Raw genomic sequence first — 272,728 nt, 5'->3', positions numbered from 1 at the left:
TTTTGGTAACACTTTACAATAAGGTTCCTTTATTAAACATTAGTTAATGCATTAACTAACATGAACTAACAATGAGCAATACATTTATTACTGTTTTTGTTAATCTTTGTTAATGTTAGTTAATAAAAATAAAGCTGTTCATTGTTTGTTCATGTTAGTTCACAGTGCATTAACTAATGTTAACAAGATTTTAATAAAGTATTAGTAAATGTTGAAATTAACATTAACAAAGATGAACAAATGCTGTATAAGTGCAGTTCATTATTAGTTAATGTTAACTAATGTAGTTAACTAATGAACCTTATTGTAAAGTGTTACCAATGTTTTATAGCGCAAACTATCAAACATCTAAAGCTTAGCATGCTGTTAGCATGCTAATTAAAGCACTGCTGTTAAAATATCAAAACTAGCCGTCTAGATTCGTCAGTTTTTCCATGACTAGCCAACCTTTTGTGATCTATGTCTAGTTAGGGGTTGGCTAAGTAAGGAAATGTAAGGTTAGGGGTTGGAGCAAGGGTTTACAAGCATAAAACATAAGATTTTAACAACTAGAACAAAGTGTGACCCAACACATGCGCATCTTTAGCACTGTTACTAAAGAACAATTGGCCTGATTTGTCTAATTACAGTACGGTGCTCATCACAAGACCCGATGAAGCCCACCATACACCACGGTCATATTTCATATCAAAGCAGACGACCCTCATTGTGCCGTTAAGGTGCATCCGGAACAAGATAATAACTGTTTGAGACAGACGTCTGGAACACACCGGAACCGAGGGAGGATTCTAATAACACACCACTGAATGTCTGTCAGGTTAGTTTGGACTGCATGTTTGCATTCACATCCCTAGTTCTGAAAAGATGCTGCCACCTAGTGGACCCTGTAAGTACTGCAAACAATAAAACAGAAACAATGTTTCTTTACAGTGAGTCTAAATAGCAGTTTAACTGGGGAACTGACATCTAAATGGAAAAACATACATGTATATACACACATAAAAATATTCTTCCACAGTATAATGGAAAGAGTCGAGCGCAGACCTTGTTCTTGCTGTTGGCGAGGTTGATTCGAAGGACGCCCATTCCATGGAGGACAAACTTCATAGAGGTCAGGAGGTTATCCAACACCGCAGGCTGGAACAGTAGATATATGAAAAGAGATGATGATTTATAAGTAAGAACAAAACATGATATTCATACTCTTAGCATATTCATTTTTGAGTTCTTTCTCTTGAGATTGGCAGGCGTCTTTGTCCCTTCGAACGCAAATAACTTGTAAAATGAAAGCATTACCCAAGAACCCTTTCACTGATCTGTGACAGAAACCAGTCACGTTGTGTGTGCATCTAACCAAATACATCCACTTCCTGTCACTGGGACATTTCCTGAATGAATTTCCGCTCAATTAATTTCTGTCCTTATTGTCTCACGTCCACCTGAGTGACAGGAAATGGCCGTTATTGCCGCCAGAAACCGCTGCGTGACGATCTAACGCTCCGCTGCAACTCAATGCGATTGTGCAGTTATGAATCATGGAATGTTGATCATTCCTTTTTGGTCAGAACAATTCACAGAGATGGGTATGATTTGTACAGTTTTTGGATCACCATCATTTCTTTCTTATATTAACAAAATGGCGTGGCAGTCATTACGTTTTTTTACATACATATTGCAACATATTTACTGTATAAGTGAAATAGGATGTTCAAATGAGTATAAAAAACTAAACCATGAAGGACTATAAATAATATACACAATAATAAATAAATGCATATATAAAATACATACAAATATGTAACTAAATAAGATAATCATAATTATTTATTAATTATTTATACTGATTTTAATTAAATATTTTAATATAATAATATAATTTGTTTAATATTAATATTTTAATAGTGATGCACACAACAAATATTAAAATAAAGTAATTAAAACATTTAATTAGTAATTAAAACATACATTTTGTATCACTTATTTATTTATAACATTAGAATTATATAAAATTTGTTTTATTATTTTAATATTTATACACAAATACATATATATATACAAAAATTATTAAAATGAGTTAATACGATTACGATAATTATGATACTTGTTTATTTATATATATAAAAATAATAAATAAATAAAAATTATATATATATATATATATATATATATATATATATATATATATCTATATATATATATATATATAATACTGTTCTTTATTAACATGAAGGATTGTGCACAGTATGACTTCTTTTAAGGGAAATAAGATAAACTATGATTTCATTTTAATTTGACACTACACAAAATCAGTCCACGTGTGTGCCACTCAAAGCCTTTCTCTTTTCACACTTTCAGCGGTCCATTCCACTCGTGTTGTGCTCAAATGCTTCCCCTTTTACCGCCCCTAACTCTCTGGCCAAAGCAAACGCATTCCTGCCCTTTATTGAACAGTTTTTGTTTGCTGGACCATAGATCAGAGGCGCAGAGCATTCCTGGGAAGAGTGAACGCCGAAAAGCCTTTCTGTGTTCATGAAGGGGGTGTGGAAGTTATGTGGTTTGAATATATGATGCACTTATATTGATTTCCTGTTGTTGCAAACACACTAAAAAAAGTGCACTAGAGCGAAGCAGGAGGTAAAGTTCAGGAGTGAATCACACACTTCCATACTATAAAACTATTCTTGTGGAAAAGGATAAGTGCAAAACATCTTACCAGGAGTGTATGTGTGTGTGGTTCAGGTATTCCCTTCGTTATGGGGACATTTTTTTGGTCCCCATGAGGAAAGCAGCTTATAAATCATATTAAATGATGTTTTTTGAAAATGTAAAAACGCAGAAACTTTTCTGAGATGGGTAGGTTTAGGGTTAGGGGATAAAATGTACAGTTTTACAGTACACAAATCATTAAGTCTGTGGAAAGTCCCCATAAAACATGGAAACCATCAATTTTAGGAAGTTTGGATTTGGTAAGTAAATGATTATAGAATGTTAAACTATTCTCGAAATTCTACAATCCACTATTTCTTTTCAAGAATCTACACGACTTTTGAGTTCTAGAACTTTCAGACAAGACAGAACAACAAATTCAAGATCCTGAAGAGGTTATGACTTCCTAAAATTCCAGGCAAGTCATGAGCAAGTCAAAGAACAACACATTCTACAATAACTACATTTGGGTCAAGCCCAAATTCAAGACCACCGACAACGGCACTCCGAAGTCTCATATTACTTCTTGATGTCACGTTTGGAACAGGAGAGTTTACCACTTCATCAAAGAAACAGAGTCAGAGGGAGGTGAAGGAAATGAAAGCATGAAACCCAGCTGCGAGTTGTGTGAAGTCTTGCCATAAAAAGGGTCACCAGATACGCAACACTAATAGCTCTATTGTGTGTATATGTGTGAACATCTGATGTACATGTAATCTTTATTAACGTTTGACAATATACACTACCGTTCAAAAGTTTGGGGTCAGTAATATTTAAATATTTAGTTACTTCAAATGGTAATAACATTTCACAATATAACTGTTTTTAACTGTATTTTTTTTTTTAACAAATAAATGCAGCCTTGGTGGGCAGAAGATAAATATTTTACCAACCCCAAGCTTTTGAATGGTTGTGTTGATTTACTTAAAATGAACATGAAATTGCATTCACAACATATTTTAAGGCAGGTCTAGGGTGAGAAACACAAAAAGAAGAAACAGGAAAGACAACTTGAGGGGAGACCTCAGTGTGGTTCAAGACCGCAGTCACAGTTTAGTATAAGAGCTGAAGAAAGAACAGATTAAGAAAAAGACACTCCTGTGACATTCAGGTCAGGACAAGTCCCAGTTCTTACCTGTGAAACGTCACATTTTCCCTTTCATTTATGATTCACACACACACCACAGGCCACCACACCCTTCCCTGGCCTCTCACTGACAGTCAACAGTCCGCCCTTGCGCGACACTACGTCCAAGTCAACCAAGGCCAGTCTGATTACAGACTGTGCCCGTGTCTGCAAGCTTGTGTACAATGTGAAACTAGCCATAATTATGGGTCTGTACAAATGCATGTGTGCGCAAAAGCATGACCCTTTATGCAACCGTCCAATAAAAACTGGTGAAGCACAAAATGGACTTTTGAACATTATACAGAAGCCTGTGACTGGCCACATACATTTTAAGAGAAAAACACAGGGATGGGAGAGTTCAGCATAACAAAAAAATTACAGATTGGCTTTTAAAAATGAAGCCGTTCATTTGGTCTACATCAAACTTTGCTGGGCCGAATACAGAGCCTTGAGGTATCCCGAACTCAAGACGTGACTCAAACTAGGCTTGTCTATTGTTTACTGCAAAATATGGCTATTGTACGACATCCTTTAGCTTAAGGGTGATGTTTATTTTATATCTAGAACAATGGGAGAAGTTTAATGCTATGTGTACTTACTGTTTTATTCTTCCCTTTCTGCAAACAGATCTAAACCGCTGTTGGGTTCATTCATTAATTACAGTGATGCAAAATACAAAACATTGTTCTTCCAGTCAGAGTTTTATACCACAGTGACTGACCACAAACTATGCAGTGACATGGCTAGTCTAACATTAATCCTATCTAGAGATCTCCATTGGGTCACATACTTCACACTTTGTGTCTTTCAGTTCAATGCCTACCGTACTTTACAGAACTAATGAATGTTATAAGAAATAACTATCAATTTTGCCACACTTAAGGGATTTAGATTTTAAAAAACGGTATGTCTAGATGTTAGTAAAAACCTGCCTTATCACATACAGACAAAGTAAGATAAAATGTTTGAAAAATTACCCGCTACATTACCGCTTCACAATAAGTAGGACAATGACAGTCATCGATCTCCAATTTTTCAACAAAAAAACCCTAAGGAGTGATTTCAGTTTAGAATTCACATGAAACCCTATCCACATAAATGGTAACAGCTAAAGTGTCATTATATGAAATGAGTTCCTTTTACATTTTGAAAATGGAAAGATAATTTTTCCAAGTACATTTTTTAAAGACGGTATAATCGAATGTTTAAAAAGAATGTCTTTAAGTGTCAATAAACTGGTGGAAATTAAAATTCACATGCAGATACAGAATAAATGATCCTGTTAAAAATATATATAATTACTGTATATAGATATATATAATTTAAATATCAAATTGAATATACTTAAAGTATGTTTTACTTAAAAATAATCATACATACAGTATGTATATCATTTTATATCATATGTGCTATTTTTACATAGCATAATTTTAACACAGTTTTTTATAAAGGCCCAAGCTTTTGACTGTGCATTTAATTTTTGTTGTATGACACTGTACAATATATTGCATCATTTACCCACATACCAACACTTTTTGTTTTGTTTAAAGATAATGGAAGTCATGCTGGGAAAGATAGCACGGACGATGAGTCCATCCCAAAAAGGGCGTGTGTGTTGGGGTGAGTGTTTATTTAAAGGGTTTGCTCATGGTTTCCCATTGTTTGATGGTCAATGTTGTCATATCAGCTGACGAAGGCCAATAAAACCGCATCACACAACAAAAATCTGCCACTTACAAAACTTACGTTTTACTAGCAAGCAACTACCATAGTCCTCACTGCAGTTTGTTATTATGCTAATATGTTCTGAGACTCATCCCACTAAAAATCAACATACAAAAAAAGACTAGGTGGTTGCTTGTTGACAAGTCAAATAGTTAACCATCCTGTGCATTTACCTGGAAATAATGGGTGGTTATTGGGGTTTTAAAGTATTCCCTGAGGCTCTTTAAAACCCCATTGGCACATTCTCAGCACATCAATCTAATTCAAGCTCACCGAAAAGTGTCGCTAACACAAACAGACCCTGAGGGAAGGTTTAATGAAGAGAACATGGCACACAAAGTCTCTGTTTAAGTCAAGCTAGCACACATGCGGATCTGCACCTGGCACTTCACAGGAGATACAACGGACAGTTCGTTGATCAGCTGAATTATAAAGCAACTGGAGAAAGATCTGACTAGAAACATGTGCACTAATGCTCAGTTAGCTTGATAAACATCACCGCACAAATATTGGATGGACAAATTCCAGAATTCCAAAGGATCAAAGCTGCTTTTATTAAAAGTAATGAAATACTGAGGGAAGTTTCAGTAAGGTAGCATTCTCTCAAAGACAAGCTAAGAAAAAAAAGTTAGCCGTTTTCTGTGCATTCGACAGTCAGTGTGAACGGTCTCTAAAGTCAACAAACTCACAGCACACCTCTTTAACCTGTCACTCACAAGCTAAGATGTCATACAACAGCCTAAATTTGCAGTAAATTCAGACAAGTCGTGTTTAAGTAACGTTTTGAGTTCAGGATGCCTCAAGGCTCTGTATTCGGCCCAGCAAAGTTTGATATATATAAAGTAATTCTTTATTTTTGCAAGCTGAACTGTAATGTCAATATATAGCCATAAAATAGCCTTTTGTAGCCTAGCACTAATGTTTTTTTTTCTTAATTTCCATTGAATTTTAAACAAAGAATAACAATAGCGTCATATATACAGTACATGATACATCGTGATATAAAATTACTGCCATTCATACTGCCAACCCCTAGCCTAGGGTCTTTTTGGTAAACTGAAGAACTGGATTGAATAACACAACTATTGTTGTTCACAAAGATGACGTTTAGCCCCAAAATTACAGTCAAAGACTGCGGTTTTAGCGATACCAGGGCTGATGAGCATGTTGAGACCACAGCTGGCTGCGATTTACGATGAATGAGCCAATCAGTGTCCGTTCTGTTTCCAAGGCGATACGGCATACGAAGACCGCAGGTTAGTCTAAAGGAGCCAGTGTGGGGCTTTACATTGTTACCATGGTAACACTTGTGAGTGACAGGTCAAAAAATATAGGCTATGCGAAGAGATGGTTGAGTTTAGAGGAAGTGCCCACTGGCTGCCAAACAGATGAAACGGATAGGAAACGGATATATTATAGGGGCAAATTTTAAAGAAAATGTGCACGGAAGTTGACAATTTAACGATTTTTAACTTCACAAACTTTTTTGCGTCATGTTTCCATGTATTTCCTTCCCCCTTTCCTTTTTCTCTATTCCTAACAGAACAAAAAAAAAAAAATGCTGAGGCAAGATCCAGTCTTCCGTTCAACTGAGGTCTTGTTTCACAGTTGAACCAGTGACCCCTTAAACTTTTAATAATCCCTAAACACACACAGAGGCTTGATTTCCCAGATGGCAGCGGAAGTACAGAGAAAACTGACAAAATATAGTACAAATGAGAACAAATGTTAAACTATTGAATACAATAACCCTTTTACAATGGTGGGCATCCAGTGTGTGGAAACAACAAAACATAAAACAAAAATTCCTTACCTTAAAACTGGTTAGTTCTTGTTTGGTGAATCCATGACTGTGGATAATCTTCATCTGTTTGACCAATGTACTTTTCCCACTTTCTGCAGCACCTACATCAAAAAAAGTACCATAAAATGACTAAATAGACATTTAGTTATTACCTGAAACCAAAGAAACATTACATGAACAGTCCTCCAGGATTACATAGATTAGTTGTCTTGTTTGACAGTTCATGAATAAACCCTCTCTGAAGTTCGAACTAACAACCTTTTTCGGTTACTAGCCCAGATGTTTAGTTTGAGCCAACAGCATTTTAGATATGAGCCCAGATCTGAGGTTTGAACACACATCTATTCAGTTACAGTACGGTGTACCTAACCAGATATAGAGTTAGAACCTACAATCTGTCAATTTAAACTCTGATATGGGGTTTTAACATATAATCTTGAAGATTCCAGCCCAGAACTCTGGTACAAAACTCACAAATGTTTAATTTACAGCGCAGAATCAGATCCAAGCTTCAATCAACATCCATTCAGCAACATTTTAGATATCAGCTAAAATTGGAGGTTCAAACACACAACTGTTTAGTTGCCTAGCCATATCTGAAGTTTCAATCTACAACCTGCCAAGATCTAGGGTTTTTGAACAGAGAACATGTCAGTTTTAACTGAGATTTGCTATGTAAACCAATAAACGTCCAACTGCTATCTCATATTTGTTGCTTGAACTCATAAATTCGCAGTTGCCAACCCAGACCTGAAGTTCAAACCCACAACTGTTTAGTAAACTAGTACATTACCCAAAATTACATGTCTAACGTTCAAGTAGCCCCACGTAAACATAAAAATCCATGTTATTTTAACTAAAAGCAACGGGCAGATGAGCAGGACGAGAGCTGTGTTACCCAGCATGAGGATCTTCACCACGTTCATCTCTCTCTTGGCGTACTCGTACAGATCTCGGTCTATCTGCGAGCTGTGGATCTTCGCCTTCTTTCCCTCCTCTGTCACCTCTGAGCCCAGACACAGACCCATATCCAGAGCTCATGTCTTTCCCAAAGAGCTAAAGATCCATCAGAAATCCCAAGACCACGGATGGACTTTACGGATTAAAGTCGCGTAAAAACATCCCGGCGAGATCCCGCGCGCTCTTATCCAAAGTCCCGGTTAACGCGTAAAATGACACCAAAGTCAATTGCGCGTGTTTTTGGAGAGATCGAACTGTATAAAGATCTATTGTATAAGATCTATTGTATAAAGAGAGACAGACTATGACACTGTCGGACAGGAAGAAAGAGGGAAAAAAGTTTCAAATCCGTCTGTTCCCGGTTAGTTTCGTCAGACTGAGCGCTCGTGCGGGATCATTGTGAGAGCTCAACACTGACGCCGCGCAAACACTCCTAATCCACAACACAACCTGCTCATTACGGGTCAGCTAAATGGTGTGTGTCGTCTACACAGCGTCTTTTTGCTTTTTTTGGGGTTGTCCGCGTTCTTTAGGAAGGAAGTGACGTGATGTTTGTGGAACTTTGTCACCTGAGATGGGTTTCGTCCAACGCACGAGCTGACTTGGCAGTCACTGAAATCCATATATAACATTAAATGTAATTCAATTAGATAAAGTAATACATTAATCATTAATAGAACGTTATCAAATAAAAAGGAAATTATTTAAAAACATCAAAAGTAACAAACAAATACAACAAAATATATAGCCTTAAATAAAATATAAGGGTTAATTACACTAAATATAGTTTATTGATTAATATACAACAAAACTAAAACGTATTATAAAAAAACTGAATACATTTTGTATTATGTATCAACCTAAATATTTATAATAAAACTTTGATTAAATGTACAACTATAGCAAGTATTAGTAATTGATGGCAGTTGGGATCTCAAAATTTAGAGAAATTATGTTTTTACTTCACATTGTGTTTATGTACAAAAATCACATACAGTTATCAATAAATATTCATTAGAAAAACAAAACATTCAAAACTATTCTCTAAAAATTGAACAGATGCCACTGTTGATACACTGAAACATGTTTTGATACTTTTTTTATTGTGAAAATAATTGTTTTGATGATTTACAGGTTATGATGGGATTAGTTCCAATAAATTAAAGCTTGTCTGAAGACAATAACACGCCATGAACATTCAGCATCTAACGGTACACTCAGAATTGGTCACTTAACATTTCTGCTCACATCTGTAACGAAGAGACTTTAAATTAGTGTTTTTTTCACAGCAATTCACTGTAAATGTACAGAAAATTTTAAAAACAATGTGCTTTGAAATTCATTAAAAACAGAAAAGGGTGACAAAACCGCACAAAGAGAAAGATTATTTATGTCGCACATTAAAATGAATTAAAGTGTGACAATAAACCATCAATGAATTTTGTATATCACAGCGTCCTGACATCTAAGAATCACCTGAGGTCGGAGAGTCTTTGGTTGTGATTTTGATCACTTCACAACAATTAAAGGTATGAGAAAGAAATTAAAAACAGTAAAAATGCCAGATACAGTATGTGACTGTGAACAGTATATGAAACGATATTAGACAAAACTTCAGGTCTGAATTTTTTTTCACAACACATGCATCAAACTTCTAGTTATGATGAGTCGGGTAAAACAGTACCACTAGATTAAAAGATACCGGGGTAAAGCCTGTCAAAACATACTCAGGTCACATTTTACCGATACCCACACACACATTAGGACCATTAAGAAGATTGCCGAAGATTATTTTGATAAGATCTTTGCAAATTTTTTCATTAGCCAAAATCTCATTACCCCAAATATAGAAATATATATATATATTAGTATAGTATATAGTAAAGTATTTATATATGGTAGTAAATCCTTAATTTATACAAACATTATCATTGTATTACAGCATTTTTATATACATATATATATATATATATATATATATATATATATATATATATATATATATATATATATATATATATATATATATAAAATGAGAATCAATACTGAAAATAATGTGCAAAAAAATAAAACAATAAAATAAAATATTCAGATGTATTATGGTAATGAGATTATGGATGGAAATTATTTGAAATTATAAAAAATAATGTCACAATACAAAAACAATGAATAATCTTTAAACAGGCATTATTTGTTTTTATGCAAAAATATAATTTGATTTTGGGGTAAATGTGACTTGGATATGTTTCCATGAGATTCACCCAAATAAAAATCAAAATTTAAAAGAAAAATCCCCAAATAAACCCAATTAGTCTTACACATACCAACGTAGTCAACACAAAGTGTTCTTTCACAAAGCATTTCTCTGCTCATCTACGGATACGTGCGGATGGATCACTAATTTAATGACACAATCTTCCCATAACCCTCGTAAAACGACGCAAAAGTATTTGCTAAACGTTTCTCAGCGTTCCTACCATTGAGAACGTTTTTCAACCCATTTAATAGGTACTATTAAAACTCATCGCACGCAGTCGTACAACATATAAAAACAGGTCCGTGTTCCACCACGTTCATTTAAATGCGGGCACTGTTTGTAAATAGGCGTTTTATAACAGTCCGGGAGCAATTTTCGTTCTACGTCGAAGCCCTTGATTTGTTCGGTTTGGATAGTTCGGTTAATTCTTCGCGAGAGCCGCCTCGGTCTTCAGCGAATCATCTTTATGCTTCAAAGCCTCGATCATGGCCATCTCTTTCGCTTCCTTCTTCTGGTTCCTGGCCTCAAACTGCAATCTACCGGACAAAAAGAGAGATTGGGCCATTTGCATATGTTCGTACACACTTCAAGCAAGCGATGTTTTCATATTTTGCTTGATTATTTCTCACACCTGTTCTCAATGATTCTCTGCACGATGTCGTCGGTGGTCAGATTGCTGCCGCTGTCTAGGATGCGGAAAATCCCTCTCTTCTTCGGCTCCTGAGAAGAGAGAAACAGGTTAAAAACTGTATTTATGGAGGAGAAGATAATTCAGAGATGATGAATGTTTGAAGACTTTACTCACATCGTAAGGGTCTGTACCGTCGCTGTCGGGAAACACTTCTGTCTTCCCATGACACACCAGATCCACCTACAGCCAGACACATATATAAAAAAAAACAATGTTCAAATTAAAGTGTCTAAAACTAATTAAAGTCGAGTATTAAAAATAAAAACAAAAATGTTTAGTAAAATAGATTAAAAGTTTAGTGCTTTGGAAATCTGGTACTGATAATATATAATGGAAAAAAGGAAACGTATGAACTGAAAAACAACGTATCTGCTTAATATTTTTTTTTAAATGATCATTAGAGCATTACGATTATATCTAAAATTTTGAATTTGGGTACTAAAATGTTTTGATGTAAAAACGAAAAGATGGATATTAGTGCTTTAGAAATTTGGCACTGAATAAATAATGCAAAAAAGGAATCTCAGAAACTGAAAAAAAGAAACTTTTCTGCTTAAAAAAAAAAGAAGATGAGTAGAGCATTACGATTTTATCAAAACTTTAAAAACTCAGGTTTCAAAATATTTTAATGTAGAAAAGACAGATACAAGTTTAGTGCTGAAAAATAATGGGGGAAAAAACAGAAACTGAAAAATAAATGTTATTTTCTGCTTAATTAAAAAAACTTTTTATAATTTTTATAATAAAAAATTATATATATATAAATGCATGTCAATTAACCTACATTTACTAAATAATTAATATGCAGAAAACATCTTATAAATCGATATGGTCACCAATATATTTGGCACCGTTTGTATTATTTGGAAAAATGTCCCAAGCTCTCTGTTGAGTCCTCTAAAGTTAAACTATACTGAGGGGTTCTGGTTAAAGAGGCGAGCAGTAAATCTCTAGATTGTTCCCGGAGAACAACAACACAGAATTGCTGAAATAGTGTTCTGTCACTAAAGCCTCTGAGTTTGGCTGCTGTCCCAGAACAGTACACAACACACACAGCTTTACTCCTCAATATCGTACTGTGTGAATCACACAAACCACGTTCTCTTCACATTCAAAGCCTTTTATTGTGTTATTGTCTGGAAGGGGCTTAAATTGAAACTAGTTTCTTATTCGCCACAATGAATGAACAATGTAAAGTTGCACTGCTTTAGTACTGTACCTTAAAGTGATCCAGAAGATCTTTTCCTACTGCGTACGGAGCCCCGATCACAACCTCTGACACATACTGAACACAAGAGGATCACAAGACAGTTATTCATAGCCTAAACGAACAACTATAAACTCACCTCCAAGTTCTACAGTCAATTCTTCTAGAGCAGAAAGTTCTAAACTGTCTAGGTTCCACATTCTTGAAGTTTTAATTGCTTTAGGTTCTACTTTCTAGAAATTCTCCAATTCAATAGTTCTCCAAGTTCTTATTTCTTGAAGTTGTACATTTACAGAGTTCTCCAAGTTCTAAAGTTCTACACTGCCCAGGTTCCACATTCTTTAAGTTCTACTTTCTAGAAATTCTCCAGGTTTATAAGTTGTAATGTCTTTAGGATTTAAGTTCTCAGAGTTCTCCAAGTTCTAAAGTTCTACACTTCTACCTTAAATTTCTACCTTCTCTAACTTTTCGGGGTTTTTTTTACGTTTCAATTTTTCAGAGTTCTCCAAGCTCACTAATTTCTTTAGTTCTAAGTTCTACATTGTCTAGCTTCTACATTCTCTAACTTTTCATTTCTTTAGGTTTTAAGTTCTCAAGGTTCTCCAAATTCACAAAGTACTCCAGTTCTAGTTTGCCAAGTTCTAAAGTAAGTTCTCTAGATTGTTTAAGGTTCTTTAAGTTATAAACGTTCTACATTCTCAGAGTTCTCCAGTTCTAAGTTCATCAAGTTTCATTGTTCCTTAAAGGCCCCCTGTAGTCAATAATTTTATCCCTTAAAAATCAACTTTGATCACCAAGATTACATATTTCAACGTTTTTTCATGTGAAAATAATTTCTTCATGCCTTAAAATAACTAAAATGTAACTCTACAGCCTTGCTTTGTTTAGTATATGTGGATCCATGAATATGCAAATGAGTCTCCTCCTCCACTCACTCACACCAGCTTAGACTACCTGATCCACTTGACTTTACTCTAGTAAACGCTACACGATGGCTAGGAAATGGAAATATTGATATATGGCTCAATTAAAAGTTTGAACCAGAGACTGATTCTGATCAGAATGGTAATGCGTTTTATGTATCGATCTCTACAACGTCGGACACATAACTGTAATTACTGCGATTAGCCTTTGGCTTGACTACATTATCAAACAGCTAATAATGTGTTGCTAATGTTACACAAACCACGTTCCCGTTCGCCATCTCAGTCTGCCTTCAAAAAAATCAGCATCCTTAGAAAAGCTCGGAACGTCAGTGGAAAAAGTCATATAGTTCTTCATAACATCGTAATATACATAATTCACCTTCTATATTGCTAAATGTTTTATATCAACAGAAAAATATAATGGGATAACCTGACTTCTCAGCAGTTAATGATATGCTAAAGCTCGCATACACATTGATGTGATTGGTTACAACATTTCGATTGGCGATTCCAAACTGCATTTTTGAGACTGTCTTTGGTTCACTGGCGTTTTGAGAAGAAAATACTTAGCAATGGCGTTGACTTATGAATTTGCACATGGTTTGTAGTGTTGTTTTTGGCGGCCTGTTTTAATTTTAGTTTTAGTCTAGTCTTTGTGTCAGGCTGTCATTTTAGTTTTTATTAGTTTTAGTCACATTCATACTCTTTTTAGTCTAGTCAAGTTTTAGTCGACGAAAACTGATGACATTTTAGTCTAGTTTTAGTCAACGAAAACTGATGACATTTTAGTCTAGTTTTAGTCAACGAAAACTGATGACATTTTAGTCTAGTTTTAGTCAATGAAAATTGTATTTTAGTCTCTTTTTAGTAATGCGATTCTATTTAACCCAGTCAATATAGAATTTCAAACAAGGCTATCTTATTATAGGCTATTTAGTAGGCCTATATTTAGGGCTGTGACGGTGGCAGGTTTTTTTACCACCGCGGTAATGGACCAACTACCGGCGGTGGTTGGGGGGTTATTAAAAAAAAAAAACTCGTTTTATATTTCCACACAAAGACGCGTGATACACTCTGCGCTTTGAGAGGGATGTGGGACAAGAGCAGGAAAACACGAAGATATCGATCTCTTTATGATATCTTCGTGTTTTCTACTTGATGTAAATTGGTTTGAAGAGCGAATTTTATCCTCCACAAGGGCGAGATATTTAGGCTGTGTTTGAGATTGCGCTGCCAGAGAAAGTGAAACTAAAAATCACCCACACCGTGTCAAACGCGCTTTACAACTAAACTCGCGCCCAATGTCTAATATAACAAGCACAAACTGTGTTAAAAAGAATTTGACATGCAAGTACAAATGTAGGCTATCTGTCCTACAGCGTTTTTCTACTTTACCACAGTAAAGAATACGAATATAATAGGCCTAATTAAAAGCGAACCAAGAAACGTTTATAATACCTTTAGAAAATGGGTGAGACGTGACGTGAGTGAAGATTTGGGAAAAGAAACAAGAGATTCCATGCAGGGATGAGTCACGATTTTTGGATATTCGATTAGTTTATTTAATTATAAAATATCGAATAGGTTGTGCGATTATATCTACTCTAAAATAAAATCTCCATGTTCTGGCGCTGATGCGGTGACGTGTTCATGTAACAAGAGACGCTGCCAATAACGCACATAACAGCTGTCACAAAGAACCAGCAAAAGTAATGATTATGAATGTGTCAAATATATCAATGAGACATTTTAATAGAATAACTAATGGAGTAATATATGGTTAAATTCGCTGATAATCGGGTGACCAGATCGCAATCCAGAATTTAAAGCCGACAAAGCTATGGGTTCACGCACAACTCTCTCATTCGTCGTGACGTTACATTTCGTCTCGTCTCGTTTTGGTCAACGAAAATGAAGAGACATTTTAGCATAGTTTTTATTTTTTAAACCACATTTAGTCTCGTTTTTATTCGTCAACGATATTGCATTATACATGCATTTTAGTCATCGTCACATGACCATGCATTTACGTCTAGTCTCGTCTCGTTTTCGTCAGGTGATAACGGTTCGTTGACGACAATATTTCGTCATAATTTTCGTTGACGAAAGCAACACTAATGGTTTGTCGCAAAGCATATTAAAAACAACATTAAAAACTTGATTTTCACTGCAGGGGATTCACTGCAAGTACATCCCCTGGGACAGTCTTCAGAAAGGCATGCACGTGTGGTTTGCATTGCTATCGCAGTGTGAGGGAGGTCTGTCTGAAAGCGACGTCATGCTTTAGGTATGCTGTTATGTGCCTGATCCGTGAGAGAATGCGTGCTGTGGATAAATAAGAGGGTTTGTAAACTAGGTTATGTTTGGATTAGCACACGGTGCGAGATTTTTAATGGCCATCTCATAAACATGCAGAACAAATGAACTTTTTTCATTGCTTGTGATATTTGTTCTTTTGACCTTGAGATGTTTCTGCCCAGTTTCTTCCCCCTACACTCTCTTTTTTTGTAATATCACTCCCTCCCTCTAAACACAGCGGCCCATTGTTCTTAAACAAGAGTGTCACTAATACAAAAACAATGTAATAAAATGGAATTGGAGATGGTAAATTCAAGGAATTGACTGGAGGAGTCAGTAATTTATGCAAACCAATAATTTATTAATGGAGGTGGTAAGTTATGCACTCCTTTATGCGAAATGCAAAGAAATGATTGGAGGAGACGTTAAATTATGCACTCACTCTGCAAGCCAGCACACTCAAAGTTCTCTCATGAATATTCATGATGGGGTAGTTCTTCCCTTTGTAGCGGTTCACTTCCTACAAATCAATTATATGAACACACTTAATAAACATGACAATAACAATTACTAAACTTTACATTTATTGCACATCAAAACTGCTATATTTCTCACATAAGTTACAGACAAAATGACAGATCCAATACTGTTAATACTGAACTGGTACTAACCAATAGCAATAAACAATTATAATTTTGTGTCATTTCTGTTTTATAGTAGTAATTACCACAGTTTTATTGTAGTAACCATAACTGTAATGTTTATGGCATTCTGCATTTAGGGAACTTAAACACATTCCACCCGAGGCTATGAAGTTCAAAAACTGTATAAAACAGGTTTGTGAGCGATCCTGTTTCACGTTCGTTTTCTGGTCCAATCAAAATTAGAATTAGAAACAGCTTTCTATATCAAATTTTGTCCTTTTTGTCAAGCACAATGACAGTAGAGAGATCTGTAAACTCTTGTAAAGTGGGTGTGCGTGTTTGTTTTTATGAAACGCACCTGGTCAAAGTGCAGTCCGACAATGACGTAAGGTTTCTCTGCTTGTTTGTACACAGTTTCGAGGAAATCCACATGACCGATGTCTATATGGGTCAGATAATCAAGGCCAATACACAGATTTACAACCAGAGTACCCTTAATCGCTTTCCCCAAATTCTGCTTAAAAACTTTCTGGATGTCTTCAAAAGGTAAGTGTAGAGTGGCATGTGGATTTTAAAAGGATACGGAAAAGGTCGAAAGCTCCGGCCACATATATGATGGTGTCTCCTGGCTGAGGTTCTTTTCCTGAGGCGAACTGGATGATCTTCTGAGAAGTCTGCAGGAACTGAGAGACGCCAGTCCAAGGACTGTGCCCTTTAGGACCCTGAGGAGAACAGAAAAACCAGAAAGTTTCGCATTTACAAATGCCAAGAGATTCAAATTGTATGCCGTTGTATAACAATGTATAGCCGCATATCCACCGCAGGAACTTTCCCGAGGAACTAGTGACTTTGGGGTGGCACTCCAGTGGAACCAGGGTCTAAATGAAGTTCCGGGTAAAAATTTCACCCTCAGAAAGTCCCTGCTTGCGAGGTAGTACTTTTTCAAAGTTCAGGAACTTTCGGGGGTGGGACTTGGGCGCTTAACGTGCTGATTGGTTGAGTTCATGCCGCATTTTGATTTAATGACGCAGCATTTCATTTCAACCACCATTTTTAAAAATCTGTTGCAGTGCATGCAGTCCTACGTCACAAGTCTAATTTGCCTAATTTTCACGATACTTTAGACCGCGGTGGAAACGCAGAAAGCTTTTCCTGGGACAAACTGTTCGAGGTAATTTCAGTGAAAACGCGGCTTATAATGTTATTTTTAATTTATAAACCATATATAAAATTAAGAGCTACATAAAAGAGCAACCCATTAAAGTTTTCCAAGCAAAAATGGAAATAATAATGTAGAAGACTTGATTTTTATCCATCAGGATTTGACTGGATTATGATATGTGCGCTACGATAATATAAATGTACATTATTTAAACGTTTCAGAGGTGGAAAAATTATGAAAATGTTATACAATTATATATTATATCTGAGTATATGCAGATCTACCCACCTTCCCAAAGTTATCCGTGTGGAGCTGGTAGGCCGTGTTATCCTGAAAGAGAGAGAGGGGCGAATATGAATTAGGGACTGACAGAAAGACTTTACATAACGCTTAACAACACACATAAGTAAATGATAAATTTTACGCACAATGTTACTGTGGTGCGCCTTTGTTAACAGGAGCATACGGCCCACTAGGTCTGTCGTAGACACTCCCTGTGTGCGTTTACATTCCCTGTTGACGAAAACGACATTTTTGACAACCGTTACACCCATCCCTGGGTCAAAATTAAGTGGTGTGCCACAGGTGTATGTCCGAGGACCATTAGACTTTACCTATATCGGCCCATTCTCTTCACCTCGTCATAGGTATCCTTCCCGTCCACGGTCAGTGTGATGTCATCTAGCAAAATACATGAAATTATTTCAGATTCAATTCCATTTTGCTTACATTTCAACTATGTTGTGCTTTAAAGGGAGACATTTCAATGTAAAAATCACTATGCCGAGACACTTAAGGCCTGTTTCTCACCAAGGATGATAACTATAAAGTTTTAATTCTTTAAGTACAGGGACGTCCACTTCATGACTATAAAGATAATGACAATGAATAATGTTTTTTTTTCAGCTAATGAACGATAAACATTGACAGCCAATTAGAATTTATCCTGCTTTAAAGAGCGCAAGCATTTAAAGTGGCAAACGACAAAACTAATAGTTTTCTTTTAGTTCAGAACAGGTCTTTAATCACTTGTTAAAAACATGTTGGTTTAGAAATAGTCATGATTAAGACATCACATCCATTAGCATATAAACATATGGCCATATATGTTAATATTATGCCTATTCAGTAATTAGGGCATCATTTACAGTACATACAGAACTCTTAAAGGAACGCAACAAAAATAGGCTGTTCAATTCTAAGAATCAAAGAGTATGTACTGTAAACAAATGATTATCAAAAACTAAATTACTTCCGTTTTTGATGCAAAACAAGTGCTTTTCAAGGAATAAAATTCCACAAAAACTAAATAAATACAATACGGCACCTTAAAAGATTTAAAAATGATTATGGATCACTAGTATGCGTGTCTAAATATCTAAAGTATCCCCTCACCTCCGTGCACACAGAAATCACAGTTGTACTTGTCCAGCGTCTCCAGCGTGGTGACGTACGGCGCCCCTTCCACAATCTCATCCACCCACTTTATGGCCCGTATCATTTTATAACGCTCGGCCTGCGTGAAGACCGGAGGACCCTTGTGCTTGGCTATTTCCTCTGAACGTGAGAAAGAAAATATTTGAACATTTTCTCATATATTCGGGTATTACAGTGTTTATGTAACGTACAAAGCATTGATCTGAAATATGAAGTGTGAAGCATACCGTCTGTATGTACTCCTACTACAAGATAATCTCCCATCGCTTTGGCCTGTCGTAACTGGTTAGAGTGACCGTAGTGCACCATGTCATAGCTGTGGAGACAGATGTGGACTTTAAATACAGAGTTAATGAGGGTCAATAAAACATGACCCGCGTTCAAAGACAGAGAAACCGCAGGTATGTAATAAATAACAGCTCTGCACGCCAAATTAAAGGAGTAACTAGAGACGGTGGGTTATCTAACCAGGACGAGCCCTATCCCCCCATTAATATCATTAACTGGGCCGATGGGATTACATGGGAACATAATCTCCAATTTCATTTCCCATGATCCCTTGCTGGGCACCACTCCTCACACTGGGTTATTTATAACATCAGCTTTATTTCATCACTCATAAACTCATATTTTGGATGAATATATCGTCTTTAAACGTGAAGTGTGTCATTTCTGAGCCTCTGGTGTCACCAAATGAAATTGCAATATTAATGCATTTTATGAACCATTAGCTTTTAGGCATGAGAAACATGTAATATCAATTCTATCTGTAATATTTCTTAGAAATCACTTGACAAGAACACTTTTGAACCTGCACCTGTTAATGTAGTATTATGTATATACTATTAAAGTTTTTTTTCTTAATTAGCTTTTTTTATATGGTCTATTTTACATTTTAGAAATTTTGTAATGTGCTTTTGTCATTTATTACTTTTTAAGGGTTTTTTTTATATAACTTTAATTGTAATTTTAGTACTTCAACTTGCTTATTTTAGTTATTTGCCAAGGCAACATTTCTAATTATTTTAATTTAAGTTTTCCATCTAATATTTATTATTATTTTCAATAACCTAAACATTATTTTCAATAGTTTTAGTTATCAATAACAACACTGTTGAACATATACATAAATATATGGTAATCATTCAGTGCAATATGAAATATCATAGTACATTGCCACCTGACACCACTATACTACGTACTATGTTTGTTTTCACGTGTTCTCTGGTAATACTATGGTATTTTAAAATACAATGTAAAAACAATGAAATAAGTATCATGGAAGAAAAGTACCATGGTAATGGAATGTTTTGGGCATGGCATGTACTTTAGTACCACTGCATTTTTCAAATTACCACAGTAATACAATGTGATACTATAACTGACAGCACCATGGTGCCGATAAGGTACTTTTGTTGGTAATTTAACAACATCATGGTAAATTCATCTCTGTGCTACTATAGATATTCTTATGTTGAATTCTAACATTATAAGACACTGTAAAGATGCTGTAGAGACACATACGCACTTTGTGTTCATTACCGTATGAGTGTGTGATGTCACTCACCAGCCGTCACACCAGACCCGGATCACCCGCTTCCTCTTCTCCGGGCTGTGGCTGGAGGAGCTCGACTCTTCTCGGACCTCCTCCTCATCCGCATGGATTCCGTTCATGATCATGCTTTTAATGCGTATAAACTCCCCGAACAGTCGTTAAAAACGGCTGTTACACTCTGCTTTGAAATGAATGACACCGGCAAAGTCGCTACGCCCTTCCAGACGCCGAGAGAATGTGCGCAACGAAGTGACGCAACGCGCAAACCGCGCCTCCTCACGATGCCCCGCCCCTCCGATTAGGAAGTGACGCCAGGCACAGTGTGCAAAGATATGATAAAAACCATAAACGTAAACATATAAATATATTTTATTTATTTTTCTTCTATTATTTATATGTATTTATATGTCTATGTGATACACTTCCATGATAAAAAAATATGATAATTAAAAATATTAAATTAGTGTTTGAATTTCGTTACACGCTATAAATTACACAAGCAAACAAGTGTTTGCTTATTATATTATCCTGTTTTCACATACAATTTTTAGTTTTTGGGCATAATTTAATTCACTAATAAAATAAATACATGTTTTTCTTAAATATTGGTCTAGCTTTCTTTCTATTTTTGTTTACAGAAATAATCAGATCAACAGCAAATAAATAAATAAATAAATAAATAAACAAATACATACATATTTTTGAAACATTTGAATATAATCTGTGATGTTTCACATTGGGATATTAGCCTATTAATAATAATAATAATAATTATAATACTTTCTAAAAATAATATTTTTTGTTATAACTGTATTTTTGTATAAATATTTGTAATAAACAAAATATTGAAATAAATAAATATTTTGCTAATTTCAGATATGTGACTATTATTTTATTAATGCAAGTGCAAAATATTAAAAATATAAAAATTAATGAATATATAAATGTTTGAATAAACTGCGCAAGATATTATTTGCTTATATTATCCTGTTTTTGAATTGAAGTAATTTACTATTTTTCAAAATCTTTTTTACATCTCAGATCAATTGAAAAAGAGTAGCATTCAAAAATAATGTTGTATATTTCACATTAGGATTCAATTTCTTAAACCAATATTGATACTATTATGGCACAATAATAATAAAAACAGATAAACATTAAAGTTGGCAACAAAATAAATGAGTAAATAAATAAAAGCGTTAACAAATGTATTTTTTAATTTAGGAATCTTGCTCATTTCAGAAATTTAACTATTGTTTAATTATAACTTTAAAAAATAAACATGCTGTAAATGGCTTTGCACTTTTAATAAACCGAATCCGCAAACAAGTGTATTGCTACAGATATCCATTAGGTGGCGCTAAATGCACATGTGTTCAAGCAGGAAAACAACAGGCTTGGGTGGAATATGAAAATGTTTATTTTGCAGAGCAAAACACCATTTACCATGGTACTTTGATACAGTGGTGGCACACGTAAATTGTCACTTTTTACCTGAGTGTTTAGTGCATTCACCTGAGTTTGTTTTTATCGCACACATAGAAAATAGTTCAAAACTATAGAAAAATATTTCATTTTTTTGTTTTTGTTATAACTAACATGATGTTCTTCAACACTAGGGAAAATAAATAATAACCACAGTGCTCAAAGTTAAAAAATAAAATATTAATATGGCTTTTGATTTCAAGAGTTGTATCCGTTTTGCCTTTAAAAGATATGGCTTTCATTCATTTTGATGATCGAACCCCCTTCAGGATCCAAATTTAAGCTCTCGCAAGGGAAGCCCAACAGTTCTTCATTGAGTCCCGCCACGTTTCCCACTAGAAAAGAAAATAATCACATCATAATAGACCCATATTTTGTTCTTGCACTGATTATCATTAAAAAATGTCATATGTCTTTATCTTATCAGTGTTTTAGCCACTTCAGAGAGGACTTTACCTTGTCCCTGATGTCTTAGAGTTCATCACCCATTGTAAATACTCCTTAGCAGCGATGCTGTCCAAGACCTTGTTGACGTCACTGGTGAAACTGCCGTCTACATGCCGCCTGCGGCCCAAATTTGTGCCTCTGTTGATCCCAACACTGCGCATATGCGATACAACAACTTGTGAGCATGTGCAAATGACACTTATTCAAAGTTTAAACCAGTGAATTATGAGTTCACAGTTAGCAGTTAGCTTGCGGCCTGCATTGAGTTAAGCACAGTTCAGCAGGTTAGCTTGTGGTCTGCATTGAGTTAAGCAGAGTCTAGTAGGTCAGCTTGTGGCCTGCAGTGAGTTAAGCACAGTTCAGCAGGTTAGCTTGTGGTCTGCATTGAGTTAAGCAGTTTAGCTTGTGGCCTGCAGTGAGTTAAGCAGAGTCTAGTAGGTCAGCTTGACGCCTGCATTGAGTTTAGCAGGTTAGCTTGTGGTCTGCATTGAGTTAAGCAGTTTAGCAGGTTAGCTTGCGGCCTGCATTAAGTTAAGCACAGTTTAGCAGGTTAGCTTGCGGCCTGCATTAAGTTAAGCACAGTTTAGCAGGTTAGCTTGCGGCCTGCAGTGAGTTAAGCACAGTTTAGCAGGTTAGCTTGCGGCCTGCAGTGAGTTTAGCTTTTTGCTTTAGCATGTTCCTTGAAAATCAGTTTATTTGTAGTATTAGTTATGCGAAGTTTGGTTATAATTAGCATCTTTGCAGTCAGTATTTATTTGATTAGCACAGCAGAACCAGAAACAGAAGAAGACATTAGCAGAGAAAGATAACCAGAAGCAAACAGCTTGGTTTCAGCGCTATTTATTAGCATTAGCATTTGACAGTGAGGATGGACAGAGTCGCAGTAGAAAAGAGACAGATGTTGGGGAGAAGAAGGCATGATGAAGCGGGCGTTTCAGCTATTTTGCTCTCTCGCACACACTCTCTTTTTCTTTATTTCCATCACTTTCACACTGTAAGGCACTGAAGGAGGGACTAGAAGCGTGGAAGCCTACTCTTGCTTGGGCTGTCCAGACTTGAGCCAGGCCACGAAGTTCTGGGCCGCTTGGTCCTGCAGGTAAGAGCTGATGTCACTGGTGTAGGTTCCCTCAGCGTGACGTTTGGACGGACCACTGGGGGGGGGAGTTTAAGTGAGTAATCATTGATTAAATGTTTGATTTTGAGTTAGCTTAGAAGAAGTCGGTTAGTGTTATGCCTTAAAATATAATATAATATTATCACATTTTGTATTATATATTTCATGTATTTTTTTCATATAATAATATAATTGGTTATATAAATGTTAATGACATTATATAGTTTTATTTGATATATTATCAAATATATATATATATATATATATATATATGTATATATATTGTATTTTTGTAATCAATTATATATGTGAAAAAGACAACATATCTTAAGTTTTCATATGCAATGTATTTCAACATATAATGGACATTTTTATTTTATAGTTTGTTCACAAGCTTCTAGTTTTATTATATTATTTTATGGTGTTCTATATTATATTCGTTTTTTTCGTATTATTTTATATACATATATTATTTTAATATTAAAATAGTGGATCAAAAAAGTTCATCGAAGTTGTCCTAAGACAAGAACGGGTATTGTTCAAAATGCATGAATACCTTGATGAAAGGTTTGATCCACTTCAAATGTTGACTACTGTATATTATTCATATAATTGCTTATCATATTATAGTGTTTTAGTTTTATGATATTATATATAAAACACAAAACATAAAAATATAATATACATAAGCTTAAAATATACAATCTTTATATCTTTATATATATATATATATATATATATATATATATATATTTTGTTTATTATAACTTTATAACATGTGTATATATATATAATATATAATTTTTAAGAATAATACTATAAATACATTGTATACATTTGAGAACATTTTTTAAGTTTCCATATACAGTATATTCCAATATACATAGTATATTTTTCTTATATAGTATATATAAAATTATATATATAATGTTTATGTTTTGTTCTTATTTGTTCTTACAATTTTCATGTTTTCAAAATTTTCTCAATTTGATTTGTAATTTTCGTCATACTTCAGTACTTCTTTTACACCAAATGTTGAATAAAGTTGTTGTTGATTTATTACAGAAATCTATGAACAGTATTACACTGTAATCGTGCCTACCCGTTTCTCTTTGAGTCCATGAGCCACTGCACAAAGTCTTGTGCCCTCCTGGTCTCCAGGTACTTGCTGTAGTCGTTGGAGAACGTCCCCTCAGAATGCCTCTTTACGCTCGTGAAGCCCTGAGCCCTCGGCACAAGACTCTCTGCTGTCTCTGTGCTGCGCCACCAGAAGAAAAACCAGTGTTAAACCGTGAACATCGCAAAACCATGGACACATTTCCAACTGAAAACTCCCCAAACAGTTATAAAGTGAAAATGCAGAGCTGTTTTCAAACTACCAAACTGATCAAGCACTAAGTATACAAGTAAATTACCTTAAAACAATTTTTTTTCGTTATTTACTGCTCGGAAATGACATAAAAGATTCCTCTGACCTTGTGCTGTCATCTTGTAGTGGGACGCACATGCTGTTTTGAACAAAGAGGAGCAGAAGAAGACCAGCGAGATATTGGACGCCTTTCATTTTCACAGCTTCTTTAGAGTTGAACACACGCCCTGTCAAAATGAGAAAGATAACTCCATTTGAAACCAACCAAACATCTACAAGAGGTCAATGGAGTCCTTGAAGAGATGCTCAACTTACCGATGGATGGATGGATGAGATGAGATGAGATGAGTTTGCTCCTCAAGCACAGATCTTCTCCTGGCTCTTCTGCTGTTGGTTTTGTGGCCTCTTCCCAAACTTCTGGGTCTTATATAGTCGGTCCAGGAGGGCCGGCCCGTCTCGGCAGCCCACACACACGCGTGTGTGCGCGTTGAAATCCATTAGTGTCAGTCCATTACCCGCTCTGGATGAATCCGCTTGTGTTTGTTTAAAGAGAGAGATGTGCCAAAGTACCTCCAGATAAGAGCTGTCCTCGAGGTGTCAGACAGCTTTCGCAAATAAACCAAGAAAAAAATAACGCGCCGAGTGCTACTGTCGGAGAAAATCAAGAGGGCAGACGGATACTCTGGCACAAAGGGTTCACGGAGAACGTGACAAACCCATTTTTCGTCTGTTATACCTTAGTTGTACATGATTTTTATGTCCTACCCAGGATGCTTTGCACACAAAATCAGTGTGATTTGAGTGACACCGATCATTTTGATGCCATTTTAAGATGTCATTGAAAATGTTTTGGTTTGCTGAATATACAAAAATTCCCAGAATGCATTTTGAGGTGCTTGTGTGCATTTGATTAATGGAATCAGTGTCATATTTGTTGTTTTTAATCAACAACTTATTGATTTGGTTGAAACTACATCAGGGTTATATTTAACTAAAACTAAAACTAAAAGCAAAACCATGAAAATCATTTTCATTAAAATGAACGTTAACTGAAATAAAATACAATATGCAAAAATGGAAACTTATTTTATTTGAGCTAATTGCCAAGGCAGTATTTCTCATTTTTATTTAGTTTAACTTGATCTAAAATAACTAAAACTGTTTTTCTTTTACATATGAAAAAAAACTAAATGTCAAAAACATGCACTAAAACCTTAAATAAAATTAAACTTAAAAACAGTAAAATAAAAAAACTAATTCAAAATATGAATCTCAATGATATACTATTATACATAATTTCATTTTATTAATAACTTAAATATCCATTTTATTTATTAATAATACATTAATTAAATAAATTAAATAAAATCAGGATAACAAAAGTACTAGTTTAACAAGTTTAAGTTATGAAAAATTATGGCTTTTTGTACGATTGAAAAAAATATTGAATATGCTTAAAACTCTTGAATATGAATATATAATGTGTAAACTTGTAAATGAGTCACAAACAATTGAGTGCATTTATAAAATTTATTAAAGATCGAAACTATCTCTGATATAGTAAATTCATACAAATTATGGCTTATAATTTAAAGGCACATGAAATAAATATTTACCTAAAAACTCACGAGATTACTTGATACTCGACAAAGCTTTATGACAAATGACTTGAAGTGTGAAAATACTTTTTAAAAATGTATTTCTCTTTTTGAATTGAATGATCGAAATATTAAATTCATATCTTGTATTACTTTCTTTGTGTTCTTTACATTAAACTAACAGGTGGCGATGAACTTGACATGGAAAATACACAACATTGCTCTCCCCAGCATACAAAAGTGATTAAAATAATATTAATTATAATAATCAAAAAATATTTTCATATTTTTTCCTTCTTTAGCTAGATCATCAAGCTTCATGTTTATCCAGTATGTATGTATTTGCTTTATCTGATGTACAACTAAAGATTAAATCATGACTCATTTGAAAGTGATAAACATGAATAAACGGAGTCTGTTATTGCAGCACAGTACAGAAGGATTCAGCGGCTGCTCATCGGGGGTCACACGCGCGTTTAAGAGTTTGAAGTGGTCTGGAAGTAACGCAGATTCAGTGCCGTGGCTTCTGGGTGGAAAGTTGCACAACTTCAAGCAAAGCAGTTTTTCAGAAAGTGACTCATGTGAATGTACAAGTGTTGACTGGCCGATCCGAGACCGTGGTCGTCATCAGTGTACCACTGACAGAGACACACAACAGAACACCATATATTATATATAAGCATCTAGAACCATTTTAAACAATATTTACTAATTCTTTTAAAATGTTTTGCAGTGTTAGTGAGCATATTTATACCTTAATAATAAATAAATAATACATTATACAACTAAATATTCGGATTAATTGTATTGTAAATTCAATTATATATATATATATATATATATATATATATATATATATATATATATATATATATATATATATATATATATATATATATATACTCGTTATATGCTATAACTTATTAGAACAAATTTGCATGAATTACCATTGCATCAAAGTCCACGTCTTCATCCACGAGCGCTTTAGATATCTGAGCAGCTTGTTGGAAGTGAACATTATCTAAAAACAGAAATAGAAAAGCACGGGGAAAAATCAAATCGATTAATCACGATTAATCACATCTAACATGAAAGTTTTTGTGTGTGTGTGTATATGTATATATATATATATATATATATATATATATATATATACAGTGCAATGCATAAGTTTATACACCCATGCTAAAGTTGACTAAAAAGAGGAATAAAAAATCATATTTTGGAAATTGAACTTAATGCCTTAATTTAAAAAATTAGGAAAAATCCAACCTTTTAGGACACCAATTTTCTTTGTGAATGAATAATGTATCGTAAATAAATAAATGTTCTTCCTTAAAATACATGGTGCATAAGTGTGTACACCCCTATGTTAAATTCCCATAGAGGCAGGCAGATTTTTATTTTTAAGTATTTTTATTATTATTAATTTTTAGGATACTATGCATCCTGATAAAGTTCCCTTGGCCTTTGGAATTAAAATTTCAGTTAGCCTAAAAGCTAGTTTGATTTGCATTGCTCTCAATGCAAATCAAACTAGCTTTTAGGCTAACTGAAATAAAACCATGCCAATCTCTAGGTATGGTGAATGCTATGTGATGATGTGGGGCTATTTTAATTCCAAAGGCCAAGGGAACTTTATCAGGATGCATAGTATCCTAAAAATTAATTTAAAAAAAATACTTAAAAATAAAAATCTGCCTGCCTCTATGGGAATTTAACATAGGGGTGTACACACTTATGCACCATGTATTTTAAGGAAGAACATTTATTTATTTACGATACATTATTCATTCACAAAGAAAATTGGTGTCCTAAAAGGTTGGATTTTTCCTAATTTTTTAAATTAAGGCATTAAGTTCAATTTCCAAAATATGATTTTTTATTCCTCTTTTTAGTCAACTTTAGCATGGGTGTATAAACTTATGCATTGCACTGTATGTGTGTATATGTAATATATGTACTATATATATATATATATATATATATATAAAAATTATGTTAGATACGATTAATCGTTATTAATCTATTTGACAACACTAGTTTTCACTTCATTTTCATTAAATTAAGTTTTGAAATTGCTCAGTTGCAGAAACCAGATGTGTGAGAGAGAGAGAGAGAGAGAGAGAGAGAGAGAGAGAGAGAGAGAGAGAGATGGGTCGTATCTCACCGTCAGCGGTGCCGTGCACCAGGAGGTACTGGACTGATTTAAAGTTCTTGGCTCTTCCCGTCACTGTGGAATTCTGCAAGAATAATAACATAAATCCTCTGTGACGCAGCTCTTGTGCTTTCCTCTCGTGAGTTATTTTAGGACTGACTCACGGATCTCTGCGACGTCATCATGGGAAAACCACAGATTTAATCAGACAGTTGTAGAATTTAAGAGTGTAACTTACGTCATAAAAGGCCTGATTCTCCGCCGGCGTGAGCATGTACCTCTCAGTGTAAATCGAGTCTGGTAGAAGTTACAGTACAACCGTCTTATCACATGATATCAATGAATTTGGGGTGAAAAAGTTGAAAGCACATTGTGATTAGGTTATTTACTGCTACATACCATAATATTCCCATTTAGACACCGGAGCGACAGCCATACCGCATTTAAACACTCCACTCCCGGCTCCCAGGACCATCGAAGTGACGTAACCACCGTAAGACTGTATCGCAAACACAGGATTACACATATAGTGGTCCAAAAGCATTTGCATTATGTAACAAAATATCAAAACAAGTGCCATTAATTTTAACGAAACATAAAACAAGAACTATTTTCAATCAAAACATCTCTCAAAAAAAACGTTGTTAGGTTCATGATATTAAATTTCTGGTAATTAAACTTACCCATCCCCAGATGGCAACCTTGTTTTTATCTATGAAGCCCATGTCGATAAACTGTCTGAAGATGAATGAACAAAATCAGCATGTCATTTTTAATCATTTAACTGCAAATGTAAATTATATTAAATGTAATATATGATTAAAATAAGAGTGAAATTTTGCTAATATATCTCATCTTACTAAAAAAATGTTTATTGTAGAGATATTAGAGCATTGCTAGGTGGTTGCTAGGGTCTTCTAAGAGGTTCTTAGGACACTGCATTGCTAGATGGTTTCCAGGGTGTTATAGGTGGTTGCTAGGGCATTGTAAAGTTGTAAGGTGGTTGCTAGGGTGTCACTAGGCGGTTCTGGGTAGTTAGTAGGATGTTTCTAAGTAGTTTCTGAGGTGTTCTGAGCAGTTGCTACGTCAATTTGCATGATTGTTGGGGTGTTGCTAGGTGGATTCCAGGGTGTTCTGAATGGTTTCTAGAATGTTGCTAATTGGTTGCTGAGGTGTTCTGGGTAGTTGCTAGGGCACTATTCATTCTTTTCCAGGGTTTGGTTTTTTAGGTGGTTGCTAAGACACTGTTGCTAGGATGATTCTAGGTGTTCAAGGTGGGCATTGCTATAGGGTTTCTAGGGCATTATTAATTGGTTTTCAGGGTTTTTAGGTGGTTGTTAAGACACTGCTAAGTTGCTAGGATGATGCTAGATGTTTCGTGTGGATGCTAGGGCATTGCTATATGGTTTCCAGGGTGTTCTGGGTAGGCAGTTGCTGATTAAGTTGCAAGGTGCTCCAGATGGTTGGTAGTATGTTGCTAAGTATGTTGCTATGCATGTAGTTGCAAGGACATTGCCAGGTTTGTAGGATGATTTGAGTGGCTGTTAGGGTGTTGCTACATGGTTTTCAGGGTGTTCTGGGTTGTTGCTTGAGCGTTGATTAGTGCATTTACATTTACATTTACATTTATTCATTTAGCTGACGCTTTTATCCAAAGCGACTTACAATTGCTATACATGTCAGAGGTCGCACGCCTCTGGAGCAACTAGGGATTAAGTGTCTTGCTCAGGGACACATTGGTGTCTCACAGTGGATTCGAACCCGGGTCTCTCACACCAAAGGCATGTGTCTTATCCATTGCGCCCACCACCCACCAGTGGTTTTCAATGTGTTCATGGTGGTTGCTAGGACTTTGCTAGGGTAATCACAAGTATGATGTTATATTTCCAGGGTGTTCTGGGTGGTTACTAGTATGTTGGCAAGTGGTTTCTGAGGTGTTCTAGGTGGTTGCTAGGGTGTTGATAAATGATGTCTGCTAGGACATTTCTAAGGTGACTTAAGTGGTTGCTAGAGTGTTGCTAGGGTGATTTGGGTGGTCACTTGGGCATTGTTAGTGGTTTGCAGGCTGTTTTGGGTGGTTAGTAGTATAAGTAATTTCTGAGGTGTTCTAGGTGGTTGTTAGGGCATTACTGGGTTGCGAGTGTTTTATAGGGTGTTCTAGGTGGTTGCTAAGTAGTTTCCAGGGTGATCTGGATGGTTGCTAGGGTGTTGCTAAGAAGTTTCCAAGGTGATCTGGGTGGTTGCCTACTGGATCAAGTTAAAAGAGTCTAGATATGGATCCTTCAAAGTCTATGAGATTTTTTCTTCATTTTAACATCCGCCAGTTGAACATTGTATGTCAGATTGCCTAGTAAAGTAACAGCTGACCTCTACGCAACAAGACACATCGTTGGATGAATCATTCATGTCTGGAGCACAAATAACATCAAAACTTATTCAATTGAGAGCAATGTGGACACATATTTGTACCTTGCAGCCGTTATCTGATCCTCGACTTCATAAGTGCCAAGTCGTTTGTAGAGGGCATGCATGATTTTGTCTCCTTGGTAACCACTTCCTCTACCATCAAAACTGGCCACGATCACTTTCTCCGTGCTGGCCAAGTATGTGGACCATCCCACCCTGAACCGGAAATCTGACTTCTGACTGCAGGGGCCCGCATATCTACAGGATATGAAAGAATCAAGACTGCAGTGTCCATCCAAACCAGATCAGAGTTCACAATCAGATCACAAAAAAATGCAGCTAGCTTACACGTCAATAAGCAGAGGATATTTTTTGGATTTGTCGAATTTGGGAGGCAGAATCATCTGGTACCAAAGGTCTGAGGGGGGGGGGAAACATAAGATTAGGATTTAGAACAAACATATTTTAAGTTATCCTGCAGATTTAGCCTTACCAAACTCTCCGATCTTCAGCGTGCCGTGCATAACCGACGGCATTGCGATGCTCTGCAGGGTATTTTCCAAATCTCTGTTGTCTTCAAAAACTCTCACGTCTAAAAATTTTTTAAGAAATGAATTAAGGCCCGTTCACTCCAAGAATGCTAACTATACAGATAACTATATTAGCACCCACACCAGCGGACGATATCGTTCTGTTTATTTTAAGCGCGCACTGCAGATTTGACATCTGGCTGTTTAAATGATATATATATATAATTATCGTTCTTCTCCTGGAATTTTTTTTTTTTTTTAAAGTGATTCCAATGAATCATTCCTTTGCGCCATTATCATTATATTTGTGGTGTGGTCTCTACTATTCTTTTATATTTAGAACGATTTTTACAACTATATCTTTATCATAATTAATTGTTATAGTTAACGTCCTTGGTGTGAACGGCTCTTTTATCAGTACCAGGAATTAAAACAATTAGTAATGCAGAGATATTGAAATTCTACCTGAAGCTGATCATTTATTGGCCGATAACCAATAAATCATATTATAAATTGATCCTATTTTGTAAAAAAAAAAAAAAAAGTTTTTAAAATGATGTAATAAATTCATAAATACAGAGAATCCATCTAAATGTCATCTGATAACGATCAATTTAAAAGTCCGATAACCGATATGGTCACAACATATTGTGCATCCCGAATAAAGATCATTTAGAAAAGCAATTTTCCAGAATTTCTAGACATGCGTAAAAAATAATATATGAAAATATAAATAAATGAAGAAATAAATACATTTTTATTTTATTTTTGAAGAGGACATGACACGGTACGTAGAATTGGCGGGGATGGGATTGAAAAATGTTGTAGAGTAAATGGAATATGAACCCATTTACGCTAACCGCTAACCGCTAATCTGTGCGCTAAGTAACTGCTAATGGCACCAATGAAACAGTTGTTTTGAATGCTTAGCCCTACCTGTTCCATCTCGGCTGTTTCTCAGTGTATACAGAGGCAGTCCAGGCCCTTCGGAAACAAACAAATAACAGGACTTGGGAACGTTTCATTGATTTTATATGTGCTTTATGTACTTTGCATATAGAGAAGTGGAATGACCTAAACAATGAATATACGTGACGTACCAGAACAGCTCATGTAGTAATAGGTTCCTTCAGCGCTAAAGAGAGCAGAGTTATATTTGCACCGGTCCACATTGAGAGTACAGGTCAGACACTCCCTCCCTGAATGAGCACCACCATTTATGGTGATTCTGCAGAAAGAAAAAAAACAACATTTTATTTAATTTTTCAACAATAAAAATGCCTGATTGATTTCAGACCATAGCACTCACTTGTAAACGTTCCTTTGGCCTGGACTCGCATTGTGTTCGTTACTTACATAGTATCTGTCGAGAACAGAGAAAAGAGTTGAGAAAAGAAACCGGACACTCAATGAAAGACGTTTCTAGTAAAGTAACTTACACGGCATTGCTTGTGACTTTAAGAATGCTAATGACCTCCCATTTTCCGTTAGTCAGAAAAGTTTTTTGCATCTAGAAAACAATATTGGATTATATATATTTTTTAAGTAAAAAAGACTAAAATCGAAAAAAATGCAATAACATTTTTAAATATTCTAAATGTAAATATTCGAAACATAGTAACGCAATAACGAAATAAATAAAATGTAAATATATATGTCAAATTAAATGTAAAGTGTATTAATGTATTAATTAATACATTACATAAATGTATGTAATCTATAGCTTGTAAACTCACTCCATTTAAATAAACAAGATGCTTAAATTGCTCCTCGTTACTTAAAATGTGATAGTAGCTGTTGCCGTCCGGCCGAAAGACAGGTTCATCTGGAGAGAACTACGAAAAACAACACAAACAAAGAGACATAAACATTGCATTCAAAATCACATGACATTTTGTAATCAAATAGTTCATACCCGGCCAACCCAACCAGTACTGCTTGTGATAATCTGGTTCTGTTGAAAAAACACACAAGAAAAAATTCAGTTGATTTATTAAAGGATAATCTAAACTTTTGTTGCTACACTTTTATTATTATTGTAATATTTATTATTCAACCTCAAAAAACACTGACTGAAGTTGGTCATACCAGTGAACTTTCAATCCAAGTGCCACCATTGAAGTCGTACGTCTTCAAACTGACATAGTTCTGTGTTCTTTTCTGCCACTGGACTGCAATTCGCTCATCTGAGGCCCACGTAACAGTGCTCAGGTAGTGCTCTCTGTGATAAAACATCTAGTTTTATGTCAAATTATTATTATATCTGCCTGAAGATGAAGGACCAATCCAAAACTCCTTACCCTGCACCAACATCACTAGGGACCTGGATTTCCTCGACCGTGGATGAGTTTGAATCGAACACAAAAAGTTTTACAGTTGGGTTTGGGGTTCCAGCCTTGGAAATTAATTAATGGAAATGTCAAAAATGTGTACAGTATTGTGTAACATCACATTTTGCACCGTGAAACTTAAATTATTTTACCTTGGGGTAAGGTATGAAGACCGTATCTGGATACTGTCCCTCTCCATACCATGTGTACTCGATATTGTGGACTTGAGAGTCGTTAAATTTGGCGTACGCCACAAACCTCCCATTTGGTGACCACCACAAAGCAAAGTTGGTGGAGAACATCTCCTCTACAGAGAAAACAGATATGCAAGACCACTTAATGGTGTTTTTATTGGGGATAAATTCTGGGTGAACTGTTCCTTTAAGTCTTCAATATGTTAATGACCTCCGTTATGATTGGTTAACATCCATCCGCTTCATTAAATATGCATCTCTTACCCTCATACACCCAGTCAGGAATGCCATTGAGGATCAGGTTGTGGGCTCCGTCATTGGTGACCCGGATAAATGTGGAGTTGGGAGATTCCTTCACATATACGTCGTTCTTCCACACAAATGCCTGCATGGATTAGAGAAAAAAAAATATTTTATGTCTGCAAAGGGTGGAGAACAAGGGCTAGATAATTTTTGTATTAATAAATTGCAGTATTTCAACTAAATGTTTCACAACAACAACACACACACACACAAAAAAAGCTTTGTGTGTAAACATATTTGTCATGCAACAGAGCTAATTGGGAAAAATTTAGCTTAGATTAGCAGCATTGCTACTAGTTAGTTACACCGGTATTGAAACATCAGTACACCAGTATTTGTTGGAAGAATTAGCTTGTTACTGAAAAAGCTACACTGTTTTAACGATTGTAAAAAATTTAGTTTGTGCTGCTATTTTTAGCTAGCTAGCACCAAAGCATGTATTAGCATATGCTAGTGAACCTAGTTCTTCATAGACAGAAAGAACAAACTTTTATCAACCGATGACATGGCATAAACTAGTGAAATGAAGACGATATTGATAAGGTTTTACGACATGTACATGACAGCAACTTGTACATGACTGATAAGATACTCACTAGTTTGTGGCCGGTCGGAGACCACGCTAGGTACTGGATTTCATGTGGGATATCTGTATTTATAAAATCCCTGAAATAAAGAGAAAGTTAGACATCTTCAAAAAATACAAAGTGATCATTGTTCAAAGTTATGACAGGTATAGAGATCCATAGCATGCAGTTTGTTAGCATAAACAGTTAGCTAGCTCAACAGACCAGATGTTTAAAAACACAAGTAAACAAACCCTTTTTCCAGGTCGTAGATGGAATACGATGCGGTGTACGAGTGTCTCCATAGCTGGTGAAGAAAGCCAATATTCAACATTGGGATATGATTAATAATTGATTACTCATCAAAGCGTTTCATTGATTACCTTAGTGTAGTTGCTCAGGAAACAGACATATTTTCGATCGGCTGACACCATGTAATCGAAAGCTTCCACACGGGCCTGATAACACCAGAGACAGACAACTGTTGTACATTCAAAGAATAGATACAAATGTGCATTTACATTTACAGTTCTGAGAACAGCGGCCCCAAAAAATAAATAAATACTGTGTAAAAATTAAAACCAATTTTTTGCTGCTTCCCTGTAAAAGTCTCCGGCATGATGCTAGGGTGGTCTTCAGTGCTTTGCTAGGGTATTCTGGATAGATGATATGTGGTTGCTTAAAAATGTCTTTCAAAGTGTACAAATAGTGATTTTAGAGTAAAATTGTAAATCGACATAACGGAAATCACAAGTCTGATTGCTTTTAGTGCGTCATGGTTCACATTTGTCCATTCAAACTAAAACACCACTGTGTTTTTATATTTAGAAAAGGGAATGTGTGGTAAAAGCTCTAATAGCCTATGCAAAATGTCTTACAAATATCTGTTGGTTCACGAATTCACTTCCATTTCCTGTGGTTGCGTTGATCAGAAGCACTGAGCCCTCTCCTGTCTTGTGAAGATATTCATCATCTGAATGATAAATTGTGCAGAAAGGTAACAAATTATTGTTAAAAAAAAAAAAAAAAAAAATGTCAATATCCACTTACAGACGTTGACTTACATAAAGCACCATGGTATTACTATGTTTTTTTGGACATGTTACTATGTAAATACCATAGTATACATGCACTTACAAAAAAGTACTAAGGTACATGGTATATTTAAAAGTACTGTAGTATTCTCATTTGATACCGTCGCTGTACCATGGTACAGACACAGTATAAATTTTATTTTATAAATATGTCTAAATTTGCAATATAAATAAATATTGAGCAAATTTTCCAAAACTCATAGTACCTGAGACCCAGCGCAAGTTGTATGACTTGGTTCTCGCTGTGCCGTTGAAGTAATCTTCTAGAGTAAATGTCCTCTGGTTTTCAGTTTTATCATCTGAGAGAGAGAAAGAGAGAAAGTAAGAGAGAAAGAGAGACAGACAGACAGACAGAGATAGATAGACAGATAGACAGATAGATAGATAGATAGATAGATAGATAGATAGATAGATAAATAGATAGATGGATGATAAAGTAGACACACAGACAGACAGATAGATAGTTAGATAGACATGTAGACAGACAGACAGACAGACAGATAGATAGATAGATAGATAGATAGATAGATAGATAGATAGATAGATAGATTGTCTATCTTGATAGATGTTATTTATTGAGACTTTTCTCAGAGAATTTGTTGTATAATACACACGTGTGTTTGTGCATTATAAAAAAGTAAAATCATTATCTGTACAAAGTTCAAATTCAGGGAAGATAATGTCCCAGATAAACGCTGGAAAGCGTTCAGCTTCTGAAAACACTGGATGTAAACACTCCCGGAGCCAGTCATCCAACTAACTATAACATTACTTCATGAAAGAGTGACACTTATAATCAATGAATGACTAACAGTTGGACATATACAAGTTTAACATGAAGCAACAGAGCTATCAATCAGAAATCATGATTTCATAAGGCATATTTATAAACGTATATAAACACAGATGGATTTATCCATTTAAAATCACCTACCGTTGAGGAAAATTGCAGTTGGAACAGCTATTAAGACAACGATCACTACGATCCCAAATGCTGCCAGAAGCCATTTTTTAAGATCCTAAAACATGACAAAAATAACCAAATAAAAAACGCTTTAGAATCATACAGGACAACATACACAACACCTTATGATAGGTAGGCTACTCCCCAAATGCGCTTTTACGCACAACTCTCTAGAAGTTAAAAGCGCAATCTACAAACTGTGCACACAATATTTGCACTATTTAACACTTACTGACCATCTTAGAGTGAAATGCGCGAGTCTTGGTTCAGAATTCCGTTATTATCCAACGCAATTCTGTCTCTGTTGCGCGCGCGGACGCTCTCAAGAGTCGAACAGAGCAGGAGTGTTAAATATTACCTCAACTTTGCTTGTTAAGGAAACAATAAAGTGGTGACAGATTAAAGTTCGGATTCCTCTAAAACGCGGTTACTTAATCAGTGAGACAGTAATTTCTCCGTAATGCATGTCAGAGTAATTAAACTGGTGTGACGTTTTGTGCACTAAAGAAAAAAAGTTTCCTCAAGTTTAATTCACTTTCCCTCACAACATGCCATCATTCCAGTGTCCTGCATGCAATACAGATCGTTTTACATGTGTTTTTTTTTTAAATGTTCTATATTTGCATGATTAGATGAACCATGTGAGGATGAAGCGTATGCTATATTCATCAGTGATTCACAATTCATGAATCATTCTTTTGAAACGATTCACATTAATGACCATTAATCACTCGGTCGAAAAGATCATACAAAATACTGGATAAAATTAATGTGTTTAATAATTAACAGTCGTATTATGTTCGAAATACTATTCCCTGCTATTCAATTTTCAAGTGTAGTTGTGTTTTGGTAGGCTACATAACCTCGAGCTAGGTTATATCATTGACCAGTTAGCCTACCAAGGACCAAAAAAGCTGCTTTACCAACTGGTAACTGTGTGTTACTTGTTTGTTATAAAAATGTTCTACTAACAACTATTAACTATTATTTTACAAACGTAAAATTAGAGACTAGGCTACTCATAATTTAAGTAATGACTGGCTCATGAATCGATCTTCTGATTCGATTAGGCTAATTGAAAACCGCTCAAACGAAACGATTCGCTAAATGAATCGGACTTCCCTGCTTCGTAAATTAATATATAATTAGTTTATCCATCGAAGCACTGACATTTACATTATGTTATGTTAAGCATAGTAATTAGCAATGTTTGATAATGCAATGAATAAAAATGAGGCCATAGGCAATGACATTTCACACAATATTTCATAAACTATCAGCACAGATGGGAATACATTAGCATAACTTTTTTTTAAACCTAAAAATAGCATAATTTTCTCCATAAACCATATGTAACCTTATAGAAAGCCGGCATTCCCTCGCACATAGGCTACTGTAAAGGCCTGTTTTCTGACAGATTTACAGCAGGGCCCATATTTGCACACTTAGACCATTACATTTATGATGGTCATTGATAAAGCAAATAATAAATAATATGAGAGGTGACATAGGCACACTTCCCCCTCGAGTTGTTTGAAAGGAAATGAAGCGTGTGTTAGACCTGCCGTCCACATGCCCCATGATGAAATCTAACTCCCCGATTCAATTTAAGGATTTGATAACACAAATACTACACCAAAAACATCTGAACATAATTTAACTCATTAAATCTTTAAAAGCAATTCTTAAAATCATGTAGGCCACACTGGAAATTAGATCTCACATATGTTTCTACTTTTTATAAACAGTTTAAGTCAAAATGGACTTCCTCCCACATTAGACATTTATTTCCAAATATTATGATTCAGAAATATGACTAACACTTATTTTTGGCATTAAGCATGATGTACTGCACTGATTTTCCATTCCGCGGTCGTTTCTGTGTTCTTTGAAAGAGTGTCAGAGAGTGTATTTATTTATTTTGGTGTCTAAGCATATGCTTCCTTTGGGTGTGGTGCTCAATGCTGGATTGCAGTCGTGCACTGTGTAGTTGTGGTTTGTCGAGAGTCAATGGCTGTTTACATTGTTGCCACTTCATTTAAAGCCACAGAACAACTGTTGGACAACTAGCCGGAGGGAGGTGCAGGGAAATTCAGAGACAGGAATTTCCTGGCAATTTTTTGTATCTAAAGAGCTTATATACAGAAACATTTGCATTATGCTTTTGACAGATTCTTTAATTCAAAGAGGCTTCCCAGCAAACAAAAATATGTTCTAAGAATGTTTCGCTAATGTTCCCATTTGGTTATGAAAACATTATGTTCTCTGAACGTTTTTTCTTGCAGTCTCACTTGTCTATCTTGCCATCTTTTTTGATTTGGTGACTAATTTGTATGAATTTGTACGATCCCATTCAATACATTTTCATATGATCTGCTTATGCCCCGCTGATAGTTAGCTTTAGGGGTGGAGCTTCATGCTTACTTTTTTCTAAAACAAGTACGTTTTCGTCCAAATAACTGTGCAAATTTATACGAAATCGCCACATTGTAAAATAGCCTAGTTTGCATGAAACAGAAGTTGCGAAAGTCTTTTCTTCCCTATTGTGACGTATATCTGAGTGAAGCCACTTCGCGAACAAGAAAAAATGTAGGGCGGGGCTTGATTTTGTCCATGGGGAATTGATTGTGGTTTGCTATTGGTCGATTTCATGTGAGTGACAGGTTGCCCCGCCCTTGCGCCAGTAAACGTGTCAACAGAGATGTCACTTCAAGAAGGAGAGGAAGTTATTTTGATTAAAGATTAAGAGGGCACATGAATTTTATTAATGATTTATTAATAAACCGGAATATTCCATAAAAATTAAGAAGTGTCAAGAAGTGGGTTTTCTCATGAGATTGTTTTCGATGGAATAAATCATTACGACTGCAACTAAAATTAGTGACTTAAACATTTATCAAGGGTTGAAATCAAACCGATGAAACCATTTCCAGTTTCAAATTCAAGATAATATAACATTGAAGATAACATAGGATTACTAAGGGCAATGTGCTCTTTTCCACTGTCAAGGGCTATAAAACACGACAGATTTCACAAAAGGTTTTTATCGTATAGGAGTGAAAGGTCACGTCCATGTGTTCGAGACAGACACTTACTGTAATTACGATGCTAATTTTGCATTAGCAATTCTCAGAACCAGCATGACTTCAGTTGACCAATCAGGGCTAAACCTTCTGATGCCACTGACTCCTGCTATAAAGGAGCCGACAAGATACGTCACAGAAAACAGATGGAAACAGTAAAAGGCTGTGGGACATTTTTAGCCTGTTTACAACCATTCTCGGAAGTAGATCTTTAAATTTGTGGCAGTGATTTGGAAAAAAAGCTAATTATGACATTTTACAAAATATTTCACATTTGCGACTTAGAAAACTGGAGGAAACTTCAAAGTATTTCTCTCCTATCAGCAGATCTTCAGAAATCATTTAACAGCAGACAACAAGGGTTTAAAAGCCTGTTAAAAGCTCAACAAATATCAGTGTCTTCTTTATTGACTGCGCTCAGGTGGAACGGTATCATCTGCCACAAAGCGGACTTCCTCTGCAAACAAATACACACACACTCACTTAAATTCGATCCGGCCTAATGCAGCATGGGCCTCGGCGCATTAAAACATCTCTTACATGTGTGGCACGTACAAAATTGTGTCGCTTTTAACAGGTGATGTGCGTTAACGACCTTGTAGCGGCATCAGGGATGATGTCACAGCGCTTTGCGTCCAGTGATAACTCGTTTATAAGAAAACATCATTATTCCATGACGCAATAATAATGCATTTACGAGTCTCCATCGGAAATATAAAAGAAACCTGCAATTGCAGAGAAATCTTTTTCAAATTCTCAGATTATTGAAACATTTGAAATATCTCAGAGCCTGAAGACTGGGAAAGTCTTTGCTGGAGTTTTGGATTCGCTTGACAGGATGTGGGTTATCTGTTATAAAACTGGACACATGTTCATCCAAGATAAGGGTCAGTTTGATGATAAGTATCTGAGGTTTAATGCATCAAAAACATAGCTAACATAAAACCGGGTTTGGCTTTCTACGTCCTAAAACATCATAACAAATTATATATATATATATATATATATATATACACATACATACATATATATATATATGGATTGTATTTAGTAAAAAAAAAAAAACAAGTTAATAATGATGATAATAATATTAGTAATAATAATTATAATGGATATGTTTTGGATATTGTATATGGAAAACATTACAATAGTTATCATCCTTTCCTGTCACCCTACTTCCTGTCCGCTTGATCCTATTCCACTCATCTCCTTTAAGCCTTTGCTTCATCAGTTGTTCCAGCACTAACTCATATCCTCAACACTTTCCCACAGTATTCAAACAGGCTCGGATAATCCCACTGCTTAAGAAACCCACTCTAAAACCAGCACTTCTAGAACATTACAGAATCCACTTCTGCTTCAATGTATACCGTATGTAATGAGTGATTATAATCAAGGTATTAATCAATATTCTTCCTTCTAAATATCACATGAGTTGAATGACTTCTCTAAGCTTGTGAGATTTTCCTTTGTTATATAAGTTACCAGTGTGATCACTGAAATGTTCTTTTCATGTATTCTCTAATGTCTGTATTTGATATCTGAATGCAGTAACAGTGCTTGCTCATTTAGCCGGCTTCAAGAAATGAAATATGGAAAGATGTTTTGTTTGAGAAAGGTCTTCAACATGTGTCAATACATACATCTGCTTTTCTAGGGCACTCTGACAACTATGGTCAATGAAGTCTATAGTTTAAGGGACCATCTCTTTGTTAAAACCTTACTTTAGTTAGACTAAAGTGTAGCTCTCCTTGAGAGAAAGAATGCATTATCTTGATGTTTTGAGAAAACTCTCCTGTATATACTTAGAGCCTGGCCAAATCCAACCTTGGAAAAGCTGTGTGTAGGTGTGTGTGTGTGTTAAGTCTTCACGGTTACAGGTTAAGGAACCACTGGCATTATTGGAGATTGACTGAGTTGTTGTTCTGGACATGTTGGTGCCAAGCAACCCAAATCTGCGACTTGAAAGGTCACGACGTGCCTAACTTTAGGGTCCGAGTGTCAGCTGCATAATCGATGGAGATATGCTTCAGTCTATCTGCATATGTGTGGAAAATTACTATGTTTATCTATTTCTTAGCCAATCAGAAACCTGAAGCAAGGACGTAGCTTAGACCTTGGTGAAGGGTATAATTGTTATAATCTTTGTAACTGTAAACGGGGCGGCCTACGAACTCCTGTGTGAGTCTTGAAGCTGACTTCTGCTGATGAAACTGCAAATATCTTCAGTAAAACTTTTCTTCAATTTATTATAATTCTGACTCCGGGTCTTCTTTCAAACATCTGGTAATTGGGTCCTAAACTGCTACCCCCTAACACTGGTGTCCCTTCTTCTATTAATTGCTAAACTTGAACAAGTCGTGTTCAACCAAGTCTCTACCTTTCTTACACAGAACAGAACAACCTCCTGGACAACAACCAGTCTGGTTTCAAAAGCATCCACTCAACTGAGACGGCCATGCTCTCGGTTATTGAAGCTCTGAGACTGGCAAGAGAAGCTTCCAAAACCTCAGTACTCATCTTGCTGGATCTGTCTGCTGCTTTTGACACAGATAACCACTAGATCCTCCTGTCAACCCTCATGGCGAAGGGCATCTCAGGAACCACAATCCCGTTTTTGAAGTCTTACCTCTCAAGTAGGTCCTTCAGGGTGTTGCGGAGGGGTGAGGTGTCTACGTCGCAACGTCTAACTACTGGGGTGCCTCAGGGCTCAGTGCTTGGACCACTTCTCTTCTCCATCTACATGTCTTCACTAGGATCTGTCATTCAGAAACACAGCTTTTCCTGTCATTATTATGCTGATGACACACAACTCTCATTCCAGCCTGATGATCCAATGGAAGCTGCTCGCATGTCATCCTGCCTGACAAACATTTCTTGCTGGATGAAGGACCATCACCTTCAACTCAACCTTGCGAAGACAGAACTGCTTGAGGTCTCAGCCAACCGAACATTTCATCACAACTACTCCATTCAGCTAGGTTCATCAACCATAACTCCATCCAGGTCAGCCAGGAACCTTGGAGTTGTGATTGATGACCAGTTAGACTTCACAGACCACATTGCTAGAACGGCCCGTTCCTGCTGATTTGTCTTATACAACATTAGGAGGATCAGGCCCTTCCTATCAGAGCATGCTACACAACTCCTTGTCCAAGCGCTTGTTCTATCCAGACTGGACTAATTTAATGCTCTCTTGGCAGGCCTTCCAGCATGCACTTTCAAACCTCTGCAACTGATCCAGAATGCTGCAGCAAGAGTGGTCTTTAACGAGCCGAAGAGAGCACACATCACACCTCACCTCATAAAATTGCACTGGTTGCCAATTGCCGCTCGCATCAAATTCAAGGCACTGGTATCGCTTCGGTTAAAAGCAACTTTAAATGTAAATAAATATAAATGTAGTTAATAATAATAATTATTATACTTAATAATGAATAATAAAAAATATATTATTCAATTAATATTAAATAATAAAAGTTAATTATAATAAATATATTTAGGATTGTGCATAGAAATCAATAAAAGTTGTATTAATTATTATTATTTATTTGATTATTAATTCTATTTAAATAATAATTTTAGATCATATTAAATCTATACAGTTAATAACAGATTTAAAAAAAATATTAACTTTAATAATAATGGATATATTTTGGATTGTAAATAGAAAACATAAAAATTGTTAATAATAATAATAATAATTAATATTATTATTATTTTAAAATAATAATAAACAAAACATATTGATTATAATAATAAATATATTTGGATTGCATATAGAAAGCAATAATAGTTATAATAATAATACTATAATAATAAGTATTAATTCTATTTAAATAATTTTTAAACAATCATATTAATTATATTTAATTAATAATAGTTTTAAATAATATTAACTTTAAAATAATGGATATATTTTGTAATAATAATAATAATAATAACTTATTAATAAAAATAAATAACTTTAATTTAAGTGATAATAATTGTATTATATTAGTTATAATAATAGGTATATTTTGGATTGTATATAGAAAATAACAATAGTTAATTATTATTATTATCCATTTCATTCGCAATCAAAGTACTCACTTTTAAAAATCAAGTGAAAATAAATAGAAAGAGATGCTGAAGACAAAACAGGTGTCTATTTTAGCACAAGGCCAGATTATTATTCCAGGCCTGTATAGCAGCGCCACCTGCTGCCTAAGAAGTGACCAGCATAAAGCCAAACATATAAAGCAAAAATCACCATGGTCCAGTTAAATATTGTTATTTAATCCCCTTCATTATGTTTCATAAAGCTTAAAATGCTTTGAATTACAAACAGGAAGCTCTACCCAAAGTTTCCTCAATACCAGCTCTTACAGTTCGGTCCTGTTCTTCACGGCTCTGTAAATGTGAATGTCCCTTTGAGAGTCATAATGAACCTCCTGCACAGAGAACCTCTGCCGTAGCTCCTTCAGGAACCGCTCATCTCGCTCATATCGGATCCGACAGGACAACAACACCACCGTGTTCTCCGAGCTCAGGTGTTCAAGAGTCTGCAGGAGAGCGGGAAACGTCTCCTCCAGGTAAACAATGTCGGCTCCCAGTATCAGATCAAAGCTGCCTGAGGGATACAGATCTAGATTCTCACCCCAGGTAAGTTCAGATACCTGTACCGCCTCCTGCTGGCTGGGAGGAATGTTTTCACGCACATTGGCAGTCAGAAATTCCAAGGCAGGTTCTCGGTCTGTAATCGTCACATGGGCTCCTGCAAGAATGGAATAGTACTGACCAAAATATTCCAGAAAATGTTAATTTAGTCATGAAAAGAATCAATCGTTCATTCTTACCCAGCAGAGCAGCTACAATGCCCACCAAACCTGTGCCGGCTCCAAGCTCAATAGCCTTCTTTCCTTTCAGATCCACGTTTCCCATCTCCAGGAACATGCAGAGCACTACAGCCTGGAAAATAAACAGGGATGGACTACTGAATCACGAAAATAAACACTTGAGACAGTTCATGGATCAAATCTTGGGATTCGAAACTGCAACCTATTTTTGAACTTACTGCGTCCCAGACCACAGCAGCGACCCCCAATCGCTTCCAGTCCTGGCTGAGTCGGATCCTGTGATTGGCCAGATTAAATTCAGCAGAAGTCTGGTGAAGCTTTGACAGAGCAGGCAGTACATTCTCATCATAGGGGACCAAAGCCATCCTGAGCTGCTAAAATGCCTGAAAATACCCAAAAAAAAAACATACATGAAAGCATGATAAAATACAAGTTTTTAGAACTTTATAGAATAAAAGATATCTGATATTTTTAAATGTTATGTTGTTATTGTAGTGGGCATAATGTATACAGTACCTGTTTGTAAATCCAGCGAGTTGACAGTTCGTTATTCGGTAACGTTTTAAAATGGTTTAATACAGAATGTTTGTAAACAAGAGAGATTCCGCATGATCTAGTATTCAGCGATCTGTTGTTCGACCGCTGTTACTTCTGACAGTCTTGACTCATCTGCGCCATCTGATGTTTAGGCGTGTAACTGCTAGTGGGGTTTTGTTCATCAATGAAATATTATTATAGATAATCAAACATTTCTAAGCATGACGCAGCAAAGCCTTTTTTGGCAGTTTGATACGCGCTCCGGTCCGAATCACTGGCTCGAAAACAAATGATTCGCAAAGGTTTCGAAGCTGTTTTTGAAAGCTCTCAGATTGCGGACTGTTTTTGTAAAGCTAAAATAAATAACTGAAAGCGTCTGACATCGGAAGCTTTGCAAAATGAAGTTGCAACGTTCTTCTAATAAAATAATGGAGATAAACCTGACAAAAAAGTGGTGCCGCTAGAGTGTTCTCAGGGAATGTGACAAGTGACTGGTTTTAGAGTTTAAGGAACAGCGGTGGCGTGGGAAAGCTTAGAATGAGAAGTTTCTTCAAGACTGAACACTTAATTATTATGCAATTTTGTGACACTAAACCACCAGCTGATGAAATTTGATATCACTTGACTAGTCAGTTTGAGGAACAGACATAAAACCATTTATAGGGACGTGAAGACCTGAAACTCTGTTTTTGTATATTTGTTGAGTGTTTAAATCTTATTGGCTACTTTTGAAGAAATGTTTTGCATATTCATTTTCTTCTGTTTCTGGCTTCTGGTTGGTGAGTTAAACATGATTTATGACTTCAGGTTTAGTACAGTGAGAGGATTTACATGAACTGTTATTTAATCTGATTATCTATGTGTGTTTGGTTCTGATACAGATGGAGTGAAGATAGTGACAGTGATGGAGGGAGATTCTGTCACTCTTCACACTGATGATAGTGATATACCAATACATTATAAACGTTATATAGATTGGAGTTTTGAAGCTGAAGATACTCGTATAGTTAGAGTCATGAGTCTTGATGTGATGGCAGGTGAAATTATATATGATGATGACATATTCAGAGACAGACTACAGATCAACAATCAAACTGGATCTCTGACCATCAGCAACATCAGAACCACAGACTCTGGACTTTATCAAGTGCACTCTCGAGTCTCAAGAGAATCATTCAATGTTACTGTCTACAGTGAGTTGAATTTAATGTGTTCTTTCCTCACCATATTTAAACAATCAATCATTTGAAAACTTTTATATATGTCAAAATATTAAAAAACAATATTAATTGACAGCAGGCCAAGGATCATGTTGATAGAGCTTAAATTAATTAATTTATCCCAGAATATTTCTATAGTAATTTGTTTTACATTATTCTCTCATGTTTTCCAGCTCATCTTCCTATTCCAGTCATCACCAGAGATTCTTCATGTTCTTCGTCATCATCAGGATCATCATCATCAGTGTCCAGATGTTCACTGGTGTGTTCAGTGTTGAATGTGAGTCATGTGACTCTCTCCTGGTACAAAGGAATCAGTTTATTGTCCAGCATCAGTGTGTCTGATGTCATCAGCAGCGTCTCTCTACATCTGGAGGTGGAATATCAGGATAACAACACTTACAGCTGTGTGATCAACAATTCATTCATTGACCAGACTCAACATCTGGACACTGAACTCTGTCGGACACATCCAGGTAAATCATAGTTCTGTTGCAATGCTGATTGTGTGTTTTATCTTAAAGTGCAGGTTCTCAATAAAACCTCTTCTTCTGTCTCCAGACATCGTCCACTGTTACAGTTTCACTGAAGCTGTGATTCGATTGGTCGTCTCTGCTGTGGTGGGCGTGGCCACTGTTGCCATAGTGGTTTATGACATCACATCCAGAAGAGCTGAAAAGAAGCGGAGAACATCCCAGCCAGTCCCTGAAATATTAGGGATTTTTACCATTTTCAATGAATCACAAAATGGTCTAAATGATTCAGAATCAAAATGATCCTTATCCAGTGAATAACAAGAAAAGTCCTGGAAATCCATTGGTCAAAAAGAGCGGGAACCCTGTTAGATGCCGAAGTCTTAATAAGCTTTTGCACAGAATATTGTGATTTCTTTTTTAAATAAAGAATATTGCTTTGCACTTCTCTCTTCTTCAAAGACAGTTAAAATCTAAAGCATGACGTTGAACAATATTAAAATTTATTGTGTATAAGTTGTCAGAGTTGAATGGATCCAGTTTGAACTGAGCTTCAGGAACTGAAGGTTGTTTGTTTGAATCCCAGTAGATTTGAAGGGTTTCCTGGAGGTCATTTTACAATCTCAAATGCTATAAATAAACTATATAAAAATAATCTGTATCAGTGTGATAATGAAAAATAAAAGTATATGAATCAATCCAAGTGCAGTAGACGTTTTATCAGCTCTACAGGAAGTTGGGGCCAAAGTGACAAAAATGAAGTTGAGTTCTGGCTCTTGCACAGCATCTGATTACAGTGCCATCTACTGTTTTCTTTATGAATAACACGTACAATCAATTATTAAAAAAAGATTATTAAAGTGACATTTGATCCGCTATGGATGTAATTATTATCTTGTTTTTTTTTCCTTCAGAATGATGGACAGCATCTGGAATAATTAACGCAACTAGTTATGACTAATCTTTTAAAAACAATCGGTTCCCTTATATTCCTTACGTTTCTGTCTGTATAACAACCGAAAATCCATCTTAAACAGATTAAAAAAAAAAAAAAAAAATAGGCCTAATTATAAGCAGCATTCCGACATTTCGCGCCAACACAGATTTGAATGACCCGGAATGATTTTCTTAAAGGTTTAATATAGGCGAATCATTGACAATCGTGCAGCTCTACTGGGTATACCTCTATATTGTGCTAAAAAAGATATGCAGAAATGGCCCTTTAGAACAAATTTAGAAAGTGAGAAGTCTAAAAATGATGGCGACAGCGATCACCTGCAGTATAAATGTCATGTGACTAATCATTTTGGAGCCAAACACAACTTAAATGTAATATTTAGATGTGCAAATGAATAAATAAATAGTTGTTTAAATAAATCAATAATAGGCCAAAAATTAAGTTGTGCTGTATGGGCTGTAACACATGACTCAGAGATTGAGGAACAGGCGGTACATCCATTTATAGAGTGTGAAGAGTGAAGGAGACATTCTTACTGACAGAAAAGTTCCTCATTAGACTCACTACAGTTTAATATACTAAAACTATCAGCAGGCCTTATTTGAGATTAACAACACATTTCTGTTGCTCTCTTCAGATTTGTGGAGTGTTTTAATCTTACTTTTGAAGAAATGTTTTGCACATTCATTTTCTTCTGTTTCTGGCTTCTGGTTGGTGAGTTAAACATGATTTATGACTTAAGGTTTTGTACAGTGAGAGGATTTACATGAATTGGTATTTAATCTTGTTATCTTGGTGTGATTCTGATACAGATGGAATGATGAGAGTATCTGTGACGGAGGGAGATTCTATCATGCTACACACTAATGTTACTGATATACACAGAAATATACACCATATAGAGTGGAGGTTTGGACCTGACAGTATTCTTATAGCTGATTGGTTTACTGAAATTATCTATCATTATGAACAGATGTTTAAAGACAGAATACAGATGGACAATCAAACTGGATCTCTGACCATCAGGAACATCAGAACCACAGACTCTGGACTTTATCAACTAGACATTATACACCCCTTTCAGGCACAGTACAGCGTTTTTCAATGTCACTGCTTATGGTGAGTACTTTAATTTAATGTGCCCTGTCCTCACCAAGTCAGATGACAAACTCTTATTGAATACAATGAAAATTATTTCAAACTTCATATAGATTTTTTTTTCTTCTTTCCACAAAATAAAGGCTGGAATTTGATCAGTTTTGTGGAGTGTTTTTATCTTTATATATTAAAAAATAATTGTTTTGTTTTGTCTGCGACATCTGGTTGGTAAGTTAAACGTATTTTTACAGCATCAGATTTAGTGGTGTTTTTTAAACTTCTTATCTGTGTTTTGTAGATGAAATGACGTCAGTGTCAGCGACTGAGGGAGATTCTGTCACTCTACACACTGATGTTAGCATTGCACACACACATGATATACGTTATATACAGTGGTGTTTTGATCCTAAAGACACTCTTGTGGACATTCGTTTTGATAAGGGGACACCTGAGATAAGATATTATCATGATGAGATATTCAGAGACAGATTATGGATTGACAATCAAACTGGATCTCTGGCTATCAGGAACATCTCAACCACGGACTCTGGATTGTATGACCTACGGATCATCAGACTTAAAAAGTCACTGGCAGTATTATTTAACTTTACTGTCTATGGTAAGTGTGTGGATTTAATTTTAAGTCACAATAATACTATCAAATTAATTCACATTATTCTCTCATGTTTCCAGGTGTCCTTCCCATTCCTGTCATCGCAAATCCTACATGTTCATCATCATCATCATCAAGTCAGAATTGTTCACTGGTGTGTTCAGTGTTGAATGTGAGTCATGTGACTCTCTCCTGGTACAAAGGAATCAGTTTATTGTCCAGCATCAGTGTGCCTGATCTCAACAACATCACTCTACCTCTGGAGGTGGAATATCAGGATAACAACACTTACAGTTGTGTGATCAACAATCCCATCAGCAACCGGACCAAACATCTGGACATCACACAACTCTGTCAGCCATGTCCAGGTACGTCAGCAGCGGTGACTTTTTAAAACATTAATTTAGCAGACGCTTTTATCCAAAGCTACTTAGACTTGAGGAATACAACAAGTGATTCATCATAAGGCGGCCAAAGCATAAGAAGTGTCAGTAATACAAAGTTTCAGTCATCGTTCAAAATAGTACAAGCTAGAACAGGAAGCGATTAAGTAATAATGAGAGCATAGACAAAGGAATGGTGAAAGAATGGAGTTTCTGCAGTTAAGTGCTCATGGAAGAGATGAGTTTTGTCACTTTGGCCCCAACTTCCTGTAGAGCTGATAAAACGTCTACTGCTCTTGGATTGATTCATATTCTTTTATTTTGCATTATCACACTGATACAGATTCTTTATAAATAGTTTATTTATAGCATTTGAGATTGTAAAATGACCTCCAGGAAACCCTTCAAATCTACTGGGATTCAAACAAACAACCTTCAGTTCCTGATGCTCAGTTTAAACTGGATCCATTCAGCTCTGACAAGTTATACACAATAATTTTTTATATTGTTCAACGTCATGCTTTAGATTTTAACTGTCTTTGAAGAAGAGAGAAGTGCAAAGTAATATTCTTTATTTGAAAAAAGAAATCACAATATTCTGTGCAAAAGCTTATTAAGACTTCGGCATCTAACAGGGTTCCCGCTCTTTTTGACCAATGGATTTCCAGGACTTTTCTTGTTATTCACTGGATAAGGATCATTTTGATTCTGGATCATTTAGACCATTTTGTGATTCACTGAAAATTGTAAAAAATAAAATAAAATAAAAACTCTTATTATATCAAGGTTTTCTGTGACTGGGAATCCTGACATATTGCACAGATGTGAAAACATATGGATCAATAATCAAGGACTGACTGGGATGTTCTCCGCTTCTTTTCAGCTCTTCTGGATGTGATGTCATAAACAACTATGGCAACAGTGGCCACGCCCACCACAGCAGAGACGACCAATCGAATCACAGCTTCAGTGAAACCGCAACAGTAGACACGGTCTGAAGACAGAAGAAGAGGTTTTATCAAGAGCCTGCACCTACTTTATGACAAACTCACCAATAACATTTCAACTGAAAGCAAAATTTGTCTGTGCGATTTCTGTAAATATTTACTATTATCAGGAGAAAAGGATTACCGTAGTCAGTGGATACGGCAAGAGCATGTAAGCATTTTGCTTAATGACAATTTCTGTTTCTGTTGTTAAGATAAAATATTTGCTAGTAGGAAGGATTAATTAGTTTGCTGTTTGTTTATTTTTATGCTGATTGTGCATGTTTTTTGCGTTTAGTTGTAATTACAATATACGAAAAAGCATTTTGCTATCTGTTAATTTGCGCTTAAGTGGCGAACTGTCCTGCAGTATTTTCAAATTTAACCATTTGCGTGATATAGGCTTTGCTTTGCTATAATTATAAAGCTTGTAGGTCCTTCTAGGTTCCTTGGGGAGGGGAGGTATCCAAATCACTGGGGTACCTCAGGGATTACTTCTTGGACCCCTCCTCTTCTGCATATACACTAGGCTACATCACTGGCACCCATTATACGGCTCATGGTTTCTCCTACCATTATGCTTAGCTACATAGCTCTACTTCTCATTTCATCCAGATGATCCAATGGTAGCTGCACAGATCTCAGACTGATATCTTGGCATGGATGAAAGAACATCACCTACAACCTAACCTCGCTAAGACAGAGCTTCTCATCTTCCCGGCCACGTCTTCAGTACAGTACCATTTTACCGTCCAACATGTGGACTTCCAAAATGTGCAATCAAACCTTTCCACATGATTCAAAATGCAGCAGCACGTCTTGTCTTAAATGAGCCCAAGTCACGCCTCTGTTTATCTCTCTGCACTGGCTTCCGGTTGCGGCTCGCACGAAGTTCAAGACATTGGTGCTTGCCTAAAGAAAAGCCATTGGCTCTGTACCCTCCTAACTCTGCTATCTTTTACGTGTCTACATCCCCTCCAGAAGCCTGCGGTCGGTAAGTGAGCGCGCCTCATAGTTCCATCAGAGAGAGGCACAAAATCACTCTCGAGAACGTTTTCGTTAACTGTTCCTCGCTGGTTAAATGATCTACCCATCCGGACAGCCGAATCCCTCACAATTTTCGAAAAACAGCTGAAAAATGAAGTTTAGTTCTGTCTCTTGCACAGCATCTGTAATATGATTACAGTGCCATCTACTGTTTTCTTCATGAATAACACGTACAATCAATTATTAAAGAAAGTTTATAAAATTGAAATTTGATCCGCTATGGATGTAATTATTATCTTTCTTGTTTTTTTCTTTTCTTCAGAATGATGGACAGCATAATTAACGCAACTAGTTATGACTAATCTTTTAAAAACAATCGGTTCCCTTATATTCCTTGTGTTTCTGTCTGCATAACAACTGAAAATCCATCTTAAACAGATTTTTTTTTAAAGTAATTGTAAGCAGCATTCCGACATTTTGCGCCAACACAGATTTGAATGACCCGGAATGATTTTGTCAAAGGTTTAATACAGGCGAATCATTGTCAGTCGTGCAGCTCTACTGGGTATAGGCCTACCTTTACATTGTGCTGAAAAAAGATATGCAGAAATGGCCATTTAGAAAAATTTTAGAAAGTGAGAAGTCTAAAAATGCTGGCGGCAGCGACACAGATGATGAGCAGCAGACATAAATGCGTGAAAGTCACTTCCTTAAATGCACAAGCTATAGGCTACGTGTGAGTGTGTTTATGAGTGTTGAACTGCTTTTCAGCTCATTTGAACCTCACATTTGACTTACAAAACAGCCTTTCTGTGAAACAGAGACTATATCATCCAAAGAGGTCTATATTGAGAAAGCTAGCTGTTCATTCAGCTCAATAGAAGAAGTTCACGGCATGCATGCTTTCTTCTTTCAGTCTTTACTCTCAGTTTTGCTGTCAGGTTTTATAGCCAATCACCTGCAGTATAAATGTCATGTGACTAATCATTTTGGAGCCAAACACAACTTAAATGTAATATTTAGATGTGCAAATGAATAAATAAATAGTTGTTTAAATAAATCCTGTAAATAATAGGTCAAAAATGAATTTGTGCTGGACTGTAACACATGACTGAGAGATTGAGGAACAGGCGGTACATCTAACCATTTATAGAGGCGTGAAGACTGAAGGAGACATTCTTACTGACAGAAAAGTTCCTCATTAGACTCAATATAAGATACCAAAACGATCAGCAGACTTTATTTGAGATCAATAACACATTTATTTTGCGTTTCTTCATTTGTGGAATGTTTTTATCTCATTCTTTTGAAGAAATGTTTTGCATATTCATTTTCTTCTGTTTCTGGCTTCTGGTTGGTGAGTTAAACATGATTTATGACTACAGGTTTAGTACAGTGAGAGGATTTACATGAACTGGTATTTAATCTGATTATCTATGTGTGTTTGGTTCTGATACAGATGGAGTGAAGATAGTGACAGTGATGGAGGGAGATTCTGTCACTCTTCACACTGATGTTAGTGATATACCAGTACGTTATAAACGTTATATAGATTGGAGTTTTGAAGCTGAAGATACTCGTATAGTTAGAGTCATGATGCTTGATGTGATGGCAGGTGAAATTATATATTATAATGATCAAATATTCAGAGACAGATTACAGATCAACAATCAAACTGGATCTCTGACCATCAGCAACATCAGAACCACAGACTCTGGAGTTTATCAAGTGCGCTCTCCGTTCTTAAGAGAATCATTCAATGTTACTGTCTACAGTGAGTAGAATTGAATGTGTTCTTTCCTCACCATATTTAAACAATCAATCATTTGAAAACTTTTATATATGTCAAAATATCCAAAAACAATATTAATTGACAGCAGGCCAAGGATCATGTTGATAGAGCTTAAATGAATGAATTTATCCCAGAATATTTCTATAGTAAATAGTAATTTGTTTTACATTATTCTCTCATGTTTTCCAGCTCGTCTTCCTATTCCAGTCATCACCAGAGATTCTTCATGTTCTTCATCATCATCAGGATCATCATCATCAGTGTCCAGATGTTCACTGCTGTGTTCAGTGTTGAATGTGAGTCATGTGACTCTCTCCTGGTACAAAGAAATCAGTTTATTGTCCAGCATCAGTGTGTCTGATGTCATCAGCAGCGTCTCTCTACATCTGGAGGTGGAATATCAGGATAACAACACTTACAGCTGTGTGATCAACAATTCATTCATTGACCAGACTCAACATCTGGACACTGAACACTGTCGGACACATCCAGGTAAATCATAGTTCTGTTGCAATGCTGATTGTGTGTTTTATCTTAAAGTGCAGGTTCTCAATAAAACCTCTTCTTCTGTCTCCAGACATTGTCCACTGTTACAGTTTCACTGAAGCTGTGATTCGATTGGTCGTCTCTGCTGTGGTGGGCGTGGCCACTGTTGCCATAGTGGTTTATGACATCACATCTAGAGCTGAAAAGAGGCGGAGAACATCCCAGTCAGTCCCTGAATAATGATCCATATGTTTTCACATCTGTGCAATATGTCAGGATTCCCAGTCACACAAAACCTTAAATATTAGGAATTTTTTCAGTGAATCACAAAATGGTCTAAATGATTCAGAATCAAAAGGATCCTTATCCAGTGAATAACAAGAAAAGTCCTGGAAATCCATTGGTCAAAAAGAGCGGGAACCCTGTTAGATGCCGAAGTCTTAATAAGCTTTTGCACAGAAGATTTATTTTTTCAAATAAAGAATATTGCTTTGCACTTCTCTCTTCTTCAAAGACAGTTAAAATCTAAAGCATGACGTTGAACAATATTAAAAATTCTTGTGTATAATTTGCTTGTTCAGTCAGAGTTGAATGAAACTGAGCATCAGGAACTGAAGGTTGTTTGTTTGAATCCCAGTAGATTGTTGAAGGGTTTCCTGGAGGTCATTTTACAATCTCAAATGCTATAAATAAACTATTTATAAAGAATCTGTATCAGTGTGATAATGAAAAATAAAAGAATATGAATCAATCCAAGTGCAGTAGATGTTTTATCAGCTCTACAGGAAGTTGGGGCCAAAGTGACAAAAATGAAGTTGAGTTCTGTCTCTTGCACAGCATCTGTAACATATGATTACAGTGCCATCTACTGTTTTCTTCATGAATAACACGTACAATCAATTATTAAAGAAAGTTTATAAAATTGAAATTTGATCCGCTATGGATGTAATTATTATCTTTCTTGTTTTTTTCTTTTCTTCAGAATGATGGACAGCATAATTAACGCAACTAGTTATGACTAATCTTTTAAAAACAATCGGTTCCCTTATATTCCTTGTGTTTCTGTCTGCATAACAACCGAAAATCCATCTTAAACAGATTTTTTTTTAATTGTAAGCAGCATTCCGACATTTCGCGCTAACACAGATTTACAGGTTTTGTACAGTGAGAGGATTTACATGAACTGTTATTTAATCTTGTTTTCTTGGTATGATTCTGATACAGGAATGATGAGATTATCTGTGTTGGAGGGAGATTCTATCATGCTACACACTAATGTTACTGATATACACAGAAATATACAACATATAGAGTGGAGGTTTGGACCTGACAGTATTCTTATAGCCGATTGGTTTACTGGAATTATCTATCATTATGAACAGTTTAAAGACAGAATACAGATGGACAATCAAACTGGATCTCTGACCATCAGGAACATCAGAACCACAGACTCTGGACTTTATCAACTATACATCATATACATCCCTTTCAGGCACAGTACAGCGTTTTTCAATGTCACTGCTTATGGTGAGTACTTTAATTGAATGTGCCCTGTCCTCACCAAGTCAGATGACAAACTCTTATTGAATACAATGAAAAAATTTTCAAACTTAGATTTTTTTTCTTCTTTCCACAAAATAAAGGCTGTGGAATTGAATCAGTTTTGTGGAGTGTTTTTATCTTTATATATTAAAAAATAATTGTTTTGTTTTGTCTGCGACATCTGGTTGGTAAGTTAAACGTATTTTTACAGCATCAGATTTAGCGGTGTTTTTTAAAGGGTAACTAAACCCTAAACCAACTTTTTTTAGTTAATGATCTGTAAGAAAGGGGCTTTATTAGTGCTGTTCATTGATTCGAGTAACTTTTTTAACATTTGGGTATAAAGTGTTTTAATTCTACAATATATGGTGTAAAAACGTCTGAGTGCTGCCCTCTTAAGGTTGAACGGTGGCTACTGCAGTTGAATTTTCCTATTGGATGTTGCGGTACTGCGTGACGTAAGCGGTACTGCGTGACGTAGGCAGGTTCCAGCTCACCACGCCCTCCCTTGGTACGAGCTCACCACGCCCTTGGATGAGCTAGCGTAGATTTATCTGTATTTAGTACAGTGGTAGTAGGTGTAGTGTTGCTAGTGGCAACAGCACTGCTGGACTGCATAGCTTAGGCGCCAGTGGTTGCATGCACTTGGCCTGGAAGACCGTGAGTGTGAAACCTGCATTTTACGCGGAATTGCTTTTCCAACGCAATAGAGGTGGAAATGGGCTTCTCCACACAGCTCGCGCTGAAAAGCGACGCAGTGCCAAACGCTGCTCCTCCTGCGAGGACTCCACCACTGCAGCGGCATCTTGATGTGAGTGATCATATATATAATCACAATTTATGGTTAGGCTAAAGTTAATCCTCTGGGGTCAACAAACGCGCCTGCGCATTTTACTGGATTTTTTCAAATAGCGGCAAAATATTAAAATGCCTATAGAGAGCGCGCGCTATTGACATCAACTCGATAAAACTCATCAGATGCATGTACTTTACGTCGTCTTGCGACCCTGTGAGTCACTCCATTTTAGAGAGTCTGACAGCAGGGCTGCGTTCAGCCCCGACAAAACGTTGCACAACGTTTTTTAAACAGAAACGGTGATGCGTTGAACACACTGTTCTGATGACGCAAGAGTTGCAACTATGGCAGCTGAGAAGGCCATTCTTTGTGTTCTTTGTGAAGAATTTTCGGAGCCTGATGAAGTCGGTATAAATATGTGTTTAATACTACAAAATATGCCCGATGTTACAGTAACTGCACTTGCCGCCCAGAACAAAAGAGAACATCCCAATCGAGTGAAGGGATTGCTGAAACTGAAATGGAAGCACACATCTTACCTAATTCAGACTAAAACACATCTATTTAGCCTTACATACTGACTTTATTTGTAGTTCATACTGTTTTAATACCCTGTATTTTCTTTCTCATTTTTAGGAAAAACACTTAACTACCATTGTTTATTTCTATACTTGCAATGAAGCTAAAAATATAAACAACTACATCATTATGTTGATATCCTATATTTTTTACAATAAAACTTTAGACAAACATGTCTTCTAATATCCTCAGTTGTTGTGTATACCGAGCTGCACATAGACAGTGGAGCTGCATCAAACAAATTTGTAAATTACTTTCCTTGAACCCATTGTGCGAGTTCACTTTAATACCGCGTGCTTTATATACATGTTGCTGCTGATTGGACTGCAGTTCTGACACACCCACCAAACAAGAGAAAACGTATCTCAAACCCCGTTGCACACCGGTGCACGCCGTTTCCAGGAAACATGACGTTCAACTCGGAAACCGTAGCAAAACGTTGCGCACCGTTTTGAACTTGAACATGCCCCAGGTCTCAGGTGCACACCCCCCCGCTCACGGTTCGTCCCCTCTATCTCCGCTGGGGTCTGCCCACTTTTCTAGCATTTTTCAAATATTGCCAGTGGGTGGAGTCAGGCTCTGACCAGGGGTTTAGTTACCCTTTAAACTTCTTATCTGTGTTTTGTAGATGAAATTAAGTCAGTGTCAGCGACTGAGGGAGATTCTGTCACTCTACACACCGATGTTAGCATTACACACTAGGGCTGTCAACGAATATTCTAAATTCGAATATATATTCGAATAGTTTTAAAAAACAGAATTTCGAATGTGAAAATTAATATTCGAATGTGGAAAAACGCCCGCGGTAGCAGAGGCGCGGCTGTCTGTTTTGCGAGTGGGCGCGCTGCCTGAGGGGTCAGGGACAGGTCACAGGAAGAAGCGTTAACGTTAAACAGAAACATTATTAAAGTGTAGGCTACTGTACTGACTGAATAGATATTGCATAAATTAGGTAGGTTCATGTCAAGGAAAAGTTCCATATGTTTACCACCACAGCACAGCTCGCTCGGAGCGTTCAATGTCGGATTCGCGTCTACAGCGTAGTTGCACGCTTGAACATTTTTAATCCATTCGCGCGTCAAAAGCAAAAGTTTGAAGCGAAATTGACGCGCGGAGAGCGTGATTCCTCATTCGCGCCGCAAGACCTCCAGACGCGCGTAAACGCGTCTTTATATTGACAATATACACTCACCTAAAGGATTATTAGGAACACCATACTAACACTGTGTTTGACCCCCTTTCGCCTTCAAAACTGCCTTAATTCTACGTGGCATTGATTCAACAAGGTGCTGAAAGCATTCTTTAGAAATGTTGGCCCATATTGATAGGATAGCATCTTGCAGTTGATGGAGATTTGTGGGATGCACATCCAGGGCACGAAGCTCCCGTTCCACCACATCCCGAATGTAGCAGCACGAGGATGGAATGGAATGATTTTAAGCATAAATGATCTCTGCTAGCGACTACGCCACCCTGGAATCTTGCCAGGGAAAATAAAATATAGTTTACTTAAGGAAACACAGGTTCGTCCACAGTAAGGCGGCAGGAGACGTGGGTACAAAAAAATATAAATTTGTTTTATTAAAGATATAATCAATATAAAAATGCACAAACATCAACAGCACTCAATGTAGACAATTTTGTGGTTCAACAAACACACATGGAGCGACCTGAGTCAGCGGGACAGGAGCCGAGGCAGAGCAGTGGATAAGGGCACATAAGGCCTCCACGACAAGTCACCTTTTCCGTACACCTGTGCATATACACTCACACCAGTACACACACTCACACCACTCAGCACACAACACTCGTGAGGGAGACCACCACCAGCAATCCGCCCCTGCTTTGTGCACTCAGCTCCTGGAACAGAAATGTCACTGTTGAGACACTCAGAATTGTCACTCCAAGAGACAGAAATTGGAGTAGAAATATTCACAGTTTCACGTTAAACAGATTACAAAATTCTGAGTCAAAATACAAAATAAAAGCCAATAGCCTACAAATGAAAAGGAAATTTTCCCCCCGAAATAAAGGGCTCACATGGAGGCACACACACACTAAAATAACCACAAAGGACAGTGTTTTCAGTCCTTTGTCCACAGCGGAGCAAAGCAACCGCAAAAGGAGTAACGCAGCAAAGCCATAAAGCAGCAAAGCCATAAAGCAGCAAAGCAACAGCGCCTCCAGAAGTAGTCCCACGCAGTCAACCGCACGGAAACTAATCGGTGGTGCAGATGCGACCCATTGGTCCGTACTACATCTATAAATTTACAAATAAACAATCAGACAAACTCTGTGATTTAACTGCTAACCATTAATAAAAACTGTTTCTCTCAACAGATTGCCATTTAACCTAGGCGCAAATTTAAAACTACATACCTTTTAGGTGCGATCTCTGGGGACCAACTCAGTCAGGCAGACAACATGCATGTGGGCTCATCCCATCTATCAGGTGGACAGCGTGCGCGTCGGCAATAACTAAGCATTCCGGGCATGAAGTATAAACAACCATACTTTGACCATCAAGGGTACAACCTCAGCCGAATGCCAGCCGCGAAAGCTTGCATGTCGCCCTGGAAATAAGCTAATGTTAGCTACAGTATGCCATTGATCGGCCAGCTCACAACACCCAACATACCTGAATGACGACAGAAAATGACGACACGGGAAGGGGCGGTGCCTCATGGCACCATACACTCTAACCAGCTTGTTTATATGCGCTACTACAGCTCACTGATAGGACGAGCTCAAATGAATTAATCAGCCACCTGCAGGCAGGATATATTTCATTAGACCTGCCACACAAAGATGCTCTATTGGGTTGAGATCTGGTGACTGTGGGGGCCATTTTAGTACAGTGAACTCATTGTCATGTTCAAGAAACCAATTTGAAATGATTCGAGCTTTGTGACATGGTGCATTATTATGCTGGAAGTAGCCATCAGAGGATGGGTTCATGGTGGTCATAAAGGGATGGACATGGTCAGAAACAATGCTCAGGTAGGCCATGGCATTTAAACGATGCCCAATTGGCACTAAGCGGCCTAAAGTGTGCCAAGAAAACATCCCCCACACCATTACACCACCACCACCAGCCTGCACAGTGGTAACAAGGCATGATGGATCCATGTTCTCATTCTGTTTACGCCAAATTCTGACTCTGCCATCTGAATGTCTCAAAATCGAGACTCATCAGACCAGGCAACAATGTATCCAGTCTTCAACTGTCCAATTTTGGTGAGCTTGTGTAAATTGTAGCCTCTTTTTCCTATTTGTAGTGGAGATGAGTGGTACCAGGTGGGGTCTTCTGCTGTTGTAGCCCATCCGCCTCAAGGTTGTGCGTGTTGTGGCTTCACAAATGCTTTGCTGCATACCTCAGTTGTAACGAGTGGTTATTTCAGTCAAAGTTGCTCTTCTATCAGCTTGAATCAGTCGGCCCATTCTCCTCTGACCTCTAGCATCAACAAGGCATTTTCGCCCACAGGACTGCCGCATACTGGATGTTTTTCCCTTTTCACACCATTCTTTGTAAACCCTAGAAATGGTTGTGCGTGAAAATCCCAGTAACTGAGCAGATTGTGAAATAATCAGACCGGCCCGTCTGGCACCAACAACCATGCCACGCTCAAAATTGCTTAAATCACCTTTCTTTCCCATTCTGACATTCAGTTTGGAGTTCAGGAGATTGTCTTGACCAGGACCACACCCCTAAATGCATTGAAGCAACTGCCATGTGATTGGTTGATTAGATAATTGCATTAATGAGAAATTGAACAGGTGTTCCTAATAATCCTTTAGGTGAGTGTACCTGCAGTATAAATGTCATGTGACTAATCATTTTGGAGCCAAACACAACTTAAATTTAATATTTAGATTTGCAAATCAATACATAAATAGCCTAGTTGTTTAAATAAATCTTGTTAATAATAGGCCAGAAATTAAGTTTGCTGTATGGGCTGTAACACATGACTCAGAGATTGAGGAACAGACATCTAACCATTTATAGAGGTGTGAAGACTGAAGGAGACATTCTCTAACTGACAGAAAAGTTCCTCAATTAGACTCATTATCTAAAGTTTAATATATTAAAACGATCAGCAGACTTTATTTGAGATTAACGACACATTTCTGTTGCTTTCCTCAGATTGGTAGAGTGTTTTAATCTTATACTTTTGAAGAAATGTTTTGCATATTCATTTTCTTCTGTTTCTGGCAACTGATTGGTGAGTTAAACATGATTTATGACTTCAGGTTTAGTACAGTGAGAGGATTTACATGAACTGTTATTTATTCTGATTATCTATGTGTGTTTGGTTCTGATACAGATGGAGTGAAAATAGTGACAGTGATGGAGGGAGATTCTGTCACTCTTCACATTAATGTTAGTGATAAACTCAGACATGAAATAGATAGACAGTTGTGGTTTGGACCTGACAATACTTGTATAGTTAAAGTTGTTTGGTTTGATGAGTCATATGATATTAAATATTTTGATGGTGACATATTCAGAGACAGACTACAGATCGACAATCAGACTGATCTCTGACCATCAGCAACATCAGAACCACAGACTCTGGACTTTATCAACTCTTCATTCTTTCTGAGAGAATCATTCAATGTTACAGTCTACAGTGAGTAGTTGAATTTAATGTGTTTGTAGAAGTCATTTATTTGCCTTATTTGAAGGATAATTGTGTAAATCTGTTTTTCTTGAGAGGTGCACCCTCTGCAGGACAGGAGAAGCTTTAAAGGAGAACTCCGGTCAATTTTAACATTGAGCTAATTTTTTTGTACATTTGGAGTGCTGTCAATACAGAGAACAACGACAAAAATCGGTGTTGCCTACACCGTGTTATCCTCTTTTTAAAATTTGCACCCTGTTGACTTCAATAGGGCAAGTTTTAAACCTGCTTTTAGCCTCTTAACATCCTTGATGTGTCATTACAAGTGCACAGGTCATGTGAGTGATTCCTTCAGAGTGAACACGGGTCAATCTGACTGCAGTAGATGTGAAAGATATGAATAAAAATGATAATAATTCAGCCAGCGCTCATACCTGTATTTACATCCTGTTTTCGGTCGAAGTCCATAGTAATCGATTGTCGAGTTCACGCGCATAGGTTTAGTACCTATGGTCACGCACGTGAACTCGACAATCGATTACTTTAGACTTCGACCGAAAACAGGAAGTAAATACAGGTATGAGCGCTGGCTGAATAAACATAATTTTTATTCATATCTTTCACATCTACTGCAGTCAGATTCACCCGCGTTCACTCCGAAGGAATCACTCACATGACCTGTGCACTTGTTATGACACATCAAGGATGTTAAGAGGCTAAAAGCAGGTTTAAAACTTGCCCTATTGAAGTCAACAGGGTGCAAATTTTAAACACCGATTTTTGTCGTTGTTCTCTGTATTGACAGCACTCCAAATGTACAAAAAAATGAGCTCAATGTTAAAATTGACCGGAGTTCTCCTTTAAGCCCTGGGTGTGTCTGAGCACATGGTCTTTAGACCGCCTTCTGTTTGTTTGCCAGCAAAAGTTGTTTTGATTTCATTAAGTTTGCATTACTTTTTCTCAGTTGAAATCAGTTTATTTTCTGTTCAACTTGGTGGACAATGGATTTTTTAGACAAATGAAGCCTCTAACCCCTCAGCAGACCCAAGAAGTGACTAACAGGACAATTTGATTAAGGATAGTCACTACAGTGTTCTTTCCTCAACATATTTAAACAATCAATCATTTGAAATATTCATATGTCAATACTGTATTTAAACCAATATTAATTGGCAGCACAGGATACTGTTGATAGAGCTTAAATTAATTTATCCCAGAATATTTCTATAGTGAATAGTAATGTTTCACATCATTCTCTCATGTTTTCCAGCCCGTCTTCCTATTCCTGTCATCACCAGAGACTCTACATGTTCATCATCATCAGGATCATCATCATCAGTGTCCAGATGTTCACTGGTGTGTTCAGTGTTGAATGTGAGTCATGTGACTCTCTCCTGGTACAAAGGAATCAGTTTATTGTCCAGCATCAGTGTGCCTGATGTCATCAGCAGCGTCTCTCTACATCTGGAGGTGGAATATCAGGATAACAACACTTACAGTTGTGTGGTGAACAATCCCATCAGCATCCAGACTAAACATCTGGACACTGAACTCTGTCAGACACATCCAGGTAAATCATAGTTCTGTTGCAATGCTGATTGTGTGTTTTATCTTAAAGTGCAGGTTCTCAATAAAACCTCTTCTTCTGTCTCCAGACATTGTCCACTGTTACAGTTTCACTGAAGCTGTGATTCGATTGGTCGTCTCTGCTGTGGTGGGCGTGGCCACTGTTGCCATAGTGGTTTATGACATCACATCTAGAGCTGAAAAGAGGCGGAGAACATCCCAGTCAGTCCCTGAATAATGATCCATATGTTTTCACATCTGTGCAATATGTCAGGATTCCCACAGTCCCACAAAACCTTGAAATATTAGGAATTGTTTCAATGAATCACAAAATGGTCTAAATGATTCAGAATCAAAAGGATCCTTATCCAGTGAATATCAAGAAAAGTCCTGGAAATCCATTGATCAAAAAGAGCGGGAACCCTGTTAGATGCTGAAGTCTTAATAAGCTTTTGCACAGAATATTGTGATTTCTTTTTTCAAATAAAGAATATGTATTTGCACTTCTTCTCTTCTTCAAAGACAGTTAAAATCTAAAACATTTCGTTGAACAATATTAAAAATTCTTGTGTATAATTTGCCTGTTAAGTCAGGGCTGAATGGATCCAGTTTAAACTGAGCATCAGGAACTGAAGGTTGTTTGTTTGAATCCCAGTAGATTGTTGAAGGGTTTCCTGGAGATTATTTTACAAGCTCAAATGCTATAAATAAACTATATATAAAGAATCTGTATCAGTGTGATAATGAAAAATAAAAGAATATGAATCAATCCAAGAGCAGTAGACGTTTTATCAGCTCTACATGAAGTTGGAGCCAAAGTGGCAAAAATGAAGTTGAGTTCTGTCTCTTGCACATGTCTCTAGTTATGACTAATCTTCTAATGACTAATGACTAAACAATCGGTTCCCTTATATTCCTTAAGTTTCTGTTGGTATAACAACCAAAAATCCATCTAAAACAGATTTATTTAAAAAAAAAAAAAATAGGCCTAATTATAAGCAGCATTCCAACATTTCGCACCAACACAGATTTGAATGAACCGGAATGATTTTCTTAAAGGTTTAATACAGGCGAATCATTGTCAGTCGTGCAGCTCTTCTGGGTATACAGTACCTCTAAATTTTGCTAAAAAAAGATATACAGAAATGGCCCTTTAGAACTAATTTAGAAAGTGAGAAGTGCTGAACTGCTTTTCAGCTCATTTGAACCTCACATTTGACTTACAAAACAGCCTTTCTGTGAAACAGAGACTATATCTTCCAAGAGGTCTACAATATCTGGAGAAAGCTAGCCATTTATTCATCTCACTGGCAGCTGAAGAAGAACACGGCCTCCATGCTTTCTTCTTTCAGTCTTTACTCTCTGTTTTGCTGTAGCCAATCACCTGCAGTATAAATGTCATGTGACTAATAATTTTGGAGCTAAACACAACTTAAATTGAATATTTAGATTTGCAAATCATTACATAAATAGTTGTTTAAATAAATCTTGTTAATAATAGGCCAGAAATTAAGTTTGCTGTATGGGCTGTAACACATGACTCAGAGATTGAGGAACAGACATCTAACCATTTATAGAGGTGTGAAGACTGAAGGAGACATTCTCTAACTGACAGAAAAGTTCCTCAATTAGACTCATTATCTACAGTTTAATATACTAAAAATATCAGCAGACTTTATTTGAGATTAACGACACATTTCTGTTGCTTTCCTCAGATTGGTAGAGTGTTTTAATCTTATACTTTTGAAGAAATGTTTTGCATATTCATTTTCTTCTGTTTCTGGCAACTGATTGGTGAGTTAAACATGATTTATGACTTCAGGTTTAGTACAGTGAAAGGATTTACATTAACTTATTTAATCTGATTATCTATGTGTGTTTGGTTCTGATACAGATGGAGTGAAAATAGTGACAGTGATGGAGGGAGATTCTGTCACTCTTCACATTAATGTTAGTGATAAACTCAGACATGAAATAGATAGACAGTTGTGGTTTGGACCAGAAAATACTCTGATAGGTAGAGTTTTTTGGCTTGATGAGGAGACATATGATATTAAATATTATGATGATGACATATTCAGAGATAGACTACAGATCGACAATCAGACTGGATCTCTGACCATCAGCAACATCAGAACAACAGACTCTGGATTTTATGAACTACTCTCTTCATCCTTACTGAGAGAATCATTCAATGTTACAGTCTACAGTGAGTAGTTGAATTTAACGTGTTTGTAGGAGTCATTTATTTGCCTTATTTGAAGGATAATTGTGACAATCTTTCTTTTTCTTGAGAGGTGCACCCTCTGCAGGACAGGAGAAGCTTTAAAGGGATAGTTCACCCAAAAATGAAAATGCTGTCATCATTTACTCACCCTCATGTTGTTCCAAACCTGTATGACTTTCTTTCTTCTGCTGAACACAAAAGAAGATATTTTGAAGAAAGTCAGTAACCAAACGACTGATGGACCCCATTGACTTCCATAGTAGGAAACAAATACTATGGAAGTCAATGGGGACCAGCAACTGTTTAATTACCAACCTTCTTTAAAATGTCTTCTTTTGTGTTCAGGAGAAGAAAGAAAGTCATACAGGTTTGGAACAACATGAGGGTGAGTAAATGATGACAGCATTTTCATTTTTGGGTGAACTATCCCTTTAAGCCCTGGGTGTGTCTGAGCACATGGTCTTTAGACCGCCTTCTGTTTGTTTGCCAGCAAAAGCTGTTTTGATTTCATTAAGTTTGCATTACTTTTTCTCAGTTGAAATCAGTTCATTTTCTGTGCAACTTGGTGGACAATGGATTTTTTAGACAAATGAAGCCTCTAACCCCTCAGCAGACCCAAGAAGTGACTAACAGGACAATTTGATTAAGGATAGTCACTACAGTGTTCTTTCCTCAACATATTTAAACAATCAATCATTTGAAATATTTATATGTCAATACTGTATTTAAACCAATATTAATTGGCAGCACAGGATACTGTTGATAGAGCTTAAATTAATTTATCCCAGAATATTTCTATAGTGAATAGTAATGTTTCACATTATTCTCTCATGTTTTCCAGCCCGTCTTCCTATTCCAGTCATCACCAGAGACTCTACATGTTCTTCATCATCATCAGGATCATCATCATCAGTGTCCAGATGTTCACTGGTGTGTTCAGTGTTGAATGTGAGTCATGTGACTCTCTCCTGGTACAAAGAAATCAGTTTATTGTCCAGCATCAGTGTGTCTGATGTCATCAGCAGTGTCTCTCTACATCTGGAGGTGGAATATCAGGATAACAACACTTACAGTTGTGTGCTGAACAATCCCATCAGCAACCAGACCAAACATCTGGACATCACACAACTCTGTCAGCCATGTCCAGGTACATCAGCGGTGATATTACTACATTTATATATAAATACCTCAGACAAATGTAGACTGGAACCCATCCTGAAAATAGGGGGTGCTCTTGAGGAGTGAGATATGTCAGAGATCTGTTACAGCAATTGCTTCCAGTTGAAATGCTGTTGGTGAGTTCTCAATAAAACCTCTTTTTCTGTCTTCAGACCTTGTCCACTGTTGTGGTTTCACTGAAGCTGTGATTCGATTGGTCATCTCTGCTGTGGTGGGCGTGGCTACTGTTACCATAGTGGTTTATGACATCAGATCAAGAAGAGCTGAAAAGAAGCAGAGAACATCACAGTCAGTCCATGAATAACACCATGATAGAAAACCTGGAAATATCAGAGAATTTTACAATTCTAGGACATCAATAATGTCTTAATGAAAACATAATGGAAATTTGAGTATACTTTTTTTTTTCTGCTGTACAATTTTTCATAAACTATTGATATTGTTTCGAGTAAAACTTGCTTGAAAGCCATGTTCAAATTGTCAGTGTATTGTTCTTTTGAGTAAATTCTTTTCAAACTGAGATTATTTTATATGCTCAAATGCTAACAACCCCACAAGTCTGTGGAGCTGGAGTTGATAAAAATTCACCCAGATTAACAGCAAAGCTTCTGTTATTAGACATAACACTGAAATGACTTAACTCTTCGAAAACCAACATAGTGCTCCAGATGAGAAACCAAGCCTCTATGATACGGTATCAAAAGCTGCACTAAGATAATAACACCAAGATTCCAGAAGCTCCGGAATCAACGCTTCATAAAATATTATTATAAACTTTTAAAAGTGTTGATTCAGTACTATGTTGTGCTCTAAAACCTGACTGAAGAACTTAAAACATGGAATTTATCTTCAAGAAGGTCTGTAATTGGATAAAAAATACTTTCTCCAGAACTTTGGAAAGGAAGGGTATATTTGAAATCGGTCTAAAATTAGAAAATTCTGTAAGGTCCAAATAAGGTTTTTTAATAATAGGCTGCACTATTGTTTAAAATAAGCTGGTACAACGCCTGTAGACAGGCAGCAATTTATTATATATCAAGCCAAAATCCTAGGGCCAATAACATTAAAAACCTGTTAAAAAATGTGTCAACAATCTCTGCTAATGATGTGAGAGAAACAGGCTCAAACTGATGAAAAAGAGCAGAGCATGAAACAGATGGGATTGATGGACCATAATCAGGTAACTGGATAGAAGATCTAGTATTGGCAATCTTCTCAAGATAGTCAGAAAAAGGAGGATTAGTAGCAGATTAATTTTTTGTTGCAATCGACATTGTCACAAAATGCTTAACCTGTACTGAACGTGGAATAATGTTTTAAAGGGGTGGTATAATGCCCTTATCACAAGATGTAAAATAAGTATTTGATGTCCCCAGAGGGTGTATGTGAAGTTTTAGCTCAAAATTCCCCACAGATATTTTTATATAGCATGTTAAAGTTGTCACTTTTTGAGGGTGAGCAAAAACACACCGTTTTTGTGTCTGTCCCTTTAAATGCAAATGAGCTGCTGCTCCCGACACAGTGGGCGGAGCTTCAAGAGATTGTGTTCTTTTACCTCACACAGACATGCACTGAAAATTTCTAAAACTTTTAGGCTTTTATGTTCAAACTGGAGTCAGACTCCAGGAAGAGAGAGACTCAAGAAGAAGTGACAACATGTAGAAGCAACAGGACATTTCTGAATGGTTAGTTGATGAATTTATGTAGCTTATGTGTAGTTATCTTCTAGTCATTGATTAGCATATTCTGTCATGATAATCTATAAATTGCGTTCCCGGGGCCGGGTTTATGTAAATTTCAGGGTTAGTGATCACTAACCCTGGAGGAATGTTGTGTAGTCCCTTCCAGCCGTTTGTTGTAGTCCTTAAAAAACGATTTCTTTAAAAGCAAATATCTTCCTTTGCTCTAAACTTTGAGCGTTGTAACTTTGCAGATGTTGTTTATGCTCAAACAGCAACATTACACACTAACTAAAAAAAGAAAAAGAAAAGTGAAATCATAATCAACCATCCCTTTAACATTTATGCCTTATAAACAGAATTACATTTTTAAACATTGTAAATATTGAGTCATCTCTTCTGAAAAGAAAGAAGTGTGGTGCAGCAGAAAGGTTGTAGTAGTTATCACACACTAAATGTTTTTTTTTTTACATGACACAAAGACATAGACAGTAAAATAAATGGACACAGCGACCCCATTGGATTCAACAGAGAAAAGTGAATTCAATTAGAAGCTCTCACTTCCTGATGGCTGAGCGTACTGCGCAAACTCAAACTGAGCTTGACGACGTAGATGTGACGTGAGCAACCCGTCTGTCTTCTAGTAGCTGTGAAGCAGGAGAAACTTTTGCTAAGTATTCTGATTAATTATTTTGTTATTTTGCCTCCACGTCTCCCCGATTGCCCGCAAGCTTCTCCTCCTGTCCATACGGTAATTCTCTACTGTGCGACAGAGAGTCGCGTGGTTATGACGCAATCTTTAGCAAATTTTTACAAAAACTGCTTCTACGGGGCCATAACGTAAGATACAAGGTAATAGAGCCTTTTATACATTTTCGTGTTTCTTTAGAAATAAATAATGGACAAATGGAGTCTTTAAACACCTCAGATGTAAAGTTATTCGCTGTCAAAGTGACGCCAAAATGAATGGGAGTCAATGGAATGCTAACAGCAGGTGATGGTCTGCTAATCAATGGCGCCCCCCGGAGAAGCTTCAGTTTTTTCTGAAAGATTACCCCCTTGCACAAAGACCTAGCCTAGAAATCTAGACGCACCCTAGCGGCAGCAAAATTTATTTTGCAGCCAGTGTGGTCTAGCAACTCTCCGTTGACTTTCGAGCTGGAAAAACCAAACTCAGGTCGGGCCAATCACATTGTGTATAGAGTAGGCGGGGCGGGCTTAACATAATGACGACAGAGTTGTGACGGTTACGCCCCCACAAACATGAACGCGCATCCACAGTCGGAGTCAGCTGCAGGTCACAGGAAAGCCGAGTATTTCAGCACATTATGGGCATCAACCAAACTACTTCATGTCTCATTCACCTGTAAGTAAACTATATTATTATTACAATGAATGCAAAAAAGGCTAACGTTACACGTTTGGTGTTGTATGAACTCTGAAATGTAGCTACGTCTCTTTGGATAAAAGCGTCTGCTAAATTAAATATAACAATGTAACGTTTTGTTTTGTTACTATCACTGGCAAACGTGAATTTTCTGTTTTTATATATCTTCGTTATTTTGGTTGTTAGAGCTTCCACGACGAGAGCATTGGATCTGATCCTACGTACGTTTATAAGCAATATATTAACGTCATTTTATCACAATTATAATGCAGACACTTGCGACTATGGCTGTGCAATATGTTCAAAATGTCATGTCCTAAAAGTCAGATAAGCAGTATTGCGTTACAGGTCGTAGTAGGTACATATGTACCTACTACGACCTGTAACGCAACTGGCTTACACCGACAGAGAAGCTAATGTTAGCATTGGGCTAATACTAGCTACAAAAGTAGCTACGTTGTCTAACGTAACATATATCATGGAAATAACAAATCCCCCCGAAGCAAAACAAATAATTACCTGTCCAGCAGAAAGACCGCAACCTCGGCATCGCTTTTCAGGCCCTTCAGCTCCCTCAGTTGTCTCCACCGTTCAAATGCTGCACCAATGTTGACGCGAGTTTGTCCTCTGGCTTTATCCAGTGCCTGTTTCGTTGCAGCCTTTTCTGCCTCCGATTTTCTTTTTTTAGGCTTTTTATCAGGGCGAGCAGTTACCAGCAAAGCTGGCATTGGTAGTTTTTGCTGCATTTTCTCTTCCATTGTGCCGCAAACTCCTGCTTACTCGGTGTAGTGAGCTGAACATATTATGGCGGCAAATCAATGCCAATAATCACCGACCACACAACTGATGCTAGCGCGCGCGGTGAATGACTTCCGCAAGAGGATAACAGATCTACACGCAAAGAAACGGGAACTCGCGAGCTCATTCAAACCCTGCGCGCGCGCATGACATCATTGTGTTGTTAAGAGATATTTATGCTACAGACTAATGACGAGTTTCACCTGTATGACTTTACATTCCCATTTTTCTCCAATTTCTTTTAGGTATTTTAATGCCAATAACACAAATCAGTGTTATAAATATAAAATGTAAAAATGTATACAAATTTGGGTCAATTTGCAATGCTAATAACCATGGAAATGCGTCATTAGTCTGTAGCCTAAATATCTCTTAACAACACAATGCAATAAGACTTTCTGTTAATAAAGTATCTGGTAAGAATCTATTCTATATTAACAATGCATTAAATCACATTACACATTAATAAACCACAATAAATAAAACAAATGAAGTGATGTCTCATGTCTCAAGTCAAGTGAATTAGGCTACGAGTCATTGGACAGGCGTCCAATCGCAACTGACTTCTGGAAAAGGGGAAAAGTAACCAATGACATTTGAGGTTATTAAAACAGTAAGTCCCGCCTCTCGACTGCCAAAAATAAAAGTGTTCGAGCGAGCAAAAGCAGCAGGCGAGAGCAGATAAAGCGCGAGCGCGTGGGGAATGATCATGCGCGCGCGAGGGCTTGTATTGCGTGCTGAGATGATGTCATGCGCGCGCGCAGGGTTTGAATGAGCTCGCGAGTTCCCGTTTCTTTGCGTGTAGATCTGTTATCCTCTCGCAGAAGTCATTCACCGCGCGCGCTAGCATCAGTTGTGTGGTCGGTGATTATTGGCATTGATTTTCCGCCATAATATTTCCGGGAACGGTGACATGTGATGAGTGCACGCAGGGCAGCGCACGCAGTGGGGCTCGGGCACGAGACATGAAGGCATCTGATTGGTTCTTTACATTCGGACCGAGTGGCAGTGATTGGTCAGAGTTTTTACTGTCCTGCAGCTGCTACAGAGGTCTGATTGTTTTCATTCCTTTTTCTGAACACATAATGTATTGACTACTCTCAGGATGGAAGGACAATTTCACCCAGTATAAAAAAAAGTGTTTCTGAACAGGATTACCTACCATAGCTTTCCTTTCATTTTTAAAAAAGGAAGATGTGTTCGGAGTTTTGCCGACTGGATCCGGCAAAAGTTTAATATACCAACTAGCCTTCTTCGTTGCTCTGATTGGTTGTAGCGCTATTGCGTGCAGAGGGATTCTGAGAGACAACCATTTATCCCGCCCCTCGGATTGAGCCGTGCCAATGGTGAGTTGCCAGACTGGCTTGCCAGGCTAACAAAGACCATATTATAACTGCAAATGTCCAAATTTGTCTAGTGTATAGAGATATTTCACAATTTTCCCTTTAAATGACATATAGCCTTACATCATTTGAGTCGCTGCTTCCGTTTTTAAATGAGGAATTTCACAAGAAACAGACTGCGCTGGAATAAGGTGCAAAAGTTACGCACTAAACCACGAACAAATCAGCAGCAGCTTAGGGGGGAGACACATATTAACAAATACTGTGTAACGCTCTGTACAAAAAGTGACCCAACCACTAATTCATACTCATAAATTGATATATGAGTCAATCAAAACATTGAAAAATAATTTGTTAAAACAAAATAATCAATTCCTAAGGATTCCTAAACTATAGAGTCAACTCCATACAATAGTTTGTTTTTCTAGAGTTGAATCCAATAGGGCTAAAGTTGAGGAATCGACTATTGTGTCCATTTTATGACAAACACTCATTGAATACAGAATCAAAATTGTAAACTGACTGTAAATATGGATTTTTCCCCCGTCTGAAATAGACAATCGGACATGGTAAAAATGGCTCAATGTAACTCAAATACAGATTGTGAAAATGTGAAAAAAATACAAAAATCTGTTAACAGTGACCACAACCTTATAAATGTGTTTGCTCAAATGTGCAAATTACACATTTCCTTTTCCACATAAAAGACCGCAAGTCTTTGGGGTGCCAAACGTTCAATTAAAATAGGAGAATAGCCAACTGTCTTCACTCACCATCTCATCAATCACATTCACACATGCACACATTCACATTCAAACTGTCAAAAATAGTGTTGTTTTGCAGCCTATTAACATGAAATGTCAGTAACACATGACTAGAGATTAAGGAACAGACTTTTAGCCAAATAAAGTACGGTTGGAGGAGTTGCTGACAGAAGAGTTCCTTTATTAGACTTCCTCCATTAACTCATGCGGATGAACAATGTTTTGTGCATTTATTTTCTTGTATTTATTACATTTGGTTGGTGAGTTAAACATGTTTTTTGGCTTTGTCATAGGTTTTTCATTAACTGTTACTTTATGCTTCAGTAGGCCTACATGACGACAGAACATTCATTTTTGGGTGAACTGTCCTTTTGATCTTGTTATCCATGTGTGTTTTGTTCTGATAGATGGAGTAAATATAGTGTCGGTGATGGAGGGAGATTCTGTCACTCTACACCCTGATGATACTGTCAGATATAAACATTATGTACAGTGGAGATTAGGACCTGAAGGTACTATTATAATCATTCAATTTAATGAAGGAGGACCTGATATTACATATTTAAATGAGAAGAGAATCAGAGACAGACTACAAATCGACAATCAAACTGGATCTCTGACCATCAGGAACACCCGAACCACAGACTCTGGACTTTATGAACTCCAGAATCAGATGATGAAATCCAGGCTGTTATTCAATGTTACTGTCTATGGTGAGTATTGAGCTTGATATGCCCCGTCCTCAACAAGTGCTGCTAAATTATTATATGCCAGAATAATTGACAAGACAGTATTTATGCATTTGTTCCTTTGAAAGCTTGCTGTGATAAACTCAAACCGAAGGTCTAAAAAGAGCTAAAAATAAGTGACAATAATCTGATAAGAAAAGGTCTAACAGACTTATCCATTATTGGTGTAACAGCTAGTTCAGCATGACCAGTCAAATGTTGCAAAGATAGATGGAAATAGATAGGCTATATATGTGTGGTTTTCACACCTTCAGAACAAGAAAGCGAAGCAAGCACTTTCAAATACCATATCTAACATCTTGCAAGCACCGTTTCTGGAAAAGCACACCTAGTACCGTGAATTACTAATTCTGAGAAACATTACTCAGACAGTATTTGGAATACATCCAATAGCAAACAAAACACAAGTAACTAAGATATATCTCTTAATATATATGAACATGTGAGTACATCATACATATTCTTGGAGAATAAGGTACTACATATGAATAATCAATGAATGAACAAATGATAAATAAGGAACAAATCATGAATTAATAATTAATATGGATTAAGAAAATCCTCACAAACATTGACCGTCTGTATACACCCTCTATGAATTATTTATTTTATTTTTTTAAATATATTTTTCAGCTCGTCTGCCCATTCCCGTTATCACCAGAGGCTCTTCAAACTGTTCATCATCATCATCATCATCAAGCCAGAAATGTTCACTGCTGTGTTCAGTGTTGAATGTGAGTCATGTGACTCTCTCCTGGTACAAAGGAATCAGTTTATTGTCCAGCATCAGTGTGTCTGATCTCAACAACAACATCACTCTACCTCTGGAGGTGGAATATCAGGATAAAAACACTTACAGTTGTGTGCTGAACAATCCCATCAGCAACCAGACCACACATCTGGACATCAGTCAATTCTGTCAGACATGTGCAGGTACTGAACATCAGCGGTGATAATAATAAATATTTACAGAAGTACCACAGACAAATGGTTTTGCTTCCAGTTGAGATGTTGTTGGTGAGTTTGTCATAAAGTAGGTGCAGGTTCTCAATAAAGCCTCTTCTTTTGTCTTCAGACCATGTCTACTGTTGTGGTTTCACTGAAGCTGTGATTCGATTGGTCATCTCTGCTGTGGTGGGCGTGGCCACTGTTACCATAGTGGTTTATGACATCAGATCAAGAAGAGCTGAAAAGAAGCGGAGAACATCCCAGTCAGTCCTTGAATGACGGTCATGGAAAACCTAGAAATATCATATAATTTTACAAACTCAGGATAGGAAATGAATATTTTAATGTAAACATGGTAATTTGAATATACATTTTCTTTCTGTTGTAAATATTTCATAAACTAGCTAAATATTGATCTTGTTTGGAGTAAAACTTTCTTTTAGACCAGTGTTGTGACTGAATTGTTCTTTTGACTCAATGAATCAGTCAAACAGTTCACAAAATGCTCTAAATGATTCCATAGCAAATCAAAATGATTCACAAACTACTGGAAAAAGTCGTTGAAAGCCATTGGTTAAAAAGAGCAGGAACCCTAGATGGTGATGACAAAGTCTCAGTCAGCTCTTGGAATTGGTGCGGTTTTTTCATATAAAGAATATTGCTTTGCATATTTTGCTTCTTCAAACCGTGTTTGAAATCTGAAGCATGACAGTTAATTTTAAAGATTCTCTGTAATTTGCTGGGCTGAATGGATCCAGTTTGAACTCAGCGTCAGGAACGGAACGTTGTTTGTTTGAATCCTTATCCTCATTGATCATTTTATATGCTTAAATGCAATATGTCAATGCAAGTTTTACTGAAAAATACAACAATTGGAATCTTTTTTTTTTTTAAAGAACAATGTAGGGTAGGCTACGCAGTGTGAAATGAGATGATGTGGGAAAATATGTAATTTTGAATTAATTTTAACGACTAATTGTGAATGTTTATCAGAGAATGGTGCAGTAACGGCATCTACCAGCAGAGGCGAACTGGATAATGCTAACCAAAACACCCATCTTCACTTCACTAAAAACAGGAAAACACTGTCTTTATTTACTCACCCTCTCTCAAACCGCATTCAAATGTAACTAACTAACCAAAAATTTTGATTTGCTGGTATTAACTAGAAAGAGAAGACACGTAGGCTACTAGAGAGATATCGAGGAAGAGACTGGAGTTCTGACAGAAGAATTCCTTCATTAGACTTATATTATCTCATCAGATTTTGCGCGTTTATGGCAACTGGTAAGTGAAGTGTTTTTTATAACTTTGTGAGTTGAGTAAAGTTGGCAATAAATTCACAGATTCGAACTTCCCGGGTCAATAACTCGTGAGCTAAACGTTGTTACACAAATAACACTCTTTCCTCAAAACGAGCTTTCCCTCGCAGTGGACAAAATACATTGATCTCTATGCGCAGGCGGCAGAGAGACAGATCCGAAGGGACCGTCTGCAAAGTGCCAGTGTTTACTACGAAAACAGTCAATAACTTCACTGTCACACACTATAGTGTCATCAAATCCAGTTCACACATCACTACTGTCCTGGTGGTTATACTACAACACTTATTATGTATAAATATCTTTTTGCATAATTTTTATGATTATTAGCCTATTTATGAAAAATATTCAATAACTGCACTGTAATTCACTGTATTGTTGCCAAATTCAGTTCGCACATTACTGCTGTCCTGATGGTTATACTAGCCTACAACGCTTATTTTGGGAAAAATATATTTTTAATTTTATATACAATTGTAAATGTATCATGTTGATGATTTTTATTATGAGAAATATTCAATAACTTCACTGTAATTCACTGTATTGTTGCCAAATTCAGTTTACACATCACTGTTGTCCTGATGGTTATACTACAACACTTATTTTGGGGAAAAATTATTTTAAATTGTATATACAATTGTAAACTTATAATTTTTATGATTTTATATTATCATATTAGCAGTTCACAATCACAAGTTTAAATATCTTCTTAACATCTTTATATCAGAATGTACTTCATAAATGTAAACAATAACAGAAGTTGTTTCATTAGAAATATTATAGAATCCGGTTCTTCTTTTAATATATATTTATAACTTTTATATTTTACTATCATCCATTAATGCTGATCATTAAACTTACAAACATTGAAGGTACACTTATAAATCTTTTGTTCCTCTAGCAGTTATAAAATGTATGCTTTTTTTTTTTGTGGAAGAACATTGTTTTGGTTGTGCTTCGGCTCTGTGTGACCGTGCGGATGAATATGGTTATCCTACTGCTCATAAAACATTCACTAATAGGCTTAAGAGATATAATCAGTTTAGATGGAAAGGATCTCAAGCTGAGCTGAAGATTTTACTGAAGCTATATCCATTAATAGACACTTAATCGACTTTACTGAAAATAAATTCCAGCTCAGCACAACAACCATAATGAAATGACTTTTCACAATGAATAATTAACTAGAGAGCGACATTGTAATTTACCTGTTCAATAAAATACCTTACCTGTTTAGTAATAAAAATGTCATCATCTCAACATCGCTTTTACATTTAAAATCCCTCAGTTCTCTCCATCTCCGAAAGTCAAGCCGATGTTGATTCTTGTTTTATTACAAGCTCCGTCGCGTTCTCTTTTTTTGCATTTTTTTAAAAACAGGTGATTCTCCAGAGATTCAAGATTTAGCGTGTCCATGTCAACCTTTCTCGCTCATTGTGACAGCTAACCTATGCCACTTCAACACCATACATGCGTCAAAGTACCCAGAGCAACTTTTACCTATACAGATATGAGACACGCACAGGTGAGTGATGTACAGTACTACGTTCACAATTTCCTGTGAAAACCATTCCTACAAGTCTAAAATATGAACACTTATAAAAGGCTTACCATAAGTCAATAACACACTTTGGAGGAAGGATTGATGTAGTTTTGACTCATTATTTAAATTTTGAACAAAAAAGTTAGATAGAGTACCTTTAATGTAATATTTGGCAAATATCAAAGTAAATATTCTATTTTCATATTTTACATTATAATGTTGTGATGCCCATTTCACTTTGTAGCATTTAAAACAATAGCATTTAAAACAATGTTTTATTTATTTTTTATTTAGACAAGATAGTATAAATCATGAAAATAATTATCTTGTCGATGTTGAATTTTAATATCTGTGCATTCTTTTGCTATATGTGGCTTTATAATCTTTGAGTTAAGGCTTGATGTGACTTACATGGGGGATTTTTTTTTTTTTAAATGACAAAAAATAGCAGAAAAAAATGGCATAGTGCAAAAGGGCATTTGCTTTCTGTGAGCTTCTAATTATCACCTACAATTCACAAATATTTTTTTAAACATCAACTCAGACAATTAAGACAATAAAGTCGGAATGACTTTTCAATAAGCACCATGACTTGGGAACTGATAGCAACTTTCCCAGTCCAAATGTTGCATACAAAACAGCTGGACCCATAGTCTGTATGATTACAATAACATCAGTCCATATATAATGGAAACACCATCCATTAACAGTCTTGAAAAAGTACTGCACTCAAGCAGTCAAATGGCTTGAGTTTATATCCAGGAATCTCTTCCAATAGTGCCCGTGCCTGTTCCCAGGATATCTGGCTGTCCATTTCTCCAGATTTCCCTGATGATCCTCTCCCTTTCCTCCAATTGCTGTGCCCGCTCCAGCTCCTCGGCTGAGGTGAACACGTCCCTGCTCAGAGTCCCATCCGGCGTGATGAGGTGGTTGCTCATGAGGATATCTGTGGTGCTGTGCTGGACCGAGGACTCCAGGCCTCCTGTATCTTCCTCCTCCTCATCATCATCATCACTCTCCTCGTCTTCCTCTTCCTCCTCACTGTCTTTCAGCTGTTTTTGCTCTGGTGTGGAGGGTGCCGTAGTGGTATGAGGCTTGCAGGAAATCCGGATGACCAGGAGGCAGAGAGTGAGCACCAGGCCAAAACAGATGCCGATGACGAAGTAAAGGCCGAAACTCTCTGGATTTGCTGGATAGAGAGGGAAACAAGTCAGGTTTAGTAATTGGAACATCTCCATATCAGTTTGCTGTTCTTTAGACCTGAGTTGCATGTTAAAAATATTAAAAATTGGAAAAGCACTGACCTTTAATGTGAGCATAAGCAGCAATAGTGTTGCTCAAGAAATTCATCTCCTTCCTTTTCACATTAATCCTGGCTTTGTCCTGTGTTTCCAAACCTACAGGATAAAAAAGGGGAAAATAATATTGTTAAACATGAGCAGTGCTTGCTTGTTTTAGCACATGCTAAAATGTGCTTGCTTGGGCACTGCTAATGTATTCTGGGTGTTTTCTGACTGTCTGTTTTCTGAAATGAGAAATGATGGAGAAAAAAAAAAGTGCTGTATTTTATATTTTTTTTTCAAATAGGTTTGTTTTTTGTTCTGTTTTTTTTTTTTTTTTTTTTTTTGGCCTAAATCAATAACTAATATTTACAATTAAAATGTTTAATTCAATTTAAATAGTCAAAATTAAGTTAGCCCAAATCCATTTAAATTGTTCAAAATTAAGTTGACCCAACTCAATAATTAATATTTAGAATCGAAATTTTCCAAAATTAAGTTGGCCCAACTCAACAATTAATATTTAGAATTTAAATTGTTCGAAATTAAGTTGGCCCAACTCAATAATTAATATTTAGAATTAAAATTTTCCTAAATTAAGTTGGCCCAACTCAATAATTAATATTTGGAATTAAAAATTTCCAAAATTAAGTTGTCCCAACTCAGTTTACATTGTTCAAAATTAAGTTGGCCCAACTCAATAATTAATACTTGGAATTTAATTTGTTTAAAATTAAGTTGGCCCAACTCAATTTAAATTGTTAAAAATTAAGTTGGCCCAACTCAATAATTAATATTTAGAATTTAAATTTTCCAAAATTAAGTTGGCCCAACTCAATTTACATTATTCGAAATTAAGTTGGCCCATCTCAATAATTAATATTTGGAATTAAAATTTTTCAAAATTAAGTTGTCCCAACTCAATTTACATTGTTCGAAATTAAGTTGGCCCAACTCAATAATTAATATTTGGAATTTCAATTTTCCAAAATTAAGTTGGCCCAACTCAATTTAAATTGTTCTAAACTAAGTTGGCCCAACTCAATAATTAATATTTGGAATTTAAATTTTCCGAAATTAAGTTTTCCCAACTCAATTTAAATTGTTCTAAATTAAGTTGGCCCAACTCAATAATTAATATTTGGAATTAAAAATTTCCAAAATTAAGTTGTCCCAACTCAATTTACATTGTTCGAAATTAAGTTGGCCCAACTCAATAATTAGTACTTGGAATTTAATTTGTTTAAAATTAAGTTGTCCCAACTCAATTTACATTGTTCAAAATTAAGCTGGCCCAACTCAATAATTAATACTTGGAATTTAATTTGTTTAAAATTAAGCTGGCCCAACTCAATTTACATTGTTCAAAATTAAGTTGGCCCAACTCAATAATTAATATTTGGAATTTAAATTTTCCAAAATTAAGTTGGCCCAACTCAATAATTAATTTTTGGAATTCAAATTTTCCAAAATTAAGTTGGCCCAACTCAATTTACATTGTTTGAAATTAAGTTGGCCCAACTCAATAATTAATATTTGGAATTTAAATTGTTCAAAATTAAGTTGGCCCAACTCAATTTACATTGCTCGAAATTAAGTTGGCCCAACTCAATAATTAATATTTGGAATTTAAATTGTTCAGAATTAAGTTGGCCCAACTCAATTTACATTATTGGAAATTAAGTTGGCCCAACTGAGTTTTCTTTTTTGGTGTGTTTTGTTCAGAGAGAGTGAAGATAGGCTAGTGGGAGTGAGTGATGGAGTGATATTCTGTCAAGGCCAGAACGCAACATGGTTTTTCTAACCACAGCTAACAATGTTTGGCACTTTGCACATGCGCTTTGAATTGTTATTGCACTAATTTAGTTTGTTCACAAGGTGTCAGCACTGAAACGGGCCATTTTTTCACAGTCTGAAAAGACTGTTTTTTTTTTCTAAAAACAAACAAAATAGTGTTGATGAGCGCTTGTGTGAGGGAAATTAAAAGATACCAGCAACTCTGTTTTAAACGAGTACAAAGACATTTTTATCGTAACTTTTGGAGCGAAAAAGCACAGAGACTGGACAAGGACGAATATTTCTAGTGCGCATGTGTCGAGCACCTGTTCTCTCCAAAATGTGCGAGACTGTGCGCGTACGTTAAACACGAAGCATGAAAAACAAAACGTTTATTCTTAATGTCAATGTGTTATAAATATAAAGCAAGCTATAGAGCGCTCCCATTACAGAGCTGTCGTCCCTAATATGGTAATATCCTACCCTAACCCTATATTAAGTGCATGTAGTTACTTAATATTACTCAGTAGCCTACTTAAATTTTAAATTACACCGTAACAATGACACCTTAAAATAAAGTGTAACCGAAAGTTGTAATTTGTGGCTCTTTGTGGCATTTTATGTGGTTTAAATGTGGCCCACTTGGCCTCCGAACTTGAGTAGCCCTGCTCTACACACTTATGTTAGTGACATACACAGACATTATGTATAGGCTAAGTTATAGAGTGGAGACTTGCAGCTGAAGATACTTGTATAGAGACATTCGGCTTGATAAGAAGACTAGTGAAATGATATATTATGAGATGATCAAATATTCAGAGACAGACTACAGATCGACAATCAAACTGGATCTCTGACCATCAGGAACATCAGAACCACAGACTCTGGACTTTATCAAATGTATTAAATTAAAATGTATAATAATGTCTATGCGAATGGCAATAAACTGACCCTTCATCAAACAATCATGGCAATTTGAGGGTAAATAAATGGGTGACATGTTCCTTTAAGAAAAGTTACACTTTACTCTTTTGAGATTAAAATGACTGATTAAATTCAATTATTTTTCATTCTGAACTTAAAGATCATGACAGCACAAACACTGAACACATTGTGCGTGGTTCTGGAATGCCGAAAGAGGAAATGATGGTCAAAGAACGACAGTAATAGTTCAGTTAGTGTGAAATGAGAAGTCGTCTTGAAAGTAGTGTTGTATCCCAGGTTTCTTTGGTTAACAACTACACGTCCCCCATATACACTAAACTATCAGGGGCCCAGAAACCCTATAGCAACGCCCAAGTCTTCCTGTAGTCAGAATTAAAAGCAGTGGTTCTCAGTTCTGCATTTGCACAACTACACCCCTCACCTGCATTATTATATCAAGAATCAATCATTTTCACATAAAACTGCCTAAGCATTGGTCATCCAACTGCTGAAAAATATGGCTTACACATGTGCTCTTGGCTTAAACATTTGGCTGTTAGTGGGTAAGTTATGTCTTTTAATTCTTGCTGTTATGCTGAGTTTTTTTTAATATTTTTTATTTATTTACAGTATCTGGCTTTTGGAAGAGTTCATAAAGGAACAGTTAACCAATGAAATCAAAATTATCAAATGTATCAATAAGTAATATAGAGCAGCATTTGTTGAGCACCAACATGTGATGTTGAGCATCACATGCCAGCAGCCATATCACCCTGTAGCCCAAGACTGGTTGCCCACTGAAGCTAAGCAGGGCTGAGCCTGGTCAGTACCTGGATGGGAGACCTCCTGAGAAAAACCAGGTTGCTGCTGGAAGAGGTGTTAGTGAGGCCAGTAGGGGGCGCTCACCCTGTGGTCTGTGTGGGTCCTAATGCCCCAGTATAGTGACGGGGACACTATACTGCCAAAAGAGCACCGTCCTTCGGATGCGACGTTAAACCGAGGTCCTGACTCTCTGTGGTCATTAAAAATCCCAGGATGTCCTTCGAAAAGAGTAGGGGTGTAACCCTGGCATCCTGGCCAAATTTGCCCCTTGGCCCCTGTCCATCATGGCCTCCTAATCATCCCCATATACTGATTGGCTTCATCACTGTCTCCTCTCCACCAGTAAGCTGGTGTGTGGTGGGCGTTCTGGCGCAATATGGCTGCCGTCGCATCATCCAAGTGGATGCTGCACATTGGTGGTGGTTGAGGAGATTCCCCCATCTATGTAAAGCGCTTTGAGGTCTCAGAAAAAGCGCTATATAAATGTAACTAATTATTATTATTATTATTATTATTTAATAACTGGAAAGGTTTCTTGTCTGTTCTCCAGGTGTGTTTGGTCCTCACACAGGTGGAACGGAGACGGTATCAGCGATGGAGGGAGATTCGGTCACTCTACACACTGGACGTACTGAAATACTGACAGATGAACGCGTACAGTGGATTTGGCTTATAAGTTCAGACATTTGTATAGCCCAAATGACTAAGCAGGTCATCTCTTTTCCTGATGGCAATGAGATTTTCAGAGACAGACTCCAGTTAGACAACAAAACCGGGTCGCTCACCATCACAAGTATCACAACAACACAGAATGGACTGTATGAACTACTCATCGCCCGTGCCAACAAAGTTTCAAACAAGATTTTTAATGTGAACGTCTATGGTGAGCAGTTCAGATATTGTTGGGGTTTTTTTTTGCCCTGTCCTCATATATCACAATCAGTCTTGAAATGTCTAGTTTGTCAAAATTACAATTTATAACATTTAGATGACATTTTCTTTTGAGCCATTCTTTCTGCCCATCTGTTTTTAAACTTCTTTAGGCCTAGAAGGGAAAAAAGGTAACATAGGCCTACACTGATTATGCAAATGTACTCTGGTCGAAAATTGGGATTAACCTCAATCTGTTATATTATTGACAGCTATACTGTAAAAGCAAATCTGCATTTGATTTTGTCTAAGCAAATTGTATTAATTGCCTGTATAATTAAGTAAAAGTGTTTCAGTTTTTTATTGAAAAAAAAAAAACAAGTTACAAAAAGGTCCGTTTTAATGTGCAAAACAATATTACAGCAAAAGTCTTTCATTTAGCAAAGTGAGGTAATTTTTTTTTGCTTTTAGTATGAATATGTTAGTCTTACTTTATCTATTAGCTAGTGTGCTCTAAAACAATGACGAAATTCGCATTTAGAAGATATAAGCATTCAAAACTTACAGTCTCTCACTTCTGCCAATATGGATCAATGATTTTGATGACATTCCACTTCAGCTTCTCATCAGATTTTCTGTCCAATCAAATGCTCTTTAGAATCTGAATTATATTATAAATAGACGCTGAAGCTGCAGCTGAAATCGGTCACCGTTCACACATTTACTATTTTCTACAATGGTGAATGGCACATAGAGCACTAGAGGATAGGGAACGATTCAGACAGTTTAAATAGGCTATGCTTTCCATTGAGGCGAATGAAGTCTAGTTTCGCGTTAGTGATATGGAGGAGATTAGTAGGAGAAATGGTTGTATAGATTAAGAGGAAACTATGGCGGTTTTACCGATTTCAAATGGCTCTGGTTGAGCTGTGATACAAACGATAAACGTTTTTTTTTTTTTTTAAGTGTAAGGCATTACTAATCAATTTTCAGTAATATTTTACTCGGTACATGTTCAGTAACGCATGCGTTACAACACACTTTTAGCCCAAAATTTAATTGTTAAAAAAAAAAAAAAAAAAAATACAGCCAGACCGCGAGACATTAACGAATGAAAAATGCAAGTTATTACCTGTTCGTGGTCAGTCAATAGCCGTGCGTGTGGTGTCCAAGTTTGTAAATAATGACTAAATGACAGCTTCTGATATATTTGTAAGGCGATTTATTTCATTCATCTCCCTCTTGCTGGTGTACCTTTGTATTGTGTGACATACTCCAGTAAAAGCGTGTTTAGGGCAGGTTTTACAGGAGTGCCGCGATCATGATTTCGGTCTCTGTGCTCGCGCTGGCCAGTGGAAAAGCGGTTAATGGGAGAATATGGTAGAAGAAGACTGTACTGTACATTCTCGGGATGGACGTATGCGCATTGCTCTGTTTGCTCTTCTGTGTTTTCTTTCTAACCAGAGAGCAGTCCGTTTTCTTTCGTTTTGAATTGTTTTGAATCTGAGTGTCGCGGTTTCATATCACATATCTTTACAGCCCTAGTCATTTTAGAATGTTAAGTTCTACTTCTGTAGTTATTTTGGTTAAAGTAACTCAAAAGTAATACAGGAGTAATGTAACGCATTACAATTCTGAAACAGTAATATTGTAAGGTAAATAATTACTTTTTAATAACAGTAACAAGTAATGTATAATGTATTACAGTTTGGAAGTAACTTGCACAACACTGAATATATATTCTAATTAAACAATAGCACACAAGCAAAACTGCTGTGGTTTATTTGGTCTGAGGTTCTGCCCTGTTTTTGCCATAGAGACTGACCGACATTATTTTTATGACCAATATTTATCTATTTATAAACATCTGAAAATAAAAGTGAACTATTAGGCCTACTTACAAATTAATAACCGATTAAGTAAAAAACACTGAATATTGTTTGAAACAGTCAAGCTAAATAGTGGTCTATTTAGCCAATGTTTGTGTTTACATTTAATAAAAAAGAGTCATAAGAGCACAGAAACGTTGAATACTGCACATTGGAAACTTTCTGAGAAACAAGAAAAAAAAAGCAGTTCGAGAAACGAGAAGATAAAGCAACACAAACAAAAATGTATCAAACCTTTGAGCTTCTTCAGTTCAGTTCTGCTCCTGCCTTCCTGTGGAGTTTAGTAAAAACAGGAAGATTCTTTAAAAAAATTATAATTATCAAATATGTCCAAAATCGAAGGTGTGAGTGAAAATCCAGTAAAAGTGCCCCAGTATACCGCCCACCACACACCAGTTTATTGGTGGAGAGGAGACAGAGTGATGCAGCCAATCAACAGTATAAATGTGGATGATTAGGAGGCCATGATGGATAGAGGCCAATGGGCAAATTTGGCCAGGATGCCGGGGTTACACCCCTACTCTTTTTCAAAGGATTTTTAATGACCACAGAAAGTCAGGACCTCGGTTTAATGTGTCATCCGTAGTATGGTGCTTGTTACAGTAAAGTGTCCCTGTCACTAAACTGGGGCGTTAGGACCCACACAGACCACAGGGTGAGCGCCCCCTACTGGCAGAAACCAGAAAGTCTCCCTTCCAGGTACTAACCAGGCTCAAGCTTAGCTTTAATGGGCAACCAGTCGTGGGCTACAGGGTGATATGGCTGCTGCCCAAACAGTGATGATTCAACTGTTAGGTTCACATGGTTGTTTTTCTTGAGGATGTTGGAAGTTACAGTAAGAACAGTAAGTTAACTAAGTATCTTTAAGGCAATTAGTTTTTGCGTTTTTATTGAATTAAAAGAACAGAGATATAAGTAAAAAGCTAAAATCATAACTTTTAGACGTTTCATTTAGCAGTCACATCCATGTAAAAGTAGGCTACTGTGTTTACAAATTCCTTGTTCATGATCGTGCAACACTGTAGTAAACGGAGCAATAAGGAGATTCATTTGCACAGTTGACTATACGTTTAAAACAATTTGCAGGCAATTATATGTCTAATTTGACTAATTTGAAGTTGATTTTAGAATTTTAAATTGTGTCCTTCAAATTTATGATTTATAACTTTAGATGTTATTTGGAAAGACTTTATAAACTCCACCTGACCACTAGGGGGCACAAATCACGAAAAAAGCAATTGATACGCCATTCAGCCAAAGTAGACACATACATAGTTGCAGACATTTTGATTAAGTTTGTTTCCTTGAAAAGTTTGCACCAAGATGACGAGGAGTGATAAATTTAGGACAGGGTTTGGCAACCTGCATTAACCATTGAGTGAGAGAGATTAATATTATTACACTTGGTATGCACCTGGTATGCCAAATACCTCTTGCAGTAATCATTAGTCTGTTTTATTTCGGTATTATGTAACATGTAGTTTCCAAAGTAAGTTATTCACACATCCACAAAAAGAGACAGAACCCCTTAACGGTTTCATTTGCAACCACACATTTATTAATTTAGCACAGGTGTGTCAATGCTGTTGTGGTTAGGCAGGTAAAGAAGGGCTGCAAGATGGATGGATTTAAAGGTCAGACGTCACTCCGTCAGGCGTTTGAAGGACTGAACCGTGGGGCAGACGGCGCCCCAGTCCACGGGCTTACGATATTCCCCCTTTTCAAGTAGGTACTGGCGCCCCCTGTAGTTTGGGTGCTCGTAGAAGATCCAGATCCCGTCCAGCACCTTACAGGAGTGAACCTCGAGTGTACGGAAGCGCTCCACCACAGATGGACAGTCCTCTGTAGTCTCGTGTACCTGGCCGGCGAAATCTCCCTTGTCATAGAGTTGGATCTTATACTCAGATCCGCTTACCTGGAGAAGAAAGGGACACCTATTGAACATCAAACAAGCACTACACAATGTTTTGCATTCATGTGTGCAACTTACAATGTGGATCATCTTGCAGGAGCAGAGTCGGTCGTTCAGACCCATCCAGCGTTGGTAATCTGGATACTCGCCCCGGGTCAGAACATACTGGTAGCCTGAGAAATTGGGCCTCTCATAGACCACCCAAGCCCCGCTCTCCACACGGATGGAGTTGCACCGGTTCAGGTAGACATGGAAGTCCGAACAGTCGCTGTCGCACTCGTACCGGCGGCCCTGGAAGTTCTTGTCCTCGTAGAAAATTATCTGTACGAAGCAGACGGTGGAAGTTTATTTCATCCTTGTATGTTATTATAATAAACTACCTCTGGTTACATCATAGGTCTATATGTAATTTAAAAAATATGATATAAAAATCTGTAAAATATATTTAAAATGGAATAAATATTTGTAATATAATTATCAATAATCAGAGCAGATTGTCCTGATCACCTTCGTACTCACCCGGCCCATTCTGCAGAGGTTCAGCTGGCAGCGGCGCCTGTGGAGGGGGTAGAGGTGTGGAGCTGTGCTGGTTCAGGCCCGTCCCACTCCAGGTCTTTTATACCCAGACATCTCTCTGTAAAGAGGACATTTGCTTTGTCATGAAAATCAGATCCAAAAATTGAGTCAGTGCTTTCTAGAAAAAGACAGGTGGATTATAGGGCATAGAGACGCAATGTGCGCAGGGGTCTGTTTGGATGTGTGTTTATTCAGCTGTGTTAGTACACACACACACACACACACACACACACACACACAGCAACATGCACTCATTTTGAAATTTTTGGTTAGAGAAGTGGATGACCAACTTCCTGAGGCCTACACAACATTCTTGGCTACACAACAGCCAGTAGTAAAAACAAACAAACGTGTGTAATACACTTAAAAATGTGAAAACGTGCAAGTTCAGATACACACAAAATGCCATTCCTGGCTGCAAGCTAAAATCTCTGCCAAATTTCAGGGGATTAGATAAGCTTATATGGCTTCAGTGTGACCTAGTTCCATCCAAATATGCACAGACAGTTAATTTTTTGCCTAATTATTTGCTTAATATATTCATATATAACAATACATATTCTTTACGACTAGCAAAAACAGCTACGGCTACCAAATGTAGTAAAGGACAGTAGAGGACATTAGTATATAAAAATATACATTGCATAATAGATGGCTAGAAGTGTCCACAAGAAACAAAATCAGAGCTTGGATGAACAAGAAACTGGTTAAAGACACAAACAGAGGAAGATATTGGAGCTAAATATGCTAGTTAGCTAGCTAGTTCAAACAGAGACAAAAAATTAAGATTCCAGATTTATAATACATTAATAATTCATGAATATTCATGAAATAGACAATACTGTGCATCTGTTGAGATTCTAAAGTGTGCAAACAGTCTACACTTTGCTATCCCATAATGCCACATGAGTTGAGGATGAACACAAAATGGCGGAGAGCTAAGCTTAAGACTCTCTTTTGTGTGCTATAGGTACGAAGTCATCCTTGTGGTAAAATTGTACTTTAAAGCAGCAGAGTAAATTATTTTCGCAGTTGTTGTTAGTACATTAGGCTATATGTCAAAGTTGCCTACAGTGGTGGATAGACATATATATCTGCATACCTAAACACGTTCCTCATCAAATTCAGTGCACTCAAAAGTATGCAACACTTCATAAAAGAGGAGGGAAACTTGTTGTGTGCCCTGCATGTTCATGACCACTAGAGAGCAGCATTCATTCTTTCTTCATAACACTTTATCACTGACCAGTTGGCCACAACAATGTATCATATAGCATTTAGGCCGACTCATATTTTCCTCCGAAAATGCAAAAATATTACAAACACTATTTGTGTACTAATGGAGATCCTTTTGACTGGTATAAAATATATATTTTAAGTTGAGTAAAACATTCTTAGATGACTTTTTGACACTGGTTGTCGCTTTTCAGGTTCAGAATGGGTTTTGCGGTTCATATTCACTTGTGAAGTTAATCTTCATAAAGAGCTTTAATATTCCACATATTAGGCCCACATCCCAAAATATCAAAGCATACCATTAGGTTATAGTTTTGGACACCAATTACTTTCTTTGCACGTCGCTGTCAATATGAATAGCACACATTGTTTGCATTAGCCTTTGGCTAAATGTTTTGGTTTTGTACATTTAAACACTGCTTGTCAAGCTTTGCCATTACATCTCTCAACAACTAAACAAGAGGACATGACATACTCTCTTTTCTTCTGCACAAATGGTTTTGGGCATTATTAACATATAAAAAACAATGCTAACCTGCTATGTTTAACAATTGTGCAACATATTTTGTTTCGTTTACCATTATCTGTATGAAACCTATGTTAAATCACTTTTATTTGTCATTTTTGTTCTGTTACAATCTGTTCCAGACTTAACTGGGACGTCCATGTTCTAGTTCTAGTTTTCCAGGCACTGTGGTCTATATATTGAAGTATCTTTGGACAGCTTTGCTCATAACATAAATAGATCTGGAAATAATAATAGCTTTATTAGCACCTGTCATACAGTGTTTAAGCCAAATCACTCAGCAGGGCACAGCTTATGGATATTATACAGATAAAAAAAAAAAAAAAGGTTATGTTTCACAAAAAGCAACATAGTCATCTGGAAAAAGAATGTAGAATACAGATAAAAATCTGAAAGTTAGCCTCTAAAGTGCATATCAAATAGGCATTTTTACCAATGCATACAGTGTCATTTCTCTTCGCATTTCTTAAAGTGAGTCACAATCCCTTGAGATGAAACGTGAAGGTTCTCCTACTGTATGTGACACCAGAGTGTGCATTACATAATAAACTAAAGCGCTAAATAAGCCCATAAGGTGATATCATTCATATTTCAGGAATATAGATTCATTCAGATTTAATATAACTTTAAATTAAATATATGTAGCCTATGTGTATTCATTTCTTTGTTGCATCAGGAAGAACCCCATGAATTTTCAATACAACAACCAGAGGTAGGGTATGTAAATTAATCAATTTAAATAATTAATATATGCATGTCAGTAATGCAAAATCTTTTTTTTTAATGGTTTTTGTAAAGCATGATCATGTCAAGTTTTCAATCCTGCATAATTTTAGATTGGAAGACACAGTATTTGCACTTTAATTGAAGTGTAAACTATATGCATTCGTAATACGAAGCAATGTAACTTTGAGGCGAGTGTAATTAGTAGAGAAGATCGTAGTCGAAATTTTACTTTTAGCATCTCGATCTCTCCGCAGTGACAGACTGATGACTTTTACTGCTACTCATTTTGTAAACGTCTGTGCGGGACAGTACATCGGTGTTGCAATAAATCTTTTGTTTTGGCTGCTGAGTTTTGCTATTCTTGCAAATTTCACAATATTTTGATATTCACACTACAGTTTCCTGCAGAAACAGAACTTGATACGCCCTTAGCGTTCACTGGAGTGTCAAATTAATTCTAGTAGCATTTGTCAAATGTAATAAGGCATCATTTGTTACTCTGCACTGAATGTGAAATCTTGTCTGTATCCACATTGACCATTTTGCACTGTGAGACTTAAGACTAAGCTCTATAAATATATAAACTAAACGCATTTTCACAAACCAATTGTTAGTCTATATTTTGAGTTACGTAATATATACTAATAATCAAAAATAATGTGGCAGTAGAGTGTCCACAGAGAACGTCATACTCTAAAGTCACAACTGCACGAAATTTGAAACACCCCAAAACATACATACTCTCCATTTATTTTCGAAGACCTAAGTTTGAAGAAAAATAAATCAATTACAAATTAATTTTGCTTGCAATTTCTTAAAGTAGCCTTATGTGCAGTGAATTCATTACAATCATAAGAGCAATTTGGCTTTCTGTTTTCGAACACTTTACTGGTGATTTGACTTTTTTTTTTTTTTCTCAAATGGCAAAAGTTCTATGGCGTCACTAAAGTGGCTCACTTTTCATTAGCTGCTGAGAAATAGAGACGTGGTCACCACTACTTAATTGTGACGCAGTAGCATTGTGAGGTCACAGTTGTGATGTGGTAGCATGGCGATGTCACAGTTGTGGTGTAGTAGCATTGTGACATCACTGCGCAAAGGTGGGTATGCTGCGAGACCGCCTCATGACCAGACGGACCTCCACGTTAGGGAGACTGTCCTGTTTTATTTGGCTGCAGCCCTCGTCCGCTACTGCCATGTGAAGGTCGAAACGCAGAGACACAGACTTCTTCCTCAGCTTGGGATTTCCTTTAAAGAATGAGCCTTCCCACTGCCTGATGACCTTGTCAATCTTCTCTGTCCTATCGCACACAAAAAAAGCAAAGTAGTAAGCAACAAAAAGGATGCTTGGAGCATAAGATGATGATGAAGTTCCACCATCATTTTTATTGCCTGCGAAGTCGCATGCAAACACGTCAAGATCTTTGTTCTGAAGGTGTGAAATTCTTATGGTTCTTCAGTGCTGCTAAGCAAGGCTTGAAAATGAGTCTAATGTAAACTCACTCCACATTTCCGTGGCCCTCAGCACTCTCCCTCACAACATTTCCTTCCAGAATCTCCTGAGTCTTCACAGTACAGATCTCCCCGTCTTTGTTTCTGACTGGTTCTGGATGAAAACAACAAACAAAAGTTGCATAACATCTCTCAGACTCACAGTTGTATGATGAAACTGTTGTTGAGAATGACACCTCAAGTCTGAAACAAGGTGCATTTCAGTGCTAGCGTTAGGTTGGACAACAAGTTTGAGGATCATCCTCACCTGTCAGGGTGACAAGACTCTGCTGTCGTTGAAGGGCTGGGCTTATTGGTGTTCTCTCAGTGAAGAACGGATCAGTAATATCCTCGTCACATCCGTTGGGTAGACCGTTCTGCTCAAGAGCAGAAATTGACCCTTTCCATGGCTTCAGCTTTAGAGACTGACCATCTGAGGTCAGAAACCTGCAATTCAGGAGTGAAAGACAAAGCACACTCAAGACTACACTCAACTTCTGAGGAATAATAATAAATAATAGCAAGGGCGCACAGCCAACCCAGTGAAAATTCCAGTGTATTACCTTGGTAGTTACATAATCCACATCATGCAAGTTTGAGCGTGTGCTAAGGGTTTTATTGCACTAACGAATACACCTCAGTAAATCTATCCCTCCCTTACCTGCCCTCCTCGTGTTCTAGGAGTTTCCTATAGGTTGCGATCTCTCTCTCCAGCCTCATCTTGGTGTTGAGGAGCTGGCTGTGGTTCTGTCTCTGGACTTCCAGACCATCCCGCACTGTTTCCAGCTCAGACTCCAGACTCCTTACAGACCGGGACAGATCCTTGAGTTGCACGGAGTACTGGAGCTGAGTGTGGTGTAGGGTGCTTTGGAGACTCCTCTCCTGGTGGGATAAAACAGATTTGTCATTTATTACCAACATCACCAGGGTCAGCCTACAGCACGAGATAATGGGAAAGGCTACAGCATGGATGATGGATGGATGGATCTCCATGGTTGGTGGAATGGAATAGGGGGATGGAAATAGTGGACAGTGACTAAAGTTTGTAGGGTCAAGCAACACAAGCAAGGCAACTTGTATTAAGGGCAAGTCATTTTAGTGGTCAGTTATTTTCCCCCACAAAGTCTTTTGATGACGGTCCATGTGATGACATCATGTTTTACTGGGACAATTCCACCAGAGCAACCTGGGATTAGGTGCCTTGCACAAGAGCACAATGGTAATGGCTCATGGACTGCACCTTATGGTGACTGAACCATGGAGGTTTTTTTTTTTATTGACGGTCCCCCTGAAGGAACAAGCTATTGAGTACCTTGGCACAATGGTGATGACTCAAGAATCTCATTTTGCAGGGATCAGACTAGCAATATTCCAGAAACTGACAATAACCCCCCGGATAAATCTAACGTTAAAAGGCTGACTCAAGGGAACAATGGTGATAGCATGTGGATCATGCCTTGCAGGACATCAATTCTGTTTATCATCCTTGAGTTTAACCACAAAGCCACCACCATTAAGTATCTTGATCAAGGACAATTTATGAACTGGTCAAGTGGTAGAACAAGGCTCTACCAATACTTGGGTTAGATTTCCAGAGCTCAACCCGTATAACGTGGTGCCTACAATAGGGTTTGGGCTTTGGGATTTGAGCCCACAACCTTCACATAACTAGCCAAAATCATTAAAGAAAAAAAACTATTGTCACTTGAAATAGCCATATGTGGTTATTCTCAGTACTTGATTTGTAAATTATGAAGTCATGAAAGGAATGGTGACAAATCCTACAGGGATTCGTCACCCGTTCCCTCAAGGTTAAGTGTTGATGTGCATTTAACACTCAATTGGCACTGCAAACTAATTGTTTGATCTACTAAAATAGTGGTTGAATCCAATTCCGGAGGTTCCGGATTCAGACCTGCGTTCATACAATGTAGCAGTAAGTGATATTTTAATTTCTGTGTCATGTGTTCAGATGAAAGTGAGAGTGTGTGTTTAGGTGTGTCTACATGTTCCTGAATTGGAGTATGTGTGTCCGGGTGTGTCTGTGGGAGTTTAACGCACCAAGGCGCTTAGCGATTCAATCTCGACCTGTAGACGGTGCCATTGCTTTCGGGCCTCAGTGAGCTCGGCTCGTGCCTCCTTCAGGACCTCGTCACCTGCTCTCACCTACCCACAAACCCCAGCACACACAGTGTATACATAAGAATACTGCAGACAACAAAAACAATTATGCATTTTTTAGCCTTTTTTATATTGCTTACCATGGTTTATGAGGTTTCATCACACTGTGCCTTGGAAAACTCTTACTCATGGTAAAATTACTTTAATTAATAGCCTCTCTGGCTTATTGTTTTAATCATCAATGATTTACCTACAAAATAAAGTTATGTGCTAAAGTGGGACTTCATTCAGGACTGGTAACACAAAAGACCACATTAAAGAAAACTGAACAGATGCTCTTGTGGTCTGAGCTGACGTATATCACAGTCTAGGAATCAGCTCAGTCTCCATCTGATAAGAACGATAGCAGTTCCACAGAAATGGAAATTACATGCATGTGTTCCAAAAACAACATAGTCTTATCTAATATAAATTATAAATGAATACTTTAAATGGAAGGTTCACACTAACCAAAAAGTACCACAGTACTACCATGATTTTGGACATGGTGCCATTATCCTGCCATGTTTATGAACATGGTATCATAGTGCTACCATGTTTTTTTTTTAGAATATGTTCAATTGGAATATCATGTTTTTTTAAACATTTCTCATGGTAATACCTTGTATTTTAGACATGGTACCATGTAAATCCTTGTTTTTGGACACATACCAAGTACCTTGGAGTACTATGGCATAAAATACCCTCAATTTATCACAGGAGTTTTCATAAAGACATGCTGCAATGTGTTGCTGTTTTTCAAGGAGAGTTATGAGGCCAGCGGCCCGTGTTTTTGTGTGAGGGCATAAATTCTCAGGAAGACAAATTAGCAAAAAGCAATGGTTATGCTCAATGGGACTGACATCCCTCATTCTATTTTTAATAATAATTTATGTTTAGCAGTCTTTTCACTCCCTCACACATGCGCACATACACTACGATTGCTCTGCAGTGCCTGGCCAGCAGACCGTAGAGAGTGTTTGAAGGAGAGAGAGAGAGAGAGAGAGAGAGAATACTCGTACCTGTGGCAGAAACGCAGCCGTAGGGCTGGTTGCATCCTTTCGGGGCCTTGTCTGTGAAGCGGGGCAAGAGCCTGGGGCTGGATTTGGTGGCATGGCTGAATCAGGGCTGCTCTGGGCTGGGCTGGAGTGGTCGCACTGGGTGCTAGTCCGGCAGAGATCCATTCCTCTGCCATCCTCTCCTGCAGCAACCTGCGCTAGCACTTTATCACACTCCTCTACTGCTCGCCGCTGGTGCTGATCCAGCTCTCTCTGTCAGCCAACGAGAAAGAGAGAAAGAGAGAGAGTGGGGGTGGAAAAAGAAAGGGAGGAAGAGGAGAATTTAAAGGGCTCCTCTCATGAGGAATCAAAAGAGTCTGACGAAAACATACTGTGGCAGAACTTCTTCCCGAGTCTACAACAACATGTCATTCAGACATCTGCAACCCAATTTCATTTGTCTATATTTGTATGTCATTGGCCCGACTAGTTATTGAGAAGATACATAAACAGGATAGATATTGTTACTCTTAAACCTCTGAGATGAAACGATAAAGATTTGTTCACGCCAACACCAAACATTTGCTGCAAACAAGAATTTAAATTTATATTTGGAATTTACATTGGAGGGGATACTTTGTTCACTGACAGATAGAAGTTTGATTTTTTGCTTCCATACAAATTTAAAAGGTATAACTACAATAGAGTGAGACAACTAATAATAAATCAGCATTGCATATTTAACAACTGTGCATGACATGTCCTGCATTTTTCACATTTACTCCAACTGGAACTGGGTGAACACTCCACCATTCTCTACACACACACACACACACACACCCTATCCCAAGGCTAACCGCAACTTGGCACTAAAGCATCAGGGAACATTTTTAACAAGTATTAATACAAAAGAAAGACGTCAAGGTCTCTCATTAAATTATGACTGACACGTCATGCACAGTAACAAACAATTAGACACAAACTAACTGTCACTAACTGACATTCAAGCACATACCTCATGTTCCTCCATGATTTGTTGCAACTCATTTTGGGATTCATAAAGCTGCTTTTCCAGGAGTGTGTTGGCCATCTCCACCTCTTTCTTCTTCATCTTCAGCCGTGAGACCTCCTGCTCCTTTAGGAGACGGAGTTTCTCCTCGGTTTCACACCTACACACACACGCACATACTTAGGTATCTAAATGTAACACACACAACTATTGTTTTTATAAAAAGCTAAACTGCATTTTTAACCACAAAGTGCATTTAAAACTAAAACATGTTCTATGCAGATCGACTTGACAAGTGAGAACGTCCCTAAAAAAAACTAAATAAATAATTATAATTATATTAATAATAATAATTTTCACAAATTGAAAACTGTATTTTAGTCATCAAAATGTCATCAAAAGTACTAATAATTTAAGTAAAGTTAATCTTTTCAAAATAGAATTAATTTTACAACATCCTTCACTTATTTTCATTATATTTCTTTATTATACATTTGTATTTAATTAAATTCAAGTATTAAATTGGCATTTCTCACAAATCCCAAAGGAAACCCCCTGTTGGGGAAACCCGCCTTAAAGGAATATTCCACATTAAATATAAGTTTGGTTCTACTGTAAATGATTCCCACAGAAAATCATTTGGATTCTTAATTCAGTTTGTAAAAACATCCCCAAAAGTGCTGACAGAAATACACTTTCAATGAAAGCACATGGAGCACAGAAATATTTATGTAAATATTTATGTTTTTTTACAAACTGAAGAATGACTCGTAATTATTTTCTGTGGTAATCAACAGCATGCATTTAACCCCATTTTAAATAATAAATATCACATGTAAACATACAGTCTCGGGGCAAGCCCTGTTATTGAATGCAATAATCATATTTAACAAACAAGGCGCTGACTTTCAATGAAAGTTAGACTGATGTCATCCGAAAACATCTTATGTAATTGAAGATTATGTGTCATATGTTATTTTTTTTCCAGCTTAATTCATTATCAAGCATTCAGTGGTATTTCCAGGCACTTGCTGTTTCTCAACACAAGAGGGCAATCACATGTTCAACTCAAAATATATTTTTTTATATTTTGTTCTTTTGATGTGAAATATTTAATGTACATGGTCAGAATGCGGGGCGTATACTGAATAAGGTGCACAGTATGCAAATTTTCTGACCTACTTCATTTGGAAAATGTACAAAACATGCTAGATTGGGTAGTGCATATCCCACAATGCAAAATCTTTAAAATAATTAATTATAATGTCTACTTTGTGCCAATTTAAAAACCTGGTAATTTCGGGTGATTTACATATTTCTTGCTTACTGAGGAGTTTCTAACCTGGTCTTTAAATGAGCCGCCCTGCGTTTCACTCCATCGGATTGTAACAAAACCTCTGCATTTTCCGTTAGGATCATGCTAACCTGCCAAAAACAAACACAGAAGGAGAATTAGGAGAATTTTAATCAAGATAGAGAACATTATAATTGCCCATGGGTAGAAATTACCCTTATGATTTTTTATGATTTTTTTTTTTTTTTTAAATTACAAGGCTCATTGAAGATAAATGGCTGTCAACACCCATCTAATCATGGGAACTTCTTAAATATTAGGGTGTGCATCAACATGTGGTTTTTCTAGCTGTCTACTGCCTGACTGACAGTATATGCAAAACTAAAGGAAGTTATGAAATCTTAAATGCTGCCAAGATTTCTCACCTAATGCTTGTTGTGCACATTGTTCATTACATTGATCTCTTGACGGAGTGATTGATTTCCCCTCCAGAGCACATAAAACAGTTAGCTATCCAACACTTAAACAACACAAGTCTGTTTTAAACTATGTTATCTGCATTTTTGCAAATCTTTTGCAGGTTGTTATTATGTTAGGGTCAAAGATCAAGCCAGGTGTGAAAGGATTAACTATCTTTCGCAAGGTCAGTGTGGCCTCTGGCACCGGAACGGATTTAGGAAACACAGGTGTTAGACATCTGTCCAACATCCCTCTGGTAAAAGTTAAAGTACCTCTTAGTCCCACTCAATTCCAACCAACAGCCTACAAATTTGTTTTAAAGTCTTAGTCTGTTAAAAAAAACTAAGCAACACAATATGTAAAACAGTTGTATGCCATAATGAACATATCCTTAATCTTAATGTGCAGCGTGCCACAGTTACGTGACGTTTTATATTATACATACTGTATACTGCAAAAATAGTATGAGTAGTACAGTAGTATGGCATCCTTAACAAATATCTCAGATATGTAATATGCCTTCTAATTAATGCATGTATATTGTACCCAGTACGCTGTAAAATAGTATGCAAAAAAGAGTAATGAACAAATCATTAATCTTGAATATAGAATGTCATGTGATTATTATTAGTGGTATACTGCACATACTGTATACTGAAAAACATAGTATGAGTAGTGTGGTAGTACGGCATTCTGTACATTATTAGTCTCAAATATATAGTACTCTATGTTATCTAATTAATGCATGCATACAGAATAATGGCATATTCTACACAGATAACATACTGCATACTGCATAAGTAGTATGTGTACTACGGTAGTATGGCATTCTCGACATATCCTTAGTCTCAAATATGTAGCATGCCATCTATTTACTGCATGCAAATTGTGTACATAGTACTATTTTTGCATACTATTTTTGCATACTTCTCAGTATGCAGTATGTCAAAAATAACAAATCATCAATCTGGAATATAGATAGTCATGTAATTGTTAAAAGTGGCACAGTATACTGTACATACTGTATACTGCAAAAATAATATTAGTATGATAGTATGACATATCCTTAGTTTCAAATATGTAGTATGCTAACTAATTACTGCATGTGTATTGTACCCAGTATACTGTACACAGAACATACTGAAAAACAGTGCTAGAGTATGCAAAAGGAGCATGTCATAATGAACAAGTCATCAATCTTGAACACAGAATGTCTTGTAATTATTATGAGTGGCACAGTAAATTATACATACTTTATACTGCATAAATAGTAGTACAGTAGTATGGCATTCTGAACATATCCTTGGATTCATATATAGGCATGATAGAATGGCATTCTGAACATTATTTGTCTAAAATATATAGTACTGTATGTCATTAATTAATGCATACATCCAGAATATTGGCATACTCCACACAGTTAACATACTGCATAAATATTATGCGTACTATGGTAGTATGGCATTCTAAATATATCCTTCATCTCAAATATGTAGTATGCCATCTAATTACTGCATGCATATTGGATCCAGTATTCTGTACATAGTGCATGCTGCAAAATAGTATTAGAGTAGGCAAAATAGTAGGCAAAATATGAACAAATCATTAATCTTGAATATAGAATGTCATGTAATTATTATAAGCGGCACAATATACTGTTCATACTACTGCATACTGCATAAATAGTACTTTAGTAGTATGGCATTTTGAACTCAAATATATAGTGTCATCTATTACCAACCAACAGCCTAAAACCTGGTTTAAACCTGGTCTTCGGCAATTAGCATACTACACTTACTATTTCAGCAAATTATATAGTATGCATACTCTGCACAGTTTTTACATGACCATACTTGAATGACCTAAATATGTCAAAATGTTCTATATAAAACTAGAACTCCACTTTTTTTGTTTGTGGATCCCACAATGCAGTACGACATTCAATATTTCCCATAATTGCTTGATCAGACATTTTACACAAAATTTTCTTCATATTTTCGCATATTATTTAAAAAATAATAAGCAGTAAACTGGTATTCCATTCCAAATGAAGTGTTTAACACCAGGTTTATCAACATAACGGCTTTCTATAGTTTGGTAGAATAGTGTTTCTCTCATGAAGCACAATATTAGCTTAGCACATTATGATTGGCTGTCTGCCATTTTGATGATTCATGAGCCATCGTGACAGCAATGTTTGGTTAATCATTGTCAATGTCAAAAGTGAACTTCATATTTAATGTATTTTGAGGTTATATAATGAGTTAGTACAGCTAATAGTGAATGTTTATGCAGTGTTTATACAGCTAATGCAAACTGCTAGTCACAAAGGCTCACACAGGGCATATTGTGCTTTGGTTTTAGTTTTTGTTCCGAATGTGTAATGCGGTAATATGCCATTCCAAACATGTCCGCGTGTATCAATTATAGCATGCATACTCTGCACAGAATCCTGCATAAATAGCATGAGTAGCATTGTAGTATGGGATTCTGAACATATTGGTACAATCAAATATATAATATGTCATCCAGTTAATGCATGCATATTTACCCAGTAAACTGTCCATACTGCATGTTGCAAAATAGTTTTTAAAAAGAGCCATAAATTGCCATAACCAACATATCCAATGTTGAATATAGAATGTCATGCAATTTTTACATGCAGCAATATACATACTATATACGCCAAAAATCGTATGATATGAGTACTATGGCATTATGCTATTCTGAACTTATCATGAGACTCAAATATATAGTATGTCATCTAACTTTTGCATGCATATTGTACCCAGTATACTATACTTACTGCAAAATAATGCTATGCAAAAATAGTATGCCATAAAAAGCATAACATTCTATATTCAAGATGAAGAATATGTAATTATGCACAGTATACAGTATGAGTACTGCAGCATAGATAAGTATGTGGTTAAGCGTTATGTGGTAGTATGTCACTCAAAACATAGTATATTGTACTTGGTGTACTGTACATACTGCATACTACAAAATTATATGCAAAAAGAGTCGTATACCATAACGAACACATCCTTAATCTTGAATATAAAATGTCATGTAGTTATTACAAAACAATCTTAGTATCAAACATAGTTTTCCATCTAATTATTGCATGCATACAACATTTTATCATATTCTTCACAATTAACATACTGCATAATTAGTATGAGTAGTACAGTAGTAGGCATTCTGTAATATGATTACTGCACGCATATGCCATACTGGCATTTTGAACTCAGTGTATTGTACATACTGCATACTGCAAAAAATATCATGCTTAGTATGCCATTAATCTTGAATATAGAATAACATACTGCATACTGCATAAATAGTATTAAAATGAGTATGCAAAAAAATATAATATGCCATAACGAATAAATCCTTAATCTTGAATATAGAATGTAATGCAATTATTACATGCTGAACAGTACACATACTGTAAACTATAAAATAGTATGAGTAGTTTGATAGTATGCTATTCCGAACATACAGCATGCTTACTTTCAAATATAGTAGTGGCACTAATTTAACAAAGATTTGGGGCCAAACATAAACCAACCAACTTCAATAGGGCTCCTGGGGGCCACCAGAATTGCACATTTGTTATGTTTTTTAACCAGACAAGCCTCTGCAAAATCATTAGCAGAGGCTCCATGACCTGATTTGGGTGTGTCAAAGTACTGCGACACCTAAAACACGCATGCAGTGGAGCCTCCAGGGGCCGAATTGAGGAAACACTACAGTAGACAATGCATCTGAGAAAAAGATTTAACGTCTTAGTTAGACTCGTTACCTCGAGCCAGTCTGAGGGGTTTTTCAGGACCACATTGTGTAGTTAGTGCCTTGGGATATCAAAAGTAATGAGAAAGATAAGATGCGGATAAGATGCAGGGTAATTAGTGGAAACGTCACCAACCCACCTGAGCCCGAAGTTGCTGCGCCAGCGCCTCCTTGTCGCTCCAGTTCCGTCGAGGAGCGATGTTCCTCATTCCCCACTCGCCGATCTGCTCCTCCAATTCGCAGTTGGTCTTTTCCAACTGATTCATGTGCTCCAGAAACCCCTTCAGCCTGTCGTTCAGGCCCCTGAGGGCCGATTTGGGCTCTTCCAGTCCCTCCATTAGGCCCCTTGCACTGAGCAAAACTAAATGTCTCAGAGCCCGTGCTGTCCTGCCACGCCTCAGATGATAGGATGTTTACCGAGTAAATATTTTATATAACACCGACCGTCAACGTGGCTCCTATGGACAGGGACCAGGCCTGGCCCTTGGGGTCGGACTGGTCCTGGGACAGTGGAAGGGGCCAACCAGGGTCCCACCAGCCTCGTACCGAAGTGAAAAGCAAGAGGCCACAGTTTGTGTCACGGGTTTTACTGGTGCTTTTGTTCCTGCTGATCCTGGATTACAGACACAATTCACACATAAACAACACACACACTGCACAGGTCAAAGTCCATTTGTGTTTTATCTGCATGTGTTTTTTGTTTGTGCCAGCTTTGTAGCTCGCATTTCGTGCGGTTTGGCTGTGTCGCCGTAGGCTGTGTTCATATGCGTGTTTGTTTTCACTATTAGATTCTAGTAATGGATAAAGCCTTCAGTTCTTTTACTTAATAGTTTTTCTGTCTAGGTGAACTCGTCTTCAGGTTCAGAGGTGAGACGTTGAGGCATGTTTAAGAGCTTCAGGGCATACTTACAAAATACAAACTGCATTACAGCTCCAGCATTTCACTTAAGATGTGCGGATTAACGAAAACATTCTGGGCATTATGAACATTTATGTTAGAACAGAAGTTACTACTACTATGCACAAATATAGGTTAATATTGTAAATAGATTACAAACAAGAAATAAAGTATGGAAGAATAATAAAGTTCGAGGGCAGTTTGATCAAAATGATTTGAAGCAAGGCAAACAATTTCAATGTTCTAAGCTTTCAATGAAAAAATAAAAGTTGTGTCATTGATTACTGCATGCATAACGTGCTGGCATTTTGAACCCAGTATACACTACATACTGCAAAAAAATATTGTGCTTAGTATGCCATAACAAACATCCTTAACCTTTAATATAGAATGTCATGTTATTATTAAAGGCCCGTGAACTTTACTATTTACCGACTTTACTTGACATATTTCCAAGTGAAACAGAGTATTGAATAGAGGGCAGGGTTTTATTTTAGCGCACCACCGCTCCATCCCTCGCTCATAGCATACTGACGGTTGGAGGGGAATGGTTAAGGATATTCAACCCAAGCCCTCAAACTGACGTCAGCAGAGAAGGAACGCACGCCATTCCAGAGCGGAAGCAAATTTTCAGTTTTTGAAAAAAAGAAAGAAAAATTCCTGCGTATTAACGGATTAATTGTTCACCCAAAGACTAGTAATGTGCACTAACAACGTAAATAGGGTCGATTTTGACTTCATGAGGACTTTAAATGCTGTAAACATGGTGTATACTGCGTAAATAGTGAGAGTAGTCAGCATGCCATTCCAAACATATCCTTCATAGCAAATGAAGTATGCCATCTAATTATTGCCTGCACATTATTGGCATATTCTACACTGTTAACATACTGCATAAGTAGTATTCAAAAAAAAAAAAAAAAAAAAAAAGTGCCAAAAGAATAGTATGTTCTCAAACTTATGTTCTAAACTTTCAATAAATACTAAAGACTACTTTTTTTTCTTAAGTTAAGCTCAGTTTGCATTAATCTCATTATTTATAAATTTATAAAAAAATTATAAATGATATAATACATATTTTATACGAAAAATGATTAAAAATTATATATGAGTATATATTAGTGTCCTATACACACAAAATCTACTATGTTTTATATATATTTTATCATATATGATTTTGAATGTAACTTAAAATTATTTTATTAAATAAAAGTGTTTAATTTTAAAATATTTATAAATATAAAGTGTCATATTCGGTTTGTATTCATTTAATGAAATGTTATATATATATACAAAAATATATATAATTATGTAAGTGTGTGTGTACAATTTAAAATAATGTATAAAATTACATTAATAATATGAAATTAATTTATAATAAAATAAATAATAATAATAATAATAATAAATAAATAAATATAATGATTACAATTCATTTTATATAATAATTATAATAACTGATAATTATAAGAATATATATGCATATAAATGTAACGAATTATATATATTTACATTAATTATAATGGTGTATAATGGTATATATATATATATAATAACACCATTCCTTGCTTCCTCAGAGAACACACTGTTAGCTCAATGAGAGAAAAATAACAGAGAAAAATCTTGCGGCATTGTGACTTTGAGACAAACAGATGAAGGAAAGAAGTAAGTTGCATATAATGGTGCTACTAGAATGACTTGTTTATTACGCAGTTGAGCAAACAGCACGATGACGGTAAATGATGTGCCAGTTTCTGTCTGTTTGATCTGCCGAACCAAAGTGAAATGAAAGCTTCAGAGAGCACAATAATGCAGGGAAAGTTCATCAGAAGACAAAAAAAAAGAAAAGCCAATCGACTTACCAACACGCCCTCGCCCGTCACACCCCTTTTCTTCTCCACTGTCCCTTCTCAGGTGATTTCCACCAGATGCGAGTCACTGAAGTGTGCCAGTCACAGTACAGTGAGAGTCCGTCTGTCTGAGGTGGTCCCACCCCGCATATCTGGTTCTGGGGTGTCGACGTGTCTGGTTACCTGAACATCTCAGAAGTCACGGGACAGGGAATGCAGCCCGACCTGTTAGGCCCTGGCGCTGCTCCATGAGAAAACAACGTGGTCTGAAAAAGGAGTGCAGGTAATTACAAACAGGTAATGACTGAGCAAGCGGCTACCTGTCCGACAGCTAAATTACAAGATGGCTTACGGGAAAAACAGAAGCTGTCAACTCGGACCATCTAACTTTGAGATCCGGAAGGTGACACACTACCCAAAGTGTTTTACAAGGACTGCATACTCCCGGTCGTCCCCGCCTGTCTACAGTCCTGAGCCGAATGAGATCATACTTTAGCATTTTAGAAATGGCAATAGTTATCGAGGCCACATTTATAACATCACAACATTTATTTCCATACAAAAGGTGCATCAATTTTTTGGTCAAGATCTTGTATTGACAATGCAAGAGTCCAGCACTCTGTAAAGTCTCCTCCAGCACATCCCAAAGACTTTCACTGAATTTAAGGTCTGGACTCAGAGGTGCCGATTCATGTGTGAAAATGATTTTTCATGCTCCCTCCGGAACATTCTTTCACAATTTAAGCCTGATGAATCTTGACATCTTGAAATGTTGCCATCATGTGTCTTCCTACATGGTTGTTTAAACAGCGTCCATCAATTAGGGTTAGAAGAACTGTTGTCAAACATATGACATACCAGAAACATCATAATCACTGCAATAATGATCCAATCATAGAATCTTAAGCATTTGCCTATTGAAATCCAAACAGCTAATTTTTGGCTGGACAGTATGCATATTTATTTATTTATTCATTTATTCATATTAGTAATAATCGAATATTAGTACTACATACATACATACATATATACACACACACACATATATATAAACATACATATATATATATATATATACTTATTCATCTAATTCATAAATCTTGACCAAAAAAAAAATGTTAACCACCCTTTTCAAATCAGCTCCATGTATTATTCGTAATACAATAATTATGGGTTATAATTCAGCTTAAACTCTTAAGCAGACATGTTATGACTGACATCAGGTTTATTGACACAAGGATGTCTCGGTTAGAAGCTTTTAAAGAATCCAAAGCTTTGCACCAAGATTTGTTTAGTCTTCCTCACAATTGCATCTTTTTGAAGTACTAACAACATTATCGTGGGTGTAAACTAATGGGAATCACTTATTGCTAATAGCATTAATCCATCACCATAATTTCTATGTAAATAACAAAGAATCTCTTAAAATAATCCGACTTCTGCATCGATTTAAACAACATGTTGAGAAGAACTTCAATTAGCTGAGCTGATCTTAGTCATATGAGAAAGTAAATATAATCATATACAAAGGTGGATGGAAAGGGTTATAAAGATATATAAGTGCAGGGTGTTATTATATAACGGTCTTTTCACAAAGAATGACTGAATTATGATTAATTTCCTTTTCCATGACTGATCTGTCCACATGCGCTAACATGTAACTTACAGTATAACTTTGCGTGTATAGTTAATGTCTCAGTTTCCACAGGAGATGATCATATGTCTAATCACTAAGTGTGTGGAGAAAGACAGAAGGTGCCCCACCTGGACACACCTGTGTATTTAAAGGGTAACAACGCAAGGCATGCAACGCTACAACGCACAGGCATGTCCTCTGGATACCATAAACACTACACATAGCTGTGTTGCCACCACTCAAACAAACAATGTAGAAGAAACAACAGTTTATTTAGATAAACGTATCAGATCGTGAGAAAAGTATTAATGATAATTACTGTAGGTAATTAGGTCTTACATTGCAAGACTAGGAGGCTAGCTAATACCTGTAGTTTTCAACCGACAGGTCTGTTCTGCACACCCAGAGAAAGTTAGCCGTTAGCATTAGTATTAAACTGGTGAGGTTGTTTTAATCAAGAAGGACTAATAGGCTACATGGAGAAAGTTAGCCGTTAGCATTGGTATTAAATTGGTGAGATTGTTTTAATCAAGAATGACTAATACATGGAGAAAGTTAGCCGTTAGCATTGGTATTAAACTGGTGAGATTGTTTTAATCAAGAAGGACTAATAAATGAAGAAAGAAAGTCGTTAGCATTAGTATTAAACTGGTGAGTTTGTTTTAATCAGGAATGACTAATACATGGAGAAAGTTAGTTCGCATTAGTATTAAATTGGTGAATTTGTTTTAATCAAGAAGGACTAATACATGAAGAAAATGAGCTGTTAGCATTAGCATTAAACTGGTGAGTTTGTTTTAATCAAAAAAGACTGTAATACATGGAGAAAGTTAGCATTATAGTATTAAACTGTTGAGTTTGTTTTAATTGAAGAGACCTGTAATACCTGAAAGCTATCCATTAACATTAGCATTAAACCAGTGAGTCTTAGTCAAAGAGGTCTAACCAGAAGAGTTTATTTATTGATCAAGTCTATAACACCTGGAGAAAGTAGGCATTAACATTCAACTGGACTTTTTCTGATCAAGTACGTCTATAGCCTAATACCTGGAAAAAGTTATTTGTTAGCATTAGCATTAAACCAGTTTGTCTTTTCTGATTAATGAGGTCTATAACGCCTGGAAGAGTTACCTGTTGTTGGCATTGGCATTAAACCGGTTAGTATTTTCTGATTAATGAGGTCTATAACACCTGGAAAAATTATCCATTTGCAATTTTCATTCAACCAGTGTGTATTTTCTGATCAAGGATGTCTAACACCTGGAGAAAGTTAGCCATTAGGATTAGCATTCAACTGGTTGGTCTGATAAATGACTTTGTTACTGTCGCTATTTGAATTTTCAATGTGAAATTTGGAGCAAAAACCAGTTGAGAGCTGTTAAAGACCTTATGTTACACTTCAGTTGTTTTTTAGGAGTTCATAAAGAGGTGATTCAAAGAAATGCTTCAATTAAGCCAGAATTGTTAGGTGAGATAAACAAACACTCAAACAGGATTAACTGTAAAAAGGCAAAAATGTAATCGAAACACAAACTGTCAACGGTCTTTTGCCGTTAAATGACTCCAGCAAAGTCACCCAATTATCATGATATATCAGTCAAAACAAATATTCATGTCTCACACTTAAAAACGCACATTGTTCCGCAAACATGAAACATCATCCCGTTCACCTGATTCGTTATCGGACAATATGAATGCGTGTCTGCACTAACCACACGAAACATGATCAAAAGCCATGAAAAGAACAGCAATATCACAACAGCCACATCAAAAGACATATATTTAACAAAAACGACATGTCGTCAGTGGAAAGAGACTGACTTTTTCAAAGTAAATTATTGAAATGGTGTTATTCTATATATATACACACACACACACACACACACACACACACACACAATTATATTTTATATATAAGAAATGTTTAATATATTTATTATCTAATTGATTTAATTTAATAAATGATATACATATAATATAAAATATATAATTTATTAAATTAAATCATTTATGAATTGGTTACATTTTCTAATATAAGAATATATATAATTATAACATTTTATATAGGCTATAGGCCTAGTTAATTAATCTGAAAAGAAGGCATCATCACTTAAAAATTAAGATAATTAAGAGTCACCACATGATGAAGAGAGGAAATCAAGATTGATTTGTCATACTGAATGATGATCTCATCATAATTATCTTGGTATTTAAAGATTTATATAAATCAGACATATAACCCTTCATGAGAATTTACACTATTAGGCTATATCAACATTTCAAGTGAAAAAAAAAAAAATGTCAAAGAAAACTGATTCTTTTGCACAAAAACTACAGTGATTCTACAACAACAAGATTAAACCACAATGAGGTATCAACTGACAGCCCGAACACTGCCGCAATAAAACACTTGCATGTAAAGGGTTTAAGTCGTTTTGAAGTGAAACCCTTCACAAAAGAATTTTTTTAATTTGTTTTGACACTGAATTGACAGTCGCTCAGGGTGAGAAAGGAGACTGCAAGTCTCAGAAAGCAATTAGAGGAGTGTCTGATGATGATTAAAACCAAAACAAGGATGGGCACATTAAGTCAAACGACAAGACTTGTCAGACAGGTCCGGGTGACGAAATGAACCGTTGGTTTTTGGCTTACCGAGGCGTTAAGTTGACCTTCAAGCCACATGACCTTTGCTGTGTAAACAGAAGTGATGCATCTAACAGCTTGTACAGTATTTAATAGTTTGGCTATTGTCCGACAGGTAGCAGCGTGTGAGAGAAAATCACTTGTAGGCCTAAATCCATTTGCAAAACTTGTAGCCTAAATGTCGATGAGCGTTTTATGGACGCACTTTAAACTCTTATTTATAGTAAACTGATCATATGTTAATGCTTGCACTTAAAAAGCAATCCAGTTCGCTTTCTGATGCAAGATTTACTTGTTTTGATTTCCATTTACCCCTACTGGTATCATCTTACCTACACGAAACCAGGGCCCAGTATCGCCTACATTTGAATTCTGCAAGTTCTTCATCCAAAGGTCATTCCTTAGTCAGAGGACCAACACTAAACACAAAAACAAACATCTTTATACATAAATTATGGCATATTATATTATATTGGGGTACTGATATGCGATAAGATATGCTCATATGTTTTATTTATTTAATTATTCTTGTATTCATTCCTTTTTTATTGCCAATGTATGAACAGCTTGTAAAGAAAGTTAAAAAACGAGACTTTCCCTGACTTCCTAGGTTGTCTATAGACTGATTTTTAAATGAAGGACTCGGGACGGTTTTCCCGGGAAATTCAAAAGGATGTGTTACGCGCGCTCCCGAGAGTCGAGCTCTTCCGTCCAATGACACATGAAACGAATGCTTATACAAGTCCGCGATATCTGTACTGTAATATCAATGTGTCATGCAAAGCAAAGTGATTAATTATAGACTATCATTATTTTTGTCTAATTGCTCCTATTTAGTTAACTTTTTTAATTATTATTATTATTTTATTTGCTGTAATCAGTTACATATTTCAAAATAATTCAGTTCACCCATTGACATGACACAGCCCTCCCCCCCAAGTAGTTTTTTCCCCCTCCAAGTCATATGGCCATGCTGACTTGGCACAGCTTACCCCACTCTCTCCTAACAAACCCGGCTGATCAACCTGAATCAAAATAAAAGATTCAAATGAGTGAAACCACCACCAACAAATGGGTTTAAAGAAATTCATGACCCCAAAGTCCATCCTCAAATGGAGTGGTGATGCACGACAACGATGATGTAGCAAACGAATGTGTGTAACAGGGGAACGATTGATGGTGCGGGCCGAAGGGAACGACGTTGAGTCTAGCCTACTTGAAGGAGACGTGGATTTGGTCTGGAAGAAGTGAGCTATGCAGGTGGGAGTGGAAAGATAACACGGAGAACGAGACACTCCCTCGTTAGTCTATGAGAAATGAGCTCCGAATGATGGAATTAGGCTACGACAGGTATGAAAGGGAAAGAAATAACAAAGGGAAAGGTGAAAGACAAAATAATTATGCACACAGACATGAACATAGACCAGTAGGGAACACGATCATGTAATTGTACCTCACCTTACGGCGTGTCTAGGACATAGATGTACAACTCGAAAACATAAACATGCCTTAGGGCTGGTTAAAGTGTACTTTACTAGAATAGGTTGATAATGAATGACTGGGGAAAGTAAAAGTTCACAATGACAAGCACTTCTTGCGCGACCCTTTTCGTTATTACTGAACGAATTACCTTCACATTTTCCATTGAAACTGGAGCTTGTTAGTAAGAACCACTTTATGGCGCAGTGTTGCGTGACAACAGTTCTGGTACTTCACTGACTAAAGTATCGCCTGGTTTGTGGCAGTCAGTTAAATCAAGCATAGCCTAGTATTTCTCATACACTTTCACATCTAATCAGGGCGTGGAGAGACAGTGATAATGAACTAGTGCTTAAAGTCCTCATTCTGCACATACCGAAGAGGGCAATCACCCTATCATTATCACGGTCACTGTACGGGTGGTATGGAGACACTTTAATTTATAAAGTGAAAAAAATCGTAATACACCGTAAAAAATTATATGACCATATGAGTTATGGTGTCTTGCTTAAACTCATCAAAATAAGAAATGCTTAGTCATACAAGAATCAATTCATTTTTAAAGACATTTTAATGTCATTTAAGTTGACATTACTTGGAACAACCAAATTAATTAAAAAATTTAAGGCAGCAACTTTTTTTTTTTACAGAGTAAGAAAGTAAATACATATTTAATATAAACATTCACATCTTTAAAATATTCAATTTAGTCGCACTGATGCGTGGATATAAAACATAATGCATGAAAATGATAGAAGAATTTTTTTTTTTTTTACGTTTTAGATTAATTAGCCTACAGCATGTCACACCGCAACAATTCTGAATGCATAAACTGACATTTTTAGCCCTATATCATGTTTAATCACTTTTACTGCTAACGAAAGTTACAAAGTGGTAGGCTACTATTTTGTTATATCTATATCCTGACCCATCAAATCTTAAACTCCATGCAGGGAATTAATGTTTATTAACAAAATCATGTCGATCAGGTTAAGCGTGCCTCAGGGTCCTATGAGCACACCCTGTACACACCTGTTTAATTGTTTTCCGATAATCATTATCATAAATAAGCTGAAATAACCCCACCCCTTGGTCAAACTGTATAAAAGATCCTCAGCTCTCCTAAACCATTAAGCAGCTGTCAGAGGTATCCAACAAAGCGCTGAGGCAACAGGAACGGAAACCATGACTCAGGTTGTTCAGTCTTTTTCCCGCAAGAGCATGTCCAGCTCCAGCTCTCGTCCCTTCACCTCCCACTCTCTCAGCGGTGGATACTCCAAGCGCATCGCCGTCGGTCGTGCGCCAAGTGTCTACGGAGGTGCGGGGGGCTCCAGCGTGCGCGTCTCTTACGCACAGAGCAACAACAGCTGTTTCGACCTGGGCAGCGCGTTTGGCGGGGTTGACAATGGCTTCGGTACGACTTTCAACGAGAAGTCAACCATGCAGAACCTCAACGACCGTCTGGCCACTTACCTGGAGAAAGTGCGCTCCCTGGAGACAGCCAACGCGCAGCTGGAGCGCCAGATCCGGGAATGGTACGAGAAGAGAACCCCTATCTCCAGAGATTACAGCCACTATTACGCCACCATTGAAGATCTGCGCAAAAAAGTGAGCCATTTTACATTATAGAGTTATATATTTTATATTATCTAGTGTGGAATAAGCTATCAGAGTTTTTATCAAAAGGAAGATATCCGAATTAAAAATTTTACTTTACGATTTACATATTTTAGAATTTATATGATTATATATATATAGATAGATAGATAGATATAGATATAGATACATATATATATATATATATATATATATATATATATATAGATAGATAGATAGATAGATAGATATAGATTTATAGGCCTATCTAATAATCAATTCTTAAATGATCAGAGAACAAAAAGACATCTATTGATAAAAAGTAGTATATTAATATAGTAACTGACATTACAGAATATGTAAATGGACTGTATGTATATATATATATATATATATATATATATATATATATATAGAGAGAGAGAGAGAGAGAGAGAGAGAGAGAGAGAGAGAGAGAGATGTCTAAGGCGTTGTGCCAATGCAAAATGTTTGGTTTACTTTCATTAGCTGTATTTGAGTCTCAATTCTTCATCTGTTTGTCTTCAGATCTTACTCGCCAGCCAGGACAATGCCAGAATCATGCTTCAGATCGACAATGCCAAACTGGCAGCCGAGGACTTCAGAGTCAAGTAAGTACAAGCAAAAACCTTTACCCTCAAATTCTCTCCTTTAAAGGGGTAATTAACTTTTTTTTTTTTTTTAAATATATACATGTATATTTTTGTCTGAGGTCAACTTGACGTTCGCTTTACCCTTTGACGTCATAGATCCCCACTTTGAAAAACCTGTCATTCGCTGTGTTTGGTGTCAATAAAAGCTTTAATTGGACTAACAAGGAAGTTTTCAGTTCTGAAATGTACAGGATATTCTTATAGTATGATGACCGCTTATATGTCAAAATCTCAAGGAAAATTCGATTTCTCAGTTCATCACCCCTTTAAAAATTGTAATATATCCCATTCTGATTATTAAAACTTACTAGAATTTCCATGCTGAAAAAACATTTTATTAAACCAGCAAACCAATCTAAGATGCTTTTTTTCCTCAGCAGGATTTCCCCTTTTTTATGAGTTTGTTAATGTCACACCCAAAGTTGTAACACTTCAGTTCATCTGAATTCCCATCCTAACCATTGCTATTCTTGGCTTCTTCAGGTACGAGAATGAGTTGGCCATGCGCCAGTCCGTGGAGGCCGACATCGCCGGCCTGAGGAGGGTTCTGGATGACCTCACCATGGCCCGCTCAGATCTCGAGATGCAGATCGAGGGTCTGAAGGAGGAGCTTGTTTACCTGAAGAAGAACCATGCAGAGGTGAGATCAAAAAACAATTTTGGCCCTCCAGGTAGGACAAACCTGGTGGAGCAAGGCAAGATTTTTACCCAATAATCTTCTCTAAGTGTAATTTTATACATTAGGCTCTATTAGCAACGCTAGTCCTGTAATTACTATAATCTGAAGCCATGGATTTCTTTGTACTATGTTCAAAGCCTAAAGGTGTGGCGGTCATGTTTCTACCATTGTTTGGCGAAATCCAGAAATTCAAGTAGAAATCTGCACGACTGAGAGTTTTGTATTCAGTTCAGCAAACAGATTTAGCTCATTTCTAAGTTGGCCACGTGAGTTCATCGCACTGACCCAACAGAAAGCTGCTTGTTTTTAAAGTGACTTCCCTGTGAGCAGCGATTCATTAAAATCTCTATGCTTTAGACAACAGACCTTTTAATATGAATTGTATGAAAAACGACATGTATATGATTGATCTGTAGGAGCTCGCAGCTCTTCGTGCTCAAATGTCCTCCAGCAGCGTAAACGTGGAGGTTGACGCCGCACCTCAGCAAGACCTGGCCCGCATCATGGAGGAGATCCGTCAGCAGTATGAAGGCATCACCGAGAAGAACCGCAGAGAAATGGAGACCTGGTACAAGGTCAAAGTAAGTGCTCATTGTTATTAATCCAGTCTGCGATAGCCAACCCGTACACAGTCAGCTAGATGTTTACCTCAAACCTCTTTCCCCGCAGTTCGACGAACTGAACAAGACGGTCACCACCAGACAAGAAGAATTCTCAATGTCCCGCACTGAAGTCAACGAGCTCAGGAGAACACTGCAGAACCTGGAGATCGAACTACAGTCGCAACTTAGCATGGTAAAAGTCTCTCTTTATCTTTCAAATGTGTACTATCTTTAATTAAACATTCAACCACTAGGGGGAGCTTTATTTGATCTAATATACATAGCAACACCCCTAATTATCATCCTATGCTCAAATGTCTACTAGCTTTGATTAATAATATAAAAAAGAAAACATTTCCTACTAGCTGCCTCTAGAGGGAGCAATTTGCACAATTTAATATGCATAGTCCCGCCCCCTAACCGTTCTTCTACGCTTTATGCCATTACAGAAAGCGGCTCTTGACGGCACACTGGGAGAGACAGAGTCACGCTACAGCCTCCAGCTCAACCAGTTGCAGGTCGTCATTAACGGTCTGGAGACAGAGCTTTCTCGGATGCGAATTGACATCGAAAGACAGGGCAGTGACTACAAACTGCTTCTGGACATCAAGACCAGACTAGAGATGGAGATCGCCGAGTACAGGAGACTTCTGGATGGAGAGGACATTCAGTAAGACCGATATAGATATATAAATAAAACAAATTAACCATATTGTCTTTCTAAAGATCACAAGAGTTGTATGAAATTTAATAAACTTTTTTTTGTTACAGGAGACAGACAATCAAAGTTGTAGAGATTGTAGCTCCTCCTCCCCCCAAACGTAAGTGTTTTTTATTTTAAATTGAGAAAAAAGATTTTTTTTTTATTTAAAGTGATATATGTTAAAATATTATTATATATTAAAGTAATCGTTTTTTTCTTAATGTCTTCTCCAGATGAACCTGTGGTGACCAAGCGCGTTCGCACCGTAATCGAAGAGGTGGTTGATGGGAAGGTTGTTTCTCGCACAGAGGACGTTGACGTCGAAGTCGTGAAGAAGTAAAAACAACAATCAACGAGATCCATAAAGTCAGCATGAATTAAATTCAATTCAATAAATTATCCCTGTTCTACACCTCATGTGAAATCCTAAGAAAAATAAAATAAAAAAAGACAAGCTGCGAAATGAAATGTGTTTGTTCTTTCATTCTTGCATGATTGGAAGGTCGATATTTATCACAAACAACACTGAAAAAAGGAGTTTGAGCTGTATTATATTTGATTTGACGTGTGTCACAAGCGCCAAAAGACGACTCAGCTTATTTAAGCACAATTTCAAAGTTTACGCCAGTAAGAAACAAAACATTCTGTACAAAAGACGTACTTGCTCTCTCACAGACATACAAACACAACTGTGTGTATATACAAACATGACATACAATTTCCTCTGTACTTTTAAAACAAAAATAACCACAGTTATCTTTTCAGAACACTTTTAATATATAACATTGTATTTACAAATATTTCACATATGACACTATGTAGTTAAGAGCCCCCCCACAGGTGTCCGTATTTGACAAAATGTTCAACATAAATAATTAAACAACATATTTTTCCCCATCACACAATAACAGTATAAATTCTACAGTAGCACAGCTGACTACCACAGTCAGTTGCAAAGTGCTGTCCTTTTTTCGTTCGTTTTTTCCTTAAATACAAAAATACCACCACTTCCGGCGCAACGCCGGTAGTAAATTTCTAGCTGCTGCGCTATAACGACGTACACTGAAGCAAAATCAGCTCACATTCAAAACGGTGGGCGGGATTGGTCCTTGACGCCAAATCGTTTGCGCAATGGCACCGCAAAACATCGTACGGGGGGAAATGTTCGCAAAAACGTTTGCAAACAATTAAGATGGTGTCGCATTAAAAACGTTTTGATCTTCAGAATGAGAACTTCATGTTTTGCAAACTAAAATCTCATGTTAAATTCATTGATCATTAAGCATTTGTAAAATGTTGCACTTATGGTGAATAAAACGCTAAAGTGGCCAATGTGTTCTGTAAATGCCATCATCTCTACAGCCATAGCAAGTACTAAATGAACTATGACCACCTTACGAGTATATTGCATGTAATAGCTAACGGGTAACTAGTTAGAGAAGAGGAGAAATGGATAAGCATAAATAATGATTAGCAGAATTTTAACCTGTATCTTCAGAGAGGGGAGCAGATATTACTACTCAACAAAGAACACAATTATTCATACAGGGCGAACAATTTAAATCTGAAGGTACTCGGCTTCTTACAGTTGAAGTTGAAATTTTGATTGTAAACATGGAAGAAAATTGGTATTTGAGACTATGTGACGATCTTTATGCTGACCAGAGAGAATGCTAGACTAAATCGTACGTTAAACGATTAATCTGCATACATACTTATCAACTGAGTATCCAGTTTCCGCCACGAAGCTAATGTGAAATTCACAGCTTTAATTTCTAAATAAAACGCTTCAAAGATCCGGCAAACGTGGATCTGAGAGCAGAACAGCTGCCTGATGCATATTTAACGATACAAACGTCAGGCGTTTTACGCACTATACGTAGCCTTGCAATAAATAGCGATTAGCCAAAGCGACGCACCAATTGGTTTCAGAGGCAAACAGCTGTGAAATTTGGCAGCAAGACACATCTTCACCATGGCTCATTTTCAACGCAGCTGGTGGCTGATAATTTCACTAAATTTAGAGAGAACCGTAATGATACCATGGAAACTGTATCAAGAATCGAAAGTACTTTACGCAAGTCTAAAGTACCTTGCGAATAACCTCAAAATCTTCAGGGTAAAAACGAATGAAAGTGTATCAATAAAAGCTTCATCGATGGACTGCTTTTGTTTGACGATTAAAAATCGGAAAAAAATTACGTTAACGATTTAAACTCGTTTTAAACGTTAAAACAAAACAGTCACGGTCAAGAAAAAAAAAGATAATGGGGCGAGCACCTGTTGCTTTTAAGTCAACTGTTAAAAAAAACAAATAAATAACCAGTAAAATGTTAAATGCTGTCGTTAGTTGCAAGAGTTAATTCTGACATGGACTGTGGTTCATTTCAGCTTTTGGCACGAAAGCAAAAGCTCATTTCTTTCTCCGACCCAAATAATTAACGTTATTAACAGTACCTATAAATCAATAACCTGATACTGCGTGTTTTTTTTTTCTTTCGTAAAAATGAAAAATCCCCTCAAGTCATTGTTTGTCGCTGTAAAGTGCAATAGTGCTTTTTCGTCTGTATTCTAGCTTGCAGGCAGTCATGTCCACTGCCTTCCAGCAGGGGGCGACAGCGAGCTGAGCGCAGATCTCACAGGCAGTAGTTGTAAATCACAGAAGAAGCTCAGAAACGCTGAAGAGTGGTGTTCATTCTTCCTTTTCGACCGGAGGCTCAGTCTCGCACGGTTTTACAATCTCCTCTTCGTAAACTTTCAAAATCGCTTCGCAGACGAAACGGTACTGGCTCTGCAAGCAAACAAACAAAAAGGAAATGTAGTGAATCAGCTGCATGGTAAAAACAACTATGTATACCAGATCATTCAACGTAATTTTTGAGAGACTGTATCAAGATTTGTAGCATCGAATCTTCGATAATTATAAACTCAGACTGAGATATTTCACAGCAAGTCAACTATGTAGCTCACGTTAGAACCTTTTATTTTGGATAAAAACATCTGACAAATGCATAACTGCAAATCTGTCCTAAACGTTAATTGTCAATTAAACAGTCTCTTCCTGTCTAAAGGGGCTTTCGCACCGAGTAGTTATAGGAACTTAGTTATAGGAATTAGCCACCAGGGTGATTACCCGAGAACTAGATGTTCCTCTAGGGCCATTTTCCCGATTGCATTCGCACCGCTAGTAGGAACTCTGAAGTGATGCAAGTCTTATTTTGACCGCGCTGAGAAAGCCAGAGCCTGACTCAGTCTTCATTAGTTTACGGTCTGTTATTAGATAGATACGTTATTAGATAGAACTGTTATACAAAGAAAAAAGTATTAGCATTTGCCGTGTGGTTGATGCCCAATGTCGCTATCTGAGCAGAAATACATAATCGCATTGGATTTTCTCCTTAGCGTTAAGGTTGAGAGGTCCATCTATCACTGTTTTCCATGTTTGTGGAGTAAATGAATAGGCTATAATCTGTGCGTGTACACAGCTTTTTTCTTTTTAAATAGCGGGTGCTAGTCTTTCGCGTGTGTTCGGCCAATCAGCGTACACTTACGTCATTGGTAGTTCCCATTGTGCTGGGTTAGACCCTTCTCTGAAGTAGGAGCTAATTTAGTTCCCCATAAAGACGTTCCTTTAACTAAAAGCCTTCCCAGTTCCTGTGGTGCGAACACGCCAAAAAGTGGGTTCTTCCGCCATTAGTTCTAGCAACCATGAAAAGGTTCCTCCGGCGCGAAAGCCCCTTAAGTGCGCTGTTCTTCTGCGTACTCACAGGAGTCTGGATCATCATGGCACGCTGGTCTCTCATGGTTCTCACGAGGTCTAAGGGATACACCGACTGACCATTCTCTATCAAACACATCGCTGTCTCCATGGTGATAAGCACCCCGGTGCGACCAATCCCGGCGCTGAAAGAGAAAGGGGTGGAGTCAATAAACAAATCATGGTGTCTTTTTGTTTTGTTTTTACTTGTAAGAGATTCTGTCGGGACATTTTCCAGGCCTGACCTGCAATGAACCACAACAGGATCTGGAGTGTCGGCTCTTTTGCTGCGTACTTGACTGACAAAGTTCAGGAAGTCCGACGAATCATCTGGCACGCCGTGATCGGGCCACGCCAAGTACTGCATCTGACAAATCTGCCTTTCTTCTTTACTCTGTTCAAACATCCAAACAGACATTAGCACATACGTTTATTTACATTAATACATAAGAACATTTGAGTAGATGCGTCACCTCCAGGTGTGTAAGAGTCAGATCTCTGAGCATGTACGCAGAGTTCCCTTCCTCCGACACGCATGTAACCTGGAAGCCTCCATAGGCGCCACTTGCGGAAACATTTGGCCAGTATTGATGACATTTCACCTAAAAGGGAAAAGTCCAATATACCATATAAGACAAGATCATCAATTGAAATCAGAACATTTTTCTGACACACATTTTGATAAGATTAAGACAAAAAAAAAATTCAGAGTACCAGAACCAATTGATTTTTTCATGACTTCTTTTAACTGTATATATTGAAAGTAAGTTTGATAAGGTAACTTGTATTTTGACTGAATAAGAGCAAAGGTCATGAACAGGCCCCCATTGTATAAGTGGCTCAGGCTGGTTACTCCTCTTTGACTCCATGTGGAAAGATTAAATTTTTTATTATTAATTAAAAACATTGGGTTATACCATATTGGTGTGTTGGCTGATTGTTCCAAATTGCAATGTCGTAGATCATGTACCTTCCACCAAGCATTCATTGTGGCATAATAGTTTTATAACCAGGGAGAGTTTTTGTGTGAATGTGTAAATACCATTTAAAACATACATTTAAAAAAATATATATTCATACCCTGCCACGTTCAACTTGTGTCGTCAGCATAACCACAAGGGCGGCGCTCTGTTCCCACACCATCTGCCAAAAGTCAGAGCATGTACCGGGAAGTGGCCCTTGGCAGGCAATATACCGCTTTACTTCACCTTTACTCGGGACTTCCATCTGAAAACACACAAATATATACAGATTATCACTCTCTAAGAACAAAACATTACCAAAATAACTTCAAAATAAATTATCTGAGAAGAATGCTCACATTGATGAAATTTGCATTGATATAATCATCCGTCCCCTTTAATACAACTCGAGTGGTGTCGTCTGTGTCACAAAATAAACTGTTATGAACATCTAGCTAATCATGAAAACATTTCTGAGTCCAACACAAACACAAGCTGTGCACTCACATGGAGAAATGTCCCGATAGCGGTTTTTGGAGACGTTTTGTGGCAATCTGGCGCATGACATGGACATCCCAGGACGTTTCCTGTACAGTTGCTATAGGAGTAAAACACATTTGCAATCAACCAAATGTTTTTGGATTTAAAAAAAAAGACAATTTCCACCTATATTAAGACACTTATGATGAGGAAAATAAAAATTTAGCTTGGTCCTGTTTACTGTATGTTATTGTGCAACATTAGCATGTTTCACTCATTAATAAACAAGCTAAATTACGCTTTTGGTTTGTAAAAGTTCATGACATAAAAACAGTACGCTCAGCAAACAGGAAATAATCGAGACAGTCAGAAAAGAACAACAGGAAATTATGTGACTAGAATGATTCAGCCGACAGCCCAGTGCAGCAGTGTATGCGCGCGTGTGTGTGTGTGTGTGTGTGTGTGTGTGTGTGTGTGTATGTGTGTGTGTATGTATATATATATATATATATATATATATATATATATATATATATATATATATATATATATATATATATATATATATATATATATATATATATATATATATATATATATATATATATATATATATATATATGTATACACATACAGTGAGGAAAATAAGTATTTGAACACCCTGCTATTTTGCAAGTTCTCCCACTTGGAAATCATGGAGGGGTCTGAAATTGTCATCGTAGGTGCTGTGAGAGACATAATCTAAAAAAACAAATCCAGAAATCACAATATATGATTTTTTAACTATTTATTTGTATGATACAGCTGCAAATAAGTATTTGAACACCTGTCTATCAGCTAGAATTCTGATCCTCAAAGACCTGTTAGTCTGCCTTTAAAATGTCCACCTCCACTCCATTTATTATCCTAAATTAGATACACCTGTTTGAGGTCGTTAGCTGCATAAAGACACCTGTCCACCCCATACAATCAGTAAGAATCCAACTACTAACATGGCCAAGACCAAAGAGCTGTCCAAAGACACTAGAGATAAAATTGTACACCTCCACAAGGCTGGAAAGGGCTACGGGGAAATTGCCAAGCAGCTTGGTGAAAAAAGGTCCACTGTTGGAGCAATCATTAGAAAATGGAAGAAGCTAAACATGACTGTCAATCTCCCTCGGACTGGGGCTCCATGCAAGATCTCACCTCGTGGGGTCTCAATGATCCTAAGAAAGGTGAGAAATCAGCCCAGAACTACATGGGAGGAGCTGGTCAATGACCTGAAAAGAGCTGGGACCACCGTTTCCAAGGTTACTGTTGGTAATACACTAAGACTGAAATCATGCATGGCACGGAAGGTTCCCCTGCTTAAACCAGCACATGTCAAGGCCCGTCTTAAGTTTGCCAAATGACCATTTGGATGATCCAGAGGAGTCATGGGAGAAAGTCATGTGGTCAGATGAGACCAAAATAGAACTTTTTGGTCATAATTCCACTAAACGTGTTTGGAGGAAGAAGAATGATGAGTACCATCCCAAGAACACCATCCCTACTGTGAAGCATGGGGGTGGTAGCATCATGCTTTGGGGGTGTTTTTCTGCACATGGGACAGGGCGACTGCACTGTATTAAGGAGAGGATGACCGGGGCCATGTATTGCGAGATTTTGGGGAACAACCTCCTTCCCTCAGTTAGAGCATTGAAGATGGGTCGAGGCTGGGTCTTCCAACATGACAATGACCCGAAGCACACAGCCAGGATAACCAAGGAGTGGCTCTGTAAGAAGCATATCAAGGTTCTGGCGTGGCCTAGCCAGTCTCCAGACCTAAACCCAATAGAGAATCTTTGGAGGGAGCTCAAACTCCGTGTTTCTCAGCGACAGCCCAGAAACCTGACTGATCTAGAGAAGATCTGTGTGGAGGAGTAGGCCAAAATCCCTCCTGCAGTGTGTGCAAACCTGGTGAAAAACTACAGGAAACGTTTGACCTCTGTAATTGCAAACAAAGGCTACTGTACCAAATATTAACATTGATTTTCTCAGGTGTTCAAATACTTATTTGCAGCTGTATCATACAAATAAATAGTTAAAAAATCATATATTGTGATTTCTGGATTTTTTTTTTTAGATTATGTCTCTCACAGTGGACATGCACCTACGATGACAATTTCAGACCCCTCCATGATTTCTAAGTGGGAGAACTTGCAAAATAGCAGGGTGTTCAAATACTTATTTCCCTCACTGTATATATATATATATACATATATGTATACACACATACATACACACCAGGGATGGAAATTAACTTTTTTGTCCACCTGCCACTGTGGCTGGTGGATTTCAAAATCTACCAGCCACTCAACGTTTTTACCAGCCACTTTCTTGTTTTTAACCGACAATGTGTAACTGCATGTGAAAATGAATACTACAAGATCTACAATACTTAAGTCGTTTATTTCATAGGGTCTCAAGTCTCAAGGAAATACTGACATTTTCTCTTTCTCTCTTGTACACACAAACCATGAACTGATACACGTTTCATTAAATGAGTAGGGCAGATTAAACAAAAAACAAACATTCCTCCACCCATCCTCCCAGTCCAATTTACTCCTGCTCATCAGAATCAGATTCTGAAGTCTCAGAGGTGCTTTCCTGAGCATTCTTCTTCCCCTCCATGAACTCTGGCCTTCTAGGCCGGATGCTAGCCTGATGCCAGAGCTGGATAGCAGGGGTAGGGTCATAATCCTCAATAGAGGGACTAAATAGCTGGACAGTCAGCAGGTCACAGAGGCTTCTTGATGTAAGACGGGACCTCCAGTCATTTTTCACTCACTTCATTTGACTGAAGCCTCTTTCACAGTCTGCAGTAGAGGCTGGTACAGGTCAACCAGGCTGAGGATTTCGGGGCACTGGTGTTGCAAAAACCTGCTTTTCCCTGTGCTATCTTTTTTACCTGGATGTGGCATTTGGATGATTCGTGGCCTTTTATGGCTTCCAGTTTTAGGTTTTTAGTCCCAACAATGAAACTATTAGTTCTCTTATTGGCATCTTCTGAAGCGTGTTGACGACATACCGAACAGAACATTGTCAGACTTTGTCATATTCTAATCAACATTCTCATATTCTAATCATATTCTAGACATATATATATATACACAATGGAGAAAAGCAGACAATGGGGAGTCCCGCGATTGGTTAGTTTACGACGAGACAAGTCTGACAATGTTCTGTTCGGTATGTTCGGAATGCTCAGGAAAGCACCTCTGAGACTTCAGAATCTGATTCTGATGAGCAGGAGTAAATTGGACTGGGAGTGGGGAGGATGGGTGGAGGAATGTTTGTTTTTTGTTTAATCTGCCCTACTCATTTAATGAAACGTGTATCAGTTCATGGTTTGTGTGTACAAGAGAGAAAGAGAAAATGTCAGTATTTCCTTGAGACTTGAGACCCTATGAAATAAACGACTTAAGTATTGTAGATCTTGTAGTATTCATTTTCACATGCAGTTACACATTGTCGGTTAAAAACAAGAAAGTGGCTGGTAAAAACGTTGAGTGGCTGGTAGATTTTGAAATCCACCAGCCACAGTGGCAGGTGGACAAAAAAGTTCATTTCCATCCCTGGTGTGTATGTATGTATGTATGTATGATATATATATATTATTTTAAATTGTAAATTCTTTTTAATAATGTGTCCCAACTTTTAGCCTGTACTGTATGTTGATTTCTTGACTTGTCACTGGTGACTTTTCTCACCCTAACCCTTCATCTGTGACCTTTGACCTCTCTCAGGCTGATATGTGTATGCCGCGCCTCAACAAGGGCGACCAGGTCGTGCTGATTAACGGACGTGATATCTCAGAGCACACTCACGATGACGTATATATATACAGTGAGGAAAATAAGTATTTGAACACCCTGCTATTTTGCAAGTTCTCCCACTTAGAAATCATGGAGGGGTCTGAAATTGTCATCGTAGGTGCATGTCCACTGTGAGAGACATAATCTAAAAAAAAAATCCAGAAATCACAATGTATGATTTTTTAACTATTTATTTGTATGATACAGCTGCAAATAAGTATTTGAACACCTGAGAAAATCAATGTTAATATTTGGTACAGTAGCCTTTGTTTGCAATTACAGAGGTCAAACGTTTCCTGTAGTTTTTCACCAGGTTTGCACACACTGCAGGAGGGATTTTGGCCCACTCCTCCACACAGATCTTCTCTAGATCAGTCAGGTTTCTGGGCTATCGCTGAGAAACACGGAGTTTGAGCTCCCTCCAAAGATTCTCTATTGGGTTTAGGTCTGGAGACTGGCTAGGCCACGCCAGAACCTTGATATGCTTCTTACAGAGCCACTCCTTGGTTATCCTGGCTGTGGGCTTCGGGTCATTGTCATGTTGGAAGACCCAGCCTCGACCCATCTTCAATGCTCTAACTGAGGGAAGGAGGTTGTTCCCCAAAATCTCGCAATACATGGCCCCGGTCATCCTCTCCTTAATACAGTGCAGTCGCCCTGTCCCATGTGCAGAAAAACACCCCCAAAGCATGATGCTACCACCCCCATGCTTCACAGTAGGGATGGTGTTCTTGGGATGGTACTCATCATTCTTCTTCCTCCAAACACGTTTAGTGGAATTATGACCAAAAAGTTCTATTTTGGTCTCATCTGACCACATGACTTTCTCCCATGACTCCTCTGGATCATCCAAATGGTCATTAGTAAATTCTTTATGCAGCTAACGACCTCAAACAGGTGCATCTAATTTAGGATAATAAATGGAGTGGAGGTGGACATTTTAAAGGCAGACTAACAGGTCTTTGAGGGTCAGAATTCTAGCTGATAGACAGGTGTTCAAATACTTATTTGCAGCTGTATAATACAAATAAATAGTTAAAAATCATACATTGTGATTTCTGGATTTTTTTTTTTTAGATTATGTCTCTCACAGTGGACATGCACCTACGATGACAATTTCAGACCCCTCCATGATTTCTAAGTGGGAGAACTTGCAAAATAGCAGGGTGTTTAAATACTTATTTTCCTCACTGTATACATATATATACACACACACACACACTGCTGCACTGGGCTGTCGGCTGAATCATATTCTATATATATATGTATATGTATATATATATATATATATGTATAAATGTATATATGTATATATATATATATATATATATATATATATATATATTAAAAAAATGTAAAAGTGTGTGTCAGCTGACTTACATCAAACTGCGCAAGCACAGTACCGCTGGAAAGACCGTCTTTCAGCAGCTGCATTGAGGACCTCAAACTATCAGCATCAGAGTGGCTCTGCTCTAAACCGGACATCTCGGGAATGTACTGGAAATCTGGCTCCAGATCCAACTTCTCCTGCTCCTCGTCCACATCATAGATGGCTAAAGGAAAAGGAAGGAGAGAAAGTGAGATTATAATTCTAACTATTAAAATTAGAATTTTGGAGCTCCATCCAGGCGGATCGTACCATTGGGTCTGACAAGCAGGATGAGCTCTCCTGATTGGTCCTCACAGCTGGCCTTAATTAGCATAACCACGTCATCGTGAGTGTGCTCTGAGATATCGCGTCCGTTAATCAGCACGACCTGGTCGCCCTCGTTGAGGCGCGGCATACACATATCAGCCTGAGAGAGGTCAAAGGTCACAGATGAAGGGTTAGGGTGAGAAAAGTCACCAGTGACAAGTCAAGAAATCAACATACAGTACAGGCCAAAAGTTTGGACACATTATTAAAAATAATTTACAATTTAAAATAATTTGTTTTCAATTTATTATACTTTAAATGAATAAAAGGTTAAAAAGAACTGCATTTATTCAAAATAAAAAAATATTTTCTAATAATATAAATCTTCTTTACTATCACTTTTTTATCAATTTAACACATCATCCTTGCTGAATAAAAGTATTGATTTATTTCAAAAAAAGAAAGAAAAAAAATTACTGACCCCAAATTACTGACCAGTCGTGTATATTGTTGTTACAAAAGATTTCTATTTTTAAAACATTTGCTTCTTTTTTTTTATTTTTATTTTTTTACTTTTTATTCATCAAAGTATCCTAAAAAAGTATCACAGGTTATGAAAAAATATTAAGCAGCAGAACTGTTTCCAACTTTGATAATGAATCATCATACTAGAATGATTTCTAAAGGATCATGTGATAGACTGGATGTCACATGTGACACTGAAGACTGGAGTAATGATCCTGAAAATTCAGCTTTGCATCACAGAAATAAATGATAATTTAAAGTATAATAAATTGAAAACCAATTATTTTAAATTGTAATAATATATCACAATATTACATTTTTTTCTGTATTTTTGATCAAATAAATGCAGGCTTGATGAGCAGAAGAAACAATCTGATCTGAGTGTGACGCATAAACTTACCGGAGTTCCTGGAGCAACACGGGACACTATGATGGGCATCCTCTGGTCAGCGCCACCCTGTGGATGAAGAGGAGAATTATATAAATGAAAATATTCAAAATAAATAAATTAATGAATATATAAAAATACATACATAAATATTATTTTTATACACATAACACAAATTGTAATTAAATATTATACATTCATATGAATTAAGCTCTTATAAAATTGTAATATATATATAACAAATAAAAAGTCAATTGTTTACAATACATATATATTTTATAAATATAAATTTTTAATATGTATTTTTTAAAATAATATTATTTAAAACAGCATTTACAATTTTTATATATTTTTATAAATACACTTCAAATTTTAATTTTTTTTGTGTTAATTACAATTGTTATTTAAAAATACATACTTGTATAAATATAACATTTCAAAATAAATGTTTAATTATTTACAGTACTGTATCTATCTATCTATCTATCTATCTATCTATCTATCTATCTATCTAATCATCTATCACACATACATCTATATATATAAATAAATAAATAATGCACTATTAAGACTACTTTCAGTTATTTAATTTTATACTCAATTATTTATTGTATAATGGTAATAGTCTTTCTCAAGCCAACATTATTATTATAATTATTGTTATAATTTATTTGTATAAATTATAAATGATCATAAATTGAGGCAAGACCTTTGATAGCACACTGACAGAATGTTATCTCATCTGCTATTCATCTAAACATCTATCTGTCAGATTCATAAACAACATCCAAAATATGCTTTTATAATATACATACATTCAGAATTTGCATTTACAAATTACGACATTAGATTTTAGCTTATAAACAGCTGAATGATCAAAAACGCACCTTAACGTTAAATCCAAATCGTCCGTTTTCATCCGGCCTCATTTTAATCAGAACAAGATTGTCATGAGGCACGGCTCCGTTCTGTGGAAACAAAGAGACAATATGAATCAAACAAACCGATACGAACAAACGCATGTAGTGTGAGTGTGTGTGTTAAGACAGTTTTCCCCACCATGCTCTTTCCCGACGACGCAGGTACATTGTATAATTCGCTGAGGTGGTCGTCCAACTCGTGCTGAGACTGTGATCTGCCGTTGTGGGTCAGAGGGTCTTTTCTGGACTGTTTTGGGGGCAGAGCGGGCGGCTGCTCATCGGTCGTGACATCGGGAGACCTGAAAAAAATAATAATAATAATGCAAAGGTGAATGACTGAATACATCACATACTGCATTTGTGTGGTCAGGGCTGGTAACACCAAAGAAATGCATGAATCAAACATTTGACAATATCAAAGTAACTCAAAAAAATCATGTAAGAGTCCATGATTTGTGTGAAAGAGTGTTTGTGCAAGTGTATAGCGCCATCTATTGCATTTTTAGAGAAATACACAACACATCCCTTTCTTATGCCACATTAGTGCCATTTAAAGTCACCAAAATGGACAATTCTTTTTTCTTTTTTTTTTATGGAATACTGCAGTATTTATTAAAAATAATTTATTGGCGAACATCATTATTGTTTTAAATTCATTTGCTCTCATAATCTTTAATCAAAATTAATTCCCCTCCCTCTTGCAGCATTTTTTTCCTCTTCTCTGATCAGGAGTTCACTGGCATGAGGGCGGGACAAACCTGTCACTCACATGAGATCGACCAATAGCAAACCACAACCATCCAATCAATTCCATTCTGACAATATTAAGCCCCGCCCAACATTTTTCCTTGTTCTAGAAGCGGTTTCACTTGTATATTTCATGCTACTTTAATGTAGAGAGACTGTGGAATCCACAGATGAATAATTAAACAATAATTAAATAAATAATTCTTAAGTGAATATAGGCATCACAACATTATTAATATTAATAACTACTCAATTTGACATTAATAAGTGATGAGAAAGTTGAATAGTTGCAATGAATTTTCAGTCCTTTACTATAAGAAACAACTCTTCAAGAAACAGTGCTCCTAAATCTATCCTTTAAATTTAGCAATAGACAGGAAGAAACAAATGTCCAAAGTTGAATATCCAATATAGGCTGATAAATATCCAATACAGTTGGAAACTTTTTTTATACTTTATTATAGCAAAAGTAGAGATGTGACAACCTTTGATCTTTGACTTCTTACACATATTTCCACTTATGAGCCTTTCGTACATTTTTCAGTAGTGCACGATTACAAATTTCTAGCAGATTGAATATTTAGAGCCAATCGTAAACTAGACAACTTTAATTCACTCCTCTTTCCAAGTCTAAAATTTTACATTTTCCCAATCTCAGTTTTTTCCATGACCGTCTGTGGGAACCTTGCCTGTAAACAGGGATAAACTGAACTGTAAACCATCCAAGGATCATGGGTAAGATGATCTGATTCCTTCATAATCATTTGCAGACTTTTCATAAAATGCCGTAGCCTAGGCAACAACGATGATTTATGTTCTGGAAGTAAGAAGCAGGAGGCATGAGCAGCGCTGTATATCTGCTGGGTGTTTAGTGAAGATTTCCAACAATTCATCAAAGCTCGCAGTATTTGCATACCAGGCGGAGAGTATTAAGACCCGGGACTGTTGCCTCAGAGAGAAGCCATGTCTGTGTGTGAGTGTGTGTGTGTGTGTGTCTCATTATGAATGCTCAGATTTCAAGCATGAAAGCCCCTCTGCTCTGCAGTCTACAGACAGCGCTCAGCGCCCCGGCCTCCAGGACATTTACATAATAAAAACAAACGAGGCGAAAAAAAAAAAAAAAGAAAAAAAAAAAAAATCACCGTTAAAACGAAGACCAGGATTGTTTCAATTGTCAGGCTGAAGGGAGAGACATCCGATTCGCCTTTTGTGTCGTTTAAATGTGGGTTGTGACAGTTAAATGTGTCGAGTCGAAAACGCAACGTGACACTAAATGGACGAAATTAATAAAGGGTTGGCGCTAGATAGCGCACAGTTTTAGGTCAAGTTTCCTGATCCACTTAACATACAAACTTAGACTTTGTATTGAAGAAAATGTCAACTTTTCAAATGTTAGGGCTGTAACAACTAATTGATTAAATTGATAAACTAAAAATAAAAAGCTATTAGTTGGGTCTCATATTGAAACTATTTGATTTTTCGAGCAAACAATGAGCCCTACAGAACAAAAGTAAAACGAATTGCGTAAATGCGATAGTTTGCGCAAAAATGGTTTTACGAATAATTAACTACACTAGAAGGCTGCAATAACTAGGCGATTAACTAAATGAGAAATAATAATGAATATTGCTGAGAAATGTCAATAGCGATTAACTAACATTTTATGCGTAAAACAAACTTGCGCATTAAAATTGAATGCAATAGTTTGCGCAAACATGTTTTTACTTTGAGTAAAAAAAAAAAAGATTAACAAAACATTTGGGCCGCAAATACTAAAATCAGTTTAAAAAAACTGCGATAAATGTAGCGAAAAGCAAGTCATTTCTTTCAGCCAAAAAATAAAAAAATAAAAATGAGGGCAGCAAAAACTAAGCAATAAAAATCCATAAAAACTGTCAAAAAAAGAATGTCAATATCACAATGTTTTTTTTTTTTACTCACTTTGTAAAACCTTGTAACATTTATATTTTAAACCTTTTTTTTGCATAAAATAAACAGTTTTGTTTTACAATTTTGCACATTGTACAAGAACATCATGCTAGAAATAAAATTTGCCAATTTATCCAACTTTTTTTAAACGGTTGTTAGTAGCACTAACTTTTAAAAACTCTTAAACTAAGAGGTTTCAGCTTTTAAAAATATCTAACAGAAACAATCTTATTTGCCTACTGAATTTTGATTAGTCCTTACTTTCTTCCATTTATTTGCATACTGAATTTTGATTGGTCCTTACTTTCTTCCATTTATTTGCATACTGGATTTTGATTGGTCCTTACTTCCATTTATTTGCATACTGAATGTTGATTAAGCTATTCGATTTTGAATTGAACTCTTGATTAGTCTTGATCACATTTCACCTAGCAAGTACAGGCATTTCTTTTCATATTCTTTCAGGTCAAAAAAAAGAGATAACAAGTGCGACTCATCTTTATATAGAACATGAAAACTCACACAATGAGTCAAAGGTGTGCTGGACAGCCTTGATTCGGAAATTCTGACATTGCGAAACGAGATTGGTGGCACGATCTGAGAAAGGAAATGTGTTAAGCGTGGTCACAGCTCATTCCAATGGAAAATATTGTTGGGTTCATCAGTGTGAACTCAATCGGTCCTGCCATGGTAACACTCTGAACTGTGCCCACCACAAAGCTCACAGCAATTTCCACTAGCTCGAAAACAGTGTTCAACCAACAACGTGTCATTTCGTCAGAGATATGTGGTCACACGATATTAAACCTCAGGTTGCCAGTGAGAGTGTGCGTCTACAGTGCAGTGCTAAAATAAGAACAAAATTTCACAGCGGAAACTTTGATGACTCAAAGTGTGTCAGTCCAGCCCTTGTGTGCTGAGAACGCATCATTAAGCAGATCAAAATCTAGAATTGTGTAATCTCTGAATACAAATATCACAATTGTCCGACTGCACACAATATAACTAAGGGGGTAATTAATAAGCGACCTGTTAGAACTTACAGGACACGCACAAGCAAACAAATACAATGTGGTTGTCAAACAAAGTTTTAGCATCATAACATTTTGCATACGAGCTGTACTGGGGGAAACATTCAAGTGGCTTATCTTCACAATAGCCTGAAACGCACTGCCAAATGCCATGCCAAAAAAACCCCTCAATATGTCAAGTTGATAAAAATCATTATGGTTAAAAAATAATTTAAGACAACTGAGTCATTTAAGAGGATGAAAGTTTGTGATAAACAGATGGATGTCTTATCGATTAAAATCGATAAAAAAATTAACGAATCAATCACATTTTTATGTAATTAATCGCACCTAACATTAGAGATTTTAACTCTTTCCCTGCCATTGACAAGTTAACTCGTCATTTATGAGAAAACGCTTCCCTTCCAATTACGAGTTATTTCCGTGTTATCACTGTTATAAGGTAGGGGGAACTATTACACATCTCCTGAACGAGTACAGAATCTCCAGACCAAAACCCAGGCAAAGAAGAAGCAGAAACCAGCAATTTCATACGTAAGCAGATGCACATGTAAAATCATCAACAATAAACAGCATATAAATTAAAATGGCCTAATGTTAGTATAATTAAACAGATTTTTTTGGTTTAAAAGCAAAGGCTCTGTTATTTCTTTTGATATATATATATATATATATATATATATATATATATATAGCATGTTCAGATATTCATACAACAAAAAATTCTGTGGGGCCATGAAAATGACCAAAAACGCTGCTGTAGGCTGGCAACTTTTTAAATATATTTTTAGATTGTAATCATTTCACACTTAATCTCCAAATTAGGGCTGCACGATTAATCGAAATGAAACCGCACAAAATATGGCAAAGGCTGCGATTATTTTATGCGCAGCTTGTCAGTGAAGCACAGCTCTGTGATCAGTAGTAAATGCTACTCCATCTGAACACCAGAGGGCGCTATCGCGCAGAAATTCGCGCAGAAGTACGATAACGCAAGTCGTTCCAGGAAATCCCAATGGGCATCATATTATCACTGTAGCTGAATAAACAGAAGATTTAAACATGTTTTTCTGAATGATTTACAAAATGTTAGGCCCAAAAAAATAGCGAAAACCATCAAAAATGAACGAAAATAGACTGTTTTTACGCTAAAACTTTTTTTTGCACAAACTGTATAGTGTACATTACATTTTCTACTACCTTTCGCACATTGTACAAGAAGAACATGCTGTTAAAAAATTCTGTGGATAAAATTTGCCATTTATATTAAATCAATAATTTAAACAAATAAACAAATGAATTCACTCTAAAGTTGTTAGTAGAACAAACTTTTAAAAGTTACAAATTTTACTGTAAGATGCAGATTTAATTTATATTGTTTTATGACTTGGATGCTCTGGCGTGCTTAAGACAAAAAGTTCGAAACTCACGGTGTCGAGTCCAGGCTGATGCTGTTGGCCTGCGTGGAGGATGCAGACTTGTGATTGGTGAACGTCTGGCATGGCGAGTCATCGATCACGTGATCGACTAGGTGACCGATGGAGGACGGCCTGACCCGCGCGCCCTCTGTGGTAAACACGGAGTTACTGCTGAGGAAAGAAACAAATTAAAAACTTAAACTGTGTAAGTGAATGAACCTGCATATGTAGGGAAGTTTGTTCTTGTGGGAACTCACTGATCGGGCGAGTCCGGCGGAGAACGGTTCGGCAGACTCTGAGTCTCGAGTCGGTCGTCCGAGAGGGAATTCCTGCTGACGGTCTCCCAGTCCAAACCGCTCATCAGTCTCCTGACCAGAGGCTTGCTTGGTGACCTGGAAATGCATTATAAATGATCTTTTGTGAATCGAAAAGACAACATGCTCTATTAACCAGAACCACAAGAAATATTGTAGAATTCAATTTCCAATGTAAAACAAAATCAGAATTGTTTGCTTTTGAAAATACCACAATTACTTAGCATTTATGTGAACCAACATGGCACATTTGACACACACACACACACTATATATATATATATATATATATATATATATATATATATATATATATATATAAACAAACAAACATATACACATCTACATACATATGATCTTTTATGTTACTATTTTTTGCAAGTGAAACAGTAGTTTACAAACAAACGTTATTTCCGGTTACCTTTGGTTTGTATACATTCAACTCTTTAAAAAAAACAACAACTTTGTTTTTGTAAATTTTAGTAACGTTGCAAAAAAAATGTCAACGTTATTTGCAGTACGTAAAGCAACAAGTTCGATACATTCTAAAGTGGTTTTTTTTTTTAACAAAAGCTTTAAAGTACAAAAACAAACTATTTGAATGTGTTTCCTGTTACGATGTTCATTACCCCTGAAAACCATGAACGTTTTCTAACAAAGTGCCTTGTAACATACCTCAAAAGTAGATTTTTCACAATTTTGTGATATTTCATAGAATTATGTAAACCAACACTGCACATTTTACACATTACAACACATCAGAAAAAGGTTACAAGCAACACCAACACTAGTTTACAAACAAACACTCTTTCCTGTTTCTCCTAAAAACTACAAACAAACTTTTTTTTTTTTTTTTACTTTTTCCGATGAAACATCGGAAAAAGTGATCACACAGAAACTAGTTCACAAAGAAAATTTTATTTTCTGTAAACTTACGTTACTCATTAGGTTTACAACAAACCCTGTTTCCTTTTGCCTAGTTCACACGTTACTATTAAATGCCTTGAGCATTTTCAAAGTGCCCTGAAACTTTTTTTCTCAAAAGTTACTTCGATTTTGTACACTTAAGAAATACTACGTAATATTACTACATAAACCAACATGGAACATTTGACACATTTTACACATTTTTTATCCCCCAACAAAAATACCAGAAAAAAATGTGACAAACAATACACCAAACTAACCAGTAGTTAGCAAACAACTGCTTTTATGTTACGATGTTCGTACACACGCTTCTTCTAGAAACCACAAATATCTGGTAATCTTAAGATTGAGCCGTTCTTCAAAAGCACGATTATCGTATAGTTCACTGAGAACAGGTCGGTGTTGACAAAAAGAAATACCTCCTTGAAGTATGATGGAACATAAACCGTAGTTTGATTTTCAGCCTCAGCATCTTCGAAGAAACGCTGCTCTCGAAACAAATGTCTGAGTGTGTTTTCACAAACATGTGCATGACATGTGCACGCCCTTCACAGTAGTGTGCTTCACAGCCCTGCTTACACTTCCTGTGTTTGGGTGTCATTCTGAGAACATCTGACCACACTTCGACAAACACACACTGACACTTTAACACCACAGGGATCAAAATGGGTGGGATGCAACACACCCAAACACAGACAAATCGGCACATACTATCAAACAGACGTAATGGTATCAAATTTTCATGTTGCGATAATTGCTGAAGCTTTTATCACGGTATATGGTTTGATCACGATATTGAAATAAGTTGCAAAAAAAGTGTTGTCATAATATAACAGGTTAAATAACTTTTTTCTTATAACAAAAAGAACTCTGAACATGTAAATACAATAAAACAAAACACAAAAAAAATGTATAAAGAAAACATGTTTCAAACAGATTAAAGTGCAAAAGAAGTATAAGTAACACTTACAATAAGGTCACATTAGTTAATGCATTAACTAACATTAACAATGAGCAAACGCTACATTTGTTACAGAAGTTATTATTTTTTGTTAATGTTAGTTATAGAAATAAAACATATTTTTAGTTCGTGTTAGCTTAGATCCATTACATAATAGTTACAACTTTTGATTTGAATAATGTGTTATTAAATGCTGAAATTAACATTAACTAAGATTAATAAATGCTTAGAAGTATTGTGTATTGTCAGTTTATGTTATCTAATGAATTAACTAATAGAGCCTTATTGTAAATCGTTACCTATATATTAATGTTACATATATTAATTCATAATAAATAATTGTTCACGGTATTCTGAAGTGGCCACGATAACAATATCATGCACGATATAAGGTATTACCGTATATCCGCACGCCTACTAACAAATATAGCCGATATAAACAAAATCTGCAGTGTCGGCAACCAGGGTTATTAGAATTAACTTAACCTTTGTTACTTGAAATAAACTTATTTTATTTCAGTGAGTTGTCAAGGCAACTTTTCTTGATACTTGATACTAAAAAACTAAAACTTAAATAAAAAATTATAAAATAATAGACAATTAAACTAATTCAAAATTAATAAAAACTAATAGGATATCAATTTTACTAAAATAACACTGCCGTTAACAAACAAAGATAATGGTTGGGTATTACTACCGCATAACATTTCATTTTCAAAAACTCTACTTACATAACGCATATTACTTGCATAGTGTCCTCCCACCCCCTCATTGGTTATTAAAAAAAAATGTGTTACCGTGCAAAGACTCTGTTCTTGATGCCTCGTTCCTTTCCGTACTGTACAGACTGCGCCTCTGTCCTACCACTGCAAAAAAGCCAGAACATAGTGTCACTGCAGACTCTCAAAACTCCATTTGTGCAAGAATCAGGAGAGATAGCCGTACAACAGATGACAAAATGACCACAACTCACAACCAAAATATACCTTTTTTAGCTTTTCGATTAAATTCAGTATGACATTTTGATATTCATGCATTATATATGTATTTATACGTACCTAGTTAAGAAAACAAACAGATAAACCACAATATTAAGCACACTTTAATTTTTAAAATGTGTAAAACTGGACATTTATGAGGGAAAAAAGTGATAGATAACTATTAGCCGAATCAGAGTTTTGAACCAACTCAGAATTAATTCAGATCAAAGGAGCCGATTTGCACGTTCCCATACTTGCAAGTCACAAGACAAGGAGAAAAGAACAGCGAAATAATCTGTAATTCGTTTTCCAGCATGAAATCTTCAGGTGGAACATCTACACGGCAAAAAATTATATTCTTCCTCAGCATTTTTGTCTTGTTTTCCAGTATAAACAATATTAAATCAAGATACACTAACTTAGGAAGCTATGTGACGTAAGATATTAAGACTTGTTTTCTGAAAGAACAAGCAGTTTATGCTTGAATCAAGAAAGAAAATGGGGTCAGAAAACTAATCTTGTTTTACCATTGAATTAAATTTATTTTAGACTGATTTTTTTCTTCACTTCGAAAAACACTTCGACTTTTTGGGACTTTGGCTTATTCACCATATCCCCCATAGTTAGATAAGTCCATACATACCTTTTTCATCTCCGTGCGTGCCGTAACTCTGTCTGACGCACCCACCGCTAGCCTAGCTTAGCACAAAGACTGGAGGTAAACGGCTACAGCTAGCATACTGCCTAGAGCCCTGCACGGGGCAAAACATCCAGCCCTAACCGAGACCTTGCCCGTGGTGTTCAAGCCCTAATCCGGCCCCAGCCCGAAAACGTCTGCAATTTTTCAGCCCGAACCCGACCCGAGACCAACATCAATATCACTTTGAGCTCTCTCTGACGCGCGCTCTCTGATGTGTGCTGTCTCTGCTAGACACACACACAAGACGCACACACATACACACACACGCTACTAGGTAAAATTTTATTATAGGCCTCAAACATAACTACCACCACCGACAATTATGCCCACAAATATTAATACAGACTGTCCATTACAGAGAAGCATAAGCATGCAGTAGAGAATATTATATAGCCAAATGTGATCCAGCAGTAAATAAAGATTTATGGCCTACCTTTTTTTGATGTCAAGTAACTTTACTGAAGAACAACGTTTCAAAGAACTCTTCGCCAACTGGCTAACGTTAAATAATAATAAAATATAATAAAGAAAAAAAAAATCCGTTGAACTGAGTAGGTTCATTCACTGTTTATTTGTGATCGTTGTGAAGAAAAAGAATAGCATCCACTGTTGAAGGCTTCAGGCTCGGTAATCAAATCAAAACTCTTTCAAAATGCAGCTTTTCCTTAAGTATTGGGAACTTTTAGTGACTCCTTATGCTCCAACTTCTCCCTGATGCTCTGCATGGTCAACTGTCACATAATCCATTGTGCACGCGCGTGGTGTTACTCGCGTGTTCGCATATTGCGTTGCATATTTATAATATTAGCCTATCAATATAACAATATTCCATACAGTAGCCTGCGCTCTGCACGTATATTATGGGCACGATGAAAGGAGAAAAGCTAAATGAGCCCGAGTCCGACCAAAGCCCAATCTGTAAAAAAAAAAAAAATTGACCCGACTGCTCCCAATAAGTGACAACATAACGCCAACATTTTACTATTTACATGTTGTGATTTGTATATAGTCACAGCGTGTACAAATAACATGGTCATATTCTCAGAAGGCAAAGCACTGCTAACTTGGGCGGAGTGATTTGCTCGCAGCGCCTGAGAAGCCCCGTGGTGAGGAGCAGAGTTCGCTCAGAATTGGAGTAAATCACTCCGCAGAAGTAACAGTGTTTCGTCTTCTGAGAATATAGTTCCCAGTATGTATACGGTTAAAAGATGGTTGTGTCTCATGTGACCTTGTTATTCGTACACGCTGTGACTATACAAATCACAACATGTAAATAGGAAAACGTTGGCGTTATTTTGTCACTTACTGGGAGCAGTATGCTAGCTGGAGCCATTTACCTCCAGTCTTTGTGCTAAGCTAGGCTAGCGGTGGGTGCGTCAGACAGAGTTACAGCACGCACGGAGATGAAAAAGGTATGTATGGACTTATCTAACTCTGGGGGATAAGGTGAATAAGCTAAAGTCCCAAAAAGTCAAAGTGTTCCTTTAAGCATAAACTCACTTATTTTGGATGATGTTTTTCAGAAAACAAGACTTCACATTTTAAGTTATTTTGCTTTTTAAGTAAATCTATCTTGATTTTTATTTTATTTTTGATATTTGTATTGGAAAACAAGACAAAAATACTAAGGATTTTTTTTTTGCAGATTTTTTGCATAAATTTAATTTTCCAAATGCCATTGCATGCTCCTACATCCACTGCACCCTAATAAAGAAACTCTTCAAACATTCTCACCAGTAGCGGAACTTGGATCCGAGGGTGAAGTACTGCAGAAAGAGGTTCCTCTCAGGAGGAACGGGTCGCTCCAGTCTGAAGAACGTGTGATGCTCCACGCAGGCCTTCCATAAGTTCTTACAAGCTCTGTAGTTCATCATGTTGAAACCCAATAAAGACTCTCTGTTCTCAGTCTGTGAAACAGAAAGCGGATGATGAGAAAGAAGGTTTGGTGAGCTCACTGTATTTTGCAAATAATCCATTTTAGTATGTAACAATTTCAGTGGTTAATACCAAAACCAATAAAGCTTTGCAATTCAATTCCAATTTCACCACTACAGCCAGAGCTGGGTAGTAACTGATTATATAATATGCATTACATAATCAGATTCCAAACATTACATGCAAGTACTTGTAATCAGATTATATTACATTTTACTTGTAATCAGATTATACTACATTTTATAATACTCATAATCAGAATACAGTTATTTTTTGTATTGATTACATCATTTCGCTTATATATGTTCAATGCAATTCATGTTGTTGATGCAAAGAATAGAATATAATTTCTATCTATTTGTATTTGATATCATTATTGTACAAGATTATCTTATTCAAATAAATGTGATAAATGAAGTAGGTCAAAAGTAATCTAAAAGTAATCTAAAAGTAGTCTGATTACCTAAAATGTGTAATGTAACTGACTATGTTACTAACTATAATTTTCATCATGTAATTTGTAATCAGTAACAGACTACAATTTGTAAGTAATCTAAGGTAAAGACAGATTTCGATTACATGCAAAACAATACGTCTAAACAAATACATACCAGTTCTTTTCTTAGTTGTATAAAAAACTGTTTAGATTTAAAAGATATTTTTACAATTTTCAACCTGAAACACAAGAGAAAGAGAGGGGAGGGGACATAAAAGATGTTTCAAATGAGAATTTGTATCCACAAGCTTTCAAATGCGTTTATTTCAATGAAATTCCCAATTGTAAAGAAATTTACAGCTAAAACGACCCTTACCATGGAAAGTGGTTGACTCGTACCCTGTCTTTATAGACGGAGATGCCGGCAGACAAAACTCCCATGTATATCTCTGCGTTACAGTGGTCCTGAAATCATGAAGAGTAGGAAACCATAAGGATGCAGTTTCCACGGCAACATCAAAACCATTTTGTTTTAAAGAGTGCTTAGACTTTTGGTTTGCTTAAGAAGGGATGCTCAATATATTGGCGACCATTTCGCTATCAGCCAATAATGACAGATGGATAGAATAGTTAAAACGAACAACAGATCAAATGAATGACAGAACAATAATATTGACAGAACAAATGATGCATAGAACAATATTATTAATGATAAAATATTTTTTTTGTTTTGGCCAAAATCATTGACTGAAACTGTGATGCAAAAAATATGCACTATATTACGTTTTTTTCTTAATTATTTCATGTTTGAATAAATCTGTCATGAAAACAAGTTATTACAGCCACTGTTTGTGTTTATATTTCAACAACCAATTAGAGTAAAAAGAAAAAACAATTATACCATTACATTTTTCAATGTTTATATACAAGTTTTACTTTAGTGTTGATTAAATAAAATTTGATTGGTTAATTGATTAGTAAATAAACTTTATTTTCCGTTTCGATTTCCGGCTTTTTCCGGCGATTTCGCCTTTTGTTACAGAAAAAAAAAAAAAATTTGGTGCAATACTACAATATATAGAATGACCTAATAAACAATAGAACGCCCAATAAAACAAACTGATGACAGAATGAATGACAGACAAACAAAATATTTATTAAAATTAGTGGGCAAAATTGCAAAACACAAAAAACGAAACTATACAAAACGCAAAAAAAAATCCCCTGTTTTAAGTGGCACCAGATATCATTCAAGCCTCTAGTGTTTGTTTGCAGTACCATATGAAACAAGATGAGTAGCCAGTGGGGTAAGATGGGCCGGTCACTCACCCGAGCATAGTGCAATTCTACGCCGTAGAGCTCCAGCGTCCGCGCAGCATTCAAGTAGTTAAACTCGGACTGAGCTGGTGTGAGTCCACTGTGAGAGAGAGAGAAGAGAGACTCAATCTCAGAGATCCACAAACAATGAACCGCCTTGTTCCACAAATCTGCCCGTGTGTGTGTGTGTGTGTGTGTGTGTGTGTGTGTGTTCAGCTGTGACCCTTTGTTCCTCCGTCTCCACTGACACTCAGTTAAATATAAGAATCTTTAACACACTGGAGGATTTCATGCACATGTCTTACTTGTGCTCTTGGTGAAGTTTGGCGACCTCTTTCTCAAAGTCCTGCGGAGGGTTGGGAATGAAGCTGTACTCAGAGAGGTACCCAGACAAATGTTCGGAGTGACTGTAGTCCCCCAACTCAGCTGAAACACAAAACAGGCCAAGAAACCATGTGTGTATGTATGTCAATGTGAGGCACAATGTGTCTTTCACCCTTTCATAGAGCCAGGCTTCCAGTTTCCTCACAGAAGCTACTGGAGACCCCTTAAAGTCAACAAGAATCAAAACCAAAAAACACTAAAACTTTTAAAAATTTGCAAGTACATTTATCTTAACATTATAATTTGAAGCATTTAAAAATTTTGTAAAATCTTGTTGACAAAAAAACCCACTAAAACTAAATTTCCAAGTACATTTATCTCAACATAATTTGAAGCATGGAACAATTTTGTACAATTTTCTCAACAAAATAACACAAACAAATTAAAATTGCAAGTACATTTATAGCAACAAACATTTTTGTATAATTTTATCTTTTTTAAAACAACTAAATTTGCAAGTATATTTCTCAACATTATAATTGGAAGCAATAAACAATTTTATAAAATTCTCGACAAAAACAACACTAAAACTAAAGTTGCAAGTACATTTAACTCAAATTTGAAGCATTAAAGAATGTCTGATGTTCATTTAGCAGCTATTAAATTATTAATACTATTAATTATTAAAGTTAAGTCAGCACAATGAAAAATAGGACAAATCTATATGAAAAATAGCACTAATATCCAATGTTGTAAATACAACAACAACAAAACAAAAAAAATCATATTTACCCTTAAAAAAATGAAAAGAAAGAAATTAAAATGAATATATTAAACTATATAAACTATTAAAAAACAGCAAACTTGTGCGATTTCCATACGATAAAAGAATAAAATGTGAAGCTATAAGTAAAACAGCAGCTGTGCTGAGTGTAACATTAACGGCTACTACAAAATATTGTTAATCATGTAATAAATCGCCACATTTTTCAGCTTTATTACTGGAAATGGGTCAGACAAGGACAGGAAGGAGACAAAAGGCAGATCATGAACTATTTGGCAAACCGTACAGCCTTTGTGCATCCTGTGTGGACGGTTATATCACCAGCCAAACAGAACCACAGGTCAGAGAGTCTGCAATCATTTCCTCAAATTTGCGTCATTAAAATTGATGTTTAAGTAATGATGAATGGCAAGTGATATACTTCGCACAAAACCACTAAACAAAGATACAAAATACAGAAACAAAATACATTCGTTTTTTTTATTTGCCAAAATGTCAGAAGGCATTTCAAAATATCTGTCAAAATTTAATTTAAAATGAAGTAAATGGCTGCTACCATGCTCTATAGATATTGGCACTGAAAAACCCATAGGACCACTAATTGTTAATGCATAAATAATCTGTAATACTTACCCTGAACTGCATAAGAAGCCAAAAGAACTGCAGTGTTTTGTGGGCAAGGAAGCCTAGCAAAGAAACAAACGAAAACTGTTACATGAGATTGGCTTTAAGACGGAAAATTATGCATTTTACATGTAGAACGTGCATCCTTACCTGCCGCTCAGAATATCCTGCTTCAGTTGCAAAAAGTACAAATATCTATGATAAAAAATAAAAAATAAAAAAAAATCACAAACAAAATCACTGATAATCCAGAGAGAGAAAATGTGCTATTTTTTACGATATACGCAGATTTAATTTATACGATTTAAGTTTTATTTTTACTTTTCATATGCGTAGGAGTGTTTTTTTTTTTTAAAACTGTACCTTGTGTACTCTTCCTGTAATTTACCAGGGTCACTCACGAAAAACTTCACCCTGAACCTCAGATTATGTGGGGATGGCCCTGAAAATGAAAAAATAATTACAAAAAGAACATTTTACTCAGATACATCATACAAATAAAAACATTCAAATTTAAAAATGTGAAAAAATACCTACTTTTGAGCTGTTTTCTAACAAATTTGTTTGGGTCCAGCCACCTCTGAAACACACAGTCATAAACAATATAAAACAGCGTGCATGAAATTTAGGCCCCTTTTTATTCATAGCACAACATTTTCATGACAATCACACAAACTCAGCAATGTGAAAGACACCAAAATTGCTTGTCGATAAAAAAATAAAAAATCTACAACATCAAACGCAATGAATTAAACATTCACCTCGTTTTACTAGGAGCAGAAACTGAGAGCAGCGTTTTAATGTGTGACCTGAGATTCAACTTTCCTGTTTATGCAGACACTTTGTCTAGAAACCAAAATAACTACTGAACTGCTTCGTATTTGCTATAAATAACAGACTGAAAATGAACAAGGTACATGGGAAAATATTTTTGCATCTATCATATCATTGATATGCAAAAAATATGAATTTTTCAGGTTTAATGCTCTTTTCGCAACATGATGTGCTGCTTGAATGAACAAGGGTTTATGGGTGATCTACTGCCGATGATGACTGCTGAGTGACAAGTGAGCGCCTACCTGGCTGTCACAAGAGTCGTCTGCTAGTTGAAGGCCGAAGTAGTCTTGCTCAGTTAGCTCCAAGTGTTTATACACTACGTCCAACAAGATCCGCCCCTGATCTTGCTTCTACAAGAGACAAAAAGTGTGCATTCATATTAGTTTTGCACTGTAATATAAAAATAAAAGAACCATACTCAAAAACAAACCAAAACCCCCACAAAAACACAAAGAAACTAAACAAAAACAAAACAAAAACAAATCACAAAAAACAAACAATCCAAACCACAAAACCAAATCAAAACACAAATCAAACCAAACCAAACCACAAAATAAAGCAAAACCAAACAAAACACAAACACCAAACCAGAACACAAAACAAAAACAAAAAACAAACAAAAAACATAAAACAAAAACCAAATCAAAACACAACAAACACCAAACCAAACACTAAATCAAAACGCACACCAAACCAAACCAAACACAAAAAAAAAATCTTGAAAAAAAAAAAGTAAAGTAAAAAGTAATGTCTAAGAAATGAAGTAATGTATTTTTTGATAATACAACGACTTCAAAACTTTTTTTTTGGACCTGGCATGGAAATACCATGTTTCTGGACAAGCAGCGTTTTTTTTTATTTCAACGGAATTCCCACAAAAAATATAGTATTTTCACAATAAAACAGTAAATATAGTGCAATAGATATATATAGTATAGTCAAAATAGCATGTTTTATTTCCAATTTATTTTATTACCAAACGAAAACATGAGACCTGAAATATTATCCCTTGAATCCAAGGCAGTTTTAATAGACGAACGTTTGCAAAGCTAGTTTAACCCTTCAGCCCAGCAGATCTGTGCAGCATGTATGATCATGACAGCCATGGCCTCAGGACACGCTTCTGTCGAACCCAGGAATGTGAAGCATCTGCCCGAAACAGCCCCTCTGAGCTCCACGCGGAAAACCAACCCGAGCCGCCACATCGCATAACTCCAGTCAGCCTCTATTGTACCTCATAGACGGCTGGTCTCCTGTGGTGATTCTCACCGACCTGCCATTTAGCAGACATTTTTCATCCAAACCAATTTATTGCACAATAACGGCAGCGCTCCAGCTCAGGAGTAAAATGCTGATACAGCCAAACTGAAAGACATCAGTAACTTTGCGGCTTGTGGGTCACCTCTACCTGAGATTGAACTCTCAACCTCTAGAAGATCATTATCCACACAACATTCGCGGTTAGTAAAGGAACAGTTCACTCAGAAGTCAAGGTCCTGTCATCATTTACAACCCCCCACATCATTCCAAACATGTATGATTCTTTCCTCTGTGGAAGACAAATGAAGATACTTTGCTAAATGTTCAAGCTGTTCAAACTTTTAATAGGAAAAACAACTGAAATTTCAGTCTGTTCCTCGCACATAGCATTTCCATGCTTTAGAGCACTTGAAATATAGTGCACAAATCATATGGACAACTTTGGTCAATGTTTATTTTGGTTTTATGAAAAAGAGCAGCTTAGACTTTCAGCAAAGTCTTAATTTGTGTTCCACAGACGAAAGAATCATGCATGTTTGTAACATCACATACAATTTGACAAAACTATTACTTTAAGGGAAAAAGTGTGCCTCAGAGATTTTCTGTGGAACAAAGATCTCAAATTATTCTTTGCAAATATAATTTAAGATCTTGAAGAGGTTTATAAAGAACATTAAATCTTTAGATTTATTTCTAGAGGTTTTTAACAGTTTTAAAGGGTTATTTTAGGTCTTTTAGAGTTCTTCTGAACCCTTAGAGATGTTTCTGTAGGTCTCCAGGGGAAGAGTCTTTGGATCTTCTCAACATCCAAACAAATCCTTAAAACGGAAGACGAAAGTTATGTCTTCCATCATTCATTTTTCCATAAGGATAAAAAAGGCTTCTTTAAAGCGTTATAAGCCAAAACTTGAACATTTGACAAAAAGACAAAAGGTACAAGACTGTGTAACGGCTTTAGTGAGGGAAAGAACTATAATCCCATTGCGCATGACAATGAAAATGGAAAAATATAAAAGTTGTTGATTATATCTATAAAAACAACACTTAATTTACTGTACAATATGTACAAATATTTAAGTATTTTGTCAGACTTGATTATGTCATTTGTTGTGCTTCATGTGAGAGGATGTTCCCTGCAAGTAGAGTTTGCCATACAGGAATTAAGATTTAAAAAAGATCATTTTAAAAATTTGAAGAAATGAATGCGAACGGATGACTTCAACAAAAGCATATACCACCGATTACCAACGTCAGAACTCAGGTCTGTCTTTAAAGGTTTAGAAAATATTGTTAAAAACTAATTTCCCTCTGGAGAAAATGGAGTTTTTACATTTATTGTAATCTTAGTAAGTTAGGATTGAAGTACTGTTAAATTAATCTTGATTTATTTATTTATTTTTCATTTTCTGAAGTAAATGTGAGTGGTGTTGGCCTGCTGCCAAGATCCTTGAGTGTTCTGAGTGGTTGCCAGGGCGTTGTTATGCAGTTGCTAAGGTGTTCTGATTGGTTTTTACGGTCTTGCTGGAGGATTCTGATTGGTTGCTACTGCTAGTTGGTTTCTTATTGGCCAAAGTCCAAGAAAAAAATCCACTCTGTAACCTTTAGTGTAAATATATGGGATTTTTCGCATGTTTTGTTATCCACCAAGTGAAAAACTTAACTGATCACTTACAAAAGAAAAAACATGCTTGTTCCAAATGATTTTCAATATGGAGCACAAAGGATACTGAAGTTTAATATTAAATCAAAATTTGGCCTCTTTTAGGAAAACAACTCGTCCTGAGGGTTGATTTAGTAGCTTAGGTTAAACATGCATGTACTCACATTGACACTGAAGGTCTGTACTGTGTTGTCCAGCAGTAAAACGTTACACACCACCTGCGCTTGCTGTCTCTCTCTGGCCTCCTCCAACGCTCCCACATCGTAAGTACTGCCAGCAGGCAACCGGAAGCGTGCGGTCATTACGGTCCCCACTCCGTCTGCAAAACACACAAGGCTAAAGGTCACCAACAAGCTCAGCTGACCCGCATTCACCATGGTAAACGTTATTAAGCAGTGCAAAAAACACACTAGCGCATGTGATCCTACGGCAAAAATGATTCACAAACATTCTGTACTTCTGTACAAAGTGAGCAGTTTTATAGATTTTAGCTTTCAGGTTCTACTAGTAGAAACGAGAAAGCAAAAATCAAAACACAACAGCTAGACAATGGTTCGTCAATTGAAGTAACTCATAAAGGAAGTACAGGTCAGGGTTGCTGTGAAGATAAGTCATCATACAACTCATGAAAGGAAATTGCTTAATATATTTACTTTTTTTATTTTTTATTCATCTTCTGATGCAATTCATAACATTAAACTGTTTCATTCAAGGTTTCAGTGATACTAAACGCTCTCCTTTAAGATAACAAGGTCAATTTTGACCAAGACTATCAGCCAACTGAAGAGTTTCTCTTTGAAATTGCTCCGTCTTTTCTAATATAAATAGGCTTTCAAAAGAGACACAAATAATACAGAAGAATTTCTACAAGAGCAACAAAAAAAAAAAAATTACAAATTCGTCTTCCTTTCAACACCTAGCAAAAAGAGACGTAGCATTTTACAGCCACGGTTTCTCAAACCTAACCAAGTTTCTGACTGGCAATGATATAATCAATTATAACGAGAACACAGTGAAAAATGCACATTAAAACATTGTGTTGACAAAAATATGACAAGAAAAAACAATACAGCAAAATATGAACTATGCTAACAATGTTTTCAACGCTAACAATGAACACTGATGAACTATGCACACTGATAGTGGGTTAATTAACTCAAACATACATATTCATCTATAATTAATAAGATTTATACACATTAACAAAAAATTAGCTCGAGTACAAAATGTTGCAAACGAACATTTGAACATTAAGTTACAAGTCAGAATGTGCAAGTCTTGTTGCGAATGCACTCCTGTAACTATGCACTAAAACACGGACAATAAATAATTAAAGACATAAAGAACAAAGAATTAACAAAATTGCTAATTGCTTGAAATTAAATGTTGATGCATGTTTATATATAATGTTTGAACATTTGGTCAACTAAATGGACCGATGGACCGAATTTTCGGCAACTCAAAATATTTGTCCGAAACAGCAAAAAAAGTGAATTTTAGGTTTCAGACGAAATAGTTTGAGGCACTGACGTGACATTTAACATGAGCATTTTAACTGTGTCAGCGTCTATTTGGGGCACAAAAAACAGATGACCTAAAACAAGTAAATATATCAGCAGTGTGGTCAACATACAAAAAAAAAAACAATTCTAGAGAAGCAATACGTGACAATTTTTTCTGCTGAAATATCAAGAGGTGGCTTGTTGTGAGAACTTCATAAAGAGTTCAATCAATCTAAAATTTACTCAAATTAATGAATATGACATGAAAAAATATCAACTACATGTGAATAATTATTGTTTAGCTCTAGACAGCCCACTCTGGACTCTAGAACCAAATACTCTAGACTTGGTGGGCGACACGTAGAATCAAAGACTTCACACTGAGTTTCCTAGGGCTAAAATCTCTAACTCTAGAGAGTTTGTAACCAACTGTTGGGTTTCTAACTCCACACCATCCAATCTAGTGTCTTTCCCCCAGTTTCATCTGGTTTCGTCTTTGTCGCCTTTTTTCACCTTTGTTGCCATTGGCTTTTGGCTTGCTTAGTTGGGGACATTAAATTTAACATTTCATTTAATATTCAGCAATAATATTGATCTGCCTGCATTGACACCATTATATGAGAACTGAACTGAGCTGGACGAAGACATCACGGTTTTCTCCAGAGCGGCTATATATATATATATATATATATATATATATATATAAAACTGAACTAAATTAATAACTTTTTTACAACAAAAATGAAACATCACTGAACTTACTTAAGCTGGACTGTGACGCTATTTTCTTCTGGGAACAAACTTTGTTGCATTATTTTCCTTTGATCTCTGTAAAGCTGCTTTGAAACAATCTGTAGGAATCACAGGGTACCACATGATACGATACGATACACGATACATGGCTCACGATACCGATAATATCAGGATACAGCAATTCTGCGATAATCGATATATTGCTAGACAATCCTATAATGATACATCACAATATCGGTCTAACTATTAAAACAAAATGGCCATGAAAAGGTTAAGTGCAGGTTTTCTCTCTTTATTATAAACTGTTAGAAAACAGCACAAAAAGTTTTTCAATTAAATGTAACATTTTAAGTAAATTAAACATTTTATGCTTATACTTTTTTACCTGCACATTTACCTGCTTATCGATTTGTTTTATCTATATTTTCTTTTACAGAAATCACTTTTTAAGGACTACAACAAACGGCTGGTAGGGACTACACGACATTCCTCCCGGGTTAGTGACATCACTAACCCTAAAATTTACATAAACCCGCCCCCTGAACACGATTTATAGATTATCAAGACAGAATATGCTAATCAATGACCAGAAGATAGTTAGCTCCACATCAGCTACTTAAATTCATCAACTAACCATTCAGAAATGTCCTGTTGCTTCTACATGTTGTCACTTCTTCTTGAGTCTCTCCATCTTTGTCCGACTCCGGTCTGAACATAAAAGGCTAAACGCGTTTTAAATTTTCAGTGTGTGTCTGTTTGAGGTAATCGAGCTGCTAAAACACACAAGCTCTTGAAACTCCGCCCTCTGTGCCGGTAGCAGCAGCTCATTTGCATTTAAAGGGACACACACAAAAACTGTGCGTTTTTGCTCACTCTCAAAAAGTGACAATTTTAACATGCTATAAAAATATATCTGAGGGGGATTTTGAGCTAAAACTTCACATACATGAAGTAAATTTACATATAGTAAATAGACATCTTAGATGCTCTTTATCTGCTGACAACTCTCCCATGTGTATCTGTGGAAGCGCTCGGTGAAGAGCGTCAAAGATGTCGATTTACAACATGTTTGTCCCATCAATGGTATAAAAGCCGAAGTGCGAAGGCTAATTAACTTATGTTCAGGTTTCCCTCATTCATGTGTTGAGCGCCACCTCGAGGAGCCATGAAGAAGCGACACTGGGAGCAGGGAAATATATTTAGAGCGCCTTAATTTATTAATTCAAATATCGATATTTGGCGCTGACGCATCGATTCTCGTATCGATTTTAATCTCCTTTTAATTTCCAAAGAACACCCCATTGACTTCCATTATAAAAATAATAAAAAAACGTTTGTGTTTCACATAAGAAGAAAGTCATACAGGTTTGGTACAACATGAGGGTGAATTAATGATAATCTGAAAGGTTTCTACAAACAAACAAGAAAAAAATATTTTTTCTTTAAAATACCCCAAGCATTATCTTCTCCTGAAGCCCTTTAAAATGGCATTTATATCATTTACAGTTGCCTAAAGTTTATTTTTACTTTTTTTTTTTAGGAGTTTCTAAAAATAGACGCAACTAAGTTTCTTTACACATGTCCGCGCTGTACGAAACAAGCTCCCATAACACTAAAAGGCAGCTGGGTAAACAACAGGGGGTCAGAGTTCATGACCTGTAGGAGCAAACATGTGACCTTCCAGCACGGTCACAGCCGCCTATTCAAATTCCACACCCAACTTACTCCAGTTATTAATCTATGACACAATCTACATGGAAAGGAACTGGCAGACAAAATCAATAACAAACGCATTTGAGCATTCCTTTGACATACGTTCGACTAAATTTACATAGTACCTTTAAAAGAAAGACTTTTGAAACAAAAGCATCACCGTTTCTTAAAATCTCACACTTACTGTTAAGATGACATTGTTGAAATATGAAAAGATTCGAAGTAGAAGAACCGCAAAGATTTTTAATCGTAAGATCTCAAAAAGACAAAATCAACTGTTAAATCTGATACTTGCATCAGCACAACCTTATTTGTCATGCGTGTCAATGCAGAAAGGATAATCTCTTTGTATAACTTGCTAAACTGTGATGTGTGTGTGAGAGCATGTGTGTGGCGGAACATTTCTCTTCTGTAGAAGTTTCCCCGGATGTCATCGAATACCACAAACACCGAAACACTTAGAATTTTCCGCTGAGTGGGGATCAGACCACCAACACCTCAGTAGATCTCAGACAGTGGGGTTACAAAATGAGTTTATCCCCCACCCTAAAAAAACTCTCTCGGTCAGCCCCCCTAAACCACCTTCCACCCAATATTTCCATCTTTCTCTCTTATGTTATCATAACCTATAACTAAAGCATCATAAGCTACAGAGTGTTCTAATTCATTTCTTTGAACATCAAGGGAAAATACGATGCTGATAAAAGCATAAAATAAAGATAAAATAAAAGGCAACAATTGTGCAGAGCTAAGATTGCTAAACAAATAAGAATTTTAATTTATATTGTATTCATAAAAATAAATAAAAAACGATTTACATTTTGTTGTTGATGTCATTGTCAACTAGGGCTGCCCCCTAATAGTCGATTAAACGTTAATCGAAGCGAAGAGGCTTAGTCGACCAAAATTTTATTTCGTCAGTTAGTCGCAGAAAAAAAAAAAAGTCCACATGAAGTGGCGAAGTCACGAGGGACTGATCGTTAACGCATATCCAAGTGTTTGTGCGGATTGTGGAAGCTGAAGTATTAGCCGGCGCGATCACTTGCATTTTTCCTGATAACAGCGGAAATCAACTTAAAATACTATGTCGTTTTTGCTCATATAGATAATAGAGTAATGCGTCATTCAAAACTGTAAATGGTCTACTTTGTTTTTGTAAACTCACAATAAAACGAAACAAACAGGATGCGCTTTCTGCCGTCTCGGTCTCCGTTAACTGGAGAGCGCGTCACAAAAACGAACCGAAACTCAGAGTATATAATCGGCTACTTGCCTCACAGACATGAGAAATATAGAAAGCTTGAAATGTCTACTTTTAAACGAACCAAAATAAATACTCTAACCAGTTTAAATTCTGTATACTGTATCCATATGAAAATGTGCAATTCTATCTAAATCCGCATCCACTATCCAGTGGAGATGGCGTGTCAGCATAGTCAATTTCATCTTTGCAGCCAACACTGACTCAAATCACTAGTTTATTAAAAAAAACCTAAAATGGCTCCTTGCTTTTTATTTCCGACACATTCATAATCATTATTTTTGCTGGTGCTTTGCGGCAAGCTTGGCTATTGGTTATATATTCTTCCCCACAGTATGCATTTAAATAATTAAATTAATGCAAACGTGCAATTAGTCGTCTAATGGTGTAAATGTACGACTACTAGTTGACTAAAAAAAAAATAATGTATCAGGGGAAGCCATATTGTCAACCGTGATGTCAAATCAAACTTTATGGTATTTTACAGCAAATGTTCTTGGAATATGGCCAATAATAACACAACAGCCCACTATTTGTTCTGTTGTCATTTATGCACTTACAAAATTGGGAATATTCCAATTCAGTCGAATTTTGCGTATATTTTGGACCTATGCAGTTTATGGTATTTTCAACACACTTCAATGCTCAATTTTACGTATATTTTACAAGTAAACTTTACAAGTAATTATACAAGTAAGCTTAGTGGTTCTCAACTGGTTTTGCTTCAGGACCCAGATACTATAAGTCAAGCGGCAGTCGAAATCATCAAAATGCACTGTTGGCCCTTATGAGTAACATTTTACAGGTAAAACTGCATACATTGTTAAAATTTACAAGAGTAATATTTTACAAATCGCATGCACACCTAAAATTTTGCTTGTAAACATCCAATGCAAATCTTTCATTGGATGTCAAGCGGTAGCCAAAAACTGTATCTTACAAGACACTGTTGGACCCATCAAGCAACATTTTACAAGTAAAAAAATTTAAATGCATATATTGTCAAAAAAAAAAAACTAACAAAAAACGCATGCATTTTTAAAATTTCACAAGCAATTTTTTTTCCAAATTACATGCACACTTAAAATTTTGCGTGTAAACAGCCAAGGCAGGCAATGATCTTTAAAGTGGCAGCCCAAAACATTTCCATACAAGACAATGTTGGACCTGACAAGAAAAATTGTACCAGGAAAATTTCACGCAAATTTTACCAGTATTTTTTTTTTTTTTACGACTGCATGTATACCTTAAACTTTGCTTGTGAACATCCCATGCAAAACCAGTTGAGAACCACTGAGCTAGAAGAGAAGACAAAGATGCTAACAGACCAACAGGATGTCATTCATGCTTTCATTCATGTGTCACCTATTACACCTGAACCAGAGCCAGCTTTACAGGACCATCCAACCCTACTGCAATAAAAACCATTCAACAGAATAGACTTGCATGACACATCAATTTTCACATGTAAAAGGGCTTTTCATCCAAACAAGCACATTATCAGAAGAATACCACACAGATCTTGCATTACAGTCTGTTGAAGAATGCGCACACACACACACACCAGGGGGACAGAACAGTAGATGATGTCACCGACTCAACCAGGGGAGATGCGTAGTGCCCAGAAAACAATTAAAACAAACCTTATTGCACCAATATAAGGTCCTCTCTGGATCCAACTGTATGCAAGGAGATTATTTGCATGCAAAGGATGAGAGCTGGGGTTATGTAATGATGTGGCAGAGAAAATAAGGCACAATGGGAGCAGCTGAGATGTACAGATGTGACATAAACCTTAAATAAACACTAAAGCTCAAATATATCTCACATGACAGCTGAAGGATCTCGAAAAGAGGCCATTGAGAGGGTTGCCAGGTATCAAGAACAGAACGAAATACACTATGCATTCAATCCATGTTGCCTGGCTGCACACACACCACAGACACACTGCATGCATTTGGGCATCGTATGGATGGATTATCTTGACATGCAGCAGAAATTAAACCCGGGACGTTACATAAAGGCATTTGCATGGCATCCGAAGCAACCTGTCCCTAAAACCAGCGTGCAAGGTGAATGCACGCTTTATGCCTCTGCCTGTGCACCATTTCAGGGATCTGGAAGCTTGCATTGGTTGGTTTGGTTGCTATGCAATGGGATAAAAAAGGAAGACAGGACATGCATGCATGCATGAATGAATGGTGACACCAATACAGAAATACAACCATAACGCATGCTTACCTTCATATACAGGTTTAGGAGAGTCCAGTGAATTGAAGATGATCTTGACTTATGATGAAAGGAGAATAGGAGGTGGGGGGAGAGGATAAAACGGCAGCTCATCTGCAGGAAAATAACCACATTGCTGTAAATGTTCACATTACATTCAATTCAAGGGGCCTCTGGCACTGTAAGAAATGATCATTCCAAAATGGGGACGCGATCCTGGCTTCTTCTGGGCGCGGTGCATTAAATAAAAGCCTCAAACGCAATTGCAATCTTTTCTGTGGCTGCTGGCCGGGTTTAGCTCTATAATCCTGCATATGTCTCTGTATTGCCGCTACTGGCTGCTGCGGCTGCAACGTGCAGCGTTAACATGGCGCAACCGCACACGCCCCGCCTACATTCTCATAGGTCTGACGTGAGGGCGTGGCCAAGGCGCGGGGCGGGGCCTAGAATGCAAAGGTTCGCTTCTCAACTTATACACATAAGTTGGGAATCATTTGTGTACGTTTAGTTTAAAACAGGCTTAAATGCGCAATTTAGTTGTAACATGAAAATGTGTGATGGAATATCATAGGAAGTAGACTCAAACTAGCCCCTACATAATTAAAGGGATAGTTTAACCAAAAATATTACATTTTGTCATTACTTACCCTCAAGTTGTTCCACATTTTTCTTCTGTTGAACACAAAAGAAGATATTTTGAAGAATGTTGGTAACCAGTCACCAGCCATTGACTTCATTGGCTACCGTCAAATGTCTGCTCTGGATACCAACATTCTTCAAAATATCTTCTTTTGTGTTCAACGGAAGAAAGATTTAGAACAATTTGATGGTGAGTAAATTTTCATTTTTGGGAGAACTATCACTTTAACATCACCATCTTCTCGTCTAAGCTTGTGTGTGTTTGTAGCGCCATCTTCTGGAGAGGATGTATTTATGTCTCATTTCCAAGGTGTGACCTGAATCTGCACTTCTAACATAATTACACCCCATTAGCACTTTATTGAAGGCAGCAACTCTAGATCGAACTCTGTCATTCTAAAATGGAAGGTTCAGGCTCCGATGATCTTTTAAAGCAGGTTTAGATGACGATCAGGGTTCAAGAGAAAGCCTGACTGTTACTAGGCAACCATTATGAAGTCACAGAGCGATTTTAGAACACATCACTGCTACAGATCTGTTTCCAGCATATTCTCCTGTAGTAAATTACATAATTTGTTTGCGTACAAATGAGCCGGAAACTAAAATGTCTCTTATCTTTAACTCAAAGAGCGTGGGCTGGGGAAAATGCATCAACAGTTGAATCATAGCATCAGCTCGTCCGTTTGAAATGAATGAATTTTGTTGGATAGATTGAAATTTGGTATTAAACCTTAAAATATAGTATAATGAAAGTTACAATGTCTTTTCTACATGGTGCCATTTTTTGGACATGTAACAAAAGTACCTTGGTGTACCTGACTTCTCTTAACCTGAGGAGAAAGGGCCTTCAGATGTGTAAAATGTCTCACTTCTTTCAGTGACATGAAATCTGATATTATTCTGTATGATATTTAGAAGGAAAAATTGTGGTTTGATTTACTGGGATTGGATTAGATTGTGAAAAGTAGAAGATATTTTAGGATGTGATATTATTGGTTAATATTGCTTTCCCAACCCACAAGGCCTTGATGACATCAGCAGAAATGAAAAGTTGTTTCAGAGGCGGAGAAAGTTGTTACGTTTTGGTAAAAGACTGTAAATGCAGATAAAAGAGTAGCCTAGATAAGATAATATTGTTTTACACTATTAGTTTTATATTATATTTTCATTTTTATATTTTAAAATTTGTATTACTATTATAATTATCGATCAATCTATTGGTTATTATTTGGTTTTGAATTAAAATATTTACTTTTCGTTTATTGATTGTAAAATAGTTGTTGTTATTATTATTAATAATATTTTAATAACAATAATATTTTGTAAACTTTTTTGAATTCAAATTTTAAGTGACATTCGTCAATACAGTAGCCTATTTAAAACTTGTGTAAAACTTGCTCCCTTCCCTCTTTTAAGATAATATACAGTAAATTAATTATTTATTTAGTTTGTCTAATATAACGAGTAAAACAAATCTATAAGGTAAAAATAAAAAGTATTGAATTGACTCGTGCGAGTGCTTCCAAACTGAGCTCTGACAGCGGAACGTACCAAACCCGAGAGGAAGAGGGGTGACCAACTAGCTATTTTCCAGATTTATTCTTAATATATCTATCTAAAATTCAAATGATCCACTTTGAGTGAACAGCCTTTTCTAAAATAAGCAGTAGCACAAATAAGTATCGTCAATTATTTAAAATAAGTTTGATATTTGTCAAAGAGCTGACCGGTTTCCCCCTGCCAGAGCTGTACATCAGTGTAAAGTAACTGAGCGCTCTCGATGTGTGAGGAACTGAAAACGGCTCTTGGCGCGGCCCGATAAAAAGCCACTGCATCCAGTTGTATAACAAATAGACAAACGTTTCCGCGTGAGTATTTACTCGGTAATGTCGGCAGCAACATCTGTGGAAACGGATCGGGCTATTGGCATATGCTGTCATCTTGTGATAAGGTAATCATTTTCAATGCATATAAATGCATGCTGATTGCATCTATCAACAGGACGAAGGAATACAGTCTAGGTCTCTATATATTAAACGGGCGTTTTAAGATGACACCTGATTGTTTCTATATAGATATGCATGTTTTACCAGTTGAATCATGCATTTATGCATTATGCATGAACATGTTAAGTGATCAAATTGGTGAATTGCAACATTAAGCGCTGCACACACATCTTAAAATGCGGGATACTGCATGATTTCCTTTTTGCCAGGAAGATGCTTTCATTGCAGGGTAGTTTCATATCATGGAGATCATAGATATGCACATACCTAAGATGAAGCCTAATGGGTAATGCATTAGGCAACCCAGACAGAATGATCAAGGTGGGAGTATTGATATATGCATAGCTCAGAGTGCTGAAGCCATGCACAGATATGGCATTAATATATCACACATCATGCACAAATATACAATCTAATTTTAGTTGAAAGGAGACAGTACAGTTGTATGATTTAAAGTAGGTACAGTATGTGACATGGTTGTTTTTATTAGCGATAAACGGAAGGCCGATTAATCGACCGATTTTTTTTAGCGACGCCTAGCGTCTATTTCGAAAATATTGCGAATTGTGCACGTTTTCAGTTATTTTTAGTGAAAAATTGTGAAAATTATTCACTCAAATATTTTTCAATGTAATAAAAATAGTGAATAATGTATTATAATTAAAATGTTTATCTTTTAAGTAAATATTTAATTAAATATAAAAAAATATTATTTGCCATTGTAAAATTGCAATATTTATATCGGCTTCGCAACACGAATAGACTGTATCGTGGCGACAAATTAAAAATTCGTTCCTACGACTTGTTCATTTGTTACCTCGATTTAGTAAATCCTGGCCATGTTGGACTAATTCGTTCCCTGGTTTTAACTTAAACAATTATCAAATTGTGCGCATGATTTAGTAAAATGAGGGAACAAATTATTATATCATCCGCATGATTTAGTAAAACGAAGGAACAAATTATTATATAGTGCACATGATTCACTTAAAAACAAGGGAACAAATTAGTAAAACGTGCTGACGTATTAGCAAGTTGTGGAACGAATTCTTAATTTGTAGTCGTGATATACATAATTTGTTCCCGCATATCATGTGTGGGGCTCCGTAATACAGAATGTCTTGGAATGTGATTCACAAATGGCCTGTTTTAGATCCAGGTGGTATCACCATCCTTAAGAAGTGGAGTCATATCCCAGATGATTTCAGAAAGGAAATCCTGAACTTCCCTCTATTGTGATTAACAGGAAGAGTAACTGGAAGAGATGTGTAATACTGACATCTGGCATCAGGGGTAAAGATCCAGCACTTTGGGGTGTTTCATTCTGAAATAAGAGATTGTGTTTGTGTTTTTGAGGTTGCTCACTGTACTTCAGAAGCTTTGACGTTGGTTTGTACAGTTTGAGCTCACTGGTGGTAAATCTGTCTGGGGCTTTCTTGTTGTTGGCAGTTTTGAGCTGAGATCACACTGCAAAATCACAGCGTGGCAATCCAAGTGTCTCGTCTAGACCGTATTTCCTGTGTGTGTGATGATCTGGTTGGTTGTCTGGGAAAAGCCTTCTTCTTTATGCCAATATAGAGTCCATTAGTGGCATTTCAGACATTAAAAGTCTGAATCGCTGTTTCAGCGAAAAGAAACAGCTCACCCAAAAAAATGAAAGTTCGATCAGCATTTATTCACCCTAATGTCGTTCTTAAACTCACTTTATTTCTTTTGTAAAACACTGTGATGTTTTGAAGAATGTTCTGGCTGTTTGAGTCAGATTTTTATTTTTATTTTTTTTGACGAATCAGTGTACAAAACCTTTGTTCATTAATCATACCTTTCAAGTTCTTGACATTATTCTGTATGAACCAGAATATTTAGAAGAAAAAAAAATGTGGTTTGATTTACTGGGATTGGATTAGATTGTGAAAAGTAAAGGATATTTTAGGATGTGATATTATTGGTTAATATTGTTTTCCCAACCCACAAGGCCTTGATGACATCAGCAGAAATGAAAAGTTGTTTCAGAGGCGGAGAAAGTTGTTACGTTTTGATAAAAGATTGTAAATGCAGATAAAGGAGTAGATAAAATAATATTGTTTTACATTATTTTTTATATATTTTCACATTTTTATATTTTTGCATTATTATTATTAGATTTATTATTATCATTATCAATCGATCCATTTGTTATTATTTAACTTTTAAATTTTTTTTAATTTAAATTTAACTAGATTTATACAATTGTTATTGTTGTTAATAATTTATATATATATATTATTATTATTATTATTATTTATTTATTTTTTTTACTTTTTTCTATTAACATTTTGTCAGATAACAAAGAAACTCCATAAAGGCACTAGTGCAAAAACAATTTATCATACTGAATAATTTCAGCTAATTAAATAATACAGATTAACGTCTTATCAACTGTATATACATAATATGCATTTGTATGCTTGCCTGGCAAATCGACAGCAGCATCTCTCATCTGACACCATTTTCTCTCTATTGCAGGTGTAGCTGTCTCCATGGCAACCAGCGTGGTTCCCGGGGACAACCTGCCCACATATAAGCTGGTTGTGGTGGGAGACGGAGGCGTGGGGAAAAGCGCTCTCACCATACAGTTCTTCCAGAAGATCTTCGTCCCTGACTACGACCCCACCATCGAGGACTCGTACCTCAAACACACCGAGATCGATGGACAATGGGCCATTTTGGACGGTGAGCAGTTCAATGCGATGCCAACAGAGGGCAGTGCAGCTCAAGCTAAAACTAATCAGTTTATTTTATACACAAGAAGAAATCATGAAGCAGTCATTTCTGACTTAAATATTTCTATGAGCACAAAATGATGAGTTAAAGTTTAAACAATTGAGTTACACACACATCTTTATTTAAATGTTACACTCCCTTAACCCTAGCCAAATCTAAAGGGACATAACACAGTTAAAGAGAATAAAAGGAATTCTTTAAGATATTTGGAAATTATAAAATATTTTACTTTTAATATATTTAGAGTCAAAAGTTGCACAAAAAAAAAACGAAAGAAGAAAAAATAAAATATTATGTTATATACCACACCTGCATTATATTCAGAGTTATTTTGGTATTATCTATGTACTATTAGAGTATAGACCAGGGGTGGGCAAACTTTTTGGCTCAAGGGCCACACTGGGTTTTAAAAATTTGACAGAGGGCCGGTGTCGTGCCGAATTTTGACTCCTGCCAAATTATTACCCCCCTAGTATTGGTAGGTTTAGGATTAGGGGTGGGGGGATACAGAGATGCAGCTAAAACCACATTGGCCAAGTTGGATGTTGTACAAGCACAAGCATTAAGAATATGTTCTGGGGCGTTTCATACGTCACCGGCAGTGGCAATACAGGTGGAAATGGGTGAGATGCCTCTGCAATTAAGAAGGGAACAGTTGACCGCCAACTATTGGGCAAACCTGCAAGGACAGGATAGGTCTCACCCCACAAGAGAAGTTATACAGGTATGCTGGGAACACGAAAGGGTTAAAAGTCAGAGTTTTGGATGGGTAGGTGATGCTATTGGGAAAGAGATGGGACTGTTATGTCTTGATGTTAATTTTTAATTAGTCAGATGTTAGATAATTATAGCCTATACTTTTTAAATATTGTTTATCCTTATTATTATTTAATGGGCCTAACAGTAAATTAGAAACAAAACACCTGCAAGTGTACACTTAGAAGAGTAAAAATGACAGGTTACGTTAATTCAACTTTATTAAAACTGCATGGCAATTTGCACTTCCAAAAGTCATACATTTGTGGAAATAAACGAATATACAAATTTATTTTAAGAATAATAAAATAAAACATAAAAAGCAAAGGCAGATCAGAACATTTAATGAAAAAAAAAACGGGTTCTGTACATGGCAGACAGGGGAGCGTAGTCGAAAGCCGGGCGATAAAGGTCGGTAAACGGAATCAGTCAGGATACATCCACAAATCCAGAGGAGCAAAGAAACTAAATAGCAGACAAATCAAAGGAAAAGCTAAGGTGTGCAAGCGGTTACCAAACATTTTTTTTCTCTGTGAGTTTCCAAAAAAGGAAAAAACATTAACGTGCAACAAGTCTATGCGCTTAAGTCGCTGTCTGTTTGGTTTCCATGGTGACGCGTCATTGCTTGATACGTGACGCACCGCAGCCACAACAGCGCTGAATGAATGATGATCTGCTTTTATGTAATTTTTCCTTTTTTACATTTGTTAGCTATGGCATGCAATATCTGATATTCCGATTGTAAAATATATGCAACGCAATATATATATATAACGCAAAGTATTGCAAGAAAAAAGGCAAAATTAATGCGATCTTAAGACAATTTTTTTAAATACTCGGCGGGCCGGATTAAACAGCCTAACGGGCCGTATGTGGCCCGCGGGCCGTAGTTTGCCCACCCCTGGTATAGACTATATATTTGTATATACTACAATTTTCATTATAGATTAAGTTTTAGTCATTTGTTATGTGCTTTTGTCAGTTTTATTAATTAAACTTTTTTATTCCAGTTATTTGCTATATTTTCTATTACATTTTCCATTTAATGAAAATGAAATAAAATTTTCAGTTAATACATTTTCATTTCATTTTCTATTATATTTTTCATTTTATTTCAGTGTTAATTCTATTTTAGTCGTTTTAATTTTAGTTAACATTAACCACAATGATTATATTATGAATAAATAATTAAATGTACCATGTGTAATACGAAGAGATGTCATAAATTAAGATAGACATTTAAAAGTTTATTACATTTATGCATTTAGCAGATGTTTTTATCCAAAGCAACTTGCAAAATGGGAAAAATATTCTTACAAAAGAGCAGCTTTTACCTTTCAATATTTTAAGATAAGAAATATATAATTGTAAAATACTTTCTTCTTTCATTATGAATTATCAATATAACAAAGACAGTGAAAAGTTTAATTTTATATATAAAATTTGTAGAGTATTAGCTCTACTGCTAATACTATATATCCCATTTTACATATATATATATTAAAACTTATAATTAAACTTTTCACTGTCATTGTTATATTGATAATTCATATAATATATATATATATATTAAATTATATTTAATTAATATGTTATGATAAGAATTATATAATTGTAAAATACTTTCTTCTATCATTATGAATTATCAATATAACAATATAATATTTGTAATAATACTTTGTAATAAATTTGTAAAAATACTTAAACTAAAATAACTAAACTAAGTATGCTTTTATTACAAAAGAGGACAAAAGCTGTGAAAAAGCTTAATTTAATAAGCATTAAAGTCCCCCTGTGGTGAAAATCCAGTTTTTAATGTTGATATACATATTTTTAATAAAGATATACAGTTCATGCTTGTGACGTAGAGAACAGGGGCGATTTCAAACCGCGTTTTTGAGAGTCTTTTTTTCACTGCGGTTTTAAGGAGTAAATACTCAGCAATGGTGTTGACTTATGAATTTGCACACGGTTTGTCTGGAAAAACAATATTAAAAACACCACATAGACATATAAACAACATTAAAAACTTGATTTTCACCAAAAAAAAATACAAATGAACTGAATGAAGTAAACAACAGTGTGTATTTGTGTGATACTGCAGTTGCGATCTGTGTGTTTGTGTAGTTCTGGACACGGCCGGGCAGGAGGAGTTCAGTGCCATGAGGGAGCAGTACATGAGGACCGGAGACGGATTTCTCATCGTCTTCTCAGTCACTGATAAAGCCAGTTTCGAACACGTGGACCGTTTCCACCAGCTTATTCTGAGAGTGAAGGACAGGTACCAACACACAAGTTTTTTCCTTTGCATTTTTCATGTACAGATATCAACATTATCAGTTCACACTGATCCACGAAAACGACTAAAAACACTGTATTATTCATGCCAGGCCAGTAGATGGCGATGTCACTTTGTAAAGAAACACTACGACCCTATAGACCTTATGCGCCAGAGAAACGAGGCCGCCGCCATCCTTAGAATATTGTCTTTGAACTTCCGTTTCTGCGGTCGCTCTGTGTATTTCTATGGCATTTCTGTCCAGGAGTGATTAGCTTTTGAAGTGGATTTACTTACTGTAAAGTTAACGAAAGTTATCATGAGGACTGTAATGTTTAAAGCAGATGTCTTAACAAATGTCACTCGACCGGGAAGATTTTAAAACGAGCCGTTCATTCATAAATACGCAAGATCGCTGTGAAAATACAGACCGGAAGACAAAAGACGAGCGCAGCGCTGAAAAGGGGCGGGGCTACATAAGGTCTATAGACTGAATACATAATACACATGCGCATGACGTCACCGTTTTCATAAATTCGAATTTTTTGTTGTTTACTCAGCAGGGCTCCAGACAACAAAAAATCACTTAAGGCGTCAAATAATTTTTTTAAGATCCACATAACAATGAACTTTTTAAATCTCATTTTATTAGGTCAACACAACAAATGATGTGATAGGCTACTGGTCGGAACGCGCACATAACATGCAAATTTTACAATCACAACGTGTAAATTTGTATTGTCGCCAGTGTCCATCTCAACACAAATACATTTTTTTATTAATATTTTTGTTATCTCCCTGCACAGAGACGATAACGGTACCGTTTCAGAAACTTGCCGTTTTCAAACGTTTGTGTTTTCAGGCCCCCCGCATAAAACGTTTTCCATTTTTAGTTGAAGCTGTGTTGAGTAAACGGCCCCTGACTGTGTGTCTTGATTGTGCCTGTGTCGCAGGGAGTCGTTTCCCATGGTTCTGGTGGCAAATAAAGTTGACCTGGTACATTTACGCAAGATCACTAGTGAGCAGGGACGAGAGATGGCCTCCAAACACAGCGTGAGTGAACCCGGTGACATAATTCTGAATGAACCAGAATATTCATATGAAAATCATATGGTTTATCATATCTACCAGGATTTGATTGGATTGTGATAAGTAAAACATGTTAGGAGATGATATTATTGGTTAGTTTTGTTTTTACAACTCACAAGGCCTTGATTACATTAGCAGAATAAAAAAGAAAGTATTTTTTGTATTACTTTAATATTCATTATTATTATTGATCCCTTTGTAATTATATAATCTTATTTCATCTTTTGAAAAATATTTAATAATATATTTTACAATAATGCAGACCATTAAATATTTCACAATAAGACAAATTACATTTTTCTACATTATTATTTTTATGTTTACATTATTATTACATTATATTTTTGTTTTAATATTAATTATTATTATTGATCAATAAACTTGTTATTATTTAACCTTTTATTTAAAGTACGTATACGTTTTTAAAATATTGTATTATTGTATATTGTAAAATATTTTACAATATTGTTTCATAATGATTGCAAACTATTAAATAGCTCAGAAATGTTAATAAAGAAATGTTTATTATTAAGAAAGAGTCAATTTTGCTTTCATGTTGAATCTTTTTCATTTTCTTATCAAACATGTTATAATAATAATAATAATATAATTATTATTTATAATCATCATAAATCTTTTAGAATCATGTCACACATCACACCTATTTTTAAAAATATGTTTTACAATATTGCAAACCAATAAATAGTTCACAAGAGGACAATCAATGTTTATTAAGAAATAGTCCATTTTATTTTCATGTTGAATTTTTTATTCATTTTTTCTTATCAAACATGTTCTAATATTTTAATACTAACAACAACAACAATAATATAATTATTATTAATAATACAAAATCTTATTTAATTACAACAAATCTGCTCTTATAGTTGTATTTTTACATCTTCATCACATATTTCATATTATTATTAATCAATTAATTTGTTATTAATTAATCTTTTATGCTGTATTTTCTTACAATAATGCAAACCAATAAATAGTTCACAATAAGACGTTTAAGAATTCTGATTTCATGTTCAATTTTCATTTTCAATTTTTCTTACCAGACATGTTCTAATATTTTGAATAAAAACAATAATATAATTATACTAATAATACTAAATCTTTTTTTAATCATGTCACATCTACTATGAATAATTCTTGCTATTGTAATTGTGTTTTTATGTCTTCATCACAGATCACGTATATTGAGACGAGTGCAAAAGATCCGCCCATGAATGTAGACAAAGCGTTTCACGAGCTCGTCAGAGTGATACGGTGCGTCGAAGTTTACAGGTTACGTCTAGTAATGCTACAAAGCTAGCTACGCGTTAGCATTCCCGTTCGTCTCAATAGCATTGATGTTGATCTCTGTTCACAGTCAGCAGATCCCAGAACGGGGTCTGAAGAAGAAGAGGAAAGCCAAATGGCGGGCGGACAGACCGTCGGGTTCCCAGAGGCTGCACTGCGTCTTACTGTGACCGCACACCCTCTATCTCTGGGCGTCAATGCCGCGATGATGACTCCAAGACTCGGACTGTTAAAACACACACACACACACACAAAGCTATGATAATATCCAGGAACTAGAGAACACAGATTCAATATTCAATATAATGTGGAATTTCAGGCAGTTTTCATGGGATTTTAATAGCAGGTGAAAAATGACAGGATTCTAGCGCTGTTCACTCATGTTATTTCTCAGAGAACAATTCAGAGACACACTTTCTGAGGCCTTGTTTTGTATTGTGTTTCTATATTTATTGTGCTGAATTCTATATTGTTAAGTGATTGTTAATACAGCGTAATGGCTTTGAAAACGGTCTGTTCTTGGAATAGACGTCCGTACTGATCAGAATTACAGTTGCACAACGGGCATATATAGATGCAATCAGAATGGGGGGAGGGGCAAATACTGGTTACCATGGGTACCATATTTTTATGAATAAAATGAAGATACATTTCCAAAACACTGCAAAAACAAAAAAAAAAAAAACAGCAATAGGGTTACGCGCATGACAATAAAATAACACAATTACATTCAAATTTAACATGAAATTATATCATTTTTAACTATTTCAACAACATTTTACCATAAAAGTGCTCACATTGTCTTGTACCATATATGGTAAGGTAACATGATGTCATCCAACAAAAATTTTCTGTTGCATTTTTTCCGTTAAAATATTACTCCCATCTTTACAGTGTAACTGGCTATTTTAGAAAAACATTATTTTATTGTTTATTTTAGTCAATTGGATGGCAGAAAAAATACAAAAATAAAGTGCGTTCATGCCATGTTGTAATTACATCTTGTAAAAAGCGTTCACGTCTTCGCAGAGTTCGTAATTACAGCTTCTAAGATGTGAATCTTTTAAGAGCTCCTACTTGTAGCATGTGACCGCTGTACCACCTGGCCGCTGCAGATTCATTTAGGCGTTGATAGTGTTGCCATAGAAACGCATAACAGCTCCGAACATAATTTCACGTATTACGGTATTACAGATTACGGTAATTACAACATGGCGTGAACGCAGCAATAGTTTTCAGGATTTTCTTTCTAAAAAGCGGCATACCTGATCTTATGGGAAAACGTAACTATGTTACTAGGTAGCGCTTTTGTATGAATTCGTACAATGTAAATCGTACAAAAACGTAACATTTTTAGAAAGAAAGCAAGCATGAAGGCCCACCCTAACCCCACCCCTAAATGTAGCCGCCACCGGGGCGTAAGCAGATCATACAAAAACGTACGAATGAGATTGTACGAATTAATACGAATTAGCCACCAATTTGCCAATAACGTAAAACAGTTACGAATTGCCATGAGATTGTTGCGTATACTTAATTTTCCGCTTAGAAACAATACATAACTATGGTAACCGGAATTCGTTCACCCGGCGCTAAACCACGCCCCCAATGTGTGATGCGTTGCTCAAAGATTGATGTTCTTACATCAGCTCCTCTTTGACGATTTATGATGTTATTATCAAGATCTGTAAGACATCAGCCGATTGTAGATCAAGACTATCACTGAAAGTTTTGTACATTTAATGCCTGATCTCAATTACGTTGCCATAAAACTGAGTCAATCAGTAATTGCACAAAAACGTTACAGTGTTACATTGTGTCTTTGATGCTTTTGTTACATAGTTACAATGTAACATTCTACATTGTGACATCAAGGAACATCACGAAGTCGTTAGATCAAGGGACCCGTTCCGCTTTGATCTTGCGTTTTTCTTTTTTCGCTTGTCTTGAATGCATCGTCACTTTATTTTGAATGCGTTTTCGCTCGTTTCAAAGTTCTCATTGATGTTTTGAATGTATCGTATGTTACTCTATACGCCAGTTTTGCTTTTTGATGTTTCAAAAAGTACAGCTTTAGTGTTTAGCATATTAAAGGAACATCGTCCAAGTAGTTTGTTTTGTGATTCGTCTGCCCTTGTTTTTCCTACATGTTATTTTAATCTTACGAAAGCAGATCTGTTTTGTTTCAAAGACTGGATGTCCTCCTGACATTTTCAATTTTGTTTGAAACTTGGTGCAAATTTTGTGGTTCGGTTATTACTGACTTTTTTTTTTTTTGCTATTTTTTTTTTTTTAAGTAATTTATTATATAAATTCTATGTATTATGTGATCATGTTTGTATGAAGATGAAGTTAATTAAGACCAATTAAGGCCAAAAACATGCTCTGAAAAAAAGAAGGGATTTTTTGCATCAGGAATATTGTAAGAATTTGTAAAGTGGAATATAAACATTATAATAAAAATCTAATAAATCAATCAATTGTCCACACATCTTTTAATTTCATTATTTTATTTGAATAAATGCGGCATGATTTAGTTGTTCAAAAGATGAACTTAATTCAATATTATAGTTTATTTTCGGTTTAGCAAGATTTTTTTTATAACTGAGAATAAATACAGAAAGCAAATACAGATTGTTTTCTTTGAGAAACTAATTACACATATATACATCTTAATTTAACAATTGCTATTTAATAGTAACTGATAATAATAAATAAATGCACAAATAAAATAGCTTTTAATTTATGCTTTAGGACTCTATTATTCTTTACTATTTATCATTCTATTATTCCCTTTGTTTATGTTATGCCTTTTCGGCCACATAGTGGCGCTATTTATTAAGGAACACTGCAGAGTTCACAGAAAGTGTACACCACAAGTTCAAGAAAAACAGATCCTTTAACTACAAACATCTTTATTCTTTACCTTCTTTATATGAGAGGAAATCAGTCACCGGATATGAAACACGTGTGAACACATAGGCTATGCCTATTAATATTCATAATTATTAGAACAACAATACCGCACTATTCACCCAAACACAATAAGTGAACAGAAGGAAGTGCTGATAATCTACAAGAGGAACATTTAATAATTGCAATGCCCCGGTGACATCAAAAACCATTTGCAGCACTTTCTGAATGGATTTAGAGCATGGAATAGTAGTGATTTGCTGTGGTTATTGTGCTGAAGTCCCACAGTCATTGTGACAAGAGGAATAACAGCAATTCAAGGTCAACGTTCCTGTCTAGCCCTGCATCATAAAGAGATATTTGTATTCGGCTCACTGCATGGTCACTTCAATATCCAAATATATATCGTTTTAACGTCTTTTTTCTGCATGTATTGCTTCCTCAGGACTCATTACTGATGGAAGAATTTTAACATTTAATCTTCAAACTGTTCCATCAATTGAACCAGCTTTCAGACATCAAAAATAGTGTTAAATTTGAACCAACCAAAGGGATCTGTCCCCAAATTTCTGGCTCATAAATTTTACATTTGCCTTATAAAACAACGTCTCTTAAGGCTACAAATCTTTTAAGTTTCTCAGCGTCGTACAAACCATCATGAGAAGATAAAAATGTTTCCGCAAAGTTCATTCAAGTTAAATTGTGGAGCAACGTTACAAGTTAAACTTACAGCTGGTTTAAGTCGACAAATCTAAATTGCGTTCTGTGGTAATCGACGACAACAAACACCGCGAGAATGTTCTTAACACGTACGTCTGCAAGATGTCTGTTAAAGATCACTTCATCTGAAAAGCATCTGCTGTTTACTAACATCTGATAGACGTCTTTAAGATGTCAGTTTTACATACATTCTAAATCATAAACATCTTAAAGACATTTTCTAAATGTCTTTTTGACATCTGACAGGAAACGTCCTATAGACTTATTGCAGATGAGCAAACACTCTGAAAAATAAGTCTTCCAGACGTAACCACGCACATCAAATAGACGTCTCCGTGATGTACGTGTGCTTATGTTGTTTCAAACCTGTATAAGTTTCTTTCTTCTGTTGAACACAAAATAAGATATTTTGAAGAATGTTGGTAACCAGACAGTTGTCAGTTGCCATTGACTTCCATATTTTGTTTCTACTATGGAAGTCAATGGCAACTGTCTGGTTACCAAGAAGCTACCAACATTCTTCAAAATATCTTCTTTTGTGTTCAACAGAAGAAAGAAACTCATACAGGTTTGGAACAACATAAGGGTGAGTAAATGATGACATAATTTTCATTTTTGGGTGAACTATCCCTTTAAAGGCACACTATGCAGTTTCCGTTTTTTCTCAAACAGCGCCCCCTAGAGTCGCTGTGGAGTACTTGTATTTAATGTTACTGTCGTAAATACCACTCACGCAGAGCCGTCTCTGCATTCTTCCGACCACGCTTTCTTCGTTTTCTTTGTCAACTCTCACGTCTGAAATGCGTGCTAGCGTCTTCCATAGAGGCTGCTTCATATGTTGTTGATGTATGTGACGTCGTGCCGTAAATCAAGTCGTGATTCTCGCGAGATTTGTCGGGGTGCCAACTCTCAAACCTGCATTGCTGGTTTTGCCAGCGCCCCCGCTTTGCTATCGGGATGGTTTTGCGAGTTCGTTTACCATCAAAATGATTTCGAAGCTGTTACAGGTATATTAAGTTACATCTTGCATAGTGTGCCTTTAAAATGATATGAATGGACATCTATGGGCAAGACATTGCATAGGAGCAAAATACACAATGTTTAGAAGGTATGACCTCATGAATTAAATATTTTACGCGTAACATTTCACAGATCTATATTTTTGTAAATCACTGCTGTATAAATAAGCGTGCTCATCTGTCTGCTGGTATCACTATCACACGTTCGTTTTAACGCAACTAACTACGCAAACAACTGGCCGGCATTGACGACTTCAGTATAACTTTAGCTTTTTTAGCATAAACATTTGGTAGATGGTTAAATGCTAATGAGTTGTAAGTTCAAGCAAAAGAAATGAAAATATCGATCGGAGGAAAAACTGCAAGACACAAATAAGGGCCGGTTCACACAGAACTCGTTTTGCAGTTAAAACGTTCGAGACAAGAGAGCAATGGTCAAAATTGAATATTAGCCAATGTACAACGAGATCATGTGTCTGGCCTAATTGTTACAAACGCTGAGAATGATAACACTGATAATGATGTACTATACAGACCAGAGTTAAAAGAAAAACGGAGGGCTCATGGGTATTCAGACGGTCTTTTCTGACAAATGAGCCTTCAACGAGATCAAAAAATGTGCAGTACCACTGCTTTTCTCTTGAATTTCCACTTACCGTTCAGGGGGAATTGGACTGCAAAGAACATGGGTTTCTTTTGTAAGTTCTTTAGTAATGATGCAGTCCACTGTCAGTCTGTTTCCAGTTAATAGAAAACCTGCGGGCTTATGGGTAGTTTTAGTACACCTCTCCCATCTCTTTTCTGGAACTTTTGTTTTCTTCTCTCTCAACTTCTCATTATTGGTTTGGATCTCTTTAGTCAAGCTTCTCTAACACAATCTCATATCAGTTATTCCTTCAGAAAGACAAGACAGAGAAAATCAATCACCCACAATGCATTGCAACATAACAAATGGAGTATAGTGGGAGAACATCAATATGGTGTGATTGAGTATTGTCTATCTGAATATGTGATAGTTCGCTGACTACACAATCTTTTATCATACCAGAATGATGGGGACAATTTGAGAGAACAGAGAGCCAAATCGTGTTCCCTAAAATTGCATTGTGGGCAACGTGAATGGCATCTAATGACAGTGTTAGAATGAAGAGACAGGGACATTCGGAGCAGGAACAGTGTAATAAGACAGCCAGAAGGCCATTGTGATGGATATACACATACATTCAGTGAGAAATTAAATGAATGGTTTACACAAAAAATTTAATTCTGTCTTTATGCACCTCATGTCGTTCCAAACCTGCATGACTGACTGACTCCTGTGAAAAACAACAGAGGAATTAATAAAATAAACAAATAACCACTCTAACGAATCCATTTGAAAGATCCATCTGACTGATTCTAACTTTCATGAGTTTGTGAGACAGTGATTTGGTTCACCGTCATTCGTTGTTGTGAATCGGTAGTGAGCTGTAGCCTATGTTTTTGATCAAATCAAATCAAAATCAAATCAAGTATATTTGTATAGCGCTTTTCACAATACAGATTGTATCAAAGCAGCTTCACAGTATTAAATTAAAATAAAATAATACAACAAGGTTTGTTTCTAGTGGAATTTATTGATTGATAAAATAAAAATAAATATCCCCAAAATATCCCCACTAATCCACCAAAATATGATCCACTAAAAGGAACCTGTGTAAAGTCTAGATTCACTCGTCACTGGTAGCACTGGATGTTTTTAATTCATTTGTTCGTATGTTAACGCGTAGGCTACAAACCGCAGGGACAACTCACTAGAAGGCTACGCATATTCTTGCCATGCCATCCCTGATAACATACAGTAGCCTACATTGTGGAGATGTCGATTATAAGATAAAAGTCGAAATTATGACAAGCCATATTTATGTGATGAAAAGTGGAAATTATTATATAGCCTAAGTCACAAGCTAAATCATAATTTTGATAAGCCAAGACATTTTTATAAGTTAAAAAGTCAAAATTATGACAAGTGAAAAGTCAAAATTATGGCATACTAAGTCATAATTACGAGATACAAAGTCGAAATTATGACAAGCTAAATCCTATTTATGAGATGAAAAGTCGAAATTATGATATTGGCTACTGTCATATTCATGAGATACAAAGTTGAAATTAAGACAAGCTAAATCCTATTTATGAGACAAAAAGTCAAAATTATGAGAAGCTAAGTCCTAGTTATGAGATGAAAAGTCGAAATTATGATATACTATATAAAGGTCAAAATGATGACATAAGTCATATTAAATGAAAAGTTGACATTTCATGACAAAAAGTACAAATTCTGACATAAAATAATAATTGCACAGAAAGTCATAATTCCGTCACTGTGATTGCATCATAATTGTGTCATTATGACTTAGTATGTAATAACTCACATTTTTTATCTCATAATTATGACCTACAGTATCTATCTCATAATTTCAGCTTTTTCCATAATTATGAAACACTGTGTCAAAATTATGACTTGGTAATTATTTTTGAATTCATAATGCCAACTTTGTCATAATGTTGACTTTTCATCTCATAATTGACTTGTCTTAAAGGAGCATTGCGTAGGTTCTGAAATTTCTAACAGTTACTGACACCAGTGGCCGTTAGAGGAACTGCAGCCAGTCTCACGCTCGTTCTCGGTGTGCACACGCTCGTACGAGCACGACCACATCAACCAGGGTTGCCGCAGCAACCACTGACGGCTCATCGAGATTCACCAGCATAATGTTTGAGGTAAGAAAACACCATTTGAAAACACTACCGACTGCCGCTGCTTACTAATAATGGCTGCCGTGCCGTACGGATGTAAGCCCAAGTAGACGAGAACGCGCATGACGTCACATTTTGTGAATTTTCGCGCCAATTCGGGCCCGACTCCTCCACAGAATTGAGCCTACAGGCTGATAGAGGCAACCGTGGTGGACAGTCAAGGTGTCATTCTTTTTATTACATCATGGTTGGCTCATACATGAACAAATGAAAACTCTATCTTAAAGATTTTTTTAAGTAAAAACCTACACATAGCCCCTTTAATTTCAAAAAGCATGTCTTAATTTCGACTTTATGTCAGGACTTTTTAATGTCATAATTATGACTTAAGTCAATTTTGACAGTGTGCCATAATTTCACATTTTTATGTCATATGTTTTTATGACTTATTTCATAATTTGACTTCATCTCATAATTGTGACTTATGTCATAATTTCATCATATATTTGCCACCAAAGCATGATTTTTTTTAAAAATTCAGAATAGAATTGTGAATTTTTTCCTCCATAAATTCACAATTCAAACAGCAAAGTGGAAACTTGGGTAAAATAATTTATTTTGCTGTGGGGCTGTGCGTTCAGCATGTCGCCGCTTAAAACCAGTGAAGATCGCGATTACTCAGAACACATTTTTTCTCCAGAAAAGATTGAGCAGCCCAAATATTCCTCTATAATCCACGAAATAAAGACATATGATTTACTCTTGATGTAACTGACGACAGAATTTTCATTCTTGTGTGAACCAGCCCTTTACATTCAGTGAATATGCATTTGCAACCTCTGTTTAGCACAGATCCTGAGAACATCATCATCAAAGAACAGGAAACAAGGAAGCAGTCTCTCCCTGAAGACTTACAGTACGTTGATTTCCATGCCACTGGGCCCGTTCAGCTCATTACTGTCAATTATCATCACATTCTTTTTCAAATCCCATATATTCCATCCATCACAACACCCACCCGATGTAGATCAGAATCTCTAATGTTCCAGATCACAACACAACAAAAAGGGAAACAAAGCTGTGGTGCGTGTAAAGCTTAATTTTTTTTTTAATCATTGCTCTCTGCATGGCCTCTTGCTGTATAATTAGCAGGTGTAAATATCAACGAGCACTTGGAAACTCCATGTTCAAGGTTTTGAAATGGAGAACTCGTTATATATGTGTGTATAAGTGCGATCTCATTATTTCAAGTGTTTCTTTCCCTAGTATACTGTTATAGGGTTTGTTTGGTGTTCATTATTTTGCATGCAAGTGTATGTGAGTAACAACCAGAAATAACAACGGTTGAATTTCCTAAATTGGTGCTGGTTTTCATAGTCTGTAAGCAAGCAAAATCACAAATGAGATCTGATTTCTCAGTTGGATCGCAAATTAACTTATGCTTAAGGCTCCCGCTCCAGAATTTTACTTCTGAGAAACATACCCCCCACACATGAGTTTCAGAATCTCAATAAAGTTTCAAACTTTGCTAGTTGCCAAAATCTGCAATCAAAAGTAAGAGATCTCAATATAAACTCAAATATTTCTCATTAAGTTAATTTTTTCTGGGCTATATGATTCATATTTTGTGTCTTTGTTTCTGTGAAAAACATCCGTCAAATTGGTGGCCATCTTGAATTTATACATAAAATATCAATTTTTTAGAAACTTTGTTGGGATCTTTAACACAAAGATACCTTATAGGATAAATTTCCTAAAAATTAACTCACCCCACATCTTCCAAGATGTTCATGTCTTTTTTTCTTCAGTTGAAAAGAAATTAAGGTTTTTGAGGAAAACATTCAGGATTTTTCTCCATATAGTGGACTTAAATGGGGTACAACGGTTTGAAGATCCAAATTGCAATTTCACTGCAGCTTCAAAGATCTCTACACAATCCCAGCCGAGGAATACGGGTCTTATCTAGCGAAACCATCGGTCATTTTCTAAAAAATCATTTTCTATACAAACATTTCTATACTTTTTAACCACAAATGCTCGTCTTGAAAGGTCACGCGTGTTCCGGTTCAAAAAGGTAAGATAGATCCTACCTCATTTTGTCTTCCAACTTCAAAATCGTTTTTTTTTTTTTTAAATGGTGTTTGACTTAATCTTTGCAAGTTCGCTTTGTAAACTCTAGGTCGGTACTTTCGCCCATGTATTATGTGACCGTGGTGCATCGTGGTGCACCTATCCCAGGTGTTCAAGAGAACAAAATTGGCACTTCCTGGGAAACTGGTGCAAAATAAAAATAAAAATGGAAGTTGCTGCAATCAGTGTAGCCTACATTGTACACAATAAGCAACATTTGAGATGCTGTGCGATGCGATTGGTCCATTGGTTAGTCCAGTTACCCAATCACATCCTTTGTCGACACAAAGTCACGTGGGTTTTTTTAGGGATTTATTCGGTTTCCATAGTAGTTTATGTGCTTGTCTTATCGGATAAAAAATTATCCGCCCCATAGAGTGCATACGTTTTTTTAAGAATTGATGCACATCTTGCTATTTTTTTTTATGTGATATCCTAACACAATTTCATGGCAATTCGTAACTATTTTACGTTTTGCCGTTTGGTGGCTAATTAGTATGAATTCGTATAATCTCATTCATACGTTTTCAAACTATCTGCTTACACCCCAGTGACGGGTACATTTAGGGCTGGAGCTACCTTACGTTTTTTTCCAATAATCCTAAATTTGTTTACGAGTCACATTGTACTAATTCGTTTTCTCGTGAGATCAGATTGGATTTCCTAAAATTTGCATGAAAATCGGTGGATGGAACCATTGCCACTGAGGCTTATTTGAATCATAACAGAGAAGAAAGTGCAATCTCTGAGCAATAACATTTCCCAGGGAGAATGATGCATCTACGAATAAAAATCAATCAGCAGATTGATTGAAAAACACACCTGCAGAAATGAAACCATTCAAATAAGATAAAAGTGTTTAGTGTCTGTAATGAAGCCATCATCTGCAAGTTATGCCTCACTGGATACAGTAATGAGATATGAAACTATGGCTTGGCGGCAAGTCTTATAACTGTACGAATTATGCCTCAAGCCGTTAATTACATGCTAGACATGATAATAAAAAAAGACACAAAAAAAACATATTTTTGTGCAACGGTGGTGGGGAAAATGTGATTTCTGCCATCGCCTGAAATATCCTTCCTTTTGTTAAAAAAGAGAGATATTCTTTTCACAGATTGCATGGAAATAACAATGCTTCTGGCACTTCTACACAAGAGTTGCAGAGAAACAAGCATTCAGAAGTTTTTTTTGTGTGCCAACTGCAAAGTAACCCAGGGGTCCTCGCTGAAGCGAAAGAGTGTTGAAGATGAAGCCCATTAACATCGGTTTCACCGGCTGAGCTTGTCGTGGTGGCTAATAAGCACAGAAAATACAGGAAATGGATGATTAAAAGAGGAAAGGAGGTGGGAGATTTTGCATTGATGCGCTTGCTAATGGAGACAGAAATTCGGAAGATTAGCGATGACGGGGCATTTTAAAAGGTATAATAATTTGTGAGAAAGCGACATTTTGTCACCTGCTCTTACTCAATGGCCATCATTAAAGTTAATCATTTCTCCATTTCCTTTCTATGAAAAGACTTTGTGTGCATGTTCAAAAGGGCAACGAATCAGGAGGCAAATCAATATTGGCACAAGTCTGAGGACATCTATTCAGCTTCTTTATAGGGGAAATTGGATGGAGGTGGCTTGTTTTTGCCGTTTAGACAAGAATGTCTGCCATCGAAAAAATGATTTCAGAATATATGATCCACAAAAGGACAATGTTCAGATGTTGCTCTTTCATTCCTATGGTTAGTTAAGTTTTATTCCTAAAGACATAAATGAGACAATTGTTGGCAAAAAGACTAAGAGTTAAACAATGAATATCTTAAAAGCTCATGTATATATATATATATATATATATATATATATATATATATATATAGTTAGATACTATAATATACATTTTTAGAATAATCAAATTAAATAAAAATTAAAATGCACAGCATGGCTCAGATAATTTGCAAGGAATTGTAGAGAATTTTGTAGTTTCTTCTGCACACAGCATCATCTGAAACGACAACATTTCATTCCATTTTTTGGATCTGAAAAAATCTTAGAATCAGGAAACTTATATAAAAGCCTAAATTCGGTTACTATTTAATTTCATTGCCTATTTTGTTGACCCTGCACAACATTTATGTCTGAAAATGTATTCCTAACCCATAACCTAAAATCAGAGGGAAATGATAGCTGAATAACTGATGTAGATACACCTAACCCTGGTTGTAAGCCTTACCTTGACTATTTATTTTCTATAACTAAACTTTCTGATTAAACAGGAGCCCTGTTGGGAAAGGTTATGTAACTGTAATCACAGTACTAACACATAACCCGACTCCCACGGGGCCATAAATGGCTGTACAGTTGATTTAAACTCAGAGCAAGACACATTAAGGGCACCCTGGGGTACCGAACGGTAAACACTTGAGTCTTTCTTTTAATTCAGCTATTCAGGATGAAGCTTATTCAAATTCAAATTACATTTAACTATACTATCTCACTAATGTGTGTGGCCTGTTGTGATCATCAGATACAGCTATTCACTGGAAGAACATGTCATGCTTTATATTTACATAATGATCACCTGTATGATCATATTTTAACGTGAACCTATAGTCTTCATAGATATTCAAATGTACCATATTGTAGCATTTTTTTATGTTTGTATTGACATATCGATTAATTTTGTGCGTTTGGATTGATACAGTACATTCAATATAAACATGAATTGTTACGTATTTTTACACAAGAACTTCAGAGAAGTAAAATTCGGTACGACTCCTCTGTTTAAGTTTATCTTTCTGGAATTCATGTTTATTTTATTGCATTTATAATGATTTGGATTATTTAATTCCATTATACAGTGTAGTTAAAACACATCTACATAATTTGCATATTTGTAAAGATTTGTACATATGTAAAAGGGTTTGCATTTTAGAAGCTGTCCATATGTTGATATTGTACATGACAAATGTTGACTTTATGTAAAAGTATATATATATATATATATATATATATATATATATATATATATTCAAACGTTTTGGGACGTCTGCCTTTACATGCAGATGAACTTTAATGACATCCCATTCCTAATCCATAGGGTTTTATATGGAGTTGGCCCATCCTTTGTAGCATTAACAGCTTCAACTCTTCTGGGAAGGCTTTCCACAAGGTTTAGGAGTGTGTTTATGGGACTTTTTGACCATTCTTCTGAAAGCATTTGTGAGGTCAGGCACTGATGTTGGACGAGAAGGCCTGGCTCGCAGTCTCCACGGTGTTCTATCGGGTGGAGGTCAGGACTCTGTGCAGGACAGTCAAGCTCCTCCACACCAAACTCGCTCATCCATGTCTTTATGGACCTTGCTTTGTGCACTGGTGCGCAGTCATGTTGGAACAGGAACATTCCCAAACTGTTCCCACAAAGCTGGGAGCATGAAATTGTCCAAAATGTCTTGGTGTGCTGAAGTATTAAGAGTTCCTTTCACTGGAACTAGGCCAGGCCCAACCCCTGATAAACAACCCCACACCATAATCCCCCCTCCACCAAACTTTACACTTGACACAATGCAGTCAGGCAAGTCCCGTTCTCCTGGCCACCGCCAAACCCGGACTCGTCCATCGGATTGCCAGACAGAGAAGCGTGATTCGTCTCTCCAGAGAACACGTCTCCACTGATCTAGAGTCCAGTGGCGGCTGCTTTACATCAATGCATCCGGCGCTTTGCTTTGCACTTGGTGATGTAAGGCTTGGATGTTCGGCCATGGAAACCCATTCCATGAAGCTCTACGCACGGTTCTTCAGCTAATCTGAAGGCCACGTGAAGTTTGGAGATCTGTAGCTATTGACTCTGCAGAAAGTTGGCGAGTTCTGCGCACTGTGCACCTCAGCATGCGCTGACCCCCAATGGTGGCCTACCACTCCATGGCTGAGTTGCTGTTGTTCCCAATTGCTTCCGCTTTGTTATAATACCACTAACAGTTGACCGTGGAATATTTATAGTGAGGAAATTTCAGGAATGGACTTCTTGCACAGGTGGCAACCTATCACGGTCCCACACTTGAATTCACTGAGCTCCTGAGAGCGAACCATTCTTTCACAAATGTTTGTAGAAGCGTCTGCATGCCTAGGCGATTTATTTTACACAACTGTGGCCATGGAAGTGATTGGAACACCTGAATTCAATGATTTGGAGGGGTGTCCCAATACTTTTGGCAATATATAAATTTGTGATTTTTAGTTCAGTTATATCAAAACTTTTTGATATTTTTGAAGTATATAACAATGTGTTGTATACTTATTTCTGTGTTCTTGAAATCTTTATTTTTTTACATTTTACAATGTAAATTTAAGTGTTCTTGTTGGCATGCACATGCAATATTGTTAGCTCATATTCTGAAATACAATGTATGATTAATTGCGTTTATTACACCTTTGCGTGAAACCTTAATACATTTAAAACAATTTAAGAAAAACATTTACTGGCAAACCGCAGTAAAAAAATAGCTTGATACAAAATTTGTACAATAAAACATTCATGCCAAGCAGCGACCAACTGATTGTCTTGCTAAAAGCAGAATCAAATCCTTACATCGCAAAGCAGAACTCTGAACATTGGGTCGCATTCATAAAACATGAGCAGAACACATATTTGTCAAAATTTATTGGTAAAACCAACTTATGCACAACTGGTTTTGCGAACAATTTTACAAACATAAAACAAGCGGAAGGAATTTGTGGAAATTATTTGCAAAGGCATTCTTGCATAAACTAAGAACATGTAAGAATGATTTTACAAACTACTTGCGCAGAAATTCATTCAGCTTGAGTTTCATGAATGAATCGCATTGTTTGACTGAACAACATCATTTGATTGCAAAAAAACACAGTGACACTTTGTGAAGGAAATATTTACACACACTTAATTTACCAAACTTAACGACGTAAACAATCTTGTACGGCAGTGCGATGATGCTAATTTCCAGCAAAGAAATTAGTCTTTCTCGCAAACTGGGCTTTGAACGCAAGGCTCCAAACCAAACCAAAACCAGTATTTTCATGCATTATACAACACGTATAGCCTCTGTTTGACCGGCTTGCGATCATTTTTTAAGTAAAGATTATATCAAAATGGACCCCATTTACTTCTGAATACACGTTCTTAGCAAACGCGCATTCAGGTCTGGCTTCATATGACCAGTTTTGACAATCCAATCAATTCCTGAAAGATAAAATCCAGGTTTATTTTTTTAATATCCTGTTTCAATTGTAAATACGTCACATTACGAAAGTGAAATGGGTTGCAAATGGCAATTCATTGTGATTTTTGAAGTAAGCATTAAATCAAAATGGACCCCATTTACTTTCTTAATACACATTCTGGGTCTTACTATGAATCAATCTATGTCATACTTTCCCCCCCAAGCTCTTTTTCTGAGGCGACTTTCCTTTTACGCTGACCACAGTAAATGGGTTTCAAACTGCTTTTTAAGTCTGCTTTTTAAAGTACTTCCTCTTCCTCTTGATCCAAACTGTTGTACCTCACAGATAAAGAATCCTTCAGCCTGATGTCATCAGCGCATTTAGCGATTTCCTTAGGGGTGTCGTCATCGTCCCTCTTTATGATGTCATCAGAATCCACGTGGGTTGTGCTTTGTCCACTCTCTTCGAAGCAGATGCTGAGGGCTTCCTGTCGCACGGTGATGCCGTTAACGCTTTTACCGCTTTCTTTGAGCGTGATGTCATCGATGTGTTTGGCCTCCTCGTCGATTTCCTCCGGAATCGAAGGCGGGAGGCTCTCAATGTCCGAGTTGCTGAAGACGTACCCGGGCAAGGTGGTGTGTATATGCGAGGCGTGTGTGTGTGAGCTGACACTGGTTCGACCGGCGCAGCGGTACACCCTGCTGGTGTGGAGGGCAGAACTGCGGGTCACAGAGGTCAGCTGGAACTGGACGCTGGCGCCGCTGCTGTTCAGGACCGACCCGTAGCGGTAGTTCGCTAAAACTACAGGAACCTTCCAGTCAAACGCAAGCGTCCAACGGAGCCAAGTCTTCCGGATTTCAGTCTGGACCTAGGATAGAACCGAGGATCATGAGCAAAAAACAACGTTGTGGACTGACGTTAAAATCTTTGTCTTCGACTGAAAGGTTGACAGGATCACTTTGAATACGAACTTTGCTAAAGTGTCAGTATTTAAAATATAAATGTTGTTCCACCCACACTTACCTCTCCATTGCAGAAGCAGTAGATAATGGACACAAAAAATCCCTGAAAGAGAGCAATAAACACCAATTTCATAAGTCAAAGTTTCTTGTCAAACTTGTTCATTACTAATTTTGTTCTTTCTTACTTTTAAAAAAAACTTGTACTCTATATCTGGTTTCGCTATTTCATTTATCAATAAATATATGTATTATATATATTATTCATTTATTCAAAGATAAATGCCCAAATCTAAATATTTAGACCTATTCTTCAATAAGAATAAGTATAAATATTCCGTTTTTTGGCTTTTATTTCACAGGAAAGACAGAGAAGCAAGAAAAAAAAAGCTGATGCATATTTTAATTTAGCATTTATTTTATTAAATTAAAATATTTTATTTATTTTAATCTTTATTTCACAGTAAAGACAGAAAAGCTTTTAATTTAATCTATTTTATTTAAATTTATTTACATTTTTATTTTATAGTAAAGACAGACAAAAAAAGAAGGAAATCTTTCGATGCATCTCAGTACAAACTTTTAATTTATTTTATTTTAAGTACATTTATTTTTAGACAGACGAACTAAGAAAAAAAGCTTCTGATGGATCCCAGCACCAAGTTTTAATTTAATTCATCTCAATTCATCTATTTTAATCTTTATTTCACATGCAGGTAAGACAGAAAAGCAAAGAAGAAAAGCTTCTGATGAAATCCAACACCAACTTTTAATTTAATCTACTTTACTTCACAGAAAAGACAGAAAAGTAAAGAAGGAAAGCTTTTATTTTAATTGCATTCATTTAAACTTTTATTTCTCAGGAAAGACAGAAGAGTAAAGAGCTTCTGCAACAACTTTTAATTTTAGTTTAATTTATTTTATCTATTCAATTATTCCGTATATTATCTTTAATTTATTCCATGTGGCGTAATTAGTTTTGCAGTTCACACTGTCCACAGATAAGCAACAAAATGCTTTTGAAAAATATAAGTGCAGTTATTTATCACGCCAACAGAGCCAATTAAACCGAAATGGAAACTGACACATAATTATACTTAACGTTATCTAACACCACATTAGTTAGTATTTATTGGGAGAGGAAATAGATTAGTCAGTAACTCACCTGGAAAGAGTTGAAGAAGAGTTCACAGTACATGCGCAGCTCCCAACCATGACCTGTGAATGTGTGCGGCATTCCCACAAACACGATGTAGTGGACGCCGAAAACCAGAACCAGAATCAATGTGGACTTGGCAAGCTTCCTGGACACAGACAGACAGATATTTTTCCATCACTATTTTCAACCCTTAAAGGGATAGTTCAACCTAAAATGTAAATTAAGTCATAATTTACTCACCCTGGTGTTGTTATAATGCCGTATGCCCTTCTTTCTTTTATGTACCACAAAAGGAGTTTTTAAAAAATGTCCCACTCGCGCTCGTCCATATAATGGCAGTGAATAGAAACCTGCATAAAGCTTTTTAAAAAGACGCAAAAATATCACAGAATGATCCCATTGGTCATGCTGTATATTCCAAGTGTTCTGGGGATATACGATATGAAATTTAATGTATTATTTAACAAAAATCCTGACCTTGGCAATCGGTCTCTGCGCTATGTGCGTGTTCATGAGACTCTATTAGCTAATATATCCATTGTGTTCGTTGTAACAAGAAGTTATCGAGTATCAACTTTCATTCTGACTGTCATCAGACAAACGGAGTTCCGGTCCGGAGATATTTGACTCAGTGAAGAAAGTACACGGTTACTTTGTTGGGATTTCTAGGCATTGCATTTCATGTCGCGTTTTTGTTAATCTTGATTTCTCCCAAGATTTCTGTGCTTTTTATGGGCGAGTCGGAGTGAACTGCGGAGCTAAGAGTCTCTTGAACGTGCAGCCGTGCACAGAAGACCAATGGCCAGGGTCAGGATTTTGGGTAAATAATACATTAAATTTAATTTTGTATATATCCCCAGAAATACAGGACATGTGTCACATGGGATCATTCTTTGATAATTTTGCATCTTTTTTTAAAAAGCTTGATGCTGGTCACTATTCACTGCCATTATATGGATGAGTGCGAGCGGGACTTTTTTTTTAATTCTCCTTTTGTTGTCCATAAAAGAAAGAAGGGCCTACGACATTACAAAAACATTCATTTTCATTTTAGGGTGGGTGAACTATCTATGGAAGCTTGTTTCCGCCACAGAATAAAAAATAAAAAAGGTAATTGTGACTTATTATCTCACAATTCTGACTTTTTTTCACAACTGAGAGTTTACATCTCGCAATTCTGACTTTTTTTCAGAACTGCTTTTTATATGTTTTATGTGTTTATATCATGCAATTCTGCAATTCTTGCAATTGCATGTTATAAATTCAGAGTTGTGAGTTATAAACTGGCAATTCTGAGGAAAAAAGTCTTGTTTTCCTTATAACTGGACTTTATAACTCAGAATTCTGAATTTATATCTAGCAATTCTGAGAAAAGATGTCAGAATTGCGAGATATAATGTCGAATTATCTTTTAAGATGTTTTATTCTGTGGCGGAAACAATTCAGGCTTCCATAACTATCCCTTTAACAACTTTACAATCATGATACATGATAATGGTGTTAGATGGTCACATTATGGTACTTTGAAATAAAGGAATGTGACGGGAAGGCCAAGTATCTATACTCTGAATTTGTCCTCTGCTTTTAACCCATCCAAGTTAGCGCAGTAGTGAACACACACACACACACAAGGGCACCTCTGTCGTGGGTATTGAGGGTGGAAGAAAGCGTATATTATACCAAATATACCATGGTACATCTAAGGTACTTCCTAAAACATCATCGTCTTGGTTTTCACACCAAGTAAAGCGATGGAAAAGAGCCTACGTCTCAGCACTGAGAGCTGAGAGATTGAAGTTAAAATGAGAGCGAGACACAGAGAGCGTGAGAGTCAAAGTTTCTCTTGAGGCTTATTATCGCATTACAGGCCAGAAAATGAGAAAAGTTGAGTCGAGTTTTAAGTCAGCGGCATTTCGGATGCTGAGGAGACTTGCACTGAACTCAAATCCAATGTAAATTGCTTAATTACTTCAAGTTCAGAGCATAAGTCCGACTCTCATTAATAGCAAAGCGTGAATGTGCCAGTTCATCCGTAACGTCATTAATGGCTTTCACTGCCTGTATATTAATTTCACCTGAGGTTATCAAACCCCTGTAGGTTTAAAACACTCTCCAGAAAGGGGCTCTAATTCTGTTCACACATGATTTGGGATTAATTCCAGTATAATTTCCTTTAATGTTTATTTACAAAATTAACTGGTCTTAAATATCCAATGTTCAATCAAATGGACATCAGCACGTCACCATTATTAAGCAATATTACTGGATTTTACTTGAACCACCCAAAATCCACATATATCTACCACCCAGAGCAACCATTCAAAACAACCTAAACACCCAAAAAAAACACCTAAAACATCCTAGTCGCAACCAATTACCATGCCACAGCAAGCACATGGAAATTATTCCTTGAAACACCCTTGAAACCGCCACACTGTAAACAATTATATGATCAATAAGTTATGACAGCATATGTTTTTACATTGCTTTAACTCAATAGTTTTACAATATTCAACTCATTTTTTAAAGTCAGTTTGTTGTGATTTAAGTTGAAATGACTTAAACATCCAAGTTGATTTTGTAAAGTGTAAGAACACACCAGCAACCACCCAGAACACCCTAGCAACCACCAAGAATACCCTAGCAACCATTCAGAACACCCTAGCAACAACCCAGAACACCCTAGCAACAACCCAGAACACCCGTCGTGTTGTAGAGGTTTTTTTTTTTGTGTATGCACCACTTCAGTGTTGAGGATCATTAAAGAGCCACAGACAGTGAAACTGTGCTTCAAAGCCAAGCGAGGACTTTATCATCACAGACTAGATGGATTTGCTTGATAAATGTGAGCTATGATAAGAGACTATCTCTATACAGACTGATCTTACAGTCAATTCCACTCGTAGACTATTAGTCAGGGATACTGTGACTTTTACCCAGTGGGAAACACGCAATTAATGAAAGCAGCACTACCCGAGCTCTCTCTCTCTCTCTCTCTCTCTCTCTCTCAAGAGAAAGCCTTTCAAACACCCTCTGGAAAATTACAGTCCTCTTCTGGATATCTCACCAATGATGTCCAAACACTCCACCTCACAGACAACAACCACAAGAACACAGCAAAACAGAACCGAACCGCAGCATGGGCTGGTATGAACATATTTTATAGATTATAAAATAGCACCTGTACTTTTATACATTTTGAGTTGCTTTTAATTTGTCACAGGTGAACAAAACAATCCCAAATCCAATATCCTCCAGTACAGCTCTACATATGAGGTCATGTACCAGCATAACAATAATTTCATGCACTTACCTGCACTGTTTACGCGTGTCGTAGCGCCCTGCGTTTGTTTCTCGGATCTTAGTGGCCAGAACTCGAACAATATTTACAAACAGAATGAAATTCAGCTGTAAGAAAGAAAAAGGAAACAACGATTGATTCAGAATTGTATCGTTTCATTATTCATTTGACTAAAGGTTCAAACACTTTGCATGTACATATAAAATAATAATAAAAATGATGATGAATATTATGTTCATGTAAATAAACGTACTATATATTATATTTTAAAAATAGTTTAATATATTAAATATTATTGGATATACGCATATATTATTATATTTTTATAAAACATACATACATATATATATATATATATATATATATATATATATATATATACACATACTGTATATATAATGTACATACACAACACACAAACACATATATTTATTTCCTATTATATGTTTTAATTAATTCTCCAGCTGGACAATTTAAAGAAACTGATAGACTGGGATAATGTGATGTTAAGAAAAATCGAGGTAAATATCAGTTGTGAAAAACCTTTTATCACCTGCCATTTCCAATCAAGCTGCAATTTTGTCAAATTATCCTGAAAATATTATTTAAGTGTGTGTGTTTCAGCTATAAAATTACCATCTGCAGGATAATTAAGCCATTTTATTTTAAAGGTGTTGAAATGTTATTTCCACTCCAAATTGCTATTAAACACAATACATTAATTGAGATGTGGCGGAAATTTCATGACGCTTCAGATTTGGATGACAGAATTCTCCTGTCGGACAATTTTAATTAACTAGTTATACACACTAAAAACACTAATTTCATTCTGCTTCTATTTTTCCGCATGGGAATTATTCCGTCAATGTGTGATGAGCTTCTGTGGTATCTGAGCCGTGAAAGTTTCAACAGGTTTCAACAGTTTTACATATTCCGCGCTACTCTGTTTGAACGTCGCAATCAATACACCATAGAAATTGTTAGTAACGAGCGCTTTGTGCGCAAATTCATCCATGCGAGTTAAATCCTAATTTATATGTTTTGCTGACAGGCAGCAAGGACCAAAATACATTTGCATTCTGTCACATAATTACAGCTCTCCTGCTGTGCGATGGTCCAGACGTTCTTGAATTCAGAGCTCCATTACTGCTGGAAGCGCTTATGCTCAGCAAAGCCAATAATTAACAGCATAATGTCTCAGTCTGCCCATCCAGCAGATAAATATATGCATGGAACCTCTAACTGGTCAATCACGTCAACAAACGACAGCATGCCGCAATCCAAATCGACCCTTTGAACCGCTGGATTACAGGATTTGACAATGTCTTTTAGAGCGGATCGTGTTCAGGGCACGGGGTTGAATCCGGGGTTAATGGGAAGACAGCTGTGTCTGATGGTGTCGCACTTAAAAACTGCTTTGATGCCACTTTCACAAATATGATGCAATTTGGTGTCCTGTGAGGACTGTTAGATGTTGCAGGCTGTGTTCGAAAACTGATAAACGCTGTATTTGGAGGACGCATTTCAAGGTCGGAACGCATCAATGCAGTGTTAGTTTCACTTCCTGTCTCCTGATTCCTTCATCTGATCGATTTTTGAAGGCAGCATAGATGTATCCTTCGCTGCCTTTGATATCCCACAATCCTGTGCGTTCCATTCTGTGACAGTTGAGCTAGAAAAATAAAGATGGCGTCTGAAAGGTGCGGCTGGTCGTCAGTTTGTGTGTAAATGTAAATTTTTGATCAAAGTTTTCCACTTATGATGTCATTTCTAGCGAGAAATTACTATTGTAGTCATTATATTCACTTAGGCCGTGTGTCCACCAAAGCGCTCATGGCGCTCTGCTGAAAACGCCTATCTGTGGGCGCTTGAGAGCGTTTAAGCAGCTTTGCGTTTTTTTCAGTTGAGACACTTTGCTTATACGGAATATCCACGAAAGTGTTACTAGTATCTAATTTCACACATATTTTGTTTCTGTGTTGATTCTATATTAAAATGTCGATACAATGTAATGTATTATGCTTGTTGTTGTCATCTGTTGACGTTGTACAAGCAGAATGTGGCGGTTGGTTGGTGTGTTATTAGTCCCGCCCATCCTCCACTGTGATTGGACGGTTGGGTAAAAAGTGACAGTGATGAGCGCTGCGTTTTACCCAAAGTTGAACATTCTTCAACTCTCGGCGACCGGTAAAAAACGCTGAGCACTCAGCGCTTCAGCGTGAAAAAGACGCTCAGTGCCTCGTTACGCTCATGGCGTTTTAAAAACGCGGCGCTCCCATTGAAAACAATTGCAAAAATACGCCAGCCACGTGGAAAAACGCTTTGGTGGACACACGGCCTTACAGTAGTTTTCACCAAAGCTCGCTCTATTTTGCTGTAGATCATTAAACCGTTACGCTGCTTTAGAAGTCTGTCTGAAATTAGGTACCTTCGTGCGCAGACGCTTCCTGCCGTAGACTCTTATCCAACATACACTTAATCCAAAATGAGGAGTTAATCTCAAATGTCTCTATCCCACAACCCCGAAAATGGTTATTTTGGCCTGTCCCATTACAGTAGTCCTGATCTTCTTAACTGAATCCATCAATTAAAATCTTTTGAATTTGTTTACTTCTGCTCATTTCACTGTAGTAATATGATTTTTTAGCTAATAACTAATTTTAATGATAAAAAAATTATATTTAGATGTTTCTGGTAGTCGGTGCTGTCGTCTTCCCTTTTGCCAAATAGGTAGGAAAACTACAACACCCATAATGCACGGGGCATGTTGTCATCCAGGCCACTCCCACCAGTCTGCTATGGATGCGCTTGACAAGAGTTAAATACCACCTTGCTTTAGTAGGAAATACTTCAAAGAATTCAAAGAGTAAATGTTTAGCAGTAAACGTTTAGTTACTTTCGGTTTCCAGTGAAGGATCCACTGCAAAGAATCATAAATACGGAGTGAATGCGCAATGGAAAATCTGAAAAACCTCCATGTTTGTAGTCAACATTTCAAACTGGATGACAATGACATGAAAGAAACGGCCATTCTGTCACGTTCAGGTAAGAAAGCTCTTGCCATAGTGTTCCCTTTTTACCATAATACTGTTAAAGAGCATACTTAGTACGATACAATTTTCAGTGATAAACCTGCCTTTACAATAACTGTTTAGTTAAAAATATAAATACTCAATACGGATATACAATAATGCGGAAGTACAATCAATACTGGTATCAGTGATTCATAGTGCTCAGTAAAATGATGCCATTAAACAAATATTTAAAATATAAAAATAAAAAAAGACAGAGAAAATTGAGCTCTGATATATATTAGGGGTACAGCTAAATGTGACATTTATTACAATGGGTTTATGTGGAGATAACCATTAGCAGTACGGCTAGTCTTAGTGATTCATAGTGCTTAGTAAAATGATGCCAACAAACAAATATTTAAAATATACTGTTTTTATGTTGTTATTATTTTGGACATTCACTGTGAAAGTATTACAATATAAAAATATTTGTAAAAAATTGACAAAATAATGTGTGATTAATTAGTCATTTTGTTATTGATTGATAGCACTAATATAATTTTTTTTATTATCAATAAATTTGTTGTTTTTATTTGAAAACGACAACATTGGGTAACACTTTAGAATACTATTCCGTCATTAATGAATAACTACACAAGAACAAATGAGTACTGCAATATGAACATTCTAGTAACTACTATTAACTAACGAGAAACTCTGATAAACGAATTAGTACCAACTCACCCCTATTGCTGTCAGTATAGGAACTTGGTATATCCATTTAATATTGCCAGCGCTCAACTCCCAACACCTTAGAGAGAAAGAGTAATTTTATTTGAAATGTTATATATAAAACAGCTTGTGTGTGTGTGTGTGTGTGTGACTTATTTATATTACCGAGAAGGCTGCTTAATGTTTTGAAAACTCACCTTACATCCGCCAGCGTTGCCCTGACGACAGCCCAGGTTGATACGAAGATAGCCGGAACACCTGAAGTCGCACAGATTAGAAAATGACAAGATTTATCAACTTTAATGCAGCACACAAGCACAGAAGCATGCCCAACACTTGTCACAGACTCACCGGAACAAAACAATTTTCAATTTGTTTTAATTTGAACCGTTCGGATCCTACAATTCAAAAGCCTCCTGAAAGTCTTCCTTGACCTTCTGGATGATAAATCAAAATGAGAAGTCTGTCATTTCTGTGCTGACACAAACTCAAATACTCCCCTTACCTGCCATTGGTCGAAACAAACACACAGTCCCACCCCAAACTCACACTATTGGCTGAGCCTAAAAGGGCAAGGTTTGACTGGTTAGATGTTTTAACTACACCATCTGCATTCCTCCATCAGCAGCCATTAAAATATTAATATGAAATCTATATATTTATGTAACATGATTTCTATAATGTTTTATATAATAATGTATATTTTATATACATTTTATTCAATGTTTTTTTTTCAGCCATATTCTGACAAAAATGAATATCGTGCTTTTTCATGCTTTAAAGAACATTTAATAATTGTATCTAAAAATATACTTATATAAAATAATAAATGTCAATTGTATTTTTTAACAATATATATAAAATAATAAAATACATATTTTTATATTATATATTTAAAATAAATAGTATATAAATTTTTTTCTTAAAATTATTAAATCTTAAAAATATATAATTAAATGTATGTATGTATGTATGTATGCATGTATATATATATATATATATATATATATATATATATATATATATATATATATATACACTCACCTAAAGGATTACTAGGAACACCTGTTCAATTTCTCATTAATGCAATTATCTAATCAACCAATCACATGGCAGTTGCTTCAATGCATTTAGGGGTGTGGTCCTGGTCAAGACAATCTCCTGAACTCCAAACTGAATGTCAGAATGGGAAAGAAAGGTGATTTAAGCAATTTTGAGCGTGGCATGGTTGTTGGTGCCAGACGGGCCGGTCTGAGTATTTCACAATCTGCTCAGTTACTGGGATTTTCACACACAACCATTTCTAGGGTTTACAAAGAATGGTGTGTAAAGGGAAAAACATCCAGTATGCGGCAGTCCTGTGGGCGAAAATGCCTTGTTGATGCTAGAGGTCAGAGGAGAATGGGCCGACTGATTCAAGCTGATAGAAGAGCAACTTTGACTGAAATAACCACTCGTTACAACCGAGGTATGCAGCAAAGCATTTGTGAAGCCACAACACGCACAACCTTGAGGCGGATGGGCTACAACAGCAGAAGACCCCACCGGGTACCACTCATCTCCACTACAAATAGGAAAAAGAGGCTACAATTTGCACGAGCTCACCAAAATTGGACAGTTGAAGACTGGAAAAATGTTGCCTGGTCTGATGAGTCTCGATTTCTGTTGAGACATTCAGATGGTAGAGTCAGAATTTGGCGTAAACAGTATGAGAACATGGATCCATCATGCCTTACCACTGTGCAGGCTGGTGGTGGTGGTGTAATGGTGTGGGGGATGTTTTCTTGGCACACTTTAGGCCCCTTAGTGCCAATTGGGCATCGTTTAAATGCCACGGCCTACCTGAGCATTGTTTCTGACCATGTCCATCCCTTTATGACCACCATGTACCCATCCTCTGATGGCTACTTCCAGCAAGATAATGCACCATGTCACAAAGCTCGAATAATTTCAGATTGGTTTCTTGAACATGACAATGAGTTCACTGTACTAAAATGGCCCCCACAGTCACCAGATCTCAACCCAATAGAGCATCTTTGGGATGTGGTGGAACGGGAGCTTCGTGCCCTGGATGTGCATCCCACAAATCTCCATCAACTGCAAGATGCTATCCTATCAATATGGGCCAACATTTCTAAAGAATGCACCTTGTTGAATCAATGCCACGTAGAATTAAGGCAGTTCTGAAGGCGAAAGGGGGTCAAACACAGTATTAGTATGGTGTTCCTAATAATCCTTTAGGTGAGTGTATATATATATATAGCCTATATATATATATATATTACCTTAAATCATAGGTTATTAGCTCATTGATTTATGATGATGTGTCTCTAAATACAGATTTATTTATTAATTATGAAAAAGCCTAAATTAAACCTCCGCAAACAAGTTTCAGCAACGTCTTTTTGATCTGATGTTTCGGAGTGCTTGAATCTAAAAAAGTGGTTGCCCTCATTAGGTGCTTACTCCATGGCAAACACATCGATGCCAGGAACATTAATTATTCATTATGGATTATGATGACACATTAATACATTCAGAACATCACTACGTTGCTTAAGTAATGCACATTATTGTTGACTTTAAAGTTGTTGATCCTGCGCTCTGTGTCATTGTTAATCTGTTTTAAAGTGGAACAAACATGTTTGGGCTTCTCTGTCATTCGGCTATCAACAAAGTATCTAAGAACGCCTGAACCTTCCCAGAAGTATTTGCACTTCAAAGATGTCTGCTCGGCTTGCCTGGCGAGTATTATGCATCAAACATAAAGTATAAATAAATAAGGCTTTAAATAAGTGTTTGTGCCTCAAACGATTCGACTGAGATTCTTGGAAGCAGATACAGAAGCTTCAGATGAGAATTATCATAATAAGATGTGAAATTAGTAAGGTTATGTCTGGGCAGGGCAAAGTAAACAATGTTTAAAAACAAAATCAACCTCTGAATGGTCTGAACAAGCACACTTACCCCATCCTATGAGGGTGAAACCCCAGAGATATTTGGAGTCGGAGAAGAACGCCATGAAAATGAGGCTGTGAAGGTACAGGCCCTCCACTAGGATCCAGTAGTAGTTGGTTGCCAGGAAATAAATGAAGAATAGGACTGTGATCTTGCAGCCAAACTGAAAATACAAACAACGTTGGCTTCAGCCAATCAGAAACCTGTAATCAACCGATCACCGCACAAAAGCTCATTGTTATGCTGCCTTTAAGTCAGACTGATCGTATAATGAGATGGGTGCGCATGAATGCCATCACAATGCTGTGGGTGTGTTAAAAAAAAACAACTATTGGTCATGCCGGAAAAATACTGGTAACATAATTAGAAGAGTCGTGACCATGCCGTTTTTCAATTCTTGCCGCAAACGGACATGGTCACTATGAATTATCGTGTCCTAACTACACGCGACGCGACGCCGCGACGTGCGATAAAAGGTATCTTTTCCATGTTAATCACAGATGTTGTTCTAACCAGCCGCGACACGCGACGATTCTATGTTACAAACGGTTTCTATTTTCTGCGACGTCGCGCAGGAACAACAAACACGACCTCAAACATAATCTCAGGTAGGCCTACTGTTTGTGCTTTATTTAATGTTAAAAGCGTGTAATGTGACTTTGAATATTATTTAGTGCTAGAGCTTTGTAGCTGTAAAAGCAAAAATAGATAGCCTATAATTCACCTCAGATCTTACAATTGATTGGTTGAGTCCTTACATGCGCTTCGTGAGGCACACTAGCACACACACGCAAGGTCTCTCGCTCCCTCTCTATACACGTTCTTCCCCCGGTAGAATCCACAGCTAGATCAATGAGAAGTCCTATGATTACAACGACCATCATTTGAAGTGTCACACAGTTCTGAAATTATCGTACATTATAGGATTTTTACCATTATTGATCGTACATCGTAAAGAGGTCAAAATTATCTAATACGATAATTATCGTACATCTGGCAACACTGGCGAGACTCCGCCCACACGCTGTTCTGATTGGCTGTGGGTTTTGATTGATTTTGACGCATCTCAGAGTCACGTCGCGTCTATTGTGGACAGACAAATTGCTGGAATCTTATCGCATTGCGTCTGGTTAGGACACGGTGTGTTCAGATGCGGTCAGATTAGCCACATTTCTGTGAAATTTTACTGACAAAATAATTAACGATGTACAGTATTAAAGGCAGGGTAGGTAGGATTTATTAAAAATTAAAGATCCAAATTTGTTAAAACTTTCTATATATATCAATACATAATTAAAATGTAAGAACTCTGAAAAAAAGAGTATAAAAATCAAGTGACTCTAGACCGTTTAATCTGTATTAAACACAGCTCATTATTTCGATTCGGGACGAATCAAAGGATTGGCTTAGGCGACTGTCACTCTCTCGCAACCATGGCAACCACCCTTTTGCCACACAGCACCTACCCACTTGCGCGCGACCGTTTGATTTGAGGAGTGCGAGAGGCACGGAACCTGATCACACCTCCGTCCAGTAGATGGCGGTAATGCACTATGTTTGCAAGCTGCCAATAAAATCTATCGAAGAAGAAGAAGAAGGCACTGAACCTAGGAATACCAAAACAATGGCAGAGAAAGAGCAATCTAAATTTACAGTACCGGCATATGCAGTTAGTGAAGGCAAACCAGGCAAAAAAAATGCCCCTTCCCCTCCGCTTGTCTCAGGTAAATAATGCGTCCTCTAGCTCAGCGGTCGGAGTCGCGCGTTCATGTGTTTTGGGGACGTGGCTTTGGAAGAAGCACAGAAATGAGGGGGTGGAGTGAATGGAAATAATGAGATGTCTTTAAAACAGTCGTGAGAGGTCTACAGACACTCGATTTTGATACTTTCTTTTTCAGAGTACTTACATTTTAATTATGTATTGATATGTACATAAAGTTTAAACAAATTTGAAAAATAAAATTTTTAGACCATTTCTACCTACCCTGCCTTTAAGCACGAAACTTTGGGGAAATATTTCGCCCTCACGCAAAATCCCGTTTGTGTGATTTCTATTAAAATGAGTGGATTTCGACTGCGAAAATTTGCATAAAAATGGTAAATGTGGCATTTAGTCTTAATCCTGCCAACTGAACTACTAACGAAAATTTTAGTTGATGAAATGTTTTTTCGATTTCATCAACGATTTTCAAAAAAACTATTTTAATTAAAATATATTTTATTTAAAATGTTGCTAAAAAAAATATTTAAAAAGTTACACAGTAAAACATTAACAATGCACTAAAACTTTATTAGAAAAAAGCATTTACTACTATTTTGAAAAAAAAATAAGTTAAAAGTTTAATTTAATACAAAATAATTTATATATTATAAATTATTTCTACAAATAGTTAGCATTTTGCATGCTGTTGATAAAAATAGCAATAAAATTCGCCAAAAAACTGCTAATTTAGCTGCATTTATGAGGCAACATAAACAGGCTTGTTGGACTACATTTACATTTGCCTATATGAACTACATTTCCCATCTTTACCTGTGGCTGCACATGAATAGTAAAATGCACAGATGCAGCATTAATTCTACACTTAACAAGTGCACATCATTTGTTCTTCATTTTGCTGCATTATTCTTGAAGCCTCCAACATTTATGTTGAATTGAATGGGAGAAAGGAGTGTGCTCATTCAATTGAAATCAGTTTAAATTCACTTCGTAATTACAACTTCTATCCTCATATGGAAAATTCCAGAAACACTTAAAGGCAGGCAGTATTAGTCTCTAATGCAGTTTCAATAGAGTAATTTATTACAGTGCATGCATGAATCAATGGTCAAATAGCACAAGTTAATTTAAGTTGTGTTAACTCAAGTTAATTAAAGTCATTGTTGCCAAAACTAGTTCAACTCATCTCAACAAGAATATAATTAAACTTGGTCTGGTTCATCAACCTTATTGCACTCACATACTGAGTCTTGTCAAGATGGGAAATGGAGACGGTGCTGATGTTGTCCATTAGCATGGTGTCGTACTCCTGTAGTACACCATTAGCGTACACCACTCTATCTTTTACAAAAATGCTGACCGCACGCAGCATGAAAGACACAAATAAATGCATGTGAATGTAGTTTCTGGTGCAGTGCAGACGCCTGGGAGACAAAAAGAGAGAAAATTTATGTTTATCACAGAAAATCTTGTCGTTTTTGTCCTTTTACAGACCCCCTAAAGCAGGGGTGTCCAAACTCAGTCCTGGAGGGCCACTGTCCTGCAGAGTTAAGCTTGATTATCTGGTTCAGGTGTGTTTAATTGGGGTTGGAGCTAAACTCTGCAGGACAGTGGCCCTCCAGGACTGAGTTTGGACACCCCTGCCCTAAAGGGACATGGTTGTGGGGGGAAAAAATGAGATGGGAGGAAAAATATTAAGTCAATGCTTTTGCGTTCTCTCGCAAATGTTTTGCGTTCCCAGAGAAACTTTGAGTTCGCTCGCGAAAGATTTGCGTTTTTCTGAGAAACTTTAGGTTCACTCGCACAACTTTTGTGTTCTTTGAGAGCAAATGCAAAGTTTCTTGGGGGACACAAAATATATGTGAGAGAACGCAAAAGCATTGACAAATAATTTTTCCTCCCATCTCCTATTTTTTTACTTCACCATGTCCCTTTAGAGGCCTCGTATTTGCCCTCCTAAACCGGCATGTGTAATTGTCATTTCCGCTACATCTCATTCATTCTGTGGTGGAAATGATGGTTGCAGAAATAAAATTTAAAAAATGTATGGAATAAAAGGGCCACCTTCTTTGTCTTGTTAATGCTATTTCATAGCTATCATTTTTTGTATCTTAAATAAACTCACCTTTTTACATAATTTAACAAAATTACAGTGTGATTGGAAATTACGACCAATACAAAATCAAAATGATATTTACCTTAATTTTTCTTTGTGTTATTTACACAATGCAAGTCTCACATTTCAGCTCAAGCTCTTCATTGATATGATTATAACTACATTAACTAATAATAATAAAAAACAAAACAAAAAACGTTTCTACATTGTTTGTTGTGGCGGAAATAACACCACAACTAAATTTATTTTAATTTATTTAAATTATTTGCACAATAAATATTTAATAGTGAATATTTTATATTATCAATTGTATCAATAAGTTATATTTTTATAAAGGATTTTAATATTTTAAGATTGAAAAGTAGCTAATAAATGAACGATGAATGGCAAAAATGTCAAAAGATAGTTTTGCGTTGACCTTCATATCAGTGTTAAGTATCACTGATTTTTGATAATATTTGAGTTTTTTTTATTTATTATTAAGTTATTTTTTACATTTTAGTTTCTAGTTTTAGTTATTTCAGTACTTCAACTTAAAACAAAAAATGGGAAATGCTGCCTTGGCAACTTCGAAAAGTTTAAGACTTTTATATTTTATCATATTTCAGTTAATGTTTATTTTAATGTTTTCATGGTTTTAGTTTTACTTTTAGTAAACAATAATAATTCATATAATATAATGTTTTGTTAAAAAAATTTAATTGTGCCTATAGCTGATAAATGTGGGCTCAATAAAACCCTTCACTGGAGCCTTTCAAATTGAAAATGCAGAGCACAAGTTGTTCAGTTATAGCAGAAACTCACTGGGGAACTCTTCAGCTAATTTAATTTCTGAACGTCTTTAAAGAAGAAGACCTGAGATTGTCTGTATCGTCCCGCTTGAATCCCTGTGCAACTTCATAATAAATACATGGAGTTATTAGTGTTTCTTTAACTTGCCAGGTGGGACTAAAGTCTGCTTGGTATGAAAATGTGACTGACGTTCAATTACCGAAAGTATCCAATGATGAAAATGGCGACTAGCAGTGAGCTGAAGGACACAGCGTACCCGACTGTGTACATGATGTGCAGCCGCTCGAAAAAGTCCCTCTGGAAACACAAGAACACTTGAGCCATCAATGAACGAAACTTGATTTTTGCTAGACATCCTTAAACATTTCCTAAGACTTTTGACTTAATAAAGCTAGTGGCATTTGTATGACATCTGTCCAAGCAGCTTTATGGCTTACAATAAGACTTTGCGTTTGAAGACACAAACCTAACTACATCTCATTGGAGCATTATAATCAAAAAGTGACTCTTGAATGATTTTGAAACTTGTCAATAAGACACCACAAACTCTTCCAGCCTGTTTAATTGGACTCACTTTGTCCTTTTCAATGCCTGGAGCCAAGAATCGCAGACAGTCTGAATAATTGACCCAAGTTCTGTTGTCCACCGATACCCATGACCCATTCATGTCGCACTGACGGTATGCAAATCCTAAGAAAAAGAAGATAGAAAATATTGTTAGATCTTGTTGAAGAAACTGATGAAATTTTCCAAAAGACGTTTTACTGCCATGTACCTTTGTGGTTGAAGTCGTACACATAGCCGGGACACGGGACTTTGGTTATGGTTCCTGGGGAACCTTGAGGCCAGCAAACCAATCCGTCCCATCCAGGAGAACAGACCTCATCTGCATACACAATGCGGAAACCATAATCACAATTTATAGAAATGCAATCTCACCAAAAAAACACTCTAAAGTGAGTAAAGATCCATCATTTCCAGTACGACATCAGTTGCAGTTCTTTGTTCTCAACCCCAGATTCTCCATCCCATATCATGCGTATCTCAGAAAATATCCCAACAATGTTTGCTCAGATTTGTCAGAGAGAATAAAATTAAACATTTCTCATCAACTTATCCCATGAGTAGGCTAATATTCGGACATGTTTGGCGCTATACAGTGATTTTAAACAATATCTCCTATGTTTCAATTCTCTGTCATCTGAAGAAATGTTAGAGGCAACATCTGAGGCAAAGTTGATAGTGATAAATAATGGCAAGAAACATTGTTCCATTGAACTGTGCTCACGAGCTGAACGCAAAAACAAACAATGCGACTCACAAACAAATTATTCTTGTGCTGAATTTAGACTGCCTGCTAAATGATCCCCTCCACATCAAATTGGTAATCCATCAATACCCAGCCATAGATGGCATTGTGCATGGTTTTACGAAGGGAAGAAATTCATTCATTCTTCATTCAAAACTAGCCTACTATAAAAACCTAATTAAAACTGTTAAGAGTCCATCGAGGAATGTCTAAAGTAATTATAGTTTCTTTAGTAACAGATGAAAACAAGGTCAAAGTGAGACTTTCCGACACTATCACCACATCAATTTTCACACATTTTCAGATATGACAACTAACATAGCTGTACTGCAAAAGATGCATCATTAATAAAATATATCAAGCTGCTCTGCGTTAGAAAACAGATTGATTGCAGGAAAAGGAAGAAGAATTATTACTTTTAAGAATAGCATAGTATATATTTAAGAATAATCTTGCGAAGTGAAATGATTTTTTATGAAAGGAATAGCCTCACAGAACACACTTTATCTTTCCTCGCGGCTCATTGATTCGACGCTGTTGTCAGTCTTTATTCTGAGCGCAAGTATTCCGTCGATCAATTGATCCAACCTCCGCAGAACAGTTTGGGGAAAAGGGCAAGGTCCTAGTATTGAAGCACCACTCCAACTGGTCAGTTCCCTGAAGGGAGAGGAGAGTGTCCGCGGCACCACAAGAGCCTGATGCTATTTAGAAACTGTATTCAGAGGGAATGAATCAGCACAGTTCAATTCTACCTGGTGGTCTGGTGATAAAGGCTAAAAGAGAGAGCATTAACAGCTTTGTCTGTGTTGTAAGTAACACATCTATTTGTAGACTGGGTTGAGATGTCACAGGCACCATGTCATCTTTCACACTTGGACACACACACACACACACACACACACATATATATATATATATATATATACACCGTATATCAAAGCCCACACATTATATTTAGAGTTTGAGTATTTTGAATATTCTGAGAATGCTGATAGTTGCCATGGAGTTTCAGTGCGGGCGCTCGGCAGGTTAATGCAAATGACAAAGGCTACACTCTAATTACCATTAAAAACCAATATTAGCCAATGTTGTCAAACAAAAGGAAACCTTTTTTTGTTTAGCTTTCATGCTTACCATGCATTTGAAAAGAAGCACAAATTTCCATATAAATAGAAAATAATTGCAAGCATAATCTTTAAACAAAAGCCAAGTTTTATAGTAGGTTAGGAACTAGAGATTAAGCATGTATAATATCTGGAGAGGGCTTTATAATTGGGTTAAGGATTTGGAAAGATATATACAGCTTATGTGGCAGGAATATTCCGGTCCAAGAATTTGATTGGCTGAGTGGCGTTCCAAGACGACAGAGCTGTAATAGTACAGCACCATTGCATATTTTCACTGCTTGATATCTCTTGTCTGACTCTATATTTATGCCAATGGCTGCTCACACTTCGAAGGCTGCGTCCTAGCAAGGCTGCATATCGAGGCTGCCACATCATCATCAAAGTCCATCCTTGGAAGTCAGCCTTCCTTTTGCACCCTTCAACTGTCATTTTTTTAAGGATACATCAGTATCAGTATCGCTAAAACTCTTTTGTACAGCATTTTATGCAGAATTTGCTGGATTTTGTTGAATGGACGGTTTCAACAGCTCATATTGTGTGAGAAAATGGAAGTGTTTTATGGAAAAATAGGGTAACACTTTACAATAAGGTTTCATTAGTTAACATTAGTTAACTAATTTAGGTAACATGAACTAAGACTGTATTTTTAATTAATTAACAATAACAAAGATTAATAAATTCTGTAAAAAAATATCTTGCTCATTGTTAGTTCATGTTAGTTAATGCATACTTACTAACTTACACTGAAAAAAATGATTCGTTGAATTTAATAAAAAAATGTATGGTAAGTGGTTTCACACAATTGATTTTAGCTACATTTAAACAAATGCATTAAGTTGAACTAAAATTGATTAAGTTCAACTTAATGAATTTGTTTAAATGTAGCTAAAATCAATTGTGTGCAACCACTTACCATAATTTTTTTTATTAAATTCAACAAATCTTTTTTTTTTTCAGTGTATAAGTACATACTAATTAGTTATTACTAATGTTAACAAATGAAATCTTAATGTAAAGTGTTACCAAAAATAGTTTTCTTAAAGATCGAAGAGTTTTCTTAAAACAATAGATAGACAATAGACAAAGAAGCTGTAATTTAGTCAACATTAAATTATTGTTTATTGAACTGTTGTATAAAGGCAGTTTAATTTTTTTATTTAAACTACACCGTTTTCAACTAAAGCTTTTTATGCGTTTTAGCCGTTTATTTACACAACAGCGTTATGGGAGTTCAAGTTTTTGAAAACGATAGCGTTATCGTCTCCATGTGAAAACGGTGATGTCATGCGCATTACGTGTTCAGTCTATAGGCGCGTAGAGTTTATTTACAAAGTGATATCGCCAACTACTGGCCTGGCAGCAGAATACAGTGTTTTTAGTCGTTTTCGCGGATCCGCTTGAACGGGGATCATTTTGGCAACGTTGTCGTTAGTACATAGTTGTTGTGTAAACATACCCTTATAGTCCAGGCAAAATAGCGTTTTACGACAGACTAATTGTAAAAGAATTTTTTTCAGCTTAGATAATTTCTATGACGTGTCCAGAACAACATACTAAAAGTCCTAAGAAATCCTAGTTGAGGAAATATGTTAAATTCTCATCAATCCGAGATGTGTGCCAATAAGGCCAGGCAACAATACACCCCAATGGGGCTATTTTTTTCCTTTACTCCTATCAAAATGAAACTTTACACAATGAAAGTACCCATGAAAAGTAAAAAATGTTGTATTACAAGTTTCTTTGAAAATTAATTTGAATATGCAAATGAGCTATACACTAATCGAATATGCCCAAAATACACCCAAATAGGCTTATTTTTTTCCTTTACTCCTACCACAATAAAACTTTACATAGTAAAAGTATACATGAAAACTAACTTTTTTTGTATTACAAGTTTCTTTTGAAATTAATTTGAATATGCACATGAGCGCCACACTTATTGAATATGTCCTAATTTGCATAGGCAGAAACACCATTCATATCTATGACAAATACATTGGCCCAATCTTCATCCAATCATCCTACTGCCAATGGGTGATGGCATTGGCAATGCTGCTTTTAGACTGGCCTCTAACCTGAGAACTGCCTGGCTTGGTAGTACCTGCCAGGGGTATAACCCCCGCCGGTATAGTCTTCAGGGTCACGGAGGCACACAAGCCTCCCCACCACGACAAGGTAGCAACAACAGGGGAGGCTTTCGTTTTGGTGTTTTTTATTTTATTTTAGGTTTTTTTTTTGCTTTTCTTTAACTAACCTAGATATTGCTGTTGCTAGCTTCTCATAACACTGCAGCTACTTTACAAATGGTGGAAGTCTGATGTGTGGCCCGCCTGGTCTGAAATACTTGCTAACTACAAAAAGAGAAGCAGTTTTGGTGTCTGGCAAAATTATTGTAAAGAGCTGGAATGTCTGGAAAGTGTGTCTATCTGTTTTTTCATCTGTCTTCTGTGTGAGAGTGAATTGTTTAGTTGGTAAGAATGACTTCTGCCTGTAATCTCGTAATCTTACCAACAATACCAATCATTTGTAAATCTACCAGCCCAAAATTTAATCTCACCACGTTACTAATGATTGAGATGGCTATTCTGACTTTCTTCTGATGTTATCTGTGGGGGAATGTAATTAGGTAAGGCTTGTTCACAAAAAAACTGGAGGCAAGATTGTGCAATCAATTCTTAAAGGGATAGTTCACCCAAAAAAGAAAATTCTGTCAGTAATTACTCACCCTCGTGTTGTTCCAACCCCGTAAGACTTTCGTTCATCTTCGGAACACAAATTAAGATATTTTTGATTAAATCTGAGAGCTGGCTCACTCCTCCATAGGCTTCTAAGGGGTTGAAACTTGCCGGCCCAGAATAGTTATTAAAGACATTGTTAAAATAGTCCAAGTGACTACAGTGCCTCAACCATATGTTTATCAAGTGACAAGAATACTTTTTGTGCGCAAAAAACAAACAAAACATACGACTTTATTCCTCTATTTATTTTCTTCTCCGTGGGCCTGAGTGACTTCACGTAGTGTTTTAGCGTAGCGCTTCTGTGTTGTAAGTCACACACATCACACACATGACCAGCGTCAGCCAATAGTGAGCCTACATGGTGACGTGCAACACAGAAGCGCTGTACTAAAACGTGAATTCACTCGAGGCCCAGAGAGAAGGAAATGAATAGTGGAATAAAGATAAACATATGGATGAGCCACTGTAGTCACTTGGACTATTTTAACGTCTTTAATAACTATTCTGGGCCAGCAAGTGAGACAGCTCTCAGATTTAATCAAAAATATCTTAATTTGTGTTCTGAAGATAAACGAAAGTCTTACGGGGTTGGAACAACATGATGGTAAGTAATTACTGACAGAATTTTCATTTTTGGGTGAACTAACCCTTTAAGGTCATATAAGTCTTTTTGTGGCAAGTGACCCAGGTAAGTGTGGCAAGTGACTTCAAATTTATCGTGTTTATGCATAGGTTAACTTACTGAATGGACATGAATGTGTTAGTTATTTGGCCCCTTTTTTTCTACTTGTGACTTTATGGTTTCTTGGCCATAAGTCAATTAGGCCTAATGTTGAGCTTATTTGCATATTTAAAATAGATTTTTCAAAGAAACTTGTAAAACAAAAATGTTACTTTTCATGTATACTTTTACTGTGTGAGGTTTGATTGTGATAGGAGTAAAGGAAAAAATAAGTCCATTAGGTTAGCCTGGCTAACGTCAGACCTCTTCTCATTGAGACGTGGTCTGGGAACCACATGTTAATTTTCTCGTATTTGAGGCGTGGTTTACGAATGCCCAGAGCCGTTTATTGGGTGCTATGAATGTCTATCAAATGCGCCTGTACGTAGCTCATAACCAATCGTTTCAATTATACCAGATGACGTATGTAGAGCGACAGAAATTTGACGAGGAAGAAGACAAAATAAACTTGTGTTCTAAACTTCTAAACACTATCTAAGGCTGCATCGAAAGGTAACTTTGCATCTGATGCCATGTTGAATTCCATAAATATAAACAAACTGCTTCGGTGTGTCGCATAGACGTCATCATCGTCTTGCTGCTCCCTCCCCGTTCTGTCATTGGTTCCCTTTTTGAGGGGAAAATCTGCTCAATGGTTTCCAGGCTGCCTAGCAGCGTGAATAAAATCGCGCTGCGCTCAAGGCAGCATGGGGAAACCCAGGCTACCATTAGGGTGTATTTTGGGCATATTCGATTAGTATATTGCTCATTTGCATATTCAAATTCATTTCAAAAGAAACTTGTAATACAAAAAAAGTTACTTTTCATGTATACTTTTAATATGTAAAGTTTTGTTGTGGTAGGAGTAAAGGAAAAAATTAAGCCTATTTGGGTGAATTTTGGGCATGTTCGATTAGTGTATAGCTCATTTGCATATTCAAATTAATTTTCAAAGAAACTTGTAATACAAATTTTTTTACTTTTCATGGGTACTTTCATTTTGTAAAGTTTCATTTTGATAGGAGTAAAGGAAAAAAATAGCCCCATTGGGGTGTATTGTTGCCTGGCCTCATTGGCACACATCTCGGATTGATGAGAATTTAACATATTTCCTCAACTAGGATTTCTTAGGACTTTTAGTATGTTGTTCTGGACACATCATAGAAATTATCTACGCTGAAAAAAATTCTTTTACAATTAGTTCTATTTTTGGCTCCAAAATGAGTTACTTTGCCTGGACTATTAGCCATAGTTTTCATTGTTTGTTTTGCCTGAGTTCTAGTCATTAATCGGTTGTCATCGTTTCTAAAAAGTCCTCACCTGTTCCCTGTCCTGCTGATTACCTTCCTCTGTGTATTTAAGCCTTCTGTTTTCCTCAGTTCTTTGACTTGTGCTAATATAATGTTAGCTGTGGAGTGTTCTCGTTCTCTCTGCATTTATTAAAGTCTTGTTCATTCATCCTGCATCACGCATGTGTCCACAATAATCCACAATATTGTAATAAAGTGGATTACAATAAAGTGGATTTTCAGTGTGTTCTTGCTTTTATTTGTGTGGATGTCCATCCTTGACAGACTGAACTGAAGAAATAAACTGGAGAAGATTTCCACGTCCAAGAAGGCGGAGCCTCTCAGCCACACCCATCTATTACATAATCACCACTGACCAATGGCTAAGGAGTTTACCAAAAGTACCGAAACAAACTTTGTTTTGAAGTATATCGGGGCCTTACCTACATTTTTACACAAACACATTGACATCATTGCATTCACTAATAGCTAAATCTAATAGCACACCATTTTTGCTTGTTGTGTTGGATTTGACAATATTCATCTGTGTGAGACATGGCATGTGTGAGATTATTGGCTGATAAAAGATTTTGATGGATAAACTGCAGGATATAGCAAGATTCAAGCTCAGATCATGTATAATCTTGTGCAGCTGAATATAAGTGTCTACATTCACAACAAGAGAGTCTGGTTCAGTTCGGTGAATATTTTCTTGTTCTGCCATTCTCTGTAATGATTCACATGTGCACAAATAATCTCTTGCATTCTTAAATCACACCTGTCTCAGCATCCTAATTCAGACTTACACTGGTAACCAGGAACCTTTCACAATCTTATCTTGGTATGCCTGGTCCACTAGCACGTGGATGATGGTAGGACCAACACAATTAAATGAAACAAAAACAGGAAAATTGGAAGAAAAAACTAATGTGCGTCAGCTTCCGTAAACAGCAGGGTGACTCATAAGCCGCACTAAACCATTAATCAGTGACGTCACAAACTCCCTTCAGATTTCAGAAGCATTGTAATGGATGTGCACTAGTGCATTGTTTTTCATCTGTTCTGTGGGCTTTTGTGTAGCTGTGGCACATGCGAAAGCAATTGCACTTTGAAAGTTTCAGCACATTTAATGCCTTTAAAAGACTATTAAGCTTAATATGGTATGGTATGGTATGAGGCCGCTGTGCAATACACTGTAAAAAATGCATTACACTGTCTTCTTCCAGGATGAACACGTCACAATAATCCTCATTAAAATTATTCCCGCACACAAAAAATGGTCGAGGCCTGGTTGAGTTGCATTAGTAGTGTGTTGTGGACATGTCCAAGAGATGCTGTTTATTCCATCCCGAATTTAAACCACCCTTTTTCGGCCATCCAAAGGCGTACGAACTAAGGAAACTGTGGTTTTACACCACAACCTTTTGTTTTGTTCTCACCGTTTTTCTAACGACTGCTTTCTGAACAGTTCAGTGCTATCAGGAAATGTGAGAGAGATATAAAATAAAGAATTACCACTGTGAAAAGTACTGCCCAAATCTTGTGAAGGTGGTTGATCAGCTTGTTCTTTTTACTGTTATTATCGGACTAGGGCTCGAACTAGTAAGTTACAGTAGCGCCTCAGGAAATCATTCGATTCTCGCCGCTTATGATAAGGGATTTAACATTTCCAACTAAAACAGAGTGTTCAGACAGACGGTTAAAAAAGGTGCTGCAACAATGTAAATCATAAGAAAGATAATGAGTTTTTTGAACATTAAATGATTGAGTGATTAAAAGTATTCTAGTAGATTCCATAAACAAAATTATAAACTTGTATATGAGCATAATAGGACCCATTTTAAAAGAAGATTTTACAAGAAGACACGTGAAATTATTCGTGAAACTTATTAGCAATTTTTTAAATGAAATTTGTTTTAATTGTTTAATTCTTGCTAAGGCGTGCATCCATTTTGGGATTCAAACCCACAACCTTTTGGTTACCAGTCCAGCTCTTTAACAACATTACGTGTATTTGCATTTAGGCTGAAAAACTGTGACCTTTATGTCATTTACATACTTTGTTTCATTTACATGTTATAATCGAACGAGGCCAACTTGAAAAGCAACTGAAAATCAACCAGCCAAGATCGATATCCTTGAATCTGCATCAGATTGAATCTCATCCATGCTTATATGAGGGACCAGATATACGGTTATTTGATTGTAAGATAATTCAGTGTCTAAATAAAGAATCAAATCAGAGAGACCAAAGGCATTTGGACAGGAGCAAGAGAGATTCAAGTTTAAACGGATCTTGGATCTCTCTGGCTGCAGATTTTGACAGATAAGTCCTCTAAACAGATTCAGATCTCACATTCTGTTCAATAGATTAGGCGTCAGATGTGAATTCACACGTAAAAATCTTTTAAACTAATGAACAAATGGCATAAATGCGCTTTAGAGCCCCTTTTATCTCAATCCTCCCATATTTGCATATGCGTAATTTGCGGGAGAGACGGGTGTTAAATCTCCCTTCCACTTTTTTGCCAGGGTCGATATTGTCCCCACCACTTTTTTTAAACATCTCGCCGCACAGATGTACCTTATGCGAATTAAAGATATCCAGCTGATGTGCATTTGTGTTTAATAAGAGGCGATCTGGCTTTGGAGTGTGTTGTTTTTTAAATCATGCTGAGCGTTCGATGTCGATGTTATCAAAGGCGGAGAGTTCGCTTTTGGCTTCAAAGAGATGAGCGCGGCAATCTTATGCCGTTGCAGAGACTCTCTAATCGTCCCATTGAAATCACAAAATAAAGTGCACACAAACATGTCCCTGCTCTTGATATACAATCATTAATGAATATCTTTGATTTTAATGAGGGGGGAAAAAACTATACAAGGACAGATTAGAACCCGGAACCTCTGACACGCTTAACAAACGTTCTACCACCAGACCATGGGAATCCAAATGCTAATTAAGGATCTATATATGTGTAAGAATAAAACTATTTCATATCAGCATATTTCTATCAGTTATGCAAATGATCTGTCCTCTCAGCTACCACCGAACATCAAAATGATGTGGTTTTAGAGTGAAAAAAGGTTCCAAGCGGAGTCTTACCAGCAGGGTTGTGTTCTGAGATGTTCTGAAGGCACTGCAGTTTGATGTCATACAGCAGGAGAACTTGTTCCTGAGCTGTTAAGCCCACATCAGGATCCAAATGCTGCCCAGAGACAAAAACCAAGAGAAACTGATTGTCTAAGTGTTTGACTTAAGTATCTTGGATTTGATTAGACCTCCAATCATGGAGTTTTAAAGCCACCAACAGACCTTTAAGCTTTATACATAAATGCAAAACGTCATGTAAAGCATCAGAAGGCATTTGCATGCTTGTTTGCTTGCAGTTACAATATAAATCTGTTTTCATCTGTCAAAAAAAAAAAAAAAAAAACTTAAACTAAATCCAACAATTCACTCCTAAAATTTCTGCAATGTTGCATACAATTATGTCATATTTCCAGATAAATCCCATTCACATCATCTGACTTTACATATATGACTTCACAATGTCTGTCAGGCAACAACCTAAAATGATTTATTCTGTAAAATTAAAATTAACTGGTTCATTTAAGTCAAAGATATTAACTGAATTACATAATATGTTAGCTTAGTTAAAAGTCATTTTAAGGGTTAAATTAGATGGAAAGGTAGCAATTAAAGATTAAAGATTCAAACTTTCACAATAAACATGATAAGAAGAAAAACATTTAGATCTAAGATATTATGTTCAACGTTAAAATATATTGTATTATATATATTTTTTAAGGCTTTAAATTCAAATAAATCATGAAGGTGATGTGATGTGAGATAAGGGTGTATAAAAGCAACACACTATTTGTTCATCTTACCTGTGCTTCGACTGAAGTACCAAGCAAAACTTGGACAAATATCCACAGTACTATAATCCACATTATGAAATGCTTCACAGCGTTTCAAATACTTAAATAAATTGACTGTTTCCTCAAATGATGTGTTCAGTGGTTTCTCTGTGCACAAAGCTCAATGTGCGCCGATCCTGCATTTCCAGTGGTTTTACCCAGCTCCATATTTGCGCTGGAGAATGAACTCAGCATCTGCTGAAAGCGAAGTGAAATGAATACCACCACCCACAGCAGAAATACTCCTTCAGAAAAACAAGAGAGGATGCACCTCTGCGCAACCACTGGTGGGGTTGAAATGACAGTGTTAAATGTTCAAATGAATATTTTTTTTTACAGAATCACAACTGCCTGCAGCAGTTTTTTCCTCCTATTTGTTTAGCCTATCTTGAATTCCACCAAAAAACCTAAGCCTACTAAATAACTGAACAGATGAATAGATATTTTTAGAAAAATTAAGTTATTGGAATAGGCTAATATTTATATTACAAATAAATAATGTAAAAAGTAAAACTATAGGCCTGTAAATCAAATAAATTCAGAAATGTTAAGATGATCTATGGGATGCGAATGTACATTGAAGCGTTTCACGCTAAATACGTTAGTGAACGTAGGCTAAGTTGTGTTCGTTGACATTACGTAGTACTACTACGTAAGGCTCGTTTTTACACTGCACACCAACAGACATATAAGTAGATATTTATTCCTTTTTGTTAGTCAGCCTTTTTGTTAGAAACAGTGTGCTAAATAGACGATTGCAAACAGAACGTTCGCTAAGTTACCAATAGCAACAATAGCCGCTGGAGCCCTTTAGAATTATTTAGAATTCGTTTAGAATTATTATTTTACGCAACACAGGATAAAACATAAGCAGCTGTTTATTTGACAAAACACAATTAGCCTACTTCGAATCGTTTTTTTATTTTATTTTATTATTAGGCTATACATTAAAAAAATATATGAAAAAAATCTGTATTGTTTTGTTTAAAACGACTTGGCGGCTAAATAAACAGTAGCTACAAAAGGGCGCCAATAAACGTTTTGAATTTTGCGATGCGAGCCTCAAAAGATTCCGCAAGCGAGAAATTCCTGGCAGGAATCCTGGCAAGTCGCCCCACTTCAATCTTTGATTAATATGCAACCTGATGTAATATCCTTATGAATGGATCGATGTTGACAGAAACACTCTCAATTAGGCTACGCTGCAATTACGCACGAACAGAGGATCGTTCCGCATTAAAAATGACTTTTCCTCTCCTAATCAGTCGAAAACTTGATCTTTCTTGAGAAAATAGGCTACTGCGTAGGCTAAAGTTTTCTATTCCGCATCATTTGTTCCAATCTCTTACTCAGGCACTGGACATTTCAGATAACGGTGCGCAACGGCGCATTGACGCTTTTCAAAAAGATCACCCGCAGAGTTCCCCAGCATGACGCTTTCATTAGATTTAGGAGACGGTTGATTCAGATGAACGTGTAGGCAAGGGATGCATGCATTGGAAGGAGAGTTAAAGCCACAGCTGTAGAAATGCGATTCTGCTGCGGGTGGATTGAAAAAGGCACCATCGAAGTCACTAATGCGTTTTAGAGATTAATTTCAAAGCTTTTTACACAAGTCTTTGCATTTTTGATTTTCATAGCCTTTTTATCTGTTTTAACATTCCTGTCCTCTTCTTTATATTCACATAGCTCTGCCTATTTGGGATGAGCCATCCATGTCTAGTGTGGGTGTTTATGAGCTATTTTCTGATGACTGTTCATTTTGGGGGGAAATACACAAGTAGCCTGTGTAAAATATTTTTAGACGAGACTATGCTGCATTCAGTCAGAACAGCATCTCCTCTGTGTCTGTGTATAGGCCTACATCGGAGAGACAGAGACAAAATATGCAGCAATTTGAGGGCAATTTCACTTATTGGGCCAATCATTTAACCACCCTGTTTATCATGTCTTAAACAGACATCTTGATGAAACACATTCAAATTCTCTAACCAATCAGCAAGAGATGAGGCCTATATATTTATATATATAGTTGTATATAGAAATTGTCCCACTTGGACAATTTTTATAATTTTTGTAACTGTGAACTTGTGAATTCAACCTCACTTAGGCGATCCCAACAGGGAATGTTCTCAGAACGTTAGCTAACGTTTTGGCAAGGTTCTCTCAAAGTTATGAATAAGTGTTCTTCCAGTAACATTTATAGAATGTGTTATATGATCTTTAATAATTTTCCTAAAAAGTTAGCCAAAAACATAATTTATACATGGTTCATGGAATGTTTTTATGGTTAATTTAACATTTTGTTTTTTAAATGTATTTACTTGTTCCAGAATGTTCTGTAAACATTAAAACATTAAACATCAAAAGTAACGTTTCTATCATATTTGCAAAATGATGGAATGGAATTTTCCCTTAACGTTCGTATAGCAAGAAAGAAAAAAAAACAAACATTTTTCAGACATTTAAAAACTGGATGTCACAGAACATTCATAAATAATACTTTCATAACTTAACGGGGAAATTAGCTAAATGTTCTTAGAACATATTTTTGTTAGCTGGCATCCTATTCTATTCTATTCTATTCTATTCTATTCTATTCTATTCTATTCTATTCTATTCTATATAAAAAAACCAAGATATTTAAAACTAACCTCAGCAGAAATATTTCTATCCCTCATTCTATTATGTTCTCCTCTTTGATCTTGTCCTTCCTGTGCTTTCAAATTCAAATCTGTCTTGTAAGGACAACTCTGCCCTGAAGGATGCTCGATTTTTTGCAGAGTGTGAAGCCCACTTTCAAATGACATCTTCAAAAAGTTTCTCTCTCTTTCTGTCTCCCTCTTTTTCTGTCTCTATTTAAATCTTCTTTACTGTACTCTTGTGCTGGGATTTGCACCCTCCTCTGCATTCTGGGCAGCGCACCACATGTTGCCATTGTTTTATTTTAATCGTATTCGCGTTATACTGCTGAAATGCGTCAGATTGCAGAGACACCATTGAATACAGAAATGGAAGACATCATCAATCACTTTCATTCTAAAATTACATAGGCTACTCTAGGTGGCCATATAAATGTGTGTTAAAGGTGCTCTAAGCGATGCTGGGTGACGTCACTTCTTGCTGACGTTCGAAGTATTGTCAAACAAAACAGAGGCTAGCTCGACCCTCCCTCCTCCTCATCCCGTCCCCTCCCTTCTGTGCTTCCTAAAACAGTCATGAACCATTTAGAAAAAACAAACTGGATTTACCCACCTGAGCCACCTGAATGTCGGATTGGAAGCCCTTCTTCCGGCAGAGTTCTCGCCACCTTTTGAACACTTTTCCGATGTAAATTCAGGACTTCGCGGGTTCCTTCTCCTTTTCCCTCTTCTTTGTTATTTGTTCATCGGAATGTCGTCTCTTTGGTCGTGTGTCGGCCATATCAAAATTCTCAAGAATATACATTTTTAACGTTAGCCGTTGCCGTTGTCTAGGACATCTCTCCTCTAGCTAACTTCCCTCTTCATGCTTCTCTCTCCTCCACTCCCCACACCCCCCTTCATGTGCACGCGCACTTACCCCCCAACCCCACCCCCAAATCATTCTTGTCGGTTATTGGCTGGAACACTGTTTGTTATGTTTCGTGGTCCAGGCTGGGCCAGTTTGTTTTTCTTGCCGTTTTTTTACAGTGTGTTCATGGGACAGGCAGCTAGTGATAGTGAGGAGATGTTTGCTGGATGTGACAAAAAAAGTTTCGGCCTAAAAAACGTGTGACATCGCTTAGAGCACCTTTAAGATAAAATATTCTGTTAGGTTTGATTGAGATCCAGGGAATTTGGAGGCCAGGGCAACCCCTTGAACTCTTCATCGTGTTACATGAAGGGGTGTACCTGGTCTGCAACAATGTTTTGGGTTTCTCAGCAGAACATTGCCCATCACACTCCCTCCACTGGCTTGTTGTCGTTCCATTCTGGTGCCATCAATTCCCCAGGTAAATGGTGCACATGTACAGTATGCAATGCTAAATGTTTCCATGCCAAAGGTGGCACTGTTATATAGGCAACATACTGCAAGTATAAAACCCTGTGAGCTGAAAAAGAGAAATAGAGAGCAAGAGAAACCCTTCATACCCTTTAATGAGGCCCCACTGAAAAAGGAAACGTGTGTGTTGATGAAATAATGTGCGGATGTCTGTGTGTGTGGGAACACATCCCTGCATGCAACAAGCTTTTCCTTCCACTAAACCAAGCGTGAGCATGGCGAATGTTGTGTAAGAATCCTTTCCGCCAAGCAGAAATCGAACAGAAATCACTCATGCGAAAATCGCAAAGCATCAACAATGGAATATGTCAAGTGCATGATTTATTTTTAGCAATTGTTCATGAAATGTTAACATGACACGGTTCCTGAGTATATTTTCCTCCTTCCGTGATCTTTAAAAAAGGGTTGTTATGGGAACCAGCAAAACTGTTCCTAAAGATATTAATCAAATTTATCACGTTGCGCCTGACTTTCTTTATCACTTTTTTATGAGTTGCTTAATAAATATTCAAGGATATGTTTGCAACCCCAGAGAAATGAAAAATCACAAATAATATATTAATATCTTTAATATCTCAGTTGTTAATCTTTAAATAAGTGCTAGTCCAATACTTTCACATACACAGGAAATAATTACTGTTTCGCTCCATTATTTCAATGTTTGTAGAAGGTCTATAATACTCTCTTTCTTCCTTTCTTTCACCTTCTCTACATACTTTGCTTCGCCATTTGTTTTTCTGTTCTTCCTCATTTTCTTTGTTTTTTTTTAATATTATTTTTAATATTAAGTCAGAAAGCCGGGGCTCGAACTCGTGTCTCCAAAGGCACAAAATCTTTACATGTCAGCTGGATGCGCACAAGGCTATCTGCACTAGCAAAGCTAGCATCAGTTTTGTAAACATTAGAACCTCATTGTGTAAGAAACATGGGGGGAACGGAATCCGACGGCAAACATCCAGCTGTCGAAATCCGTTCCCCCGCCCCCATGATGAGAGATGTTGATGCAGTGTCTTAAAAGATGCTGATTTTATTCTGTGTGTGGATAGAGCTTAACCAAAATCGTTTTAAAGATTTACTTTTTGCCGTTTTTGCCTTTCATAATTATTGAACAATATGTAGACAGAGCCCACATCATTCAGAGCCCACGTAAGATTGGAAGTATCAAGATCTCCAACCATTTTGAAATATGTAAACTCAACAGTAAGCCGGGCAGATATTAGACCTCTTAAAGTCATATTAACATCAGTAGAAACACCCCCATTCAGCTTAGCTTTACTTGTTAGCCACACAGCTAATAATTAATTAAAAAAATAATTAATACATCTCTTTTTCTATTTTGATACTTATATCTAGGCCCATAAATAAAAACTTTTATTGTAAATTCATAATTCAAATTTTTACTATATAAACATTGGCTTTAATCTTTCACACTGCAAGAATAAATAATGCACATCTTCAGACTCAAAACAAAAAGACATTCATCTTTTACTGTAGGATCAATATGTGTCTAGTTATTATTCCATGTATTATTCGCCATTGAAGGTCACCAGTTCTCTTATCAATAGGACGTTTTTATAAAGTCCTCCAGCTACCTTTAGGGGATAAATCAAATCCCTCTATTTCTTGCCATTTAGAGTCTGAAACAGATTTGAATGATTCAAAATGCATCACTTTTACACAAGTATGACACAGTGCTCGCTTTCCAGTATCACAGAACAAATTAAGTTCTGGAGTTTTAAAACTCAATAACTTTCCTTCATCCTCCGGCCATGTCTCCACAGCAGCCCTTACTCCTAAATTTGGAAATTCAACCATCTTATTAATACACTGTAGTTGTGTTTCCTCCTCCTTCAACAACTCTGTACAACTCCAACGTTGATGGAATTACAGACAAAAAATTTTTAGACAAAAAAGTCTTTATTTTTTCTGCAGTACGGAGTGATTTAAAGCCAAGCTTTGCTGCAATATCCCTTGAAGACAACCAATCACTCTCACTCCAAAAATGAGAGGCTTTCATAAACTGGGCTCTCACCACAGCAGCCTGTATTGAATGAGAGTTCAAGATTTTCACAGATATTGCAGGATTGCAAGGAAGAGGTTCCTCTTTAATCCATGATCCCCTTCCAATTGGCTGTTCTACAATTCTTAAGACGTTCCATGATTTGAATCCCGTCTAATAAAAAGGAGCTAATTCAACTAGTGCCACATCCTTCAAATTCATTAAAAACAAGTCCCAGTCATCCTCCTCTCCTCAAGAGACCTCAAGCCACATCAGCCCAGCTGACATCTTTCCCATACAAAAGTCTCTGGGCAGCTTGTAGCCGAAAAGCAGCAATCCTACATGCTATGTCAATTAGACCTTTCCCTCCTTCACGAAGAGGCAGGTAAGGTCTCAACCAATGCTGACCTGTCCAAAAGAAGTCAACAAGACATCTCTGAATGTCCTTAATGACAGTCCAATACAGTCATTTTATGCCATAACGATGAAGCAACAAGATTATTGACTATTAAGACCCTTCCCCTATAGGACAGCTGGGGAATTAGCCATTTCCAGTTAGATAACCGGTACTTTTTCCAGTAGTCCTTCCCAGTTTTTTTCTTGCATGTCTCAGAACCTAAAAACACTCCTAAAAACTTGATTCCATCTGTTTTTTCCATATTACATTATTAGGCAGCTGTGGGACATTTGACCTCTCTGAACCACACCATAATGCCTCACTTTTTGTCCAATTTATTTTCGCTGAAACCTCCAGCTATTTTGACCACATTCAGCTTCATTGTACAATAAATTAACCCATGAAATTAAACCATCTCAAGCCTTAAGTAAATCAAACAAATAAGCGTGGTCCACGAACGCTTTTTGTTGATCAAGCGATATCAACCCTAAATCATTATCATTATACATTGCATAATCTATTATATCTCTTATTAAAAAGAAATACAATACATTTTGAAAACATTTTATAATCCATTCTTCAAACAATACAAATCACCTTTCTTCGGTAACAAGGCCAACACTGCTCTATTACAGCTCTTAGGTAAAGACCCAGTCTGTATTGAATTTGAAAGCATTTCAAAATAATCTTTTTCCAATCACATGCCAGAAACATTCAGTTGGAAGACCATCTAGACCTTCTCTGATGCAAGATCTTTTACAGCTTTTTTCACTTCTTGAAAAGTAATTGGTAAATCAATAACCTCCTGCTGCTCAGGCATCGCTTCTTAAGACATGAAAATAATTCTTCTTCGCATTCAGGATCTGTGACATTGGCTGTGTGTAAGTCAGAATAAAAATCAACATTTGATAAGAGTCATAGGTAATAACACCTTCATCATTTTTTAAACCCACCATCACATTTCTTTTATTAGTCTTTCGTTTTAAATTGAAAAAGAATTTTGTGGGTCCATCGATGTCTTTATCAAGGGCAGCTTTCACTTTATCAGGCAATAAAGAATTTAACTTAAGTTTTTCTCTGAAAGAGCGGTTTCCAAATGCAGTCCACTCCATTTTCTCCTCAATATCAGAGATCTCATTTTCCAAGTCCTGTATCCTGGTCTTTAACGTCCTTTCTGAATATGAAGAATACTGCTGACAGAAAACTCTAATTTGCACTTTTCCAATGTCCCACCATTGTTTTACATCATCATAATTTCCTTTTGCATTTGCCATGTTTCCCAAAACAATTTAAAATTTGCACAAAAAAACATTGTCTTGCAAAAGCTTATTATTAAAATACCAATACAGACTCCTTTTACTTTCATTTAAAATGACCAAATCCATTATCATTTTGTAATCTGAAATGATATTTGGAATTATATTAACATTACCCACTCTGTTAGAATCACATGTAATATCAAATCTATCCAGTCTAGCAGAATGAACTGTAACTTTTACCCAAGTGTATTGTTTAAGCAATGGATTTTTTATTCTCCAAATATCTTCCAGATTTAAACTTTTAACCACATTGGATAAAACAAGTGCTGATTTATGGTGAAGTTCTTCAGCATTTCTATCTACACTGAAATTCAAAGTGCAATTCTAGTCTCCTGCCATTATAATTATATCTCTTGAATTAAGAGCTTTTAAAACACGAACCAATTTCTCAAATAAAATCCGGGGACCGGATCAGGAAAAAACTGCAAGCCGGGACTCGAACTCGGTTCTCCCAAGTCACAATAGCACTACATGTCAGCTGGACGCCCACAAGGCTATCTGCACTAGCAAAGCTAAAATCAGTTTTGTAAACTAGAACCTCATTGTGTAAGAAACATGGGGGGAACGGAATCCGACGGCAAACAATCCAGCTGTCGGAATCCCTCAGGAAAATATCAGCATTTTTATGAGACCTCTTACCATGCGAAAGTGCAAGTATGCATAATCTGCTTGATTTGAAGACTCACCCAAGTGTTCACTGTCCATTTCCATAGCAACAAAACCACCAAAAAGCAGAACTGGTTCCTTCATTCCTTACTGTAAACCTAGCGTAATGCTTATGTGAAACACACACCCAGTCACACCCTTTGAGGACATGAACACGTATCATTACACATGGAAACCCAGGAGGGATCATTTTACAATGTGGCCATTTCAAACATTTTACATATCTGTAGATAATATGAAATGATATGACGTTATATACCTTGTGCAAACTTGTTCAAGAAATGGATCCATGTTGAGGATCTGTAACACCCTCTAAGTGTATTGCACACAGAATTGTGGAATGTCTGGGAATAGGGCTATCATTTTCAGTGAAATGTGTAATTATCCTTCTTCAGAACCTGTCAAGGCCATCACCTGTTAAGAGTAGGGAGATTAATATATGTAAGAGAGTTTATTCATGCTGAAAGGAAGTGAGAGAGAAATAGAAATGGATTGCTAAAATGAGAGAGAGAACAAGAGGTTTTCCATCCAAGACCGAATTCACGGGCCAGTTTCCATCAATGATTTTTCAGCAAATGTCTTTTTTTCTACATTCTAAATGTCTGTCCTTGTCTCATGACATGTTGGATGTCCTCTTTGTATTTGTGAAGAAAAGAAACACTAAATTGTTTGACCATGAAGTACTTTTCATAGTTTCACCAATGTCCTTTTTGAAAAGACTTTTTTTCCACAAGCTTTTTTCAGTTGAATTTTCCTCAAAGCACTTCAGCTCGAATAATTTTCATTCAAAACACGAATTAACGTTAAAACTGGCCTCAATTTAAGTCCAAAGTTAAGTCTTAAAAGGACTCCAAACTTAATTTTACTCCAATGACTATTCCATCATGGTTTACTCACCCTCATTTCATTCAACATTAACGTGAAGTTCCACGGAAGAAAGTTAGTTGTGTGGTTTTGGCAGTGAGTAGGCCTAATGAATGTGAAAAAACCCTTTAAGAAATCAGCCGTCATGGTGTTAACAGTTTTAAAGAAAAATTTTCTCTCATTATATTGAATAGTTTCGCAAGATTGATTTTAATCATTCAATTTGGAAATCAATGACAATCCAAAACAGCTTTTGAACAAGTCCATTGAACGTCCAATAGATGGCAGAATACACCAACACTTCGTAGCCTATTCTAGCCCATAGCCTATGTCAAAACCAACAGTAAATGTTTATTTAATCTAAATGATCTTTCTTACCCTCAAGGGTTATAAGCCCTTAGGCTATGACTTTTGTTGTAGTAATTTAATTAAATTATATTTTGGTTTTATATATATTTTTATTAAAATGTTAGGCTATGATATTATTTGTTTATGGTTCGTTTTCTGTTAATTAAGAAAGAAAATATCGAAAATGTGATACGTCGTAAAGGGCGTGGAAATGGATTGAATAACGTTACTAGGCTATATGTCGGGAGATATGGAGTGGGTCGAGACGATTTTTGACAACTTAAAAAGTTTGTTTGAAGTTTTTTCGTGTATAGGCTAATTTGAACCTTCGGACACAACTTTCTTTATTTTGTGGAATAGGCCTACAAAGGATAGCCTACATGTAGAATGCCTTTAACGACATTGAATGCACTGAAGATGTCAAGTCTATGCTACTAAAGACCACAAAATCAACATAAAAGTAGGCTATATAGTCCATATGATGTTTCAAGTCTTAATGTAGGCTACATAGCCTACAACGCTTTGTGTGAAAAACCGATATTTAAGTCAATATTCTCTGATAATCTTCCCCTCAAGTAAGTTGAACTTGAGACCGGACTAGTCAGTTGAATTTGAGAACCGGATCAGTTAGGCAAAAAAATAATTCACCTTTAAAGCAGCGATTCATCGCAAAGATCCGACTCAAATGAATTGTTCATTCACTTTTCTCTTGTAAACCCTGACATATGGTTTCGGAAAAATCGATATAAAGTTTGGAAACACGTGCACTTTTATGATAGGCCTACTACTTTAATTATGATATTGTGATTTTTTTAGCCACTTGGTAGTTATTGGATGGAAAAGACAACACTGCGGAGTCTTATTGTGAGATTAATTCGTTTTTAGGTTATTTGAAATCAATAATGAAATATGAAGAACAAAAATGACACATGTAGGCCAATTCTCTACAAAGTTAGGGATCCTTAGAAAGCTCGGTTTTTTACGTTTTCAACCCCGTAGGTAAAATCGCCACGCTCCCTGCGGTCTCCTGTGCGTCGACGCTCTTTGTGTTGAATGTGATCAGACAGCGAAACGAAACACACAGACCGTTGTCAGGTGCCTGGAACCACACCGACTCCGATCACAGAGCTAACACCGGCTTTTCTACAGCCTTTAACATCCATATCATAACGTTAAATCTTTAATCAGGTGAGTGTTTGCTTGGGTTGCCTTATAAACGCGTATGAAATGAAAGCGGGGCGCGTTTGGTGCGCTGCAGTCCACTGCGGAACACGCGCATATGTGTAATACGTCTTTATTTGTGTTATTTATACACTCAAATCTATCGATCACAAATACATTAGGTGTTTTATCAGTGATTTGATTATAAATTTACAAATAACCCTTACAGGAACACAATGTGGCTTTTCTGTCGTAAAGTGATGGTAATACCATCGTACTTAGATGTAGGCTATACCATGGCATTGAAATTCATGTACCTTGCTATTGACATTGTACTCCAAGGTACTTGCGAGAATACTATGGTATGGTACATGTTTAAAAGACATGATAGTTCCATGATACCACGTCCAAACAGTCATGGTACTTTTCAGTATTCTTTTATACGTAGATGTAGTGTTCGTATGGTACATTACATTAGAATACTACTATGGCACATTGATACGCAGTTTGTACTTTTGTTGTTAATGTGCACAGCGATGTGCAGGTTGTACTTTTTTGTAAATGTACACATACAACAAACCACTATAGCATTTTTACACGTTATTGTATAATTTGAAGTACCTTGGAGGACCATGTAAATACTATGGTATTTGAACATGATAATGTAGTTAATGGTTGAAAATTAAATTAAGTTCATGGTACAAGCATAGTAATTCTTTAAAACTGTATTATGGGATAACCTGAGGTTAAGTGCCTTGCTCAAGGGTAAAGTGGTGATCGGATCAACCTTATGGGGTTCAAACCTACAACCTTTTGGATTGCCAGCCTAGGCATTTAGCAATTAAGCTTTATTAAGTTTGGTCTGCTATTAATATAGTTATTAAAAATGGTTTAATTGTAATTCTGGAGTTGTTCGGTGTAGTAGTTAAAAAGCTGAGGTGGCAAACAGAAGGTTTTAGGGTTGAGTCCTAGAAGTACCAATTCATAAAGCATATAGACCACAGTTAGAGCGTAATGTAGGCTAGTACAGAGGTTTTTGATATGTTATTGTCAGTTATGAAGAATAACTGTGAGTTCTGCATCATTTATTACTTTATTATCTTTCTCTGGGTTTCACTGAACACACTGCATAATTTAATAATGTGTGCAGTGTTTGTTTTATAACTGTAATATTGATGTTTAGCCTTCTGTCCCACCACACAGAAAGACAGTAATCTGGTGTATTTCCAACAATGTCAGCCAATGTTTAATCACTTCAAAGTCACAGTTTTGCACTTACCCCATAAATTTACATTGTTGGTGCGTAGGCCTACTTGTCGATAATTTTTATGGCTGTTGAGATACAAAGTGAAATTATGCTCAGATTCAGTTCTTGGCTATTAATTATACTGTATTATTCATGTCCATAGTGGCATGAAATTTAATACTTGACAAAGTTTAATAGTTGAGGTTAAGGATTTGTTCAACTCCATAAGCCTTAATTGTGTGCAAAAGTAATTGCTATTATAGCTTTCCTCAGAACACCAAATGTCTAAATGAGTTGACCTCACGGGTTGGAGAAACACTGAGATAGTGAGGCACAATGCCCATGTTGTATCAGGCCCAGAAATGTTCTTAAAAAGTTATTTATTGCTGTACATCTTTATAACTTCCTCTTCTTGGACTGAGCTTAATCTGGCATGTGATGGCCTGTAAATAGACCATCAGTACAGTATCTTTAATCTGTGGTATCAAAGCCGTTGACCTTGGCCATTAATTTCAAGTCAATATTGCCTCCGCCTCGACTGCACGGGCTACTTTTCCGCCCTCTTTGCTGTATTTCACAATGCATTCTTTATGTTCAAACCTCTTAAACCTGTGTAAGAGAAGCTTTATGCGAGCTAATTCGTGGAAAGGATGTGTGGGTTGCACTAGGTGAAATAGCGACTGATTTCCAGGTATGAGAAGATTGACTGTTTCACCAGTTTAGGAGGTTTGATGTGTTTTAAGTTGGGGAAATGACATGTCATCCAATCAGAATGAGCCACATTATCTAGTTATGTTGTGTTCCTGGTTTTCACCACAGGCATTTACAAGACACTGTCAGTTGGCCATTGTTTTGATATCCAATTTAAGTTGAGTTGATGTTTATTGATGCTATCATAGTAGTGCCCCAAGCACTCCCATTCAAAAGGCAATTTGACCGAAAACGAAAATACGGTCGAACTTAAAAGTGGCGTTTCCATTCTAATTATGCTTTTAAACTAAAGTTTGCCTCGGGTAGATTCACAAAAAGACCCTAGTTTGCATTTTGGTGAGAGTTACCCTTTATCATTGTCTAGAAAACCTGATCAACAGCAACAACAAAAACCTGATCAACAGCAACAAAAACCAAAAACCACCTGTTTTCCCTTGGTAGATTTAAAACGACACGCCACAAAATGCATTCCTTTGCCAGTTACATTGGAAAGCCAATAGCTTTCTCTTAAAAAAAACATGTAATTTTTAATTATGTAATGGCAGACTTCTGAACCTATGTTTCTGAACAAAACGTATTTCAAATTCAGAAAATTTCCTCAAGAGAATTGCTCTGACAGCAGGCCTCATTTCACCGGCATGTGGAAAAGGCCTTTTTTTGCCCGGAGTAAAGGTTTCGCTCACTGGGATCAACCCTTGCTGTGTTTGGCTGTCAGAAATCAGTTGCAATGTTCTGGCTGAAGCTCCTTTAAAAACATCCTGTCTGTGTTCTGTAGTTTAATGTTTTCCTAGGATGTTATCCGACCCGTGCCTTGGGGCCATATTACAGAAACATCTAAATTCTAAAATCCTAAATTATATGTTTAGTAACCAGTGGCGATTTCAGTTAGTAAACTTGTCAGATCTTAACTTGAAAGCCAAGAAATTACAAGCGTAGCTTTCAGTCTTGTGTATTTACTAGAGTTGGGACATTTTTATTATAAAGAGCATGTGATTGGACAAAAAGCTGTGTAGTGCAGGATGATGTCATCAATATTTTTGTTTCATTTTCCCAGAAGAGAAAGGCCCCGATCACACCTAACGCGTTTTTCAGGTTCGAAAACGCGAGGCGCAGAGCGCTGCCCCATCACACAGAACGAGCAGTGCGCTGCGTTTTTTATGCTGCTAGGCAACCACCAAAATAGCTGTCCTGTCAGTCAAGTAAACGTCAAATCAGCCTTTTATTAACTTTATTTACTTTCTGTTAACATTGTGGTAGTTACGGTTCGTGAAGTCGTTAAGCTCCTGGTAACCCACGAGAGCACCACAAGTTTATCCTCTATCATCGCACTCTCCTGGCGTTCAAGCAACTGTAGCTTTCATCACGACAATGGAAAACCCGCCTCCATTCATTCGATTGGACAGTGGAAAAAAACGCGATGACGTCGGGTGCTTTTTCCGCTCGGAGTTGCTTTTTTTTTCAACTGCAAAAACGCGAGGCGCCTGTGGCGCATAAACAGCGTGCAGAACGCTCACTGCCATAGGAAACCAATTGAAAAAAGGCGCCTCTCACTACAAAAAAAACGCGTCAGGTGTGATCGGTGCCAAAGACTGTAAAATTTAAATGCGCAATCTGTATTTTCTAGAGTTGGCCCATTTTTATTCTGAAGAGCATTTGATTGGACAAAAAGCTGTGTAGTTCAGGATGATGTCATCATTTTTTTTTTTGTAAATTTTAAATGTGCAATGTATATTTTTACTTAACTGTTCTAGAATGTTATTAGCATGATTTAGAATGTTCTAAAGGCATTTTCCTGTCATGTTCCAGTGTGGATAGCATGTTCCATGGATTGGTAATGTCTTAGCCTATTATTAACAGCGTGGTTGTATGCAAAAAGTTTTTAATGAGATCAGTATGTGCTTATTAGCAATTCTTTTTGCTTATTACTTTATTTGAAAGTCTTTGAAAGATATAGTTCATTTCTTTGAGAATGTTTCCTGCATCAGTGACTGGATCAACCTGTTCATGTTTTTTTTTTGCCAAAAAATAAATACTTGCATGAAAAACCTGAAGTAAGACTAACAGGAAGAGCAGTGTAGTAAATACTAAAATATGAAAATAAAATAAAAATTGCAAGTACATTTTTTTTTTTTTTTATGTTTTGGCTGCCTCATCATTATGTACTTTAAATGCACTACTTGTGAACTAAGGTTAGGCCTATATTGCAATCCTAAATCAACAAATCCTGAAATGTTAACAGCACTAAATTTTACTATACTCGCCTCCTTGTGATGTGTAAGCACAAACACAGTGTAATTAGTTTTGTGGCCTGACATTGTGTTAACATTCACAGATGGTATCGGGTATATGTATTATAGCAATGTTTATTCAGTAAACATGCAAGATTCCATGCAGTCGGTAATCAAATTAAAATGAGTTAACCAGAATACAAATAAAAATATAGTACATAGTCTCATAAAATTTAATTATAAAGAACAGTAAGTTACATGAAACTCATTGTTGCTTGTGATGTTTAAGTACAACCTGAGTGTATATCTATATTTGTACTGTGCTAACATTGATTACTTTAACTGATGATATCTCGAATATTTACTTTAGTTGCCAATATTTACTTGATTCGGAGTTATAAGGAATCCTTAGAGCTGGAATTTGTAGGATATAGTAATTCCATTGAATATTTTTCAGCAGTCAGTGTGATCAAATTAAGATGACAGAAAAAATCAGTCATTTTATTATAGAATTTCATTAAGACGATGGCAAAGTTTTAGTAGTTTGAGTCGTAATAAACACCTTGCATGTGCAGATTTTATCAGGACTTATTTGCAACCACTAAAGTACTTTAGTATCAGTTCTTGGGAAAAAAATTTACATAATTTTATCACAGAATTTCATTAAAATGTGGGCAAAGGTTTAGTATCTGAGTAGCAATAACACATAGGCCTATCATTTGCAAATTTAATCAGGACTAATTTGCAGCTACTAGAGTACTTTAAAGTTCTTGAGTGTGTTGACCACTCAAGTTGGCTGAACTTAAATTTTTTGAGTGTTCTCAGTACTGTTCAATAACCTCTTTGACCAACTACTGTTCAAAACATTACTGCCTATTGTAAATTATTCATAGGCATTTTCCCATAGCTGTCCTATGGTTACGTAAGTTTCCGAGGCAAAAGGCACTTCTCTGTGAATGCTGTTCCACTCTATTTCAGGCACTTGCGCCCTGCAGGTTTCCTCTAAAGCTATAGAAAGTTGTAATTTTCAGGGCAGCATCTTAACACTGGAGAAAACGTATCAGTCTTGATGCAAGATACCTTGAATTCCAAAGAAAGAGGATGCGAGTTTGTGGAGGTTCTGACAATGTCGTAATTACAAATAGATAATTTACTTGATCGGCAAAATTATTCAATTCAAAGTCTGGCAAAGAATCAACTAAACCGAATTTGAGAGCTAAAGTTCAGCCTTGTGTTTGCCGATGCATTTGTTATGTAGATTAATAATTATGTCTCCATCGTTCGGTTATACATAATTTGAGCACACGCAAGGTTCTCTCTGTAAAAAAAGGTGCTGCTTTTTATTTACATGTGCATTAATGTGCAACAGAATAGTTTTAATATGATCATGAGGAAATTGCGAAATTCTGTTAGAGGCGTTCTGACAAGGCCAGATAGCACTGCATAAGATAACAAAATACGTTTGCTTATCTCCAGGTAGTGTACAAAGGTCAAAAGTTTTTTTCAATACTACCTTCTCCTCTCTGGAAGATATATATTTTTTTTTCAAAAAGAATATTTGCATGCCTGTAATTACAAATTATACATCAGTATATAATACATTATAATTATATTTAATAGATATTTGTAATTATAATTAAATATATCTATTAAAAGCATAAAATTAAGTAGTTTTGCACACATTTAGTAATTTTCTGGTATTTTCAACACCTTTTCACATTTATTTTCTGTACTTTATACAGTTCACTCAAGTTTAAGTAACAATTACAAAACATCCTATGTTATGCTTTGTCCTATTTTAAACTATCAAATTAATTCTGTTTATATTTTATCAACAGTACTTTGTAGCAATACTTGAACAGACATATAAGTCTGTGGATAAGTAACAAAAAATGTTTAAAAAATGTATTTGTTTGCTATTCTGTAAAACCACAATAGTAAAACATAAAAAAGTTGCACCTACTCTTAATACCGACATAACAATAGAAGGGTGGAACCTTCTTAAACATAATTTTAGCAGCAATGAAATGTATCATTTTTCTGAGGCACTAGTCATTGTTCAGTAGTTATTAAATGTGATGTGATATGAGTTAGGGTATTTTTGTATTTATGTGTTTTGCCTTGGGAGTTGTATCTACCCCTACTACACACCAGTATCAGATTTAGTAAGATTTGTTAACCTAATGGAAAAATAGGTCTTGACCTGGTTTCTTTGTGGTAATGTGGCATCTCTTTGTTGCTTTTTTCTAAATGCATTCTGGTTTACCGCTATGCACGTCAGCTGTAGTGTAGATTTTTTTTAGGTTTTCTGTTTTTGTGATTCATATTGAAGCATTTGTATCTAAGATTCATTGATATTTTGTACAACAGTATACATTGGGGAGAGAGTGTGTGGGAGGTTGCATGTGGGTTGATGACATGACATGGCACGCAACATGTCTGTTTGGCAAAGAAAGGCAGTTGTTGTCAGGGAAAGATTTTACCATGCTGATGTGCGTGTGCATACTTGAACTGTAACTATACTTTAGTACAGTCCTTTTTATAGCATTAAAAGATAAACTTTAAAGTCTTTCTCTTTTTGTTGTATTTTATGACCATACATGCGTAGGCACCTCTTGAAATCGTTGGCCTTCTTCTTCTTCTTCTTCTTCTTCCATTTCTTCTTCTTCCTTATGGAAGTCTATGGCAGCCCATAGAACCTCTTGCGGGAAAGTTATGAAATTTGGCACACTGATAGAGGACACTCTGAACAGTCACCATAGCAAATTTGGAGTCTCTAACTCAATCCCTCTAGCGCCACCAACTGTCCAAAGTTGCACTCATGTTTATGCTAATAACTTTTGAACCTTAACGGCTAGAAACAAAATTCAATTTCAAGCCGATTCGATTGCACCCTATGACGTCATTTTCCGTCATGAAAATGTTTCCGCCATGTAGAATTTTTTGAAAAACATACTTTTTCAAACTCGTCCTAGACGGTTGCTCCGATTTTCAAGAAAATTGAACCAGATCATCTTCAGACCATGCCAACAAAAAGTTATGGAATTCAAGTTGATTCGTCAAATCGTTCTTGAATACCGCGCAAACTAATTTTACGTAGCGCTTGCGAAAACAGACTTAAGGCTATATCTCCACAACGCTTTATCACATTCAGACCAAACTTGGTACCATGTCATCACAAGCATGACCTGAGGCGACATGCTGCGTTTCGGCGCAGCGCCAACTACTGGTCCGGAGATATGAAAAATGGCTATTTTTGCTTATAACTTCTGAACGATTTGTCCAAAAATCATAAAAGTGGTCTCGTTAGATTCAGGGCGTCATGCCAAGTCAATTGATATCCAATTTTCCTGTATCGACCATTTTGAATTTTGTACCAAAAAGCTGTATTTTATGAACGCATGAATGTATCGTTACGAAACTCGGTATGGGTCATCAATACGATGCCCTGAAGGAGCCTGAGAAGTTTCGAACCAGTGCCACCTAGTTGCAAAATTTATTTTTCAAATGCTTATAACTCTGGCTGTGGTTGACTTATTTTCACGGGAGTCATCTCCTTAGGTTCCTGAATCCTTTCCGAGTCCAACGATATCAAACATGCTAGGTTTCACCTTACTGATTGTGTAGCGTTGTGATTTAGCGCTTGAAAAACATTTGCCAATATCTTCGAAACCGTTAGACCGATCGAGACAAAACCACCATAGGAAGTTTGAAAACATAGGTCGTTGTCTTCATGCTAATGCCCAAATGTCAAAATATCAATAGTAAGTGGCAAGAAAATGCAAACAGTCAGGTGTGGGTCATTTTTTATGTTTATGAACATATAAATGTCTATAACTCCAAAACGAAATTAGATATTTTCACCAAATTTGACACACACATGTATGGGCTCACTATGAGAACATATAAAAAAAATGATGTGCTTGTGCCTCTAGTTGGCGCTATAATAGAACAAAACATGAAATTGCCATTGACTTCAATACAGTATTGTGATATAAAATGCTATACTTAACAAATGCATTGGTGTAACATTATGAAACTCAGTATGTGCCATCAGCACCATGCCCTGAAGGTACTCTAAAGATTTCGAGACAGCACCACCTTTTGGTCAAAATTTATAACAAAATTTCCAAAAATGATAATAACTTTTGAATAAATCTGCCTATTGTAATGACACTGGTCTTAATAGATTCCTTGGGTCACGCCGAGAACATAGATACCAAGTTTGCTGTATTTGGCCGAACTTCCTGTCCGCCATCTTGATTTTGATGCAATACCTACTTTTTCAAACTCCTCCTAGACTGTTTGTCCAATTTTCACCAAAATCGAATCGTATCATCTCCAGACTGTGCCGCTTCGTGTTAATAGACGAAACCGTTTTCATATACTGCAGCAGCAAAGTTGAGGTATGATGCCAAAAGGACTATTCAGGCTTTATATCTGCAATGCCTTGACATATTGACACCAAACTTTGTGTGTGTCATTGTCACTTCACTCTGACCACATCACATCAATTTCATAACTGCACCACCTATTGATTGAAAGTGATAATCCATTAAATCATATTTTTAGTTACTGTATATTATTAATCAGCTATTTTGCCTAAAATCATCTTAAAATGTTTTTAATTGCTCCTTGCTGCAGTTGGTCTGACACTCCCAGCCATGTTGGCATGTCTTATTGTCTTCTTGCGCCCCGATAATTGTTGCTTGCAGCTATATTGTTAATAACATTCATATATGTACATTTTACTCCTATTGGATTGTAAAAAAAAATGGATACGCAGAATGAATAGTTTGATTGGCTGAGCTTCGACTATGTTTATATTAGTTACAATATCATGCTTTTTTGGCAATATCACACTTTAGCGAAATTTAAGCAAAATATTGTGTAAAAATGGGTTTCTTTTCCCTTGTTAATAGCGTAGTGATGTATGAAGCACAACTCAGAGAGAAGTCACTTTTAAACCAAACAGCTTTCTGTTGGTCAGCGCGGCAAATTCTTGAACAGGGTAAAAATTTTCCTCTTGCAGATTTCACTCATCATATGAAACTCCTGAACCATGGATTCCTGTTGAAATTTTACTCACAAAATTTCAGAGAGCAACAGTAAATGTGACTGCTCTTTTAGGCTAATGACAATATCATCCTAGAGCTGTAAGCTGCAACTATTTAGGTTATAACTTTAATCCTGTTACCCAAGGGTGTGCATTACAGTAATTTTGATAGGTTTGTAATAACTGCGTCATGCCTTGACATTGAGTGGCTTGTTACTTTAACTTAGAAAATATCAAAGGTCACTTATAGTAGGTCTGAAAGAAGAGTGAAGTGATTGGGCAACATTTCTAAAACTGGTTACACAGATGGTGTGTATTCAGCCTTTGTGCCCGCATTATGTCAGTGGCATACCCTTCTGTTGACTATATTTAAATATATGCCCATATATAAACAAGTATATTTGTATTCATCAAATACCTATTTGTCTTTCATTCTCTGGAAGCCTTTCAGGCGAGGTTTACTTTAACATTCTCATCCTTTGCTTTGACTTGATCCCCTCATTGAAATGCCACCGCACGGTCTGTTACGTCTGTTGAAACAGTCTCCGTTTAATCCCACAACAATGTGGTACACTAGAGACTGTATTGTGAGCCTGGTTATGTGGTCATCCATTATGATGTCACCGTTGTAGTCACATTGCCTGGCAGCGCAGGTGAAACAAAATAGTTTCCTTTGCATACTATTGCTACAGTTATCTGGATTGTTTCTAATTTTCATCAGAGTGGTTGTCTTCTTGCTAGGTCTTCTTGCTAGGGTCATCCTGGTCATTTCTTGGGTCATTTAAGTGGTTGCTAGGGTCATCTTGGTCATTTCTTGGATCTTTGGGTGGTTGTTAGGATCATCTGGGTCATCAGAGTGCTTGTTAGAGGTCTTATTAGGGTCTTTTGGGTGTTTCTTAGGGTCACTTCTTGGGTCTTTTGGGTGGTCACTCAGACTTTTTGAGTGGTTGTTAGGGTCTTCTGGGTTGTTTCTTTCTGGCCTAAGTCAAGTCCACCTCCAAGTATCTATGTAGTTTGTAGATGTAGTTTTTAGACACGACTCTAATTTTTTTTTTAACCCATTTTATTGTCCACCAATTCAAAAACTTTACAACAAAAATGCAAATTTTTTATGCTAATTTTGACTTTTCTTGTTTGTTTTTTCTCCCAGTGTCTTCATTGCGATGGAGCTTCTGGTGGGCGTGTCATCTGGTGTGATTGACAGCTTGAGCTAAAAGGAATGGACTGCAGTGAGGAAAAAAAAGACTAGAGACCACGCCCCCCTGAGCACCATGAGACTCAACTCATCCTGATTTGCACACACACTCCACACACTCAAACGAACTTCCTCGCCATGGGCTCTGTGTACTTGTGGAAGTTGTCCTCCCAAAAGCTGGGATTCTTCCTTGTGAGTTTCGGTTTCATTTGGGGGATGATGCTGCTTCATTTCACAATCCAGCAGAGGGCGACGCACGAAAGCAGCGCGCAGCTACGCATGCAGATATTGGATCTCAGCAAGCGATATATCAAAGCCCTCGCTGAGGAGAACCAGAGCGTGATGGACGGACCCTACGTAGGCACCATGACGGCATACGGTGAGTCCTTAGCTGTATTCGAAATCGCATTCGGTCTAGTAAGTTACGTATTTGACATCTCATCATTCTTATTGCTCTTTGTTTGGGAATGTCAAAGATCTTCATTGCTAGTTGCAACCGATGAAGCCACTGGAATGAGTGATGAACATCTTGAACTACAGAAATGCATCCAGTTAACCAGAATACATCTTCTAGAACATTCTACTATAACCTGTATAACTAAGAATTGTAATCGCAAGATTGCGATATTCGCAATTAAAAAATAAAACAAATCATCCATTCTCATCCATTCTTGATGTATTGATGTAAATTTTGACCACAAAGTTTCATAGTTGACATCTCGCATTCATATTTCCTTTTTGTTTATTTGGAAACTTTGAAGCTCTTCATCGTCAGTCACAACCGTTAAAACACCGTTAATGAGCTGTGAACATTTTGAGTTATAGAAGTAAATCTACTTTACCTACATCTATTATAACGTTCTATTATGACCTGAATAACTGAGAATTATACGATCATACGATTAATTTCTTAGTTGACATCTCATCGCTGGTATTTCTCATTTTTTGTTTGGGAATGTTGAAGATCTTTTTGGTCAGTCGCAACCAATGAAGCTACTTTCATCTACCGCTTGCAATAGAAGTTAGGAATAGAGAGCTGTACTATAAAGAAAAGCTGCAGGAATCCAAGATACTGCGGGAGATGGGAACACTGCAGTTATGAAATTTGCATCCAGCAGTCAGTTTGAAGTCCGTTTTTCATATCGGCCGTATAAATCGACACGACTGCTGCACTGCTGCAGCACTACGGGCTTGTTATAACTCCTCTGGCTTAGTCTTTCCCTGCGTTTTTTGTTTTCTTCCACTGCATGTTTTAACCTATATTTAGCTCCCATGATGACCTGAGGCTGCAGCTGAGAAGCGATGCCATGCAGAAGTCGCATTTGTGATGGGCCGCAACCATAACAATCAATGTTTATAGAGACAATGTCATCGTTCTTAAGCAGAAGAAAGCTGTGGCGGTGTCTGTTTTAGCCCTTCTCTCAGAACACAGCCGTCGATAACTTATTCATGCCGCTAATAGAGTCGCTCCGTTGGGCAAGAGGCCTCATTACGGCCCACGGATGACTATCGATCCAGAAGCAAAGACACACACCACACAGCTTCTTGCAAACAATACGCCCACCGTTTCTTGCACTAAACAGCTTCTTTTACAGATGAAGTCGCAATTTGTTGTTGTATTTACCGGGTTCAAGAAACTTGGTGCAAGTAAACGCATGTAACTTTTGGGTTTCTCGTGTAGGAGAGTTGACCCTGATAGCATACCGTGCTCCAGCAGGTGAAATGTCAGACGTGTAAGATGTTGCTGTGGTAACATTATCAGCAACAAATGCCTTAGTCGGTTGGTTATAGCTAATTAAGGCCCTTACTATTAGAGGTAACTCAACCAGTGTGAGGAGGAAGTACTTCATTTTCTCAAGGCAGGGGTCATCAACAGGGGATCCGTGAAGGTGTTGCAGGGGGTCTGATATTTATTGTATGATCTCAACATTTGTTTTTGCAAAAAAACGCTATCTTTGGCAAATCTCAAAAGCAATATACATTTGGCAAATTGTACATTATATTGTTGTGATGTCTAAATTAATTTTTGCTTTAAAATGAGTCTTTTATTGTTTATGTATTTAGACACAGTAAAATAGAGTTTATTTGTATTTTGGTTGTAATTGCGGTTCTCGCTTAGTAGATAAAATGGGTCTGTGGTGGTGTTTCAGAAGATCCAATATTGTTTAATCAGCCTTTTATCTAGGTCACGAGTTTATCTCAACCCTAATTAAACACAACTGATTCAGCTAATTAAGTCCTTCAGGCTTATTTGAAAACTACAGGTATGTGTGTTGAAGCAGGGCGTGGAACTAAATTTTGGAACTGAGTTTGACATCCCTGATCTAGGTTAACATCAGACCAAGCGGCCAAGTTAATTTGCTACTACTTACGTTTCAAATGATAAGCCATATTTGAGGTGGATGGATGTTAGGAGAACGTTATGATTTCGTACCCAACATACTGTAATGTCAAGGAAATTATAGTATATCCCCGTTAACGATCTGGCCCTCACGAACTGCGTGACTTCGCCACTTTCTGTGGAGTTTTTTCTTTCTGCGACTAACCGACTAATACAATTTTGGTTGACTAAGCCTCTTTTCGTTAACTAACGTTTATTTGACTATTAGGGGGGAGCCCTTAATAGCCCTTTGTAGGCTTGCTGCGATAATCGGTGTTGCAAGGTGTTCAGCCGCACACCAATTACATCACTGCGGCACCCCCACCCCCCCCCCCCCCCAACATCCTTTTGATTTTTTTATCACGTGACGAGAGTGAGGCGAGCTGACTGACAAGACGATGGCGGAAATGTAAAAACATCTATTTGGCAATATTTTGGATTTAAGACTAATGCTAATAGGGATCCTGCAAACATAGTCAAAAATAATAATACTGAACCCACGCAGGTAAATTAAAAGTAAAATGTGCAAGGCCGTACTGGCATTCATCAGCGTCAAACCTACCCAGTCCCAGCCTCCCTTATTACGGGTGTTGTCACACATCGATTATACGGTCCGGTGGGAACATTTCTTCGCCGTCACGTCCCTAGTTCATTTAAGAACAGATTCCTGTCTCAACCTGATCTGTTCCTGTTTGACCTGTTCAATTCAAGCACTGTGACAGTCAAACAAGGAAACAAAAATGTCTCCATGTATACTTTTGCATCTTTAGTTAGTTTGCTGTACGTCCAAGTATTGTATTCTGGTCCACTTTCTGCTTTTCCTGTAAACCAGAACTGCGGCTTTTTGTTTAGAATGTGGATCTATATCTTGTTCTCTGTAATCTAATCTTGGTCGGTATATTGTCTCCTGTCTACATCGTGTCTCGCTGAAGCTTCAGGATATGCATTCCATTAATGCATCACATTTGCAGTTAATAAGTGAGACAGACAGACAGACAGACAGACAGGTGAGGAGAGAGTTACAGACACCCAGAAATGATTAAACCAGGCCGAAGCGAAAGATCAATTTGTATTATCCGTTGAGAGTGAAATTGAGAAAGAGAGCTAGAGAAAGAGAGATGTAAGGTCAGATATGACTCACCGTGGTAATATGAAGGGTAAAAACACAAATCCAGCCATGTCTTTTTTTACAGCCTATGTTTTTGTTTTTTTGTACCGCTGTACACAAAGCAGCGCCTCGCTTATTAACACTACTTAATATAGAGATAAAACAAAAAGAATATAAACATTCATATAAACCCCCACACCCAATGGACCACTTGCACTGAGCTTCGTGACGCAGTTCTGTTTGGAAATAGTACGTCTCACTTATTTCCTGTTATGTTTACTTTCAATGTACTGTGGTCAATGAGTTGAACAAACGCCACCTAAAATGAGTGTCCAAAATGTTAATGCCCAAAATGCTATATTATTCAAAGTAGTTGACTGTCATTGACTGACAGGCACCTCGCGAGCATTCAATCATTCAACTATTTTAAAAGACTGGAATAAACACCAGCGTCTGAAACTCACATTTCAAAGTAGAATAACTGGTTGTCGAGTAGTCTTTCGGAGAAACAAGTATTTGAGCTTATAATGTTTCCTAAATCTCTGCAAACATATTATGGTATTTTAATGCTTTAATACGGTCAAAAATGTACATACAGCATGCACATTAAAGGTATAACCCCCCCCCCCCGGAACGGTTTACTGCTCACTGAGGGATTTCGTCCTGGGAAGTGTGATGATGATGTCATGACGTCATCATAATTGTGAGTAGAGGTACTCGGTGACATAGAAATATGGATTATACTCTTGTCTCCATCTGTCAGAGAAAATCCGACTGGATTTGGACAATTTTTTGAGCCAGAGAGAAAGATATGAAATGAAATAAAGACATTCACAAGTTTAACTTTCATAATGTGAGACATTTCTGCATGAAAAATAATAGCAGGAAATATTGGAATTGGATTGGACAGGTTTTCACTAGTCATGCGTTGTGATATGCATTGTTACTCTTCTTTCCTTCTTCCATTTTTTGGTTTTTGAGATGCGTGTGAGAAACAAGAACAAGTAGTTTAAGGCTTGGTGAATTATGTCACTGGAAATCAGTTTAACAACATATTTGTTCTTCATTCAAGTAGTTGCCACGAATTGCCCTGAGGTGGTATTTCATGGTAAAATTCCATGGTAAAATAATGATACTTATTCGTCCTCCTCCTGTATTTTTATAGTTTATTACATGTGGTGTGCTTGTTTATTGGATTCTTTAAACTGAATTACTGAATCAAGAATCAGTCTCTTCTAAATCAATCTCGGGATTCTGATTCGTAATTGCATTTGGATCATTCCACGTCTCACTCATCCTCTCTGACTCTCTCTGCATTTGAACATAATCATCTTTCATAGTGTGTTATCAAGATGAAACTCCAGATTATTGAGTTATTGAGCATATGGATGCATTAATCCCTCTGTTCTGCAGGAAGCTTGGGTTTCAGATGAAATCATATTAAAACCTGTTTGAAATGCTGAAGGTGTTTTGACCTCATTCAGTTAAGTGTGTGTGTGGGGGTATGAAAATATAAATGAGAAATTTGTTCTGTCCTATTATTTTCTATTCTATTTGTACAGAATACAAGATGGTTAAATGCTTAGTCTGAAACTTGTGGCAGAAAAAGTAAAAAAATCAAAGAAAAAACATAATCTTGGTGTTGGGACTTATTTACAGATTTTGCATATAAATTGCGTATTTATGCTCTCATGAACTTTCAGTCGGATATATATATATAAATAAATAAATGTGTGTGTGTGTGTATGTATATATATATATATATATATATATATATATATATATATATATATATATATATATATATATATATATATATGTATATATGTATATATGTATATGTATATATATATGTATATATATATATATATATATATGTGTATATATATATATATATATATATATACTTATATTTTATTATACATATAAAAAATACAATAAATATATATATTTATGTTTTTATTTTATACAGATTATTTAAATTATATATATATATATATATATATATATATATATATATATATATATATATATATATATATATATATATATATATTTTTTTATTTTTATTTTTTTTATTTATTTTTTTTTTTAATTAATTTTAGAAATTAATAATTACTGCTTTTATTCTACTATATTCTTTTAGCTAATCATATGTATATAATATTCTTTTGTGCAGATCTGAAGAAGACTCTAGCTGTTCTTCTGGATAATATAATGCAGAGATTATCAAAGCTGGAGTCTAAAGTGGACAATATCATATACAACGGCACAAGTACTAACCTGACCAATGGAACTGGGACCCCTGGACCAAACCCTGTCAACCCAGAGAAAGTCAACGTGGCAGGTACAGATGGCCTTTCTCATCATACTTTACTCTTTGCACTGATATATTTTCTGTTAGTCTTCCTATTGAGCATTTCAGCGTCCCCCCCCATTTCCAAAATCAGCGTCCCTCCGCAGACCTCTGAGAAAACACAGCACTCTTTACATGGCACGCACTCTTGTATGCATCACACACACAAACACACACACACATTCATGGTTTTCTTTCACAGTTCCTGCCCTCTTTATTGGACTCAATTGATTTTCCTTCAGCTACAAGATGATTTATGACCTTGTTAGAAAACTAACTATTTGTAGTTTCACCATCAAGTGTTTAAAGAAAGGGCTTGGTTATGTTACGGGTGATAGCTTTGTATTGAAAAACAAGAAGATATTAATCAGTAAATAATGTAAGATGGGGCTTTGCTTTGTCCATTTTTATGTGTTCATTAAAAGTAGAAATAATTTTCTTTACGATCATGTGTTCCTCAATGAGGTTCCGCTTAGGTGTTTTTTATGGGTTACAGTTACGCTAGTTGATTTTTACTACGTCTGTGTTTATCAATCCGCTGATGTAGTGTTGTTTCAGGTTGTATTGACAGAGCTGAGAGTTAATGTAGCTTGAATTTGTCACCAAAGCGTAGTTTGTCTTGGTAGACTTAAAATTTGATTATAATCTGGCAGTGTGTGTATTCTGTTGGCACAATGTCATCTGGGAGACTGTTGTTGATTACTGATGTAAATGTAATGCTGTGGTTATTTGGACATCTGCCATGGTAAAACTATGGTATTCTCTATCAGTTGGTTGTATTGAATATACCAAAAAGTATAATGGTATTACCATCTGTTGCAATCACTGTACCATACTATCACAGTCTGTACTGGTAACATCACAGGCATTGCTTAAGGGTATCAATATCATTTTGTACATTTTACACAGTAATACCATGTTTTAGAACATGAAAATGAACCATGGCGTTATTATAGTTAAACTCTAGTGGCCATGTTTCTTGGTTTCACTACAAATACTATAGTTGAACTATGGTTGCAGTTGTTAGTTTTCATAAGTATCATATTTCATATGTTTTTCTGACATGTGCCACAGTAATACTGTGTTTTTTGAATATGTACAATGGTAATACAATGTTTCTGGACATTTACCACAGTAATTCCATGTTTTTTTTGTTCATGTACAACTGAAATACAATGGTTTACCATTGGACATTTACCACTACTGTATATTAGCATGTACAATGGTAATACTGTCTTTAGGCATTTACCACAGTAACATCATGTTTTTCTATGTGTACAGTTCCATTGCCATTGTCTTTGGATATTTACTACACCAATACCATGTTTTCTTGTGCATGTACAGTAATACCATGATTGATGGTTTTTGGAATGTTTTTTGGACAGTTACCACAGTAATGCTATTTTTGTGCATTTACAGTTGTAGTACCACTGTAATACCATGTTTTTGGGAAACCTACAATGGTGTTCTTTGAAGTACCATGAGGTAACATGTAAAACATATGGTAATCATTTAGATCCATGCTTATATCAAAATACCATGGTATTACCATCTGATGCATTCGCTGTAACCTGGTACCGCCTCTGTGCTTTTCCGTAAAGGTTGTATGTGTGTGATTTCTCTGTCGCTCGACTTGGGGTGTGTGTGCGGATGTGATCCATCGCCTCTGACTCACTGTGCTTAATATAGGCCAAACCCCTGTTGAGTCATGTGGCGCTTGACAGTGGCTGGATATCGCTAACTCTCTCTCTTTCTGACTGCTTTTGTGACAGACCGCTGCGATGACACTTCTGGTGACAACCTTTGTTTATGTCTCAGACTGAGTTAAACTGCTTTAAGGCACATTAAGCAGCAAAGGGAGGTTAAAATTACAGTATGTGATGGATATGGTGTGGTGTTATGTAACACACACTGTCCTGTCAATGCTAACTTGATTTGCAAAAATTGCGCAGTGCATAAATAATTTAGCTCTTTTGCCATTATAAACCGTCAAGTCAAGCATCACTATCATATTTGGGGTTAGATATGTGAACAAACAACAGTCTCATTGCAGTTCATAACTGTTTTACATTTTTTCGAATTGGTGTCTAATTAGAATTTGTACGATCTCATTTGTACGTTTTTGTATGATCTGCTTACGCCCCAGTGGCGGTATATCAGGGTAGGCCTTCATACTTCATTTTTTTCATACTTAATTCATATGAAATTTTGATTTTTTATTATTATAGTTGTGGTGTGGACTACCCTATTCTCATAGAATTAGCTTTATAAAACTTTATAGTTATAGTCACTGTTATAGTTATCATCCTTGGTGTAAACGGCCCTTAAAATGACCAAGAACAGAGTAGCAACTACATACACTGTAAAAAAAAATTTGTTCACTCAACTTACATTTTTTAGTTATTTTTTTGCTTTGACTCAGTTAAGTTTTATTGACTTAATCTACTAAGTATGTTCAACTTAAAAAGTTTAGTTGACATAGTTAAAATAGTTGAGCCAACAACTTATTTCAAGTTACCTGGACTTGTAAAGATTAGTTGAAATACAATAACTTACATTTTCAAGTTACCTGGACTTCTAAATATTAGTTGAAATACGATAACTTACATTTTCAAGTTACCTGGACTTGTAAAGATTAGTTGAAATACAATAACTTACATGTTCAAGTTACCTGGACTTCTAAATATTAGTTGAAATACGATAACTTACATTTTCAAGTTACCTGGACTTGTAAAGATTAGTTGAAATACAATAACTTACATGTTCAAGTTACCTGGACTTCTAAATATTAGTTGAAATACGATAACTTACATTTTCAAGTTATCTGTACTAAAGTGTATGTTCATTGAACTTAATTTAGCATATTTTCTCAACTTGCAATATAGCACACTCAACCAAATAAATAACAGATTTTTCCATACAAATGGTTTTATTGTTCCTTACAAATCAATAAATGTTAAGAATAAACTGTTAACATATTCAAAGGAATACAATTATATCACAACTGCATGAAGTTTAAAGATAAAAATGTATTTGAAAAATGTGGGATTTTTTTCATGTTTGTACAAGTTTTCAGCATTGATGGCCTGACATGCATTCTCATTGCTTAATTTTTTTAATTTTTACTTGGCTAAAACATATATTAAGATTTCATGTGTTTTAAAGTTATTTCACAGTTAAGGGGGTATATTTATGTGAAAAATCTTAAAGTCTCAGTTCACACAAAAAAAAGTTGCTCACCTGTTAATACCTGTTAATACTTTCCATTGTTGGTAGAAAAATGAAGATCTTTTTAATAAAATCGGTGAGCTTTCTGGCCCTCCTTTGACAGCCTAAGCAACTAGCACTTTCAAGGTCCAGAAAAGACATCCTTAAAGTAATCCAAGTGACTCCAGTGGTTTAACCTAAGTTTTATGAAGCATTGTCAGTGTTTCATTCCATTTTATTTATCAAATAGTTTTCTCCATCAAATGTTTACAAGAACATAGCAGCACATGATTCTTGTGTCGACGCGAAAGCTGACACTGCTGCATGTAAACAAATACATAAACCACTGACGTCACTTGGATTACTTTAAGGATGTCTTTTCTGGACCTTGAAAGTGCTAGTTGAGTAGGATGTCAAAGGAGGGACAGAAAGATCAAAGATTTCATTTAAAAAAATATTTTAATTTATGTTTCAAAGATAAACAAAGGTCTTTTAGGTTTGGAGCAACATGAGATCTAACATCTAACAAAATAATTTTAATTTAGGTTAAACTAACACTTTAAGATTTTTCACATTAATAATACCTCTTTAACTGTGAAATAACTTTAAACCACATGAAATCTTAATATATGTTTTAGCCAAGTAAAATTAAACAAAGTTAAACAATGAAAATGATGTCAGGCCCTTGATGCAGAGAACTTGTAAAAACATGGGTAAACAAAAAAATACTTATGAAAACACAGGCTCTTTATAGAAATACATACCTTACCTCAACAACATCTTTAATTCAACAATGTATTTTTAAGAGAGTGCACTCTTGCACTGCAGGTATCAGCTCCAATGTTCATGAATCACCTCGAAAGTGTATTCGGTGTTTTCTGGGGTAGTTTATGTTGAGAGCATAAAGCAATGTCATTTGTATGTCACCAAATCCTCGCAGAACAACTGCTTCCTCAATTACAAGGGCCACATCACTAGAGTTGCATGGAATTGGGTCTATCACATCTTCCACCACTGTGATGATTCCAAGAGTCATGCCCCGATCATGTCTTCTTCGGAATCTGTGTGCGGTATTAAAAAATGACAAACTTCAAAATGTGCTTTCACACATACAACACTGAAGCCAGGGCTGGACTGGGACAAAAAATCGGCCCGGGCATTTTTGCCCAGACCGGCCCACTATATGATCATAAACACCACCCATCTTTGCACGACCTTAATTATGCATACCAACTCCTATTAATTAAAACCACTAATGCCAAGTAATGGGTGAGTATAGGAACGAGTGAGAGTTAACAGATGAAATAAGTCCAAATTTGATATTTATTAATACAGTTGAACTATAACTCCACAGTGGTGAATCCTAAAACAAGCTATAAGTGGCTCTGGCATAGCAATACAAGTGTTTCTTACAGCATTTTTTGTTAAAACTATGGTGGTATGACCCCGTTCCTTCTAGGGGGGTTCGAGGGCATGCTCCCCCGTGAGATTTTTTTTTGCATTTTAATGTTAAATTCATCAATCTGGTGCACTTTGAGAGTTCAAAATTAAAAGCTCCAACCCATATTCAGTGTGCAAATTAAACAAAGAAAAATTCAAACCTCTTTTAGTTGGTCTATTAGTGTCTATTTACATTACACCTACTACATAATAATAGTTATAATATTAATCCAATGACAGTAATAGCCATATTTTGTAAAACAAATGCACTAAAAAATAAAGGGAACTTTCATAATTAGTGTTGTACCAATTTCTATATTTGAAAGAGATAAGCACATGATCTTTTATTTTGACGCAAACTGCATCAAGCTTTTATTTTGGCGGAAAACATGGTTTACAAACGCCTCTTATTAAATTTCTAGTGAATTGCGGTAATCGTCAACTATGCAGATGTGGAAATAATCTACACTCATGACATGGCCTAAGTGTTTTGAAAGTAATGCTGCTTAACGCGGACTCTACACTCTCTCATCTCTCTCCTGATCCTCCGTCCTCACTATCATCATCTGCCACACAGGAGCTGATGAAGGGCAGAAAACATATATTTTGACACAGTTTACAGTGTCTGCTTTAATGGCCTAGTTCTATTTTTTCACGCTATTTCTCTGCACATTCCTTGCGTTTCTTCTCCATCTCGCTGACTATTTTGACAGATACACACTGACACTGCTGCACGCTCGCTCACTCGTTTAAAGTTGTGATTGGGCCAGCCCAGTGTCAATCAAGAAAAGAGCCAATGGGCCGCTGATCTACGTGTTTCATGGGCTGGTCTGTCAGAAAAAAAAAACGAACACTGACTTTGACCAATGCATTAAACCGGCACAAACCCAGCGCCGCCAATTAAGCAAAACAAAACAAAACGAATGGGCCGCAGATGTACAAATTTTATGGGCCGTTAAAAAAAAAAAAGTATGAGTATGAGATATATCGGCCCAAAAAGCACGTCGGCCCACCGGGCATTTGCCCGGTATGCCCAATGGCCAGTCCAGCCATGACTGAAGCTCAACCACTTAAACACAACATGAGTACACCAAGTCTTATTTAGTGTTCCGAAGAAGATTAAAGGTCTTACAGGCTTGGAACAATATGAGGGCGAGTAATTGATGAGAGAACTTTCATTTTTTAATGAACTATCCTGTAAAAAACCTTTAAACTGAGAGACTTAGGTCAAATACTATACACTGTGAATAAACGGAGGCATTTTGCATCTGTACACTAAATGAAGCATTATAAAATGTTACAATCAAGCTACAATATTTTAAGGCCTAAAGAAATTGATTTCACAGGGGACTTTTTTCTTCCAAAATGTAATTTTGATTATCAAAGATAAAACTTAATATGTCATTATAAAATGATTGACTAGAAGGTGACTAATTTTAATTTATTTTTAATACGCATATTATCGGCCGCATATGACGCATATGACATATTACTTTTTTCTTCAATATTTTGCAGCACTAATAAAAAAATATGCACGACAACAGAAATGGCAAGAAAGGAAGTGCCCATAATGTTTATGAAAAAAGTACAGTAGAAATATATGTACTTACATTTTTATCTAGGCTGTGGATTATGGTCCTCATTTCAGCAATGTCAGCAAAGCGCTTGAACGGTAGACACAACACTTTTGGTAGATGCCAGTCAAGACCCTCATAAAAGGACTTGCTCAGGTCCAGTGAAATTAGCATGTTGAATTCTGCACTGATCTAAACTAATATTAAATGACACAAACATAACAGCAGCATGTTAAAAAACACTGCAAAATAATATATCTACATATTCATCTAAACACCATTTTCAGCAGTGTAGGACTTTACCTGTCTCTCACAAAAAAAGAACCGGCCACCTCTTTTTCCATATCAGATACTGGAGGATCCTTTTTTAACTCTCCTGTCTGCCTGTAATGCCACAGGTCTCTGAGAAAGCATAAAGATCACAGTTCAACGTAAAAGCTGCAGCACAGAACTGGACAGATTGTGTATGGTCCCTGGACAAATGTTTTTTTTTAGAGCAAACTCAGTTCTAAATGAACAGACACAGTCTTTATAGATACAGGGAAGCAGACAGTTACTTACACGATGGCAGTGCTTCAGCTTGTAGTGCCTTCTGACAATGCGTTCATTGGTTGTCTTGAAAAAACAGAACTTGCTGCTCCACTTTATTGGTCAAGGGTAAAAGAAAAGAACAATTAAGTCAACTAACATTTAATAAACCGAGTGCACATACACAATCAAGATCAAGACTAGATCAATAATGGTTTATCACCAAATTTGTGGATATATATTTATTGACATTACTATTAAGACCTTATTAGGACAGTATTAGCTGCTAAGCATTTCACTAGTTCTGGGGAAAACACTGCGACGGTTAAGCGGTTGCTATAGTTACATAATCTCCCACAATAAACTAAACATAACTGACCACAGTCTTTTAAGTTCGACATTTAATAAGTAAAACTAGACAGCTGTACAACAACTTTTCAGTTATGGAGCGTCCATCTCGAACACCGGAGGATTCTGATAATCCTGCCGCACCACTCACACAGTTTTACATTAAATTAACGTTACATTATTTGTCAGCTCGTTGTTGTCGTAACGTTACTCACGCGTCGACGCTGCTTTGCCTGAATGGTGATTAGACTTGCTGATTTTGGCGCAAATAACTTGAACATGAGAGTGAACAAACATGGTAGAAATACGTTATTTTTCACGACATGCATTTCCCGCTCTCTAGGCTATCAGTCTCTCTCACATAATATATATTCAGCACGGCTATGCCAGTTTTGTCAGTTTAACTATATATATATATATATATATATATATATATATATATATATATATATATATATATGTAACGTTAAACTGGCAAAACTGGATTAGCAACGGTCCAATGTGATCTAAAAACGTTGATATTGAACAATACATGGATGATTACTTCATATGTCATTTTACAAGTTATTACATCATATTAACGAATATTTACTTACCATATTTGATGAAAGTGGAAGAATTAAATCATCTGCGATAAACTCTCCAGCAATGGCCGATGAAGGAGTCAAGGCGAGAGACCTGTTTGTTTCGCGCTTCACGTGATCTCATCTCGCGATAAATAACGAGAACTAACCTTACTGGTTCAGCATATGTTTTTAAGTTGAGGCGGCAAATACTCTAGTTATGTCAACTTGCAGACTAGTTGAGACAGTGAAAACTTAACATGTTAAGTTGAATTAACAAATTCAGAAACCACAAGTTGTATCAACTTACAAAATTACATTGAAACAACTAAAATGCGGAATCATTTTTTACAGTGTAGCAATTCACTAGAACCATCCATTTCACGCTAGCATCCACAAAACAACACACTAGATTAAATAATGAACACTCTTCTGTACAACACTTTAAAACAACCAGGAAATCCTACACGCTAAAACCACCTAGAAGACGCTAGTTTTATAACGGTGAGTTTTCTAATGTGTCAGCAAAGTGTTGAAATGTAATTTTAGGTCCGTTTTCTTAACAGACCAGATCTTTTAAGACTACCGGACACGGTTGACATGCCATAAGCTGGATTTCCAACCAAACGTGAAGCGAATCTTTTCAAAGTTCGCAAGAAACGAATCAGGTGCGTTTCCATCAAATTGTTTGAGCGGATGACGGTGGTATTGGTAACCTAGTAACCAACAGTAAAAAAAAACACCATCAGCGGAAACAGCCGATTTTTTTTTTTTTTGCGTTTCCATCTCCCATTATTCGTACTAGCGTAAAAACTTTTGTCGAGTTAAGGGATTTTTTTTTTTTCAAAATTTGCCGTTTCCATCACTCGTTTCTGATGCGATACTTCAAAATGCGCATTAAAACAGGGTGATAGAAACATAGCTATAGATGTTTTTGAGAACTCAAACCAACATTTTCAGATGTAAGTCATAGTTCAGGATGACAGCAGCTTCAATCTTTACTTGCAGTCCCAAGCTCTCTAAAGCGCTATTATTCCCTGACGAGTGACCGAGTGGGGCCTGGCAGCTAGTGAAGAAATGAAAGAAAAGTCCTGCTTTTCAAAGCTATCAAACGACTCTTTATAGTCCATCAACATGATGACAAATCTAAGCAATACCGTCTGAAAGGCCCACACAAAGACTCATTGTGGTCTTCATGTTGGAACTGTAAAACGGTGAATGTACGTGTGAACTCTTGCACCCACACATGAGAACATTCGCCTTCTGCTCGTTCTTGCCGGGTTCCTCTAAATGGGTGCATTTAATGTTTGAAGAAAAAAAAAGAGTTTTGAAGGGTTTTTTGTCCGTAGGTCACCTGCCGTTAACCTCAAAAGTGCTGTTTCCCAGCAGTGTCTTTGTTGCGGCGTTTGAAGGTTTTTGTTTTTGTTTTGTTTTTACTCTCAGTTGACATCGATATCATGATGTGCGCAGCCGCGATAGTCAATTCTGAACGCAAACATCGAATTCCGTTCTCTTTCGCGTCTATTTGTGCTTGAATGGACATATACAAGCAAAATTACGTCAAGACGCCCATCTCGGCTGGTACCCTTGTGAACACGGTCAAATATGGCTCACGTGAACGTACAAAGTGACAGCAGCATAATATTCCTGCTGCCGTCTGTCATTGATGTTAATCAAACAACAAAAGAATAAGACAAAATCACTTTTGAAGCTGTAACAAAAATTTATTATATTTAATTTATAGTGAATTTGATTATTCAATTTCTGTACATGAATGCTGTTAGTCTTACCTGAAAAACACAAAGCACTGTTTATTTGATTTGTGTCTTTGTTCTATTGTATTTATCTATGCTTGTAATTTGTTGATTATTTTCTATGCGTATTCTATGCAAAATCACCCCAATAATTCTAGAATGATTCATTCTTTCCAAAAAGAGCTATTCAAGTCATCTTGTGAATATTTTTTGTTGTTGTTCATATCGCAATATACTGTATATCTCACAATGTCAGTTTTTTTTCCGTGCAGCCCTACAACGTACGATTGAATCTGTTTTCTGATTGGCTGAACAACTTTATTATGAGATCAGAGAGACCGAATCTATTTGTTGAGTTTGTTTTGGGAGCATTCATAGTTCTAGCTGCATGTTATCTTAGCATTATTATTCATTTTCATATGAATAATAATGTTTGTCACTACAAACTGAAGCTTGTAGTTATCCCAGAAAGAATAGAAAATATTACTTTCAGCGTAGAAAGATAACCTAGTTACATTAAAAGACCCTGTTATTTTTCCAAATATTCAGCCAGCTATTTTCTACGTTTATATTTCCTTCATTATCATTTTTAAAAAATGTGAACGTTGTCCTTTTTTCTTGTGTAGGATTCTCATTGTTGTCTCTTTCACATGTGTCAGAGTTGGATTAGCGTATTATATCTGCAACAATTAATCTGATAAGTCACAACAAACTGATGCTAGAAAAGAACTTATGTTCAAAGCAGCAAGGTCAACACAAGCTAAAACCATTTTTACTCAATTTTAATGAATGTTTGACAGACGACTTTGGAAGTGAATTGGAAAAACTGTTTAGTGCTAGCTCAAAATTGACACACTTGACACCTGTAATTATGTAAATGTTTGTTTTCCACTATCTCCACTTTCAGGATAACATCAGACCTGCTTTGGCATTATCTCACATCTGCGTCTGCGGATCCACCCGATTAAAACCGTTGAACCGACGCCCGCCGATGTTATCTAACCAAACATAGCACGTTTCACCCAGGCTTTCTCTCTTTCTCAGAGGTTATCGGCATCGCGTGCCAGCAGCGAAGAGAGCCCAGGTGTTCGTGCGGCCCGTGTCTTGTGTGTCTATGTGTGTGCGTTTGTTTGCGCCAGCGGTGTCTGTTACCGTCTCTCTGGACGCTGTTGAAATGACGCCGCTGGCACGCTCTGCGGTTCTGGCTCTTGACTCCTCGGAGAGTGAAGGAGAAGGAGAGACACAGACAGAGATACCCACTGTTAGCAAACAGAATGGCTGGCTTCATTGTGCCCGTAGATGCCGCTGGTGGACGCAAGGCCAACGTGTAATTAATAAGCTAAACACTTGCAGGCTAAGAACAATAGCACAAAGACCACGTTCATCCTTGCTAGCAAGAAGAGACAGAGCTAAAGTTAGAGTTAAGGCCTGTTCATACCAAGAATGCTAACTATAAAGATAACTATATTAGCATCCACAGTTATACTGCTACAGTTACGGCATCTGCCGCTTTAAATGCTCGAGCTCTTTAAAGTTGGTGGTTTCTGATTGGCTGATTCCTATCGTCCTTGGTGTGAACGGCCCTTTATTTAATGCTTTAATGCTATTCTCTAACACCAAGTTTAAAAATGAATTCATCCCACACGTTTGCTAAACAGATGTGAATGATACCTCAGATGTTATTTCCTGCTACTTTTCTAAGCGATTTTTACGTGAAAACTCGATCAGCTTAACTTCAAGTTTTATCACTTTCTTCAGATAACATCTGACCCAAATTCTAGTTTGGTTTTCTTTTTGTCTCTTTTCTACCACTTAAGGTTTCCAATATGAAAATTCTAGCCGATCATTATTTTCGTGTTGTAAGTGATAGATGGGTGATATTAAAAGTTAAGATTTTTGACTGAATGAATGAATGAAAACTCAAATATTACAAGTTAAATCAGTTGTTTGAAATACTCTAAAAGTGAAACAGAACTCAATCAAGATAAACCAATTCTGATAATAAAAAAAAAAACTATAGTACTAATATCATTTATCCCTACATAACAGTGATCATTTTAAATATTTAACACTTGTTTTCCCATAACATTGTCATTCGGAAACTGTTATCTAGATTAGTGTCATTTGAACATATTGTTGTGGAAAAGCTTCCGATTGTTTGGTGGCTCGGATTATTTGGACATTGAACATAGAGCGCAGATTCTCACATTTGCTCATAAGTTCCCAGTTCTGTATGTTTTTGCTGTGACGGAGGTCTCCAGAGAGTCCGTGGTTGGCTGTGGAGCGTTTCTGCTGTTGGTTTCATACATCCAGGGCGGATATGGCTTCCCTGTTTGGGGAACTGGCTTAATCAGTAATATTGACCACAACTTTCGCAAAAGCTCTTCTCACCCACCATACAAGCCAACCACGATGGGTACTTCCTGTTTTGTATTTGGAAGTGTGTGTGTGGTCCTGGAGGGTCTGGTTTGTGAGTTTCATCTGTCGGTTTTGATGCTTTTGTGTGTCATGAAGCAGTGTGTTGCTGATGAGAGAGCACATGTCTTTTTTTCTCTGTGTTGTCTCCATTTGTGTGTAACTAATTGTCTTGTCAGTCACATTGTTGGACTCTTTAGCTCTTGTGTAGTCCGAAATTTGATAGTTATCAGTGCTTGGTATTGAAAGGCACATTGTGTTGGACGGTTCTCCTGTGGGAGGATGATCCGATTCAGAGAGATGGTCAGCACACAATGGAACGGTGCAAAGGACCCTAGGTTGATTTTACTCCGAACCATCTCTTTAAATAAGGGCCAAAAAATGTCAAATAAAACGTTTGTCTGGTTACAGTTTTAGTAATCCCTATGTAAAAAGTGAAAAATTAAGGCTTCCTGTGGAATATCTTCATCCAAAGGCTTTCTGTATTTGCAAATCAGACCTACAGCAGCGGCGTGGGGTAATTTTGGCCCATTTCTCTGTCCAGAACTGTTTCACCTCATATATTTTTGGGATGTGTTGCTTGAAACGTCCGTTCCGGGTCATAAAACAGCATTACTGAGCTCACTTCTTGGACTTTGCTGTTCTACCAAATACCTACCTACCTATTTATTTATTTACGTAGGGTTCGCTTTTATAAGTTCATGTAACCTGTCAAGAACATGGCTTGATCATGTTTCACCTCAAAATCATTAGGAAGAATTTAGAAAATATATTTTACTTAAAGAAAATGAAAGGTGATTCTTCACAGAAACATTTTTTTGAATGCTGTTTGAAAGTCCTGATAGCAATCACTATGTTAAAGGAACACTCCACTTTTTTTTGTGGAAATAGGCTCATTTTCCAACTCCCCCAGAGTTAAACAGTTGAGTTTTACCGTTTTCGAATCCATTCAGCCGAACTCCGGGTCTGGCGGTAGCACTTTTAGCATAGCTTAGCATAGATCATTGAATCTGATTAGACTGTTAGCATCTCTCTCAAAAAAATGACCAAAGAGTTTCGATATTTCTCCCATTTAAAACTTGCCTCTTCTGTAGTTACATCGTGAACTAAGACCGACGAAAAATGAAAAGTTGTGATTTTCAATTTTCAATGATCTATGCTAAGCTATGCTAAAAGTGCTACCGCCAGACCCGGAGTTCGGCTGAATGGATTCGAAAACGGTAAAACTCAACTGTTTAACTCTGGGGGAGTTGGAAAATGAGCCTATTTCCAAAAAAAGTGGAATGTTCCTTTAAGCGGTCTAAATATATTTTTATATAAACAAATGCCCAAATAAATCCTCCAGATGTATTTTTGGTTGTTGTTGTAATGACCATGTTTAATTTGGCAAATTTTTAACATTTTGATGAAAATAATGTCTCTCTCTCTATATATATACTTTATACAGTATCTGCAATGTGGCCTGGACTTGTTTTCATGAGATTCACCTTTATTTAAACAGCAATCATCTATGATCTGTCCTCATTTAAAAATTAAACGTGTGTGAGTCACATCCATTTGAAAGCTTCAGCAAAACCATTCCTGCTTGGCAGGGACACTGAATGGCCTCAAATCGCCTAGAACAGAGATTATACACACACAGTGCTGTACATTCGCTCTCTGTAGAAGTGCCCTTGGTGTGTGTTTTCTGGCGTGAGAGAGACAAACACACGCGGCTGCTCTGAGGGAAATTTGTCTCACTGAAGCGGAAAAGAGAGAGAGAGCGCTTTCCTGAGTGCTTTTCCTCTCTCGCTCCTCAATTTCTTGCTGTTTTCATCTCATTGAAAGAGTCACTTATTGTCAGCTTGATGATTGTTATGTTTGTCGTGCAGGGTCTCACACTAGCCTGGAGGAGTGTGTGATGGAAAACGCCCATCTGTGTGTGTGTGTGTGTGTGTGTGTGTGTGTGTGTGTGTGTGTGTTTATGAGAGACTGTTTACAAGGGTGTATGTTAAGTCTGTGTCAAGCACAGCTGTTTATGTAGCAGCACATGCAGAAGAAATTGTTCCATTTCTCTCTCTGTCTCCCTCTCAGCTAATCATTGTTTTTGCACCTGACAGTAATACGGAAGTTCAATAAAGTTCATGATAGGAAAAAAAAACATGTGTGACTACTACTGATATATGTCTAGCATGACGTTCTCAGCCAAACAACAATGAAACGTGTGATGATGTGATTGTAATTTTATAATCTAGTGTCTGAAATATGCACTAATGTGGTGATGAGGAAAGTATATTGAGTAATTTTGAGTATATAGTAAGGCAGTATGTAAATATTGAGGCGTTGCTATGGCATAAAATTGCATTTTTATACCATAGACCCCTTTATCATGTATTTTTGTTCTTTTGCTATATGTTATGTTTATGTATTGTAAAACTTTGGGTCAGATCTTGAATTCCTGATGCTTTTCTTTAACAGAAAAGGTCCCAAAAACCATCAAAAACTAGTCAACTTTGATAGCGCTAAAGGGATTGAGGGTAATATCAGCCTAAAGTACATGAACGCACGCACACTTGGAAATAGTATGCCATATGCCATGCCAATAAGTATGTTTGGCGTACTATTTTCAGCTGTTCAAAATATGATTTGCGACATGCTATTTTAAATATCAAATTCGGTTTACTATGGATAGCATGCAAATTTGGAATTAGGTTTAGCTAATATCAGTACAGATGATGTCACCACATCCCAGAATGCCTTGCCATCAACCTCTCTTGTCTAATCTCATTTCCTCTCATCTCATCTGAACAGAACAAGTCAATAGAAAACCACCACAAACAAATTGTATTAAGTGACGCAAGGGATTGTGGGTAACATTAGCCTGAGAATGCATGCCCGGGTGCACACTTTAAAAACCGTACACCATCCAAGCAATGTTTGTGTACTTTCTGTGTACTTCCAATGTGTTTTGGGACTCCAAATCATATTCCAGTATTGCAAATCATTTATTATGCTTACCATGCTCAGTTCGGAAAGCATATTGTAATAGTAGTACCATAAAAAGATATGGTAGATATAATAAAAATAGTATGCTTATTCAAATTCAGCCTGGATTTTCATTATGTATTGGAAGGGCCTTTATATGAATCGATTCTGTCTTGCAAAACAATCCATCTGCGGTAGATGAGGATGTCCGGTGTGTATGTGAAACAGATCAGGTTTTGTTTGGCATAATTATGGTCTAATTTAGCTTTAAATTGTGTTTGTATGTTAAACACACCCAACCAACTGATCGAGTTAGTGTTGAGAGACATATTTCACAGCTTGTTTTTGTCTTCTCTTCATAGTCATCCCTCTTTTTCCGTCTTTCAGCTATATTTCGGCTAGTGCTCTAATTGAGCCATTTTGTTTGTTTCTCCCATGACCTTTGGGTTATTTGTGTCAAGTGACTCACAAAATGGCCTAAATTCTTTTAGCATGTGACCTTAAACGATGTGGATTTGTGAATGACATGTACGTCCTTTACAGTTTGGTGTTCCCTCGGTGGGGTGTTTGTTTCGTTTACAGGAAAAGCTCTTAATGTGCGCTGCTCTAGCCATTGTTCTACAGCGCCATCATGTCTTACGCTTTATGAAGGAGAGAAAGAGAGCAGAAAGATGATCCAATCCTTGCAAATCAAATAATTGGAGATCACATGGCTAACACCCTTGCATGGCTGCAGTTCGTGTCCTTGTCTCCCATCCCTTTATCTCGTCTTGTCTCCTCTCATCTCGTCTTTCCTCCCCATGAACTTTTCCGCTCGCTCATCTTCACTCGTCTTTTCTTCTCCTCTCGCATCTCTCCTCCTCGTCTCTGTTTCTCCAATACACTCATATTATCTCCTCTCCGCTTCTCTCATCTCATCTCATCTGCTTTCATTTCGCTTTATCTTGTTTCTTCTCCTCCCTCTCTCTCTTCTTCTCTCCTTTCATCTTATCTAGTTTCCTCTCTTCTAGTTTTGTCTCTTCTCGTCTCATCTTAAAATAATAAATAAAGTGAACTTGAACTTATATCATCTCATTTAATTTAATTTGATCTTATCTGGTTTCTTCTCCACTTGTCTCCTCTCTTCAAATCTCTTTTTGTCTCCTCTTTCTTGTTCTCTCTCTTGTTGTACTGTCTATTAGAGCTGCACGATTAATAGTTAAAAGGCCTCGATCTCGATTCAAACACCCACGCGATCTTATTCCTAAATGACAATGATTCTACTATGACTTAGTTACACATCGCAAGTGTGAATGGCACATATTTTGTCGCTGCCCATGTTATGTTAATGAGTGAGAGTCGGCCGTCATGATTTCAATATGCACTCGTTCATTGATATGAGCAGTGTCAAAACACGTGCTGCTCACTCTGCTGACGCTTGCAATGTGAAACTGTTTAACCAAAGACTTTAGGGACTTTGGTTAACCTTTGAAAGTACAGTCGTCACGCTGCAACATTCAAATCAGCGTTCGTGCTGCCGCTGGTCTGTAGAGAGCAGCTGCCATGTAAATGTACAGTATGAAGCAGCTTTATCAGATCCAACCACACATTATTGTTATTTATGTTACAAGCATTTAAATAACGGGATAAAAGTGTACTGGGATAAAAGATTATAGACTTTTTGACATTGACTCGTTGAATTATTTTGTTCAAATTATAATTTTTTAAATGGACTAAAGCAATGAACATTTTGTCAGAACCTCTTGCATGTTATTTTGTCTAGTCGTCTAATGTTTTTTTTTTCTTCTTCAAAATCGTGGGAGAATCGCGATCTTCATTTTACACCAAAAGATCATGATTCTCAATTTATCCAGAATCATGCAGCTCTGCTGTCTATACTTGTCTCATTTCACTCTTTTCGTATCATCTCACCTGATTTTCTCTCCTTTCATTTCCTCTCATCTCACTTTGAGTTATCTCATCTCACTTCACCTGGTTTCCCCTCCTTTCATTTTGTATTATCTCAGGTCATCTCACCTAGATTCCTCTCCACTCTTTTCATATTGTATCATGGCATTTCAGCTCACCTGCTTTCTTTTTATCTCCTCTCATCTCAAGTCATCTCATCTCACCTGGATTCCTCTCACCTTTTATCTTCCATCAACACTTCTCAACTCGTGTCATTTCAACTCTTCTCAACTCTTCTCAACTCGTGTCATTTCATCTCTTCTCAACTCTTCTCAACTCGTGTCATTTCAACTCTTCTCAACTCTTCTCAACTCCTGTCATTTCAACTCTTCTCAACTCCTGTCATTTCAACTCTTCTCAACTCCTGTCATTTCAACTCTTCTCAACTCTTCTCAACTCATGTCATTTCAACTCTTCTCAACTCTTCTCAACTCGTGTCATTTCAACTCCTCAACTCGTGTCATTTCAACTCTTCTCAACTCTTCTCAACTCGTGTCATCTCAACTGTTCTCAACTCTTCTCAACTCAAATCTTCTCAACTCTTCTCAAATCTTATCATTTCAACTCTTCTCAACTCAACTCTTCTCAACTCTTCTCATCTCAACTCTTCTAAACTATCCTCAACTTTTCTCATCTCAACTCGCCTGTATTTCTCTCCTCTCCCTTCATCTTTTATTAACTTGTCTCAACTCATCTCACCTGAATTCCTTTCCTCTATTTTCATCTTGTACCAACTCTTCAACTCATCTCAACACATCTCATCTTAACTCTTCTCATCTGATTTCATCTCAACTCTTCTCATCTCACCTGGATTCCTCTCCTCTCCCTTAATCTTGCATCATCTCATCTCACCTGGATTCCTCTGCTTTAATTTTGTCTCGTCTCGTCTTCTCATCTCATCTCATCTCATCTCGATTCCTGTCCTTTCATCTAGTCTCATCTTGTCTTTTCTCTTCTCCTTTCATGTGATCTCGTTTTGTTTCCTTGTTTCCCCTAATCTCCTTTCTTCTCTAATCTCTTTTACTCTCATCTTGTCTCGTCTCATTTTGTCTCTTTGCCTTTCACATCATCTTCTTTCCTCTCATCTCCTTTCATCTAGTCTCTTCTTCTCTCATTTTGTCTCCCCTCTTATCCTCTCCCCTCCTTCATCTAGTCTCCTCTCCACTCCTCTCTCTTCTTTCCTGTGGTCTGTTTCGTCCCATTTCCTGTAAAAACAATGGTGTTTGATTGAGCTGCAAGCTTCAAGAATCTTCTTCTTTCACCCGCGTCTATGGATCCTGTAAATCTCCTCAGGAGAATACAGACAGGAGAAGATGATCTATGGCAAAAAAAATGTCAGGGTCACATTTAAGCCTAACGCTAGAATCATATGACTTTAACCTAAATTACACAAGTCACTGTGGCTCTTTCTGTTATGATATTATGATTTAACTGTCCATTAATCTCTCAAATAGCTGTAAAATGAACTGATATGAATAGCTGTTTAAGCCTAAAACATTGTAATGTTTAACCCGCTTACAAACGGCAGCTCCGCAGGATGACATCGTATACTTGTGTAAACTACGCCCTTGATATTCTACTTTGTTTGGCAGTTTAAACTCCGTAACTTGAGTCACTGATCTTTATTATCGCCATTATGCCCTTGAGCATTACTCTTTACCCCCGGGACCACCCGAGCGATCGTACTGAAACCGTGAAAGTGTGAAAGTTTGTACTTGGATCAGGGTTTGTCTGCAGAATGTGGGTACGTGTTTGCATTTGAAAAGAGACACATCTGCTTGTACAGTAGATTATGTGTGCCTACTCCGCAGCACCTGGATTGGAATCCGCAAATAGTGCATTCATGATCCAAGGTTCTTTCATAACAATTTTGTTGACTGAATCCATATCAGTTGTTTCACAGAAGGAAGGAGATTTAGGAATTTGATGACTTGACAGGAACTGTGACTGAGAGAAAGGAAAAAGTGAGGTTAGATTTCTAACTTCCCTATAGGGGCAAATAAAAGTACAAAGCTGTGCCACTGTTATTTAAAAGCTGATGACTCCAGTCTTCATCCCAACCCTTTTTTATGATCATTTATTTATATGATGTGTGCAGATTGTAGTTAAACAAAACGCAGCTGTCAGACATGAGTCAAAATCTGCTTAGAGGTAATAATGGAACAACAGTTTTAAAAATAAATTTTCGCTATTCTGCATTTTCATGGGTTTAAATAAGATATGTTTTTATAAGAAATAGGGCTGCACGATTAATCGAAATGAAACCGCACACGATATGGCAAAGGCTGCGATTATTTTATGCGCAGCTTGTCAGTGAAGCACAGCTCTGTTATCAGTAGTAAATGCTACTCCATCTGAACTCCAGAGGGCGCTCTCGCGCAGAAACTCCAAATATGCTCCGCAGAAGTACGATAACGCAAGTCGTTCCAGGAAATTTCTATGGGCATCATACTATAACTGTAGCTGAATAAACAGAAGATTAAAGCATGACTAATAAACACACGACTATGACAATATATGGTTTATCTGAGTTCTTCAGGCCTTCTCGGATATTTTCATGATAATAAAGTATATTTATACTTCAGTGCTAAACGACATAGACTTTATCACTGTATAGAATACTGTGAAATAATATGTTGTGCGTTTTATTCTATGCAAGAAGCCATATCATCTCATAGAATGTTTTCAATCACTCAACTGATGTTATGAAGTGAGTTTAGAGTAAAAGCATGTTATTAAATGATGTATTTTGTTTAACAAGAGGTTCATAAATGCTTCTCATGTTTGGAAAGAATTTTGAAGTGTTGCTTTTTCAAATGCACGTTTTAAGCGACTCAAACCCACAGTGATTTCAGACGGTGCAGCGTTTACTACTGATCACAGAGCCGTGCTTCACCGACTGTCCAATGTTTACCGTAAACACATTGCTTCAAAAACGGTAATAAAAATACTTTGTTTTTTAACACGTCCTTGAACACTATAGATCGTAGGTGCCTCATAAATAACAAAAAACAAAAGCTAATTAACTAAAATCTAACTAAACCAAAAATATTAACAAAAATGTACCGTAATAGCAAAAATTCTAAATTCTATCAGTTTTAATGATCTTATCACCCTTAAAATTAGATGATCGAAAAGACAGCCCAGAAAACCTTTAACCAAAACTTACGACTTAGGAAACTGCTTAAGTTTACACAATTTTTTGCTGTCTGACAAGGTTTAGTTTAATGTATTCTTATGTTTTAAACCTTGCAAATAGCAACTTTATTTTAAGTAATTTTGTAATGAACTACAAACTTCCTTGCTTTATTTCATCACTTTTAGTTGATTTCACTGGTGTAACTTTGTTTTAAAAGATATAAACTGTGTTGTTATATAAAGTGCTTGCTCGATCCAACCAGTAAAGATAGTAGATTTCTCGTTAAAAAAAAAAAAATACAAAGAATAACTATGATGTAACAGCTATTGTTAGTAGCAAGATGGCAGTAAGTCCTGATCTTATCAACCTTATAAACCTTATCAAATGTATGCATTATGTATTATGCAACTTCGGTTAAGTTTGCAACTTGTGTTTGTTTCCCTTTCCTCTTGCAGTGCAAAGCGAAAACAGAACTTATTTGAAGATGGTTTGATTGCACTTGGCAAGATGTGTGTGTTTGGGCCTAGTGTTAATTTCACACTTTAATTTGCCGTGTAAAGTGAATTATTGATCTCTTTCCCCGGCCAAGTGCCCAAAAGCTTGTTTATTTTCAGTTGTCATTGTGTAGTATTCAGTCTGAACGGTATTTAGCAGTAAATTTTGCGCTACAAGTTTATTGTTTACATTAATAAACAAGATGTACTTATCATAAAAACAGCTTTAAACCAATCACACCTTGGGCCCTTTTCATGAAACATAAGCAGAACAAATATGTGTGCAAATCATTCATGAATCTCATTTTTACATACATTTCCCATTTTCTTATCTGCTTAAAAGGGAACATTTACATAGGAATGGCTTACTCACAAATTACAAACAAATGTGTAATGCTTGTTTTTCATGATTAAGGCCCATCCACGCAAAACTTGAAGACTTGGCTAACATTGGTTTGTTAAAGTTTGCTTTCTTCAGTTCATATGAGGCAACACAGCTTAATTGAGACGATTTGAATGCTTTGTAATCACTATGTGGGTTTGAGGCCCTAATATTGTGTTACAGAGTTAATTTGCGAGCGGATTGTATGATAATTGGATGGTATTCATCTTCCAGTCGAATGCCGGTGTGCTGAACAAGCTTGTTGATTTTCAGCTGTGATTTGTGTAGTTTTGGGACTATTGTGTGCTTATGTTCTTTTCTCTCTTTCTCTCTGTGTGCACAGACTTGCTGAACGGAGCACAGGAGAAATGTGAACTACCATCGCTTGATGGGTTTCCTCATTGTGAAGGCAAGTTGAAGGTGAGTGTTTTTCTCGAAACTCGAACTTGCTGAGAAAAGCTTCTCGATCTCAAACTTGTTAAAATCACTTTCACAGCTGCCACTGTCTCATGATGGCTTCTCATCTGTTGGACTTTATTTATAAACCGTTTTCATCCTGAATCCAGAAAGGGAAAATTAAAAGCACTCTGCGGGACGTTCCCCTTACAAACATTAGCAGCAAGATATTGATTTGTTTTGAGACATAGTTGAAAGCTTTAAACTGCTGGTGTTATTAATGAGCTGAGTACTACAAGGATCATGGGCTTTGGGAATAGTTAGGAAAATATAAGGAAGAATAAAAATTTCAGTTGGACTGGTCATTTGCAGACTTCATGGCTATTGTTAATTGTTAATTTTATTCATTAATAAGTTTTCATGAAAGTCTGTAATATGCCTCTTCTTGGTATTAAAGTTCCCCTATTATGCTATATTTTAAAGTCTCCTAATTTTGTTTTGGAGGTCTCCTACAACAGGTGTACATGCATCAAAAGATCAAGATCAAAACTCAAATTTTCTCATAATACACATTGCACCATCACCTCTTTTCTCACAGTGTCTGAAATGGTTTGACAAAGGATTCAGTCTCTCCAAGGGCGTAGATTTGGTTTGAACATTGGGGGGGTTGAAAAATTATTCTGCATATTTTTCATGTGATCATGGTATAAATATTGGGGGGGTTGTAATGCATAGATTTAAATATTGGGGGGGTTATCTCCCCCCTAACCCCCCCACAAACTACGCCCCTGAGTCTCTCTAAACCCCGTCTTTCCAAGAGCATTTTTTGTTCTGATTGGTCAGATGACCCAGTCTGTTGTGATTGGTTTACTCTGTTCTGATTGGTCAGATGGCCCAGTCTGTTGTGATTGGTCTACTCTGCTCTGATTGGTCTGATGGCCCAGTCTGTTGTGATTGGTCTACTCTGCTCTGATTGGTCAGATGGCCCAGTCTGTTGTGATTAGTCTACTCTGTTCTGATTGGTCAGATGTCCCAGTCTGTTGTGATTGGTTTACTCTGTTCTGATTGGTCAGATGGCCCAGTCTGTTGTGATTGGTCTACTCTGCTCTGATTGGTCAGATGGCCCAGTCTGTTGTGATTGGTCTACTCTGCTCTGATTGGTCAGATGGTCCAGTCTGTTGTGATTGGTCTACTCTGCTCTGATTGGTCTGATGGCCCAGTCTGTTGTGATTGGTCTACTCTGCTCTGATTGGTCAGATGGCCCAGTCTGTTGTGATTAGTCTACTCTGTTCTGATTGGTCAGATGGCCCAGTCTGTTGTGATTAGTCTACTCTGTTCTGATTGGTCAGATGGCCCAGTCTGTTGTGATTGGTCTACTCTGCTCTGATTGGTCAGATGGCCCAGTCTGTTGTGATTGGTCTACTCTGCTCTGATTGGTCAGATGGCCCAGTCTGTTGTGATTGGTCTACTCTGCTCTGATTAGTCAGATGGCCCAGTCTGTTGTGATTGGTCTACTCTGTTCTGATTGGTCAGATGGTCCAGTCTGTTGTGATTGGTCTACTCTGTTCTGATTGGTCAGATGTCCCAGTCTGTTGTGATTGGTCTACTCTGTTCTGATTGGTCAGATGTCCCAGTCTTTTGTGATTGGACTACTCTGCTCTGATTGGTCAGATGGCCCAGTCTGTTGTGATTGGTCTTCTCTGTTCTGATTGGTCAGATGGCCCAGTCTGTTGTGATTGGTCTACTCTGCTCTGATTGGTCAGATGGCCCAGTCTGTTGTGATTGGTCTACTCTGCTCTGATTGGTCAGATGCATAGATATCATATATAAAGGCTAGATGTCTCGTGCGCGCTGCTGGCCAATGGAGGTCGATGTCCGCACGTGGCGGCCATCTTGCGGCAGTGCGCTCGCTCACTCGTTTAATGGTGCAAATACTTTTAAATAACCATAACTTGCCCAATTTTCTACCGATTTTCAAACGGTTTGGTTTGTTATAAACGTCAGAGATGTAGTTATGACACTACATACATACACTGCATACATATGAAAAATTATAACATACATGTTCAAGCATTCGGAATTATAGCCACGTTAATAACGTTTGTAAGAAACCAAACCGTTTGTAAATCCGTCAATATTTCAGCGAGATATGAGGATTTGTGTGCATGCTGATCACTCACCTTAATGCACAGAGCACTGACATAAGATGGCCGAACGGTGATGCCGGAAGTGACTGCGCCATAAGACATCTAGCGTTTATATATGATATCTATGGTCAGATGGCCCAGTCTGTTGTGATTGGTCTACTCTGCTCTGATTGGTCAGATGGCCCAGTCTGTTGTGATTGGTCTACTCTGTTCTGATTGGTCAGATGGTCCAGTCTGTTGTGATTGGTCTACTCTGTTCTGATTGGTCAGATGTCCCAGTCTGTTGTGATTGGTCTACTCTGTTCTGATTGGTCAGATGTCCCAGTCTTTTGTGATTGGACTACTCTGCTCTGATTGGTCAGATGGCCCAGTCTGTTGTGATTGGACTACTCTGCTCTGATTGGCCAGATGATCCAGTCTTCTGTGATTGGTCTAATCTGCTCTGATTGGTCAGATGGCCCAGTCTGTTGTGATTGGTCTACTCTGTTGTGATTGGTCTGCTCTGCTCTGATTGGTCAGATGGTCCAGTCTGTTGTGATTGGTCTACTCTCCTCTGATTGGTCAGATGGCCCAGTCTGTTGTGATTGGTCTACTCTGCTCTGATTGGACAGATAGCCCAGTCTGTGCAGACCTTTTACATTCACAAACAGATACATTACACACTGCATGAAAGGTCATATTTGAAAAAGCATAATATGGGCAGTTTAATTCAATTGAAAATGTAATTGTACAAATAAAGATCTTTTTTTTTTAATGTTTTTTGTTCTGTTACATTATTTAACCTCTTTAAAATCCCTTAAAGAATTCAGAGTTGACTGTTTCCATGTGAAAATGCTTTTTCCTTCTTGGAATTGCACTTCTCTCAATGACCTCACCTGATACTCATAACGAATCCCTCTGGGTTTTTTAAAGCACGTTGATGTAGCAGCCAGACGAGGCCAATTACGTGGGATTTAACATCAAGCAGAGCAACCCGAACCTAGTCGGCCAATCACGTTAGCGTTTTCAGTCAGATCAGACCTGAGCTTGGCCTCTTTCGCAATAATCACAGGTCTTAGAACTCACGGAAATTCCTGCGATATGGAAATCCTCTTAAAATCATGCAGAATTAAAACAAAAATGTGACTGCAGTAACAGTGAGAACAGCCTAACCAAGTTGTTTGAGTTTAGTTTGGAAGCTTAGAAGGTCTAAAAACAGTTTTGTTTATCCATTAAACCAAGAAATGTACATGAAAAAAACAAACAGAAGAAGGTGTGATCAAGAGAATGCGCATTTAAAGGTTTAGTTTGAAGGTTGAAATCCACCACTTTTGCAAATAATTTGGTAAAACCATATGTTAAACTCTTGTTCAATCAACTTTCTGTGATTAATTTGATTTATTTGTCTACTTATGCACCAAAACAAATGTAAACATACAAAAGTATGCAAAATAAGTGCAAATATTTTTTTTTTAATAGACAAAGTGAAATGTTTTGTTTAATGAGTTCTGACTCATTAAAAAACAAATGTAAATATACAAGTGTATGCGAATTAAATGCAATACGATTGTATATTTTCTTCTTCTTTTTTTTTTACATAGACCATTACATAGTTTTGTCTTATGAATCTGAGCTTTTTATCCATCAAGTGCTGACTCTTTAAAAACAAACGTAAATATGCAAATTAAATGCAAATACAATTGCATATTTTCTTCTTTTTTTACACAATGTAAAAAAAGCATTGTCTCTGCATGAATCTGAGCTTTTTGTCATCAATTGCTGACTCATTAAAAAACAAATGTAAATAGGCAACTGTATGCAAATATGATTGCGTATTAAAAAAAAAAGCTTTTTTTACATAGACAATGTAAAATGTTTTGTTTAATGACTTCTGACTCATTCAAAAAGAAATGTAAATATGCAAACGTATGCAATCAAATACAATATGATTGCATATTTTCAACTTTTTTTTTGCATAGACAATGTAAAATGTATTGTTTCTTTTTGTCTTTATGCGAATCCAAATGCTTTTTCTCTTCAAATGCTGATTAATTAAATAAACAAATGTAAATATGCAAAACTATGCAAATTAAGCATAATACAATTGTGTATTTTCTCAAATATCTTGTCTACAAACTTTTTCTTGTCAAGTGCCGACTCATTTAAAACGCACAGTGCCATCCTTCTCAAAAACCCAGATCGATAAGTGTGAAGTGAACCACACGGTGCGATCAATAAGTCCCTTTCTGTCCTATAGAGAGTGTCACTGTGAGAAGAAATTAGATACAGGGAGAGGAAACCAATGTTTTTTCTGAAGGTCATGCTGATCTAAAAATTTTATAAATATCCTGCAGTAACTTGACAGGAAATAAAACTGTGTGCTTGACACACGGCTTCCTGCACAACTGCTTATCAGATCAACTGGGGATTTTGTATACTTTATATAAAGTCTCTCGTAACTGTTTTTGTCCTTATCTGATCTGACAAACTGTTTTTCTTTTCTTCTTTTTTTTTGTTCAGTGGATGAAGGACATGTGGCGTTCGGACCCCTGCTACGGCAACTACGGAGTGGATGGATCCACCTGTTCGTTCTTCATTTATCTGAGTGAGGTAAGACGTGACGGGAACGTTGGCTTAATAGTTTCAGATCTATGACAAAACATTGATAAATGCACTACATAAATTATTTTTTATTTTTTATTTAAATAAGTTAAATAAAAAATTTATAAACAATGACACTAAATGGTTGGCATATAGTGCGTCCAAATTTTATTCATACTAATATATTCATACATAACAGTCGCGAATTATATTCATATGTAGTACCCACTCAGACACTGCGTGATTTCGGACGCAGCATGTGTGTGTTAACATCTGAAATGCGTTAGAAAGAGCTACACACACACACGGTGGCATGCATACATTTCCATATCAGCTGTCTCTCTCGCCTTAGCAGCGGATGTTAAATATTGATTAGGTAGTTAAATGAGCTGACTGATATGTAAATACGCAAGGCTACTTAAAGAAATAGGACATAGACTATCATCAAGATGTTTCCACATGTCTGATAATTAGCTAGGACGAATGCTAATTTACTGTTTTTGTGTGTGCTAGGTTGAAAACTGGTGCCCTCGTCTGCTGTGGAGGATCAAGAATATTGCGGATGAAGCCGACAGAAATTCACAGGTCAGTGTGTGTGCGCGTGTGTGTGTGCTTAAATTAATTCCAAAAATGATTTAATAAAAACAAAATAAAACAATACATAAAAATACATTTCTTAAAATTCATAAATATATACATAAAAATAAAATAAACATTTCTTAAAATATTTCATAAAAATAAAATTCTAAACATTTAAAATATGTACTTATAAGGCTAGTGGTGTGATAAGTCTATAGTAAAATTCATATATATATTAAAAAAATAAAAATAAATAAATAAATATATATATATATATATATATATATACACATACACATTTTTTTTCATTTTTTTTCATTTTTTTTTATTAATATATAAAATATTTTAAATGACTCTAGTTTAAGGGATGAATAGTCTCCAGAATATGACAACTTCCACAGGTACATCTATAAAAAAATTATTATAATAATAAAAAAACATTATATTTGTATTAAAAATAAATTAAATACACATTAATTTGTAGTCATCACAATTAAATTATAATTTGGGGGTAAAATGGTCTTTAGAATATGACCAAATGTTGATTAAAAGCATCTATAAAAACAAAAAATTAAAATGAAATTAAATAAAGATATGTTTTAATAAATTATAGGTTAAAGGTTTTATTTTAGGTGTAGTGGCTGGATTAGGCTGTCATCATTAAAAATAAATTACTAGAATTTGGGGATAAAATAGTCTCTAGAATATGATAAAACTTCCATAAATACATCCATAAAATGAACAAAAATATAAAATGAAATTTTAAATAAAAGTAAATTAAATGAAAATTAAATTAAATTTAAAAAAAAGTTTTATTTTAGGTGTAGTTGCATTAAAATTAAATCCAGGATATGACAAAATGTCTATAAATACATTCCTAACAAATAATTAGAACATTTGAAAATGAAAAATGAAATTTTAATTAAAAGTAAATGTAATAAAATATAAATGATTTACTAAAAATAAAATACAAATATTTTTTTTATTATTATTATTATTTATTTATTTATTTTTAAATGAGCTTTCCATAAAACATGTCCTGATATATCAAGCTAACCGAATGAACTGTGATTTGTGCAGCTGTTTCACCTCAGCCTACAGTGATGGGCTGTGATTTAGTTAATAACGAGAGAGAGGGGGAGGGGGAGGAAACGGAAAGAGAAAGCCTCAGTGTTTTGTTTATGTATTTTCTGCGCAGACGGAGTTCCGCACGAGTTTCGAGGAGCTGTATCGCGTGATGTCGCGGCGCGAGGAGTTTCGCTGGATGATGTTGCGGATCAAGCGCATGGAGGAGCCGTGGGTCAGTGCCATTCGCTCCCTCGCCTCCAAACAGAACCTCGCCGACCACAAGCGCAAAAAGGTGGGTGAGAAACGTGAATCTCAGGATTGACTCTACATGGCCTTTAATAAAGCAGCATGTGTTTCCCACTGAATAATTCACACACACTCTCCCAAGAGCGTCTTTGACTTTCTCTGGCACAGCGGGGACCCAAAACCACACGTGCAAGTCTTTCGAGAGATCGCCTGATGTCAAACCTGAAATAACCTCAGTTGTTTAGAGCTTAAAAGCACGTCACTGTTACCCATAATCCTCCGCTGATACTTATCCACCAAATAAATGTGACTGCGTATGGTATGAGTCCCTTGACATATTAATACTGAAACAAATGAGATGAATAAAAAATAGAAGATTGCAGATACTGACATAAGAGAATTTAAGATAGCAACCCACTGTTTGTTTTTTTTTACCCAGAATTCAACCTTCTCTTTCCATTTACTTCTTCACAATAAGCATATCTGATGTATAAACATGTTTTCGTCAGATATTAACCATTAAATTTCATGGATTCAGAAGTTTAATTAATTTAGTGTGAGTAGTATTATTAAGAATTAAAAAAAAAATGCAATCACATATATCAATATTTTTTAGAAAATTATATTTTTTTTATTTGAAAATTATATATATATAATTTGTGAATTAATATTTAATTACTAGTCAGTTTACATTGACTATACTTTGTTTATATATATATATATATATATATATATACAATATTATATATATATATATATGTATATAATATTATATTATATTATAGTACATTATATTTACTGTTACTTATTTCAAGAGACCCTCAATTAAGGGTGATATTTTTATTTATTTTTTATTTATTGATGCAATAATTTAAGGTTTATTTAAAAAAAAAAAAATTTTTTTTGTTTTTTTTTTAAAGTTAACTATTAGAAAAATGTACCTATGACTGCAACACATAAAAAAGTGAATAGCCTGATGATCGAACTAGGGATATTGGATTTGTGGAGAGATTTTTACCCTTCAGGTCGCGACTATACGTTTTATTCTTACTCACATAATACATACTCTCGAATAGATTATTTTTTGGTGTTTTCGAGAGACCGCTACAGATTTACCAGTTGTGATATTGGTTCTATTGATTTATCTGACCATGCCCCTATCTATTGTACAATACAAATAGAGGGTTCTCCACGAAACACACTTTGGAGACTCAACACAAGTGCTCTAAACAACCTCCAGTTTGTGGCTTTGATGAGAAAAGAGATCAAACAATTTCTAGATATTAATGATACTGGTGAGGTCGATTCATCAATTATATGGGACACTCTAAAAGCTGTAATTCGGGGAAAAATGATATCATGGTGTGCATATAATAAGAAAGAAAAACAATTAAGATGGTTAGACCTTAATAAAAAATTGCAGAATTTAGAAATGCAACATAAGAAGAAGCAATGCCCTAATTTACTCAATGAGATTAAGAAAACACGAAATGAAATAAATTTGATGAGTACACAGGAAATTGAGAAGAAATTTGTCTTTGTAAAACAAAAATATTATGAAGCCGGCCCTAAAGCTTCAAAAATTCTCGCTAGAAGACTACAAAAAGAAAGAGCAGATTGCACAATTTACAAAATTAAACATCCTGATTCTGGAATTATACTGTATAAACAAGAAGAATTACAAGAAGCATTTGAGAAGTATTATAAAAGTCTATATACTCAACCATTTTTAGAGAGTGAATCCCAAATGGAGGATTTTCTCAACTCACTTAACTTGCCTACTCTATCAGAAGAACACAATAACATATTGACAGCTGAAATATCAGAGAAGGAAATAAATGCCGCCATCTCTAGACTGAAAGCCAATAAGACACCAGGCCCGGACGGCTTTCCCTCAGTTTGGTACAGAACATTTCGTAATGAGTTATTGCCAAGCCTTCTAAGGGCTTCTAATACAGTTATAAAAAAATCAAAAATGCCACCTTCATGGAGTGAAGCAGTTATCTCAGTTATCCCTAAGGAGGGAAAATATAAAACAGAATGTGGTTCTTACAGGCCAATTTCAGTGTTGAATGTTGATTATAAACTGTTCGCAGCTATACTTGCTAAAAGTTACTTCCGCATATCGTACACACAGATCAAACTGGTTTTGTTCTGGAGAGACAAACTCATGATAACATCAGACGCTCTTTACATATCCTACATCATATTCAACAAAACAAATTGGAGGCTCTTTTGGTGAGCCTTGACGCTGAAAAGGCCTTTGACTCAGTCAGCTGGGCTTTTCTTTACAAAGTACTGGGAAGACTAGGGGTACATACCGAATTTGTTCAAGTTATTCGTACACTATATAGTAAGCCATCTGCAAGAATAAAAATTAATGGACACATGTCAGAATCTATTGTACTACAGCGTGGTTCTAGGCAGGGCTGTCCTATTTCACCACTCCTTTTCGCTTTATATATTGAACCACTTGCGCAATGGTTGAGACAAACTTCAAGTATTAAAGGCATTTCTATAAATGGGGAAGTCCATAAAGTTGCTTTGTACGCAGACGATGTCTTGGTATATATTTCGGAGCCTACTGTCACGTTTCCTGAGTTGATGAACATTTTGCAGAAATTTTAAATTAAACTTACAAAAGACCCAACTCTTAACATTTAATTACTCCTCTCCTAAACAGCTTTGTGAAACTTTTCCTCTTAAATGGGACCAACAATCACTGAAGTACTTGGGTATTTCTCTACCAAAGGACATTTCTTTATTGGGAGAAATGAATTATGGCCCGTTATTAACTAAAATTAAGGCGGATATTACAAGATGGAATACAATCTCATTTCTTACCTTGTGCCAAAGAATCGATAGTGTCAAAATGAATGTGCTTCCACGGTATCTGTTTTTGTTTCAGGCTCTTCCAGTGGAAATTTCCCAGAAAGAATTCTCAGAAATTGATCAAATAATTTCTAGATTTATTTGGCAGGGTAAAAGACCCCCAGGGTCAAATATAAAACATTACAGCTTCCAAAAGAAATGGGAGGCATCGCCTTACCGTATTTCAAAGGATATTTTTATGCAGCTCAGATCAAGCCACTCATTTATATGTGCTCATCAAAATTCCATGCTAGATGGAAAGACATTGAACTCTCAATAATGAAGGATCCGCCAATCTATGCTGTTCTAGCTTATACAAATTTGGATAAACATATCAAAATGATTCAAAACCCTTGGATTAATACACAATTGAAAATATGGCGTAAAGTCAAGGGAGAATATAATTTGGATGACAAAATACAGATATTGCAGTGGTGTGCATTTGACCCTGGGTTCAGCCCCAACCAGATAGACAGCACATGCAAATACTGGATTTCAAAGGGTGTGACGACCTTTTATTCACTCACTCATAATGGGAATATGAAAGATTTTGACAGTCTTAAGAGTGATTTTAAGCTTAACAATTTCGATTTTTTTAGATATCTCCAATTGCGGAACTATTTCCAGCAGAATATTATCTCCAAAACTGAGATAGATGACCCAATTTTGACAATTTTTCTGAAGGCTTTTAAAAACACTATAGTTAAAGGTGCTATCGGCAAGTTTCTGACAAAGAGGTCTCACTCTACGGACTACATCAAAGAAAAATGGGAAAATGAAGGACATTTTTCAATAACTAATGAAGAATGGTATGAAGTATGTGAATCCTCTTGGAAATGTACGAATTCCCATAAATGGCGAGAGTTTAGCTGGAAATGTTTAGTGCGCTTTTTCCTAACACCAAGGCAAAAGGTACACTTTGGCACAGGCACGGCCTGCTGTTGGAGGTTGTGTGGGGCTCGGGATGCAGGGCATTGGCATATATTTTGGGAATGTCCAAAGATTAAACTCTTTTGGCTTGAATTTCAAAAAGCTTTAATTAGTATATTTAAGGTTAACAACATACCATTACAGTTTTCTACAGTTTTTTGGGGAAATTTTGACAATATGCATAGACATGAAGATAAATACCTGTATACTATTTTGACAGTAGCAGCCAAAAAGGCAATTACAAGATGCTGGCTCCTTCCCGAGCCCCCCGCGATGACTGAGTGGATAAACATAGTGAATGAGATTTATGTAATGGAATCCATAACATTCTCAATTCGCCTTAAAAGGAGCACTTTTGTTAAATTATGGAGCAAATGGGTTAGATACATTCAACCCTTACGACCAGATTTTGTAGAGGTTAGAATATAGAAAATAATCCTCTTTTTATTTATACCTTTTTTTTTTTTTCTTTTTTTTTTCTCTTCTTCTTTTTTATCCCCTTTTGTACTTGGTGTTGGATATGTGCACGTTGTTTATCTCTCCCTAATTGTTCAGTTTGTTTTACTTTTTTGTACAAAAAAAAAAAAAAACGAAAAGAAAAGTGGATAATGTTTGGACATGTCTTATTGTAACATTTTGTTATGCTCCACTTTTCGAAAATAAAGAATTAAAAAAATAAAAAAATAAAATAAAGTTAACTATTATATTTCAATACTCTATAAATCAAATCAGACTTTTTGATCAGGTTTAATTAGGACTGTCAATGTTAATTTGTTAATTTAGTGTGATTAATATCAAAGAAAGTAATGCAGTAAAATAGTATAAAAAACAAATAATTTAATATAATGAATTATAAAATTTGTATTAGTAAAATGTTTTATTATTATTATTTCTTTATAATAAAGAATTTATATTTTTATATATATATATATATATATATGTATATATGTATGTATATATGTATATATGTATATATGTATGTATGTATATATGTATACATGTGTATATATAATAATTTATATTTTCAAAAAAATATATATATATCAATGATTACTTAATCACCATATCATTTAATTAATTGTCCACTTTAGAGTGATTTTTAAAATATATATAAATATATATATTAGATCATTATATTTACTGTTGCTTAATAGTATTATTATTTATTATTATTACTTTATTTTTAATTAAATTGTTTACACTTTAATTATTCAAATTAAATGTTAAACTTTTTTGATTAAAATAGTTTTATTTACATTTTAATTAAAAAAAATTTAGACATTTTTGTAAAAATTTCTTTATTTATTTTGTATCTTAGATCCTGGTGCACTTGGGTCTCCTGACGAAGGAGTCTGGATTTAAGATCGCGGAGAACGCGTTCAGCGGGGGTCCTCTTGGGGAGCTGGTTCAGTGGAGTGACCTCATCACCACGCTGTACCTCCTCGGACACGACATCCGCATCTCCGCCTCTCTCGCCGAGCTTAAGGAGTGAGTCTCTCGCTCCGTCTGCGTGCTCCGGTACCAGTTCATTTTAATTCAGCTCTGTCTCTCTCCAGGATCATGAAGAAGGTCATGGGCAACAAGTCCAGCTGCCCCACGAAGGGTGATAAAATCGTGGAGCTCATCTACATAGACATCGTCGGCCTGGCTCAGTTCAAGAAGACTCTGGGCCCGTCCTGGGTCCATTATCAGTAAGTGTTTTAGTATTTCATTATCAGCATCTGTGTGTGGCCACGACCTTCCTCGATCACATTTTCTTCAGCTCGGTTGAGAAACGCGAGACTCTTTTGAGACGGCGGGACGTTATTGGCCACGTAAAGCCGTTTTAAATGAGTCTGAACCTGATCTCCATCTTCAGTGTCCTTCAGACAGTGTGGGGTCGATCTCGTCCTCTCCGCGCCGGTGTGAATCCGAGCCGTCATTCCAGCCTGGATAGAGCGTATCGAGTAAACGATCTGTTAGCTGTTACCCAACACTATCGCTTGCTAACGGATAACTTCCTCTGGGGTTATAGACCGCATTCCTTTATTTTACTTTGTTTAGAACCTCTTTGTGTATGGACGGATTTGGGAAAGTCTTCTGAAATTATTATTTATTTATTTTTTTTACTTTTGAGCGTTTTTTTATACTTAAAAAGAAATGCTGAAAATAAAAAAATTCAAATGCAAAAGATAAATTTATAGAAATGTACACTACCATCAAAAGTTTTGGATCGGTAAGATTTTTTTTATTTAAAAATGTCAATTAAGATTTTTTTCACCATATCTTCATCACCATAATGAAATATAGAATTATTTTTTGCTGATTTGTCTTGTTTTTGAGGTACAGACGTCATCTCTATGTACCTAGCGTGTGTGCCGCAACACTCAAGCTTTGCCGGTGTGTGTGTGTGTGTTCAGGTGCATGCTGAGGGTCCTGGACTCCTTCGGGACCGAGCCGGAGTTTAACCACGCCCACTACGCCCAGTCCAAAGGTCACAAAACTCCGTGGGGCAAGTGGAACCTGAACCCCCAACAGTTCAACACCATGTTTCGTAAGTGTGCATGAGAGAGGCTTTTTGTATGTGTGCGTTTCACTTTTTCCGTTTTACCCTTTGGACGTGGAAACTTTATCCTGGACCGCATCAGGGTTCCGGGGATTTAGGGTGGCGTCTCCGATCGTCTCGGGCTCTGAATGGCTCTTTTGTTTACCAACAGACTTTGACATTCTCATAACACTCGCAGCTTTCCAAGCAGAACTGCTCTTATTTCTGATCAAGGCCATTTAAGAGCAGAGATTGGTTTCACATTCACAGAGGTGTGTGTGTTTGTGTGTGTGTGTGTGTGTGTGTGTGTGTGTGTGTGTGTCTGCGGCCGAACACATGTTTGAAGTGTTTCTGCTGTATTGTGATGTAGTGAACTGTACCTGATGAGAAAAAAAAAGATAAGAAAAATTTATTTTATAATATTTTTTTTAACATTTCAGTTATTGTTTTAATTGCAAAAAAAATCTAAAATTAAACTTGTCGTATTATTAAAATAATATAAGAAAAATATTGTATTATAGTATTTAATAATTTCAGTAATTTTTTTAAACTACAGCATTTTTTAAAACCAAAAATACCAAATATATATATGTATAAAAATGTATTGTTTTGGGTGGAAAAAATGTGCTTAATTGTTATAAAAAGTCAAAATGCTGATTATTATTATTGTTAATTTTATTATTATTATTTCTACTGTTCCATTTTGCACAATATTCTTTCATTTTCTAATTAACATAATTTGTTTTGAAATTTACAATTTTTTTTGTAGTTCTTAAAAAAATACTGAAAATAAAAAATAGAAAAAAATAATGATAAATATGAAAAAGATAAATATTGGTAAATGTATTTTTTTTTTTTTTAAGTATTTCATGACAGTTAAGCTCATTTTTCCCAGTGTGTTCTCATTACCATAACACAACCAGCATTTTACTTTTGAGTTTTTGTAATTCTTAAAAAAAAAACCTTTAATTAATTTATTTTTTATTTGTATGTATATATATATATATTTTTTTTTTAATTAAAATTATTATAAATTGAAGACAGTAGAACTTGATGTATAAATATTTTTCAATTTAAATAATATTTAATTCGGGGGAATTCTGCGCAACTAGCATGAAAATAATTACATATAAATAAATTATATAACGGTAATTTCAATTAAGACTATTTTCCCACCGTATTCTCATTACCATAACACAACCAGCATTTTTCAATTTAAATAATATATAATTGGTTTTAATTATGGTAATGACAGTTTGTGGGGAATTCTGCGCAACTGGCATGCAAATAATTACATATAAATATTATATAATTGAATTATATAATTGATTTGTTTTGCATTTTGACATCTTTCATTTCAGTTAAGCACATTTTTCCACCATATTCTCATTACCATAATTCACCTGTTTTACTTGAGTTTTTGTAATTGTTAAAAAATTACTGAAATTAAATTATAAACAACAATACTTTTTAATATTTGTATTTCAATCAGCATAAATTTAAAGCCAGGACTAACCGATATATTAATATTAATAACAATATAATAATATATGGTTTTGGATTACGGTAATGACATAAATTTTCATGAAAACTGTTACATTGCAAAACATAATTTCAAGTTGAATATTACCTGTAAGCTACATGTTCTCGACATCGGAGTTCAATTACATATTTGACAGTGTTGTGTGTGTGTGTGTGTGTGTGTGTGGTATTGTGTATCTGATCTCCTGGAGGTTGATTTGGAGAAGATGTACCCTTGACAGGTGTGTGTAATCGACCTCGCCGTGAGTCCACAGGTGTCTATAAACTACAGTGAGAACATGACCGTTGACAGCAGAGTGACACGTAAACCGTCTCGTCAGTCAGTTCAGATGCATTAGCAAACTCAAGCGATTCTGAAACCGTACACTTCAAATATTGCGACCCGGTTGCATCAGATGCATGCACGTGTGTGTATATGCCTTAATTCTTAACACTGTCAGTCAAAACTCTTTATACGGTTGCCCTCTATACACATCCCACAATGCACTGCGATATCTGATTGCACGACACATGAGAGATGATAAACATCTGTTGACCTTATAAATTGTCTGTATGACAGACCAGAGTGACATGCCCCTGTTTTCTTTTGTTAAACGTCCTCCGGGCCGCCCGTCCTGCAGGTGCTATTGTTCTTAACACTTCCCACACATATCAGATGAGCGAATTGCCGGCGTGTCATGAGACCCGGGGAGGAAGTGTCTTTCAGGACAGCATTATGGACCTGGAATAATTCAGTTACCATTTGATTCGTTTCGTTTCACTTTAAGGTTTGCTTTAGCATTGTGGCTGCTCTGTGTTTGTCATGGCGGATAGTTCCTGTTTTCTGAGTAAAACTGTGAGGTGATTTTCACACACTTCCGCTTGAATTTGCTTGAGAGACCACACTAACATTCATTCTCTTTTGAAACGAAATGTTTTTTCTCTTTTGCATGTCACTGGCGCCGCCACATGCGAACAGAGAAAGGATGGGGTTTTTTTTCTGTTGGCTTGTTTCCAGATACCTTTCATAAACAAAAGTAGAGCCCCTGGCTACTGCGAGGAATAGCCCAAAATATGAATATAAATATGAATGTGTTTATGCATAAAATATGAACAATTAAATTCAGAGTCAGCAGGAAGGTTAGTCTGTGTTGCGTTTCGCAACGTGCATTAAAAACGCTTCTCGTTTAGCAGTTTCCTAATTAAGAGCTTCTGTCGCAGTCGGTAGTTCACAATCATCTGTTTATGCTGTTGAATTATTAATTGCAGGGAGAGAGTTTGCCTAATGCCATATGGAAAAATTAGAACAGATTTGTGTTTGTATGTGTATACTGTGTATTTATTTTATATGTGTGTGTGTGTGTGTGTATATTTATATATGTATGTATGTGTGTGTGTATATATATATATATTATATGTGTGTGTGTGTGTGTATGTGTGTATATATATATATATATATATATATATATATATATATATATATATATATATATATATATATTATACATTAATTTTATACATTTTATGTATAAGAAGTGTTTAATAAATATATTATGTATTATAAATCTTTTTATATCTTTTAATGAAACGGTTCATCTTGACAATCCTAGACCCAACACACGTATTTTGTCCTGAGATGATTTCATTTTATCCTGTAATTTTTATATAAGAATAAAGCTTTAGCCTTCAGACACTAATCCACACTCAAACTAAGCACATTACTGTATAAAACTCATCAGGAAAAGATGTCTATCGCGATTAAAGCCGCTGCAGCGACAGGAGAATAACTACGTGTGTGTGTGTGTAATATGCTGAGGTTGTGTTTTGTTTTTCCACTACTAGACTTAATAAACTCTCTCTCACACACACACAAACTCCCCACATTCCTGGGAATTACTGATAACATCATAATGCCGCCTGCAAACCGTGTAATGTGTCTCTTCAGCACTTCTGCGTGTTGTTGCTGCGTCACGTTTTGAAACGCTCCTCTGAAGGATGGTGGGGGTGTGTGTGTTTGTAAGCTCGAGACTCGTCTTTCGCAATTAAATCGCAAACCTTCCACTTTTTTGTTTTTTTGTTTCGAAAAAACCTGTGTGACTGCATGGAAGTGCAGAATTCCAAAAATAACGTTCTGCTGTTGTTCACGCGATAACTGCGAAGGCTGTTGACAGGTGACATTAGAGTGTAAGTGTGTGCGTTTGCTCGTACAAGTGTATGTGCGCTATTTACAGTAACTATAGCGAGGAAGAGAGCAAGAGGCCAGGATTCCATTTAAACGGCATTTATGGGTTCTGCAAAATTGTGCAAATTGCATTATGGGCCGCATGGGTTCTGAATTTCCCCCTGTACTCTCATTGGAATTGACGGGTAACCGTGACAACACACTACAGCTGCTCCCACAGGCAATAACCACACACACACACACGCACGCGCGTTTAAATAAGCCTCGCATTTGAGTTGTGTGAGCGTGTGTGTGTGTGTGTGTGTGTGAATAAGAAATCTTAATCTCGGGATTGAATTTTTTGGACAGATGGCATTCAGGTGTTTCTCTGCCAAACGTCGTTACCCTGGCGACCTCTTGGACTACCGTTGTCATGGTAACAACTCCTCGCTTGGCAACGTGGACACCCACATGGATCTTTCTCGTACACAATTAATCTGAACATCTTCCCTCAGGCAACAGTTTCATTAGTTAATGTTAATTAATGAGTTAACTAACAGTGAGCAGTATATTTGTTACAGTATTTAATAATCGTTGCTAATGTTAATTAATAAAAAATACAGCTGTTCATTGTTCATGTTATTTCAGGTCCATTAAATAATATTTCGATTTTAATAATTAATTAAAATGTCAAAATTAACATTAATTAAGATTAATAAATGCTGTACAGGTATTTTTCATTGTCGTTCATATTAACTAATGTAGTTAACTAATGTAAATAAATGGAACAAGTGTAAAGTGTTAATGAAATAATACTTCATTATTTAAAATAAAATAAAACTTAAAATGTATTATTATGTTCAGAGGAATTGTGATGCAGGATTAACTTAAAGGCACACTATGCAGTTTCTGTTTTTCTCAAACAGCGCCCCCTAGAGTCTCTGTGGAGTACTTGTGTTTAACGTTACTGTCGTAAATACCACTCACCCAGAGCCGTCTCTGCACTCATTCCGACCGCGCTTTCTTCGTTTTCTTCGTCGACTCTGCCATGATTCACGTCTGAAATGCGTGCTAGTGTCTTCCATAGAGGCTGCTTCATATGTTGTTGATGTATGTGACGTCGTGCCGTAAATCAAGTCATGATTCTCGTGAGATTTGTCTGGGCGCCACCTCTCAAACCTGCTGGTTTTCTCATTGGCTGCAGGATCAGCAAAGGCCAATCAGCTTGTGCCATGCGGTAATGATGTGATTGCTTGCAGATTGTCAAGGACCTATCAGACTGCGCCCTCTAGAGTTTCATGACTGAACTAGATATTTAACATGCAAGGGATAAAGTACAGTCTGCCAGTCTTGTATTATCCTAAATGGGTTTATGAGTTTCTTTCTTCTGTTGAACAGAAAAGAAGATATTTTGAAGAATGTTGGTAACCGGACAGTTGACAGCTGCCATTGACTTCCATATTTTGTTCCTACTATGGAAGTCAATGGCAACTGTTGGGTTACCAAGTAGCTACGAACATTCTTCAAAATATCTTCTTTTGTGTTCAACAGAAGAAAGAAACTCGTACAGGTTTGGAACAACTTGAGGTCAAGTAAATGATGACTGAATTTTTGGGTGAACGAACCCTTCAGGTTAATATTGATTGGGTTGATCTCTGATTGGTTGTTCTGTTTACCCCGCAGCTCACACTCCAGATAACAGCTTCCTGGGCTTCGTGGTGGAACAGCACCTGAACGCCAGTGACGTCAGGCACATCGACGACATCAAGAGACAAAACCAGTCGCTGGTTTATGGCAAGGTGGACAACTTCTGGAAGGTGGGTTCTGGTTAAACAACAGTCGCGTCCAACGTTTTTTTGGCTGTTTACATGTGAAACCCTGTTGTGTTTATATGCTAGATTGGTTTGCCACATTTTCCGACTTTGCGCGCCAGAAAAAGTGTTTTCAATTCGACTCCGATGACTTCAGCGTTTCCCCACTGCTAGGTCACGGTCGGCTCCGTGTTAAGACCGTTTCGCTGCCCATCTGGCTCCGAAACGGCCCATGTGATGAGAGAGACACATGAAAAACAAATCCCTCCGTACGCGCACACAGTTCTGGACATCTAATCCCACACACTTCCTTCCAGAAAGGACCTTTTTATGAATTCTCAATCCATTTCTACTATGTCCTTCAAGATTTCCAATTTCACAGGAAGTGCCGATTTTTGTTCTCTTGAACACGTGGGATGGAAACTGTGCTTTATTCTTAAATGTTTCGCTTAAGTTACATCTGCAGCTTTG

At 36.4% G+C, this 272,728-nt stretch overlaps 17 protein-coding genes and 2 long non-coding RNA genes across 26 annotated transcripts in view; 7 read left to right on the top strand and 12 right to left on the bottom strand.

Annotated features, from left to right (window-relative positions):
- gnav1 (guanine nucleotide binding protein (G protein) alpha v1) overlaps positions 1–8,702 on the bottom strand; it is a 29,083-nt gene extending 20,381 nt beyond the window's left edge. The window contains exons 1-3 of the mRNA XM_084118500.1: positions 8,263–8,702; positions 7,374–7,465; positions 985–1,137 (exon numbers count right to left, since the gene is read on the bottom strand). Coding sequence (XP_083974626.1) covers positions 985–1,137; positions 7,374–7,465; positions 8,263–8,392 — 375 coding nt within the window. The 5' untranslated portion in view covers positions 8,393–8,702. The remainder of the gene's footprint in view (positions 1–984; positions 1,138–7,373; positions 7,466–8,262) is intronic.
- A 2,165-nt stretch (positions 8,703–10,867) lies between these two features.
- On the bottom strand, positions 10,868–20,779 carry pcyt2 (phosphate cytidylyltransferase 2, ethanolamine). Its single transcript, XM_084116270.1, has 13 exons — positions 20,514–20,779; positions 19,174–19,262; positions 18,905–19,066; positions 18,124–18,190; positions 17,938–18,022; positions 17,798–17,839; positions 16,931–17,069; positions 16,706–16,788; positions 16,146–16,223; positions 12,492–12,557; positions 11,387–11,452; positions 11,213–11,301; positions 10,868–11,117 (listed from the first exon to the last, which is right to left on the bottom strand). Exons 1-13 carry the CDS (start codon positions 20,624–20,626, stop codon positions 11,003–11,005), a joined length of 1,194 nt encoding a protein of 397 aa, XP_083972396.1. The 5' UTR covers positions 20,627–20,779; the 3' UTR covers positions 10,868–11,002.
- A 1,124-nt stretch (positions 20,780–21,903) lies between these two features.
- Positions 21,904–26,061, bottom strand: gcga (glucagon a). The gene is made up of 6 exons (XM_084118009.1): positions 25,232–26,061; positions 25,023–25,143; positions 24,650–24,805; positions 23,468–23,584; positions 22,443–22,586; positions 21,904–22,321 (listed from the first exon to the last, which is right to left on the bottom strand). Exons 2-6 carry the CDS (start codon positions 25,109–25,111, stop codon positions 22,297–22,299), a joined length of 531 nt encoding a protein of 176 aa, XP_083974135.1. The 5' UTR covers positions 25,112–25,143; positions 25,232–26,061; the 3' UTR covers positions 21,904–22,296.
- Positions 26,062–26,432: 371 nt separating this feature from the next.
- On the bottom strand, positions 26,433–37,637 carry dpp4 (dipeptidyl-peptidase 4). The gene is made up of 26 exons (XM_084116753.1): positions 37,296–37,637; positions 37,030–37,114; positions 36,302–36,394; positions 35,880–35,974; positions 35,385–35,459; positions 35,256–35,308; positions 35,032–35,101; positions 34,397–34,517; positions 34,091–34,245; positions 33,909–34,003; positions 33,697–33,829; positions 33,524–33,562; positions 33,345–33,443; positions 33,048–33,118; positions 32,918–32,971; positions 32,709–32,836; positions 32,545–32,592; positions 31,572–31,670; positions 31,427–31,496; positions 31,142–31,336; positions 29,356–29,410; positions 29,072–29,171; positions 28,911–28,969; positions 28,685–28,757; positions 27,462–27,535; positions 26,433–27,152 (listed from the first exon to the last, which is right to left on the bottom strand). The coding sequence occupies exons 1-26, from the start codon at positions 37,296–37,298 to the stop codon at positions 27,063–27,065; spliced, it is 2,232 nt and encodes a 743-aa protein (XP_083972879.1). The 5' UTR covers positions 37,299–37,637; the 3' UTR covers positions 26,433–27,062.
- A 6,762-nt stretch (positions 37,638–44,399) lies between these two features.
- Positions 44,400–45,633, bottom strand: mettl21a (methyltransferase 21A, HSPA lysine). Its single transcript, XM_084116736.1, has 4 exons — positions 45,497–45,633; positions 45,199–45,363; positions 44,981–45,092; positions 44,400–44,898 (listed from the first exon to the last, which is right to left on the bottom strand). The coding sequence occupies exons 2-4, from the start codon at positions 45,343–45,345 to the stop codon at positions 44,507–44,509; spliced, it is 651 nt and encodes a 216-aa protein (XP_083972862.1). The 5' UTR covers positions 45,346–45,363; positions 45,497–45,633; the 3' UTR covers positions 44,400–44,506.
- A 503-nt stretch (positions 45,634–46,136) lies between these two features.
- Positions 46,137–47,908, top strand: LOC311084585 (uncharacterized protein). The gene is made up of 4 exons (XM_084116735.1): positions 46,137–46,296; positions 46,399–46,710; positions 46,911–47,213; positions 47,299–47,908. Exons 1-4 carry the CDS (start codon positions 46,254–46,256, stop codon positions 47,511–47,513), a joined length of 873 nt encoding a protein of 290 aa, XP_083972861.1. The 5' UTR covers positions 46,137–46,253; the 3' UTR covers positions 47,514–47,908.
- Positions 47,909–49,146: 1,238 nt separating this feature from the next.
- On the top strand, positions 49,147–51,277 carry LOC311084587 (CD48 antigen-like). The gene is made up of 4 exons (XM_084116737.1): positions 49,147–49,287; positions 49,565–49,885; positions 49,960–50,247; positions 51,146–51,277. Exons 2-4 carry the CDS (start codon positions 49,570–49,572, stop codon positions 51,166–51,168), a joined length of 627 nt encoding a protein of 208 aa, XP_083972863.1. The 5' UTR covers positions 49,147–49,287; positions 49,565–49,569; the 3' UTR covers positions 51,169–51,277.
- A 2-nt stretch (positions 51,278–51,279) lies between these two features.
- LOC311084584 (uncharacterized protein) lies at positions 51,280–55,264 on the top strand. 3 transcript variants are annotated; one of them, XM_084116732.1, is made up of 5 exons: positions 51,280–51,420; positions 51,864–52,242; positions 53,695–54,009; positions 54,217–54,519; positions 54,605–55,264. In XM_084116732.1, the coding sequence occupies exons 2-5, from the start codon at positions 52,077–52,079 to the stop codon at positions 54,751–54,753; spliced, it is 933 nt and encodes a 310-aa protein (XP_083972858.1). In that variant the 5' UTR covers positions 51,280–51,420; positions 51,864–52,076; the 3' UTR covers positions 54,754–55,264. The 3 variants fall into 3 exon arrangements, with proteins under 3 accessions (XP_083972858.1, XP_083972860.1, XP_083972859.1); XM_084116734.1 differs by lacking the exon at positions 51,280–51,420 and having other exon boundaries at positions 51,892–52,242; positions 53,885–54,009; XM_084116733.1 differs by lacking the exons at positions 51,280–51,420; positions 51,864–52,242 and adding an exon at positions 53,386–53,592.
- A 3,724-nt stretch (positions 55,265–58,988) lies between these two features.
- LOC311084583 lies at positions 58,989–60,469 on the bottom strand. The gene is made up of 3 exons (XR_014606556.1): positions 60,069–60,469; positions 59,810–60,003; positions 58,989–59,690 (listed from the first exon to the last, which is right to left on the bottom strand). It is a non-coding gene; the product is annotated as an uncharacterized lncRNA (long non-coding RNA).
- Positions 60,470–73,151: 12,682 nt separating this feature from the next.
- On the top strand, positions 73,152–75,141 carry LOC311084303 (SLAM family member 9-like). Its single transcript, XM_084116253.1, has 4 exons — positions 73,152–73,255; positions 73,403–73,708; positions 74,378–74,677; positions 74,820–75,141. Exons 1-4 carry the CDS (start codon positions 73,213–73,215, stop codon positions 74,969–74,971), a joined length of 801 nt encoding a protein of 266 aa, XP_083972379.1. The 5' UTR covers positions 73,152–73,212; the 3' UTR covers positions 74,972–75,141.
- Positions 75,142–77,897: 2,756 nt separating this feature from the next.
- Positions 77,898–84,983, bottom strand: LOC311084304 (protein eva-1 homolog B-like). Of its 2 annotated transcripts, none has more exons than XM_084116254.1 (3): positions 83,795–84,983; positions 78,862–78,954; positions 77,898–78,746 (listed from the first exon to the last, which is right to left on the bottom strand). In XM_084116254.1, the coding sequence occupies exons 2-3, from the start codon at positions 78,905–78,907 to the stop codon at positions 78,310–78,312; spliced, it is 483 nt and encodes a 160-aa protein (XP_083972380.1). In that variant the 5' UTR covers positions 78,908–78,954; positions 83,795–84,983; the 3' UTR covers positions 77,898–78,309. The 2 variants fall into 2 exon arrangements, with proteins under 2 accessions (XP_083972380.1, XP_083972381.1); XM_084116255.1 differs by having other exon boundaries at positions 84,362–84,983.
- Positions 84,984–86,659: 1,676 nt separating this feature from the next.
- Positions 86,660–88,770, bottom strand: crygs1 (crystallin, gamma S1). Of its 3 annotated transcripts, XM_084116923.1 has the most exons (4): positions 88,709–88,770; positions 87,550–87,664; positions 87,109–87,351; positions 86,660–87,033 (listed from the first exon to the last, which is right to left on the bottom strand). In XM_084116923.1, exons 2-4 carry the CDS (start codon positions 87,556–87,558, stop codon positions 86,761–86,763), a joined length of 525 nt encoding a protein of 174 aa, XP_083973049.1. In that variant the 5' UTR covers positions 87,559–87,664; positions 88,709–88,770; the 3' UTR covers positions 86,660–86,760. The 3 variants fall into 3 exon arrangements, with proteins under 3 accessions (XP_083973049.1, XP_083973048.1, XP_083973047.1); XM_084116922.1 differs by lacking the exon at positions 88,709–88,770 and having other exon boundaries at positions 87,550–87,691; XM_084116921.1 differs by lacking the exon at positions 88,709–88,770 and having other exon boundaries at positions 87,538–87,685.
- Positions 88,771–89,590: 820 nt separating this feature from the next.
- On the bottom strand, positions 89,591–104,251 carry krt222 (keratin 222). Its single transcript, XM_084116920.1, has 10 exons — positions 104,061–104,251; positions 101,441–101,913; positions 97,095–97,177; positions 95,759–95,912; positions 94,768–95,016; positions 93,647–93,751; positions 92,247–92,467; positions 91,854–92,032; positions 91,598–91,700; positions 89,591–91,395 (listed from the first exon to the last, which is right to left on the bottom strand). Exons 2-10 carry the CDS (start codon positions 101,636–101,638, stop codon positions 91,182–91,184), a joined length of 1,506 nt encoding a protein of 501 aa, XP_083973046.1. The 5' UTR covers positions 101,639–101,913; positions 104,061–104,251; the 3' UTR covers positions 89,591–91,181.
- Positions 104,252–109,214: 4,963 nt separating this feature from the next.
- Positions 109,215–114,525, top strand: krt97 (keratin 97). Its single transcript, XM_084117541.1, has 8 exons — positions 109,215–111,414; positions 111,949–112,031; positions 112,557–112,713; positions 113,169–113,333; positions 113,422–113,547; positions 113,804–114,024; positions 114,126–114,175; positions 114,291–114,525. Exons 1-8 carry the CDS (start codon positions 110,992–110,994, stop codon positions 114,395–114,397), a joined length of 1,332 nt encoding a protein of 443 aa, XP_083973667.1. The 5' UTR covers positions 109,215–110,991; the 3' UTR covers positions 114,398–114,525.
- Positions 114,526–114,595: 70 nt separating this feature from the next.
- ptpn4b (protein tyrosine phosphatase non-receptor type 4b) lies at positions 114,596–152,584 on the bottom strand. 3 transcript variants are annotated; one of them, XM_084117538.1, is made up of 27 exons: positions 152,219–152,584; positions 144,913–145,067; positions 142,071–142,178; positions 141,529–141,571; positions 141,355–141,433; positions 141,142–141,186; positions 141,001–141,053; positions 139,565–139,685; positions 139,272–139,359; positions 138,319–138,407; positions 138,118–138,181; positions 137,306–137,478; positions 134,689–134,757; positions 131,947–132,081; positions 131,702–131,860; positions 126,704–126,863; positions 126,532–126,612; positions 125,657–125,713; positions 124,735–124,891; positions 124,476–124,648; positions 119,284–119,374; positions 119,136–119,197; positions 118,895–119,041; positions 118,288–118,416; positions 118,060–118,208; positions 117,825–117,960; positions 114,596–116,848 (listed from the first exon to the last, which is right to left on the bottom strand). In XM_084117538.1, the coding sequence occupies exons 2-27, from the start codon at positions 145,048–145,050 to the stop codon at positions 116,750–116,752; spliced, it is 2,805 nt and encodes a 934-aa protein (XP_083973664.1). In that variant the 5' UTR covers positions 145,051–145,067; positions 152,219–152,584; the 3' UTR covers positions 114,596–116,749. The 3 variants fall into 3 exon arrangements, with proteins under 3 accessions (XP_083973664.1, XP_083973666.1, XP_083973665.1); XM_084117540.1 differs by having other exon boundaries at positions 131,702–131,857; positions 152,219–152,580; XM_084117539.1 differs by lacking the exon at positions 152,219–152,584 and adding an exon at positions 148,901–149,032.
- A 2,016-nt stretch (positions 152,585–154,600) lies between these two features.
- mrasb (muscle RAS oncogene homolog b) lies at positions 154,601–165,521 on the top strand. Its single transcript, XM_084117348.1, has 6 exons — positions 154,601–154,796; positions 157,357–157,563; positions 160,498–160,651; positions 161,602–161,701; positions 162,933–163,012; positions 163,116–165,521. Exons 2-6 carry the CDS (start codon positions 157,371–157,373, stop codon positions 163,213–163,215), a joined length of 627 nt encoding a protein of 208 aa, XP_083973474.1. The 5' UTR covers positions 154,601–154,796; positions 157,357–157,370; the 3' UTR covers positions 163,216–165,521.
- An 11,684-nt stretch (positions 165,522–177,205) lies between these two features.
- pth2rb (parathyroid hormone 2 receptor b) lies at positions 177,206–205,822 on the bottom strand. The gene is made up of 13 exons (XM_084117261.1): positions 205,582–205,822; positions 204,794–204,896; positions 195,282–195,392; positions 195,081–195,196; positions 194,706–194,803; positions 192,839–193,022; positions 189,888–190,041; positions 187,118–187,178; positions 186,933–186,999; positions 183,187–183,281; positions 179,880–180,018; positions 178,779–178,820; positions 177,206–178,623 (listed from the first exon to the last, which is right to left on the bottom strand). The coding sequence occupies exons 1-13, from the start codon at positions 205,642–205,644 to the stop codon at positions 178,054–178,056; spliced, it is 1,803 nt and encodes a 600-aa protein (XP_083973387.1). The 5' UTR covers positions 205,645–205,822; the 3' UTR covers positions 177,206–178,053.
- Positions 205,823–216,255: 10,433 nt separating this feature from the next.
- Positions 216,256–272,728, top strand: part of mgat5 (alpha-1,6-mannosylglycoprotein 6-beta-N-acetylglucosaminyltransferase) — a 68,989-nt gene continuing 12,516 nt past the window's right edge. The window contains exons 1-11 of the mRNA XM_084118051.1: positions 216,256–216,415; positions 226,780–227,203; positions 232,492–232,659; positions 253,767–253,843; positions 258,466–258,555; positions 259,060–259,131; positions 260,324–260,485; positions 265,559–265,728; positions 265,797–265,931; positions 266,640–266,773; positions 272,130–272,263. Of these exons, the coding sequence (XP_083974177.1) occupies positions 226,963–227,203; positions 232,492–232,659; positions 253,767–253,843; positions 258,466–258,555; positions 259,060–259,131; positions 260,324–260,485; positions 265,559–265,728; positions 265,797–265,931; positions 266,640–266,773; positions 272,130–272,263 (1,383 nt within the window). The 5' untranslated portion in view covers positions 216,256–216,415; positions 226,780–226,962. The remainder of the gene's footprint in view (positions 216,416–226,779; positions 227,204–232,491; positions 232,660–253,766; positions 253,844–258,465; positions 258,556–259,059; positions 259,132–260,323; positions 260,486–265,558; positions 265,729–265,796; positions 265,932–266,639; positions 266,774–272,129; positions 272,264–272,728) is intronic.
- On the bottom strand, positions 234,872–240,691 carry LOC311085560. Its single transcript, XR_014606870.1, has 5 exons — positions 240,362–240,691; positions 239,451–239,531; positions 239,193–239,291; positions 238,926–239,086; positions 234,872–236,936 (listed from the first exon to the last, which is right to left on the bottom strand). It is a non-coding gene; the product is annotated as an uncharacterized lncRNA (long non-coding RNA).

This window comes from Abramis brama (assembly GCF_963993115.1).
Source record: "Abramis brama genome assembly, chromosome: 6".
Classification (NCBI taxonomy): Eukaryota; Metazoa; Chordata; class Actinopteri; order Cypriniformes; family Leuciscidae; genus Abramis; species Abramis brama.
The sequence above is the reverse complement of the archived record's forward strand: the minus strand, read 5'-3'. Positions and strand labels throughout refer to the sequence as shown.

What these genes read in the sequence shown, in the direction of transcription:
- gcga (XM_084118009.1), bottom strand. Translation starts at nt 25,111, where the DNA reads ATGAAAGGCGTCCAATATCTCGCTGGTCTTCTTCTGCTCCTCTTTGTT. An exon ending in CTACAAGATGACAGCACAAG is followed by an intron (nt 24,806 to 25,022) that starts GTCAGAGGAATC and finishes CTGGTGGCGCAG; the next exon opens with CACAGAGACAGCAGAGAGTC. An exon ending in TCTGGACAGCCCAAGCAAGA is followed by an intron (nt 22,587 to 23,467) that starts GTAGGCTTCCAC and finishes GCATATGCGCAG; the next exon opens with TGTTGGGATCAACAGAGGCA.
- pth2rb (XM_084117261.1), bottom strand. Translation starts at nt 205,644, where the DNA reads ATGTGGATTATAGTACTGTGGATATTTGTCCAAGTTTTGCTTGGTACT. An exon ending in TTTCACCCTCATAGGATGGG is followed by an intron (nt 187,179 to 189,887) that starts GTAAGTGTGCTT and finishes GTGCGACTTCAG; the next exon opens with GTGTTCCGGCTATCTTCGTA. An exon ending in GACACGCGTAAACAGTGCAG is followed by an intron (nt 180,019 to 183,186) that starts GTAAGTGCATGA and finishes GTCTGTGTCCAG; the next exon opens with GAAGCTTGCCAAGTCCACAT.
- krt97 (XM_084117541.1), top strand. Translation starts at nt 110,992, where the DNA reads ATGACTCAGGTTGTTCAGTCTTTTTCCCGCAAGAGCATGTCCAGCTCC. An exon ending in AGACCTGGTACAAGGTCAAA is followed by an intron (nt 113,334 to 113,421) that starts GTAAGTGCTCAT and finishes CTTTCCCCGCAG; the next exon opens with TTCGACGAACTGAACAAGAC. An exon ending in CTGGATGGAGAGGACATTCA is followed by an intron (nt 114,025 to 114,125) that starts GTAAGACCGATA and finishes TTTTTGTTACAG; the next exon opens with GAGACAGACAATCAAAGTTG.
- dpp4 (XM_084116753.1), bottom strand. An exon ending in AAAGTCACAAGCAATGCCGT is followed by an intron (nt 32,972 to 33,047) that starts GTAAGTTACTTT and finishes TGTTCTCGACAG; the next exon opens with ATACTATGTAAGTAACGAAC. An exon ending in AGAATCAGGCCTTTTATGAC is followed by an intron (nt 28,758 to 28,910) that starts GTAAGTTACACT and finishes TTATTCTTGCAG; the next exon opens with AATTCCACAGTGACGGGAAG.
- pcyt2 (XM_084116270.1), bottom strand. Translation starts at nt 20,626, where the DNA reads ATGATCATGAACGGAATCCATGCGGATGAGGAGGAGGTCCGAGAAGAG. An exon ending in CGGGTCTGGTGTGACGGCTG is followed by an intron (nt 19,263 to 20,513) that starts GTGAGTGACATC and finishes CTGTCTCCACAG; the next exon opens with CTATGACATGGTGCACTACG. An exon ending in ACGGTACAGACCCTTACGAT is followed by an intron (nt 11,302 to 11,386) that starts GTGAGTAAAGTC and finishes CTCTCTTCTCAG; the next exon opens with GAGCCGAAGAAGAGAGGGAT.
- crygs1 (XM_084116921.1), bottom strand. Translation starts at nt 87,558, where the DNA reads ATGGGCCGGGTGAGTACGAAG. An exon ending in TGGGCCGGGTGAGTACGAAG is followed by an intron (nt 87,352 to 87,537) that starts GTGATCAGGACA and finishes TGCTTCGTACAG; the next exon opens with ATAATTTTCTACGAGGACAA. An exon ending in CCTGCAAGATGATCCACATT is followed by an intron (nt 87,034 to 87,108) that starts GTAAGTTGCACA and finishes TTTCTTCTCCAG; the next exon opens with GTAAGCGGATCTGAGTATAA.
- LOC311084304 (XM_084116254.1), bottom strand. Translation starts at nt 78,907, where the DNA reads ATGAATTTCTTGAGCAACACTATTGCTGCTTATGCTCACATTAAAG. An exon ending in TGCTTATGCTCACATTAAAG is followed by an intron (nt 78,747 to 78,861) that starts GTCAGTGCTTTT and finishes CTCTCTATCCAG; the next exon opens with CAAATCCAGAGAGTTTCGGC.
- LOC311084584 (XM_084116732.1), top strand. Translation starts at nt 52,077, where the DNA reads ATGAGCCCAAGTCACGCCTCTGTTTATCTCTCTGCACTGGCTTCCGGT. An exon ending in ATTCAATGTTACTGTCTACA is followed by an intron (nt 54,010 to 54,216) that starts GTGAGTAGAATT and finishes CATGTTTTCCAG; the next exon opens with CTCGTCTTCCTATTCCAGTC. An exon ending in ACACTGTCGGACACATCCAG is followed by an intron (nt 54,520 to 54,604) that starts GTAAATCATAGT and finishes TTCTGTCTCCAG; the next exon opens with ACATTGTCCACTGTTACAGT.
- mrasb (XM_084117348.1), top strand. Translation starts at nt 157,371, where the DNA reads ATGGCAACCAGCGTGGTTCCCGGGGACAACCTGCCCACATATAAGCTG. An exon ending in AGATGGCCTCCAAACACAGC is followed by an intron (nt 161,702 to 162,932) that starts GTGAGTGAACCC and finishes TCTTCATCACAG; the next exon opens with ATCACGTATATTGAGACGAG. An exon ending in GAGCTCGTCAGAGTGATACG is followed by an intron (nt 163,013 to 163,115) that starts GTGCGTCGAAGT and finishes CTCTGTTCACAG; the next exon opens with TCAGCAGATCCCAGAACGGG.
- mettl21a (XM_084116736.1), bottom strand. Translation starts at nt 45,345, where the DNA reads ATGGCTTTGGTCCCCTATGATGAGAATGTACTGCCTGCTCTGTCAAAG. An exon ending in CTGCTGTGGTCTGGGACGCA is followed by an intron (nt 45,093 to 45,198) that starts GTAAGTTCAAAA and finishes TTTATTTTCCAG; the next exon opens with GCTGTAGTGCTCTGCATGTT. An exon ending in CATTGTAGCTGCTCTGCTGG is followed by an intron (nt 44,899 to 44,980) that starts GTAAGAATGAAC and finishes CCATTCTTGCAG; the next exon opens with GAGCCCATGTGACGATTACA.
- krt222 (XM_084116920.1), bottom strand. Translation starts at nt 101,638, where the DNA reads ATGGAGGGACTGGAAGAGCCCAAATCGGCCCTCAGGGGCCTGAACGAC. An exon ending in CGCAGCAACTTCGGGCTCAG is followed by an intron (nt 97,178 to 101,440) that starts GTGGGTTGGTGA and finishes TGTTTTTGGCAG; the next exon opens with GTTAGCATGATCCTAACGGA. An exon ending in TTGAATCGCTAAGCGCCTTG is followed by an intron (nt 92,468 to 93,646) that starts GTGCGTTAAACT and finishes TTATCCCACCAG; the next exon opens with GAGAGGAGTCTCCAAAGCAC.
- LOC311084585 (XM_084116735.1), top strand. Translation starts at nt 46,254, where the DNA reads ATGTTTTGCATATTCATTTTCTTCTGTTTCTGGCTTCTGGTTG. An exon ending in CTGTTTCTGGCTTCTGGTTG is followed by an intron (nt 46,297 to 46,398) that starts GTGAGTTAAACA and finishes GTTCTGATACAG; the next exon opens with ATGGAGTGAAGATAGTGACA. An exon ending in ACTCTGTCGGACACATCCAG is followed by an intron (nt 47,214 to 47,298) that starts GTAAATCATAGT and finishes TTCTGTCTCCAG; the next exon opens with ACATCGTCCACTGTTACAGT.
- LOC311084587 (XM_084116737.1), top strand. Translation starts at nt 49,570, where the DNA reads ATGACGTCAGTGTCAGCGACTGAGGGAGATTCTGTCACTCTACACACT. An exon ending in ATTTAACTTTACTGTCTATG is followed by an intron (nt 49,886 to 49,959) that starts GTAAGTGTGTGG and finishes TCATGTTTCCAG; the next exon opens with GTGTCCTTCCCATTCCTGTC. An exon ending in ACTCTGTCAGCCATGTCCAG is followed by an intron (nt 50,248 to 51,145) that starts GTACGTCAGCAG and finishes GCTTCTTTTCAG; the next exon opens with CTCTTCTGGATGTGATGTCA.
- ptpn4b (XM_084117538.1), bottom strand. Translation starts at nt 145,050, where the DNA reads ATGACCGCACGCTTCCGGTTGCCTGCTGGCAGTACTTACGATGTGGGA. An exon ending in CGTCGTCGGGAAAGAGCATG is followed by an intron (nt 126,613 to 126,703) that starts GTGGGGAAAACT and finishes TTGTTTCCACAG; the next exon opens with AACGGAGCCGTGCCTCATGA. An exon ending in TCAATGCAAATTTCATCAAT is followed by an intron (nt 119,042 to 119,135) that starts GTGAGCATTCTT and finishes GTGTGTTTTCAG; the next exon opens with ATGGAAGTCCCGAGTAAAGG.
- LOC311084303 (XM_084116253.1), top strand. Translation starts at nt 73,213, where the DNA reads ATGTTTTGTGCATTTATTTTCTTGTATTTATTACATTTGGTTG. An exon ending in GTATTTATTACATTTGGTTG is followed by an intron (nt 73,256 to 73,402) that starts GTGAGTTAAACA and finishes TTGTTCTGATAG; the next exon opens with ATGGAGTAAATATAGTGTCG. An exon ending in ATTCAATGTTACTGTCTATG is followed by an intron (nt 73,709 to 74,377) that starts GTGAGTATTGAG and finishes TATATTTTTCAG; the next exon opens with CTCGTCTGCCCATTCCCGTT.